Here is a 288,358-nt window from a genome sequence, read left to right as displayed (position 1 = left end):
ATCTGGGATGTGTAAATCTGTCTGCCCAGCTGCCTGCTAATGCTCTGATGCAATGGGGCGCTCCAGTCTGCAATTTGTGACCACACCATGGGCTCAATTATGGCTTGTGGCAAAACAAAGTGGAAGGAAAGAGGAAGCAAGCGTGGGCCACACAGCTTTGTCCAAAAACCCAAAGACACTGCTAAAAGAAAAAAAAAAAAAGCATATTTTTTGTTTTAATTGCTGATATTTTTAGTGCTTTGAGCAAGGCACCTTTTCTCTTTCCCTTCTGTCTATGTTTTTCTGTTCTTGTTTCAACCTGAAGTTTGTCACAGGGAGGCAGGGTGGAAGATTTTCACCCTACAAAACGCCGAAGGTAGAATAAACATAGCTGCTTTCACCTAGCGCCCTTTCTCTGTCTTTCTGTCTTTTTCTCTGCTCTCAGGGTTATCGAGAGCTCCTGCAATCACAGCAGAAGCGGGACAAAACCAGTGCATAAAACGGTGTCTACTTTCTGGCTGTAGATTTTACGCAGCCGGGCAGGGAGCAGGTGCAAGGAAAGGGCTGTGCAATCTCCACCGCATGGGAGGGCGAGGAAGGTGCCGCTTGGTGCATCTATTCCAGGCTCAGCCTCGCAGCCCCTCCGCTCCCCATGCCGCTGCCCCTCCGCCCGCTCTCACGGCAGCCCCGCCATCAGCCGGAGCCCCCCCCCCGCCCCCGGCGCGTCAGGTAAACGAGCTCTGCCTGTACCTGAACTGACCCAGCGCTGCCGGACAACGAACACTATACGTAGCCCTTTCAAGAGGCCCCCGCGCAGCGCAGACCGGCGAGGACTCTCGCCCAGTGTAGCTTGCCAGCAGCAAGCCCCGTGTGCGCACGCAGCATTCGCTTTCGTGTGACGTGCTCCTTTGCCAAGTGACATTTTCCACAGATGCTGGCTGAGATCAGCCTGCACCCGCACATGTGTGTGTAGCCGAGGCTGCGATTAGCCAGTTTGCTTGAACAACTGTGGTTTCAGCCCTAAGCTCTTCCCTCCCCCTCCCCCCATTATGCTTACAGCTCCCATTTCTAACAATTTGATCTCCTGCATATACCGAAACTATGCTGCAATACATGCACTGCTATTGCTGCCCTCTTCTACTGTACAAACCAGACTTGCTGTTCAACTCTTTCCCCTCTGGCATACAGCCACTTTGTTTGTTGTTTGGTTTTGAAGCATTTATTATCGTCGCCAAAAAGCTGTAGTATCTGGGAGATACACCTACTTTATGAAATAACACTGAGAATACTCATGAAGAGCAGGGCTTTCTCCAGCTTCACACACATGCTTTTATACCAGAGTCACAGGGTTGAATTTCATTTTGCTATGTTTCTAGGAGTGATGCTAGAGCAAATGGGCAGCTCTTTCAGTGAATATAAATATAGCAAGGTTGAAATGCTTCCCGGTCTTCCTGGAGAATAACTGCTTGGAGACAGAAGTCTGGGAGTGACTTCCTGGGTTGTTTCATCCTTGAAGTCAACTTAGATTGGAGATAGAGGTGGCCACATAAGGTAGTTGATTAAGTGACTGTAGAAATATGTAAGGATTAGCGATCCTTTGCGAATCAGAACCAGGATTTGGAGGAGGATGGAAAAGAGAGAGCACAGGTAGGATTTGCAGCCTTCTAGCAGTGCAGAATTTCCTCCTGAGAGTTGGTGTAACTGCACCATGTGGCATGGCTATAAAACCAGCATGGGGAGCATGAATTGCAAACCACGGTGGAAATCCCTCTGCCCGAACCCAATGGAGGCAGCAACTACGTGGCAGAGGTATGCGACACAGCAGCCTGGCGTGGGAGCGGGATGGATGGACCTGTCTTGCTGGCCGAGATGCACAGCGCTATCTTTGGCAATTTAACTGCATGGTCAGTGATGAGTCTGGTCTGATGCAAACTGGCACGCTTCCCTGCTGAGGCTCATATGGCAAACACTGCCGCTTGGCGTATATCCTTGAATTGTTTTCCTCTTAACTTGCCATACTTCTGTCTATTCAGACTGGTTTTATTCCTGTCTCTAGTCCGCATGTGGTGAGATGTCTGCAAGGCGGTGCTGCCTGTACCACTGGGAAGGATGGAACACCACCTCACGCTCGATATTGAAATGTCAGTACACCTCCTGCTGTTCCAAAGAGTTATGCAGCACTTCAGACTGCAGAACTGGGCCCGGGGCTGCTCCGTGTGTTTGGACAGGCTGGTAAGGTATTCTGGTCCTGGTTGTTACACACTCTATTTTTACCTAACTCCCACTGTGGTGCCTTTCCCCTTCCTGAGTGTAAAAAGGTAACATGCCTCTAGTCTGGCTATGAGAAGATCATCCACCTCCACCTGTCAATGTAGAGTCAAAAGCATCATTTAATCCTTGAACTTTGCTGCTGGCCCCTGCCTGCGGCTGGTGCTTGCAGGGAATCCAAAGCAGCTGCAGCCGAGGGCCAGGGGCCAATTGTTTCTCTGAGTCGGTGGCATTATTTCTTCCAGGAATTTTGCTCCATCGTGACTTAAAGGTCATCTTTCTCTTGACCAGGAAAAGAGGCTGACCCCAATCCCACCACTGCTCTGGGGTCCTCGCTCAAAGGGACTGGTCTCATGATGTGGGTATAGAGGAGGAGGGATGGACGCTTCCACTAGGCTTATTCCCAGTTCAAAACATTACCAGGAAAGGCCTGATAAATCCCTTCTGAGGAGGTTTCTCAAACGCTGATATCTCATTTCCCCCCCATCAAATTCCCCACGGGGTCGTCATCGGCATTAATCTTGCTCTGGTGGTTCACGCCGCCCTGGCCCGCACCCCTCCCTGCTGGGAAGAGACTTCCTGCGTCTGAGTCAGTCCGGCAGCGGGACCGGAGGGAGCAGATGGAAACAAAAATGGGCTCTGCTCACGCATCGCATCCTCCCCGCGCGCACCGACACGGAGCGAAGCTCTGCCCCGCTCCGCCATGCCGCGCTTACCTCCGTGCTGCACGCTCGCGCCGCAGCAGCAGCAGCCCAACTTTTTCAACCACCGCTGCTCAGCGCTGGCTCGCAGCGCCGAGGCTTGCGTTTAGGGAACGGCGGGCTAACTTCCAGCACGGGGATCTGTAGACTCATATTACAGTGCTTAGGAAATACCCATAAAACATCAGCTCATTAGACACACTCGGTAATGGAGGTACATCAACAATGAGTCAGATTTGCTGTTTGTCGTTGCAGCTCGCGGCTGAGGCGCTCTGCCCGCCTTCCTCGGCTGCGTTGTGTACAAGGGGGAGAGGAGGACAGGGAGGTGGTTAATGTGCTTATGGCTCGGTCTAATGTGGGCCACTTCAAGCCATGCATCTTCTGAAGTCCCTCCAACCAACAAGATGCCCCGAGCGCCAAAAATAACTCGGCGAATGAATACTGAAAAAAACCCCTTTCACTGTGTCTTATGCTGGCTTTTTATACCGCGGTCTTTTAAAAGAATGGCCATTTCTGAAGAAATTTCCTTTTAAATGAAAGTCTATAAAAGGGAACGTTGTATTTGAAAGGTGAAACTGATTACTTTAAAGATAGACAAAGGTGGATTTTTAGGTGTTTCTTTGGAAAATATTGAATTGAATGAAATTATAGGCGGGTACAAAAGGCAGCCTGGTTTTAAGTAGTTCTGTTGAGAGTTGCAGCCAATGCAGTTTCTCTTATCCACGCCTGAGAAGGAAGGAAGAACAGCCTTTGGTCCTGGATGGAAGATGTACGATGTTTTCCTCCTCCTGTGACACAGACTGCAGGTGCAGTCCAAATCCAGTTCATCTGCAAACTGCTTCTATGGGCATAAATTTCAAAACTCTTCATAGGAAAGTTATTTGCATACGGGGACTTGCAAACAGCTGACACTCGTGTTGACAGGAGAGTTAACAGACAGCGAAACATATCTGACAGTCACGTCCTTCCTTGCACAAGGCTCTGACGAGATAGCGTTTATCCAAGTGGATATGGTTCTCGCGTCTCTGGATTCACGTGGTTACGTTACAGTCTTTGCAGTTGTGTGACCAGCTGCGTTGCGCTGCCTGTAGAAAGATCTTCTGTCCCTTCAAATGTCACTTACTGTCAAATCATGGGAAAGCTTAGAAGCCAGTGTTGACATTAATGCAAACAGAGCTAAAAAAATTTCTGGTAAGGTTCCACTGATAAACACTTGGCCCTAATCTTGCGGTTGGACGCGTGTGGGCAGATGTGTGCGTTCCTGCAGATCCTCTCCTACTGCCAGGAGAGGACACTTCTGTTTTTAAGTCAGATCTTTGCCTTGAGATTTTTGCTGGACAGGGTCTTAGTGAGGGGTTTTGAAAGGCAGCCGGATGACTGAAGAGCACAAAGTCACCAATTCTCACTGGGAACTGTACTTCATAAGTGGCTTGGGCTCTTTAGAAACTCTAAGCTCGTTTTATTATTCAAGAAGTGTTGCCTAAATATTTCTAATTTTCCCCCCTAAACATTCACACTCTTCCACCCCACTAAATCCTACCTTGTTACCAGTCATGGGGGCCTGAATTTTGCTCTCAGCTATTTGTGTAAACCCCTCATCTTCAACCAACTAGACACCAACCAGATAAAGGAATGGCCTTGCCTGGAAACACACAGATATGCATGGGGTTTGCATAGGCGTGTTGCGCGTGCAGTGAATCTTGGAGGATGAAAAATCAAATAAATTATCTAAAAATAAAATTATGCTTAACTGAATCTTGAATTTCACTCAGATATTTTTAATGGCCAACCAGGCATTAAAATAATAGTTGAACACTTAGTTTCAGATATTAGGACCTGTGGTGTGTGTGTGCACCCAAGTTTTTTTCTTGGCAGTAATGAGAACTGAGTGAACACAGTTCCTATAAGGTTTGTGACAATGACTTTTAAGTGAGAACACACCACTTCTGTTTTTCTTAGAGACAATGCGATGTTGCTAGAAAATGCCCTAGAAGTTTGTCCTGCCAAAGAGACTGTTTGTCCTTCTGTCAGTGATACATGTAGGAGCTGTGCTCTCAAGAGACGTCTGTTCCGAAAAGATCTCTTCCCTTTCAGGCTTTCCAAGGTCATGCTTCAACACAAGACTTGAAAATCTTAAATGTCAGCAAACAGTGGGACAATCTGTTAAGCACACTCAGAGTCTAAGCAAATTGTCTTTTTTCCATTACTGTGTAAGCTTAAAAATGCAGAGAAATTCCATCAACTTTGCTACCAAATTTAGTGCTATCCAGCCTATCCTCTTGTTGTAGTGAATTTTGCATATATGCCCAGAGCACCCAGCCTATCAATCCGGTTATGTTTTCTGTTCTCTGGTGTTTCAACATTTCTGAAGACTCTCTTGGGCTGAATCCCAATGAGTCAATGGAAAAGTCCTGTTGGCTGCATTGGAAGCAGGAACTGGCTTTGAAGGCTCCCTTCCTATTCCGAACTTGACACTGACTGTAATTCATAACATATGCAACTAGAAGGGTAATAACAGCCCAGTAACGAGGGTTAACTGTCACCCTTAAAAGTGAAATCAGTGTGCAAAAGAAGGTATGTGTGTCTATCCCCTCTGTACTCTATTATGCTCTGGGTTTGGAGATCCTTCTTCAGGATAGTAATTATACTTTGCCCAGAAGGTTTAAGAGCTGTCACTTTGAATATGAAAAGAAATCATGAGCCTTGTCAGATGTTTTAAATTGGTGTTCGAGGTCAGCCAAACCAGAAGAAAATGCTCACTGGAGTTCACTCTCATGAATAAATTAGGGCAGCTTTACACTCATTAGTTACCAGCCTGATATGGGCTGATGCCCCTCCTATGGCTATGTAGAAACCACCTCTCAGGCACCACGTGGCTAGTGTGATCCAACACCAAATGACAGCCAAAGTTTAGGGCACTGCTTTGAACTCTCAAATCACCGGGGCTGAGTTTGCCCTTGCTCTGAAAATGAGCTCACGGGCTGCACGTAATAATGAATAAAGACGATTGCAGCTAATCTTGCTGGCTGGGATACTCTACTGGCTTCAGCTCAGGCACAAGAGATGTTGCTCATCTCATATACAGAGCTGAAGAAAGTAGAGGAAAGGAAAAAAAAGTGCTTCAGGAAGAAGCTTTCAGAAGTACTAAGTGCTGGAGAAAGTGAAGACTCATTTTCACTTCAGAAAAGAGGCGAATCTGGACTGTACGCTGTACACAGATGTGTACATAATGCCTCTGGAACGTAAAGGGGACTCCGTCTGCTGAGAGTAGTGAGGCTGAACTTTGCATGATGTGAAAACAGCCAATGCCTCCACTGTATACAACATACTTAGGAAAATAGCTCTGTTGTACCCAGCTTTCCATATTTAATAAAAATGACTGCATTGTCCTTTCCAGGCACAGCCTGAATGCAAATTCATAAATATGGTTAATAAGGCTGTCTTGCTTCCACAAGTTTTTTCTTACAGTCCCTACTTACTAAAATGTTAAGTCCTTCATTGAAATTCCACCTCCAGTGGAACAGCCCTCCATCAGCTGTCCCCGGAAAAAGAGAGCGAGCGATGACAACAAAAGCATTGTGATGAGCTTTTCTACGCTCTCCTGGCATTCTTCGAAAAATTTTCCATTATTTTGGCTTAAGAGGTCAGTGCTGCTCTGGAAACTCAGTTGCGCTTTTGATTCTCTATTATCAAGCAAAACATAACATCATTTAAAACAACTACCAAAATAAGAAACCAGTCTTTGGATATCTCGGGAAGGGTCTGTTTTAATAATATTTTTTTTTCAATGGTTCTGTGACTCAAGCAGCAATGAGTTACAGTACCCATCTGGCCATATATATTTAGATATAAATTGTTTTTCACAGAGGAGAACATTTGCACGTGATTTTACAAGAAGGGGTGGAAGCTGCTGTAGTTTACTTGTCCTCCTCTCCCTCTCCTCCCCGTCTCTTTAGATTTAATTATTATCTTTTGTCCTTGTTCCCTTGACTAATAACCTTTAAAAGAAAGCAACTGCCTTTGATTGAGAAGGCTCTCAGCTCGCGCGACATGGTTCTCTTAAAGAGAACGATGTGAGAGGCTGAAAGACAACTTCAGGCATGTCCATGAGAAGGGCTACGGTAGAAACAGGGTCTGGTAGGGTAGAAACAGGGTCCTGTAGGGTAGGAACAGGGTCCCAAGAAGCTTCCTGACCACATCTTTACCTGCCAATTTAGGGCAAGCCATGAGAAACAGGAAAAGGGCAGATGGCAGGAAAAAGGCAGATTGCAGATATGTCCCAGATGTGTTGACAGGTAATTCAGGGTCTAACATTTTGCACACATATAACATCTCGTGAAGATATGAATGCCTATTGGATTTCCTCCTAAATATGGTAAAACAGAATCTGCCACAGGATCTGCCATGGATCTGGTTATCCTCATATTTTGGTGGTGTCTTTGTGGGGACTCATTTGCACCAATAATTAGTATGCTAAAATTCCTGGGTTTTTTTAATAGGCTCTCACACACGCACATGCACATATAGAAAGACATTCAGACAGACTTTGCAGACTTACAGCACTCTCTTCTCGTGTTCACCAGTGTTGTTAACAACACTTTCCTGTGCTTGCTGTCATTACTGGCCTTAGTCACCAAGGTTGTTGCCATAAGGTGGCTTTGATCCCTTCTCTGGCCATGAGACTCCCTCACAGACTGAAGAGATCCACCTCCCCCAGGTTTGGCTTCGGTGGAATTGTTCCTGGTTTCCATAGTTTGAGGCATATTTTGAGTGATATTTTCTAGTTCTGAAACTGATTGGGCGGAGGAGGAGGAGGAGGAGGAGAAGGAGAGAGGAAGAAAACACAAAAGCAGAGGGGGAGGAGGTAGGCAACACAGCAGACAATGTGGACCGTTTCCTAGCATCATTTAACGGCTGCTTTGAATGGCTGAGAAATGACACCAGAAGTTTTGCAAAGGCAGAATATGTGTTTCAATGTATAATTATATGGTTGCAATGTAGTGATATGGATAATTATCACCATTTAAAAAAATCCTTTAATCCTCTCTTTTTCACTCTTTTTTTTTATTATTATTATTATTATTACAGCTATTTCATGGATCATAAAGTATTATCCACTACAGGATTTGGAAATTACTTGTTTCATTTTTTTTTTTTTTTATTTTTTATTTTTTTCATTTTGCATCAATCTCTACAGGTTGTCGCTGTGTATTTGTTGAGAACAACTCCCTGGCAAATAACACAGCTGAAGACCAAAATAGCTCTACGCAGCATCCTGATGCACAAACTGACCAGAAACGCAACGGCAGTCCCAGGCCAGGCAAAGGCTGGCCCACGTGAGTAAGGCTGTCTGGATCTGGCCCAGTGCACAACATTTCTTTCAATGAGTGGCAATCTCTCATCTGGTCCATGTGGACGTTTTGTGAAGCAAAGTCCTAAATTTCAAGCCTTGTATCTTGCACATATGTTCCTGCCACCCACCAGGGACAAGTAAGATTCCAGTTAGAACAGGCACTCTTGATTCTGCTTGCCTTGTACTGGGAGATATATGAGCGTGCTTGTTTACGCGAGACTGGGGAGAACAAAGACTAATTAAATCCCACCCTTCCAATAGGATATATATTTTTTCAACCCTGAAGCAAATTTTCTATGTCTGTGTGTTTTGGCTTTTAAACTCAATAGCCTGCAGGCGTCGGCCACGTCAGCGAAGAAATGGAAAGCTCATTATTACACTATTAGAAGGTTTAAAACTTAAAACCAGAGGCTATAACAACAGCGAGTGGGATATCAAAGACATGCCCTTCTACTTGAGCCTTTCACTGAATTCAGGCTGGGGACATGCTGTGAAGGTTGTTTTACTATGCCTGTGCACTCTCCAACCATCACAGTGTGTTGAGGGTATAACGGCTTTTTTTTGGATATTATTGTAGATTCCTATTCGACCAGATAAATGGAACAAAAATAGATAGTATGACTTTGGGAGGTAAAGACGTGCTGTTGGGTCATGTGAATGAGCATTCAGTCCCTGCCCAGCCTTGTTCTGAACAGTGTATCTGCAATGACTGTGCCATGTGAATTTCGCGGGGCAGTTTATTCAGTTTTACAACTGGCCCACAGATTACAGTATGCGTTTTACTAAAAAACCTGTGTTCTAAATTTTGGGCTGTTGGAGGTCATTTAGGCTATTCTGTATGTATGGAATCCTGAAAAAAAGTGTCTCTTCTTCTGCCCTGAGCTTCCTATTCTCTGCTCCTCACTGGTCCCTCTGGACTGTTACCTTGCTGCTCTGTATTATTTTTTCCACCCAATCCCCAGCCCTGATGTTTGCAATACGGGAAGCTTTTTCCTACAGACCTTATTTTCTAAACCTTCTATTATTTTTGTGACCTTCTGGGACAATTCCCATTTCAAGAGCATTCTTTGGAAGGCTGATTCAATACAGAGAGAAGTAATTCCAACCTCATCTTCCAGGAAATGTGTTTCCATCCTTTTCAATCCCACGGTGTCCTTTCCCCACGCTCACGCGGGGGCTGTGTGCAGCCCCGGTTGGCACCCACGTGAGCATGGCGCTTTCTCAGAGGTACGCAGGTTGCAGAGTCAGATGGGGAATGCCATTTCTGGACAAGTGAGGATGCCGCCACCAAAAGCCAAACGCCTCTGTCTGCCATCCAACTGTTTCTACATAAGCAACAATTTTAAGGCTTTATCGGCATGTCTGTCCTCTGAAGGGAGTCTCCTGTATCCTGCACTGTTGGTTTCCTAAGAGGAAAAAAAAAATCTGCTTGGAGCAGATCCTTTGGGGGATTCAGAGTTCCCTCGAGGAATGCGGCCCTGAGCCAAAAGCGTCAGGTGCAGCTGATCCCAGTAAAGCTCCGGGCTTAGGAGGGGCTGAGTCGGTCGAGGAGGGTGGAAGGATTTCTGGCGAGAAGCCAAGCCAAGGCAGGCTGGAGGCTTACAGCTCTGTCCTATCTGCACTGTTTTCTTTGATGCGTAACAGTCGCCGAGGTGTGCGGAGGGCGGTCGGGGGCTTTGGTGGTTTCATAAACACAAACCGCAGGTAGAAAAGCTGAATCGCAGCGGGGAAACTGCTGGGCCTGGATATATGGGAACCTCCGACATTTTATATGATTTCTGTTAGCTGCAGACAAGTGTACTGGTGATATCCTTAAAAAGGCAAACCGTAGAAAGCACGGCTCACAAAGCCCTGCCAATGGTCTTTGCTGGTCACAAGAGATAAACATGGTTGGTGCTTAGAACGCTTCTAGTGCAAACATCAGCGACAGTCGATGCACCTTTGACTGTGAGACATGGCAGTGCTATTTAAAGAAGCGTTGGTCATACTAAGAGAGGCTGCAGGTCAAGGTACTCTTTTCCAGTGGTTGTTTCTAACCCTGGGGATGGTTTTTAGGAATTGCCATGTGCCCTCCCAAAGTTTCCAGCCCAGGTCTGATGGGGCCAGAGATTCCAGCTGGTGTCTGAGCCTACGCAGAGGGTACAATGCTGGATTGTCACAAATGAAACTCACTGGTACCAAGCAGCGTGGGGACTTTGCATCATCTGTCAAACACCAGGAATTAATTTGCTTTTCACTTCTACCCCACCACTGAAAGAAACTTATGTCTAAGCCTTCAGTCCGTGGTAGTCTTGATGGGCAAACCCTGTATAATTCATGCGAAACCAAAGGGGGAGGATGATCATTTCCACTCCCTGTAGGCTGACAAACAAAAAGGTTTGGATCGCTTTAATGGGCCCTGATGAGGCATGAGAACAGCATCATTTCATCTGTGCCTGAGTGCTTCAGCACAGACACAATATTGAATTGATGGCAAAAGTGTGTGGCAGCAATTATTGCCATGAGAGTTGCTCTGGAAGGAAACACAAAAATTTCATTTAACTCCCTCACTCACCACTGTAAGTTAATTTGGACACGCTATATTCCCAGCACAGTTATAAATTTAAAAATAAGCACAGCCAGGGCTGTAGCTGAAGAGGGACTGGATGGTGCAAGAGATCAAAATGTGCTCCAGAATAAACTGGAGTGTAGTTTACAAAACGCTGCCTTTTAAATCTTATGCCTACAATCTATTTCTTTCTGGAACAAAATATGGTGCTTCCAGCCTACAATATGAAGTGAGTCATAATATTGCCATTCTGCTCCCAGCACAATTGGAGCATACCTATGGTATGAAGTGGGAGAAATATTTGGCCAAGAAGAAAGCTCCAGAATTTTTTTATGTACTGTCAAGACATGCTTAATAAATGGAGAGTATTATTTTCATATTGCGTAATTCAGACTTTCCTCATTCTGGGGTTGTTTCAGCAAAACACGCAAGCATGCGCTTATCTTGAATTAGTGTTTAAGCCCAGATGTCTGTTAACATACTTATGGGAAGGACTTTCCTAAGGGTTGTGCTTCCTGACATGTATGGAGGCAAACATTTGCTGACACCTGCACAGGGGCTGAAAGAAGTCTTGCGGGTAGATATGTTAGGGGCAGAAAGCATGTGAGTTTGCAGCGGTCTGTGGTCTGTTATCCTGTATTTCTGCTGTTTTCCGCGGGACAGATTTCAGTGGTCTCCGACATCACTCGTGTGGGCATGGACTCAGCCAGGCTGTGAGAAACAGCCTGAAGAGGGGTAAACAGAAAGCCTGGCTGCCCAGCTGGGAAGAGGATGAAATCCCCATCCCGGCCATGACAACAGGCACGGTGCCTTCATCAGACCAGATTTCAATCCATGTGTATGAACAGGCGCCGAAACAAAGAGAGAAGCAATCACCATGTATATGGCTGGCTGGGAAGTGTTTTGGCAAAGGAAACAGGGCTTAAATCTTGAAGTCTTCCAGGTAAAAATTAAAGGCAGGAGCAACTTGTGTGCACAGGGGATGGCAGGCGGGGCAGCTTGTGGGTAAAGCTTTGGTCCATGACACACAAGATTTGGCCTTGATTCCTGCCCTGCAGCTGTGTGACCCTCCCAATGCCAGTGCTTCCTTCCAAATGAAATATAAGTATTGACACAAACCTGTTTTTATATAAAATCTGTGAGCTGTCACGTATTACTGTGCTTATACTAGAGACTGTTTATGAGTTGAACTTAATGTTTATTTAATATACCCTACTCCTTGATATTAAATACTGTTACTATTAACTGCTGTGATGCCTGCTGCCCGCAGGGCTTTAATGATCAAGATCATCTAAAATAACAGTGATTTGTTTTATTTTTAAGCATTCTATAGTGGGCAATGAATTGTTTAACATTGGGCAGTGTATGCATTATTATGCTGCACTCATATATGAAGTGTGTTTTTTGACCAAACAGCCCAGAAATATCTCTTGCTCTTGGTAATGAGAGCTCACAGGATCAGAGAGCTGATGAACATTTGAACCCTCCAGAGTGTGAAATAATAATGGCCAGCTGGTGCCATTTCTGTTGGGAAAGCAGTGAGCCAATGGCAAAGATATGAGACTTAAATCTTGTTCTTGCTACACCACTGAGGACCACTAAGAAACTGTTTTGGATTGGTTTTAAGAGCATTTCAGAACAACGAGGTTTCTCAAAATCTCTGCCCTTTCTGAACAGCAACATTCCTCTGTACATACAGGATCTTCGGGCTTTGAGTTTGGGAGAGGATTCTGGAAAACAGATGCATCTACCACTGCTGAGACCCTCTGAAGAAATTAAGATGAGAAAACCATCAGGAAATGTATACCTATATATGTCTTCAAACTCCTTTCCTTCTGTTAAAATGCTAAATTGTTACTGCTACGTTCAAAAGGCAGCTTGGGGTGTCTGACCAGACTCCCCGTTGTTTAACAAAGAGATTGATAAGTCAGACACTTTGCAGGATAGACCTGTCAATGGCTTGGTATCCAGAAAGCCTGTGCGAAAGTAATCTGGGAGCTCGTTATGGAAAAAATACGTGTCTTCTTGTAATCACAAGAAAACACTGGGGACGAGTTAATTTGATCCTATGTATCATTTCATCACCATAAGCTTACTATTCGCTTTGTAATTCTTTAACAAGGTGAAATGATACTTTCGAGAAGAGTCGCAGGGCTGTATTGTTTTGAACAGTCTTTCAGCCTGTGTTGCCACGTGTGCCTGTGTTCACTCACTTTGAAAAAGCTCTTTCCTTATCACAGAATCATAGAATGGTTTAGGCTGGAAGGGACCTTGAAGATCATCGAGTTCCAACCCCCCTGCCATGGGCAGGGACACCTCCCACTAGACCGGGTTGCTCAAAGCCCCATCCAGCCTGGCCTTGAACACCTCCAGGGATGGGGCATCTTCTCTGGGCAACCTGTTCCAGTGTCTCACCACCCTCAGAGTGAAAAATTTCTCACTAATATCTATTCTAAATCTACTCTCTTCCAGTTTAAAGCCATTCCCCCTCGTCCTATCACTACATGCCTTTGTAAAAAATCCCTCCACAGCTTTCTTGTAGGTGCCCTTCAGATACTGGAAAGCTGCTGTAAGGTCTCCCTGGAGCCTTCACTTCTCCAGGCTGAACAACCCCAACTGTCTCAGCCTGTCTTCATAAGAGAGGTCCTCCATCACTCATTTTTGTGACCGTCCTCTGGACCTGCTCTAACAGGTCCATGTCTTTCCTATGTTGGGGTCTCCAGAGCTGGACGCAGTACTCCAGGTGGGGTCTCACGAGAGCAGAGTAGAGGGGAAGAATCACCTCCCTTGACCAGCTGGCCACACTTCTGATGTAGCCCAGGATATGGTTGTTTTTTTGGGCTGCGATTGCGCATCGCTGGCTCATGTTGAGCTTCTCATCATTCAGCACCCCCAGGTCCTTCAGAATGGCTGCTCCATTCTCCACCGAACCTGTATTTGTGCTTGGGATTGCTCTGACCCTTACCCAAGGGTATGTGGTTGACGGCAAACTGCAGAGTTTTTTCTAGAAAATTTGCTTTCCTTCATAAACATTATTCTCTGGATTTTTTCCCACCCTTACTCCTTCCAACATATTGATCTCCATAGGATTACTTCTTCCTAGTTTAAGATCTGTTTTCTTTTAAACCAGCTACATGTCTGGGAAATATATACTCTGGTGTTCCAAGAGGGCAGAGGGAGGTATTTCTAGAAATAGCAAGATGACAAATAAATAGAGAGAAATTCTGGTCTTGGCTACCTTACTATAAACTCAGCCCATAGATCGTTTTTTTTTTTTTTTTTTCAGAACTGAGGTTTCCCATCTGTCAATGAGCGGATATAAAGCCCAGCAGACATTGAAGAGACATCTGGAGTGTATCCATTGCACTCTGAGTGTCAGTGATCATCACCCAGTTACCACACGTTTTTGCTGAGCTAAGGGAATTTGGGGTCTTCCCTCCAAATGGGTGATTGCAAAAATTGCGATATGTCTAACATCCTCTTCTACAGCTACTACAAGTCTCTGATACCAAGACTCCTGTTTAGCGCGTGTGTTTCCATAGCCAAAAGTTTAATGAACATATGAACGAGCCATTTTATAAACTAATGGGGTGGATTGCTGCTGTCCTGCAGAGAAGACCGCGATGTCTGCGACAACACCGTGGGCAATGGAGGAACTGGGAACCTTCAGCAGCTCAGGAAGCTGAACAAGGGGATTCAAACCTCTTGGGAATCAAAATGAAGGGAGGGGATTTTCCAAGGAACACAAAATGCTTATGTTCAAATTGAATTTGAAAGGGGTTCCCAGGTTTACAAGGTGGCTTCAAAAACTCCAACTTAAGTTTTCATAAGTGTGTATGAGATAGATTTTCCATCCTCTCACATCTGGCCACAGCCCAAGGTGCCCAGACAAGACAGAAGAGTCTTCCAGCCAGCTACATTTTTTCTACCCCAGGAACAACTTTATTGTACAGCATGAATGCCAAGGTCCAGGTTCCTTCTGCGCTTTGCACGTTTTCTCAAGTTGGTGTTTATCTTGCGTGATCTGCCCTGACTGTTTCTGTTAACATTTTCTCTTATTGTTGCTGGTGAACTCTGGCCCTTACTGGAATTACGGTGGAGTTACCTCTGAGGAGGTATATGGGAGATTTTCCAATACTGGGTTGCCCCTGCCCCATGCTGACACAGCATCTGTATTCCCCAGCTGATCAATCCCTTTTCCTTCTGTATATACTATTTAAAAACAGGGAGAGAAACAAAGCTCATTTACTAGCCCCCGTAATCAACAGGGGTTGCATCTGTGAAATGGCAAGTGGCATTAGGACTGTTGTCTTTGCTTAGCAACAGGCATCTGTGCAAATGATTTGGAGGAAAATTCCCTGAAGTGCAAACTATAGGCACTTCTCTAACTGCTTATATAAATTAATATAGCAAAAAAATTGTGGGGAAAAAAATTGGGAAATAAAATCCCCAGATGCATGGCTTCTTTGTAATCTAATAAATCTTTTTTTTTGACAAAAATAAATTGCTAAATTATTAATATAGGAACATTTCCTTGCATCTCTTGCAAATATATAAGGGGAAAATTGATACTTCCTTCTTGAGAAATTATCTGGTTTATGTCATAAGTATCTTCAGTCTGATTTCCTGGGAGCTTAGCAGTTTGCACAGAAATGCATTATCTGCTTCTTTCACTTACTTTATTCATCTACTTGTTGGCCTTTTATTCTATGCCACACATTCCTTCACTTCAAGGGTTTCCTGACTTAGATTTCCTTGGCCTCAGCTCTGTGAGTCTTCCAAAACCAGATGAACCCAGCAGTCTGTGTGAGTATAGCTAACCTTGAAAAGGATTGCCTAAAAATCTATTATTTCCTCCGTTTTCAATTTGAAAATGTATTTTCCGTGATTTCCTCATACCGAGGATCATCAGACTAAAAGCTATGTATTATGGCAATAGGCATAAATATTTACAACTAATAGAGACTATGTCTAATTTTAGGTATCCACACCCACCACGCTCACTGGGAAATGAAACCAATCTATTTCAGGTTACGCTTCCCAGTCTTCTAAGGCAGAAAATCCATTAGGCACTGTCGGTAGTGCCTTCTCATTACCTCTGGTGACTCTGTTTTTATTCTTGCCTGACAGCTCACAGCAAGAGCACATTAAAAAGGGTTGCCCATATAGGAAATCTGAAATTCAGTAGTCCTCAGACACCCCAAATGAACTTCCTTAGGTCAGATGTAATTCATACTAAGACAGGATTTTGAACCCTCTGTTGAGAAGCTCCTGGGAAGGACAGGCCTTTTTAGCTCCTGGCTGACGAAATGCATCCTTTCTATCAAAGAGCAGTGGCTTGGTTATTTAGTGTGACAGATAATTGAAATGCAGCTATATGGGGGGGATCCTGAAAGTGACCCGACAGTAAATGATCTCAGAAGCTGGAATATAGGTTGAATTTAAAGCTCAAACACAACCTAATTTCCGTAACCACAATGGTGTCCTTTGTAACTTAATATGGCATGAGGTCCCAAACAGGTTTTTTGCTGTATATTTCCTTCATAATCTACAAGCAGCATCACTAGAATGTGGCCACAGACATCTCCCTCCACATCCACTGGGCATCACAGCTGAAGTTCTTGTCCTAGTGTTATTAAATTTGGGGACCACTCACTGGAGCAAGACTGTGTCTGGTTGAGGGAAGATGTACCTTGAAAACCTTTGAGAGTGCTTGGGCTAACTTCCTTCTTCTGGAAATCAAGCCTGTGTTGTCTTATTAATTAAAAATGTGGATTTATGAGGCAGTAACATAATGACAAAAGTCTTCAAAGGAGAAAAGGAGAAAAAACCTCTCTGCAGGTAGCCTGTACCAGCAAGATTAAAGACAAAATGAGTGACACAGTTCAGACTTTTCTCACTTGCCTGGTTCTGCCTCTAGGTTTGCCAAGGCTCGCAAGGATTACCAACCTCTTCCTGCAACCACTGCAGCTCTTCATATTGACAGAGCCTAAAACCACACCTTAGCTCATGCTATTTGAGGCATTTTCCTTGGAAATTTTTGTCTTTGTCGCGCAAACGTTTCTTTTAGAGGGAGTGGGAGTGAGCCTGCCCTTGGAGAATGATGATTACAATACAGTAACTGTAAAATGGATAATAGCAGTAACCAACTAGAACTGGCCAGGGGGATGATAATTCAGTTTTGCGACAACTTCTGAGGTTTTACAATTTGTTTTCATTTTACAATGGAATGAAAACAAAACCTTCAGATATTATGTTTTCAATTTAGGTCTTTCTTGCTGCACTGTCAGAAATAACCAGAGGGCCCTGGACCTCAAAAATTTGTCCTTCCAAGTATTTAAAAAATGCTTCAGCTTTCATGAATCAGCATTTTCTCCTGGTGGGATAGTTCATCACTAATGCTCTGACCAGAACTTTTGCTAACCCCAAAAGTTCAAAATCATGAGTCATATCCCCCAAAACATAGTTGTTACAAATGACTTGTTTCATGATTTATGGATTTTCTCTAGAAAGTCTTCTCTTAAACATACCTTGCCTCTCCATCCTCTAAGGACGTACGTTTCTTTCCCACACTCCTCCAGCTCTTCTCTCCTATTTTCTTGGGCTTTTTTTTTGTTTGTCTTGCAGCTCCTTGGCTCTTTTGACCTTCCCTAGCTTACGCACAAGAAGCAAAGCTGAGATAATGTTTTTATGGTATGCTGTGGCAGGGGGTTGCCAGGAAGGAGGTGGTTGCTGGATGGTGTCTGCAATGGATAGTGGTCACTGCGGGGTGGTCCCACTACTGTCCTGCCAAGCCCTGTCTGGCTGCTCGTTGGTTTTCTCTCATCTCAGATGGCATTTTCTGTCGGGAAGAGCTGACATCTGTCAGAAGGCAAGAACATCTGCTCTCATGCCCTGGCCGGCTGCAGCCCTCGCCAGCTCATCAGCGCTTGAGGAAATCAGAAGAGACACACGGTAATAATTATCACTCAGTGCTTGTGGGGCAGCCGCTATGTGTGCAATGTCTGTGGTTTGGTTTTGGACCCAGCTGGCTCAGAGATGCCTCTGCAGGACCCATATCTAGTTCTGGCCTGCTCCATGTCCCATGCTGCACCCGGGCAAGCTTTGGAAAGCTTTGGAAAGTCTTTTTCTCTAACATTTCAGGTGGGAAGACCCTATTCTTTGAGAAAAAAGCAATGTGGAAAACAAATACCGAGCAAAGGAAATGTGGTTATTCATTCTGAAAGACAGAGGGAACTGCAGAAAGGGCATCAAGACTTGGAAGGACTTAACGTGATGGAAGGTACAAGGTACTCTCTAGTCAGGTGGTCTTTTTATGAATTGTCTCATGCGCCTCACCATGATGTACTGTGAATGCACTCAGCCACGGACAAGGTTCCCCTGGTCCTTAGGAGTTTCCAGCCTATGGGGCATAGTCTCAAAATACCGTTTTCCTTGCAGAATTGTTGCAAGACAATTTTTAGTCACTCACATTCATGCATTTAAATAGAGGGAAGGGGGAGAGAAACACAGTTGGGAGCACCACATGGAGACAACACGAGTTATTCCTCTTCCACCATTTTCTTAGCAAACATTAACTCAGCTTGGGGACCTCCTTCTGCATTCACACTCCTCATTGCTTCTTCCTTCCTTGGAAGCATCAGGAGGGACTTATGGTATTGCTACAAGCAGGTCTTTACAGGAAAAGAAATAAATTGGGCAATATGATTCAAATAATGGAAGAATGAATTATTTCACCATTTTAGCAGTTTCCCAGGAGGAAGAGTAGAGGGACAAAATGCACTTAACACTCTAAAATATTAAAATAACAAGAACCACAGCAACCTCACCCCTCTGGACTTGAACCAAACTGAATGGTTTAGGTAAATTCCCAGCAGATCTCCAAGTGGCACACTCCATCAGAGAATATTGCTATGCGTGGCAAGGGAAATTCTCCTTATTAATGATATCCTGAACTGGCTCAGCTAATCTGGAGTTCTTCTGTAAAACCTGGTTTCTGGCAGATTACCTGAATATATTTTGGAATATGAACTCTGCTTTTAATGTTGAGTTTGATCCTGTTTTCATGGACAGTTTTCCTGCAAAATTACTTTCTTAAAGCTGTATTTCACATATATTTTTTGATGAGAGAAGTTATTCCCTTGTATTCCTAGAATAGGCTTAGAATATTCCAAGCAGTAACTAGAAGGCAATGAGGTGAAGGGAATTGTACTTGATTTTTGAGATTTACTGGTTATATATACAGAACAAAGCAAAGCAGCACTGTGAAGGTAAAGGGTCTTTCTGAGAGCTTAAATAAGACCATATAAATGCCCTCCTAAATTTTGTTCATGATTTTGCTGAAAATTTTAATGGCAAGTTTTCAGAGAGCAAAAATGGGATTAAACTAGAAAGAAACTACAAGCAATTCTATAGTATCCTTTGTATTCTGATACAGCTGAAATGGCCTATGTGTAGTTCTAACTAATAAAAAATAAAGATGCAATTACAAAATACCTCTAGAGAGTATTTTGTCGTCTATATGTAGATAGACCCTGAGCCCTCAGTGAAGTTAGTGTGCCCAATTGGAGCCATTTGGGAAGCGGGATCATACAACCCAAGCTGTCAATAGCAGCATTGTCATCCAAGCTTGAAAGGACAACACAGGTCCTGGGCATTACTTCCAAAAGCCATTGCTTGATATATATAGGCATAAAACAGATGGTCTCAGGAGGCATTTTCAGCATGAGTTTGTTCCATGGTGGAAACACCTCACCTTTTAAATGAAAAATCAGGTCTCTGCATTTCTGCTGCTCATGGACCAGGGTCTCAAGAAACTGGGCCCCCCAAATTAGAAAAAGACATTGACTCTACACCTGGTTATTGGAGAAAAACACTCCAAGGTAAGCTAACCAGTTTTGAAATGGAGCTGGGGAGATTGCTCTGAAACCGAGAGCATCCGATACAGGGAGGGTCTGGCCTTTGAGGACAGAGCTGCTCAAAACAGCTGGACGGCTGCCCGCCCTGGAACTGGAGCATGAGACAGTTTGTGAACTTAAAACACATTTTCCAAGCTTATGGGATTTTCCTTATGGTCTGTTCTCAGCAAAGCAGCATTATTATTGTAAATAGATGCTCTTTTTGTCCCATCTCCCAGGGGATAAAAATTAATGTTATGTTTGAACATGTATGTTTTCCCACTCATTGCTGAAGCTGTTCTTTCCCTGAAAGTCTGCAGAAAGCCATGCGTTAGCAGATACTGTTAATATCATTACTTTAAAGTTATAGCTGGATGTCTGTGCCAGAGAGTCTTTAATAAGAGACGTGGCCTCCGTCCCCTCAGAATTGCAGGGGTTGGAAAGTAGTTTTAGTGAGTCATCTCAGGCATCCTCCTGCACTGTGGCAGGACCTTTCTGTTCAGCCCCTCTGCACAGTCCTCTTTAACTCTTTCAGATGCCAAAGTGCTGGCTCCTGTGCTCACCACCGGGACTGCTATTTCCATGATACGCTTGCATACTGTCCTGAGCTAGGAATTGGGATCCTGGTACAGTGCTTTGCTGCTCTTTCCCTCCTGCTCCCGAACCATCACCCTCCTGAGTGTGCCTCCTGTACCACTCTGCTTGGGAATATTTTTACAGCTGTCCACCGCCCTCCTTTGGGTTTTTTTTTAAAGTTTTTTTTTTCCCAGTGCTTCTCCTGTCAGTGAATGGTTTTTCCAGCCTTCTGTTCCCCTGAGGCTGGTTGGCGCATTTCATGTTTATGGATTCATTGCTGTGTCAGTCCCCGAGGCAGAAAGGCAACCCTGGGGCAACCCCGGGGCAACCCCGCTGCTGGATTTGCTGGTGCGCTGGACCCGCACTAAGACTGGGCAACTGTGCTAGCTGAAATACCAAGCTCTCATTGTCTTTCATGCCTTCAACTTCCCTGGGTTCCCAAATACACCACTTTGGCTATGGGGACTAGCTGGGGACAGCACTCCCCAGCAAGTGCCACAGAGTGCAGATGGCACAGTGTCCCCAAGTGTCCTTCTGAGCCATCTTTCCTACTCTCATATGATGATTTTCCACAATGATATCTGTTTAAGAAGAAGGCTTTGGTCTTGGTCACAAATCTATGAATACGTGTTCTACAGAACAAATACTAAGGAAAAACCATCACTGCATAATGAGATCTGCGTCCATTTCAGCCAAAGGTGGTAGCGACCACACGGTTGGATTGTGTCATTGGGTCCCCCTTCATGCTATGCTCACCTGGCTGTATCCTCACTGCTGAAACATGATGGATGGTGCTTGGAATTGCAGTAAGGTGTAATGATTCATTCTCAGATCTGGGAGAGCTTTCCTGTCCACCTGGATACACGGGAAAATCATTGGCTGACGAATGGTGCTTGAGCATTTTAGCACATGTAGAAGTTGCACGTAAGGTCCGGTTCCCGCATTCAGCCACGGCTGCTGGCAGCATGGCTTGTCTTGGGTGAGAGATTTCTGAGTTTGAATGTGAATAACACTTGGCAGTAACTAAGGTAAATTCATGGTTGGTTTTTTTTTGTTTTTTTTTTTTTTTTTTTAGCTTTTAATTATTAGACATTATTTTAAAACCCATTTCCCCTGATCTTATTTGGGGAAAATGACAGATGAATACCTGTTCATAAATCCAGTATAGAATTCATTCATTCGGTGTCTCTTGGGATAAAACTTGGGGTGACAATTCATAAAGCTTTCATTCTTCAGTAACTTACTCCCTTTCTTAATTGGAAGACCCATAGATTGGGATACAAGAACAATATATCTGACAGGAGACTGGAGAGTGATCACTCTTAAAAGCAGAAGTACAGTAATTTGGATTTTTTCATTGCAAAGATAAATAATAATTTGACAGGAGATGTCATTACTGTTTAATGACTTTGTCTGAACAGAACAATTGAAGGAAATATGTTTGCTCTTCCCCATCCCTTGCCATTTCCATGATGTCATTAGGTCTGGCCATAACAACTGGAAAGTTAGAACGCAGGAAAGGGCAAAATATACACAGCGATGCAGGGTAGCAACATTGTGTATCGCTAGTACAGGTATCAGGTTTTATGAAGAGAACAGAAAATGAGGAGGAAGTTTTAGTGGAGGCCTTTTGTATTGACTTAATCAGTTGACTAAGCCATCATAACAGTGCCTTAGTGAAAACACTGCCGCATCCTGCAGAAATGAAGAAGTTTGTGCACGTCTAGGAATTTTGGTTGCTTACACTTCTTTGCTAAGTTTTTGTTTTTTTCTTTGCTACATGTGGACCATTTGTTGTTGAAAAGCATCTGCCTGGCTGTCAGCATGTACCTGGTCTGGCACCACCTGTACATGGTTTTGCCCCCTGGTGTGGATGGCTGGCCACAGGTACCGAGTCAATTATTGATTTGAAGACAGTGGATGTGATTGTTAGTTCAAGCTGTAGAGATTGTCCTTCAAGGGCCAGGGGCCACGGTTTCAGTTTTGGTTTCCTCAGCTGATGTCACCTCCTGCAATGTTACACTGATTAGAAGAGGAGGGAAAGACTAAGATGGACTGTCTTGGAGTTATGGAGAAGAAAAGGGTCATTTTCTCATCGCTTCCCCTGTTAACTCTTTTCATGCTCCAGACAAATCCCGTCATGTCTCTTCTCAGCAGTCCATTGCTGCATAAGCAAAATTCGAAAATCTGTTTGCCCATCCACGTAGCAGAAGAATCATTCCAAAAAGTCCCTTTCTGCAGCACCTTCTAAGTACAAGAGTGCTGTATTGGGCCAAACTCACAGCCCAGGGAGTCGAGTTTTCATCTCTGATGTAGCAGTGAGCAGATTTAAGATAATTTGCCACTCATCAGACAAAATTTAGGCCTTAATCCTGGCCTCTAACAGAAGGTGGTGTCAGCCCACATTTTAGTATCTCTTGCAGAAGTCTTTTTCATTAGGCGGTGATAGCACTCAATCTTCCTGATATCTGGTCCAATCTCCCTTTTTGCAAACCTTGTTAAAATTTTGTCCTCAGTAACTTCTGTACAATGATAAGTTCCTTGGGTTAATCAGATACCATGCAAATAAATATTTCTATTTAAGCCACTTGACTTTCTCATCTTTCCAACGCATTCCCTCAGGACTGTGGATGACCTTAAAAAACCCCCATCATTTTACAGCCGAACCACCAATACACATTCAAATGGCCTAACTCCTAACACTTCCTTGTGTTTCCTCTTGCCTTCTAAACACCACATAGCTAATATAAAATAGTAGACAGAGGGGCTTAGGTGGAATTTAGGGTGGATAAGTCTGGATAAAGTAACATGGCTGCTTTATCTGCTCCTCTAATTCCTAGCACTATCCTTCCTGACGTGCGTTGTAGTTTGCTTATTCTCTACATCTAGTTTTTAGACTGTAAATGTTATTCATAGTGCAGTGTTGTCCCCTGCTGTGCTTGATGCACAAGGACATCCATGGACAGCTGATACTGGATGAAGAAATCAGTTCTCTGCATCGGGCTGCAGCAGCTTCTGGGCTGTCAGTTGAGTCCTGGGTGATCAGCAAGATGCTGGTGGGTATGGGAGGAATTGGTGCAGAGCTGTTTTGTGTCTCTTTGTAGCATAAAGCTTTTGTTGGTGTAAAATCAAACCAGGAATGGCAACAGTACAAAGAGAAGCTGTAAAACAGAGGCAGAGGCAAAGGTAGGAAGCAGCTCAGGTGCTGCAGGCTCCTCCCCAGCCACAGCTGCATTTCAGTAGCGCCAGGGGACAACCAGGACCTTGTCATCACAGCGCTCAGAGCACTGCTGCAGAAATGATCTACCCTGAGTAAATAGGATTACAAAGCGTGCGCACACCTCCGTATCCATGGGCTTCAAGTGGATTGTGCACTCGCAGGACAATGCAGGGATGTGTGTGAGGAAGAGAGATATGAGCGATAGTTATCTCAAGTCTTCGCGTACCGCAAAACACCTTCAAAAGGAAAAGGTCTTAAGATGCTTGGGGGTGTATGTGGTGCCTGTTTCATCTGAATGTGGAATAACCATGGTGATTAGGCAAAAAGCACAGTATAAAGACTGTCTAGGCTTCCTGGATGCGAAAAAGCCTGAGGATCACTAGATCTCCTCTGGCTTGTGTGACACAGGACACAGAATGAAACCTTTTGTGAGGAACCTAAGAATTAGTGGTTCTGGAGAATTTATCTTCAAAAAAGCCAGCCATGAAAACCTTTGAACCGCACTGGTGGGTTTCTGTTGTGTCATACCTTGAATGTTTTATTGAGATCCCTGTTTTATTCCGGATGAGACCAGTAAGATTGGCAGAGAAGTCGTTTTAGCTCCTGAGAGGCAAAACGAACATATCTATTCTGTGGCTGCTAGTCCAAAGATCCAGATCTTAAAAAAGTCAATGCTTTCTTGTCTCAAGGATAAAGTTCAAATCTGTACAATTAGAATTGGATGAACATTAAAAGGAAAAAAAAAAAACAAAACGCACTGCAAACATCCATGCAAATAAACATCACAGTTCTCTTTCAGTGCTATTTATAGTTCTTTCAGTTTAATGACCCCAGACATTGCATGAAGGGTGTCTCTAATATGCTACCAAGACTGTTTATAGGAGACGACTGTCTCAAGAATGTGGTAGTGTGAAGACTCCCACGGCAGCACCCATGCAGAAATTGCAAATCTTTTTGGGCAGTCTCTTCCTGTCTAATAAAATTTCAACCGGGCAAAAAGTGATGGTATGGATTTTCAGTCATTGCTTACACACCATGGCAAGCAGAGATGGGTCAAAACCAGTGTGCTTTAGCAATCAATTAAAAATAAATAGCACATCAAAAGTGTGGACAGATGTGCTCTTGTGCCTGTAGCCGGAGAAATTTGGGACGTTATGGCTCCCATCTGGTTTCTGCCATGTATTCTGCTGGTATTTCCTCCCCCATGGGGAGAGGCTGCAAGGCAGAGCTGCTCGGTGCATGGCCTGTTGACGGTATGAGGGTGGTCGCAGTCTCCCTTGGGTGCTCCTGCCTGCCCCAGGACTGAGAGTGGCCAGTCGTGGGCATCCCCATGATCAGTGACAGCCCACTTCCAGCCGCTCTCTTTTGTGAGAGGACGTGAGGAACAAGGGGTTTGAGTCAGTGCTGTGGCATATGGAAAGGATATAATAGATTTATGGATTTGCACAGGTACAACATGACTGCTTGGGGCAAGAGCAACAGTACCGCTCCTATGCTAATAAAAATGCCAGAGCAGAAGACTCTCCCTTCCTGCATGGCTTGCCTGGCTGTCAACGTTGGAATCACCGCTCTGCGAGACTGGTGAGTGCTCCAGCCCACTTCAGTGCAAAGTCAGACAGATGATAGACTGAATCATCATCAAAGAACAAAAAATGTGTCTCCTAACAGTAATTAATGGCTGTCTTCTATATTGCTTTTAATTTACAGAGCTTCAGTCATGGCTGAACTATTTTGTATGCTATTCATTAGCTGATCACATGCCACTGCTAATTTTTTTCAAATGGACTCACTATTTATAAATGTTCACCAGTTTGTGCCGACACATGAGGGGAGGGAGGGACATATTTACGATGTCTACTTAATATCTTTAGTGCAGATGCTTTGCAGTCCTCCTTTGGAGTGATTGACCTCTCTCTTTTACCAAAGATGCAACTTTGGCTCCTAAAGGTATTGGTATCACATTCATCTATGTTCTATGCCTGAACTAGACAGTTTAAGACTCACCACCCTCTTCTCCTTAGACTTCAACCATCTAATGAGCCCATTCACCTTTGTCTGCACAGTAGGCCAAGTTAGTTGCATGGCATTGGTACTGCTCCTCAACCATTGATTTTTTTTACATTTTAATGTAAAAAATGCAATTTTAGAATAGAATAGAATAGAATAGAATAGTTCCAGTTGGAAGGGACCGACAGTGATCATCTAGTCCAACTGCCTGACCACTTCAGGGCTGACAAAAAGTTAAAGCATGTTATTAAGAGCGTTGTCCAAATACCTCGTAAACACTGACAGGCTTGGAGCATCAACCTCTAGGAAGCCTGAATATAAACTTTAGGGTGAATAAATTTCATGACAAAAATGTCTGTTTTTTCAGGGTTCATGAATACCAAATGTCTGCCTAAGTAACACATAACACACATCTCCCTTCTGTATTTCACAAAGCGAGCTAGTTTATTTTGGTACTATTAAACCAACTCTGCTAGTAGTTGAATTTAATTTTTTTGTTGGTACAACCTCAGCCCTAATTAAACATTTATAACCTCACATAGCTAGGCACAATACAAGTCAGCCTGGCTGAGAGACCTTTGCTCATGGAAAATCACCATTTGATGTTCAAAAGATGGAATGGAACCAGCATGTTAAAGCATCTACTCACTATCCAAACAGTCCCTATTGTTACAGTTATTGCCAGTAATATCCTGTTTGTCACTGGGATAGCACTTTGGTTCGCCTGCCCTAGAAATAGCCATTTACCTCGTGGCTAAACCCTTTCAGTGTGGGACTTGGAAATTCACCAAAGGTAAGGAAACCTACTCAGGGCTCTGGCCTCCAGCAAAACCTCTTCAAAATGCCTTGAGAAATAACTGGACTCATAAACTTCCACGCATCCAACAAAAGAAACCATTTTTGTATCCAAGTAACAAATTTATCTTCCCCATCTGTCTGGCATTGCCTCTGACCCTACTCTACATCCATCAAATCTCAACCCTGGCAACAGGCCCTGAACAAATTCATTTTTGTGGACTGTGGGCAAAATCTGTGGCAGAATATTACTAGTGGGAGCTAATAACTGGTTTGGACTTTGGTACAGTGCAGCTGCATACATGGTGAAACACCAACAGCCTTTGGTCCTAGGCATCGCCGCATCTGAGTTGTAAATGCTGTGTGAGGTATCTGTGGGAAACCTGTTCCTTCCCAGGCTGAAATCCATGTACTGCCTTTGATTTTCTTAGAGGCAGGTTGGGCCTAAACTTTATAAAGTGGTTTCAAGCTTTTTCATGTGAAAGGCACTGAATAAGCCCTGTACAGATTTAATATTGTTGGAGCTCAGCCCTCTGAAACGCTGGTTGCTTCCTCTGGGCCACCCTTGTCAGTACGTTCACCTGCTTCACCTGTGCCTTGAAACCGGCCCCAGGTGTGCAGCTACAAAGGTGCAATGCAGCAGGGCAAATAAAAGTAGCTGGTGCTGTGGGGCTGTGAATGGTTAATGCCTTGGCCATGGCAGTGGTGCATCTGGAGCTTTTCCCAATGCTGAGCTGGATAGCATCACTGTCTCCCCCGAGTCACTGGAGTCGTGGTGGTGAGAAACTGCTTTGACATCGACACTGGAATTCTCGATTTTTAATGCTTTGCCCCCCTCCTCTTTTTCCATTAGAAAGAAGGAAATTGGTAAATGCCCCGGGACTCAAAACCAGGTTGTGACCTGGTGAAGCAAGAGGAAGAGCTTACTAACACACCACTGCTGGTAATAACGCCTGGGTGAAAAACCTTTAATGCGAAGTGCAGCTTTGCAAAAAAATCTGCAGTAATTGATTGCTTTTGAGCATTTCCAGCACAGGAGAACTGAATCAAATGATTTCAGCTTGTTTGGGAAAATCGAAACAGTTGGTTTTGGCAGGGGCAAGGGCAGGGCCAGACAAACCAATGCCCTGGGGTAAATTCAAATGTGATTTTTCCAGAGCCTCAACCATCCTGCAGGATCTGCCTGCATGTGAGGCCTCCCTGTGTGCTGTGGTACTTGTGGTGCCACCATGCCAGTGGTACCGCTGTGCCACCGCTCCTTTTGGCCACGGGCTGCCACACAGATAGATGTGGAAGGGGCTCTTGCCACGGAATATCCTAAAAGCTGTGAGCCCAGGGCTAAGGTTGCCCCAAGTGAGCTCTTTTCTCTTTCAATACTCATAGTATTTTAAATAGGTTATGTTATACTTTATGCTACGTAATATTTTTATGTTATATGAGTGGGATTTTTTTCCAGCACTCTGCTCCAGAAGTCATTTCCACTGCTCAGTTCTGTGTGCAGTTTTGTAGTGAAAGTGGTTTAATAAATGAAGAGGTTTCTCAAAAAACTGAAATTCCATTTTTGATCAATTCTAGTTTTGACCACTGCCGCTGGACAGGGTTTGTCTCAGAATAGCATGTTGATATACAGAGCTATTTTTTCCCCTTATCTTTCTGAACTTTCTCATTGAAAACATTCCTAGTTTATATTTATGTGCTATAATAGTTAAGAAGGCAAATAAGAATAGCTGGAGATATTTTAGAGGTCTAAATCTTCAAACCCTGAAAGTGTAGCTTGACTTAAAAGTGCATACATACTGCTTTTACCTGGCACCCAGAGAAAATAAGGATTACGCAGTTGCACTCTTCATCTTCCCATCCTTCTCTCAGCCCTCCTCTCCTTCAGTAACTTTTGAGCCCACTGGAAATTTCTACCACTTCTGACAGAGAGGAAACGAAGTCAAAGCAAGTCCCTGTGAGCTACCTGGGTAGGGAAGAGGAACTCGGCGTGGTGCCCCCACGGAGCGGCGGCCTCCTGCCTGCCTGGCATCAGCGCCGGTGTGTGTGCACAGCCCCCATGCACAGACGCGTGCCCCCAGGCTCACACCAAAACCACCGCAGCCCACAGGCCGATGCGTACATGGACTGGTACCAGCTATTGTATGGGGTTTTCCATACACAGAGGTATTTGCAGGGCACGGGAGAGACTGAAGGGCAGTGGGTGCTGGGACCGGCATAATTGCTGGGAGGGAGGCTGTAAGGGAGAGGCAGATCTCAGCTTACCATGGGAAAGTGGGTGCCGTTGCAATATAAGACATAAATTCACGCAGCGAGGCTTTCTTAGGGTTTTGGCTCGTGGAAGTGCGTATTTACACCATGAAATATTCTTTCTTGTGTCTTGTCTGGGTAGTGTGTTTTTTTTCTAAAATGGTTGTTTAACTGATCTGGTGGGAAGGGTAGAGGAAAGAGAGTGTTGCTTGCATTAGAAGTGACGCTGCCCACTCTTGTGGAGGAAAAGGTCTTCACATTTCCATGGATCAGATTCTGCAATTACACAGCTTTCTTGTTTGGCCAGTTCATCTGCTAAATCTGACACGAAGCCAGAATGAAAACAGAGATTTTCCCATTACAGAATACCAAATCTATGATAAGCCACGCCATGAAAATTCAGTTTTTAAGGAGGTGGGGAGAGAATGAAGGAAACTCCAACTGCTGCTGCAAGATAAGCAATGAGTTTTGCAGTGCTTCTAGAATCTGTTTTTCAGGGATCTCATAAACAACAACAACCGTAAGCCAAAGGAGCAGCGAGAGAAGAAAAACAGCATAATTTGGGATAGGAAAATTTAAGCAGAAGTTTGAGCAACAGTTTTAGCCTATCATACCATTTGTATGATAACTTTGGACACAGCTGGGTAAAGTAAGCAGTCGCTACAGAAAGAGGCCTGTGAATATTGTACTTAATCTGTGGGTCTGTTTTGCACAGTGATGCAGTGAACATCATAAATGATCTTCATTATATTCTTATTTTTTTCTTATACCACAAATTCCCTCACTATAAAGTACTCAAACCAATCACTACTTCTGTCTTCCCTACTATCAAGTTATAGTATTAAATTCTATTTACAGATGGAGTATAGATGGAGTATAGACGGAACACTGAAAAAGGCTATGCTGGTTTTCTCGAAGATTACTCCTTAAATAGGATATAAACACTGTAATTTATGCATCATTTGCCATGAGGCACAAGATCACCGATGGCATATATTTTTATGTGTGTGTGTATATACATAGTTTTCATCATAACTGCAGCCTGCAAAGTTCAGAACTTCAGAATTCCAAAACCAAACGAAGCGCTCAATATAACCCGACAGAGGCTGAATTGTATTTGTTGTCCCAAAAATCCAGCGGACTTAATTGCGTCCCTAACGCTGCTTATTTGCCAAAACGAAAATAAAAATCGGAAGCAAACAAATAAGTTCTCTGAATAAATCCTGCATTGCCCCAATTGTATGAGCTGCCATCTAAGCTGCCTGGCTACCATCCAGGCCTGAATCACATTCCCGGACAAGAAGTAACCCATGCATCCCCTTTGAACCGTCCTCTCCTCTCCTTGATCTTCCTTTACCTCCCACCTGGCCCTCCTGCGGCTCTCAATTAAATTCCTTTTAAAATACTTTCTTACCTGCATAGTGGTCAAACACAGTGGGCACGTACTCCTCTGGGAAGGCATCGTTGGCATAACTCATCAGCAAACAGGTTTTCCCAACGGCACCATCCCCAACCACCACGCATTTTAACATCTTCTTCGTGTTATTGCTGCTCCCGTCAGTGCAGTTGTCATCTTCTTCCTTGCAGTTCATTCTTGCTGCTGCCGCCGCTGCCGCTGCTCTTGCTGCTCCCAGGACTTCCAAGTGCACATGAAGGAAAAATGAAGTGCGATTCTATTGACTTTTCCTGAGTTTGGAGGTGGGGGGGGGGGGGGAAGGGGGGGGGCAGCAAATCTCAAACTCAGGAAATCATACTAATGTTTCCAGGCTGTCACAGCCGCTTCTAACAATTACCAGATCAGTCAAGAGAATCATCGAGGTGAATAAATTAAATATACAGAGAGAAATATCATAAAAAAGCAATCTGTCCTTTCTCGTCCGTCTGAGTCAGGAAATCCTCATCCTGCCTCGGAGTTCTCAGTTATTTATTGCGACTTAAAAAATATCAGCAGCCTGCGGCTTTGATTCACGTCTCCCTTCCTCCAGCTTGGCTGCAGGAATCAGGGATTCCTGTTAAATCCACTCCATTTTCCATTTCATTTCTAACATGGAGGAGAGCCTGGAGGTTTTTAATGGAGTTTTTCCTTTCTTTCTCCAGCTTGCTGTGTGTCAGGAAATCATGGGTTTCCTGCTGAATTCCATATTAGGATCAGTGGGCTTGTGAGGGCTGCAAACAATGGGAGCTCTGTGTGTATTTGTACTTTGGAGGAACTCTGCCAGGACATGGAGAAAGAAAAACACTAGAGGTCTCTCTGCAGACCGAAGTTTTTAGGCTTCCTGCTCCATCCCGCGCTCGAGCTGCTCTCCGGGCTGCCGGCACCGAGACCGGCGAGGAGGATTTCGGAGAGGTTGTGAAAGACGCGGGTGTTGGACGTCCATGGCCAGGCGGGGTGAGAGCTCTGCTCGAGTCTCAGGGTTTTCTGTTGTTCCCAGGCGCGATCTCCTCTGATCCCGGGACAGGTTTTTTCTTACATTTGGGAGGGAAAGGTGGGAGGTGGAAAGGCAGACAGGCGGTATAGTGGGTAGGTAGAGTTTAATGTCAACTTTCTCTGTGTCTACAGCTCTTCAAAGAACTTTGTCAGAAATAATGAATAGTTAATTTTTCAATTCAGGCACTCAGAAAGTATCTCTCTTGCGTTTCCCCTCATCCACCCAAAAACAGAAAAAGAGGGACTTTCCCCTCCTAGTGTAAATATGTAAACACAGACAGAGCTAGAGAGAAAAAAGAGGAATTAAGAGTTACAGGATTTAACAAATGTAAAAAAAAAATAAAACCACTGCATAGCAGTCTGTGGAAAAACAGCTTTAAACTGTATGATCCCTACCCCCTCATCTCTTTTTTCTGGTGTTTCACGTGCCTCCTGTCTTCTCTCCATTTAAATGTATAACAGTCGATATGCACACGAAGGGCCAACTTCCTGCTCCTTCCACAGGAAAGATTTTGCAATTTCCAGGAGAAACGAGCCAGACATTAACATAAACCCAGGTACAGCAGCCCAGCACATCCTGCTGACTGCGTTTCCCTTCCACAAGACTGGAAGGCTTTGAAAGGGGGAACCAACCCCCCGCTGGGGCTCCACGGGGAAGCACACTGGTGCTAAACGCTTCCCCGCCTTTCTCATGCCTGGCCAGAAAGAAATGCCCACGGGCACACATAGGCTTGGAGCGATGCGCACCTGGAAGTGTAAAGACCAGCACAGCCTTAAAATGAATTGTCTTAGCCCCAAACTGCATGTCCCTCACTGTTTGCAGTGAAGGGGCTCAGCAGACCCACTCACAGTCTCCCCTGGACAGGTTCAGCCCCATGTCTGTCAGAGGTCTTCAGTGATCTTAACGTATGCTGGACCAGCTCTCGACACCTTCCCCAAGAGGTGGTAAATGGATAAAACGTGTGAACAAGGTTGAACAAGGTTTTTCTGTTTCCCTGGAGAGCCCCCAGGGCTCTGTTTGCCATCTCCTATCAGCAGTGTTGGTCATTCAGTTATAGGTGCATCATGCCCCATGTTCTTCATCTTCTTCGTGTCCTCCCTGTTGACAGCAGGGATCTTAGTAGGCAGTGTTAGGCCCAGCATCACACCTGCTGTCACAGCGCGTCACTGCACGGTTTCCCACAGTTAGGGGTTCAGGTGGCATCCTCTTAGCTTCAAAACCACAGCCCAAGGCTGAGGTTTATCCAAGAAAACTTGTGAGCTCTAGGCATCTAAACCCCCATCCTCCGAACATTTACTCTGCTGATCATTTCCACCGTCAGCAGCACAGCTGGGTCGTCCTGGGGGGCATCAACATTACAGGGTTTTGTTCTTTAAGCTTTTTTCTAGATGCGGTTTAGGTCAAGCTCCAAGCCTGTGTGTCTGTTTAGCTGTTATGTAGCTGAGTAGGTACCAGCACACTGATACCCTCTGTGCTTTTCCTTACCAACCTAGGGACCTTGTTGGGTAAGTTTGCCAAATATATGAGTAAGCAGATGCTGTTGCAAGGGAACTGCAGAGCCTGAGGAAGCCAAAAAAAATCCAATAATTCATGGTTTTTTTCCCCATTGCCTCTATCGGACAAAAGCAACATCTATCATGCTTTCCATTTTACACGGTCAATCTATCTGCAAGCTTTTTCAACATCAGACATACTGTAGTTAAAGCAAGCTTTAAGGCTACTTAGGCCAGATTTCGGCCTGCAACAAAGTTGCCATGGCTCTTTCCTCCATGGTCATAAAGCTAGGCAACTCTCAGCAGGACTGTTTCCACCTCAATTTTTTTTGCAAGAGGTTGAACAATGAAATTCCCTTGCTACTTCTCTAGAGGCTTTAAGGTACCTTATTCTCCTCTCCACCTTTTTTAAAAGGTCTTGCAAAATTGCTTAAAGGGGTTAGCTTTTGTGACACTCACACTGTCACAGGGCTGAACTGGAGGGTCTTTGCAGACCCTTCCGATTCTAATCTCTGATGTATGGGAAGCTTTGTGGGGAACCAGTTTTAGTTAAGATGCATCAATAAAAGAACTTACACCCCTTAGCATGTGTAATGGAAGTGCAGTTACACTGTTAGAGCCTATCTAACGGCTCGCCTGGAAGAAGCTGACAGGATGAGTTTATTTTGAAGGTGAGGAAGGCTGACATCTTGCCTGTACGACTCAAATTCAGTGCTAAATTTTTACTTTACCTATATAGGTGATACGTACAGCTTTAGAGAAGTTATAAGACCTGTGCCTGGACTAAAAACATATATTTTCTTTAACCTCATTACTTTAACTTTGTTTGGTACCATTCAGATCAGTGGGACCAAAACATCTCAAGAGCTGATTTAGTTGCAGTGAAGTACAATCACATTGTTTTACACTTTTTTTTCTCAGGGGACTGAGACGACATTAACCCCTCTGCCACTCCGGTGTTGGATCTTTTACCCACAATGTTGGCACTGCCTTTGCTGTGTGAATTAACAGCCAGTTCTGTCGTCTAGCGGTCTAGCAAAGTCTGAGACAATCCTGTTACATTTTACAAAAAATTTCTTAACCTGCAAATTGCAAGTGTCAGTGCTTTAGGTTAAGCTGACCCTTCCACAGGTGCTGTGCAAGTTTCAGCTTCCTTAAGACTACTTCTGCACAACGGAGCTGCCTGTGAGCCCCAGCGTGGAAGTCACAGCGTTATTGGTAATGATTAGCAAAGTTCAGAAGGTCTGGTGATTTAATCTGGATCCGGGGCTTTTTTGCTCTTTCACTAATCAGCTGAGAAATGGTCAGATTTGCTCCCAAGATCTCAGTTGTTCCCATCTCACAAACCCAGTAAGAGCAGGCTGGTTCCAAGCCATGAAGTTTGGAAAGACGTGCCTGAAGTAAAAAAGTGAACCCAGCTAGCTTGGAAAGCTTGTTTAAATGTGTGTGGTTTCCTGGTATCTAACCCAGTTTGTTTCCTACTTATTTTACAAGCTTCTAGCCAAGACCACCATGGCAAGAAGGGAGGCTAACAGAGACCATAATAGATATGGGCAGGTGCTATTAGCACTGTGGAGCGAAGATGTCACCTGAGGCACTTTCTAGCAAAGTTTTTCAAGCAAAGATCTCTGCTGTAGATGAAGTGTCTCTGACCTTTTGTTAATTAACAAATTAACTGGCAGCAGATCTATTTCTGGGACTGCAGAGTATGTCCAACTCCCACATGTCTATGTGGAAGCATCAGCTTCGTCTTCATCAGCACAGGTCTGACAGGGCGGTCCCTGGAGCTGCTTCCTTGGGGATCAGCAAGTTCAAGGCTGGTGCAAGAAATTTTGGTGAGAAGATCTGTAGGAGATGAAGGACTTGCAAATTTGTTAATTAGCTCTGCAATGAAAAATATGTTTGCCAATTAACTCCATTCTGTATTTCTCTGCAGGTTTGCAGAGGGAAAAAAAGGATATGACGCTCTGTTGTGCTCCCCCTGCTCTCTTCCCCTGGCCAACCCTGCCACTCCCATGTTTCTCCAGTGCCTCCTGCAAGGCAGTGCTCTTCTTTCGTGCAATCTTATGAGCTTAAAAATTGACAATCAGAGGAATTTTCTCCATTAACTGGTTTCCTCACCAGACCAGACCACCTTGATTTTACAGGGGCCTTATATTTCCTTAGGTCTTGTCCTCCTAAACCCTTCCTTTATCATACCCTCTTGGCCTAAACTGAGCAGATTGGTCTCTACATTCTCACCCATAAGAGGCAGCTCCATGGGGTGGGAGATTTTGAAGGTGGCTGCACTACTGTTAAGCTTTTCTCCCCACGTGTTGCTGCTAGAAACAGCTGTGTCCAGCTTCCCTCCTTCCACCTACCAGCATTGATGTGGGAATGAAGTTTCTGGCACTACTACTGAACTGTAAATTGACTTCAGGCAAATCTTCTCACATTTTTTCTTATCCTTTGTCTAATCTCTTTAGATTGTCAGAGTTTTTTAGGGCAGGGATTGTGTTGGTATTGGACTGAGCATACCGGAACATTATTAAGCTTAACTATCACTGTGCTGTTCAAAACCTTTCTGGACCTTTCCTGCACTACAGTACAGTTAGAGCCAGATCCTTGCAGTTAAAAGAATTTGGGAATTTAAGACATTCCCACAGTCACCATATTCTCAGGGGAGGACCCCAGTCCTGGACACAGCAGCCTTGGGGTGGCTCCTCTTTGTTCTTGGGTATCCTGTATGGCCCTCAACGTTGCGCTAAGAATAATTGAAACGAAGGCACTTTATCCTTATTCCCTCCATCCTCTCTTCCCCTTCCTTGCTGGCAGCCCCATTTATCTGTCTCCCACCCCAGTGAAGCGGTCACTGAGACCTCAAATGAATTTGATGTATTGAAAAGCAGAAGCAGCAAATGAAGGAGGAAAAAAATAACAGCTTAACAGTGACCACAGAAGGAGAGGAAGTGCCCTGTGTGAAGCCTTTTTAGAGGCAGCTTGCCGAAGGGCAGGTGCTGATGTTCAGCTTTGATTCTTGTTGAGAGCAAGCCTCTCTACAGCCTTCACTGCCACCATTAGTCATGCTGCCACCATCACCACCACCATTGTGGTCCATGCCAGTGACAGGGGGTTCCCTGTTTCATGATGCTGCCACAGATATAACTAGTGTCTTTTGGTTTCCCTTTGGAAAGATGAACTTATAAAACAGATGACTTTTGGGAGATGAGGTCAAGCAAAGCACAATTGATGTCCTGAGCATCAGAGTACCTTCTTGCTTCCCAGAGACAGCTGCTATATGAGAATTGCACATGGTACGTTTGTGTGTTTGTGAATGGGGAGGGCTATTTTCAACTAGGAGAGATGGTGATCAGCTTGTTACCTTACAGTTCATTCTGTACCACTGACGGTAGATAGTGCTGTGTTACTTACCCATCCACACAGCTGGTGGTACTTGTCCAGCGTCTGTATTTCCAGCTGTTCTGTTCAAAGGTATTTGTATTTGGACTTTGAGGATAAGCCTTCCTTGGAGGTGTGAAAGTTGTCTCTGGATGGTGGAATATGTGCATCTGGCACATAGTCTGGTGCGTCTCTGTGTTTGCATCAGTGTTCTCTCGTTTCCTTCCAAAAAATTGCTGGCTGTTGCCTCTGCCTTCTCTCCTTTCTGGCTTTTTTCTTGCATGGGTGTCTCATTATATTTTTTTTCCTCTTTTCTCTTCTCCTCCTCCTCATCCTTCTCCTTCTTCTTCTCCTTTTCCTATCCCCTCCCCTCCCCTCCCTCTCCTCTTCCTTTCCCTTCTTCACTCTCCCCTCTCCTCTCTCCCTCTCCCTAGAGCAGACCTGATGTCTGATCCCCTCTGTGCTCTCTCCTCTCCTCTCCTCTCCTCTCCTCTCCTCTCCTCTCCTCTCCTCTCCTCTCCTCTTCTCTCCTCTCCTCTCCTCTCCTCTCCTCTCCTCTCCTCTCCTCTCCTCTCCTCTCCTCTCCTCTCCTCTCCTCTCCTCTCCTCTCCTCTCCTCTCCTCTCCTCTCCTCTCCTCTCTCCCTCTCCCTCTCCCTCTCCCTAGAGTAGACCTGATGTCTGACAAAAGCTGTTTATCCCTCTCCTTATGACAGTGGAGAGAAGTAGACTTAGGTAAGCATTCAGCCTAGGATTGGCATAGCAGGAAAAATATCACTTTAGGCAATTTCTTCCTTCCCATGGGGTTTTCCATAGAGGATTTTTTTTCTAAATTACATTTATTTTAGGATGAGCAATACAGCAGGAGGCTAAACAACGGACAACCTCATCTATGCCTCTTCTGCGTCTTGAAATGGCATTTGCCTCTGCAGATGGCGGACTGCTGGGAATGTAAAAGGGCCGCAATCAGGAAATCAAGCTGCACTGAGGGCACCAAAATTGTGACCAATTAGCACTGTGCGTGCATCCACTCAGTGAATTCATTATAGGGACAAATCTGTTTTGTTCACCTCTGACTGATGCTTGGGACATAATCTGCAATTTCTTTAAAAGCAGAGAAAATTCCCTGAGTTCAATGTGACCAAACTTAATGTTTCCAACACAGGGAAAAAGTTTATGTCTAAAAACATGCCAGTTGGAATCTGTAGGTTTTCAGCTTCCCCCTTTTTGGGCCAAATTGCCAAGCTGGCTTTATCGTTGAAATGAACACACAGCTGATTCATAAAACAGTCATGCAGCGTTTTTACTCTCTTGGAAAGAAGGGAGCGGGGCTGCTTCCAGGGAGGGAATGTGCTTTTGTGCCTCATGTGATCTTTCTGCCTCTGTTCAAAAACAAGCAGAAGGCTGGCGCTGCCTCCACGTCCCAGGAGCAGGCAGATGGGAGGAGAACCAAGGAAGAAAGCAAAGGGATGTCGAGATGGCAATGGGTGGGTTTTCTGCTGTCTCCTTGCTGAGCCTATCCTCAGCAAAGCCTTGTGGCAAAGGCGCTGCGGTGAGACCCAGGAGCACCCTGTTTCCAAACCTGCTGCTCAGACTTGCACAAGTGGAGCAGATTGTTTAAGCGATGCCCTTATCTCATGTGTAAAACAGGAACGAGGAACGCTTCCTTTTTTTTCTGTCTATTTATACTGCTAACCTTCAGGGCAGGGACCAGCTCCCGCATTGTTTGAAGGGTGTGGTGGGTCCATGACAAAGCTAAACCAACTTACTTGCTGACTCTCACCAAGAAAATGTTGGGTCTAACCTCATAGTGAGCTTGTTAAAGGAGAAAATGTGTAGGAAATTCTTCTACTCTTTTTTTTTTTTTTCTCTTCGTGTTGGTTTTCCGCTGGCTGAACTCCCCCAACTTGCTCTGGGGACAGTTTGGCTTTCCACCAGTGACAGAGTTACGGGAGGAGTGCTGGCAGCAGCAGGTTACTTTGCTCCTTTTGTAGTAATTGGAGGTTTTATTTGCATTGCCAAATCATCCTCTTGCTTTAAAGGTGCCTGGGTGTGGGGGTAAAACAGGTGAGGAATGTGGACACCCTACCTAGGCTCTTGAAATATATGTCCGAAATTGCATGAGGCCTAAGGTTAGAGCATTAAGTCAATGCTTTAGGACCTACAAGTACCTGAACATGCAACGGAAGGAGAAGGGAGAGGTAGAAAAATAGTCAAAGCCTTAATTTGCAGTGTCTGTTTCCTACTCGCAGGTAATTGTTGTAGCCACAGCAAATGCAAAGGACTTCTTACCAGCTCACCACGTGGGGGAAAGAGGGGTCAGAGCATGTGTGTGGATGGGCTGATACCTCAGCTTAGTGGCTGGTAATCTTTCTGCCCTAATGAACTGCATGCCAAGATTTTCTTGTAGCTAAGAGCCATCAGACACATACCGAGTACCTCGGGCTGTCAGAGATGGATATAGAAGAGCTCCAGGGAGCGGCTGCAGCGATTCTCCAGAGCTCCCTGCAAAGGCGACACCCAGGTGCCATCACCTTCAGCAGATCCCAGTGGCTCAGCGCCTCTCCGCCGTGGATGCTCATGTTACCAACCCAACCGCACTAGCACAGCCCCGCATCCCTCCTCAGCTACCTGTAAAGGGTTTACACATTGCACCCAGCTCCCCCACCACGGCCGGGGCTCTCTGAGCTTGTGCTGTGGAAATGTATTCCTGTGCTCTCTAAAGCATATACCCCAGTGCTTTCCAAGAGATCTACGCTGGGTTTGTAGTGCTCAGCAGAGCTTTTGCTGCAGGTAACACAGCTGTTTATGTACCTGTGCTAATGTATTTGGCTTGTGTGTGGCATAAACCGCAGTCACAGCTTTGCAGACATGCCACGGTAGGCTTTCCTGGCTCTCTCGGGCTCATTTAGAAACTCTTTCACCCATCTGTGCCTCCTCTTTGTCATTGCTGCCTGGCTCATTCCTCCTCTGAGAGGGCTCTGACATCTCTCATGAGGAATCTCTGCTTATTTAGCAGTGGCCATTTGAGAAATTTAGCTATAGTGTATGATTGGGGAACTGTGACTCTTAAATACTGCAGTGTGGTGCTGTGCTCTGCACTGTGCTGGAATCAAGAGATGCAGCCCCATGAAGCTTTTAAGGGTGAGGGCTCCCTTGCCCCACTCCCCCTTCTCCCACAGTGGCACCTTTGTGTAAAATGAGCCTAGCTGCACATTTGCCGCTGTCTCAGAGCTGACTGGGTTTGCTTCTGGTGCCTGCCACTTAACGGCAGGACTCGCTGTGGATTTTTTTCCTTAACTCAGAAGCACTTGAGACCATGCTGTCTTCACGAAAGTGTATTTTGCAATGGTGACATCTCAAGAGATTTAGTGGGCAAAGTTGACCCCTAAGAATTTCCAATTTCGTTTGACTTCATTAGAGTCAAAGATCCTGTAATGCATCAGAGAGGTTGTGGAGTGTCCATCCTTGGAGGTATTCAAAAGCTGTCTGGATGTAGTTCTGGACAACCAGCTCTAGGGGGCCCTGCTTGAGCAGGGGGGTTGGACCAGATGACTTCCAGAGGTCCCTGTCAACCTCAGCTACTCTGTTATTCTGTGGTCAGATGCACCACGCAGCTTGACCTCTTCCTCTGTCTCAATGTACAATCAAGTGCCACACATAAGTATGTTGTATGCCTCTTTCCACATGCACCTCTGAGCAGCAGCACTGCAGCATATTTCAAGAATTCATACAGAACCCTCTAGTCACAACGGAAATCACAACTTTTCAACAATCATAAGGGTCTCATGAATATCATTGTTTCTGTCAAAACAAATACGATGTAGACTAAAACTATGGTAAATAATATGGGGATCAGCTCCCAGTGAACTATTATCGACTGAGTTTTACTCCAACATAATTTCTTTGCTGTCTTCATGACATATTTGGTAATAGTCAGATAGAGGTTGCTGTTGCAGCAAATGTCTAAGAGGTGACTGGGGGATCCGTTCTCTTTCTTGTCTCTGATTTGTACCCTGCAGGGATCAGACCTGATTATTTGGCTTGAGCTGGGATGAACTCTACCTTTTTGGCTATATAGAGAAGCATGTAAGTTCTTATCTTCAGTTGTGGAAGTGGCTTTTGGGCAGAGGCCTCTGTGTCCTCTCTCCAGAGGGGATCAGTACAGTATGGAGATGAACAGACCTCTTGAAACAAGTGGGTTTATGTAACATATGAAGCAAAGCATTAGAGGAACTAACTTGAAAACAGCCAGCAGCTGATAAGCATCTGTAATTTAAACTTCAGACTTCTTTGATGGACTTTTCTCATCAGTGACAGGGGCAGAACAGCCCCAATTTACGTGCTTTAAGTAATGCAGGCGATCTGGAGGCACAGTCTGCTCTCAGTAGGCATCACCCAGTAAGACTTTTTCTTGGAAAAGCTTTTCTCAAAGCCCTGGGCCTGCTGTGCTCCTGTGAGCCCTGTGACCATATGTTGCACTGGCTTTTGTCAGGGGACCCAGCTGTGAAGCCTTCCTTTTGTCACAGGCTGACTTCTTTTTCCACTCAGGCATCCAAGCAGCCTGAGAGCACACTGCTTCAGGAACCACTCTGTAATCACACCCTCCAGAGCATCTCATCTTCAACACCTTGGCCAGAAAGATTGCAGTGATGGCAAAGCACAGGCAGGCTCCCACATCCACCCTGACCCCACCAGCCTTCATCACCATCGTCAGCTGAGCTGAGAGCCCCACGTGGCAGGTGCTGTTTAGGTACACAATCACAAAGAAACCTGATGGCTTCCAAAAGCATTTCAATCCTTCCTGTCCTCTCTGCAGGTCTATCAGCCATGTCTCAGCCCTATCTGAGAAGGGAAAACACTGCAGTCCTGGAAGATACCACATCTTTCTCTCCATCACAGGTGAGAGCCCTCTCTTTTGGTGGCAAAGCAACAACAGTAATAAGATGCTTCATTTCAACCTGTTGCCATTACAGTTTTGAAATTGCCATTACAGTTTTGAAATTACCATTACTGTTTGAAATGCTCCAGTGATTTTTAATCCTTCCTGTAGATCATCTTCAGAGCTTCATCCACTTTCAAAATGGCCATTGAAACCAATTTTGCTTCATTAGTTGCTAGATAAATAATATAAATAATAATCTCTAGTTAAAGTTATTCACTAAATATCTGAATAATGGCATGGTGCTTATATACATTTCTCCTCTTTCTCAGGTGTCTTGGACACTGTTACTCTTTTAACAGGTTGCCACCAGAAATTTTGATATCTCTCTAAATTTCATCTAGACCACTTTAGGCCATATTTTGATTGGGGGTAGGGGGTGAAAAAAAAGAAGGAAAAAATAAAGATGAAATTTACTTTATATGTTTTCCCAGAGAGGGAGCTGCCAAGCTCCTCAGAAAATCTGTCCCCATGAGATTTCTCAACTTTTTTGACCAGGTTCAGTTATCAGTCCTTTTCCAAATTTGCACTGAGGTAAGGGGGATTGGAAAATAGTCCATTGGGAAATCATACGAGAGTGGGTTCATGTGACAGATCTTTCTGCGACTTGTCATGCTGTGAATAGCAGAGCAACAGCCTTTCAGCACTCAACCATGTCACTGCCTCGCTTTTGATGGAACTGGGGTGAGTGCGTGCTTGGGGAAACAAGGAAAAAGTTAACTAGCGCTTTTTATCTCAATAAAAAGTCTGGTTTGTGTTCTCATTCAGTGTTTGCATAACGTCTTAATTTAATTGCTCTCCTGTTATTGTGGCCCCTGCTCCAATTGCTCTGTGCTGGCGTGTAGGATTTGCATTCAGCAGTGTTTAGAAGACCACAGTGGAAACATGCTCCTTTTACATTAAGCATTGTACAAAAGTACAGGAAAATTCAGCAGCCCCACGGCATTTGCAGTGTAAAGATGCAAATGACAGGAGAGGAACCAAAAGGGAAAAGATTGTCCAGCTGACGTGTGAGGTCGTGGTGTTGCTAGAAATAGCACCTCATGTCCTTGACTCATAAATCAGTGGTTATCTCCTGCTAAGTCAAATGCCTTCGAGTCATGTGCTGTGCCTACAGCAGGTTGCTCCGAATGCAAGACAAGGGCCAGATTAGCTGTTTGTAGGGTTTTCCTGTTGTGGGATCTGTCACTCTGCAGTATTTGTGGAGGACTGAGTGTAAGGTGCTAAAACTGTCCTCCAGGTGCAACTTAGCTGCAGGGCAGACCACCTGTGTGCTCAGGCTGGGACTCCTCTGAGTCTCTCCACAAAAGCAGAAATGTTTGCTTGGAAATGTCACTTGGAAAAGTATACTCCCTCTCCCAACCCTGCTGTATCAAAGGCTGTATAGACATAAGCAATGAAAATCAGATGACACAGGGGCCTTTCCTTAGTTCAGCTCTTTCACCCTCCTGCTGTTGCCTCTCCCTGTTGAGACCATCCCTGTTGGCTGGGATTGAATTTAGATTTGAAGCTGCTGGATCTTATGGCTTACACCAGCTGCAGCTGTTCTGCCCCAAGAGGCAAAGTCCAAGTCTGGACACTTCCCTGCGACTGAATTTACTTGGCTGGCAAGTCCCTTGGCTCCCAGCTGACAACAGTCAGTTTGGGAACCAAGAGGTTGGTAAATTTTGGGTTTTGAGAAGAGTAGATTCAACATGGGCTTGAAACCCAAGAGGATATGACAATATAGCTCAGAGATCTTCTCAGGTGCACAACCACATCTCACCTCTTCTCCTTCCTTCCAGAGCGTAGAATCTAAGCAGGACCTATCTAATCGGGCAAGCAACTTCACGCAAGCATGAGGTTACCTCTTGCAATAGGCAGCTGCTCACAGCTGTTGTTTCCCACTGTGGATACACACAGCTTTGTTTTTATGATGCAGGGGGGAAACTTGGGCTTTCAAACCCTAACAAGCTATTTGCTTCGCCTTCTCTGTCTCTTCGCACAGCTGACCTCCGCGTCCAGCCGCGAAGGCATTTTCTCGTTTAAGAGTGCCGTTGAGCAGAGTGCCAGCAGGTGATATCCCAGCCTCTCCTGCCACTCTGTAATTAGCAGGCCCAAACATGGAGCAGTGTCTGACCCTTTGACATTTTTTGCTAAGGCTTTTATTAATTTGACACTAGTTTTCATAGCAACTCACCAGGGAGCTGTAACAAACATTCAGCTGTACCTGACAGAAAATGGTGGGTTTATCTGCTCAAAAGGTTATACCAAGCGTCAGAGTCAACTGCGGTTTGAATCCTGGGGTACGCTCCAACTGTTTGATGGAAAAAACATGGAGAATTAAAATGGAAACATTACAATTTAAAAGCAGGATTTGTGTCACCTTGAGCTACTGAGCTCTGTTATTGTGGTCTGTCAAAACTCCTACTCTCTGGGGAGCAGGCAGGTAGGAGACTTTCAACATCCCTAATGTCATTGTTCCTGAGGGGACACTGACTTGTCACATGTAAACTAACTTAAAACGAAGGGTCGTTTCGTTTGTTAGCTGATGGAGAATTTTTTCATCTTCTGAAGTGAGCTTTTCCATTGTTTCCAAAAAAACCCCTCTTCTCGGTGCTCTTGTGATTCCATTTGCTTCTGCTCTGCCCACTTCTGGTGTGAGCACTGTTGCATAGTAATGCTTGAACACCCCAAATTGTCTCTTTTTTTTGGCCAGACACTGTGATGACGGCCATAGTATATGCAAGTTTGGGTATTGTTTTCTTGGTGGACTTATACTTTTGGTTTCATGTGGTGTTTTTTCTCAGGGTCCTTTACCCTAATGCATTTTGATGGCAGTGTTCAGCCAGCATATACTCTAGTTGGACAGTGGGATATCCTTTCATCCTTTCCTTGACAAACTTGAAATGCTCTGGTAGAAGATACTTTTTCATTCACAGGGAGTCTCTTGATTTTACCCCAAATTCCAATCATGAACTGGGTGCTGTAATCAAGAACTCCAACCTCCCCATACTGATCCTTCACTCTTCAGTAATTTACAGCCTCTTCTCTCTTTTCTTGTTTTGTTGCCCAGTTTGCAAACACCTCCTTCATCTGTTTTCCCTTCGGTGTGGAAGGGGGCGTTATTCACCATGAAAGCATCATTCAGTGCTCAGCGTAGTACAGTACAAGCCTCCACCCAACAGTGAGTACTGTATATTATTAGCCAATTTGTTTCAGGCATTCCTTGCAAGGCTCATTTTTCCCACCCAACTGCTGAAGGTGGCTTTAAGGTATCCATCGTTCTACCCACATTTTCACCTGTTCTTGGCTCATACGTTGTTTCTTCTGGCTAGGGATTTCTCCTCCAGCATAAAGGAAAACCTCTAATTCTTTTAGCCTCAGGCTACTGCCCTGTGATGTTTATCCTCTGAGTCTTGAGTAAAACCTTGATCATTTCTGAGAAGATTTGGATGTACTGGACAGTTAGGTGACACACTATGTCAGTGGTCAGTGCCTGTTTATGAAGCACTGTAGTTGTTAATGCTGCATTCCCCCTATGCAGATTTAATGGCAGTGTCCCCAAATCTGTACATCCTATACTTTTACTATTGTTGAACAGATAAATCTTCCATTTAAATTACCTCAAAAACTCATTAGTTTCTGTCTCAGATCCACTTAAGATCTCAGTGGAGCTTCCATAAAATGGCTTGCAGTTGAGGTAGGAGTTCATTTTTTTTCTCACACCCTATGGGGACAACATATACGATTGTATGTGCCCGTTAACTTCAAGTGGTGTTAGAGTGGTCTTCAGCTCGCTAACACCTGCTGCTCATTCTGGTGAGTAGATAAATAGGCCCACGCTGCTCTTCTTCCCTGGTTGCTTCCATTTGCAGTGAGGTGTAATTTGAGGGACTGCACCTTGCGCTCATTTGCAAAGAAAAATCATTCCTGGGTGTAGGCAAGTTTGGGATGAAGGAAAGGACAAAGAACATCCAGAATCATAAAGCAGCAGTCTGTGTCCAAAGCATACCCTGATGCAGTTTCACAGCTGCCAGCAGAGAGGGGTAGCCAGCCATGTAGACAATAGCTGCATTGCCAAGGAACAAAACTACAGAGCCAGATGTTCCTCTTGGAAGTATATTACACTGAACTTGGCAGACGAGTGCAGTAGCTGCCAAGTATGTCTCTTATTTGGTCATAGGTAACGATCCCTCTATCAGAGAACGTAGAGGAAAAAGACCACACAGAATATCCTCATCAAAACGTTGTAGCTGAAACATTAACTTCTCCTGGACCAAAAAGATTTGGGAGCTCCATGGCAACCTTCACATCTTGTTTGATGGATGATGTTGTTTACTACCAGGCATGAAGTGAGAAACTTACAGTAAGTGAAGCCAAGTGCTTTCAAGGTATTTGTTACCAAAAGGTGACTAAGAGGCTGATATAATTTTTATAGCAACCACAGTTGTTTGTGGGCGCTGTTGTAGTTCTCAGCTAAGACTGCAAGTGAGAAGGAGAACTTCTGGTTCTGTCTCTAAAGTAAATACCGGGAGTTCGGGTTTCTGAGGACATGTTTCTGCTGCAGCCATGTCTGCGACACAGAGTAGTAGAGACAGACCCAATTTGGCTTTAAATTAGCCAGCCGGGTGTGAGCAGAGACTAAGCACTGCGGTGCAGTGCACCTTCGACAACTCACTGCTTGCGTTCAATCTTCATCAGAAAATTTTGAAGCCTGAAGTTGCCTGTATTGCTCTCTACAGCTAACGTTGTTAGGGTCCATAGTACTCTGCAATGGCAGCATGTAGGCACGTAGGCCCAGATTCATGCCAGCTAGTGGGATGCAACTCATAAAAGTGCCTGACTTGGGGATCTGGCTGTGGTGTTGCCCACGGAGAATGATTGATACCTCCTTAGGGAGATCCACCCCTCCAAAGACCCCAGACACCCCTGTAAGTACTTATCTAGTGAGAGCTTAGATGACTGAATCTTTGGGAACAGGTAACATCAGCTTCTCTGAGATAACTGGAGAGAGAATTCATGTCTTGTGTCTCTTCAGTCATCTTTATTAAACTTTCTGAATTTGATCCTTCTCTCCTGGGACTCTCAAGTTGCAAACCCAATTTTTTCTTTAAGTACCTTCTACTTAATAACCAAAGAAACTAGCCTTAGCCTAAATCCCTCTGCCAAATAAATCTCTCAGTAAGGAACTTACCCCTAAAAATTACTTTGGCCCAACATTTCCCGTGCGTAATATTACACTCTCTCCTGCACCATCAACAAATTTAAGATCTGATATCTCAGGGATTGCAACAGAGCTCAGAAAAGTGACAAATCTTAAACGAAACTTGTATATCATACCAAAAAAATTCTTTGTCTCTGATCACATCTAGTTTCATGGCCCTCACCGCTCATCTGCAGCTGAGGGAGGGAAAAGGTCAGGGTTTGGAGCAAGAAGGCACTGCGCTGCTTACGCATTTTCCAGCGAGTTAGGGACAGTAAGTTTCTCCCCCCACCTAGTGGTCATTAAGAGACTTTTAATAGAGCAGTAGCCTAAACCACGGTGCTTAACAACCCTCCCTGAGTGATGCATTTTGCATTTTTTCCATGCCAGCACAGGGAGGAGATAGTTGCTCCCTTTGTTGTAGATTATCTAGCTGAGAGGAAAGCAGAGAGGAAGATTTCTGGAGGATTCCTTTTGTTTCCAATACACTTAATCAAAATATGACGAGGGTCAGAAGCTGAACTGATGGTAGGAAATGATTGTAACAAACGAGCAGGCAGTGGTCGCTAATTTTTCTTTCCTCTGTAATCCTCCTGCTGTGGGTTTTGCGGTGAGCGAGAGCAAGTTTGAAATGTGCCAGGAACAGAAATATCTTCATTGTTTGATGGCTTGTTTGGCCTGGCTGTGGTTAATTCTTTCTGCAAACAATGTGACATTGGGCGAGGGAAGAAGGACACGAAATTAAAATGAATATGGATGTTAAACAAAGCTGATACCAACTTGCCTAAATTTGAATAAGGGAGGTAGGAAAGTAAGCAGTGAAAGCAAATGCAGTTGTTTGAATTCTTCCCATTCCAGTGCCCTAAAGGTGTTATCAATAATATGTTAAAAATATATATGTAGCAAAAATGTGGTTGTAATACGAACACAACTCATTCCACTACCTTCCCTGAGACTACTCATACAAAAACAGCCTGCAGGACTGTTAAATGGGGAGTGGTCCTTTTTGGGAAAGCAATGCTTTTTTTTTTGGCTGCTCTGCTTTTAGAGTGGGTCATGAAACACAGCAAAGAGAGCAGCCCCAGTGGCACCTTGCTCTGACTCTGGGTTACCCACGGATGGCTCTCTGCCATCTCTTGTCACGTTTTCCAGCGCTTCGTTGTAGTTCTATTATTCTGTAACTGTGAAATGAGGGTGATGATATTTTTCTTTCTGTTAATAAAACTTGGAAAGTGAAAGCTGAAAAGTGTAATTAAAGACTGCAGCTGCATCAGAAGTGCTGGCTGAGGCTTATTACCTGCAGGACAGCTCTGGCTAGACATGCTCAGAGGAGACCTGGTGGCTGAGTCCTGTTTCTGCACACAAAGGCAGGGCCAGAGCAGGGGTTCCAGATCGTGCTGCTGTTGTTTCCCGCAAATAATAAATTTCCCAGAGGACCCTTACAGAAAAATCCCTGGAGCTTAGGGCTGCACCGAGCTTACTGTCCTTTACCTGTGAATGCAGACACAGGTGACCAATGGGGCTGGTGGAGGAGGGATGCAGAGGTGGCTTGCTCACGGTGCCGCTCCACCAGCTTACTCCAGATATCCTCTCCAGCCCTTGCTGATGAATTTCCCCTCCTGCACAGTTATAAAGCCTTTTAACTGAGATTTTAACCGCTATGAGCTTTAGCAGATTGGGACAAGCTTCCCTGGAGAGGAGATGGGTGTTTCCCCTGTTAGAAAAAGGGAAAAGTCCATCGCCAGGGACTTCCCATGGGCTGCCTCATTTATCTGACTGAGTTTGTTTTTAATAAATCCCTAAAATAGGAAGGGATTCTGAAAGCACTGTGGCACCACAAGAAGGGATCAGATTGTCCTGTGGTTCAGGTGAGGAGGAGAAAGAAGTCTGGCCGAGGGTTTCCACATGTGACACCACCTCTCTGAAAGGTATGGTGGGATGAGTTTGGGATGGAAGAATCATAGAATCATAGTATCATAGAATAGTTTGGGTTGGAAGGGACCTTTAAAGGTCATCTAGTCCAACCTCCCCTGAAGTGAGCAGGGACACCTTCAACTAGATCCAGTTGCTCAGAGCCCCATCCAACCTGACCTTGAATGTTTCCAGGGATGAGGCATCTACCACTTCTCTGGGCAACCTGTTCCAGTGTTTCACCACCTTCATTGTAAAAAATTTCTTCCTTACCTAGTCTAAATCTTCTCCCTTTCAGTTTAAAGCCATTAGCCCTTGTCCTATCACAACAGGCCCTGCTAAAAAGTTTGTCCCCTTCTTTCCTGTAGGCCCCCTTTAAGTACTCAAAGGTGACAATAAGGTCTCCCCGGAGCCTTCTCTTCTCCAGGATGAATAACCCCAACCAGTCTGTCCTCATAGGAGAGGTCCTCCATCCCTCTGATCATTTTTGTGACCCTTCTCTGGACCTGGTCTAATAGGTTCATGTCTTTCCCATGCTGAGGGCTGCAGAGCTGGGTGTAATACTCCAGATGGGGTCTCACCAGAGCAGAGCAGAGGGGCAGAATCACCTCCCTCAACCTGCTGGCCATGCTTCTTTTGATGCAGCCCAGGATATAATTGGCTTTCTGGGCTGCGAGCATGCATTGTCAGCTTATGTCCAGCTTTTAATCCACCAGCACCCCCAAGTCCTTCTCCTCAGGCCTGCTCTCAATCCCTTCATCCCCCAGCCTGTATTGGTAATGGGGTTTTCTCTGACCCACGTGCAGGACCCTGCACTTGGCCTTGTTGAATCTCATGATATTCATATGGCCCCACTTCTCAAGACTTTCCATTTTTTTTCCTGTCTGTCAGGCATGTCAACCACACCACTTAGCTTGGTGTCATCTGCAAACTTCCTGAGGGTGCACTCGATTCCACTGTCTATGCCATTGATGAAGATGTTGAACAGTTTGGTCACAATATGGACCCCTGAGGGACACCACTTGTCACCGATCTCCATCTGGACATTGAGCTGTTGACCAGTACCCTCTGGATGCAGTCATCCAACCAAGTCCTTGTCCAGCAAACAGTCCACACATCAAATCCATATCTCTGCAATTTAGAGAGAAGGATGTTGTGGGGGACTGTGTCAAAGGCCTTATACAAGTCCAGACATCTGTAGCTCTTCCCTTGTCCACTGATGTAGTCACTCCATTGTAGAAGGCCACTAGGTTGGTCAGGCAGAACTTGCCCTTGGTGAAGCCATGCTGTCTGTCTCAAATCACCTCCCTGTCTTCCATGTGCCTTAGCATATCTTCTAGGAGGATCTGTTCCACGATCTTCCCAGGCACAGAGGTGACTGACACATCTGTAGTTCCCAGGGTCCTCCTTTCTACCCTTTTTAAAAATGGGTGCAATGTTTCCCTTTTTCCAGTCACCGGGGACTTCACCTGACTGCCATGACTTTTCAAATATGGAGGGTGGCTTGGCAACTACATTGGTCAATTGCCTCAGGACTCTGGGATGCATCTCATCACGTCCCATAGACTTCTGTATGTTCAGCTTCCTCAGGTGGTCAAAAACCTGATATTGTCTTGCAGTGGGAGGGACTTTGCTCTTCCAGTCCCTGCCTGGGTGTGGGGAGAGAGGTTGTCAGTGAAGACTGAGGCAAAAAAGTTGTTGAGTACCTCATCCTTCTTGTCGTCCGTTGTTACCAGTTTGCCAGTCTTGCTCATCGGGGGATTACGCTTTCTTTGACCTTCCTTTTCTGGCTGACATACCTGTAGAAGCCCTTCTTATTATTCTTTGTGACCCTTGCCAAGTTCAGTTCCAGCTGTGCCTTGGCCTTGCTGTCCCCATGCCTACACAACTGGGAAGCGTCCCTGTACTCTTCCCAGGATACCTGTCCCTGCTTTCATTGCTTGTGCATCTTTTTCTTGCCCTTTAGTTTGACCAGCAGGTCTCAACTCAGCCATGTTGGTCTCTTGCCTTCCTTTCCTGGTTTCTTACACCTGGGTATCAAGGGCTCTTGTGCTCTATGGAAAGCATCCTTAAAGTTCTGCCAGCTCTTTTCTGCTCCCTTGCCCCTGAGGGCAGTTTCCAAGGGGGTCCTATTGACTAATTCCTTGAAGAGCTGGAATTTTGCTTTCCTAAAATTCAGAGTCCTGACTTTACTCTTTGCCTGATCCATGTCCCTCAGGACTGCGAACTCCACCAGTGCATGATCACTGCAGCGCAGGCTGCCTCCAATCTTGATGTCACCAATTAGCTCACTTGTGTTGGTGACCATCAGGTCCAGTGTCACATCCACTTTGGTGGGGCTGTATATTACCTGACTTAAGAATTTATCTTCGATGTGCTCCAGGAGTCTCCTGGATTGCCTACAGCTCGCTGTGCTACTTTTCCAGCAGATGTTAGGGTGGTTGAAGTCCCCCAGCAGGATGAGAGCCTGCGAGCGCGATGCCTACTCTAGCTGGAGTAAGAAGGCTTCGTCAATAGTCTCCCCTTGATCAGAAGGCCTGTAATAGACACCAGCCACAAGGTGCCCTTTGTTGCCTCGGTCTCTAATTCTCACCCATAAGCTTTCAACCTGCTCACGGCTAATCTTCAGAGACACACTCTATCCATTTCTTGATGTAAAGGGCAATGCCTCTGCCCCTCCTTCCTTGTCTGTCCCTTCTGAACAGCCTGTAGCCATTGATAGCTGCACTCCAGTCATGGGATTTGTCCCACAAGGTTTCAATAATGGCAATAGAACCATTATAGAAGTGCAAGTTAAATTTCTTCCTTGTCTCAAATCTCCACTTGGCTCTACAGAGACCTTTCATGCTGTGCCTTACGGTGGGATAATACAGATGGAGAGAAATGTGCATCTTCCCTCTAGCTCTCTTATCAAAACCTCTGTACAACAGTAAATAACAGGAAAACAGAGCTCACTTGTCAATGTTACCAGCTGCTGTTGCTTTCTTTAAACATACAGTCGTATATTTATTGCTGACTTTTCTGAAATAAATAACAGCATGGGATAGGGCTGTGGACACATTATCTTACCTAAATAAGATCTTAGTGACATCCAAAAGTTAGATATCTTGTTTTTTAATTTTTATTTTCAGTAGTTTTTTCCTTTTCAGAGGGTGCCAGAGAAACTAGACAAAGGCAACCTAGGCCACTAATTAATCTCAAATTAGGTGAGGTTGACAGCTAACCCTAATTTACACCTTCACATGTAGAAGGCATATTTACAAGGGTATGTACTTGGTGATATATCATTGGTCTATCATAGCTCTGTAAGCATGGTAGGGAAGTCCATCCCATTCCCCACCAACATCACGTTTCATGCCCCTTGCCAGGGCACAGCTTGTTCTAGTTTGTCCGTGGCCTCTGCTTGACCAGACATCACACTCGCATCCTGCCTGCTTTGGTGGGTACAACCTTCTTAATTGAGGCTACCTGCAAGTTCCTGAAGTTTTACTCCCCAACTTTAACAGGATTAATGGAAATATTGAGTACAATTGAGTACAATTGAACAGGACAGACCACTTCAGAAGCCCAATGCCAACATATACTGTCGGTCTGTAGACAACTTGTTGGGACATGTTTTTTGCAGGCAGGTGCTCCTGGAAACCAGCTTTCCTAGGTTCTCATGACTGAAATAAAGACATCCAACATCTATTATCTTCTCCTTTCCCAGTCATCCTGTCAAAGAGGGAAATGAATTTGGGTTTGGTACAATGTGTTCTTGACACATCTACTCTGGCTTCTTTTAATCACTTTATTGTTCTCCTGGTGTTTATAAACGGATTGTTTAATAATTTCCACTAGTCTCTTCCCAGACTGACAGTTTTATTGTTCCCCAGATTCTCATTTTCCACCTTTAAAAGGGAGACGTACTCTGTTTACCCTCCTGGTATGCAATGTGAGTGATTTCATGTGAAGAAGCAGCAAAATGATATTGCATTATGACAACTATTCTGAGTCATCCTGAGGATTAACCAGAAACAAGGGCAGTGACGGGACCTGAACGTTCAGAACGATGACAAAGCAGCAGGGAGAGGCCGTGCAGGCAGCGTTGTCCCACCTTTGCAGAGGGCACGTGGAAGCAGCGGTGGCTCAGTCAGGAGGGGCTGCAGACAGAAAAGCAGCTGTCAGAGAAGAAACGTACACACTAGAGTATCACTGGTATCCAAACAGTTGGGTATTTGGCTCCTGGTATTTCGGTATTTTATAAGTGCAATGTTGACTTGGTGTACAGCTGTCCATCTCCCAGCATGGAAAAGCCAAACTTTTCGTTTTCCAGCATGCACTGGTGGCCTGAAAGGACTGAAATGTACGAGATGGAGCTTCGATCATATCCATGTTAATCCCTGGTGTTCAGAAAAAGGAGAAAGCCCTGTATTTTAATAAAAAATGAATTAACTTCTCAAACAGCTTCTTTAAAAAAAAAAAGTTTCTTTTTTTCTGGCATTGCTTTATTGACCTATTTTGGTGGATTAGGTACCGGGACATGATGCTTATATAAACTTACTCAATAAGCTATGTTAGGCACAAAGATCCCTTAAGAAAACCATTCTGTTCTTGCTGCTATATCCTTTTTATTATTCAGAACACAAGAACACAAGGCAAAAGAACAGAGAATCTAGATGACATCTGTATCATTAATAACTTTATAATTTTCCCTTTGCCTGTCTTTGCATTTAAGAACGGAAGTGTTTAAATCCAAGTGTACCATTGCTAGTTTGGATGCGTGTTTATAGTATCTGTTTCTCACAGCTTTGTAAATGAAAGTTTAGGGAAATCCCATCATTCTGGTGATAAGGAATTTGAGTTTCTAACACCCTTGATGTGTAACATCACATGAAATATTTGTTCATTTAACACTGAGCAGGTGTTGTGATGGTATTGTGGTTGTTCTTGTGTTGAAGCAGGTTTCTGTCTTTACAGTAGGACTGTCGCTCAACCTTACCCCCTTGCAATGAAATGTAGGTCCTGTCTGTGGGCATGCAAGCTGATACACTAAAGGAAACAAAGGGATGACTGAATTCCTGATGGTGAGGGCATATTTAAGTGTTTGTAGGATCAACCCCTTAATTTGGCATTATCTTTTTAGAGTAAAAAGTTAACATCAGCATTGTTAACTGCAGTCCATATTGCAGTGTGTTGGGTTATTGCCTGCAGAGGGAAGAGAGCAATTGAAAAGGCATTACTATTTCTATTATCAATTTTATCTGTATATAGACAACAACCACAGAAAAAATCTTCCATCTCATAGTAGAACCTGGAGTCCCTTTTTCTCACTTACTGCAGCAAACAGAAAGGAGCTAGTACCTGCTTTCATACTACTTCTCTGAAGAGTATAACAGTATTATTTGCTATTCCATGTTGGGTTGCAGCACAGCTTTGCATGACACACAGAATACTTTTTTGGCACAGCCCCTGGAGAGGCTGCACATGGTCTGTGTCATGTTCTTGGTGTTGCTTGTAAATCTGCCATCCTATGTCGTGCATAGAAGAATAGTGGGGGCCAGGTCCTCACCTGGCTTAAAGCAGTCTGGTGAGCTGAGGTTGTGCTGAAGTTGGTGGATAGGGGGTGGTTTACATGAGTTGAAGACCCATCTCCCTCCTCATCCATTCGCCTCCCAAGCACTGAGCACTTCCACTGTGATGGCTAACTCCCATGCCCTGTCCCCTTGGCCACCCTCCCTGTGTCTGTCTCCTCCCCAGCTTCTGGCACCTCTTGGTGCCCCCTGGCACTACCTGCACCCCACCAGTCCACTTTGGGCTGCCTCTGCTTTGCACTTAAGGAAACATCTGCCTCTCCGTGCAGAGCTCCTCTCCTGAGAGCTGCCAGTAGGAGCATTTCAGAGCTTGTTGGGCCAGCTCGCCTGCGTACATCGTTGGAGGTGGTGAGCTGAAAATAAAAAGTATAAACCTACAATAAAAAGTATAAACCTATGCTGAGGGGTGATCAAGGTTATCTAACCAAACCCGCCTTTTAATTCTGCCATTGCCTTCTTTCCTTCACACCACAAGTTTTAAGTAAACTTTGCTGATGGCAAATAGCTTTCATTTCCCTCCCCCTTTCTGCAGTGTTTTTTTCACTCTACAGACAAAAGCATTTAAAAATAATTATTTTTTTCTCAATGCTAAAGCAGCTGCATCATGTTCCCAAGTCAAATATCCTGATTACTTAAAACAGATCTCTTCTTCATTCCCGTAGTATTTTGTCAGCAGAAATTAAGTCAACAGAAAAATGTGATGGTCACAAAGCCCAGTTTCCAAATATTTCCATTACTGAGAGCTCTCTGTCAAGTGTCTGCAGACATAATGAACAGGAACTGCAGCCAAGTTCACGGCATATTGGAGACAATATAAAGGAGTCTCACAGGAGAAACTGCAGCTCAGTTGAGCAGGTATACCCCTTTTCTCCCTTAAAACCTACTTAAAAGTGAAAGATTTGACTGTAAGGTCACTAGAACTATTGAGAAAGGAAAGTCCTTTGGAAAACCCTATCAGTACAGGTTTTTTGCACACCTATAGCGCGCAATAAATGGTTGGAGGTCAGCTACAAAATATACTTACCTTGGTTCTTGGGGAAAGCGACCTAAGGGTAAACCCAGAAAAATTAATTTTTTAATTTTAATTTAAAAATTTTAATTTCTGCTTTTAGTGGGAGCGGGGTTACTGGCCTCAGTACTCTTATGTCCTGTTGTTCCCTGATAACGGAGAAGCGGTGTTGGTCCCCATGGTTAGGAATGGCTGTGATTATAGCAAGATGTGTTTCAGCTTTTAACAAACCATAGCTGTGAAGACATCTTACAAGATATACACAGTCACTTTTTTTCTTTCTTTTGTGGCTGATAAAATGGCCCTGACTGAGGAAATGACGTATTGCATCCTAAGAGTGTATCTAAATAAAAGAGAGGTGAAAGTGGGCAATAACAGCAATGTTGTCATGGTGGCACTGGCACACCTGGGATTTTAGGAATATCCTGGAGGTGCTGAACTGCCTTTGGTGCAGAGACTCCTCTGTTTTGGTATCTGACCTCACTAATGTAGTGATGCATCACTTCTCAAAGGACTCAAGAAAGCAACTGGCCCTGATAACATGAAACACCAAATAAATAACAGGAATCAGCCATGGAGTTTTACTCAAAGATGATGAATTGACACTGACTGCCCAGAAGGAGCAGAGACTGAGCAAATTACCCTTTGTGAAAGAGGGTGTTTAAAGAGCTGGAATACGTGTAATCTTTCGTACGTGGCAGAGAATCTCTGCCCAGATCTTAAGTCAAGGAAGGTACATATGGTATACAATTGGCAATTTACAGAGGAAACTGAGGGGACATTTCTCTCTGGCTTTGTGGAGGCACAGAAATGCACAGCCCCATAACAACCTACAAAGAACATGTAACCCAGAGCCTTCTCCTCTGCCAGAAGGGGTGGAAATCCATTAGATACCTCCTGAAGGCAGGCAGCAAGCTGTTTGCTGGGACTAAGGCTTTGTTTCACTTTTGCTCCCTTTGAAGGAGTTGGTATCACTGTGAAGATCAAGAGGGAGTGCTGGATAGGAAAAATTTTCAAAGGAAATTCTAGGATATATTCAAAAGCTAAAGGGCAGTGTCTGAGCCAGAAGGTGTTTAAAAAGGGGAAAGGGGGAATGTATGTAAGAAAATAAATGAGTATTGACTGAAGATTTGTGGGGCAGGACTAAACTGACCCAGGGTGTCATTTCATTGGCTTCTTTTATGTTGCTCCTGGGATAAATTTGGCTCAAATTCTATAAATGTCAAAAACAGGCTAGAAGATAATTATCTATGTTGTTTGTACAGAGCCATGTTCATGGTGGTTGCTGCTCACAGCTAAGGCTCCTGAGTGGTTTAGTAATACAACTAATGAAGACTAATAATGAAGGTAAATTGTTTTGCATCTTATGAAGAGGACTATTTTTAAAACTGTAATGGTGTAACTGGGAAATCTGCGCGCATTTTAGAGTTCCAGGTGGTTTTAGAACTAAGTCCGATTTTCTGAAAAAAGTGCCTCCGATGCAGCATCTCCAGAACATCTGTATTTAAATTGTGTCTGCCTTGTCACTTACGATGAGCCAGGTATGTAGTTTCCTCTGCTCTTCCAGGAAATGTGATTTACAGTTTTACACTGACCGAATTAACTCAGGAAGAGGCAAGCTTGGGTGCTGTGCAGGAACGGGGTCCAGATTTGGTTAATTACTTTACACTGAAGGGAATGACCACTTTAGCAGTGAAATCATTGCCTTGCATGCTATTTGGCCAGACTCCTAACAAACAGTTCATACAAATTAACTGAACTCTTGACACCGCCTGCCCAGTGATGACTGTACAGTGGGATTTTTCCCTCTCAGTCCCTGTTTTCTACATGCACATCGTGTTCTTGGCTGGTGCTTGGGGTCTTGGTAAGATTCAGGCTGAACTTCCTTTCAGCTTATTGAGTTTGGAAAGATAGTTCCCCCGGGAAAGGGGAGGCAGGCAAGCAGAAAAGATGAGACTGCAGAGCAACACGCCCTCATCTTCCTTCCTTTGTGCTTTTTTTGGGGATTTGGTATCAGGATAGGGAACACTCCCATGTTGCCTTTCAAGAACAAGTTTTTTTCAACACTTATCGTATACAGATTCCTATAATTTTTCTGTGATAGTGCATTTAAATGCTCTGATATTAGTCTTATTCTCTTTCTGCCATTTGTGACCCCTTATAAATTAACCTGCAGGCCCTGGGCAACAAACTGTAAGCCACCAGTTGGAGTATATCCCGTGCCACATTGTCTGAAGCAGCCAACACAGCGTTTGCAGGTTTGGCTCACCCTTCCCATCCCTGAGCACCTTTGCAGCCTCAGCCTCTCCTTGGGTAGGGAAAGTACGGGCAGAGCAGCGTTTTGTTTAGGTGGGGTTTTTTTTGAGCATATGCATGTGGGGTCTTTGCGGGAAGCTCTTCTCTGGCAGCCAACAGCACGTGTGTGTGATACATATCCAGGAAAGGACTTGCAACAGATTTCCTGGTGCTCTTGTTCACGGACCCCAAACACCCTCACCACTGAAAGAAGGGTTCAGTGGGAACTCTGCTTTGCAAAAATCCTGGATGCCTTTTTGTCTTCCTGACGTTAGTTTACAGGAAAGCTCAGCGTGGCCCTTTGTAATATTAGGAAGTCGTGTTGGTTAATATGAGTTACCTGTGTGTTACTTTTAGTTTAATTTCCATCCCCAGCTGAAAAATGGAACAAATTATTGCAAGGAGACTAGTAAACTCCTATAGTGTAGCAGAACTGCAACCAGCGGGTCACAAAGCTTTTAAAGCCAAAGTCGTGGTGATCGGAAAGTAAAGTCTCAGGTGGAATTACAAGAAAAGTTTCCCAATGGTGTGTTGTATCAGGCCTTTGAACAATCCACGTAAGAAGTGTCAAAAGTCCAGTAAAAAGGGTTATTTGATCCTGGGTGAGAGCAACCTCAGTAAGCAGGCAGCAGGGACCAGCCCATTACACGGGGATGTAACATGGCTCCTGCCCCTTTCTAGTGTGTCTGATTTTGTTCGTGAACAATGACTACTGAACAACTTAATCTTTGCTTAATTCTGGTTACTGTTAAATGATTTCTTCTCTGTTGTTTCTCCAGGGAAATGTTAGATTATTCTTTTTTTGCCCATCTGTCTACTGGTGTTTATCTCTTCCTGGAAGAAATCCAAGTTCTGTAATTAAGGCACTGGGAACACTAAGAGGTTTGATCAGTAGATAAAACATAATTATAAGAGATCTGTGAGTCTCTCTGCAGTAAATATTTTAACACCTTGGGCCAAATCCTCCATTAACATAAACAGAGTTATTGGAGATCACACTGTCTTACACCAACTGGGGATCTGTGTCAAACTGCACAGACAGCTCCATTGTGGTTGTGTGGGAAAACTTTAAAAAAAAAAATTACCTCAGGAAGATGATAAGGTGCATCAACAGGCAGTTTGGATGAAATTTAGGTTGTTTTTCTTTTTTTTTTCACATCCCATGATGTATCCTTGCTTATCTTAGACATGGACCTGCTGGAGCATATCCAGAGGAGAGCCACGAGGATGATCTGAGGGCTGGAGCACCTCTCCTATGAGGAGAAGTTAAAAGAGTTGGGGCTGTTCAGCCTGGAGAAGAGAAGGCTCTGGGGAGATCTTATTCCAGTACCTAAAGGGGGCCTACAGGAGAGCTGGGGAAGGACTTTTTACTAGGGCACGTAGCAATAGGACAAGGGGGAATGGCTTTAAACTAGCAGAGGGCAGGTTCAGATTAAGCATTAGGAAGAATTTTTTCACTTTGAGAGTGGTAAGGCACTGGAACAGGTTGCCCAGAGAGGTTGTTGAGGCCCCATCCCTGGAGGTCTTCAAGGCCAGGCTGGACGTTGTCTTGGGCTACCTGGTCTAGTGGGACGTGTCCCTGCCTATGGCAGGGGGGTTGGAACTCGATGATCTTGAAGGTCCTTTCCAACCTAAATCATTCTATGATTCTATGACCTTTTTCCCATGGCTGTATTCAAATATCCTGAAATATCATTATGTCTGTAGGGGTAACATTCTCAAAACTAATCTCTTCAGTTGCAGTGGCGAGTATGCTCTGTCTTGTAGTTGGATTACATATATTAATTAGCCAAGTGGTGTAACATATTCCCTAATTTGGGTGCTTAGGTGAGGGTTTGTGGTAGAAACATTTCACAGACAAAAATCCGAAGAAGTTCGTTTTGGAGAACAACACCAGATTGGCTGAAAATTACCCAAATCTCACCGTTTCTTGGTATCTTATTTACCTTCTTGCTGAAGTCTGGAGCAGGTTTCCATGTCATCGCTAGTGGCAGTCACTATTTCTGGCCTCCCTGACCTCAGAAAAAGCTCTAATGGGACATTGGCCACGTTCCCCAAGGTCTTTGTCAGCTGAGAGCCCTGAGGGAGCCTGAGGTCAAATATTATCCACTGAACCTACAAAGTGCCAGATGTTGTTCTGCTGACTCCTCACCCCTCCAGCGGGGATTGAAGGCTGTAGAGGGACATGCGGGAAGGTCGCCTGCCATGGACATGGGAAGAGAAGGACTTTTGGGTGGAACAACACCCCTGCATGTGATGGAAGTTTCCAAGGAGACTGTACATATTAACCATAACGCAGTTTGAGAAGCTGTCCCCACCCCGGGCTGTTTTTGCAGTCCTTTCACCTAGTCAAGATTTACTTCCTAAAGGATTTAAAGATTTTACTGCTCAACAAATAAAGGGAGCTGATGGGGATGATCAGCCATGCTGTCATCCCCACAAGTGGTGCTCGTTGTCCCTCCGTGCTGCTGCCAGGTAGAGAGGCTGAAATGTTTCCGCCAGTGAGATCTTCGCTGAAGGAAGGGAGCTGAGAAATCAGCTTTCTGCCTTGTCACGGATGGCCTTTATGGGGCTCAGGATCATGCTCAGAAGTAGTGATGGGATCTTATACAAAAATGAGTGCTTAACTCATTGGGGAACCTACTTGCTTCAGTCCTGATTCAAGCAGTTGTTTGCAGAAATGGCCTGATGAATATTTCGGAGGTTTTCCATCTGATTGCATCTCACTCCACAGGGGTTGTTCAGAAACTAAAAGGCATCAAAAGCAAGATGAAAGAGAACAAAGGTGAAAATTAAAAAGGAAGTGAACTTTAAGGCCACTGAAGCCCAATGGCAATCCCTGCTTGCCAGAATCATGTGGCACAGATCCCGCAGGAGGGGTTGTGAAGCAAAAGCAGCAGCAGTTATTTGGGAACAGACAGCTTAGAGCGTAATAAAGGAAACTAATTCCTCAATGTGTCTTGCTTCAAAAGCAGAACCAATAACCTAATATCTTTCAAATAATGACAGCTCAACTAACATAATAAAGAGTTTAAAGAAAGCATTGAATACGAATGTAACGTAATTATAATATAAAGAAAAATAGTCTTGTTGAAATGTTACCTATTGGCTTGATCCTTTAACAAACAGAGGTTCCAGGGAACCAAGGGTAAAACTTGAGTCTATAACTCTTCCTGTATTAAGATATAATATAGTATAATATAATATAATAAATATATTATGAAAAGGTTTACTTCTCCAAAACCGGGGTCCTAGGCTCAGCTGGCCCTTCTGGGTGGCCTCTTTTCTTACGTGGAATTGATATGAAAACTCTTACCTCAAGTTTATGTCTGCACTGTGTGTGTGATCAAAGAGTAAACCGCAACAATCTTTAAAGTCATCGGAAAGCCACATGTCTATAAAAGAAGTATTTCATTATGATTCAGAGATGCCAAAAGGATCGTTTCCCTTCAAGGTTTGCCAATTCATTTGAAACAAGACGTAAAGGATGCATCTGTGCAAAGGCTTGGAGTTTTACAGCTGCAAAAAGGGGGAAACCAGTTGTTTATCTCCTCAGAAGTCTTGCATTTGCAAAAGTAAACAATGCACAGTTTGGAAAGGATGTATCCCATACCATGCAGCGACGTCCGTCTATGTCTAGCTGTGAGCGCTCGTACAGGAAAAGCTGCGGTTGGCTCTGACCATAAGCTTTTGGAAGCAATAATGAGAAAAGCTTGTGGCAGCACCAGCACATCTATAAAACATAGTGATGTTCCCGTAGAAATATGTTACTGTGGTTAAATGCAGACCAAGAGAAAATATACCCCATACAGACTTCTTGATCAGATGGTTTCTGGCAGTGGAAAACAATTAGAAGGAGGTATTTTCAGGCATAAATTAACTTTGTTTGGGCTGAAAAGCATTTGCAAGGTAAAAAATGTAGAGCCCAGCCACGTCAGATGCTCAGCTGCCCTTGGCCATTTCATTGCATTTCAGTAGTACAGTGGCTGTCCTGGGAGGCATCAGCAGTTATGGGTTACCTGGGTTTTGGGGATCCACATAAACTTTGTTCATTTTGGGAACATGAGTTTCACAAACAGTGAAGAAAGGTCAGGAAAGGTGACATTATATCTCTGACAACCTACATTTCTGTGGGATATTTTTGACCTATGAGACAGAGCTTAGTAGTGCTGATTGAAATGGGATGCTTTTTTTTGTTGAAACAAAAAAAAAAAAAGTATAAACTGTCTGCAGTTAGAATTTTCAGTTGTTTTTGTATTGGTGTGTTGTTTTTTTCCCCCATTAAGCTCAAGGACTATTATTGGAAACTGCCAGTAGGAGCTATAGAAAAGGGTCTTATTAATTACGACTCATTTTTTATGTGTGTGTTAGCTCTTTGAGAAATGCTGATTGTTTGTCATGGTTTGGTTTGGTTTTGTTTTCCTGGAAGCCAAATGCATCAATAATGAGATTTACTGTACTTACTTTTTTTTCTAGAGTCAGTATCGATGGCAGCTGCTGCCCTCAGATTAATTATTACAAACAAACAAACCAACCTTTTGTTTCAGGTGTTTGGCTCAGTGTTCAAAAAGCAGCTAGACAAATTCATGGAAGAAGAAACTGCCTGTAGATACTAAATACAGAGAAAATGCCTTGGGCTTAGGAAGCTCCAGAATTGCAAATATCACAGCTTTGGAGAGTGACCTGGGACTATATCTTCATATGTCTGCTATATTCTTGTATTCCTGCTATGTTCTTGTATTCCTTCCCATACACCTGTTCTTGGCCAGTGTTGGAAACAGGACAATGGGTCTTTCATCAGATTTTTGTCCTCATCGTTTTATTCCACGTCATAAAAACACAACAGCTTTGCTGATTCTAACATATTTCTTAGCAGCAACACACCTGATTTCCGGAGCTACTTTGGCTCTACATCACGACAGAAAATACAACAGCTTGTTGATATGGCAATCTGCATGCCAAAGGTTGCATGTGAAACACAAGAAGAATGCGGTGTATTGAAACAGACAGGTGGTACAGTTAGGTAAGCCCCACACATAACTCTGCAAACTGTCATATTTTGAAAGTAACCGTTAAAAATTAAAAGGACATGTCATAAAACCTCATGAAATTCCCTTTAAAAGCTTAATACTAGTTCACATATTTCATTAAATAACAACCAGAGCGGTAAACCATTTGCGGTTGGTTCTGGTCATATGAGCTCATTTGTGGCTTGACTTTCTCTTGATGAAATTCCTTTTGAGAGCTGCTCTCAAAGGCAGAAAAAAAGCAAAGAGTTAGTTTCATATATCTGATTTAATCAGATTGTCCAAATTATCATTTTTCACTGCTGCCAGGGAATCAGACACATCCCTGTATAAGCCTCCTTAGGCTTAGGTGTCATTCTGGCATGCACAGTGGTTGGACCAGGCCAGCGTGAAAAAGCATGTGGTAGGTAGCAGCAGTCCAGTGGAAAGTTTGAAGAAATGGTTCAGACCGCTACAGCGTTTACATGGGGTCACCTCACTATATAAGGCTTGGAAAAATTAATATTAGAAATACTCAGTGAGTCCCCAGCTGAGGAGGCATGTCAGTGCTTCTCCAGCTCCTTGGTGCAGTCACCGGCAGGACCAACATCTGCTCTACTGGTAGTGCTTCGATGTGGGTTCAGTTTGGCTAAAGAAGTACCCAGCTGTTAGGAAAGAAAAGATGTCTCTGTAGATGGCTAAAGAATTTTGTTTAACTGCACTGAGAGGCTGTTACCCTTACCTGATGCTATTTGGATTATCTCTGTCCACATCGGTGGAACTGGAGCAGGGTATTTGCACGCTGTCTTCCGTTAGCCTGCCTGGAAAACATCCCAGCTGTCTAAATGAACCTACACATCTTTCTGTTTTGTTTTGTTTTGTGTTTTTTTTTTTTTCTTCTTCTAAATTTTATAGTCCAAGTTTCAAGTTTGATAAGTGAAAAACCATTTAATCAAATCACCTTTCAAGACAGGAAACTACAACTTCAAAAGACGTGTTGCCTTAACAAATGTCTTAAGTTAGTTTGAATGGGGCAGTGGCTTGAGGAATCCCGGAAGGACGTAAAATAAGGCTACGCCTATTTTTCACCAACACCCTCCAAGCAAGTTTACCAATTTTTCTATTATTTATTAATTTTTCCTGCATTCTTTTATAAAGATCCACTCAGCAGGAAGCAGTACTCAGCTTCTGCCTCCAATGGCCCAGGCAGAATTGCATGCTGTCTTTGACACGCTGGTCCCTCGGAGTCTGGGAAAGCAGTAAGAAATATGAGATATCCTGCAGGAACGAGGAAGACATTGTGTGTCTTGGAGCTTGGTGAATTTCTGGCAAAATTTAGTTATGCTCCAGGTTCATCTTAATTCCTCAAAATCAGCCATTTGAGATGCTCTGAGCTAAGAAAACTGGAGGAAATTAAAAATCGGCGTAGACTGGTGTCACCCTTGCACACAGGGTCTGAGTTATTTGGGGCCTCCTAGCTGAAGAGGAAAGCTTTAGATATCCCCGTGAACCTTGTGAAAATGTTTCCACAATGCAAAGCAGCTGTGAAAAGCTAACAACAGTAAGTAAGCTGTGTTAACAAGGGAATAGGGAGTAATACAGAAAGTCTGGGGGCTTGACAAGTTAATCAAAGCTGGGCGGCAGTTTAAGAAACCTCAGAAGGATATAAACCAGAGCTGCTCAAGTTATTTCTACCAAAAGCTGCTGGATAGAGGTAAATACTGCAAGTAGTTGGCTTATTTCACCTCCAAAGCGATGGCAAGTTATAGATGGGTGCTGGGGAGAGGGAGTGGGAGTTGATTTGCAGCACCAAAGAGAGAAGGGGTGATGCTCTGGTCCCGTGTATGAAGTGGACCTCCTGTATGCAGGACAGGGAAGGGGATGGGGAGGGATTAGATCATGTGGGGAGATGTATGGGGCTGAAATAGGATTCGGGAAAATGAAGAGGAGGTGCAGGTATGTCTTCTTAGAGAGGAGATAAGAGAAATGAGATGAAGAGAAGTCTCTAGAAGGCACGGAGAGAACCAACAGAGGCAGGTGTGAAGATAGCTGGTGGAGGAGGAGGCCTACACTTGGATTTGGAGATTGAGGAAGCAGAAATATATTTCACAGTCAGTCCTTCTTCAACAGCAGTAGACCCTGCTCCCATCTTGGCAGCTGGGGAAGCAGAATAAGGGAGCATCACCTTCAAAACCCTAGCACAGCCTGCCAGTCATGAAGAAGCTTTTACAGGACTATGGGAGTGGAAGAGAGGAGGAATGGCAGGTGAGCACGAAAAGTGGGTGGCAGAAAACTAGATTGTGAAGCTGCCGTGACAAAACTCATTAAAAATTGGGAGTCCCCTCAGCTCTGGGGTGTTGCGGTGTGGTTATTTGCTGTTGTCTCCAAGAGATATTATACAGGGTCTGGGTTTCTGGGGTTATTGCTATGAATCGGGCTTCAGAACATAAGCGTGACTTGGAGGTGCAAATATGAAAATAAATCAAGTAGGTGGAGTAAAGGAGAACATAGAAGAGGATTTGAATAAAAAGAATTGGAGCTAATGCTTTCTACATTGAGTCTCTATTTGGACTGCACAAGGTGGGATTAGTAAATCTTTTTCATTAAAAGCACAGGTGTGTTATTTGCTTTTCAATTAGTAGGTGGAATTCAGCCTCCTAAGCAAAGGCAACAGTGTCAGTGGAGACACACCTGCTCATGCTGCAGTTAAAGTTGCTCTAATCTCTTTTAAGGGTATTCCTCACTGATGTGGCTCCTTGCTAATCTGTCTGATTACGCTAGCTCATGGGTCATGATGGTGTACTTACATTTTTAAAACACATTTGTCTAAAATCTTCTTATAATTGGTGATAGGTAAAGATAATCTTCAGACCCTGATTGCTATTACTCACTGTATGCAACATGAAAGATGGAAATCTGTTTCTTTCTGTAGATAAACATCATACCTTTGGGTAAGTTCAGTGGTTCATTTGATTACAGTGCTGTTTTCTGAATCTGTTGCGTTTATCCTTCCACCACTGGAAGATATAGGTCCAATTTTAAGTCCAAGAATAAAAGCTTAACAGGAAACAGATCAGGAGTCTGGGTCATGAAAAGGAGGAAAGCAGGAGGAGAGTGGGATGAGTAGGAACGCGAGGTGGAGGGAGAAAGAAAAGTCTGCAAAAGGAGAGAAAGGCAAACATACCCTGTGTGAGCTGGGAGGATGCAGGAGCTGCTGGAGCTTGGCGGAGGAAGCAGTGGTCTCGGGTGAGGGCAAGGATCCAACACTGAGCCTGAAATGCAGGGCTCAGGGAGGCAGCAGAGCCCATGATGTTAACCACTGCAGGCATTCAGCCCTCTGCGCAGTTCATGGGAATGGGCTTGGGTGTCAACTGGAAGGTAGCTGAAATCATGGAAACACATAAATGTTAGGAATTGAAGTAACCAGGACAAAAGAATGGTTTAGAAAAGGCAGACCGTTTTGCTTTACAGCATAGATCGTTCTGATTATATTATGTTTGCTGGTTTTGTTGGCAAAAATCTGCCAGCAGAAGACAACAAATGGCTTTTAACTTAGTGTTTTCTCTAAGGAAAGCATTATTTTTTAAAGATCTCCCCATTAAATCTGCATATACTGGGAGCTTGAAGAAAACAATCTGACTGGGGGAGAGGGGGCGAATAGAACAGCTGAAAATCTATTTGTTAAGTCCTGCAATGAAGAATATATATTTTAATGTGAAACAGTGATGACAGGGGAGGCTTTAGACAGCTTCAAAGCAAAAGCATCCAGGCAGTCAATCCTGCAGGACTTCAAAACCTTGTATTGAGACAAAGCTTTTTGTACATCAGAGCTTGAAATTCAAATCAAGAGGAGAGTGAGCCAAGCCAACTTTGAGCATTCTGCATTTCACTTGATGTCCTTAAAGGCTGCAAGAGTTTCTTTATCATTTGCTTGCATCACATGTCATTGTCATCATGTCATAGTGCTGCTTTGCAGGTGTTTCTTTGGTCTTTTTCTTCCAGTTTTGTTGAGTGGTTGCATAGGTTTGTAGCATATCACATATGTTTTCTGAAGCTTTTGTTCAGTTGGATTCTTCTTCTCTCCCTCCAGCCTCAAAGGCAGATTTACAGGAATCTTTTAGAGATATGACACTGCATTATTTTAAAAGCTTTTCCCTTCTTATCTTCATGGTCTTAAGAGTCACAGAAGACTACATATGAGGATAAACCCCAGGTTCCCCGGCGTGGAACAAAGACAGACTGGATTACACAAAACACTTTAACAGACAAATCCAGATGCCCTCTCCTATCACTGATGAGATTTTGTGAATTTATTTCAAAATGACAGGAGGGGGGAGTGCCAGAAAAAGCAAAAAGATCCCCAAACCTCTTTCAAAGAACCTGAAATAACATTTTAATTCTATCCAAATAGTGCTAGTTCAAGAATGGCTCAGTGGAGATATTTTTATGTCGAAACCAGCAAAGTAATATTGTTGGCTAATTAAAGACAGGGTTCATATTTCATTAATGAATGTTCAAAAAAATCATCTAGTGTAGGATGCTATAAACGTAAAGGCAGGGAGGAAACTGCGTTTGCTTTTGATGAAGGCACAACTGGATATTGCATAATTGTTTAAGTGATGAGGCTTTGCTGGATTTGATTTAAAGAAATGCTTAAATGTTGGGTCTACATTGCCTGTGGTTTATACCATAATTTCAGTCATGCCATCTTTCTGCATGTGCGGTTGCAATTAAGGAACCTCTGTGTTTTACCACTTACAGTTCTGGCACAGCTCAGCTATGCCAGAGGTGGGGAATTGGGAGACTTTTGGTTTGAAACTTGGCCTTGGCCAAACCCAGCAGAGGACTGAGGTGAGTGGAGGGTGGTTACTCCAAGGCTCTGCTCACCGGCGTTGGCTCCCAGGGTGCAATGTCGAAACCTGTGCCAGCTGTCCCTCTGCTCCAAGTAGGATGAGAGGCAGGTGATCGAATGAGCACCAACCCTCCCTCCTCCTGGGCCAGTTGTGTAAATAATAATAAAAATTGGGTAAGTAGGGCCTGGTTTTGCCAGTGCTGCAGGAGCTGCGTGTCCCATTGCAGCATGGCTGGTGCTGGAAGCTACAGAGCTCCTGAGGGCATTTATGCCCGGGGAGAGTATCCCCATGTCACTGGGGGATGTGATGGCTGATGTGGACGCACAGGGAGACACAGCTCCAGGGACCTTTCACAGTCTGGAAGAGTTTTGGTACATCTGGTCTCAGGTGACACGCGGTACTCTGCAGGGCACCGAGGGGCTAGGTGGCACCTGGGGTCCTCATGGGCTCTTGTCCTGGGTGCCCAGGGGGCTCAGCACCCACCCAGCTGTGGATGGGTACCACTTAAAGCCCGGCAGGAGGTGAACTGGGTGGCTTGAGAAGCTGTGCCCAGCATGAAGGAGGAGTAGCTCTGCCAGCCAGGTGCAGAGGGCTATGGCAAGCAGCAAGAAATAGCTCTGCTGTCCTTTAAGCAGGACAAGCCAAAGGTACTGGTTTCGGCTGTGTGTGGTGTGGCTGAGGGAGATGAGGTTTGTTTGGGTATGTGATTGATTTCTGTGGTTTTGGAAAGGGTGAAGGGAGCGCTGAAGCCCCACCATCTTTGCTCAGTGATAAGCATCTGCTGGGCTATCAGCAGTCACAAAACGCCTCCTGGTGTTCCCCTGCATTTCAATGTTCTGTCATTGTATAAATGGTTTATTTTGTCCCTCGGTCCTAATCCTGATATCACCGGCATGCTTTTAACCTGAGGACAGAGGTGAGGCCAATGAGAGGCAGCTGCTCCAGGAGCTAAGGTAAGAGAATAAAATAGGATTTATGCCTCCTGCTCCTGGCTCTGCTGTGGTTTCACAGTATAACACTGGAAGTCGCTTAGGCTCTGGGCAGTTTAGCCATCTATATGGTGGAGACCAGATGTATCTCCAGGAGGAGGCTGGCATCTGCTCATAGCCAGCTCTGGGCTTCCTTTCTGATGTACTCAGAGTCTGTAACATCACAGACTCAAAGAACGGGAGATGTCACAGCACTCCTTACAAGGGAACGGTCTTGCGTTTTACTCTGCTGCATAGGTCGGTCTGAGCTATTTATTACTTCCATACCGAGTGGTGTCTTTCTGAGGGACAGATGCTCAGCCGGCTATGGAGGATTGGTCTGGCACCCTCCTCTGGGGATGTGGCTGCCAGCTCGGAGGACAGGTAGCGTTCAGCTGTGGGCAGCTGGCAGTAATCCTTGCTGAAAGGCAAAGGTACAGAGATGGGTACAAGCAACCTCCTGTCACTTGCAGAAGTGATTCTCACCTCTGAAGTGTTATCGGCTCTGTTACTGCTTCTAAGACCACAGGTATCAGAAGTCTTGTAGCATCTTCTGCTGTCCAGAGCCAGGCGAAGCATTTCACTCAACCTTCAGTCAACAGAAAAAGTGCTGTTGGCCAAAGAATATTTTGTGTATTTTTGTTTATTTGTTCTTGGGGCTTTTTTTAATAATAGGCAATTTCAAACATAGGACAAAACTACAGAAAACGTAGCCAGCTGAAGATGCTGTTAGGTTTCAGTTTGGGTGTCTTCTCAGAAACTACCAAAATGCGTTGGGGAAAAGCTAAAAATCCCAAGTAGTTTTTGTTTTAAACTCCTGACCCACAATTAGTATTTTTGCTTATTCTAACGGCTAACACAGAGGCCCTAGGCTATATGGCTGCTGGTCGCCACGGGCAGTGGTTGTGCCTGCCAGACAGGTTATTACAGAGCACTCCTGTGACTGGGGCTAGCTTTGTGGGCACAGAAGCATCACGTGCACCGGGATGTGGCTCCTTACCTATAGAGGAGGTGAGAAATGCATCCAGGTTAACCTGGAGTGTAATCTCTGTGCCCATGTAAAATCTTAAATGTTCTGTACAATGCTTACTGTAGAGCAGTAAGAGGTGGAGGAATCCCTGTGTGCATCGGCTATGTTTTTAGCTATATATAACCAACAGGGGGCATTAGGTTTATGCTTATTAAATGTGTATTTCTACTCCTAGCAGAGAAAAATCTCAAAGCTGTTTGATGGAAATCCTGCAAAAGATACAGGATTCTGTTTTTGCAGAAGACTGAGTTACTGTATAAGACTCTTTTGTTTTCTTTAGGTCTAGCTTGTGTCTATTTCAAGATGAAGATAAGTGGGATTGATGTAATTAAGAACCAGATGATTTTTGTATGATCTGTAGCTCAAAAAGCACTTGAAAAATATAAGTGTTTTCGGTGCAAATTGGTTTGTATTGATGATTTCCAGTTTTCTAACCAGAAATTAAAGTAAGGCTGCAATTGTATCTTTCTGATGGAAAATAGATTTAGCAGTACAGAGTCAACTGCTGCTCTTCATTATGGAGGAAACCTTGCCCTGAGTTATTTGATTACTGAATGCAAAGGACTTTAGTGAGGAGCTAAAGTGCAAGCACAAATTGTGGTCTTTGAAAATGGAAGTAATATTTATTACAGAGATAATTATTATGGCTACAACCACTCGTACTCCTGTCTGCGGGACTATTCATATACACATTCTGGGGAGATGTGACTTTTCATATTTATAGCAGTGACGGTAGAAGCAACTTTTTTTTCCTCTTCACACATGAAGTTGGAGAACTGTAGCCTGCTCTGCATTCCTGTCACACCCAGGCAGCTGGGTAACTGTTTTAGGTGAAGCGATTTCTACAATCTATAGTTAACTTGAGCTGCATTTGGAAATAGGTTAAGGAAGTAGATGTTAAATAATTAGGTGATACAGCTGAGAAGAACTGCTTTCATAAAGCAATGTCAAAACAAATTGTTGGCTAGAATGTACAGATGCTCTAAGTTTCAAGAAGTTGATTTAATTACCTGCCTTATGTTAAAATGGGTTTTACATAACCTAATAACTTTAATTTCTTCCAGAGTAACAGTTATGATTTTGAAGCAAACAAATGAGCAACCTCTAGCTGTCGCAGAGCTTTTGCCTGCCATTGCATCTGGGATGCTGTGAGAGATTCTTGGTCCCCCACAGTCAGAGAAGAGAAATTCTAATTGGATCAGTGGCACATAGTACCTCCCTTCCCCTGAGCCCTCTTCATACCCCTGTCATTTAAAAAAAAAAAAAAAGGCAAGAGGAGTCTGGTTCATTTCTTTTCTAGCAAGAACAAAGGTGGAGGGGATACAGCTGCGAACAGGCAGTTCTGTAGCAGGGTGCTGCAGAGGTAAGAGAGTTTGTAAAGCAAAGCACAGTATTTGCCCGAGAAAAATGACAACCTTTGCAAACCGGCAGGTAATAAGGGAGGGTATAGTTTTCAGCAGGTCTCTTGAGGTGGTGCCTGAAGCAAGGACTCTTTCCCAAGCATTTGTCCTAATGGTAAGTGCATTCGGTCAGAGTCTTCTCCAGGGTGCCCAACCCCAAACTGCTGTGTTGAAAGTGGGGAAATGCCTAGTGCTGGTGTTTCTCAAATGCCTGAGCTGCTCTGATGTACCGGCCCCACTGATCTTCAGAGCAGGGGCTCTACCACCCTCCTACTGCTCTCTGCTGTGGCAGGACTTGGCTTCGTTTGGGTTCCCTGCATGTGACTACAGGTCAGAGGGGGTTATGGAGCGTTTCTCAGCCTCGTTGGCTGGAAGAAATCAGCAGGAGGGTACAGATGCTTGTATGTCCAATTTGCTGCTGCCTGGTGTTTCTGACCTCCGCCTGTTGCCCAGTTGGTGTGTTGGATCTTAGCAGACAGCTCTGCATTATTAAACAGGTTGTGGGAGCCGTCCCAGAGCATGGGCTCACAGACAGTTCCTTTAAGTGCCACATCCGCCTGAGGAGGACAGCCCAATGCACTCTAAGAAGCGGCTTAGTTTTAATGGCTTCTATCAGATTGTAGGCTTGCCCTGCATGAGTAAATAAAACTCTTAAAGATTTCAGAGTTTAAGTTACTAAAAGGTAATTGCTACAATAGCTTTCTCTTGAAATCTGATCCTATTTTCTGCATATATCTGACTACCTTAATCTTAACTGTGATCTCTTCCAACCAAATGCTCAGAGGTGAACTTCCTATTCAAGTCTTCAACCCAGGAGCAGCTTGTAATTTGAAAAAGGAGAGTCATTAGCTGGGGAGAGGATTGGATCAGATTCATCAATAGAAAGAACACTCACATATTCATTACTTTCCTCCCTGCTGTCTGTTTTTTGGATCTATGTACTGGACAACTTACCAGCCAGGGACTAAGTTTTCTTTCTGCCCTTCCAGGATACCTTTCCTGTAGTTTGCATTACTCATCTCCTGCAGCCTGGTACTCGCATCAGTGAGTGGATGGTGCTGGAGTGCAACTTGTCTGTACAGTTTCTAAGCCTGAAACCTCGATGTGGGCATACGCTAGTGCATTTTACAGTTCTTGGTTGGGATTTCCAAAGCATGGATCATGGAGAGCTAATGTCTGACTTAAGCTCAGGGGCCGAGTAACAAAATTAAATCCCGCTTTGATGCTTGCAGACCTCTTCTAAAGACAGCCTTGGGTTACTGCAGCACAAGCTTGAGAGCAGTTCGCTGTGCTTATATGTGTGTGTTGGTCTTGATGTCTCATTTTGTGCCAGACTCGGAAGCAGTTGTGATATCTGTGGTGCAGGTCTTTCATTGCTTTTGTGCACTTTTCTAGAGCAGTAAGAAGGTCTTGAGGTATGGTTAGAGCATGATAGCATCTGCAGATGCAGTTTCAGCCCCCAAGTGGTGTCAGCTCTGGTCTCTTGAGTGCTGGGATGTGTGTCCTGGTCCGGGAGCAACCCTGTAGTTGCTCCAGATGCAGCGACTTGACTCTGAGTGACACCACATCTTAAGACTTCTTCCATAGTCCAAAGGTGCTGCAGGCACTACAAGGTCTGTAGGCTTCAAACTGACCACCCACTATAAAAACAAAAGTGTGTTTTGTCTTACAAACATGCCAGGTAAGCAATGTAGTCTTAAGAGAAGCAACCAGATCATCTAGAATGATTTTGTTTGAAAGTTGCTTCGTCAAAACCCTGAAATATCCTTCCTTCTCGTAAAGCAGAGTTTAGTGTCCTTCAATATTTAATTCAGTCTGAACTGCATTTTAGGCAGTATCTCATCTGTTGGACCTACTTGTGTTAGTGGTGTTATTTTGTGTACCCAATAGAACAGCAAATTAGGGACACCTTTTCCGTGCTAATCAATTAGTCATGTAAGATGTTACCGCTTTCCAAAGAAGTGCTGGAGTAGCAGCCGTGTTACTTGTTATGAAAGGTTTGTGTGTCAGCACATTCTGCATCTATGTTATGTTTTCTGCAGAGCCAGCAGCAAATCCTAATAAAACTTAATGCAAGAAAACATTGCCAGTGAGGTGATAGGTTGAGATTAACTGCACTAAAAAGAGACAATTCCATGCTAAGTTTTCTAACTTCTCTGAATAGTGACTATTATAAACATACCAATTTAAGGACTTCTTTCTGCTTCTGTGAAAATCAATATCAGAACTTGCACAGAATTAATCTAAAGGAAAAAAAAAAAGCAGGGAGGCAGCTACTACTCATTCTAAGTCTGGACAGCTAAACTGGGCCCAGGCCACGTTAACACTGGACTCAGTGGAAAACTTCAGTGATGCAAAAATATTTAGCTGAATTAGATGTTTCCTGGGTGTGTGAGGAGCGGAAAAGCCCTTGACTGCACAGCAATAACCAAAACCATTAATGCGTTATCAAGAGTATTCCCATCCCAAACCCAAAACATACCACTATAACAGCTGCTAGTAAGAAGGTCAACTCCGTCCCAGCTGAAACCACAACATTGGAGAATCTATGATGTTATCCTACAGATCTTCTGCCGTAGTAGTTAGGAAAAGGGACTCGTACTGAATTTTTTTTTCCTGTTGCAGTTAGACATAACTTGAAGGATAACACGTATGGAAGGGGCAATGTTCAGCTGCCTTCCAGAATGACATGAATGATCAGTTCATCTGTCGTGCGATGCATCCGTAGGTAACTGGGTTTGCTCTACCACACACTGAAATTAAGGTTTCCATCTCAAACAGATTTCTGTGAGGAGAAAGAGCATGCAAGCAAGGGTTGATGCAGACATGCATCTGGTTTCATCCTTCTCTCTCTGAAAAGGAGTTTGGGGCAGGAGCGTGAAGCATCAGGCTGGCAATAAGAAGGTCTGTGTCTGATCATAGGGTCTACCCTAATGTTTTGCTAGCCCGATAGTTCTGTCTTAATTTGCTGTCTATAGAACAATATTTTTTTGCCTGTCTTTAGCTCAAATTGAACCATGTATGTACGTGTACATATAGGTACAGTGTCTTTGTTGCTGAAACTTTCTGGTTTTCCAGTAATACAAGTTTTAACAAGTATGTTTAAATTCAACATTTAGCTCCCTGCTGAGTTCTAATGACAATTTATTTAAAAAAATCACAGTTGAGCTAAGCCCTGGTGTAAGTAATAGCCTTCTCAAATATGTTTTTTATAAACTACTGTATATAAATAGCTTTAAAATTGAAAAACCTCTTGTTCTTAACAGCATCAATGTTATAACATTTTACCCAAAACACATAAAATGCTTAACTTAGACTGCGTACATTAGAAGCAAGTGCTGTGTTTAAAGCATTTTTCTGCCTTTTTTTCTTTAAGTACATAATTTTCAGGACAACTTAATGTCATCCACTTATGCTGACGTTTCAACTGCCAAAAAGTCTTGAGATCTTTCTAGTGTACTAGTGCACAGTCCTCAGGGGCTGAGGCATTCCTATAATGGTGAAATGTGGTGAACACAGTGGATTTTGGTCGTGGAGAAGTTTTTTTTCTGTAGCTCCTGCCCATTTCAGAAGAGCCTCCAGAACCAGACATGGTTCTTACACAGAAAAGGCTCCAGAAGAGGTGTCAGATGTGGGAATAACCTGTAACACCTCTGGGAAGGAAAACAAAGTCTCAGACTGCCCTTCCTGCTGCAGCCTTTGCCACAAGTGCCACTGATGGCTGGTTGGTCTGTCCTCCCTCCTGCCAGTGCAGCTTTCCTGGCTGCTTTCTGCACGTACATGCTACCAAGTGTGGAAGGAAAAAAGACTCAACAACAACAAAAAAAGAAGAGCCAAGATCAGACCTGGAGCCCCATCTCCTGGAGTCGTAGGGTTAGAGACTCTCAGCTTTCACTTCTTTAAGAAAGAAAAGTTTCTTCCGTGGGAGTCTTGCAAAAAGGCTGGAAACACAGCCCAGATCATAGACCATGAGTCAATCCATGTCTTTGAGTCTGCAGGAAGCCCGAAAAACAGCTCTGATGCTGCAAATGGCTCCATCCTCCAGTGAGGTGCTTGCTTCCCTCCCGTCCCCGGTGGGTCACCATGGTCGGAAAAGAAGAGTGGAGGGTACTTGCAGCTATGCATTTCATACTACCCCAGCTCCCTGCTGGTGGGATTGGGACCTGTGGGGGTATGAGGGGGGATATCGTGATGTTGGGGCCTCTGTTAGATTTAATCCAGATTATTATCTACTGCTGCCTGAAAAAATATCCCTTCCTGCTGTCAGGGTACCATGTATTTCTGAGTTCCCTGCCCCTGTGCTGTCAAGGGTTTATTGCTAGTTCAGGTAGTCCAAAGACACCCCCCCCCCCCCCCCCCCAAGCACTGCACCCTGGAGTCAAAAGCAGGTTGTTGTGTTTTAAACTGATCCCAAGAAGGACCTGTGAGGCCATGCAGTCCTTGCCTCTGTGTTGGATATCCTCAGAGCATACCTGCAAGGATTCTTTGGGTCTATAAAGACTTTAGGATTAGTCAAAAAGGCCAAGAGAAACAGAAGATGTTTCTGTGAGGTGTTTTTATCTGGACGCAAAACACTTCTTCTGTGATACAACTGTGGATTGTTTCCTGTTCTGAATCTTTTTTTTGTGATGATTCAGCTATTGGCAGAAGTAACTTGAAGAATACGATTTTGAAGCATGGGAATACTCTGTAATTCTACCTTCTACCTTATTTCAGGCATTAACTGTGGATAGAAATATTTTTTCCCTTTGGAAATAAAAAAAAAAAAAAAAAAAAAGGCAAGAGGTGAAGGATATCGGTCTGTTTTCCTTGGCTTTCTGTAATTAATTGGGTGATTTATCTCGGTAAAGTCTGACAACAAATTATTGGTTCCTATCACCTAATTTCTCAGGAAGAAACCCTGGAAGGGGAAGTTGCCACAGGCCCATTGGAACCCCCAGTGATTAACCTCAGTGCTGACATTTGCTGTCCTTATACTGGAATAATGTTTCGTCTCCTTATTCCGTGTAGCTTTTTAACCTACTGAACACCAACCATTTACTCCACTGACTTCTGTGCCATCTACCCTTGTCCCAAACCTTGCTTCTCTGGCAGCTACAAGCTGCCATCCTGTAGTACTGGTCTTACTGGTTTTTAGGTTAACTTGGAGGATTCTTTCCTCTTCTTCCCAAGCAACAGTTTGACATTCCCACCTCTTCTCTCCTGAAAGTCTCGAATACGTGAAAACTTTCACTTCTATCACTGTGTGTTTCTCTGCCCATAGATGTGCTGCAGCATCTGTAATGGTTTCCTTGCAGGGTTAGAAATATGAACTCTGTACCCCTGAAAAGGAGGAATTTCTCTTCTTTCTGGGGAGAAAGTCCATGGGAGTCCTGGTTTCGACCTTGCAGCACCTGTCTGGTGCTGTGATAATGGACTCTGAAGGTTTTGATGATGTTAAATTTGAGGTGTTATTTTAGGTCATTTCAGAAGCATTAATGGCTCCCTGTGACTGCACAGCTGGACTGGTGGTAACTGAAGCACAGACTTTGCAGATGAAGAAATATGAAAAACAACATTAATAAAGTGATCATATTTTTAAGGTTTTTTTTCCCAAGCATCTGATTCTGGCTTAAGAAAAGCCTGTGGAAAAGTAAAGTGGGGATTTCTAAGCACTCCCAAGTGAGGCAATGCCTTATGATGGTTGGGTTGCTTCTGCCCTTTTGGCTGTCTGTTGTGACACAGTCTTCAGTTATGTTCCCCACAATATTTCATGTATGTGTGTGTATATGCATCTCTCGCACTGGCTTGCAACTTTGGCCTGTAATACCTTTGGTGTGCTCAGTAGAGACAATGAAAGGTGTGAAGCAATAAGGTAAGGTCTATAAAATTCTCATGTTAAAAGCAAATGAGACCTGGAATAGTTAAATCTGTTACAGGGCTCTTCCGTGCAGCTGTGCAAGCCACTCAAACCTAGTGTCTCCCACTACCTGCTCTTCCTATTTTTTTTCATAAGCTCATGGGAAACGCACAGTTTGCAATCTGGAGAAATGCTTTGCTCTCACAACTGTAATTGAAGTCACTGGACACTGAACATGTAATCTTCTACTGAAGTGGGACTCCTCTGCTATAGAATCCTGGATGTCTCAAGTTGGACGCTATGAATTACCAGGCGATTTTGACCTTAATCTCACTGTGCCGCAGTTTCTTGTCTGATCCTTGTATGACAAGGTAAAATGCAGAAGGTGTTCGTTGATGCCTACAAAGCACCAGCAGACCAGTGACGAGTACTATGAAGAAATTAATTGTGCCATACTTGAGCAGAGGTTGGCTGGTGTCCCAGGAATAGGACACAAGGCCATGTTGAATGAGAAGTATAAAGGGGAAAGACTGAGCCATTGCCCGTTCACTGAGCACCACCCCGAACGTGTTATAGGCGCACGATAAACAGGAAGCCTTAATTCTTCCTAATTCCCGTGTGCTCGACTCATCTATCCAACCTTCTCTGAATGCTGTTGCCGCATGTAAGTTCTGCATCCCTTTGCTTTGGACTGCCAAAAGGGGTAAGGGACAGGAGATCCATAACCTCCAGGTCTCGTTGTCCAGACTTACTTGTGCAACACAACAGACAATGAAGAATTCTCATTGGTGCCAAATCAAATACCAGCAAGTACTTTGGCTCTGAGGTTTCATCGATATTTTCCATCAATTTTTATACCAAACGCTACAACTTTTGTCAAGTTTTTATTGATTCCCTGCCTGTCAAACTGCTTTTTCAAATTTCTAATGGAGGAGGAAGCAAAAGACAAAAAAATAGGAAAGACACTGTAATTTATTCCCTCTATCCACCTATTTTTTTTTTTTTTCTCCTAAGTATTCTTTCTTGGTATTATTAGTTGTGAGCAGAGGTATTTCGTCCTTTCTGAAGGCTACTGTCCAAATGAAATGAAGCAGGTATGCTGGCATCCTCTCCGTAATTTTTGGACTCGGATTTCACCTGCATGGTGAAAGGGATGGTGGGCTCAGAGGTGCCTGCTTCCTGCAGATTTTTATGAGTCCCACGCACGCCTCTTGGGTAGTGTTTTGGAGCCAGTAAAAGGGAATTGACCTAATAGTCCTCCCCGTTGCGGAGCAGAAAGTTGCAGTGTGACCTCACCTGTTGTCCCGCTCTAGTTTCTGACAACAGGCGTACTTGAACCATGGAGAAATATTTAAGGACTTCATGTCTCATTAGATGTCAGAATAGTCTCTTTTGTCACATTCTCCTGTACAGATTCTCTGGTCTTTAAGGAGCAAACTCTGCCTGCTTTCCCTGCAGTTAGCGTGCTTCAGATATCTCCCTCTGGACACTGTTTCCCACCTGAGCCCTCGTTTCAGCGATATACCTGTAAGTCACGAGACACAAATCCATTGGAAAGCAAACATTGCTCGTTTTGTTGTTCACAGACAGGTTTCTTCAAATCGCATTGTTTATAACCAAAGCTAGTGATCATCCTGATTATGATTTTTAGAACAGGAAGTCTTCTGTGTGCACCTGGGTTAGAAAACAGCTCTGAGGCTTGCCGGGGGTATCCCATCCCACTCCGTTCTGCTCACAATGTTTTCAAACTTATGTGGGTGGGTCTCATTGGGTGAGCAAGGTGGTCCTGGGATCCCTGACTCGTCTTATTACATACAAACACTGAAATCAAAGGCAATGTTGTGAATCAGTTCAGCAGCTTGTATGTTTTAATGACTTTGGCCATCCGGGTGTGTCAGTACCTGACCTGTTTATACTGGCCTATGCCTCCCTCCTCTTCCAGGAGCCCCCTGAGTCCCAGGCGGTGATTCTTCAATTCATAAATTCATGGAAGATACATTTAAAGCTCTGTGCTGTCAATAAGAACCAGTTCTGAAATGTTTAATAGTCCCTGAAGTGAAATAACCCTCTCCTGTAGGTTTAGATTCACGGGGTCAGCTCTTCACTACACGCAGCTGAACGTCATAGCGTGCACTGTCTCCACTTGCTGTGGCAGTCAATGTTTGCCTACTGCTCGGTGGATATGGGATGTTGTGCCTTTTGTAGAAATACCAGTGAAGAGGTAAATCACCCTGAGCAGGTGCTTAAAATTTCGGAAGAAAAGAAATGGTGAGGCAGAAAAGGAAGGAATCGTGATTACTCTTTCACCCTGGTACAGCACTGTGCTCGTTCCCTTTTAGCCTTTTCCTTTTAGGAAAGGAAAGGTAGTTTCTTTGCTTAAAGAAATAAAGTTTGAAAGCTGGGAAGAAAGAAGGACTAGGGATTCTCTGATCTTCCATCAGGAATGCCGTTACGTTTAGCTTAGACTTTTTTTTCTTTTCATGTTTTAACAATTAATTAATTCCCTAAAATTCAAACTGTGTTGACTTACCTATTCTGGGATGAAAAAAATCAATGCATTTTGAACCACAGTGGATTTTCTGCCACATTTAAGAACAGCTGGTTGAGACTGGGGTATTTTTTATTATTGGGAAAGAAATTGCTTAGGTGTCCTTTTCCTACTTACAGTGACCTCAAACCTTCCTGACAGCTTCCTGTGCAGTGGCTCGGTGCTGTTTCCAAGCACAATATGAAGATCCCCAAAAGAAAACAAGAGTGTCTTTGCAGTTCCTAGTTTCCTTTCTTTATCAGACTCTTCTTTTCAAGGTTATCTTTAGCCTTATCCAGCATTTCCGGACAAAGAGGTGTCCTCTGGAGTTTTTTGCTGCCTTGATGTAAGGGCTTGACAGGGGGCAAGTATCCCACCACATGTCCTGCCCTTTCCATCCTGTCAGACATCTGTGACATTTAAAGTTTCTGGAGCTTGTCCCTCTCCACAACCTGTTGTTTAATTAGTGCCACTGGAAATATAGCAGCAAAACTTAACAGTGGGATCTGAAGCTGAGGAGATGAAGCAGGTGGATGGAGTGACTCTCAGGCATGACTGCCACACCACAATGGAGAAGTTTAGTAGAAAGGGTAAACAAGAAGAGGTTTTATGCATTAATCAAAAGATGGGGGGAGGAAGGGAGGAGATAAATAGGCAAATCTATGTTTCAGAACAAGGATAGGAAGTTAGTAGAAGAATTCAAATTGGGTTCAAATTTGGTGGAACGGAGTGAATTGGGGAGCAAGGGTCCTGGCAACATTGTCCAGACAGATCAGTCACACAGTATTTGCCTGTGCACAGATGTTTTTATATGGCTACTGCTCACTTGAAAGAAATGAAGGTGTTGCCGTCCACCTGCCAGTTACCAGGAGCCAAATTTCCCTGTATCTGGGGCAGAGCTCAGCAGGAGCATCTTTTAAAGCACACCACTCTAAGGAAAGCCCTGAAGATTTGAGAGCAACGGGGAGACAGGAACGGGGATGGGGGTGGGCACACAATTAAGTGTTTGACAAATACCATCTGGTTCACCTCCCAAATTTGTTTTATATCAGCATTCACAAGCTGATTGTAGTGGAGCTGCTCCTGATTTGCATTTGCTTAAATAAAAGCAGAACCAGACCTTTTCCTCCCAGCAGCTGCTTTTGGGCTGGCCGGCAGCGACAGCAGCCCTGGCACTGAGGTGGAAAGAGCTGCTCCTGCAACAGTTCCCAGTGTGGTAAAGCTTTTAAGCACATGCTTAACTTTAAGCAGAGGAGTTCAGGTGACCTCAGTGTGGCTTGTTGGACCAAGACCCAAGCACGGGAAGGAGGAGGTGTTAAAAACAGGCTGGGGAAAAAGAAAAAATTGATTTTTCCACAGTGGAATAGCGTCCTCTGGGAGAAGCACTGCTGCTTGTGCCAACTATGGCAGGAGTGTGCGGCACACTGGGATGTGGTCTGCAGGGCATGCTCCTGCCCTGGCAGGGATTGCCTCGGCAAGCGGCGATTTTCCATCTCTTGTTTCCTTCTACGATCGATCTGTAGCAGCATGCAAAATTAGCAGAGGCAGAAGCAATAGGTGGAGAAATCCCTTGCAGGATTTTACCGTCCGTACCTTTAAAAGACACTGTCCGAGTAATGAACAGGCTGGAGGGAGAGAGGCAGCTGGGTCAAGAGTAGGGAAGAGCTTAGAGAGAAATTGGCATGTGGTGGTGTCTCACTGCACTGACTCATCTGCTCCTTTGGGGCTCCGGCACAGGAGCAACACGGTAGAGCTGGGTCACTGAAGAAAATGATAGAAAAGAGGGCTCCAGCCCCAAACCTGCCTCCTCTTGCTACCTCCTCACAGCTGCTCTCACTGGGGGAGGGAGGAATTCTCTAAAAAATGGTTGATGGCCTCATGCAAGGCTGGCGTTTTACATGTTACCTTGCACTTAGATATTATTTGCGGGGCGAAATGCAGCCACCTTCCACTATGTCATATGGCGAGTCGCCGTCCGTTTTCCCCCCAAAACCAGCTGCTGAGAACATGGGAACGCTGTCTTAAAAGAACGTTGTAGGGATGGAAATGCGGGGCTTTAGGGTTTTTTGGTTCGTTTCGCTGACAGGGCAAAATTTCGACGGGGTTTCGGGGAGAGCCCGATCCGCGGCCAGCCGGGGGACGATGCTCGGCGGGACACGGCACCGGGCGCGACCCGCTCCGCCGCCGCCGCCGCGCATCTCCGCGGGGCTCCGCGCTGCTCCGTGTGTCTCCCCTCCCCCCCACCATCCCCCTTCCCCCGGGTGTTTCCCCCCTCCCTCCGCCGTCCCGGGGCGGCCCGGCTCCGCGGCGGGGCGGGCGCGCAGGCGCAGGGGCAGCGGGCGGCGGCGCTCGGCGGCGCCGTGCGCGGCGCGGCCCCAGTCCGCGCTGCAGCCGCCGCGGGGGCGCCACTACCATGAGCGGCCGCGGCCGCCCCTGCGCGACTCACGGGCACCGGGCGCACCAGCCGCCGCCGGCCCCCCCCCGCCGCCGCCGCCGCCGCCGCTGCCGCCGCTGCCGCCGCCGCGCACCCCCGGCCCCCGAGCCCGGCGCTGCAGGATGCCGGGGGGCAAGAGAGGGCTGGTGGCACCGCAGAACACCTTCCTGGAGAACATTGTCCGGCGCTCAAGCGGTGAGAGATCTCCTCCGTCCATCCCTCTGTCCACCCGTCCGTCCATCCATCCGTCCCTCCGTCCATCCATCCCTCCCTCCGTCCCCGCGGCGGCTCGTCGGGGCGCGGAGCCGCCGCGCCCGCTGCCCCGCTGATGGGTCTGTGCCAAAGCGGCGCCTTCAAGGAACGGGGTCTGCCCGGGGTGAGGGGATGCTGTGCCCCGCCGGACTCCGCTGGAGCCTGCCCTCCGCGGTCCTGGCACTGGCCCCCCCTCACCTCTTCTTACATCGTTATCGGTACTACGAATTTGTAGCTTTGTAGCTTTTTTTTTTTTTTTTTTTTTTTTTCCTTTTTGTGAGCCTCTTCTGACAATGGGTAGTCATCATTTACATTTCTAATATCCTCTCCGCCCGTGTCGGGTCGGGTTTTTCCTTCTTCTTGTTCTTTAGTTCTCTAATAATTGGGCTTTCGACTATTGTCATTCGGGGTTTCAAAGTCTTTACAATTCTGTGACACTTTGAAGTCTGTGGCAAAGGTACCGGGGAAAAAGGATGAGGGAGTGACTGTGATTTAGACGATGGTAACCCTGTGGCTGAGCAAACGTGTAAAGATTGTCTGCAGTTGCTCATTTACAGCTCCTCTGTTAGGTGAATTTGTACAGGACTGGTTCAGGACCCTGTGGCCATGAAATTATTCCTTGCTGCTGGAGTTAATTTTACCCTTTCATCTAAAGCAAAGCACTGTACTGTATACAGCGCCATTAAAGTTACGACGTGGTTGCAGACCATCTCTCCAGGTGTATTAATGTAGATGCTGCTTTAGGCAAGTCTTGTGCTAGTTCCTTTTTTTTTACATAGTCTTTGCACTGGCACGTAACTACTGAAACATATAAGTGTTTGCACAAATGAAGTCCAGTAGAGACCTCAATTTTGCATCTGCTCAAAGATATCTCCTTGGACAGCCTCAGTTTAGGGCCACCCTGCTGTGCCAAAGCACCGCTGTGCCAGCGTGCATCTGAGGACGTGAATGGGGAACGTGGGCAAGACGGAGCATTGAGAAAAGTTGCCATATGTATTATTAATCAAGACACTAATGTGTTGTGAAGTACTGCTGAAAAGTGTTCCCTTCCACCTTTCTCTAGCACAGTTCTGGATTTACCTCACGTTCACGCTAACGTTGTCTGCTGCGCTGGCTTGAGGTTGATTTTGATGGCAGGTAGTGAATTAGTGATTCATTGACTTCCCCAGGAGCAGGAGCGGGATGAGAACGTCGAATTTGTTTTAAAATGTTGTACGTTAAAATGCCAGCCTTGCATTAAGCCATTGACCCTTTTGGGGGGGCTTCCTCCCTCTCGTGTTGTTCTGTGTTGGGCAGCTGACTCTGTGTCAAGCTCTGTAGCTGCACGATCAGTAAGAGCTAGTTTCCCACAATAGTGTACTTATTTACCAGAATATTGAATGCAAGCTTAATTAATAGGGGTTTATATAGCACTTTCCCTCTGACAATTTCAAAGTGCTGGGTGGAATTTAATTACACTCCACAGCTCCTTGTGGAAGAGGACACACAGAGGCATTCCCAACCTGTTCTTAGAACTGTGGCGTAAACGGGGGCCTGGGGCATCACGGTTGTTTTCCCAAGGTCATGCGGGCAAGTCAGTGGCTGAGCTGGGAACGTGGTTTGGGGTTGCCATGCTTTTGTATCGTGCTCTAATTAAATCGCATGTCCTCCTGGTGAAAGCTTAGTAAAGCTTTGAGATGTCAAAAAACTGGAAAAGCTCAGAAGGCTGTTGAACATTATACTTTAAAAGCACATATCCCTCTCCAGTTTTTAACCTGGTCTAATTTGGGAGCGTAAATCATGCTGATCTGGTCATTCTTTCTGCTTTTTCTCTGCCACTGGTGATGCTTAAGCATGACGCTACAGAGGCGAATTTGCCCCGTTGGACAGCAAAGTGAAAAGTGGATTGGGAATTTGTTTTTAAGTCATGTAAGTGGTCAGTATGGTGCCCTGAAACACGATTTAGTTCTTATTTTTGACATCCAGGACATAACCTTATTTGTCCTTTATAGAAATAGTAATTTTCATTGGATTCAGCACTGTTTAATCCGAACTTAATGGTATCCAGTAGAGCAAATCTGGTTCAAGTATCTCCTGCCAGTGCTTGGTAGAAGGCAAGGATTTGGTCTGCTCGCTGTGTGCTGGGTTTTGTTTTTATATTTGTGTTCACCATTTTCCAAGGGGTTTTTCGTTGATAAGTTGAGGAACAGGATGAAGGAAAGACTGATGATTGTTTTTTAATCCTCAAAAAAAAGCCCTTCTATCACCTTTCCTGGTTAGAGAAAACTCTTTTTTTGAGATTTCTCACACTTATGCAATCCTGTTGCACTTCTTGACCATAAATCTTTTCTTAACAACCAGGAGAATATAGATAGAGGTAATATCTTCTATTAGGCAACAGGTACAGCTGGAAAAATCAGACAAGTATTTCAGCAGATGGGCTCTTCTTTCGGTGAAATGGAAGCAATGGTTTCAAAATGTAATGTAGATGGAGACAAGTTACTCAGAGTTGCTGGAGATGGATCTGAATTAATTTTAAAATGTGGAAAGTTAGAACTGATATAGTGGGAAAACGGCATGCAGACAGTGCGGTGGCCAGCCTGGTGTGAAAAATCGCTTTCAGCATTATTTACGCATTATCTGGTTTTCCTTTTCACCCCAACTTTGGCTACAAATCAGGTTAAAATTGTGAGAGAAGCGCTCACGGCGAGTCAGTTGTGAGCAAAGCATCTAAGAGCCGTGCAGAAAGGAATGGAGTGGCTGCAGCTCTTCTGTCCTCTGCACGGAGGGGTGGGTGGGATTTCTGAGCTGTCGTGCTTGGACGTTCCCCTCCCAGCCAACGTGTTTGGGAAAGATGGAGCAACTCTCAAAGCAATGCGGGGGGTCCCCCGGTGTCCCTCTGCCTGGGGGACCTCTCTCTTGGAGGCATCTTTGCATGTTGGAGCTTGGGAAGTGTTTTAGAGCAGCAGCATACTTTGCTTTTCGGACAGCATCAGGTTGCAGGTGGTTCCCAATGCATTTTGTGGTGGATTGTGCCCCTCAAGCTGCTTTGTGGGTTCTTTGCCTGCGCCACAGCCGTGCTCCACTTGAGGGGAGACAAAGTCGGCGGGGAGAAGCAGGGTCTGTCGTTAGACCGATTGCTGCGGTTGGTAAAAAGGGACGACCCCCCAGAACACACAGGCCCATCTTCAGGGTAATCTCAGTGCACTCTCTGCAATCCTTTTTTTTTTTTTTTTTTTCCTCCTTTTAAAGCACAGTGAAAATACATCGAGTAAAGGTCTTATCTGAGGCTCACAAAGATTGATACGATCTCGCTGCAGCCTTGACTGTGCCCTGGAACTTAAGAACACCAGGTGTTTTGCTGAGCTGAAAGAAGAAGTGTTTTGTGAGAGCACTGGGTTAAATCACATTAAGGTGACTGCCTTTTACTGCCATTAGTATTTTGGACTTTTAATAAGGCCCTTCCTTAGGGCAATGTTCTCTCCTAAGATGTTCTCGGCAGTCTGTGCCCGTTATTACTAATATTATTGGTTGTTTCTTCAAGTGCACTCAGAGCTCCTGCTGATACGGACCTGGGCTGAGCATCGCGGAGGTGCAATGGGTACAGAATTGGGCATGTGTCTAGAGCGGAGCTGGGCTTTGTGGACCTGGCCGGCGTGCAGAGCCACCCAACGGATTGAGCCACGCACACAGGGGCAGAGCAGGGTGTCTGTCTTGCTTGTCCGTCTTCACCCTTCACATGTTCTGGCAGCAAAAGCATTAAGCTTGTGTTAATGGCGTAATTTGCTTTTATGGTAGAGGGTATATTTGGGAAAAGGTTAACTCTGGGACTTTGCAGCAGTATGCAATAAAGAACGCTGATAGTCTGGAAGAGGGGCTTAATTTAGTGAAAGACTATATATAGTTTATCTATATGATGAGAGTCATGCTTATTGGTTATTGTTTCTGTTGCAATAACTCTTCAAAGCTTCCTCGGGAAAATGGGTCTTTCAGGTCTTTCACAAATGTGTGTTGACACTTGGGCTGAAGTCTTGGCTCCGCAAGGCTTACGTGGGAAGTTTACCATAGGCTTTACTGAAGCTAGCATTTAATTCCTGGCCTTTTTCAGCTTGGTGCCACATTGCTACAACGCAGTTCCGGCAGACGGAGCTTTACGCCCTGCTGGGTCCCCGTGACTTTGCTGGGCGAAAGGATCAGCCCTGTCTGCAGGTGACTGTGTTGTCAAGGCAGGTTGCTCCGGAGGAGGGAAATGAGTGTCACATCTGTAGCACTAAGACACCTTTTCATTTTTATTACACTGGTGTTATAGATAAAATAAGTGTTTATCGTCTCTCCTGCCCTTCTTACTAGCTCGTCCAGCGCACCTGCCGTACAGGCAGGGTGACAAAACATTGTTGTTCTCGTGGGACACGATACATATAGGCTTTTCTCCCCTAAATTAAAACCAGCTGCATTTTCATCTGATCCAAATTAAGTTACACACTGCAGAGAGAAAGTTCTTTAAAGCAAGTTACTTCAAGTTTACAGGATGTCTGTCACTGGGGATCCTCCAAAAAAAATGCGGACCTCAGCAGTTCCCTAAATCTCCACATAAAGACAGTATGAACTGTGGGGTGACAGTTTCCATCCTCCCGTTCAGTTGACTGTGAAGTTCCTGAAGGGATGACCAAGGAGCTTATGTCATTAGGGCTTTCTGTGACATTCGAAGGCACAGGGTTCCTTTTGCAATTTCTATGGCTGCAGGGGGCCTGCGGATACGTAAATCAATGCAAAGTGGAGTTTTACACTAAGAAGCGTAACTAGATGATGTTTGTGAGGAGTTTTCAATTGCAAGTGCCCCTCTTTCCTTACTTTTCAAGTTGGTTTGCTGAATGCTGAAAGAGTATGTATATCTGAACGCTGCTGAAATTGGGGGAGTTTTACAGGGTCTAAAATTTTTTCTTTTATATGCGGTTAATTTAAAAAAAAAAAACAAACGATTGTGACAGCTCTATACCATTGTGTTAATTCAGAAGCCCAAACAATCCCATATCGCTAGCTAAAGGAATAGCTGAATTTCCTTGAGGTCTGATGAGCTGCTTTATAAATTCTCTTTCTAATATTTCTTTCTGTGTGTATGGCTGGTGGTGGGATGGGGCGCTGGGAGAGATGATGTTCTCTTCTGGGGGTGACTTGAGCGCTGCTGGGCTCTTGCCACAAGAGGTCACTGCAAGAGTTGTCGCGTTCCCAATTTAATGTTTAAATCTGAGAGAGAAGGGAAAAATGAAATTATTGATTTTTTTTAGAGTAAACATCCAGGTTGTTGTTGGAAGGAGTGTACAGCCAAAGAATAATGTCAGGAAGTTAAGTGAGCCGTGGAAATACATTTAATTAGGCTGTTTAACAGGGTGCTGTTTGGTGGTTAGCCTGGATTTTAAGTTGTTCTTCTGGAAAGCTAAGGGAATAGTGTTTTCTGCTTTGATAAAATTAAGTAATAGGAGAAGATTTTGGAGTTAGAACTCTAATGACCTGTTTTTCAGGAAGAAGAAGAAAGAAAAAAAAAAAAAGTCTGATACTTGTTTAATGAGCAGGCTCAGTGACCGGCTGTTTTAGATGCCAAGCCCTGGGTAACCCCGCTAGCCAGGGCCCGATCCTGCAGCCGCCCGTGCCAGCGGCAGGGAGCCCGGCTGCTGGCTGGTCAGTAGCCCCTTAGGAGACTCGCCTGAAGCAGCACCTCGGCACCGGGCGGGGATCCCTCCTGCCCGTAGCTTCGCTTCAGCCATCTGCACAAAGAGGGGAGCACGGGAGAGGCAGACCATTCTCTGCCAAAACAAGGTGTTTTCTTTTGAGGTAGGGCCAGGCTCTGTGAAGCCGCAGCCGGGACTAGCTTCGGGCTGAGTGTTTGCAAGAGGAGCCCCCGTGTCTGAACAGCTGCCGTTACCGCAATTTTCTCATCTGGGAACGTGGAGCAAGCGCTCTCGTTTGTGTAAAGCCAGAAATCTGATTTTTTTGGTTGCCCTCCGAGGGGTGCCTGTGTGCCTTGAGTGAGAGCTACAGTGTGCTCCAGTTTAAATTTAGCCTCACTACTTTTATGTTGTGTTCTGCGTGATTTAATAGAGAACAGTTTCAGTGGTGGCATTTAGAAGATAAGCGGGATAGGTGAGGATTAGTTTAACTCTAGGATAAACGAATGCGTGGGGGAGAACCTGTGATCAGAATTGTATGAAATGTCATTTCACAGGCAACTTGGGGACTCTCTCTTGCCCTTACTGGCGTGAAACTCTTCCTGGGGTCAATGAAGTTGGGCTGCAGTGAAGGCAGGGGACCGTGCTGTTTGTGGGCTTTCACATTCAGAATGAACGAAATTAATTTTTTTTAAATTTTCAGGAGGTAAACTCCAGGCAGAATGGCTCTTCTTGAGCTCGCTTGCTAAATTGCTGAAAGCTGCTGTGTTCCCAGCTAAGTGACTTACACGTGGATTTCATATTTCAGCCAATGCTGGATTATTTATCTTTTGGTTTGTTTGAGGAGCACTTATTTGGGGCAAGAAATAGATCATTTTAGCACAGTCGGTATGGTGGCGTCTTGCTCTGGCTTTAGCTCTCTTTGCTTTTTCATAATATGAGTATTAAATAAAAAAAAAAAACCACTGGTACAGAAAGGTGACGTAAAGAGTTAGTCCTTTGAGAGATTTTTTTTTTTTTTTTTCAGGCAAGCAACGCTTAATGTGCTGGATAAATTGAATGACACTGATGTTTTGCATGCTTTAAAGACACCGGGGAAATAATAGCGTTGTTCGAAAACAGCGATGTGGTTTTATAGTAAGGAGTACAAAGTGCTGGTGGCGGTTGCTGCTTCAAGCACAGCGGTTTGTCTGCAGCCGACCCCAGAGCCGGAGGGACGTTGGTGCCCGTTGAGGCTGATTTCGGAGGGCAGTGCCCTCCAGAAGGGTTGAGGATTTTCTGTTGCATTCTGTGGGGATGCAGTATGTCTCGAGCATGTGGTTGGAGTCACTGTAAACACCACCAGTGGAAATACGTATTATCAGGGCCAAGACTTGCTCAGGAGACCTAAAAGAAAATAAAAAATGAGAACGTTTTTTTAGGACCCCCTCTCCCCAACACACACGCAGAGGAGCCCCACGAGTTTTCCAGGATGTTCTAAACGAGACTGCAGCAATATACCATCCCTGTGTAGTTATAAGGAGAGTCAGCTGGCAGCAGTTTAAGTGGTTTGGGGCTTTTATAAGACAGCATTAGGAAAAAAGGCAGATTCCAGACGTTTCACAGACCCTGTCAGGTCTGGGCTGCATTTGCTCTGCAATGGAAGAGCAGTAATTCTGAAGGACAGCTCTGTGTGAAGTGGCTTGATAGGAATTCCTAGATGGAAACACTGCTTCTTTTTATTATTATAATAATGGTTATTACTTGTCTTCTGCTACTGCTTCATTATTTTAAAACAAGTTTTCAATGGTGACTTTTCTAAAAAGATTAGTTGCCAGTTTTGTTGGGATGAGATGGAATTCCAAAATGGTGATTTAAACAATTTTAGTTACAAGTGGTACCCAAGCATTCTTGAGGAAAGATGATTAGAGACAACGTTTCTCACTTGGCTAAGCGTATCTCCTGGAATGATTTAGCTGTTCTTGCTCTCCTGTCATTACATAACATGAATTTTACACTGCTTTGGGCATTTCGTTGGTTAAAAAAAAATGCCTTGCACACTGTGGTCTTTTTTTTTATTATTTTTTTTTAAACAAAACAAGGCTCAGCGCTGTGTTGAGTATTAGCTACTGCAAGACAGAGTAAGATTAAAGGCTTGCTGCTCTATAGCATAGGCTGCCTTTGTACAAAAGAGCCTTTTTACAAAACAGAAGCACAGCAACAGCAAATACAGTGCCTATAACAATTGTTTTCCTCAATTGTTTTTTTTCCAACCTGAAATTTTGCTAACGGTATGCCTCTAATACCCGAGTTCCTTGCCGTCAGTATTAAACCTTGTAAATAGGAGAGTTATATTAGCTAATAAAAAGCCTGCTGCCTTCCTAAGAGGGAATCTAGGAACTCTGAGACAGGCGAGTCTGCTGGCTGAGCCCAGCTTCCCCGCTCTCTTATAGACAGACACCGGTGTATAGAGGTGTCTAAGTCAAAGAACTTATGTAACTTGCAGATTTGCGATTTGGGCTCTCTACAGTATATTAGAAAGGGGGATGGGTGGAGAACACGATTGCTGGAGGCAATGGCATCGAGACAATCTCAGAAATAATAAAAAGTGACTTTTATCTCTAAGGAAATGGGAAGTGGAAATGCATTTTCAGTGCATCGGAGAAATCCAAGCAAGGATGAATGCATTACCAGATATTTCCAGCTAATCATCAGGCAAGTTTTGAAGTTAACCGCATGTCCATGTTTTCGGAGTATGAGATATCGCCACGTGGTAATCTGGATCACAGTTGTGTAGAGTTTCCTATACTGGATCAGACCATTGGTCTATTGGATTTACTGTCCTGCTTTCAGCAATGGCCGATGTCTAGCGGACCAGGGGAGAAGTTCCTAGCGTCCATAGTAAAATACTTGTGAGATTAGGTGCTGCTGTACACAGAGACGACTTTACTTTCTGGGCCACAGCACAGATATTGCACAAGTTTTAGTTACCAGTGTCTCACTATAGAATGCAAACTGTATTTATGCATTGCCATCCATAACTTGGGCTATCCTTGGCAATCCCTGTTGTAATACTATTCTTTCAGTGAAGTCCTGGTATACCTAAAAACGGAGTAAATTCAGGTGTTCTGGTGTAGGCGTAATGGCTCAATTCGGTTTTGTCCAGTTTTTAGTAGCTAAACTCTGTTAAGAAATACTTATCCTTGAGAATATATTCTTTAAAAAAATCTAGCTTGCAGAACATAGCTCTTGTGTGTTGAATCCAACAGGAAGACAGCTGGGGAGATCCCAGTGCTGGTGTCCTCCCTATGCTCATCACCCTGCAATTTGCAGACCTTTTGTTGGCTCCTTTTCTTTTTCTTCTGAAGAGGGTGCAATACACCATTCGTATCTGTTGAAGACTAGAGCAGGCAAGGAGAGCTCCCACGAAGGGAGTCTGAGCCTGGGTCTATCTTGCAGAAGGCATCTGCCCTGGGGAGGCAGTCCTTGGTGTGTAGCATTGCAGGGCTCATGCCCCGTGCTTTAGAAAAGGCTGATTGTGTAAATGTCCTTTGGCTCACTCCAGAAAAGATCTTTGATATGAACTAACCGATGTGGAGTGTGGGCCATCAGGGGAAGGGGAGGACCAGGAGTGAACCTGGGATGTCATGATGGAGATGCACCTGGTGCTTGCCTGCAGCAACGCTGGCTGTCATTGGGTGAATACCTGTGGTCTGAGTGTGTTTCCTCCCTGTTGCGTGCAATGAGTATGGATGTATCTCAGGAAGGAGCAAGTCGGTTGGCAGCCTGTAGGCAGGTCTGTAGCACACTTGTTTGCTATACCTGATCTGCTTGAAGACTTGGCTTGTGCTAAGAGGCTACTACAGGACTTCACCACAGAGTCACCACATCAGGGCACAGGGGAACATCAAGGTGCCCTTGTCTGAGGGTCCTTGTTTTGGAGCTGCTAGCAAAGGAGGCCTGGAGGAACGCACAGCCAGTTGTGTTTGGTAGGGAACAGACTTGGTTTTGGTGTTAGGCTGTATTATGGCAACTGGAGATGGACAAGAAAGGAGATTTCTCCAACCCTTGTCTCTTACACCAGGTTCAAGCAGCCAGCTGGAAATTGAACGGAGTGGAATTTGCTGTAAGCAGATGGAAATCTTAACCAACGACATGACTGTGATGGACCTTTCTTAGTGAGGAAACCATGTAATTGAGTTGTAGAAATAATAAAAGTTAGGCATGCAGATGGATGTAGTCCAGAACTGGCTGTTAGGACCCAGCCTCAGGGGACTTTCATTGACTTTCATGAGTGCTTAGTGGTGATGACCTGATAAAAGGCAGTCTCTTCTCCAACTGCACAAAACTCCTAGAGACCCTAAGGCTGTATTATCTACTACTCTGTTGTTGACCAAAGTTAGTCTCCAAAATGGAGACATATTAGAGAATATACAAGGAGTCACAGCAGAGGACTCAAAGCAAAAACTCGTCCATGTCCCTTTCCACTCTGCAATTTTAAGAAATTATGGCCAAAAAAAGAGGTTCTCTCAGAGCATCCCGTCATCCAGTATGCAGTTTGGATCTTTACAGCTGAGTATGAACTGGCTAATATAAAGTTAAATCTGCCTGGAGTTTTTATCTGGATAAAGTAAAGAAATAGTGAAGAATTAATATGTGTCTTGGTTGGAGAAAATAACATGACTCCTGATAAAATGTAGGGTAGACATGGAGTCCTGTGGATCCCAATACTTGGGTGCACAATAAAACCCAAGGGGCAGACGCTGACCCATTCTTCCTTAAATTTTATCAAGCTGCTCACTGAGCAGCGGCATTAATGAAACACGGATTCCTATGGCTTTGTGCCTGCAGTTAGATTCATTGGTCTCTAACAAGATGCAAACATTGATTCAAGATTTTTCTTCAGTTGGAATAGGACGTACACATACATATTCACTTTCTGAGCGTGGATGAATAAGCCCTGTTTGCTTAGGAGACAAGGGTAAAAAATAAGTCAGTTAAGTAAAGGAAAATTCATGGGGTCAAAAGAAAACATATTCTAATATATGGTCAAGTTTATAGTACGCATACTATATATCTGATCTAACCTTACAAACACTAGTATCTACCAAGGTACTTCGATTGTATATTTTTTCTATTTTTATGGGATTTTTTTTTTTCAACTATGAATCATTTGGCTTTATGTTTTTTTTCCCTCCCGTTTCTGGTGGATTTGATGAGTTTAGTGATGCCTTATCAAGTATTTTGAGACCCTCAGGTGTAAAAAAGTATAGAATCCATAGAAGACAACCATTAAATGCTGTATTTTGGCTGCTGGCTTCAACATGTATCTTCTGCTGTGTAGTCTGTGTCCTGAAACAGTTATGTGGTGGGAATACACAATTAAGATTATATCTGTCAGACGGGGAGGCTTCGAAGCGTTGTTATCTGCTTTTGGACTGTGGTCCTCTGGGGAGCACCCAGATGTGCACAGCATCCATGAGTGAGTGTGGTATCGCAGTTTCTCACCGCCCAGGTTGTGCCTGTTGTATCTAGATTTGCGAGCAAAACTTTGGCAAAAGATAATCCTGTTAAGAAATCTCTTTCCAAATCTAACCAGAGGACTTGTAGTATTGGTTGTTTCCCTGTGGGATGGGAAATTAAGAATTGCTTATGCCCCCATCCTCTCCAGCTGCTGGGGTGCGGTGGTGGTAGGGTGGCTGCCACAGGGGGAACCCGATGAGCTTAGGGATCTGGTGGTGTCTCCCCTTTTCCAAACCGGAGAAGATGGAAGGTGTTGGAGAACGTCACTACGACGGGATGAGCTCCAGTGAACCCTTCGGTTTCCAGGGGGTTAAGGATGTCCCCTGTGTTCTTATCTGCGCTGTGCTGAGGAAAGCTGAGCTGAGTCCCTGGTGCAGAAAGTGCTGTGGAAAGCCAGGGAGATTTTATGTAATGCTCGGGCTTCACTCTGTGTTTTCTGCTGCTGGTGGCAAGGGCATCTCCCTTTGGGTAGGAAAGCAAATTTTTAAAGTTGGCATTTAGGCTTAAGAATATTTGTGATGGAGTCAAATAAATTCTTAGAATTCAAAAGTGTTAGATTTCACAGAATCTAAACTCCTACTTCTCACATTGGTTGGCTTTTAAATATTTTTTAATCTGCTTTTCTATAGAGAAGCCAATAATCTCCGCGTTGTTTTTTTCCAAATTCATGCTTATAAAGAAAGAAGAAAGAAATACTATTTTTTTCATTACACTTGCCTTGTTCAACAGAATAATGTTTGCATAATGTACAATCTAGTCACAGTTATAAATACGCTGAGAAGGGTACGTGTAACTCATGGAAACGCAGTGTCACTCTTATGTGAAAATTAATGTGTGCACCTGAGTATATGTCTGTAAGTAATTGGCATAACCATTCTTTGGCTATTACGAAGAAAATTTGTAAAAATCTCCTTAATTGTTTTTTTTCCCCACGAGAACTGTTAAAAGGAACGTTTCCTTTAATTTCCATACAGCAGTGATTGTTAAATAGTTATATTTTAATAGCTTTTTAGCCTCAGTGAATGGGACCAGTTAGTTCCATAGCTGCAGTCACAATGAAATTGAAAACTAACAGTAAAAATAAAGAAAACTTTGAAGATCATCCCAGACTACCATTTGAGAACCTCTACTAAGCAAGAATATTATTTCTGAAACAAAATAAGGAATGTCTACGGCGTCGATGAACATAAAATCCCACAACATTGTGTTTAAGCAAAATGGGTATTTCCTTCTTTGGAAACACCTTGCTAAAAGCAGGGACGGAAGAATCTTTCCAAACTAGTGAATAAAACTATTTTAGGACTAACTCATAATGTGTTGGTGCCAGTCCGTGCGTATAAACTGTAGGCACTGATTGAAAGAACAGATGACTGAAGCGGTATTTAAACCTGAGTTCAGCCTCCAAGAAATGCTCCCTGCCCGTGTTTTGTGTTTACAGCGATGGATGCATGTTACCAGGATGAGCCGAACCCACCTATTTGCATTTTTATTAGACCGCCACTGAAATTGAGTACCTGTTTTGTGTTATTTCAGTGCGTAAGTCCCTTTGGCACTCATCAGTTCCCCGATCCTGCCGAATTTCCATGTGGGTCACCTAATATCTGCCCTCCCAGGTGTGGTGGGGCTCGTAGTGTACCAGGAGATGCGGTGGGCACACCTCACTGCACCCCAGCGGCTCCTGGTGCTCTCTGTCCCTCATCCCAGGGATGCTGGCTGTGTCCTGCAAAACAGACTGGGACCTGCCGGGAGGAAAAATTTACTTGAGAGAGTCATCAAGAGCAAGAGAGAGTCATCAAGTCAGCAAGAGAGTCATCATCAGCGTTGGACGCACATACAGTTCAGCGTTTGAAACTCAGTTCGCAAGTTAATTTAAGGTTGATTTAAAGATACATATAAAATGATAATCAAACATGATACTTGGCCCAGATGTTGTGAATAAATGAATCCTTTCTAAATTGTTAAAGCATTGGTGCTTAGATCAGTATTTTGGGGTGCAAAAAGCTGCTCGCTTTGCCAGGAGTTACCCTGTTTCGTCACGATTTCTTTTCTGATGAGCATTTTGATTTCAGCTCCCTCTGAAATTTCACGATAGAAGTTACCATGATGGATAACTCCGCATCTGCTGTGTAACACACGGAGGATTTAAGTGTACTTTGCCACTGACAACAGCCCTTTCTCTGTTTTTCTCTTTCTCTTTTCAGAATCCAGTTTTTTGTTGGGAAATGCTCAGATTGTGGACTGGCCCGTAGTTTACAGTAATGACGGTTTTTGTAAACTCTCTGGATATCATCGAGCTGACGTCATGCAGAAGAGTAGCACTTGCAGGTAATGCCGCCTGTCTGTCTCTTGCCGCTCAATGCACTTTTAAAATTATGATCTGCTGGGAAGAACAATGAGGTTTTGGAAAAAGGACTGATGTAAGAAAAGCATTGTTTTGCAGAAATTGAAGTATCGAAACAGGTTTTAAATTAATGAAACCAGCAACTTATCCAGGACATGGTAAAGCACTTAACCATGTGCATTCAGCTAAGCACATTGTTGACTAACAGTAAAATCAATGGCTGGTTCCACCAGGATTAACAAACTACTCAAATACTTAATGTTAAGTCCTTTGCTAAATCTGTAGTAGTGTTTAGGATCCTGTAAGACTTAATCCTAAATAAAGAAAGCTAAATTCCAGTTGTTTAGATTTTTTTTATTTACATTTTATTTAGAACCTCTGCACATTTAATATATTTCACCCAAATCTGTTCTGAAAGCAAGCCAAATCTGCCCAGTTTGGAAATTCCTGTCATCTTCAAGTAACTGCATTGCATTTCAGGAATAAAGACTGTTTGATGGAAAAGCTTTTGAAAAGTTTTAGCAGTGAATGAGGGTGAACTACAGGTGCTCCCAAAAGAGGGGATAAGTTTTATGAGGATTTAGACATTATTATTCTCTCACTTGAAATTTATCCTGGCTAATATGAGTACGAATGTGCTCTAGTTAATGATCCAATAAAGAAAGTGGGGTTTTAGGTAATGTATTTCAAAGGCTTTTTTAGTAGATTTTCGTTAAGTCTCCTGTTATCATGCCAGGAGGCGGTGGGCTATTCTGCAGCCCATGTGGATCCCTGTTTTTTTCACACACACACACACACACACACACACACACGTGTGCACACACACACACAGAGGACACAGTAAGTGCAAACTGCATCTTTGTTCCCAAGGGGATAATTAAGCTGATGATATATTTACGTTGAGCATTGCAGCTTTATGGCTTTTTCCTTTTGTCGGTGGTCTTTCAAGAGCAGGCAGCTGTGATTTATGGTTAGATGTGCATCTGCACCTTGTCTGCTGCATCCTTTAAAAGGAGATGCTTTGGGGAAAGACTAAATCCCTAATGCATGTGTGTGTGTGAGCAAAGTAAACCGGGGACAGAGGCAACAAGGAATGGCCGAGATACAAGTTCGTGTAGGTTTTCCCTTCATACATTCGGGGAGTGACCAGCTCCGGGGCGCTGGGAGGATGGGGCTGCATATCTACAGCGATGATTTTTGGGAGCCTGTCCTCCAATGTCGGTCATCGTTTACTCCAAAAAGCAACACGTGATGGCGTGTGGTTGCTGCTCTCATCCGCTGGAAAGAGGAGGAAGCCTTAAGGGTCCAGGGTTGCTCTGTGCAGCCAGGTGTCCTCTCATGGGCAACGGGGGAGAGATGGGCGCGTGCTGCTGAAATGAAATATTCATTCACACAGTAGTAACAGAGTCGATATACTCAGTGGGGCTGAAAGAAACAGCCTTATCACAGACATTCCGGATATACGTGCACGCTTTCCCCTTTGCTCGCTGCTATCCTGTCCGTTGAACCGTGTGTTTCCTGTGAGCCATCACTTTTATCGTCTGCGCGCATTAAAATAATTACCGATATAGAATGGGATTGTAGGAAAGTTTTGAGGAAGGGAAGGTTTAGCAATAGCTCTCTGATAATGATTCCCCCGTGCCTCAAATACTGAGGGGACCAAAAGGTTTATTCCGTCTGAGTGCTTCTTGTGAAAGCGATGGGCTCGAGTTACCATTTGTAAGGATTCTTTCTTGACCACGTTCAAGTAGATCATACAGGTGAATCTTAAAATGCAAATTCAAGGAGGAGTTATTGCGGAAAATGGGACCGGTAGCAAAGATAGGTATTATTTTTTGTCTTTTATCATCACTCTATATATCCATCTCTGGATTTTGGAGAGACCTCTCTACACTCAAAGCATGGCCAGCACTTCTTTTGTGCCTGGGTCTTAGCTGGTGGAGTTATACATGCAGTGTGATGTTCCCTGCTTCTTAGGAGACGTGCCGGTCTTTGCCGATTAAAGGAGAGCTGGAAGGGTTTTCAGCATGGTCTGACGTGCAGTGCGTAGCCTTCCAGAGTAATGTCTTTGGAGCTGCTCTCTAATGAAGAGCTGTGCAGCTGTATGGAATGGAAAGTAGTCTCGAAGCCAATGGTGCCTGCTTAGGCTTACTCAGCAGAATGTCATTGTAGATTTTTTTATATCTGGGGCCATTATTTATATTATTTTCGGAGTGAGGCTCTTGGTCCAGATTTGCTATGTTATGCCCAGATTACATTATGCATAAAAATTGCTTTATATATAATGTTTGCTTTACTGTTCTAAGGCAAGTGCTCTGCGATAAGAGTGCACCTTTATTGCAAGTTTTGGAAGGGTCTGTTTTTACAGCTTTTTAGTGCCAAAAACCCAACTAAAGAAAAATACAGAGATACAAACAATGTAAATCTAGCCCCTGATTCAAATTGTCGTTGTTGCTAATCATGAGTATGATAAAGGACAAAAATAATTTCTTAATATTGGGTAAGTTTGCCCCTGCTTGTAAGGTATAGTACCTTCAAATCAACTTTCATCCATGCTTTTTCTCCAGGGTAGTCCAGCAGGTATGCACTATATCCTATTTCTGTCTGTCCCACCCCATACCCTACACTGGGGAAGCTTATGTGTCATCATTATATTTGGTCTCAGGGGGTCTTGGCTGATAGTGGTCTCAGGGAGAGGTGGATGTGCTGGAGGTGCAAGTGATTTGTGTTCCAGCTCAGGCAATGAGTTAGTCCTGTGACAAGCTGGTAATCCCTTTGATTTTGCACCTCTCTCATCTTTGCAATCAGCAACAATGTGCCCATTGGCAGGAAAATCACTTAGGAATACCTCAGCACCAGTGCCAGTCTCCCTAGTTTCACGGACACTGTATAGGAGGCCCAGTATACCCAGGGGTCAGGCGACACGAATATTGCGTAATGGGAATCAGTGGGTGTTCCTTCACCCAAAGTTGCAGGTATGGCTGAGGCTGATATACAGAATAACTGCTATAAGCGAGTGATGAAATGCACAGGATTTTTAGGTGAAAGAACTTGTGTGCTGGTGAGGCGTTACTGCGCCAAATGAAAATGAGCCGAGAGTCCAGGAGGAGCAGGGCATCTGCAATTGCCATACCTCCAACCTTCAATTAACACCCCCCCCCCCCCCCCCCCCCCCCCCGCCTGGAGGTGCACCGGCAGAGCAGCCAGCATCCAGGAGAACCGCTTGTTTCACGCCCAGTTGCCCACGGTCATGACAATGTATGTCTTCACGAATACATTGAAAGAATAAACAGTTTTAAAACATTAAACCCTGGTTTAGTGTTGCAAGTAATATCAGTGTTTTTTAAAGTTAAGCTCCGTATTCTTGGCAAGGCTTCAGAGGAGCGGGCACCCTTGGAGTGGCTGGTTGGTAGACCTCCCCTGGCATCGTACACTTGGCGTTTGCTCCAGGCTTGGCTTTGCTTACCCTTCCTTGCACCTGAGAGCCTTGCGCTGGGCTGGGAGGAACTGGTTGCTGGTTTTCTTTTCAAAGAGGAAACCTGCTCTTCCGCCCTGTTTGCCTGTTGCCTTCCAGCTGTATGGGGAGGGGAACTGGATCTCCGCGCTGAAGCGGTTGCTTACAGGTAGCTTTTCCACTGAAACACTTGCAGCGTCTCCGCTCTCCCTTGTTTTGATTTACTGCCATTTCCAATGGGATTTAAAAAAAAAAAAAAAAAGAAAAAAAAAAAAAGTCTGCAAGTGAAATCGTGGCTGCAGTGAAGCTAATGGCAAAATTCCCACCGTTTTCAAAGAAATGGGATTTTCCATGGTGGGTACAGTGTGCTGGACTTGAAAAGGGTTAGATTTGATACTGGGACGGCACCTCCGTGACGTGATTTTTGTGCGTGTGAGAAGGCCTCCTTGCGCTGCCGAAGCCGTGCAAAGAAACCTCGCTGAGCGTGCCAGTGGGACCCAGGGAGCTGCACCGTTTCTCCTTAGAAGTGGTGGCTGCTCCTTGACTTGCCAAGTTTTGAAGCTATTGACGTGTACCTGTATTTGCCGTTCCTCCTGGGCAGGCGGTTGTCTGCTGTAATTGATGCCTTTTCATTCAACGCTTGTGGATGAACAGAGCCGTAAATGGGATGCAGGATCATATATACCTGCTGCGCTTCACCTGTCCTCTCTCCTGTATAATTCCTCGCAAGCAGCTGTTAAGTACCGCCCTGGCGCAGACCTGCAGCTGTTCTGATGCCGCTGCTCTGGATCCTGACAAAGGACAGAAGAGCACAATACAGAGCTTCAGATGTGGCTTTTCTGTGCCAAGGGATGCTTTCAAAGGCAGGCGGGAGTCCAGGCATCTTAAAAGACAAATGGTGTGTTTCAGAGATGGGAAAATTATCTAAGATTGTGCCTTTCTCTGCGTATTTCAGTAAGTCTTGTTTCTCTTTGATGAATCTATTTTCCAGGTAGTAAGATTCCCAGTAGCAGGGTGGTTTTGATATTTATGTCTTGTACAGTTTGCACTGAAGGCACTCGACAAGCACTAAATAACGAAAAACATGAGGCAGAAAAAGACAGAGGGATTGACTGAAGAAGTAGGAGTCCTTCCATGTGTACAAAAGAGGGCAGACTAAATTAAATTAAACCTGTGATAAGCAAAGATCTCATATAACTTATACGTTGAGTGGCTTTGAGGTTTCTTCGGTGCTGTTAAAAACCGCCTTCTGAAAAAAGTTTTTATTATTCCATAGGCCTTTAAAATGTCTCTTTATGTGTGAAAATAATGTAAGATTTGAGTATTACAGGTTTACTGCAGTAATAAGCCGCCTTTAATTTAAAACATAAAGATGATTGATTGCATTCAGCAGTGCTAACTGGTATTGTCCACCACTCAGAACACCAACGATTTGTTATTTTAATACTAATTAATGATGACTTTCTGTATTATAAGCACTTTAACAAATTTATGTTATTTTTTCCTTCAGGACTTAGAGAAACATTGTTTTAAATCTCAGGAAAACAAAACAAAACAAAACACAAAGAGAAGTCAGTTGCACAACAGGCTGTGTGAAAACTACCAGCTCTTATTTTGTCTTGCAGACAGGAGGGCGATCTGCTTTACCTCATTAGTGAATTAAAAAAGGCATAGAAAAATAAAAAAAAAAGCAAACCCCAACTCTTTTTTTGTCCTCTCGCTTATAAATGTACAAAAGGTTATCAGCTGAACTCGGGAAGGAAAGGCAGGTCATTGGAAAATGAGCAGTAGGCTGTGTTTTGCATTTCCTAAAGACGGCCGTGTATGTTAATGACAAGCAGTAGCTTAACGAAGCCTCGTGCCCTGGTAAAACCGTTTCCTGACGTCAGTCGCTGTAATGGCATCTCCATTATATTGCTGTCCCAAAGGTAACAGTGATGACCTGTCATTTAGCAGTAGCTCCCCCTGTGCTACCAGTGAAGAAGCGCCCGTGGTGACATACAGATGCTGTAGTTACTCTGATGCCCCGTGTCTGCTTCCACCACCCGTGCTGGGCAGCACCTTGTTCTGGGAGCAGCCCCGTTACCTCCCTTGGTTGGCTGTGTAAAGAAAAGATTCATGGTCTGGCCTTCATTGAGTATTTTAATGCTTGCCGAGTCACTAACCGCTATGCTGTTTTATTGTTTCTTTCGGAACGGTAGACATAAAATAAATGTTTATTGAACCTTTGGAGGTCTGTTGATCAATAAAAGAGAAGCTGCATTGAAACCACAGAGGCACTGATAGCTTTGCCTTTCTCTTTCATATTCTCAGGGTTGTCTGTTGTAGGTTTCAGCCGAAGCTTAAACTGGATGTGAAAAAAGAAAATGGGGGGAAAAAAAAAAAGTCTGATCAATTAAAAGTATATTCATCCAAGTGTCTGAAAGCTTTTATCCCACGTTCCATTTTCCTTCAGTTCTGTAATTGGGAATTTGCACAGAGTGGTCTTAGCTTATTTTTAATCCAGGGAAGAATGACAATAAAAGCCTGGCTGTTTCCGTACAAAGGCTTTCAAAAGTAAGGTCAGGGGGTTGGGTTCGCTTACGCCAGCTGAAACTCTGACCTGGAAAAGAATGCAAAGATGAGATGGTCAAGTGGCAAGAAATAGCAGAGTTAAAATTACATTTTTGTATTCTCAGTCTGGAGAGGGATGAGTCTCCAAAAGCATTTTAATGTTTTCCTTATTTTCACTGAAATATTAAAGAAATGCAGTGCACAATATGGAAAATGAGGGTGGATTTGGTTATGTTTGGTAGCAGTGCAGATACAGCTACACTGAGGCAACTCATGCGCTTGCCTTCTGTGCTGAATTTTCAGATCGTTACAGTCATCACTTCCTATCGGTTAAATCCTCCCTCCTTTTGTAATCAGTATTTAGTAAAAGGATTCCAATTATCTTATTGTCCCAGATGCATCTTGACAAGATTAGATTTGTAGCCATCGATTCAGCCAACAGCCTTTACCTGTAGTAGCTTCGATTCCTCCTCCAGAAGCCTTTTCAAGAGGATTGAACAAAATTTGGGAGGTTTCAGAGGTTTTGTTTAATTTTTCTCTGTTTTGACAGCAGTATTCTCATGGCCTGCAGCTGTGGCAATAATGGTTTTATAGGCTATCACCTCTTTTTCTAACCATGTATCCTTAAAGATATGCTCAGAAAAGCACTTAGTGAAGCATTACAGTAGATTTATTTGCTGTCACTTACAGTAAAAAGGTGGTCATGGTTACTCGCTACTGTAGGGTTCCTTGTGACACTCTAAATATTTAAATGCAGTGTAAATCATAGTTCAACTTTGGTAAATGACAGTTAATAGCATCTCCAATGCTTACGCCATTTAAGGGGGCTGTAACAAAGTTGCTGCTTGTCTAGAAAAAAGAGAAACATTTTTTCTTTTTCAGTTTTATGTATGGTGAACTGACAGACAAGAAGACCATTGAAAAAGTCAGACAGACTTTTGACAACTACGAATCAAACTGCTTTGAAATTCTCCTCTACAAGAAAAACAGTATGTATATATTTGTGTATGGTGTTGGGAGTGATAATGTGTATTTAAAGTATATAGTAGTCTAAAGTAAATTTTCATTTTGATGTACGGGTAAATTTGGGGCAAGATTTGGAGAAGAAATGGGTATTTTGGTCGCGAGAGCTCAAGACAAGAGTTCTTTTTTCAAGACAAGTGTTCAGCTTGCCAAGAATAGTTGTTCCCTGCTGTCTCTAGCCTGATTCCTTCTTTCCAAAATATATTTTGTTTTGAGGATAGTTTCCCTTCAGGGAAACTGACTCGGCTGAGTGAAAAGAAATCCTGAATGAGGTTCCCCCACATCCCTCGGGAAACACCCTCATGTCTCCACAAGTGAGAACCCAGACCCCGGGGTTGCCGTGAGCGGATGCTCCCAGCAGCGCCTCTGCGGTGTGTAAACCAGCACGTACGAGCTCTAGTGAGAGTTTTTGCATAACCCTGGGATTAATTAGGAAACCCGGGAATTTTGTGACTTAATGAGATGCAGGACCGAAGTCCCTTCCTTTTGGTGGCACTGGGTTTACAGGAGGTTGCCAGAACCAGGGAAATTTTTCTTCAGTTTATCTTAACCATGAGTCACCCCAGTCACATTTTCTGTCCTGCCACAGTGCTTTTGGCTTATCAACGTTCTAGCACATACTAAGGAAAAGCCAAACTGTTGTGTGGTCTCACACTGGGTTTGTGCAGTGTGGCCATCTCTCCCAGGCTGGTGGTTGAGATTCCTGCTGCTGTTAGTGGAGACGAGCATCCTCCTCCACTGGCACAGGCCATCTTCTCAAGGTAGAAAGCCAAAACTGTCAGGTGAAACATGCTCCAGAAAAGCTGGTTCCTCTACACGGAGCAGAACAATTTGAGTTGACTGGGTTGGGGGCCATGTCAAACACAAGCCAAGAGCAGTCTTGATGGAGATGTTTTCTTTGATTTGGCTTTCCATCCCCAGTACAGGATGCAGCTCCTGTGGGGTCGGGGAGCTTTCCCCCTGGTTTAGCTGCCTGGAGCCCGGTTGCTGAGGCCACGTTGCCCTCCGGGTGCACTTCGGTGCTGGCATGGAGCACCTTGCTGGGGTGAGGCTGGAGGTTTCCTCTACATACTGTGGCTTAGGGAAGGTAATGATGTGCCTCGGGAAAGAGCTAGCTGTGCCTGACCGCCCCATTTCTCAGCAAACTCACATCAACCTTTCACGACATTGAAGAACGCATCCTGGATACCTCGTCTTCTTGAAACAAACTCACATGCTTTCTGCTTTATTTCCACTTTCCCTTTTTAGACTAAATCTTCCTGTATGTGCACTTAAACAGTAGGAAATGTCTTTAGATTTCTCCAGTTCTGCTTGCTTCAAAGCATTTTAGCCAACGCTTTAATTAAAAAGAGAAGCAAGAGTGGCTCTGAAATCCAGCTGTTTCTGCAGGTGCCCAGGAGAGTCCTCCAAATGACCTCTTTTCAGTTCCTCAGCATATGGATGTGTCTGTTCTCTAGGTTTTCTGCTTCTCTGCCTATTCCCTGTGCAGGTCACCTGGGTGTCCCCTCACATTAGGGAAATTTCCCGGGACAGGCTTGTGTTGGGTATCTTTGCAATGCTGCCATGCCCTGTGTCCATGTGATTTCCAAAGAGGATCCCAGAGATCCGGTGCTCTCCCCAACCCTGGCTTCTCTTATTAACTGGGCTGGCAGCTCCTGCTCCAGCATGGGCCAGTCCTGAACTAAATACCTTCCAATTTTATTTAACTGCAAAAAGAGGAAAGCCTTCTCTTGGTGATTTTTCTGTAACAAGCCAGTTGCTTTTTGCTTTGGGTTGTGGATTGCCTGCTGGAGCTTGATGATGCTTCGAAGATTTATTGAGCTACAGTTGCCTTAATAAAAATCTTCACCTTTGCCCAGATCTCCAAGCCTATACTTTCCATAAGTTATGCAGGATTACAGAAGGACTTTATGGAAAAGTCCTTATATTTCATTTCAGGCTTGAGTTGGTTCCCATCCATGACATCTGTTGTCAGCTTCCTTCTCCATCGCCGGCAGCCCAGAACTGCAACCTCTTGCTAAGACTGATAGGCTCACCTTTTGGTTCCAGTTCAGCATCTGGTTTGCCCAGGGTTTGCCTCCATTTGTAATACTCTGAGCTGTGCAGAAGAAGCTTCTTCAAGAAACTGGCTGCTTATCCTTCTTATCCTTCAGGCTGAATATTGGAGCAGATAAAGAAATAAAGAATAGTATCCGGTGGTATGAATGAATATACTTCTGCATATTCATATGTATCGATATACTTCTGCAAAATGTAGACAGTTACTCTGTGGAAGGGCTTATGTTTGTCGCCTGCAGAGACCTTGCCTATTGCCTCTCTCCTGCACGGAGCTTGCAGTGCTCTCGGAGCACGCTCCTGACCACATTTTTAAACTGTAGGTCCAAAGGTGCCATGTGGTTTTGGTTATGTGGCACAACCTTTTCTTTCTCACCCATTCCTTTACTCTTTTGGCAGAGGCAGATTTTGAGGTTTTTCAGGTTGCTTTCCCATCCTTCTTTCCGTCGGCACAGAGGAGATCTTTAAGAGCTGATGTTCTCTGGCAGCATCCACGCGACTGCTGCCTTCACACACCCCCTTGGCATTTTACCCCGGCTAGCAGGTTTCAGGTTTGGCCCTGAAAATTTGCTACAACTTTCTTCTCGCATTCCCTCACATACAGTCCTCAGCTCTCCCCACCCAAGTATTTAGCAATCACGTTAGGCATGCATATATATATATGTATATATGTGTGTGTATATATGTGTATATATATATGGTAATACTTGGGAAGCCTCTTTGCCCGCTTTTGCCCAGATTGCTGCTTCGACAGCAGCAGCTGCTTTGTCTTTGATTTTTTTTCAGTGCTGTCGTACAGGTTATTTTGCCTGCGTACTTTCAGAGCTTTTCAAAGGGTGCCGATGAGTCGCCAGGTGTAAGTGCAAGTACAGTATTACTCCGGAGAGCTGCAGCACTCTCTTTTAGCAGTTATGAAAAGAGCCTTTTATCTTGGGTTAGCAACCAGGACTTGAGATAATCAAGTAATCAGCATAATGGCTTTGGAATTATCACAAAAAGCAGTCCCCCATCTCTCCCACTTCTCCAGTTTACTGCTAGGGAGTTACTGGTTTAATCCCAGTTCAGCAATTCTGAGTTTTGTCATGAACTCTTGTGGATTTTAACCTTCCCCACAGTAGTCCTAGTCCAAATGGGTTTCATTGCCCTCTGGGCATCCATCCTGCAGTTCCTGGCACAGCTCCCAGATGTGGTGCATTAGAGGAGATTTTGGGGGGGAAGGGGGAGGGCAGTGGTGCCCGTGGGATAACAGTGGGCCAGCGGCTTGTCTCAATGTGTCAGCTCTCAGGCTGGCATTCAGGCGGCTCAGGAGAAAAGCCATTATGTCAACTGGCTGAAAGGACATCAAATCCCAAAGGTAATTAGCTGGCTGTGAAGGCGTTTATAGTGCAGTGTGTGTAGGTGCAATTTTGGGAGGGAGGGGACAGGGCTGCGGGCAAGGAGCTCTGCCGGATGGAAAAGCGTGTCTGACGTTCACGTCTCTGCAGGTGAACAGGGTGTTTCTAAGCAAATTGCTTGAAGTCTTTTAGGATTTCACCCCTTACAGAGCAGACCTGCGTGTACATAGGGGACTGCCGCGTGCGTTTCAGCCTAGGAGGAAACAAGACACTTTCAGCTCCTAAGCACCTGCAGGAGCCCCCTGTGAGGACTTAGCAAAAGCCATGCTAACCACTCCAGCTCTGCAGGCGTTTTTTTGGCTGTTTATTTGATGAGTGGTAGGATTTGAAAAATATTTCCAGTTTACTTCAAAAGTTAAATAGAGATAACTGCATTGGAAGAGTGCTCCACTGGGCAGGACAACGAGGAGGTGGAGGGTAGGACCTGAAACACAAAAAAGAAATTGAATCTCCTGATTTGTCCTGATAGGACGCTTAGACTCTATGTCTGGATTACCTGAGCTCCTCTTAAATAATGGAGTAGCTTCAAAATTGGAGCATTTGACAGTATAGTCCATCAGTTTTGGATTTGATAGCTCCGTGTTATGTAAAGAAGGGTTCAAAGATAGCATCCATCCATTTTTTCTTACCTTCCTACCCTGCAGACACTAAGTTTGTGAGACATGCTGGGAAAAACCAAGAGCAAGAGGGGAAGAGTCATGTATTTTATTTTAGAATGGAGATTTATTAAGCCTCCTGTCTCTGCTTATTGGCTAATTAAATTGATAGCGTTTCCCCATTTTTATGAATCTGCAAAAATGCGAACATGTTCTTTGGGGGGAGGTAAAATTGAAGGATCTGGAAGATGTGGAAATATCTAGATATGGTCCTCAACTAGATGTGTATTTTAATAACATATAAATGATGAAATATTCCGGGTATGGGCTGGGGAAAGTTTGTGCTACACCATAGTCCAATGTCACCTTTTTCTTTGCTTCAGGAACCCCAGTTTGGTTCTACATGCAAATTGCACCTATAAGAAATGAGCATGAAAAAGTGGTTTTGTTCCTGTGCACTTTTAAAGATATCACTTTGTTCAAACAACCAATTGAAGATGATTCAACAAAAGGTAAATATGAAATATGCTATTATTTTTTGTAAATGATAAAGTACAGGTTTGAGCTTAGTCCTGGGACAGGGACATGTCGTGCCTGTTATCTGTATCTTGAATTCAGGAAATGTTTTGTGACCTGTCGGAGTTTCAATGCCACTCTCCTAAATTATTGCTTAAAAATAAAAGATAAATCACCACAAGTGGAAGTTCCCTAACAACATTTTGCTGCAGTCACAAGCCTTCCTTTCTCTGTGTAATTTCACTACTTCTTCACCAGAGCTGGCATTCGCTAAAAATTACATAGTTTTGACTTATTTTAATGCTGTGTTGTTTTGGGGGATGCTTCTCCTAAGGGACTGGTATCTTCTTTTCAGAAAAACATTATTTTAGCTCCTTTGTGCTGAGGTGTTGATATTTCCTCCTTTTCTCACCCTTGGAGATGAAAGGCAAAAGAAGCAGCCCTTTTGGGTCCTTTATTACTGGCCAGCAATGATGACTGCACGGCAGTGGACACTGTATTTGTTATTTAACAGCTGCTGGCGATGGTGTTTGTTGAGATGTGCCGTGCCCTCATCACCTAACGACCCATGGCCAGACCCGCAGCCTTGCACAAGAGAGAATTGGTAGGGAAAGGTGCAGAGGATCTACCAGCATTCTCTGCTTTGGTTATGACATGTGTGTCTTGAGTCGGGTTCACACGTGTATTGCTTTGGGTAAAATAATGCACTTAGATAAAGAAGGGCATTTACGCTGCAGCGTCCACATCCAGTCTTCTCTTGGAAATTGCCTTCTGATGATTAATTCCTTGCTATATCTTTCTCTTCACGCTTGGAGAAGGCTTGAATTCTCACCTGGAGCCCTGTGCGCTCTAAGCCGTCTTCTTTGGAATAAACTTGGTATCATTCGAATACAAACAGGATTTAAACTAATTTCTTATGATCTAGGTAACACTTATTATATGTGCTTGGATAACTGAAAAGCAGATTTATAAAAGCGGACTTAAAATAAAACAAAAAGCCCCTCTTTGGGCTAACACCAAATATGGGAAATTTTCCTGCTAGAAAGTATTATCCGTAAAGTTATAAGATTCTCATACAGGAACACCTCTCAGCCATCATGAGCTTTACTGCCTCTACAATTTAGTTAGCAACCTTTCAGCTCCATAACGTGGAATTTCTGCCTGGAAATTATTTGAAATTTTTAGGATAAATGCCAGTTAATTGAAAGGACTTTAATTGTAGAGGCCTCAAGGCGTGGGACTGGCTCCTTGTTGCAGTGTATATAATATGTAGTGGGAGCTCATCGAGGGAAAAGCCAGTCTTTGCAAGAATCCTCTTGTAGGATTTCCTGTTTGATGCTTTCTGGGGGGACCGAGGTGTATCTCACGTGGAACCAGCGCCCGAAACTCCCCCCTTTCACCGGCTCTGTCCCACTTTCTGCAGTACGTAGTTGCACTGAGCAGTGTGTGGCTGCAGCAGGACAGGGAGAACATATTGAAGGTGCCTCCCAAATGCAGAAATGATGAATGTTGCCTCCTTTGGATTCTTGGCCTGGGAGATTAGTACCCTGCTGCCTTCCCTGGAGGGGCATGGATGTGCTGGGGTGGCTGAGCTCTCCTCCTCCCCATCTCGTGGCTGAGGAGCAGCAGAATACATTTGGCATCCATTATAGGAACAATATATGTTCCGACGGGAAAGAGCAATAGCTGTGGCGTGCGCAACTTGTGTACTGCTGCTCGCCAGTGAAGGGTACCATTAGTTAAAATGCCAGGTGTTAACTATGAACATTGCAAAATATTGTCGCCAGCAGCCAGAGAGGTTTGACTGCGTGTTTAAAGAGCGCTTACTTCTGTCAAAGTCATACTTTAAAAAAAAAAAGACAAAACAAAACACTGCAGAAGGCAGTTCAGCCGCATCTCTCAACTGCCTGTAAGGCATATGATAGAAGTCTTAAGAATTTGCTCAGGGTGCTTTGGTTGGAGCATTGATTAAAATGGATCGATACATCCAGCAAGCTCCGTCATTACAAACCATTGACCTGATTTTTTTCTTCTCCTTTTGCATAAATTAGAGCTTGTCTTCTATATCCTTCTTATAAAAAAAAAAAATCGTATGCAAATATTTGCACCGTTTTACTACAAGGATGGGAAAACAGCCCTGTTGCATTACCCTCTGTGTATCAACTGGGTGGATCTGCGGGATCCCACAGCACCGGGATCAGTATTGTTTTGTCAGACATAGTGCTATGAGAGATGCATAATTCATTGTCCTTGCAGATAACATTACGATGTGCTTAGAAGCTGTCAGACCACTTTCTTTCTGAATTATGAGTTTAGTAAACATATACATTACAATTTAGTGGAGAATTTTTAAACTTTGGTAAAAAGCATTTCAGTAAAATACTGCTGTTGAGTGCTGGGATTTGTCATTGAAAGGGCTATTTTTTTCCTTTTAAAAAGAATGATTTTTCTTCAGAAATTCTGCCAGGACCATGCAATACATAATACATAAGTAACTACGGTGCAGATGAGTTACTGTCTATTACTTATGGGAGCAGTAAATTTGAGATAAAAAATTCATCAGAAATAAAATATTGATGCCATTATGCAATAATCTCTCCGTACCAATATATTCTGAACTGTTCGAAGGTACGTTGCTTTGTTGCGAAGCTTCAGTATATCACAGTCCTATGAGGTACAAGGATTTGGTATTTAAATCATAACAATGGGCGTACCTACACTGCAGGGTGTCTGTGTATCCTGCTCCTGGAAATAAATGGTTGGATTTGCCAGATCTGCTTGCGGTGGCTGCGACGCGGTCGGCATCTTGTGCAGACCTTGCACGGGCAGCTGCAGTTTTGGGGGACTGGTAATGACGCCCTGGTCACGAGGATGCAGAACTGCTCAGAAGTGTTGAGGAGCTTGTCATATTTGTGAAAAGAGGACACACAAAGGAAAGAAAACAGTTTTCTTACTACAAAGCACATTGCAAGGGACGGGTGGGATTTCTTTGTCCAATACAGCCTCAAAACCATACTTGTTTACAGGCTCAGTACAAAAAAAAATATAGTTGACATCACAGGGACTAGCCCCGTGCGAGCGAGGGGAGTTAGAGAGGTCTGGGGCACTGCGGCAGATGGTGTATCTCTCTGCTTACCTGTGTGCTCACTGTTTGCTGTGTGTTAATGTTGTCAGAAAGGAGGGGGGGGGAGGAGGAGGAGGGGGCTTTGCTTGCGGGAGGGAGTAAAAGTAATGAAAAATTTTCCCGTGTCACCCAGGAGACTGTGAATTTGTTGCAGTCCAGAAAGCTGTTGAAACTTACTGGACTGAAAGCAAGACTGGAGAGGAGGGATATTTAAAAGCTACCGTCCTCTAATAAAATATAGTGACAGAGATCAAACCCCTTGTTTTTTGAGAGGGTATAGGTGGTTTGACACTAAAGATTTGACTGACTTGTTTTCTTGTTACCCGTGCTGGTATCTATTATTGCTGAGCCATGTGCAGGAGACCTATGATGTATAGCAGCATAACAGTGATGAAAAAGTACTGTTGTATCCTTGTAAATGGAAAATTACTTGAAAAGTGTCTGATCATGCAAAAGTATAAAAAAACCCCCGGCATCTCAAGTAGAAGCAGTGAAAATGATAATGGAAGGAAACAACAGCCACCTAGTTGACGTGTTCACTCCTGAGTGAAGATGCCACCAGCAATTGTGCAGGTCTGGAGGGTGGGGAGAACACCCTCCGTTGACTTGGTTTATGGTTTCTAGGTGCCCCAGCTCCTAAGTTGGTGGCTGTGGGTGGTGGCAGCGTGGAAGAAGAGGTGTGAGAATTAGTGATGTAGCAGGATGTGTCGCAGGAGATGATGGCCACGCTTGGTGATCCCTGGGACAATGCCTTATTTTCCAGCACCATATTTCCAATCCTTATTTTTCCGTAGCTGTGCTATGTTTGTCTGGTCTCTCTTTCTTTCCTTCTCTTGAGCCTCTTTGGTAATATGAACATTTGTCTGATCTGGATTCAGTACCAAGCAATAGGTCCTACCTGTGGTGGCAGAGGGTCAGATCCCCAGGTGTCCTGGCTGAATGCCTTATGCAGCAGAGGTGGAAGGCCCTTACAAGCATATGAAAGATTGTATTATGTATTTTCTTCCAGAGAATAAAACCCAAAGAATCGTTTGGGCTTTTTTTAATGTTTGTACCATTGTAGGGTCACAGTTGGATGCTTCTATCAGCTTGCTGTGCTTTTATTCTCTCTTTACCCAATGGTCTTTTAAAAACATCTGAAGACTTTCAATCCCTCCAAAGACACACAGTGGTAATAATCTTATATTTATTTGTCAGGAAAAAAATGAAGCCATTTTTCTGGGCCCTAACTATTAGAAGGGCCACTTCAAATGTTAACACCATTTGATGCCAGGAGTGCTGTAGATTATATTGAACTGAAAGTTTAAGGATAGAAAAAAAAGACCAGCATTTTTTGGCTAATAGTGGAGTTTCACCTAGTTGTATAATGGCTTTATTCCCTTTGTTATCATCAGTGAAAAAAAATGTGGCCTCGAGGTAAACTTGGACGTTTTTTCAGCTAGGAGTCTCACTGGTTATCTTGCATCTCTTTTGAGTGGTATATCAGTCTTGTCATCTGCTGGAGGTGATTGGGAAGTTCTGGTGAATACTGATGGGACACTGAATTAGGATGCAAAGATGTGTTAATGAGGCCCCTACAACTCAGGACCATGTGCCGTTAACAGATGGGATCAGGAGATGGCACAGCAGTATCCTGAAGTTGGGGTTTTTTTTTCGCTTGATAGAGCCAGACTTTGATAATCAAGACTGTCTGGGACAATGCTGTAATGCTTCCAGTGATATAACTCTTTATGGTTATATAACTCTATATAATGATACAACTCTATCTCGGAGTGTGACAGGGCTATAAAAAGTGTAGTAGTTGCAGAAATACGCACTTATGCTTGCTAATCCTTGCTAAGCCTATAATTCTGATCCTTTTTTATCTTTAATAAGTGCAAGTTATTAAGCATATATAACTAGTTGCACATGGGAACTTTTTTCCTTGAGGGGGTATCAATCCTGGTGATAATAGAAGAAGTGGGTGGAGGGATTAGAGCATGAAAATGAGTTTTCTACCTTTAGCTGAAGCACAGTGTACTCTGTTGAATACATCACCTTGACAGTAATCCGTAACAGTAATTTAATAGGTCACAATTTGGATATTCTTACCTTTTTATTGCACTTTTCCATGGCTGTAATAACAAGGGTCTTGGTGCTCTAGAGACCCACTTGTTCTGGTGCTGTTTGCTATTGCTCTGATCTGTAGAGTTTCACCCCTCGATGCCTTTAGGCACCAAGGAGATCACCTCCATCTCTCCATTCTCCCCAGCATCTAGAGTGCAGCTTCCAGGGCCACCTTGGCCTTGAGAAAGGACTTTGTCGGCGATAACAAGAGAATTAATCATTTGCTAGGACACCAGGTGGGCTTCCAGTATCGATAGTAGACAACTCAGAGGAACTATGCTAAGAGACAGTCTCTTGGTATAGGAAACCATCCATTTTGGATGGGCACAGCTTGCTAGTAACCAGGAAGTCTTTCCGAAGTCGCTCTGCTCCTGTTGCTGCAGGACAAGCATCTTCGTTATTGTCTTCAGTGACATGCTGGTGGCACTTTTAGCAGACACTGCAGAGGGTGAACAGTCATGAAGAGGCAGTTGTTGCCTCAGTCACAACAGGGGTGATGCTCTGAGGCCTTATTTCTGTGCCTGCTCTGCCCCCTCCCCCCCCTTCTTGCTTTGCTACTGTCAGAGACCCACCATGATGAAAGAATTTCATCACAGAAGAAAGAATTTCCATATCCAGGGCTGTTTCATTTCCTTCACAGAAATCAAGTGCTTTTCTAAATCTGGTATTGCCTTTTGAGGCCTTTGTGTGCTCCATCAGCAACCCACAATGCGCATTAACTGTCTGTAAATTTCTAGAAGTTTAATGTGCAATGAAAAAGAAATCCCATTGAAATCAAATCTTACCCTTGTGAGAGACTGAATTAAACTGGAAGTTGATCTTTAAAGCAGTAACTGTTTGTAGATGGATACACTTTCTATGTAGAAAACTGAACGCTCAGAAGCCATATGTAAAATAATAAGTATAAATATAATAGAGAGTTTAAAGTCTAATCTGTATATCACAGTCCATTACATTTCACTAAGTTACTCCTCTGCTGAACCCATGAACTTGTGTGTAAATAAACCATCCCCTCCAGACAAACATCCAATGTTAATTTAGAAGTCTGAAGAGACTGAGGATCCACCACATTCCTTCACGTTTTTCTTGCTTTTTCATTACACTTTTGGCTTTAAAAAAGTGTCATATTTAAATTAACTTGGCTTCAGCTTCTTGCAGTGGCATCTTCTTATGCATTTTTTCCGCTGTACTGAAAACATCCCATTAAGGCACTTACCTTATATATCAAGTCATCGCTCCACCTTCTTTTGATAAAGTAAATGAGCTGAGCTCCTGAAACCTCTGTCTCGCCTGAATTTGGACGTCTGGTGGTGGCAGATACGCAGACATTTTAGCTGCGCGTTAATCCAGCTCATTGGCAGCAGTGGGGGTGAAGCTGTGGTGGCATGGATTTCAGCCTCCCAGGTCCCAAATAAGTTTCTGCAGCCGTTACTGTAGCCAGATGGATTCACAGCTAACTCCTCAATATTGCCCGTTGCTCAGCCTCTCCACGCCTAGCTCTTACTGTTGTGCATCCAAGGAGTAGGTGACTTTTTGCCAAAGCGAACCACATGCTGAATTACTCGTCTATGAAGACCTCTGGATCCTTTTCAGAACTGTTCTTTGCTAGGGACGTTCCCCCTCCTGTGCCAGAGATACAATTTGCATTGCTTTTGCCTAGATATCTGATTTCCATTTAAAACACATTTGAATGGCACATGCCCAGTTGTCAAGCACATCATCCTCCGTGACTGCCTTCACTGCTGTTCAACATTCCTCTAATCTTCCTGTCATCTGGGCATTTTATCGGTCATTTGCAAATGTCTTTCAAGCCATAGAGAAAAGCACTGAATAGAAGGGGACCTGCCCACTGGGGCCCAGAACGCTCTCAGTAATATTTTTTTATTCCTATTTTCCACTGTTCCTTATTGGATAAAGATATCTGCCAGATAGCAAGTTCTTCATCCATTTAACCTGTAATTTACTGAACTGCGCAGTCTCAGTATTTTGGTGAGGGTGTCATGCAGTGTCAATTCAGTGAAGATTACCATACAAGAGGATTTGGGGAACACTTGGCTCTCGGGTGATTCAAATGCAGCACCAGGATGAGGTGATGTTATGTGATGAGCACTGTGGCTGTGCCGATTTGGGAGCTGTCGGGCGGAAGGTCCTTGGCTGGTCCTTGGCCCCTTGGTGGGAGCAAACCAGGGGCAACTGCTGAGGCCGTCATCAAGTCAATGGTCTGCATCGCTGCCCAGCCCAGCCCAGCCCAGCCCAGCCCAGCCCCAGCAAGAGAGCACTGGTACGAGGAGCTGCCCTGGCTCACGCCTCTCTGGTGTACATCATACATATGCTGTGGCTCTGGCTGGCCGTTGCATTTGGCTTGCAGCTTGTTCTGTCAAGGCGTTTGGCTGTCTTCCTGAACCAAATTTATACTCTTATCAAATAATGAAATTAACATTGTGGGGCATTTTACATCATTCCAAACTGACAGCCATTCATTATGTTGCTTTCCTTTTCTTTTTTATTAAACATATTGAAACTCAGATCAGCTTTTCTCTCATTTTGCCTGGCACTGAGATGAAGCTGAGAAACCTGTTTGCCCTTTCTGCATATGGGTGCAGAAAGCCTTTTGGTCATACTCTGGGAGTTCTTTAAAAACTTTGTTGTTACTTAAAAAAACCTAGCAGAGAAAGACTTTTCCCATATGTCTTTAGCTTTCCACGTCCATTCTCGTAAGCCATAATTTCTCATTCACATACTTACTTGCTCCCTCTCTCTTCCCATCCCTGTGTGCTTTATTGTATACTGCGTTTGCGTTTCTAGCAGTTGCCTTCCTTTTGGCCCTTAGCCTTTGGCTGGTGTAGTCCTTTTTCCTTGACCGTTGAATGGCACCATTTTGCTATCTGACAAATTCCTAAAAGCCAGTTGACTGACGTTTACAGTATTTAGTCTTTTTTTATTTTTATTTTCGCAAAATTTGCTCTTGTTTTTTATACACTTATGGGCAATAAGTCCTTGGTGGCCCTGTGTGTGTGTATAAAGTTTAGCTTTAATTGCAGAAACGTGAAATTTAAGAAGTTGTGCACTGTAAATTTACGGCTATGTCAGAATTAAATTTGGAAATACATTGTATACCAAATGTAGTCTAGTGATGTATAAATCTTAGCACTTCTCATCAGTAGATCTCAAAATGGCTTGCAAAGTAGGTCATTAGCATTATCTTCATTTTAAGGAGAAGAAACTGAAGCTCAGAGAGGTAAAGTGATATGCCCAAGATTACCCGTTGATTGGTATGCACTGGTATGCAAGGACATAATTTTTGGAGTGGGTCCAGAGGAGGGCCACGAGGATGATCTGAGGGCTGGAGCACCTCTCCTATGAGGAGAGGTTAAAAGAGTTGGGGCTGTTCAGCCTGGAGAAGAGAAGGCTCCAAGATCTTATTGTGGCCTTCCAGTACCTAAAGGGGGCCTACAGGAGAGCTGGGGAAGGACTTTTTACTAGGGCATGTAGTGACAGGACGAGGGGGAATGGCTTTAAACTGGAAGAGGGCTGGCTCAGATTAAACATTAGGAAGAAATTTTTCACTTTAAGGATGGTAAAACACTGGAACGGGTTGCCCAGAGAGGTTGTTGAGGTCCCATCCCTGGAGGTGTTCAAGGCCAGGCTAGACCTTGTCTAGCGGGATGTGTCCCTGCCTATGGCAGGGAGGTTGGAACTCGATGATCTTCAAGGTTCCTTCCAACCTAAACCATTCTATGATTCTATGATTCATCCATTTTGAGCTCCCCAGTAGTTGCAGTGGGTAGATGGTAACTGGGAATACAACACTGAGCAAAAACAGAGGTCAGATGTAAAAATTATCCCAAGAGTGCAGTGCAGTGCATTATCAGACCGTGGAATGCACAGAATTTCAAATTGGGAAATTTATCCTAGTATCTTGAATTACATTTGAATAGACTCTGTGGTTCCTTCAGTCCGTAAATAGTTTTGCTGCATCATGGGAATGATTGAGCTTTGTTTGGCTATTATTTTATTTTTTCAGGAATCCCATTTATCCCTCTCTCTCTAATAAAGCAAAACCAGCATGATTAAGTTTTTTGAAGAGACAATGAGCTCTTTCAGCCGTACTTTACCTACAATAGAGATCAAACAGCCAGCCATTGTAATGATTTTGCTGTCTGAATGTCTAGAAATAGTGGAGAACTGCAGATGCTAACTATTAATGCAAAAGGATGATCCATGTTATCAATTGAATTCCATACTGCCTAACTTTGAGCGGTACTAGCTCTTTGCGTTTGTGGGTAAGTCATAAAGTATATATAATTTGAAAATTCTGTATATTAACTGTTTCGTGCTTCACGGCAAGAGGAGAAGAACAACCTTTCCACGGTCTGGAGGTGTTCCTTGTACTCCTGCAGGCAGGAATCAACACAAGCATTGCTGTAATTACCCTCTGCAGTTTCTTACACAGAATATCATTCTTAACCCAAGTGTTTTCTCTGCAGTCTAAGATATTGGATAGTTCCCGGTTACACTGATTTAAAAGCCATCATTATTTCTGATCCTTTTAAGACCAGACAAACCTTGACAAAAAGGTTAATTGCAACCCAGTAGAGCTACACTAATGTTTTATTAGGGGGAGCTAGTCATGTCCAGACTTTTCAGAGCAAGTGCACTATAAAGAGCATTAACATCTCGCCTTGAGGTTTTTAAACTCTTCATAAAGTCTGATGTATGAATTTAGCTTTAAAATAACATAATATAGCTTATGAACTAGAGATTTTAATTTTTTTTTTTTTTTAAGTGTGGCTGCCAGCTAGATGGTGAAATCCGTATTTGGACCTGTACACAAATCCAGCAAGAGGGATTGCAGATTTTCAACTCCTAATTAAATTATGGGGAGAATTTGAAGGGTTTTCTCAATTGCAAATACTTACATTTGAAAATATTTGCTATTGTCTTTGAAGGCAGTGGGTAGGCCTATTGGCTGCTGAGGTTTGTACAGGAAAGCGGCTTAACCACTAGTGGAGCAAAAGAGTCCAAGGCTTTTTTGCCCATCAGTCTGTGTCTGCGCAGGGACTTCTCCCCAGCGGGGGGAACTGCCCGGGTCTGGCCCAGCCCCTTGGCAGGAGTGTCCATGTGTGACGGCCACCAGGAGTTGCTCCTCGGGGCATGTGGGAGCACCTTCAGGAGTCTCACAGTTTTGGGTGGAGTCTAACCAATTCTCTGCCGGTGTTGTGACCTTGAGAGGAATCAGAGGAATTTAAAGATTTTATCTCCAGATAGTCATTAGGAAACAGTTATTCTGTCTCATCCCTTCCAGCATCACTTCTGCTCGGGGATGCCTCCTTTGCTGTGCTTTCTTTGGACAGCTTTTGCTGACATCCTATTTATGCTCTGCTCTACACTGCAACAGCGTCTTTGACCTGGATGACATTTCTTCTTAGAGAAGACAGCAGAGAAGAGGAGCAGGTGTTGGAGATGGATGAGAGTGTGTACTGGATTGATCTGCAGGGTGTATTAACGGGAAGGTGACTGGTGACCAGAAGGGCAGAGAGAGAGGTCCCTATGGCAATGCAAGAGTGTAGTTCGCAGAAGGTCCCTGAACACAGAGTAAGCAGTGAGTGCGGTGTCAGAGTGGAGGAGCAGCTGCTGTTCCCATCCCAGCTGTCCAGTATAAAACACAGTGATTGATTCAGGATCTCAGGAAGAAAGATGTGTGGGCATAATACTGCTCTTGTTGGAGTAGTAGCTGACAGAAAGGCACATGCTATAGTGAGTGAGAGGTTTCATGAAAGATATTTGGACTTTGTGATGATGGAGGGAAGATAGGATCAAATCTTAAGGGCTAAACTTATATTACCTCTCTACAAGGTATCCTCCCTACATATGGTTCATTGACAAGACAGCTGGAAATACCGTTTCCCCCTTAGACACCACATCATTTCCGTCGTGGTGTATGAATCTAGTGAATGGCTGAGTGAGCATCTGAGACCCATCTAGAAAGCTTCCTCCCCCCCCCCCCCCCATCCCGAGGAGGTGTTCAGGCACCCTGTCTGCTTCACTTGACTATTGCCTACCCTCCCCTCATTGCTCCTGCACTCCCTCAAGTATCCTGGCACAATGTTAACAGCTTCAATTCATGTAGTAGCAGCTAAGGTTTGAAAGAAATACCAATTTATTTATTTTAAATTAATTTCGTACTCATTTTTTTCTCTTCAGAAAAATCTTTGGCTCAGCCATTGTGTGAAGTATACCACCAAGTCATCCCCGGCTCACTTAGCCCCACAGTCAGAGGGATGTCAAATTAGCAGTCCTAATTAGAGCAAGAGACATGGAGAATATTTTGCGGATGTAAAGTATTTAATTATGACTAAAACACATGGAGGAAGAAGAAAGTTGCATTCTTGGAAGGACAGCATTACAGCTGGGCCAAGGCAGAGACTAGTTGAGTTCATGTCTGTCAGCAAGCTTGCTGCCTTCATGTCCTGTTTTTGTAACTGAATGGAGTTGTTAAATCTGCATCTTCAATTTCTTGTGAATGCAAAAATTTTAGTTTGAGTAAGGGATAGGAATGGGGAAATATTTTGCTAGGCTTCTGTTTAAGAACAGACCCTTAGAATCACCGAATCATTTAGGTCGGAGAAGACCTTTAAGATCATCATGTCCAACCATTAACCTAGCCCTGCCAAGTCCACCACTAAACCATGTCCCTAAGCACCACATCTACATGTCTTTTAAATGCCTCCAGGGATGGTGACTCAACCTCTTCTCTGGGCAGCCTGTTCCAATGCTTGATAGCCCTCTCCAGAGTCTTCCTACCCTCGAACAGATCAACACTCCCACCCAGCTTGGTGTTGTCTGCAAACTTACTGAGGGTACACTTGATGTTTTGGATCATGAGAATGAATGCAGATCACAAGAGTTTTATTTTAAATCAGGGATACAAATTCTTCTGGTTTTGTTCATGAGTCAGAAAGTCATTAGAGAGAGCCAGGAAAAGCAATCATTTTATGTGTATGTTATTTGAGAATTTTCTATTTGAGGTAGTTAACATCTTCCTCTGAAATACCCGGTGTAACTTGTTGTAAGGAGAAGCAGCTGTTGGCCTGGTCTGGTGTGTGATCTAATGATGTTGCCGTTGTTCCTAAGAATTTGAGTGGAATGGTGCAAGTTCAGGGTATTATTTTTCAAGTGGTGCTGTGGAAGAAAGACGCAATCCAGCTGAGCTGAAGAGAGCATCAGAAGTGTTGCTTTTTCTCACAAGTAGTGTTTTTTCCCCTCTTGCACCTGCTATTTGTGCTGCTCCTTTACTCCTTCCAGACTGAAAATATCTGTGAGGACAGGCGGCCACTAATACATGGGATAAAATTATCATTCTTTTCAAGTCTTGTTTCTATAGAGGAAAAGAAAGGAGAGAATCATTTGAAGAAACATTGACAGCAGTAGGCAGCTATGCAAATTTTGACTGGTCTATTTAAGCATACACATTGGTTTTAAATATAATTCTGAACTTATCTAGTCTACAACAAGGTCAAGAAACAGAGAAATGTACCCTGTACAGATTATTTCAGACGCGAGGCAGCCCGTATACATTTTCACCTTCCCACTCATACCCCAGCATTTTGCTGTTGCTGTGTTTTTGATTCTCTTGGGTTGTAAATAGGAAACAAAAGAAGTTGGTTTCACACTATTGCAGATGGATAGATTGGAGCAGGTAGAATAATGCTGGACTTCGTGCTGAATTAGAAAAAAAGCCATGTTAGCGTATTCTGTACTTGTAACATCCAGAATCATGGACTTCGTAGGGCTGAAAGAAATGTGAAAATGTGAAGTCTCTAAATGAGGCTGGAAGGGTTTTTGCGAAAGGTCTGTTCTAGCACAAAGCAGAGCTTTGGTCTTGGTGGAGAAAGGACATGATGAAATGGTTTGCCTTCTGAAAAGAAGAGGTCAGACAAGATGAGCAGAGTGGTAACTCTGAATGCTAAAATGTATGACTTCTTTCTTTCACCTGACACTGATGATCTCACCAAGATGGAAAAGGAGGATTTCAAAAAGTCATAGTTCTTCCTTTCTTTTTATTTTTAAAGCAAAAAGGATTGCTATTGTTTGGTATATGTCTTACTCCTCCAGCTCCTTGTGGTACATCTTCCCCAAGCCCAGGCTTTCTGTATTGGTGGTTAATGCGGAAGAGGTGTTTTTCTTACCTATGATGATGACAAGGGATTTCTTTACCAATTTTGCTTTTATAAGAGGAGAGGCATTGTTAAACCCCATATTTTTGTGAGTGGGATCTTTCAGCCTGTGAAGTACCATGGGAAGGGATTGCTACATGAAGCCATCTCCTATCATTGCTAGCCCCTGACTCTTCTCCAAATTCTCATCTGATCACTATACAGATCAACGCCCAAAACCTCAGAAAATAAAGTAAACCTTGAATCATTTACCATCAGCCATCAGAAAGGTCACAGAATCACAGAATGGTTGAGGTTGGAAGGGACTTCTGAAGGTCATCTTGTCCAACCTCCCTGCTCAAGCAGGGCCCCCTACAGCCAGTTGCCCAGGACCATGTCCATACGGCTTTTGAATATCTTCAAGGAGGGGGACTCCACAACCTCTCTGGGCAACCTGTGCCGGTGCTTGGTCACCATAAGAGTAAAAAGGTGTTTCCTGATGCTTAGACAATCTCCTGTGTTTCATTTTGTGCCCATTGCATCCTGGTCCTGTCACTGGGCACCACTGTAAAGAGTCTGGCTCTGTCCCCTTTGCACCCTCCCTTCAGGTATTTATATTCTCCAGGCTGAACAGTCCCAGCTCTCAGCTTTTCCTCAGAGTAGAGATGCTCCAATCCCTTAATCATCTTTGTGGCCCTTTGTTGGACTCCCTTCAGTATGTCCATGTCTCTTGTACTGAGGAGCTCAGGTCTGGCCTCACCAATGCTGAATAGAGGTGAAGGACCTTCCTTGACCTGCTGGCAATACTTTGTCTTAATACAGCCAAGGATACCATTCTCCTTCTTTGCAGCATGGGCACGTCACTGGCTCATGTTCAACCTGGTCCGTCGGGACCCTCTGATCCTTTTCTGCCAAGCTGCTTTCCATCTGGGTGGCCCCCAGCATACATTGATGTGTGTGGTTGTTCCTCCTCAGGTACAGGACTTTGCACGTCTCCTTGTTGAACTTCATAAAGTTCCTTTCAGAGTTGGAGTAGCTGACAAAGCTGAGATATGACAAATGAGGGTGTTAGGGACTGAATCCAAGTTTGGCTGTGGTGGTTTTGGCTTTGCTGAGCACCTTTCTGTCACTCTCTTATCAGCTCTGTGGGGCAGGGTGACAAACTAAAGCTTGAGGACTGGCCCAGATCCATCCCCATGGACCAAAGGGAAGTGTCTTTCCAGGGGAAGAAGGCACTGTGTGATATGTGTGTGTAGGTACCTCCCCAGGGTCTGGAGGTGGGTGACTGCTTCCCAGAGGAGAACTGCTCTTTTTCTCTGGTTCTTGCAGCGTGGTTGCAGCGTGCCAAAAGCAATTGTCTGGATGCACCGTGGCCTCCAGCAATTACAAGAAATGTTGGGGCAGAGCTGTCACGATGCTCTTGCCATGCTTGCTTGCTCTTTGAAATCACTGGCTAAGAAAGATAAAGAGCAGTTCTGACTTCTGTCTTAAAGCTGTCTACTTGCCACAGTTTTATAGACAATTAAGAAAAAGAAAGCCACAAGAATATTTTCTAGAAATTTATAGTTCATACTTGGATCACTATAGTCGCTTTTGACCTGGTTTAAAGCAGAAAGTGCGTGTTCCTAATTGAATATCCCTGTAAGCTCGAGAAGCATGAGGCATATCCAAAGTTCACAGTTATGGTTTAGATTTGAAAAGTTAATAAAATACTTCTATTTTTTAACTTTTCACAGTGCATTTTTTATGTGTGTTTTTGAGGTCATATATAAATAGCCAGACACAAATGGTTTGTGCTGTGCTGGTTGTGTGTCATGATATTTAGATCTATTCTGATTGCTAAATGATGAACAATGGATTTACATTTGTATGAATGTGATATATATGTGGCAAATTGCAAAGCCAAACTGTAATTATTTTTTTTTTCATATCACTTCCTTGATATTTTATACACACCTGTGTAGTAAAATATCTGGTTGTACCTGGCTAAACTGAATGCTGAGCATCTCCTTCAGTGTTCCTGGGGAGGCATTTCCTTCCTGCAGATATTTCAATTTTCCTGCTTAACACCAAGGTGCTACACTGCTTAAACCCCTGGCATTTTATTTGCTACAGCCCATCTACCTCATCTATTGACGCATCCGTGCCAGCTGTCACCTATGGGTGTTTTTCCAGCGGGAATGACCTGATGACATGTTCCCTGGTTGGTGCTGCTGTCAGTAACAAACTTGGATTGCTCCTTTCTGAATGCTGCAGAAAAAATTCCCCAGGGGCAGCCCCGTGTGTGGGTCTCAAGCTACCATTGAGGCAGCTGTTTATCTTTAGTTTAACAGCTCAATGTATTTCTTAATGCCATTTAAAATTAGTGCGTAATCTGTCTTTAAATCTTAATGATTTTTTTTTTAGTTTGAAGCATTGCTCTTGATGCAGCGCTGAATTTTGCTGTTTGGGGTTTTTTGGGTTTGTTTTTTTTTTTTTTTAAAGTTTTAGTTTTGTCCCTGAAGTGTAGTTGGGGCAAGAAACAGTAAAGACCTAAGGATCAGACTTTTGGGGCCACTCCAGTGGCTCTGAATCAGCAGGAGCCTTTCTGTAGCTGAGGAGGATTTTACTTCAGCAGGATTTGCAGACTTGGGAAGCCTTTGCATTAACTTCAGTGGCTTAGAATTAGATTTCAGCGGCAGAGTAACTCCCCAGAAGGCTGAAAGCACAATGTGATCCCTCTAACACAATGTCTGCAAAAGGCAGAAGAAAGAACGAGCCAGAGCATTTTGATTTTACTCAGATTTACTCGTGGTTGCCTTGAAGCAGCGGTATTTTTCCTCTTTTGCAAGGTCTTTAAGCCCGGAGCTGTTCTGTGCCGCAATTTAGAGAAACTATTCAAGCCTGAGACTTAATATCAGTGAACACGAAGGAGATTTACTCGCGACGAATGAGGTCTGAGTACTTCTGACACGATTTCCTTCTTTCCCGCAGGTTGGACAAAGTTTGCTCGGTTGACGCGGGCCCTGACGAACAGCCGAAGCGTCCTGCAGCAGCTAACGCCGATGAACAAGGCCGAGGTGGTGCACAAACACTCCCGGTTAGCCGAAGTAAGTGGGACAGACACCGGCCTGCTCCCTTCGTAAGGCAGGAAGAGATGGGGGGGAAAGAAAACCCTAATTCCCATTGATAAATAAAATTCTTAGAGGACAATATTTCCCAGCTCTGATTTTTTTTCAACCTCTCCTCTGCTCCTCCTAAAGCAGCGCTACGTGCCAAGCCCACGTTTCTGGGACAGGTCATGCTCTTTCAGTCCTGAAATCAGCCTCCATAGGTCACTTTTACTTACCCGGCCCTATTTCTGTGCATGCAATGCTCGGATTGCTGGTTGTCGCTTAGGCACAGTGTGCTCTTCCATGTGCTGTCTCACAGCCACATGGAACCAGACTTGATGTTCTTGAGCTCTGTGGATGGTTGCTTACTTTCCCGGGGAAATGGGATTTGTTTGAGAAAACTCTTTGGAAGTATCCCTCTCTGGGTCCCTGGGGTTGTACAGGCACACTGACTACATAAATACCTTAATCTTGACTTTCTTGCAAAGTCATTCCTGCAGTATTTTTCTCATCATTTTTTTCTTCAAAACTGATGGAATGAACTCTTTGGCAGGTTGCAAACATCTCCTTAACAGTGCAGATGGTGCAACAAGTGAATACCTTCAGGTTAACTGATGAAACAGAGGTACTGCTTTCATCTTCATGTCCATTGGTAATGAAAAATATATGCTCAAAATATATGGGCTAGTGAAAATGACAGCCCTACCCACCTTGTGTCAGAGAGCTTGTCCTGGGTTTGATGCTAAGAACTGGTAACAAGCTTTAAATGTTTTTTTTTTTTTTTTCGTTCCCTTTCTGAGTTTAGTGGACTTTAATAATAAAAACTCAAATTAAAATAGGAATGGAAACACAGTTTTCAGGTGTTGGCAGTGTGATGTTTTCCCTTGAATGATCCCATACCAATAGTTTGGATGACTGATGAGTTACTCTCACATCTTGCTTTTCTAATTCATGGCATTTCAGTGTTCTGTAAATCCAGTTATATCCATTATTGATTTAGTCTAGAGAAGGGAAGACTGGAGAAGATATGGTAACAGTATTCAAATAAGTCTAAAGCAATTGCATAGAACGAAGGAGAAAATTGTTCACCAGAACCACTATAGCTAGAGAAAAAGAAACAGCATTGAGTCACAGCAGGGAAGATTTAGATCAGGCAGGGGGAAAAGCCCATGTAAGGGAGAAGGTTGTTCTCAGGAATAGGTTGCTTGGAGAGTGTCCAGTCTCCTGTCTTAAAAGTCGTTTAGAGCTGCAAAGTGCTTTGTAGGCAAAGTGCTGTGAGAAATGCAGACTGAGTGGAGGTGCACCATGGCTGTACAGGCCCCATTTTCCATACTTCTTTGTCTGAGGAGGAGCATTATCATCACAGCTCATCCCTTGCAGAACGTACTGCCCAGCTTTATCAGGCTTAAGAGTTATCAGCCATTTTCATTAGTTGTATACAAGAATAATTCAGAGAGTCTGCGATGAGTGCAGCTGACTAACAAGATATTGTGTATTCTTTAGTAGCTTAAAATTAAAAATTCATGCAGCATGAAAGAAATAATCATTATAGTTCAGTGGTCTCCACAGCCACTTGCCACCCACTCACCATGTCAAACTCAGCATGATGTTAAGAATAATAATTATGCTTTTGCAGTATCATGGGAGCTCCTAAGCACTACACCACCAGAGGCATAAGGATCTATCAAGCATATGTTCATCGGCTTGAGCCCTAAGTAGCTTATTATTCCAGCCAGAGTGAGGCTATTTCCAGCTCCTGCCCCAGTGAACAAGGCAGGGAACAAATAGGTCTGGAGAAACCATGGAAAGAAGTCTCAGTCCTGATTTATCATGACAATAGTGTTGACCACAGATAAGTCCAAAGAGATAACTGGAGATAATGACCAGATTATGAGTCAAAGCCAAAATGGTGTGTTAAATGCAGGGAACAATTTTGGCATTGAAAGAAGTTTCATGGATTTGCACAAAGGCTGTTGTGAAAAAATGACTTTATCAATCATTGCTTTTATTCCAGGGAAGGATCCATGGTTTCACCAGTGAGTTCAGTGTGCTGCAGTGGCCAGATGAACCTTGCCCATTGGGTGGTTATAGGAATGCTGTTAGACTCTTGTCCTGGTCACTGGGGAAGGGACACCTGGAGATTGATATTTTTATGTGTCTCATCAGGGGTTTGGCATCTCTGAGGGTCTCTGACGAGTGTCACTGGGACCACACGACTTGGTGTGCATTGTTGTTCAGCTGCAGCTCAACACATGGCTTTGTGCTACACCAAAGCTGGTGTGATATGAGGCTGTTGGCAAAGGGAGCAGCCATAGTCTCGTGGAGGTCTCTGCTGTACTTTCACTGCTGCCTGTGTAACGGGTCTAGTGGTTTTCTGGCCACAGGATAAATCTGTGCAACTCAACTGACTGTAGAAAACAAATAGCTAACCAATGTAACAATAAATTAGTTTTTAAACTTACCAGTTTAACTGGCTTTCCTTACAGGTTGTGATTGCTAAATCTGACCTTAGGGAGGGTGGGAACAGGTAGGCAGAAGCAGGTTTGCATCCCATCACTTTGTGGCCTGACTTTGGGCCAGATAAGATACGTTGGGAAGCCACATCTGCCAACACAGAGTGAGAGAGGCTGCTGTTGTTGTCCCTCAGTGATTTCTGAAAAATGTATTTTCATTAGAGCCAGACTTTTACTGTCTGATCTCAATAACAGCTTTCTTATCTTAAAAATAAGACTTCAAAGAATTAATGGAGAATTCATATCTGTGGTACTTGAATTTATATTCTTATATGTTGTGCTGTTTATTCAGAGCCATTTACTCCTCTTCATCAAGGAAGCATCCTGCGTTTGATCATTTTTACACATATGAGACTGCTATTTGCAATCCTGCAAATACGGTGCATCAGCTCCAATATGCGACAGGTGTAGGGCTGAAATGAGTTTTAAAGTTGCTGGAATTATTTATTTTATCCCATACAGACTTGAGATCCCCAAATGTAAAAGGTGTTATTAGTTCCAAAATACACGAGTCTTTCAGTTGTCAGCGCAATATATCACCATGTTGTGAGTTCCTTTGTTTTTTGTTTCTTGTGTTGGACCGAGATAAGAGGTAATTAGATTAGCTGGGAGGAATGTCTTAAGTGAATTGGCTTGATTCCTTTGCAACGCTTCCAGTTCCACATTTTACAAAAGTACGCGTGCAGAAGATTATAGTCATATGCAAAAAAGAAAAGAAAAATAATTACAAGAAATAAAAGAGAACCCACTAGTGATATTAAGCTTGTAAGAGGAACAACTTTTTGAAGAAAATGAGAAGGAAGCATGATATTGCCAGGGTGTTAGGGGAGAAATTGTGCACGCAGTGCTTCATTTTAGGAGGTCAGCCAGCAAGGCTGAAGTCTGGTTTACCTTTGATAGGGTATTGTTCTGGCTCAGCGGTGGTTTCAAAAAGAGGTCAGGCACGAAGGATTAGTCTTGTAACACTTCCAAATATGAATGAATACTCATGTTCATAACTGTAGAGAATAAGCTGGTGTGGCAGTAGCCACAACCTGTTTATGGAGCCTCCCTGCCCTTGCTGTTCTCATGTTTTATCTCAGTCCGTCTGCAAAGACCTCCCTTTTTGCAATAATATCCTTAGATTCTCTACTGCTCCCATTAATTGAGTGATAGCTGCCTCCACACATTCTTAATAAATCAGATAATTTAGAAACCACGGGTTGACTTGCAATGTCCCATGAACACAGTCCCGTCTGTGCTGCTCCTTACGGAAATCCGTAAGACCCTTTATTGGATCATATTAATTGGAAACAGTAACATTTGCTTTTCTGCCTTTTACAGGTTCTCCAGCTGGGATCTGATATTCTTCCTCAGTACAAGCAAGAAGCTCCAAAGACTCCACCACACATTATACTACACTATTGTGCTTTTAAGACTACTTGGGACTGGGTCATCTTAATTTTAACCTTCTACACAGCAATTATGGTTCCCTATAATGTCTCCTTCAAGACAAAACAGAACAACATTGCCTGGCTTGTGCTGGACAGTGTCGTGGACGTTATTTTTCTGGTTGACATTGTTTTGAACTTTCATACAACCTTTGTTGGCCCTGGTGGAGAGGTTATATCTGATCCCAAACTCATAAGGATGAACTACCTGAAAACGTGGTTTGTGATTGATCTTCTGTCCTGTTTACCATATGACATCATCAATGCCTTTGAGAATGTGGACGAGGTAAGTGATTGCAGTACACCTCAAAAGGATTGTGTTAATTCGGAATTAATTTAGGAACATGCTCCCAGGCATCTGGCAGAAATAAGAGGCAACTGAAGCTCTGTGCAAATGTGCAGGGGTGGCCTTGAGCTGCAGGGCTTTACCTATGCAGCGTTCCTGTGTTGGAGAAGAGGTGTCTTATGATTTCAGTGTGGATGTGTACATTAACGGATGTGGGTTTAAGAATCACTTGCTTGGCATCCAAAAGCATTGTCGCGTGTCCATGTCAAAATGGGCTGGACCAGTTGGGATGTCCCCCTGCCACAGCCCACTCTTTCCAGCTCAGACCCAGTGATTGCCTTTAAGCAGTCCTAATCCATTGCAGGCCAGACTAATATGGCTTGACATACGTGATCAAAACTATCTGCTTTGGCTGAAGCTGGTGGCAAATTTGCCACTGCCTTATACGAAAGTAGAGAATGCAGTTTTCAAATTCTGCCCTAGGATTACTTTTTTGAACCATGCTGTAATTTTCTTTTTTTTTTTTTTTTTTTTTGTGATGTCTTTTTAAAAGTCTGCTTGAGAGGGAGATTAATCTCCATTTTATTAAACAGTTCTTCGGCTACTGCTGGAATTTTAGAAACTGTTTGAGGACAGAGAACATAAATATCTTAAATGGACGCTGAATTAAAGCTTTTTAACTGCTAAATGTATTAACATTTACGAAATTGAGCTCGCAGCCTAAGATAATAGAGAAAACAAGCAATAACTACGACAAATAATGCATTCAAAAGTCAGCGCAGAGAAAATTCATTATTAAAATGCAACTATAATGGCATTAGGACTTGTTATATTTTTTCGCTAGAGCCTTTTATCTTTAGGGCCATAAACAGATGAAAAAGCCTCTCTTCATTTTTTAACATTTTAACAGTTTCTTCTTAGAACAACATTGAGTGTGTTTTTTTTTTTTTATTTTTTATTAATTCTCAAATTCTGCAGTTATATATCCTCACTATATAAAATCTACATTCTTACTTTTTAGTACAGACTTTGGTACAGATTTCATAGACCTCCTTTAAAATTCCATCCCGGTCTCTGTGCTGAGTACCATCTTTTGACGTTGTTCCATTTTATTTATAGAAAATATGACAGAAGTGATAATACTTGCAGCTTAAATTCAAGATCATATGAGGGCTGCCCGTCTGGAAGCAGGTTGTACAGTCAGGCTGTGTAAGGAGGTGGTATTATCAAGGTTGTAAATATAATACAGCTTTTTAAGATAACCAATTTCAGACTAAGAGAAACCTGATTTTTATAAAAATTCAGTGTTTTCTCCAGATTTTTGTGCTTTAGTATGTAAAACAAACAGAAAATTTCCATGCCCAAGCAATACAGATTGAAGTGATGAGCTTAACCTCTTTCTCTAACATATAGATGGGAAATAAACCATCTGCAATATTTGTGACAGTGAAGAGAAGCAGTGGCATTGTGAATTATAATTGAGGCACACTTAGAGTGGCAAACTTGTGCCAAAAAACCCAAAATGTAATGGCAATGGCAAGTATCATGAGCTCCAGTGATCCTAGATCTGCTATCATTTACCTTCAAACAAATGAAATACCAACTCCTTTTTAATAAGAGAACCTATAGTAACATTTCTTTCTCATGAAATGCTGTGTTACGGCCCTGGAGCCTCCAGCAGACGTTGAAGTGTTACTACTTATGTACTTGATTTCAAATCCTTCCAACTCCAGTTTTCCCTAGTGCCTGAAAAGAATTGAAGTGATTTTGAAAACAGGTATGTAAACAGTCAGTCTTTCTTCCTTGGGTCTACATTCTCCCTTTTCTCTGTCTTCCAGGGGAGATTTTTTTTTTTGTTTGATATGTCTTCATTTGTGACAGCTAAGTCTTTTGAGCTGGTTGGTGTGTTCTGGTTAGTCGTAGTTATTAATGCTCCTTATCTTCATTTGTTTTTTAACATTTATTTTAACTGGTGGTACTTTTCTGGGCTTTAAATTCTTGGCCCACGAGCAGCAGTGTCCTCAAACACTGTTTGTAGTAAATGGATAAGCTTAATTTAGAAGAAATATTCTGATTGATTAAAAGGAGAGTATTTTTCATTAGAAGGTGAGTGTTTCCTCCTTAAGGCAAGTAGGAGAGAGAAGAGTTCTTTTAGCTCTTGATATTGGTGGGGTTTAGCTCTTTATCTTGGCCCTGGGTCTTGGGTAAGAACATTTGTCTTTAGCATGAAAGTTGGTGATTGTGGCATTTCAGAAGTTAACGGAAAAACAGAGCTCAGCAGTTAAGACCTTGGGGGCAGGTCCTGGTGCTCTTTGAGTTCTTGGTATGGTGGCAAAGGATGGACCCAAATCAGAGTGAATAGTGCTAAAAGCCAGATGAGTGAGAGATGACTTTCCAAATTTCCTTTGTGTGTCCTCCTTTTTCCACATAAAGCACCACATGCACTTTTGTTAGTTGTTAAGGAACTAGGTGAGTAGCGGGAGGCAGCATTGCAGGCAGTTTCTTTTCCTCCCTATGGGCAGGTCTCTCAGGCATAAAGAAGGATACAGCCAAGGCAGTTTAGGTTTGCGTCTCTCCGTTGCAGAGGTAGACTACTATATATGATATAGGTGCTTGAAGGTGGTCATGCAGAGGCTGCTGAGTCATTGTGTAAGATGCATTATGCACGTGAGTGCTATTTTATAATGTCAGAATTAAGGACATAAATCAAGAGATCAAAAAAAGGAATTTGAGAAGAGGAATTTTCTTACTGAGGGTTGGAGTTCTTCAAATGCAGTTAGTTTTGGCCGGAGTAGGAACAGTGTCATCTCCATCATGGACAACATTAGGCCGAGGCTGGAGTCTTGTGAAATTCCCACCTGAGGCAAACATGACTGCAAATCAAAGTTATTTTGTTGTTGAGTTGATGCAGAGCCTCAGTAGAAGGATATGATGAAAAGGATTATGACACACAAATTGAGAATTGGGGAGGATTAAGATGATTTGAAGCAGAATTAGAGGTGTAGGTTTCCGTGCCTGGAGTTACAGAGCCAAGCTGTTACAGTCTGCTCAGGGGGATTTGGATGTATGACAAGGAGGGGGAAAGGTAAGATAACGAGAGAGACGGAGATACCTTGCACAGCAGAGTGATCTAAATTGATGGGATGGATGAGGAATTAAGTGGCTAAGTGGTATTGAAAGGGTAGGAAAACAAGGTAAAATAGGCTGGAGAAAAAATGAGCTGAGAGAGAGGAAAGTGGAATCCTTAGTGGGATATGTACTTTATTTAAGAAAATTGGTAGGATAATAGTCCTAGAAATCAGAAAAATGCATGGCATCTTTTCTAATTGGGAAACATTACTTGCACTGAAATAGATTCTGGCTAAACCGAAGCCATACAGAAGAGCTTTCATATATAGAAGTGTGAGAAGGGACACTATAAAACATGCTGCAGAATCCAGCCGATTTTCAAGGTATGAACCAGAATGGAATGTGTGTGCTCAGTGTCTCTGAAACTAGGCTGATTTATGTTTTTTTAAAGTAGAAGAGTTCTCTAGGACTTCACGTTTAGTCCAAAAGTACATGTCTGTCTGTCTCTTCTTTTAAATAAAAAAAAAAAATAAAGAGAAAAAGTTTGGAGTAATAGGGGGTATGATGTTTGGATCCAAAGATTTTGGTCACATGCATTTCCCATTCTTATTAGGCTGGAAGTTTGATTTTTGTCTGGGAGCTACATGTCACTTGTGGTGATTCCAATTTTTTCCCTGAGTACTTAGCTGTATGTAACAACTCTTTCCATTGGTGTATGCACTGTCACTTACATTTCTAAAATTATGACTCCCTACTTTTGAAGCTAGAGGATTATGTTACCTTAAGGCTTAGCCTTTATATGTGTTCTGCCTACTAGAGAGAGATAAATATCCAACCTCTGTCAGTCTGGGCTACTAAAAGATTGTTTATAGCGTGGGTAACCATCGATTCCATACAAGTCACAATTATCAGAGTCACAGTGTGCTGAAGTTGTCAACAGATGGGTTTACAGTGTGCCTGAAGATGCTGATCCCGTTGCTTGTTCAGATATTGTCAAACCATTCTACAACTCCCTTTAGGACCGAATGCATGGATTTACATCCCAGGGAAACCAAGGTGTTGTGCAGGTGCTCGGCTCTTGTCCACACGTGAAGCCGTGCAATTGGGAGAGTACCCGGAGCTGGAAGGACATCAGGTAGCCACACTCAGGTAGAGGCACGCTGATACAGTACTGCTGAGGGCTCTATTTGAGCCTCTGTAAATTAGTATATAGAAAGAGTATTCCCAAGACTAGGTGGATGGACAAGCTTTTGGCCAAATGGAAGATGCTTCCACAAATTAAGAGTTAAATACAGCTGAAAAAGCCCCCTTTGCTATTTGGAAAAATATTGGTGTGTTTTGTTTTGGGTTTGTTTTTTTTTTTTTCTTTTCTGGGAATTTTCACTGAGATTCATGATTTTCTGAGTTTGTAATGAAACAAAACCTAGAAGCTTAATCTCATCTCTGCCAGAAACATGGCCCTAAAATGGCATGGCAAATATTGCATAGAATGGGACCAGATGTCAGGATGGTACACACAGATAGCCAAATTAGATGGTTTTCAAATGACTTGTATAAAAGATCATCCTTTTTGCAAAAATTAGTTTTCGGGAGCCACTGGCTGAAAGTGAAAGCAGACAAATTTAAATGACCTAAAACTCTGAAGTTCTATGTCTGTTGTTTAATAATGTAAGACTACATGACCCAACGGCCTTTAAAATTTAGTGATCTGTGCAGGACATATTAAGGCGTGGAATCCTTGTAATTGTAATCTTCTTTTAATTACTGTTATCGATCTGTTTCAGCAGTGGAAAAAACATCTTTGCATCACTGCAATTAATAGCAACTAAAATAGCAACGTCTGTAAATTGAAAGCAAATAAAAGCTGATACAACTAGTTTAGCCATATTCACATCTTCAGTGCTTTACTGCAAACATTCCCGTTACCGGAGGTATTTGAAGAAGGGCTGAGGGACCCCAGTCTGAGTGTCATATGCAAGGTAAAGATAAATCGGTGTGTTTCAAGAATGTGGCTGCGGCTCAGAAATTAGTCTATGGCTAGCTACCTTTCTTAAATCTAGGTGGCTGACATGGAGAAAATAATTCCCAGAACTAAATCCCTGGTGCAGCCAAGTGTTAAACTGTGATGAAAATTCCTAGCAATATAACAACAGATGCACCAGGCCTGGGACCTGGCATTTTCCCTTTTGTTATGCAGCTGGAAGGCAATTAAATGTGAAGAATACTGTCATCCTGCTGTAGTGTGCAGAAAACTGCGATATAATAATGCAATGGCTTGGTTACGGTGTCCAAATATAAATGTATCCACCGTAGGCATATATTATATATATGTCAACCACATTCGCCCCTGTCACGCCTATCGCACTTTGTTGCAGAATCGCACCCTGTCTCTTTAGCTTTTATTCAAACTAAGGTTTTATTTCAGTTGTGCCACTGTTTAATTACCAGCTTTTGTAATGCTATAGAAAAATCTGGGATGTTTCTGCAGCTTCCCCTGTGGAGACACATTAATGTCATCTTGATGTGAGGGGCAACTTGTGAAAGGAAAGGCCTGAACTGGAGTTGATGAAGGGGGGTGTTGGGAGGGCAGGCAGGGTTGGCCCATGAGATGGATGTGACCTGGTGGCCTTGTGCTGCACTGCTTTGATGCGGATTATGGCATGCTGAACTTTAATTATATGTCTCAGTGGCCTTGCCCCTCTACCCCCCCCCTTTTTTTAAAAAAAAAAAATGTGTTGTGTGTATTACCGGGAAGCAGATGTTGGGTACAAGCCATTTAAATCCAATCTTTAGTCAGAGCCGCATTAAGTGATGCAGAGTCCAATTGGGGCAAATTGTGTGTGGAGTACTTTCAAGGGAAGCTTGAGTCCTGCGTGATCCTTTTGCTCACAAAGCACAGGAAGGCTTACAAAGGAGAGGAGGTAATTGAATAATCCGGTCAGATACTCACTGAAATAATGCTGATGGGAGTAACGCAAATCCACATTACTGAGATTGCTGTACTCAGCCATCAATGGGAGGAAAAGAGTCATGGGCTTAGGGATGGGCAGTTGCTCTACACAAAATGGAGCCAAGGTACAGCCCTGGAGAAACTAACTGCATGGCTAACATCAGAATTAGCAACCTTTTACTAGCAAGAAAGCCTTGTAACTTGCTGTGAGTACTTTGATCAAGACTGGGTTGGTGTTACGTCTACCCCTTGGCGTCAGGTGGATGTGTAGTTCCAGAAGTATTTGTGGAAACATTGCAGCTCAGGTTACTCCCTCCAGATATTTATTCTCTTTTAATTCCTGTATTGACATAAGAAATTCGTAGTTTGTTGCTGGCGTTAAACTATCAGCTAAGTTCAGTATCCTGCTCAGAAGCTGTCCCAACCGATGTGACACACCTTTCTTTCCCTCCTGTTTCATCCTCTGTCCACCTTCCCTAAGTAAGTTAAAATGATTAGATTTTATGGTATATTCTTCTTTTCTCTCTGGTTGGGCACACTGATGCACTAGCAAATAAATAGTGCAAGATACCACATCCCTCTTAACTTGAATCTAGAAGAAATATTTTGAAATCGCCCTTCTTTTTATAACGTCAGTTATTCACAGTTTGAAATGTATTGCATTGTACAGTTGTGCCATAAACGATTCACTAGAAGTTTATTTATAAAGTTATAGCTTATTGACACTTGTGTTAGGAGGAAAACAAAAAAGAAAAGTTCCCCCATCCTACTGGAAAAAAAAGATAAATCTCAAGCAGAGATTTATCTCAAGCTTTCAGAGCTGTATGAGGAAACCTACTTGCTTTCATTGTGCTCTAAGGACTCAATTTTGTGCTCGGTGCAGTCACTACTGCCATTGCCACAGTGCTGCAGGGTCAGGTATTATATGGGGTCTGCTTGTATCTGGACTCATGATCTAGATAGCTTGTGCAGAAGCAAAGCCCCTCACTCCCATGTGGATTTACATAACTGAATGCAACCCTAAATTCAGTTCTTAAAGCGGTGATAAATCAGAAATATTGCTTTTTTACTTTTCTCATTCCAGCATTTTGATTTGTGACTATGCAACTTTATTACGTTAATTGTTTACCTAAAGAGAAGGGTTTCTGAGATAATGTTGGAAGATTTATTTTAACATTAACTTCAGTAAAGAAGCATTAAGGAGCTAACCAGGGATTTTAGAGCTAAGCTCTATTTAAGTAGCTAAGCTCAAAATTTTCTTTTGGGAATGATGTGCTGGTTAAATTTCAAACAGTCTATACATCCTCCTGGATACTCCTCCTGCACTGCGCAGAGTAATACCTTCTGGATATGTGCTTGCGGGCTCACTCGCTCGTGTTGGTAAGACTCACCGTTTTGGTTTTTCCCCAAAATCTGTAGGCACTTTGTTTTCTTTTATGTTGTGTACCAGCATGTAACAACTGCTCAGTGAAGATTGCCCAAGGTTACAAAAATGGTGCCTTTTTCACTGCTTCAACAGCAAATGCTGAGCTGTACCTTAACTTTACACAATTAGATAAGTGATTTGTTTGGGTGAAATTTTTGTGTATAATTGCTTCTGGTGCGGGAAAGGTAATGAAAGTTTTGCCCGTTCTTCTTTAAAGAAAGTATTTGGGCTGTATTTCAAAATGTACTGAGCATGGGATTCATCTGATGAAACACAGGGCCAGCCATAGTCCACAAGGAGATACAGCAAATTCAGGGTATGGCTCCTCATGTTCTAAGGTGCATCTCCAAAACAGGTCTGAGGAGTCACCTGCCCTAAAATGCCTATTTCTCACCGTTGACTGTAATGACATGATAGTGTGACTAGCTCAGATGCAGACCCCTCCAGAGTACAGTTTAGGCTGAGATGAGATGTATCCTCCCCTTGAGACTGTATTTGCCTCCCTTCGACTTTTCAAAGGACAAAAACAAAAGCAGAAAAAAATAATAGGGGTAAAACTCACAGGGATCTTTTGAGTCACTGGGTTATTGGCTTCGGTGGGCAGGTTCATGATACCATCCTTCCCATAAACTGGTCAAAATCCACCTTAACTCGTGGTGTCTGCAAATCTGTCTTGATTTGCAGTCTGCGCATTTGTCCCTGTGCCAGCCTTCTTGGTTAAATATTTCTTTTCCTTCCCTCATGTTTATCTCCTTGATGAGCTTAGAAAGAACAGTCATCCCCCCACCCCCCTCTGCATAAACACACGTTTTCCTTGTCTTAATCTAAGCAAAACCATCTTGTATAGAAACCTCATTGTGAAATTTTATGAAAATTTTCTTGGCCATTGCAGCTGCCTCTCTCTGCACAGAGTTAAGTTTGAATACCTCTTTTTAGGTCAGAGCTGTACGTATTAATCCAGGTGGAGAATTAATCTTTGCTTTGTAATTGGGGTTTGGCTATTCCTCTTGATGGTGGAAACACTCAACTGATCCATCCAGGAACTGGATTAACCTCTCCTGTGAGTGCAACCCACTGATTGCTCTGAGTCACTGTGGGATTAACCCATATACCCAAATATTTCTTTTTCTCAGTAATCTTCAGCTAAAGGTCTTTGTAGTTGTAGAAGTGTGTCCTGGTTCCAGCAAGGATGGGGTTAATTTCCCCAAAGATGCGGCAGGGGAGGCAGGCATTCCATCCCACGTGACCCACGCCCGGGCTATAAGAGGCGCTAGCCGGGGAGGGAGGGGCAGTCGCCACTCGGGGGCGGGCTGTGGCAGTGCGGGTCCGGTTGGTGCGCGGCGGTACTGTAATCGTGTCCTTATACTCCTTTATCGCTGTTACTGTTTTTCTTTCTTCTTCCCTTTGGCTGTTCTGTTAAATTACACTATTTCAACCCACGAGATTTGCCTTTTTCTGCCGATTTTTCCCACGGCTGTGGGAGTCGAGCGAGCGGCTGTGTGGTTCTTTGTTGCCGGCTGAGGCCAAACCACGACAAAGTGTTTGTTTTTGCCCTGCAATGGATGCCTTGAGACTCTGTATTGTTAAGCTTTATCACATTTTCCTTTGTTCCCACCCCATTATTCCTTGCACTGACCGTGTGTTCCACAGGTGTGCCATCAGCAGATTTTGTGACCGTATAATATTTCTGCTTACTTCACTAAGAAACCAATGAAATCACCGAGAGTCGCCACTTGTAACCCTTGCTGGTCTTGCTTTTAATGGTTTCCTTTTTGCCATCCTTTTCACAAGTTCTTCACCTTACAATCCCAGTTGTGGTCCCCGTTTTCTCTGTGTTTCCTAATAATTTCCTCCCCCTCCCCAGTGTGCTACTGAAATACTGCATTTCTTTTGTTTAGAAAATGGGGTGTGTTATCAGAGAAAGCTATCAGGAAAACCTGGCTAGATCCCAGCTAACCTAAGCTGAGCAAACCTATTGCCGCACTGATTGCATTTTGATTTATCTCAATGTTTCTAATTGCTCTTTCCCTTAACATTTGTTCAGGTCATGTATCTGTTTATTTCCTTCTCGATGCATTAGCTTTTCTGGAAAACATCAACATGATCTTTGAAAACTAAAGCTAAGAATTAATTTAATTCTTAGCCCAAGCTGGATTATTTTTACTTCATTGCAGCTTGATCACTTTTGTTGTTCTTTTTTCATTCATGAATGTGAAGAATCTTTAGATATTCGTTTTAATGTTCTTTACAAGGAAAAGTTCTCCCTGACATTTGGCATTTCTCGCTTTATCCCTGTTCTTTTTACCCTCTAAGGTGTAGCTTTCTGTTGATCAATTTTTTATTTCTTATATATTGTCAGTTCTCTGTTTCTGTTTTCTTCCTTTGGGTGATTATTTACACATTTATAACTGATGCGCAGCTTTAAAATTTTTTCCCCTTTTTTGAGATACAGCTTCTGGATATTTTGTACCTTTTGACCTAAGGACATTCCAGGTGTCCTCTGCTGCCAGGTGTCTGACTTTCCTGTCTCTCACAGTCCAGTTGTCTTCACTTATTAGTGTCTATAGTTCAATATACTATCATTTATAATTTACCAGCTCTTGCCCTTTTGAGATCAAGAACTCCAGTCCAGTTTACTTTGTGTTTGTTCATTTTTAATGAACTGATTCAATTCCTTCTTCAAGCCAGTGGGGACCTCTGCAAAATCCTATCAGAACCAAATGTAGTGCAGCATTACTTTCTGTGGCGTAATTGGCTATTCAATGAAGAAATAAGCATGCTATTGCATCTGCAGAAAATCCCAGCCTACCGTTATTAATAGCATTTATTCTCCAAGCTCATACCGAGAAAGATAAGTCTCACATTGTGCGGCAGTGCTCCGTAATACCTATCGGTGTAATAACATAATACAGGTTTGGATGCTGCCCCTGATCCGGGCTATCCAGATTTTTAAGGATGGGTTTAATTTCTCCTCCCGTAAGCTGTGTAAGTGATAGGCTTCAGCTCCTCTGTATTCAGTGGGAGGGGAGAGAGAGCTCCAGGAGGTGATTCATCCCGTCCGCGGCTGTCTGAGATGGATTGGGTGAATCACTCTTCTGACATGCCCCTCTCTTCACTCACCAGGGAGAAAAGCCGGACAATTCACATGTAGACTGGAAGGTTGGCCATAAGGTTGCAGCATGACGTGAGATGAATCCCACCCCAGGAGGGTGGTTAGAGCTCAGTCATGGTGTGGTAGTGGCTTGTGCAGGTGTGCTCGAGCTCAGCGTACATGAAACCATTTTGCTCTTGCACGGAGACAAAGAGCTCAGCCTGGGCTGCAAACTCCTCGGAGGATTTGATCACTTTAATGGCTGGTTTTGCTGAATGAAGGTTGATGTAGTTGCTTGCATCTAGCAACTCTAAGTATATTAACTTAAATTTAGCTTAAGAATGTCTGCATATACTGCAGTCACACCTTTGCAGTGGCAACGTGCCCTACAGCATTTCATAGAAGGGTTCCCAGCTCTGGTTCTTGGACACTCCGTGAAATCTTCAAAACCACAATGCGCTGAACATCAAAACATAGCAAAAAGCTCTTCTTTTTTTTTTTTTTTTTTTTTTCCTCTGACCTTTTCCGAGACAGTGTTTTCTGTTAAATGATGCAGTACCGATCCCCATTTTCAGAGCCGGGAGGATTTCAGTTTTAGAACACATTTAAAATGTATGTTTCTTTTTTTTGTTGCTGTTGCATATGTGCCCACAGCTAACAACAAATAAATGGAAAAAAAATCATGGAGTGAAATCTAATTGAAAAAGTGCCTAGAGTTAAAATCACATTGTTCCCTAATAGAAAAAAAAATGCACGAATTTACCATTTCAGCATACTGGGATTTAATTTTGAGGTCTAAGCAGATTTTAGTATATTTAGATGGTAGAAAACAATGCTGGTTTTGTTTCTGTTTTACTTTTTAAAACATTTATGCAATAATTTCCTACTGCAGAAGAGACTTATTAGATCAGCAAGGAACCAGCGGACTAAATCTTTTATGTCGTTTACAAAGATGCAGCTCTGCTATTCTGTTGTTCCTTCAGTGTAGAACAGACTCTGCTCTCACTTTCCTGGTTTAGGAGGACATCTCTGGCACTAATACTAACTTGAATGATTTCCTGCACGTGTTAACCTTCATTTTTCTTTGGTGACAGCGTTCCCTTTATCCTCTTACACGTTTGACTGTCGACCCCTCTATAACATGACTTTGATAGCTTCATCCTTCCTGTTGCCTTGCTTATCAGGGATTCATTAAACGCAAGAGAACTTAGCTCCCTGTTCTTGCTCGAGGCGCAGAGGTTTGTTCCCACGGCATGTATTGCAATTGCAGGAAACATCTTTCCCAGCCTTGTGGTCAGAAAAGTTTAGGTGGATGCAGGCATGCAGCTTAAACACTTCCTTCATCCTGGAAGACTGAAGTTTGACAATGTGGTAACATCTAGGATCTGAAATGGCAAGATTCAGGTAATTTTTAATAGGAAGGAGTCGTCCCTCTGCATTTCAGACTGAGTGCTGTCATCACTTGTGCCTCCACTATCAAACTCAATTTCCTTTCTTAGTATATCAAGGGAATTTGTGAACACAGATTTTGCAAGGTGCTTATGTCAATCAGATTGGGCTTTGATTAATCATGAATTGCTAATTTAATCCCAAAATTGAACGTTCATTTCTCAAAAATGTCTTTCCGGATAAATTTGACGTTGTCTACATCCTGTGTGGTGGCTGCAGCTATCTGCTAAATAGAACCGGTGGTAAAAAAGGGGCTGGTTCAAAGCTACTGCTTGTGTCCTCTCCTGATCCAGCGGCCTTAGAAGTCACTGTGAAAGCCTCCCGTGACTCACACTTGTAACACTGAAGTCAATGATGTGTATCAGATAGGAATATGGTCCCAAACTTGACACACAAAATGCAATTCTGGATTAGGTGTTTTTTCAGTTAAAAGATGATTGAAGATGAAGACTGCTGAGATGATTGAAGATGGGCAAGCTGAATGTCCTCTTGTGATCAAGACATGATCAAATACATGAGTCAAAACCTCAAGAGGCAGGATTGGGTGGTTCATAACATAACGAGATATTCTCAGTCAGAGAACACAGACCAGCAGATATTACAGACAATTGGCCCAGCTGACTAAATAGGGCAATAGTGTGGCAAATGCTCCCACCAGAAGGTTGGCTCTTCAGTATTAAAAATGTGCGTTATTTACATGATGCTAGTGCCAAACGGGATTCCATGCTCCATTCAAGGTTTCTAATGGCCTTTCTGTTCCTTGAGTGCTGAGGTTACTTCAGTTAGAGTGGATGCTCATCCTTTAGTAGAAAGGTTTCCAAAATATTCATTATGGAGCATAAATACACTTGAAAGAAAAACGAAATTAAAGGCAGCCGGCAATCAGTTGAGTTTAGAACACTGAATTTCTGAATAGCCCAAACTTAATTCAGGGCAGTTAGTCTTTCACGTAATTTCCACCAAAGAGTTCATTGCTGAACCTTAGGCAGAGCTTCATGTATTAACAATTGTGCGTTTATCATCAGGCGATTTTTTTTTTTAAGTTACCGGCTTGACCCAACCCAGTACTTAAACAGTGCGATGTATCACATGGTCATTTAGTATGTCCTTAATTGCTCTTTTCCTAGGTAGTGTTTTATGGAATAGGCTTTTAAATTTTCCAATACTGTCTTTATATTTTGCAAGATTAGCCATGAAATGTGAATGCTTAATAAATATCTCTCTGATTTTTTGACCTTAAAGTAGTGGGTCAGACTGAACTGGCTTTAAGACTTACAGTGAAACTTACTTAAATGAATTACTCTTTGGAAAGAATACATTTCAATGTCAGCTAAAATAAAACATCTCTTTTTGTTTTATACATAAGAAATGTGATTGTTATCTGTGCTTAGGAAAAAAAATAATCACAGCATAAACTTTCTCCCAGACTTTGAAATAAATGCTGTATTTTTATATTAGTTGTACAACTGCTGAACTGTCCATGTAACTTAGAGAGAAGATGTAATAGGGAGGGAGGATGGAGTGTCAGACTGTAAACGCTCCTGATCAAGGGCTGACTTTCAGATTGGGTTTGTGCAGTAGAAAGTACAGTGTAAGCCTTGCCACTGGCGCAAATTTAAGCTACTGGGTGCAAAAAAGGGACACCCAAGTTTAGATTCCTGGTCTCTAATTCCTTCCCTAGCCTTAATCTTGGTAATGAACAGTGACTCTTTAAGTGAAATGTAAATAATGCGTGTCTCCTTGACCAATGCAATGGGACCTGATCCTACAAAAAAGCACCCTGCTGTTTTCTCCCTCTGATTTCACACTAAGTTGTAGACTTTCAGAATCAGGGTTAATTCACTGAAGCACACTGCAGATTAATTTAATGAAATACACTATAAAACTACTCTGTAGCTTTCTTTCTTAATGTAGATACTGTTTCTGTGGGGTGTGACACTCATTCATTAGTCCATTGACCCCAGTCCATCGTGTAATGAACATTGTAAGGGAGTTCCCAGTTTATCGGACAAGTTAGCTGTCCAGGCTGCCTCACAGGCATATAACCTAAAACAAATCAGTAGATACACGTTCAGATGGAAATAAGAATGATAAACTAGATCTGTGTCCTGTATAGATGCAAAATACAGAAATCAAAATGGGAAAATTCCACTTCCCTCCATGGTATTAGTCATCATGAGAGCCTGAATGCAAATATAGAACTTCAATTTATTAAGGATTTGGGGATCTGAAACAAATTGCAACAGGATTTGAAAAGCATACAAGAACTTTGTAGAACAGATTACATCTAGAAATATCAGATGTAAGTTACCCTTCAAACGTTAGTTGCAAAATGAAAGAGGTGCAAAAGAGATGATTGTTTTTCTGGTATGGAAGACTCCAGAAACTCCAGTCTTTTACTGTTTGATAATATAATTAGCCAGTGTTTTGACTAGACTGATTTGATAATGATGCATAGAAAAGGGCAATTTAATCTTGGCACAGTAACTAGGAATGTTTGCCTCATTGCTTTCTATGTCTTAATTTCTACTTTAAATTAAATGTCTTCAGCTTCTGAATGTTTTATATTAGAAACCTTTCTTTACAAACCTTCTATTTTGAGCCACTAATTAATTTAATGCACAAGTTAGGTATATCATGGGATTGCAATAGATCAGGAACATATTTTTCTTCTCTTTATGCATCTATAAACTTTATTAAAATACACGCAGGCTATTTGTGCACTGAAGAGGACATACACATTTCTTGTTCCCTCTCAGATGTCTCTATTAACTTTTTGATGGTCCCTGTGCTTCTATTCCCTAAATATTTGTATTTCCATTTATTTGTACTTCATTTATCTTGTGTGAAAAAAAACAAACCAACCAACCACCGCACAAATTCTTGCTTTAGGAAAATATCTGCAATGTCTGCTGATTGGAAAGAAAATTAACCCTGTATGCAAAGGCATGTGTTTTTCTTGCCAGTGCCTTGTGATCTGTGTTACCCTCACTCAGAAAGGTGAGGTGCCCACCTCAGTTGTTAGTTCCATGTTCAGTCAGTGAGACTTCTTATAAATAACAAAATATCCAGAGTTATATTAGCTGCGGTGAAGGATAATATGAGGTAGAGACCGTTGGACTAGAGGGAGTTACACAGCTACTTTCTGGTGGATGAGAGGAACAATAGGCGGATTTCTCTGTAGTTACCCATTAGAATTACTTTCTGACGTTTCTCTTGAGCATCTGTTAATGCTGAGGGCTGTTGAAGTAGGTGGACCCCGTTTTAGCCAGAATAGCAATCCTCAGCTTGGATTTAATAGAATACTGTTCTCTGAGAAGCTTCGAGAAGACTCCACTTGGATGGTGTAGTTTCATTTGTGACTGCTCTTCCACCATGTTTGACCTCCTTGAGGTCAAAGCAGAGCCTCCTGTTTACTTCAAACTGGCAAAGTATCGAATCAGTCCTTTTTGTAATAAACACGCCATTTCTCACTTTGGATTCCCCAGAACTATTCTGTTACTTGTAAAGACTGAGCTTGAATGAAGTAATTTATCCACCTAATGAGTGCCAAACTTGATTTACCCTGATGAGGACAAAAGTACTGGAGGGGGAGGAGGGTTTGATCTTGTATTCTGTCACCTGGGGCCAGAAAAAAATTGTATAGAAAGATTTAAAGCAGATGCAGGAATCACTGTACAGCCTTCTGTGTTAACTAGCAGGCTATTTCAGATGAAATAATGATTTTTATTCTTTTCTAGGGGATCAGTAGCCTCTTCAGTTCCTTAAAAGTGGTGCGTCTTCTACGGCTCGGTCGAGTTGCCAGGAAGTTGGACCATTATCTGGAATATGGTGCTGCTGTGCTGGTGCTGTTGGTGTGTGTATTTGGACTGGTGGCCCACTGGCTAGCCTGCATATGGTACAGCATCGGGGACTATGAAGTTATAGATGAAGTCACTAATACAATCAAAACAGATAGCTGGCTCTACCAATTGGCACTGAGTATTGGGACACCATATCGATACAACACCACTGGCTCAGGGCAGTGGGAAGGAGGACCCAGTAAAGACTCCTTGTACATATCCTCTCTCTACTTTACCATGACAAGCCTTACAACGATAGGATTTGGAAACATTGCACCAACCACTGATGGAGAGAAGATTTTTTCGGTGGCCATGATGATGGTTGGCTGTAAGTAGAATTTGATTTTATTGTGTTTAAGCAAAAGGTGGTTATGTAGCTAGTATGATGGTTGCATAGCATGCTTGCTGTAAGCTCTCTCGACATCCTAAAAAATCTGAAGTACCTGTAAATAATCATGAAATGAACTTGGAATTACTTAAAACAGGAATTGAAATAGTGTAGTTGCTGTACATCTTAAATTGTTTGTGAGACTGAGTGTAGTACATACCTCAGTGTGCCCGATAACAATTTTACATTGAGTTCAGGGCCTCTTTATGCTTTAAAGATAGCTTTCATTGTGCTTGAAAGGTCTTGGCTGGAATTTGGTTAAAAGTCACAATGTATATTCAAATTCAGGTAGTCTGACTGAGTTTCGCTTACAACCTTCACAGGCTTGGAAATGTTTGAAGTGGTTTTAGCCAATCCTCAAAACATGTAGTGATTCCATGAAGTGATTGTGTGCTGTATGGAATTGGTCTGACGTACAACAAGTCCCGGTTTTATCTCCTGAATGTGGTGACCTGTGTCACCAGCAAAGCTAGAAGGGAGGGAAACCGTAAGACATTATATTGCACCTTTTCTCTGCTTCCTGCTGTTTCGCAGCTCCGCTGAAATAGTCTGAAACCAGTGGCGGTAAAGCGCGTTTCTCATTTCACGCGCTGCCAAGGTTAGATCACCCAGCAGCTCTCCAGGTTAACCAAACTCTTCACAATATCGTAAAGACTGCTGAAAATGTTAATATCATTTGGGACAATTGTTTGTTTTTTTTTTTCTTTCTGTTAAATAAATAATTCTCGGTATTTCTCTGATGCTTTCTGTTTTCTGAGCTCCATGCAAACACTAAGCAATTATGTAACAAGAGAGCAAACAAAACCTTTTGAAAAAAAAAAAAATGTGCATAATCTCTCTGATAATTATCTCAGCTAACACTTTGAGCTCATCTCACAGAAATACTGAACTATAAAAAGGAAGTTTTCTTGCGACAGTCTTTCTAGCTCTTTAGAAGATTAAAGCCATTTGTTTGGAGATTTTTAATGCTTTTTAAAAAGAGAGGTTGCAGTTTGGGGACTCTGCTTGCGGCGTGGTGCAATGAAATTTCTGCTGAACGGCATCTTTACGTGATGGGTGGATGTGTTTCAAAACATTTTGAAGTCCATAAAAAAGCAAATGCCCGAGCTAGAGCATTAATTCTCTCTTGCAGCTAGGCCACAGAAAACCTATAGGTGCTGATTAGCCGTTTGTTGAAACTGCTTCGTGGTATTTACCGAAAGCTGGGGATTTGGAGAACAAAGTGGGTGTAGAACATTTTAAATATTGTAATATTTACTTCCCTTGTCTTTTGTGGGGACTTCTGTTGCCCTGCAGAGGAGGGTCCCACAGAAGGAACTAAGCAGCCATGGTAAAGGATTTGGGGTGGGGTAAGAGCCATAAAACCGTAGTGAATAATAATAATATTAATAGCAATAACAGAATAGATACGTGGTCTCTGTAAGTGAAAGGGAAATGGAGCTTGTAACCTACTTTGTATTTGTTCTAGGTGGATTGTACTCTTGCTTTTTCATGTCTGAAACACATGTTAAAGATAAGGAATACACATAGCAGTATCAAAGTTGATGTTTACAACAACCTATGTATGTGCCACTGGCTGATTAATACTTTTCTTGAGTGTTACCTACAAAATTATTAAACGTACATGTCAAATTTATAAGCAGTACCTGTAAACTTAGTAGTTGGAAAACCATGGGTAGGTTTTTAGGCATTTGGGCAAAGTCAAAAGTAGAATCTAAAATTTAAGCAGCACGGCAAAAAGACAGTTAAGTTGCTTATTGCAAAAAATCAATGCCATCAGAATAAATGTGGTTTCTCTTGTGAGTGGGGTGAAGGGCATTGTGGCATGCTGGAAGGCCACGGACAGGAGAAACTTTCTTTTCAGATTATTTCCAAGTGTAAAAGTGTTTAATTATGATCAAATGGTTGAATCTTTTGCAAACGTATAATTGAAGAATTGAAGATTTTCGATTCACGCACACCATTATGATGACTGCTCCTGACATCTAAAGGAGTTGCCTGGTTGGTTGAATACTAGTTAGAAAATATGCCGGCTTCCAAGTGGATACAGGGCATGGGCTTTATACTTGCGATATTTCTGCAAAGAGATCAGACTTGCAGGATTGTATAAACGTGCTTTGCAGTTCCAGCTGCTGCAAACATGACAGTCTGAACGCCAAAATGGGACAGGAAGGCACGAAAAAAAAAGCTGATGGAAAATGCAATTTCTCAGGCAAAGAAGCCAGGGAGCTTGGGAAAAGGATTTGGCCCCAAGAAAAGGTGTAACTAAGAACTGAAAATTATTCAAGTTGCTTTGAAAACAAAATGTTTCGGTTTTTCTTTTGAAACAAACATTCAGCAAAATTCAATTACAGTTCAACCAATAAAAACTGTGGTCCCTGAACTGACTCCTGTTATAAGCAGAGGCAGACTGTGAAATACCTTTGGTACTTTTCCTGGAGAAGTTTGCTAATACCAGTAGTTGATATTGGCACCGTCTTTTCTAACAGACTGCGCCAAATAAATGTCTTAAACTTAGCACTGGAATGGGAGATAGTAATTCATCACAGCCCCAGCTGCCTACTCACGCAAACTGCAGAGATGAAAGAAAATCTTCGCTGCCTTGTCAGCTAGCAGCGGCTTCTTCTGCAAGCCCGAAGTTTCCTATTCACGCTGGCAAAGTTATCGGGAACCGGGGGGAGTATTTGGAGAGATTTGCAAGTCCTCCTGGTGGGCAGGATTGCAAAATGGTGTACTTGTTAAAAATAGCCAAATTAAGATTCGGTAGATGCTGATAAAGCATTGCTCGGTGCGGGGCGGTGGCGGGGGAAACCCAGATGAATGGGGATGCTTTTCAGTTTGATTGGCAGTTTGTCACTCAGTTGTTCACTGAGGACAGAATCGGGTGGGATATTTAGACTGAAATACATCACCTGTCTTGCAGGAAAGAGAGCTTTGAATAACTTAACCTCATCTTGTGGAGCTTACTTCAGATTTCTTTTTGCCTCACTTGCTTTTTCTTGGTGTCCGGTGCTGTTCAGCAATATTTTTTCTGTTGCTTCTTGACACTTGAAAAGCTAAAAATAGCAAACATAAAGCATCCCATGACAAGGCAGCAAGGTTTTTACAAGGGTTATTGTTTAAATACCTATTCTGCATTTGCTGTCTAGAGTTGCTGAATATGCATTGAAAATCTGATTTTTATAGCTCCTTTTGTGTTGATGTAGGTAATTTCGTCCCCTCTTTGCACAGAACAGAACAAATAGGTATGTCTGTCAGATCCTTTGAATGGACCAGGAATCGTTTATCATTCAGGAAGGACTATTCTTGTAAACCTCCCATTGTCTTCTGTCGGCTCGCAGCCTCTAGCAGGAAACTCAGTCTCTGCTGCTGGCTCAGTCCACAGGCAGGTTTTAGGCTTCTGCAGCACAGCCATAGATGCAGATGCAAAACTAACTGGGTTTGTGCCTTTCACAGAAAAGGAATGCATTAAGAAAGAAGCCAGAAAGATAGTTTTGGTTTCTACACCATTACTATCTTGCAACTCGGCACAGCCAGGACTTCAGCGAGCAGAAAGTCTGTAAAAGGGAAAAGGTGTTTGGGGGAAGGTGGCAATATGGCAGGGAGAAACAGCTTGCAGAATTCAGGAGAGATGGGGTTTTCTGCAGAAACAAGTGTGAATTTTTAAACGACAAGAGTCTGTGTACTGCTGTACACCTTCTTCCCTCCTGTGGTTCCACCAGGAGAAAAGTGGCCAGCTTTCCAGCTTGAAGCTCAAGAGGTCTCTGATACACTTCTGCATGCTTCTTGCGTAACGTGGAGCAATCGGTTTGCCCCTCTCCATGAGCGGCAATGAAATTGCTCCGAAGGTCATAGAGCAGATTGCAGAGTCAGTCTAGCCCCATAAGTGTGGCATTTACTTGAGTTTATTTGTCCATCTGAGTGGACCCAACCCAGCACGTGCTTAACAGAAATCCAGTATATTCCACTTGTCACTTAAATGCTCTGATGACCTTTGCTGCAAGGGAAGGTCAGAACAAGATATTGAAGGCAGGAGTGTCAATGAATGTTAAATACTTCGCTATTTCTCAGGATGTGAAAGTCCCAGAAGGATCTCTTAGTCATCCATCAGTCCCCAGAAGAGCAGAGAGAGAGTGCTTTGTGGTTCTTGCTTTAGGGAGATACTTACGTCTCATGTACATTGCTTGCTTTGGCGTCTGTTTACTTCCAAATTTATGGGGAGGTGGTTGTGGGGGAGATACTATTTTTCAATGACTGATTTTAAATTATGGTGAAGACAGGCTTGTTAATTCAAATTGGTTTTGTGTATGAGTGGAAGAATTTGTTATGGTGATTGTACAAGATTCCTTCTTCGGAAAATTGGTCATTTCTGCCAGCTATTGGAGCAATTTCTAGACAGCTCCTTCCAAAACTTGGTTTCTAATTTCATGGCTTGACATGCTGACTTGTTGTTTTCATCTTAAAAATACTCAGGATGATGATTTACAGGTTGAGAAAGAAAACAGATGCGATTGCTGTTGCTTTGACCCCAAGTTGTTATTGTTCAGGGAGAGCTGATGAAGGAGGGCGTTGGTGGGTTCCTGCTCTGCTTTTAGTGTTACTAAATGGAGAGAATAGGACACGCTCTTTCCTACTGAGATCGGGTGAGATGCTCGCATCCTAGCCACCTCTGCTTCTAAAACCTCTTGTATTGGGTGAATGATGCTGAAAGACTGCTGGTTGCTCATGGCAGCACCCCTTGCTGCTGCTCAGTTCTTGGTTTGGAGTTGTGACATTGACTGCCACGGACTGTCAGTCATCTCTCCATTGATCTGCCAAAACCCAATTCATTATTCAAGTGGGTTCTTTCATTGTTCAAGTAACATTCATCGGTTCCCTGCCAATATAAGGTAGTTAGCCACTTGAGTGCTGTTTGTGTGAATCATGGAGGTTTATCTAGTAAATTTGTTAAGCAGTGGCTAAGCCCACGCACTGACACAACAGTGTATAATTGTAGGAAAGCGCTTGTCTGGCAGACTTCCAGACAAGCAGTCCCAAGAGTCCATAGGATTTAATTTTTGATCCCGAGGAAAATGTATGTGTAAGATAGCACCTTCTAGCAAAAATCATTCTCACTAATGTAGATTAAATCATATTTTTCACAGCAACAGATAGTAATGCGAGAAGGCTTTACGTCTGTAGGAATTCAGAGGTTTGCGTGTTTAGCTATGGTTCAAATCCAACTCTGCTCTGAGGGTGTCCTACAAAAGTCAGCCCCGTGTAAGGGCATTTTCTTTTCCTGCGGAGATGTGGGATATGGGAGAGACACGGCTCTGCACCACCTGTCCAGGAGCCACAGAAGGGTTTGACTTCTTCAGCAGCAGAGGACTTGTGCCAATTTTTGTGCTGCTCCTTACAGTTTCTTAAAATGGGGGCTGGGGGGGGCATGGTGGTGGAGGCGGACACACACACGTCTCATTGAACAAGGGCATGGCCCCCCTAGCAAGCTCTTAATTGCTTCAGCTACTGCATTTGGCAGGTGGGGTGCAGGATGCTTCCACAGCAATCGGTGTGAAGCGGCTGGAGAGCTGGGTGGCAGCCTGCACCCCCTGGAGGGATTGCTTGCAGGTTATTGAAAGGTTGGACTTAGGAAAGTCTTGAACGTCCTATGGAATTTGGCCCAGTGAAGGAGAGATGAAACAGCTTCTCACTTCTTCACGGTCTTCTACATTTTCCAATATGAACCTGCTACATAGTTTGGCAAAACTGCCCTGATCGAGGCTGCTGAGAGGAGGGCACGAGGATGCTTCCAAACTAGGAGCTCTTCTGTGTGCAGCTGCTTCCCTCCTGCCCCTCTGCACAAGCATGCACCCACCCGGAAAGGCTGCAAACTCAGCTGTGCATTAATAACTACGTCTCAAAGACAGAACATTTTATTTAGGAGTGCTGGAGATTGTCTGGAGGAGATCATTAGTTTCTAATCGCACTTCTAAGAGATGTAGGGCTAATGGAGGAGGAGGTGTTGATGTGGGGACTGCCTTACGGTAAAGAACTGCTTGACCCAGAGTGGTTTTAAACGTTGAGACAGGGTGCCAAAGATTTTCCCAGAAGGGCTGATTTGGGTGTATTTCTAGCTGTCTTGCTCCGGGCAGGTTGGCATTTGGCCTCGTCACCAACATCCCGCTGGATGAAATACCAGAAGCAAAGCTGTGCATCACCCCTACCTTTTGTCTTTGAAGTGAGTGTATCTTGATATTTCAGAGCTTGAAGGAAGGTTCTGAAAAGGTGGGAGGACACCTAGAAGACTAGGGGTAAAGATTTCTGCACAACTAAGTCAGTGATACAAGTTGTAAGTGGAACGGGATAAATTTATTAGTTTAGCATTTCAGATGAGGCAATGATAAAGGTGGTAAATTCTTTAACATCCAAATCAGGAGAGAGTAAAACTGTTTATTCACATTGACCCATCGGCGCAAACTGAAGGAAATGACACAGAAAGTTACATGAAGTTGCATTGCAAGTGGAAATTTCCCCTTTTGAGTGCCATTGAAAAAGCATTTTGACACTTTTGGATTGCTGAACCATAGTCCGAGTGCTATCAGCTCTACAAAGCAAGGGTATCAAGGTTTTTCTGTGATATCTTTTGAATATTGGCAATCTCAGCTATGTCTCACAGCTGGAACAGATGAAGTGTATTGGTGTCGGCACAGCAAACCGAACTCGGCAACCTTAGTATTCTCTGAACAGCTGCATGGAAAAGGCTTAGAGTATAAACGTTATCAGTAGCCTACAGTAAAAACCAAGTTACTCTTAGGGAGTAAAAGATCTAGCATCATCCACTTTTTCATGAAACTTCAGTCTAAGAGTGAGATTGGGGTGGATATAACAAGGGTAATTGGTAGGAGCACCATGGGGGGCATACGTGCCTTGTTTTGTTTTGGTTTAACTCTGACATGGCAGTAGATTTTTAGGTTCTAGTTTATAGCAAAACCATGTGTCTTTATATAAAGAGCTTTAAAACTGTAAACCAGCTTCCTTGGGAAGCTTTATGGGATTTTTTTTTTTTTTTTTGCAAGGTTATAGCTAGCGTGTGTTTATATAAGCTTTACTTTTATTATCATTGGCTTGATATGTTTAAATGAATTTATGGTATCAAGAGAGATGGGGCAGTGAGTGGGAGAGGTAAAAATGAAGAAGGAAATGTTATTTCATGCTATTGAGCTATGTTGTTTAAAGCAACTGAAAATTGCTATTAAATAAATGATATGTAAACGTGGAAAATCAACCTTTACACAGTGTTCTTGCTCACACGCAGTGCAAGCAACCACCTGAGAGGGTCCCAGAGGGATTATCAGATTGTCCTGGATTACTCATAACATCTGTATCTCTCAGGAAGCAAAAAGTTTTAATTAATCCAACTAGATCAGCAAATGTATTGGACTAGCTCACAACACAGAGCGGCTTTATAGCGTATTGTGCTAGAGGGATAAACAAATCTTAGATAAAAGATAACCCCCAAGGTATTATTCCACTTGGAGGAAGGGGCTGGGGAGATTGTGCGTGTTTTTCTGTTCTGAAGTTTCAGAAAGCCAACCGAGTGATCTGGGCCTGTGTCTGCTCAGAGATCCTTGGAAATCTGCGGGGCTTAATTTTGTATACTCATGAGATGATAGTACCTGTGTGTGGTTGGCATTCGAAAGGGAGAGTTACCCAAGTAAGTCAGGGCAGTTACCCTGGTAGACCCTGCCTGATTTCAGTGGAGCTGTTCTCCTCAGGGGGCACTACTTTTCAGTGGGTAAACCAGGGATTTTCTCTTAAATCTCCTTAATATTGGCCTAGCTTTACTTGCAGACAAGTGCTGTGGCTCATCAACCAGAGTGCAGGGAAAGTTGTTATGATGAGCAGCGGAGTGAGGAGACAACTTGGTTGAGGAAGTGTCCCACTGTAGAAAAATTGAATCATACCGGTGATTCGGGCCTTAAAATATTATTTTTTTCAGGTCAATCAAGAGATTTCCTTGCCTAAATTTTGTTAGTTTTAATTTCAGAACGGAAACACTGTGTGACATCGTTGCACATCCAAAAAGGCCGATAGACTTGGGGGTTTTGTGTTGTTTTTTGTGAAAGAAAGAAAAAGCCCAAATCTGTGGGAGGTTTCATTATTGCGCTGCTGCCTGTGGTGCTGCACTAAGAGATATCAGGTAATTGGATAAAAGATGACAGATGCTAGTTCTTGGTTTCTCATTGCTTCATTTCTGTAGGTCTGAAGTAGTACAATGTCATGTTCCTCTTGAAAATGCTGAGAGCACTTAGGACTGAGCCTGCGTGTGTCTTGTCTTCATTCATCTTTCCTGCAGCTTTTTCTGCAAGAACCTTAGTAGAATCAGGAAAGATTTTCTGCTGGTGGAAGTATGGCTGCAGGTTCCTCCCTAAAGAGCTTTACCCCTTTCCCTTCGATTTGGGGGAAGGACAGAATGGGATCCAAAACAGCATATCTCCCCTGGGTACCTGCTGTGCGTCCCTGCCAGTGCTGAGTCAAAAAAAAAATCCAGTTGTGCTTCAGTAAGAATATTTTCGTCATGAATGATTAAAACTAGTTTTCTTCCACTGGCCAGCAGCCAGCATGGATTTGCCAAGATGAGTTCACGGCAAATTAATCTGATTTCTGTCTTTGACAAGATAACTGCCTAGTGAATAAGGGGAATTTAGTAGATACAATATATCTGAACTTTTTAAAAGGCTTCTGACACTTTTCTGCACAGTGGTCTCGTAGCAAACGAGTGAAAGATGATCTCAACACAGTCATAACAAAGTCAGCGATAACTGATTGAAAAATCTCTCTCAAAAAGTAATCAAGGGCTTCAGTGTCAAACCTGGAGGGAATTGCCAGGGAAGTCTTTGCCCCGTGTGTGATTTTATTCAACACTTTCATTAGCAGAGTTGAGTGACAGAACAGAGAGAGTACATTGGGAGAGTTATGGGAAGGGTTGCAAGCGGTTTAGATGACAGCATCAGAATCCATAATGATCCTGAGAAATTGGAAAGGCGGCCTGAAATCAGCAAGGTGAATGTCAATAAAGGCAAGTGCAATGCACCATGCGTAAAGAGGGCAAATCAAATGTGTAAGCGCAATATGGGGAATAACTGGCTCTGCTGCTGTGAGGCTGGAGAGGACCTTGGAGGAAAAGGGAGGGGGAAATGATAGGCAACTGCAGACTGAATGTAACACAGCAGTGGCCTAAAAGCTGTAAATCTTGCTCTGGAAGGTATCAGGAGCAATGCCATAGGCAAGCTGAAGAAAGCATTTACTCTGCTGGGATTAGGGCTCATGAGACATCCTTTTTTTTTTATTATTTTTTGATTCAGGGCTTTAAGGAAGCTGTAGACCAGCTGGTGAGAGAGGAGATCAATAAAAAATTGTTGCAAGACAGGATCTCAGGGGAACAGTTGAAGGAACTGCCTTTAGTTTAAGCTGATGGAAGGTGAAGGGGAACATGAAGATTGACTTCTACCATGGGAAGAGTGTGCTTGAAAGGGGGAAAAAATGTTGGTCCTCTGTGTTTTTTGAAGGGAAATCAGGTCACTTAGGAGGGAATGAAAGGCTAATGTTGGAAACAGCTTTCCAACATCAGTCCACCAAAACTCCTCAGCTATGGCTGGATTCAGACCGTGGACAAACCCATGACCAATTTTGGTAGACTCCACTTCAGCGATGAGTATCTGTCAGGCTTGCTCCGGGCATCCTTGCTCCTGCCTCAGTATGGGAGTTGGACCAGGCAATTCCTTGAGGTCCCTCCCAACCCTACGTCTCTCTGGTGTTGCAGGGAGAATTAAGTACAGCTGAAAAATCTCTTTTATGTGTTAAGCAAGGCAAAGCTAGCAAAGCTCACTTTCTCTAGATAGTTGACCATCCTTTAACATTTAGTGATGACTTATGGTCTGTGATGTAGTGGCCGCATGTTTGCACTGCATATTCATCATATATCACTTCCATATTTGAACTATAAAACATGCATGTATGTGCTGGTGTACAGTCATCCTGGGGAAGCTCAGCTCCCCGTGGAAATGCTGTTATCATCCAAATCGTGTGAGGCTTTGCGAGATGAATGGGGGTGTCGAAGACTAGAACAAAGCTTTAGTGGATGTTTTTCTGAAATTCAAGGGCTGCATGGTAGCATTCATATTCTCTAACGTATTTGGAAGGCATTGTCGGGAGCTGACGAATCTTGATTCAGTTATTTATTGAAGAACCTGTTCTCAGTGTGGGTCTGAATCAAGTCAATCTGCAGGAAATAGAGGGAAATTAATTTCAGTAGAGGAGTGTGACTTTTTTGGCTTTAAAAGTTTTTTTTACTGAAATATAGTTCTCAGCGGAACCTTCTTGCCTCAGTGTTTTCACCAGGACTTTTTAATTAAGAAAGTAAAGACTTACACTAAAGAAAGATCAAATATTAATTTTATCTTGGGAATTTTATTTTCCCCCTCTTTTTTCCTGTCTTTAGAATAGTAGAAGGATGGAAGTAGAGTCTTCCTTAAAGATTTAGAGAAAAGAGAGAATTGAGGGCAATTTTCTCATTTTTTAACAATTTCTCTCTTTTTCCAGGAGGAAACTAAACAAGCAGGTAAAAGGAAAAAGGCCATCATATAGAAAAAGATATTTTTAAACATTTAAAGATTAATAAGCTTTTATCTTATTTTGTCTACATTTTTGTTGCATAACAGCATGAAGGATACTCTGATAGAGCAGCATATTTACTTTCTTTTAAAGTATGTCATGAAAAGTAAAGCATATTTCAAAGCTCTGTTGTGAAGCATAATCAGAATTGAAATAGGATGAAGTTGATGGAAAGGGGGTTATAAATATCTGCCATTGATTTCTACGTGGTGATGTGACAATTAGGGATGGCTTTGGAGGCTGAGTTCCTCTGCAGGACAAAGCCCAGCTCTATAGAAATGGCATTGTGTCGAGTTCTGTGCCAGTTTTTTCTCAGTGGAAGATGGTCACTTTTGAGGTAAAAGCTACTTAAATCGGATCTTTCCTGAAGTTGAACAGTAGCAGTCATATCTGTGTCCCATCAAAATTTGTGTTTGTGTGTGTCCATGCCAACAGTAATGGTAGTCACTAGGGAAAAATTGTAATTCTCCCAATATATTGGCAAGGTTGAACAGCCTGAAAGCATCATCAGTCATCACACAGACAAACATTATCTGCCTTAGGATGAGGTGTTGCATCCTTTAAGTCTCATCTCTCTTGCCTTATATGTGATCGAATGGCGTTAGGTTAAAGCTAGGAGGGCAGAGCAAGGTGTGATGAATCCTCACCTGTGTTTTAAAAGCATTTAATCAGGTCCTTACGTCCTTCTGGAACTGGGACCTTAAGCTCGTGGTGTTTTAAGCACTCGAATGGTCCCACTGGCCTCATTGTTGCTTAATGCGAGCTTAACTTTAAGTGATTTTCTGGCCACGAGCCATAATGAAGGGAACATTTCTGACGTTTAAGGTTTATGGGCGGATCTTCCAAATAGAGTTAAGAGGGAATTAGGAGGCTAAGTCCCATTTGAAGGTCACTAGGACTCATGCCTAAAATTCATGTAGACATATTGTAAAACCTCAAAATCCATATCAACAAGGTCCTATGTATGGAAGTTATTTCTTACATGATACCTTTGAATGATCACCTGTTTGGAAAAGACACGGGAACACTGTCATTGCTTTATATGGTGAAAGGACTAGCTTCATTTGCCCTTCTTCCTCCTTGAGCATTTTAAAGCACAAAATCTGATGGATGCTTCCACTCCATTATTTTCCCCATGCACAAGATCACTGTAGCAGAGAGGTCTGTTTAGTGACGCGACGCTCTGTGTGTCTTCTTGCGTGTGAGTGACGGTGTGTTGAGCCCTATCATATACGTTTCGGTTGCAGCAGGGGCTGAGAGCTGGTCCTGCCGAGAAGCTAAACGCAGGTGAGCCTGCTGGTGTCTCGTGGGACCTTGCGGGAGTTGATGTGGTTGGTGCCACTGAGCTCCTTGTCCCCTTGCTGTAACTCGGGCAGGAGCAGGTGGGTGGGTGCCTGTGGTTGCACCCATGTCGAGGTTGCTCTGCTGTCTTTTCTGGGAAGTCGAGGAATAACGTTGGCTGTTAGATGGGATTTTAAATAGCAGAATGAGACATCTGAAGCATTAGTCTTCATTTCAAAATAATAAACCTTCACTGGCAGAACTTCCTTAATATTTTTCAGGGATCATAACAGATGCACGTTATTTGTGTTGTGCTGACGGGCTTTGCAGCAGGATTACAGTTTTAGGAAGCTAGTGCCTTCGTAGATCCCACAGCCTGCTTTGGGCATTTTTGAAAAAAGTGTTTTTCCCAAGCTTCGGAGTGGGGTCCAGCACTACAGCTGCGTTACATATTCTACCAACTGCTAAAGGAGCAATCTGGGAAAGCACAAGCTAAAATCAACTTTCTGTGTAACCTGTTAAAAAAAAAAAAACAAACCCAAACCCCAGGAATATCAGAGAGTATTAACGAATTAAATCCTAAAGTGCTTTGCTAAACGGAGGACTTAATTATAAATATTGGGGGTCTCTCAAGCAAAATACTCTCTAGCTATCTTAGGAAAGAGTAAGATTTCAACTCCCCTTGTTACAGACAGAATAGCGAGAAAATTATTCGTATGGTTTAAACATGGGTGTGTTTTTGTTTAAATGCTTCTTATAGGCAGGAGGAGCCATTAAAGCCATCTAAATGTTTGCAATATTGTAAGGGGTGATTAGAGGCTTTGGAAAAAGTTTAATGGAAGCTGCATCAGTATTGAACACCCACACAAGCACACAGAATAGGAGGGATAGGAAGCTGGGCTGAGCAGATTTGATCTAGCCTAATTAGTCAGATTGTTGTTGTTGTTTTTACAGTCTATTATTGATATACGAACACGCTGTTGAAGAATTAGTAATCTAAAACACTGCAGTTCATTAGAGATTTTAGTGGTGCTCTAATAGCCACACTCCATCTGGATGGTAATAAGAAATAATGGACCGTAGAGAAGTTATGCATCCTCACCTTATAATCCATTTTCAGCCAGCTGAGAAAGCATCAAAGAGGATGTTTGCTGAAATATATCACTTTGTGATTATAAATTCAAAGGGAGCAGAGTCCTGTGTCCTGTATCTCTGCACCAGATATTTAATCCTTTCTTCCTTTGCATGCTGCACAAAGATTTCTAACCAAATTTGTATTGTGGATAAAGGCGTGTCATTGTGCCAATATGACACAGACTTCTCTGCAGTGGCATGACACTTTTAATGCTTTTTATGTTCCTACAATAAGAATGTCAAAATGAATCAGACTTCCTTATACTTTATTGACTTTCAGATTATAATTGTAGCAACAAAGTGTCTTCATGTATAATGGCAACACATGGAGGTTGTTAACTAATGTGTTTTCATGTGTACACGGAAAGGAGGAGTCAGTTGTTGTCTCTTTTAATTGGTAGCGTTTAACACAGGAACACGAGCTTTTGGATAGAGATGTCTGAAGGTCTTGTCTAGGAATGTGAAACCTTTAGTTTCATTTCCGGATCTGACATTTGATAGAATTGTGATCTTTGGCATTTGATAAATTTTGTGGTTCTTTTTTCTTCTCCAAACCTATGCCTGATTTATTGGTTTAAATGTTAAACGGCTCAGGGCAGGAACTCCACATGTTTTTGTACAGTGCCTACCAAACCATGTTCCAAGTTCCAGGGAGCCAACAAAAACAACTGAAAATGTTCCAGGAGTAACAAAAAAAGTAGTCTGACTGCACTGAAGTAGTCTAAATTTCTGTACTTGACTCCACGTAACTGGCTCAGACCTCGGGTTAAAAATTCAAAGAGTGCGGGAAGGCATTTAATTTTTACCAATCTACAGTTTAAAAGCTCAGGTGAACGCAGAGGTAAATGGAGGATACTGTCCATTGCTATGGCTGATCTAATAGACTGCAGTCAGGATATTCCATGTTAGCCACTGTTTTTTTTTTTTCTTCCCACAAAGAACAAGAAAACAATTTAAAATTCTCACTTTTTTAAAATTTTGATGATTTGTCACTGGTTTGAACTGTTTGCGTGAGATTTCCTCGGTTTCTTGTTCTTGTAACCTGTTTCTGTCTCAAAAATTTTGGAGTAACCTTAAGAAAAAAGCATAGTAAATTAAATTCTACCATAGATAAACAAAAATGTTATTGTTTGAATGCTTTTAATATTGAAAGGATATTTTCAAAGTTTTGTATATATGTTTTATCCTAATGTGATCAATAATTGCACTGAATTGAGGCTCCTGCCTATGACTGTTGTTACTCTTACATGTACTTCCAAAAATGAATGAAAAAGACCACATTTTTCATGTGTAGCTATAATAAATGAAAACCAGACAAACTCATTTTCCATCAAATTTCCTAAAAACATTCACCTTGATGTTGGAAAATATCAGGCCAAACAAGTTATTATGATCAAAGGAAGAAAGTTGAGAGTAGGAGGTGAAACTCTGTCTCAGCTGGGGAATGCACTGTTCACTCTGCAAATAATATTTAACTCCCTTTCTTAGTCCAAACTAAATATCCTTATTTTGGTAAAAAAAATCGATTAAATATACATTTGTGAGACTTGATATTACCTTACTTCCAATTCCTGCCCCAAGTAAAATTTTACAATCAGCTTTATATTTGTAATGTTCTCTTTAATTGTTTTTTGGTTCCTTCACATTCAAGACACCTAACTAAAAATATCAAGAAAGTTAATGTTGTGGGCAGAAGATTAGTTAGGAAGAGTGTCACAAAATGAGGACAAATCCATTTCTTAGGTTGTGACCCTATTACGTCATTTTAGAAGCCGGTATAAAACACTTAATTCTGTTTAGGCAGTCTGGGTATCTGATCTGTTGGATTAAGATGTTTTGACAATTATCCCATTGTTATCCTCAGGGACTTTATGTTCATGTGATTTTTTTTCTTGAACAGGTTTCCACGGAGATGGTAATGAATTTTTTTCCTAATCTTTTCCCCCCAAATTGCTGATGTGGCACAACTCTTGACCTGGCACGGAGCTATGTAATTCTGTACAGCTATAATTGGAATAAGGCATTCTGTGTTGTCCCAGGGTAAAATCCCGACATAGTTTTTCTGCTTATTTCCTTGCAACCAGAATGTTACCCCTGTTGTTTTGACAACGAGGGGAGACCTGCAGGATCCATAGGCTCAACAGTGCAACAATATGTCTTGCTGATACTAATTTCAGCTCACTTTTCGTGAGACGGTAGAGCATGGAGCGTGGTATCTTGGAGGCTGATTTTCTCATGAAGACGGGGGAAGCTTCAGCCCCCATCTCTTTTTTCTTTTCTTCTTTCTTTTTTAAATGAAAGCCAAGCTGGCTTGAGTCAGGGTGTGCTTAACGATGTTGAGATGTGAAAGTGAGTACCTATCAACTCAGAGTTATTTTTTGTGGGTGGTCGCAGCATCTATTTGTACAGGCAGAAAGTGAAGCCTGTGTTGCGCATCACTGTATTACATGGTATTGTAAGAAAAATCTTTTTTGTTGTTGTTTCATTATGAAATTATCCATGCCATCCCATAACATAGTGGAGATAGCATGTGAAATAATTGCTGCTAATTAAGCTTTCCTGATTTAAAACCATTTCCATAATCTAATTAGGCTAAGTAAGTAGCTGAGTGTTGTATGGGATAGTTAATGAAAATATTTATAAGCCTGGATCATGGTGAAATTAGAAAAGGTTGAAATTAATTATGGTCAGGAATTTTTCCTCCTCTTTTCCAACCCTGAGTATATAAATGGACTGGGATGAGGGCTGGCAGTGAGGTTTGTTCCCTGTGTTTCCTCGTGCTACTGGAGGAGAGATTTTCTGCTGTCACCTGGAACGCTTATCACAGCAATCGGCATAAGTATTTTCTTTCCTTTGGGAGGTTAGCACTCTGTGTTCTTTATGCAGGATAAATAAGCTTTTTCACAGAATTATGTTGTCAAAGTCTTTAAGTACAGAATATTGGAGACATTTAAAAATATATTAAAAAAGCACTTTGGGCCCATTTCATAGCAGTCATTCTGTTTGCTTCTGCTTTAATCTTGCCCATTTTTCACTGGAAAATCTGATGCACGCTTTTCCCGCAAAAAGGACAGGCTCCCACCCTTTCATAATCAGCACGTACACCACTGTCCAATAATCAAGCACTTAGTGAAGAGTGCAGCAAACTTATTTCAAAAAGCAAAGTGTCCCACTTGACAAACCTCTAAGGATGAAGGAAATGTAAGAAAGTACCAAATAGCTGTGCTACATTCTCCGAGGAGGAGGATTCAGTTTGCCTCTTCCTTCCAGCAGTTACATCGGCAGAGTTCATTTCTGTGTGCTTTGTGTTGATCCCGAAAATTTCATCTATGCGAAGGATCTCCAGACCACAAAACCACAGGCAGAGGTGGTCCAGGGGAAGAATGGCAGACAAGTGTGGTTCTCCTCATCCAGACTTTGTGGAGGAAGAAAGGCACGGATTTTGGGGTGCCAGTAGTAACCTGGGTTCGTGTTAAAACCTGGGGTGGAACTGGATCGGTCATTCTGTGCACATGGCTTGTTTGCAGTGGAAATGTCTTCATAGAAAGGACAGTACACTTTTTTTTTTTATTTTAGGTCTTGGAACGTTTCCGTAAGTGAAAGGACCAATATAGGCAGATTCAAAATGTTTCATCTGGAGTTTTTATTCTGTTAGTTCCTTTATTGGCCTGAAAAAATAAAGGAGAGGGGGGGAAGGAAAGAGAGGAACAGAATCCTCTGCTTGGAGCATGCAGGAGGGGAATTTCAAGGCATCTATTGGTCAAGGAACTACTGACTACAAGTAGTTCCTTGTTGAATCAACCAGAAGAAAATGATTTGGGACCTTCATCCAGCGGCCTTTTTTTTTTTTTTTTTTTTCCTTTTTTTTTTCTCCAGTTGAGAGCCAACTTTACCAAAACAACGTGGAATTTTATTAAACCTGATTGTTTTCCCAGGGACTGAGAGAACTGATTAAACCATGCAGTGAAGGCCACGCTACAGTTTCTGAGATGCCCTTAATGAGAAGGCTCTTTTTCTTAACAGTAATAATACTGAACAACTCAAAAAAAAAAAAAGAGAAAAAAGGGACAGTGTTTCTGATGTATTATGGTAATCGATGTGGATTATAATTTCTACTGTCTGTACAAAACTTGACCTTCATTTTGGTCTGTGGCCTGAAAATATAACTTATTAGTGCTTCTGTACTGTCCCAGTGGTGTTTTGTAAGCTAATTCAGGGTACTTAACATATAGATATCATATAAGGCTGGGGTTAGGTAGGGGTAGGAAGTGAGTCTATCCCTGAAGAGGCTCAAAGTACATCCATAATTCAGCAACAAGAGAAATTGTTTTAATTAAAGTTATGTGATTTTCTTTGTAGACTTCAGGCTGTAGTTTTTCTGTGTGCTGTGGGACTTCTATTTAAAACCATCTTGCAATATACTTTCCTAGTAAAAAGCAGTATCATGGGGAAGACATAATCTTGAATTCTTAAAAAAGCACATTGTTTCACATAAATGAGTATTAATCTTAGTGCATGGCTCAGAATGTTTTAAAAATGGTCCCCTTGGATAGAATTTATCTTGCCTAACTTAAGACATGTATGATATAAAAAATTATTGTCTTTCCCAACCTCCTTTAGGTTTCTTTTAGACTCATTCAGAAGAAATGGTCACTTTCAAGGCACAATTCATCCAACCCACTGTAGGTGTCTATACTCTAAAATGAGATGAAACCGAGTTCTTAAAATCTGATTATAAAACCAACTTAAATGTAGATGTCTGTATCCCACATTTCCTTAGAAACAGAGGTAGAGCTTTGGAAGAACAATGCAGCTGTACTTAGATAAAATCACCTCATGAAGCATGGGATTTTTTACATTGCCAGTAAATATTTTGTCATAAAAGTTTGTGGAACTGAAATAGTATATTTGTATGGAAAAGGAAGGAGGAGAAAGCAGAAAGGTCTGTTTCTCCTTCTCATGTGGGTGGGTGTGAATTCACATATAAACTGGCTGTGTGTATCTGAATGCGTTGTTTCTATAATTGCTCTGCTTTTATCATTTCTTCAATTGTAGGCGAATCTTTTCCCGTTCTGTAGATTTACGTGCAGCCCACCACCACTAGCGGGTTCTATCAGTTGGTGTAATTGTGCTTTCCCCGATGAAAGCACTTTGCCGAGAATTATTTAAGCTATCAACAAAAGTGAGTCCATCTTGGCCACACCTGAAGCGTGCTCCTTCCCTGTGTACCAGCGCAGCCTGCAGCTGCAGTAGTCTGAGTTGGATCAGGTTCGTCTGTGATAAATACGTGATCCAGAGAGATTACTCTGAGCATTGGAAAACTTTGAAGTTGTAGTAGTCGCTGGAAACCTGCTTTATTTTATCCTCTCTTGAAAAGGTGCCCCGAGTTGCACCGTGCAATCGGCTGATAGCACCTTCTTAATCAGTAGCTTCATTTTAACCATACCACGCAAGCTGTGCGCGGAAATTAAGAGCTGCTGTTGGGCTCTCTTAGCAGATATGTGGAGTGGTGATAAATTCCTGCCTTGCCTATGTTTTCCTTTGTTACTCGGTAATCTCCTAAGAAACGGTAAATACGACTGAGCGCTGAGTGTGCTGCTCTACACAATAACCACTAACCTAATTCCTGCAGGGAAATGGGGCAGTCGACGCTACCGTGTACTTGGAAGAAGAACGACTTATGAAGGAGCCAATAAGTACCTTGAGAGCGACTGCAAAATTGATAATATCATTTCGATTCAGCAGAGCAACTCAGATTATGCTGCTCCCAAACCCCATTAAATTAATCAGTTCTGACGAGTGTTACCTTACACGGCTCCGTGCAGAGGCTGCACGGAGTCACTTGTAACTTGTTCGTGCACTGGCTAGGCGATTTATCTCCCTGCAAAAGTATTTAGCTCTCTGGGTTGCAGGATAATTTGTATGTATTTCACACTTGATGTCAGTGGGCATCACTTTGTTAGAGTTTATTAACTGTGCTCATATGATAGATCCTGTAATAGCCACGGTCAGTCTCACATACAGACTTGGCACCAGCTATGTTAGATCACGGGAAGTGAATGTTTTTTTAAGCTGGAGACTAGTTTGAAATTATAGAAGTATGGAACCCTTTGATTCTATTGCTATATAAGTACATTTTAAAGCGTGAAGAGTGGAGGCAGGGAACCTGCAACAAGTACCTGTTTGAAGAGTGTGGTTTGCCTCTGTCAGAGGGAGTACCCGTGGTTTGTCCTCTAGGTTGTATCTTCGGAAGACACAATCAATACAATCGTAATCCAGCAAAGCCTACTTGTTTGCAAATAAAATTAAAAACATTCTTTTTCAGTATGAACTGAGCTGTGAAATACCAAACTTAATGTAGATGACTTTCCACGTATTTTATATGCTTTGCTCACTTGTAAGAAATACAATTAAGTTTTTCTTATTTGAATGTCATTATTTGCATTGCACCATATTATCCTGCATGTTGAATTGCATTGCAGCAATAAACGTAAAACAACACTTATTTGTACAACTATTACAGCTAGTTCCCTGCAAATGTCTGCATATCTTCAATAGCAACAAAAATTACAAATAGAAAACATGATACTTTTTTTGTTAACCAGCATATAAAAGGCTGAGTACATGAGTACTTCCCTACCTCCAACTCATTTTTCAACCTGCCGAGACCAAATGTGCTTGACAAAGAATCAAGAAAAAAAGCAAAACCCCAAAATTGATTCAGGACGCTTAGGCTACTGTGGTTTCACCTCCTCTAAGCAACTAGCTTTCTGCAATGTCAAGATTTTTCTGATAAATCAATGCCAATCATAAAAATGAAGTATTATCATTGTGATTTACAGTGCGGGAAATTCTAGGTCTAAAATGGTCAAGAAAGAATACCTGAGGTGTGTAATCAGATTGTAATGGTGCTTAATTATTGGGTATGAGGCAAGAATCAGCCTTCGACAGATGGGCTTCATACTGAATTACCCGCCCACTGAGGAGTTGGATCTACCTTTTTTTTCCCTTCACGTGCTGAGATGCAATATGGAAAATGACGATCAGTTGTTTCCTCATGGGAATAAATAAAAACTTTTGGAAAGTGTTGTGTCACTAGAGAATTGCTGCTGCCTGAAGGTACCATTTCTACGAGGGACTCCTCACCTCGGCATACGGCGCTACTACGGCACTGTCTTGGTGGCAGCTGCCCATGTGGGATGGCTTTCCTGCCCGAGTCCACTGGAAGAGCAGCTGATTAAAGTAATGCACTATTTTGTTTCGAAGTAACGATGTTTCGAATGTCTAGTGCTTGAACCTCTTCAACATGTCAGGGGAGTGCTTCATAGTGCAAAGTTAAATGATCACATGCGGACTTTGAAGAACTTAAATGATTTTTTTTAAACTGTGGTTACAGAAAGGGCAGTCGCTAAGTCCCTTTGCTCTAAAGTCTGACTTTTCCCGTGATGCACAGAGGTTGCAGCATGTGGAAAAGTTTGTTCAGCAGAACTAGGAAGAGAAACAAGGTCATTAGGAAAATTATAAGCTGCAAGGTAGTTTTATTGTGTCTTGAAATTTTAAGTACACAGTAAAATGCAATGGTTTCAGCACAGTACATGAATCCTGCTTTTTCACTCTAATTAAATTTGTTCTAAACATTTGGAGCTAAAGGTATTTGTGGAGGAATAGAAGAAAGGAACCAGACTGTGACTGACCTTTTCATTTTGTTCTGGGGTCAGGCAAAGGTGCGCTACATGTGGTCACCTGGAGGACAGTTTAATAATTTCAGTCATTCCCAGGATTTCACTAATGACACCCAGATACTGGGTGTGTCATAATGTTCACTGACAAAAATATTATTTATGTTTCCCAATATGCAAAGAAAATTGGTATTTCTAAGCATGTTCTCAGCATCTTGGTCAGTGAAGAAGCTACCTGGGGTAAGGAGAAATATGTTACCTTGTGATTGCTACTGCCACTGCTCAGATTTTCTTGCATCCTTTGTTGCAGTTTTATTTTAAACTGCACAAGAGAAAGTGCTTTGGGGAAGAAGCATCTATAGCAATAGCCAGGGAACAATCTTAATCCCTCCAGTAATTCTTTGGTTCTTTGACCTTATACTTTTAATCTCTTCGAGAAGTTTATTCCTTGACCTCGTGGTTCTAATTCCATCACAAATTTTATTCCTTGACCTCGTGGTTTTAATCCCTTTGCTAATTCCACTCTTGAGCTCCGGGTTGAGTGGTTTTGTGTAAGCACATCTCGGAATCTGTGACTTCTTAGCTTGTTTCTGGTTCAAGGCCGAAATGTTGGGAAAAGAATTAGAAGATGCTTTTATGCACATACCCAAATGTATTCCAAGGGAGAGCCAACTATTTCTGGGCCCAGAAGTTACTGTGAGACATTTAGGGCAGGAAATGTAGGCAAGCAGTTGCATGTTACCTTAACAGGGGTATTGTTTGCTCAGATGAACATTAAACTACTCTTAAGATGAGTCTTGTGAATTTGATTATCGTATTATTGCAATTATGTCCTTTGGGAGGATTTGAGTTAGGAAGATTTGCAAAAGAGTTGGATGTTCAGGCTCAGAGAGCGAGAGGAGGGTCTGGGTTCCAGTGTGCTTTACCTGTATTTGAACCCAGCAAGGAATATAGATTTGCTGACAGGCACATAGCAGGGGCTGAGGATGGAGCATCAAAGACTTCGCACCCCGCCATTTTTCTTCTTTTGAGCTATTCAGTTTCCGACAGTGCCTCAGTTTTTAAACTGAGACTTTAACATTTTCGCCCCTTTCATGAAGGGATGTTTTTTCTTTACTTTTCCTTTTTTGCCAGTTATGTAAAACCATCTGCTGTTTACATTGTGTCACTTTGAGTGCTCACTCCCTTTCTTTATTCTTGTTCCCTTCTGTCCGTCACTCCGTGGAAATAATCGTGTTATTTGGAAAGTTCGTTTGAAAGTTGCTCGTTTTTGTCTGTGGCGCATCCTTTTGCTGGCAGCCCCAGTAAGGCATGTAGGCACTGTTATGTCCTTGTGTACTTGACATTAAGACTTGGGCAGAGTGGAGTGCAGGCAGCTAGGAATGGTGCTGACTCCCAACATCCACATTAGGAATCTTGCAGGATTGTGCTGTTGCGCAGCTGTGGCTTAGAGAGGGTTTTTGGGATAGCCTTGAGCTAAGGGCTTGTTTTCTGGGCCCTGTGATGATCTGGTTTGTGTTCCAACTTCTGGATAAGATGTAGAGGGAAAAGGCTACTCTGACTTAGTGTGGGGATTTGATGCTCAACTACTGCTGATCAGTTATTCCTACAGACAGCAGGAAGGCATTTATCAAATGCTGATTTATGTTTTACTCTTACTTTGATGGAAAAAACATAGATCACTGCTTTACAGCTCGTGTATTTGTTTATCCCAGCTTTTGATCAGCTATAGAGCAACATAGTAAAAAGACTGACAAAAAGTTTATCATCAGGAGTATTGCACAAAAGAGAGGAGGAAATGCATTATCAAAATTGTTCCTGAACACCTCTTTCCTTTCTATCCCAATGACTCAGTTCCCTAGAAGCTAACTTGCCTGACCTGGGGTAAAACTCATCAGTGCAAATTATCATTATCATTATTATTTAAATAACACTGATTAACTAAAAAGAAGATTCTGTCTGCTCTGCCTCCGCCTCGCCTTTTTTTTTTTTCCCCTTTTTTAAAAATTAAATGTCAGCTCTGGATCCACTCAACAGTGTCAGCAATTTAAATATTAAATACCTGACAATATATTGACTTTCAAAGATGATGCATTGGAACAGCTTTAATGCAAAGAACCTTGAACAACCTAGCCAAAACCAGGGGTGTCAGTGCTCCCTACGTTTTAGCGTCAGTCTTAATTGTGCTTCATTTGTTAAATGCAAAAGCAGTGGTGGTGTCAGAGATAACAGAAGCCCAGACCTGATGTCAGAGGTCTCATCTGCTGGTAAAACTGTCTATGTGTTTCTGATGTTACTGCAAGTGCGGTGAGCTCCAGGATGAAGCCCCATGCTCACCCACGCTCAGCAAATACCGATGGCTGAGCTGGGTCATAACCAGGGCTTGGCAAAGTTGTACCGTGTGGATGCTTGATTTGTCTGGCAGATTTGAAATTGCCAGGCAGACGAGGCTCGAGAGGAAGATAGCACCATGTATGCTGGAAGAGTGGTTATTAAGAAACTGAGGTCAGGGGAGGTTTTGTGTGCATGCAAAAGCTGCAACAGGGAAAACAGTGTTTAGCAGGTGGTTGAGGTTCATGGGAAACTCGTGCTGTTTGTATACCTGTGCTGAAACTCTGGCTGTCCTGGGTTATTGGACAGCTGTGTGACCAGGCTTGTGGGAGGAGGGCTAAACTGTCTTTCCTAGTAGCAAAAGACTGTGGATGTTGTCTACCTAAACTTTAGTAAAGCCTTTGAAACTGTTTCCCATAGCATTCTTCTGGAGAAATGGGCTGCTCATGGCTTGGATGGGTGTGTACTCTTTGCTGGGTAAAAACTGGCTGGATGGCCAGGCCAAAAAAATGGTGGCAAATGGAGTTAAATCCAGTTGGTGTCTGGTCACAGGTGGTGTTTACCAGGACTCAGTATTGGGGCCAGTTCTGATCAATATCTTTATCAATCATCTGGATGAGGGGACCCTCAGTAAGTTTGGAGGTGACACCAAACTGGGCGGGAGTGTTGATCTGCTTGAAGGTAGGATGGCTCTACAGAGGTATCCAGACAGGCTGGATCAATGGGCTGAGGCCAATTGTATGAGATTCAACAAGGCCAAGCGCCGGATCCTGCACTTGGGTCACAACAACCCCATGCAGTGCAACAGGCTTGGGGAAGAGTGGCTGGAAAGCTTCCCGGCAGAAAAGGACCTGGTGGTGTTGGTTGACAGCCAGCTGAATATGAGCCAGCAGTGTGCTCAGGTGGCCAAGAAAGCCAGTAGCATCCTGGCTTGTAGCAGGAATGGTGTGGCCAGCAGGACTAGGGAAGTGATTGTCCCCCTGTCCTGGGCACTGGTGAGGCCACAGCTTGAATACTGTGTTCAGATTTGGGCCCCTCACTGCAGAAGGACATTGAAGTGCTGTATCATGTCCAGAGAAGGGTAACAAAGCTGGTGAGTGGGCTAGAGCAGAAGTCTTATGAGAAGTGTCTGAGGAAACTGGGATTGTTTAGCCTGGAGAAGAGGAGGCTGAGGGGAGACCTTATTGCTCTCTACAGCTACCTGAAAGGAGGTGTAGCGTAGTGGGTGTTGGTCTCTTCTCCTTGGTGACAAGTGATAGGACAAGAGGAAATGGCCTCAAGTTGTGCCAGGGGAGGTTTAGACTCAATATTAGAATTTTTTTTTTTCACTGATAGGGTTTTCAAGCATTGGAAAAGGCTGTCCAGGGAAGTGGTTCAGCCACCATCCCTGGAGGCATTTAAAAGATGGGTAGATGTGGTGCTTAGGGACATGGTTTAGTGTTAGACTTGGCAGTGCTAGGTTACCGGTTGGACTCTATGACCTTAAAGGTCTTTTCCAACCTAAATGATTCTATGATTCTATAGACATATATCTTTCATAAGACATGTAAAAAAAATACACATATGACTCTACACACAGTTCATATACAGACCTTCCCCATGCATGAACAAGCAGACTGTCTCTTAACCATGTTCCCCGTCCACTGTGGAAAGCTGAGGGATCATTTAACCTCTTCCCTAAAATGGTATGATAGAAAATGGAAAGACCGTATCTCTGGAGGATAGGAATATTACAGTGAAAGTAAGAGAGAGCTCTGATACAACGACAAGACCATAAATGCTGCATAGTCTGACATCAGAATAGCTTACACAGTTTCTTAAATTTGAACATGAATTGAAATGGACTGTATTTGTAGTCTGATGGAATTCATAGCTTAGGTATGCTGGAGGTCTTGTATTAATTCCAGTTCTCCAGGGTGTTTCTCAGCCCAGAGTTTTCTTTGCGCTTTATCTTGTGGCAGATGCTTTATAGGCATTTCAGTCACTCAAGCTGCTATATTTAATGCATGTATTACTGTTAACACAGAAGGTGTTAATACCCATAATGATGTTTCCTTTGAAAAAGCCAGCAGCATTTATTCTACCTCTTTATCTTTAATGCAATTTCAAGATTTTGCTATGTTGGAGAAGGAAGTGATGACATTCAAGCCACCTTAGAGGAGTAATTCCATTAGAGCACTTTCCAATTCTTTAGCTATGGCCTTGGCTTCTTTAATTAGCAGAGAAATTTAATAGAGATGCATTAGTGGAAGGAAACCAGCTATCTGAAGACAGAAAATAAACACCCACTTTTCTGTTACAAGTGTGACTGAACATGGGCAGCTGAACTGGATCCACAGGGTCTTCTCCAAGGGTTTGCTTTGAATGGTGAAGACCAGAGTTTACAAAAATGCCCCACCACAACAGATCTTTAAAGTAGTGTCTGAAGCTGCAAACCTCCTTATAAATTCTAGGTGCCTTTTACCTGCTTCCTGGATGGGACTGTAGGACAGGAACAATATGGAAACGGCCAGATGAGTTGGCCGTTGTCTAGTGGGTTTCTTGTTGAACACGGTGGGTATCCAAATGTTGGAAATCCCATGAACAGAAGCTTATAAGGCAGGGTCACTACCAGGATCCTCTGCCCATCTGCGACCCAGCACCACAAACGCAGTTGGAGTCAGTGGTTATTCTTTGAAAGGAGCCAACAGGGGTTTACCACGTCAGGGTCACTGCCCTCACCTGCGTATTTGAGGAGAAACTGGTCATCAGAATATTTCCCTAGGATGTGGGCGACCATCCTCGGCCTGAAGGATTTCAGTCCTGCATCTTTCACCTTCCAGAGATCCCAGGTCACCTTTCAAACTAATCCCTCTTATTGCACCCTGCTCCGGGCTCCTGCCTGTTTCTCTCCCAGATGTTCTCTCCCAAATGAACTCGTCCATCTCCTGTGCCCAAAAGTGTCCATTCTTAACTCTTTCCTGTATCTTCCTAGTTCAGCAACCTCTGTCGTTTGCAGGTGCCTCTGCCTGGTCCCTTCCATATCCTTGCCAAGTCTGTTGGTCTCTGCAGAAAAGCAGCACTGAAGGTGACTTGGGAATATTGAGATTGAAAAGAGAAGCAGACAGTGATTCTGAGTAATTCTAGGGTTAGTCCTCACTGCTACACAATGATGCAGGGATCTGAATTTTCTTAACCTTTGTTTTCTGGTTGTGCTCTTTCTTTGGACCCATTCCGTGATGTCCAAAGACCCTATCAGTGATCCATTTTTCACTTTGCGAGGCACTCATCCAAGTGAAATTCTCTGTTCCGAATGTTTATGCTGAAAAACTCTGGCATCGAGGTGAAGCTATGTGTACAGACCAGTTTCATCTGCATTGCATCCTTTTGTTGAAAATTTCAATGACTAAGATCGTTTAATACAATTACATAATCACATTATGGGAAAAAGTAAATTTTTAAATGGAATGCTTCTTCCAAAATTGGTATTTTAAAAGATGTCTTGTTTCTTGAAAAATCAAATTATTAAGATTGGGTGGTTTGTTTTTTTTTTTGTGCAAATGCATGCTACTTTTGAGTGGGGTTTTTTCAACTTTTTGTTGAGCACATTGGTGTTTAATTGTAAAACATCTCAAAATGCTAGAGCCGTTTTATACTCCTTATAGAGAAGGGAGAAAATTATGTTAATGTTTTGTGTTTAGCCTAAGTAGTAGGCTTTTGTTTCTCAAATGGCTTTCACTGTGTGTTTACTGCTATTTGTTGGCAAAGCAGCAGCTCTAGTATCTTTCTTGAGAAGAGAAGCTGAAAACAGGCAGCTGGAAACAACCGCAATCAGGTGGTTGTTGGGGATATGGACAGAGAGGAGAAGCTTGCACCTGTGTTTACCATCCCGGGGCAGCTGACTTATTAAAACCTTAGATTACCCACTTTTTCATTTATTTTCTCAGTCAAAAATAGTGCTGGGGTAACAAAGCAAAGCAGTGCTTAAATTCTTTCACCGTTCCCTGTCATTCCCTCTTTACTTCTGCCGCTGCTAAAATCAATGCGCATCTGCCAAATATGTCTCTGGAGTTGCATGAGGCAAAGGAATCGGTCTGCAGGTTTGCTGTCAGAACAGTGTTAATTCAGCACCTCCAATAATGCGGATAATGTGAAGCGGTCTGGATTTAGACAGTTTTTGGTTTCTCAAAATAGATGGCAGCTTTTCTGTATTGATTTCAAATGGATTATGAAATGTTCATGTAATGAAGATAAAAGGATTCTAAAACCTTTTTTACCAACAACTGGAAAATTATTATGTATTGTCAATGAAACCTCGGTCCTTATTCCTCATCTTTTATCCACCTTTCTTTTCCTTTCTTTCTTAGCAAGGGGCTGTTGAAAGAAAGTTCTGTCAGCTTATAGGGAAGGACTATTGCAGTCATTGGAGCTTGATTTTTCTGGTGCCAGGTTTATATAACTTATGTCTCCAGAACTTCTATTGTCACTTTAAATAGACGACATTACACCTAGTATAGATTCTTTTTAGCTTTTTGTCATTTAAATATACTAGCCATAAATTTAGAACCTGCTAAAAATTATTTTAGTTAGGAAAATAAAGTGCTGGGCAATGTTCTTTTTCTCCCCTCCTCTTTCTCTCCCTATGAAGATAACATTTTCTCAAGTAACTTTTTTAAAGGCTTTTTTTATTGCAAATTATTTGAAGTGCATGTTACCAGACCAATTAAAATTCTTACAGGGCTACGTTTGCTGTTACTTAGCTTGTGGCTGTGCTGTAGGATTACAGGCGAGTTAATCATAAAAGCCTCACTGTGTTACCAAATAATGGAAAATAACGTTGGGATATAGAGTTGTGTACAGTTGTGCAGAAATAGAGTTGGGATATTTTCATGGAAAACATTTTGTATTCTTCCAGAACAGATCCTTATTTCCTGACTACTGACGATCCTCACCGTCCCCGGCTAGCAGAAACTGGAACAAAGAGCTGGCATGTCCTGAATCTCCCTTCCGAGTTCCCGCAGCCTGCTCTATCCTGAAAAAACTATTTGTCCAAAGCAGTGACCTGACCAACTGCTGGTTACAAAGAGCTGGTGAACAGCCTGCAGAGCCACTAGTTCACCATTGACAGTATAGTATTAACTCATATTTTAGATCCATGCAGAGGACAAAGACACTGCTGCTCTGTGGATGGCGTGTACTGCCCTTGTCGTGATTTTAACAAAAAGGAATTCGAATGATTCAATTTCTATTTGAAATAAAATAGGTGAAACATAGTGAGAAACAGACCTGCCTTTGAAGGACTGTGTTATATATTTTTAGTAGTTGATACGGAGAAATACTAGTTTCTGTTTTTCTCTGAAGGAAAATTAAAGATATCATGTGGAAGATCAGTCACTGTGAATGTGTTCAATAGCTTTTCCCAGATGTCATCGCAGCCCACGTGAGGATCATGAGATCAAAAATAAAAGTTCTCTGCTAGTAATTAAGAAAAATCAGGATACTATATGAGAAATTACTTTCAAACTGTTTCTAGTAATTTAGTAAGAGGTTGTGCCACAGTGGTAACTTGTCCAAACATCCTCATGAGGTTACATACAAGTTTAAATACGAATGCTCTGAATGCAAATACCATTGCAGTATTGCAGAAATTCCTTACTAGCAGCTAAATTGGCATACTGTTGAAGATAGTTAAAATTTTTGAAGGAGATTTTTATTTCAATAGAAGATGCTAATTTCTCAAAGAGGGAGCATTTAACTGAGCCTGCCAAAACATGTTAGCACCGTGTGTCTCTTCCTTCCATTATTTCCTGATATATTCAATATGGGACAAACTGACCTATCAATTTCATCATTAAGCATCCTTTGCTTTGAGTTTTTTATTCTCTAGTGTTACCTAGTGGAATATAAAATAGTGCAAAACGATTTAATTTTAATTCTTATCACCTGTTAGTTGTGGGGCCATAAGGGAGTACACTCTGCTATGTGTGCACCACACTGACTCTGCTCAGTGACATTCGTTTCTTTGGTCTTGTCTAATTGTGGAGCAATTAATGACTCTATGTCTGCATGAGGCAGGAGATTTGTGGGGTGGGCACAGATTTGCTGTACCCCCGTTCTGTGCAGGGTTGAAAGGATCGTTTCTCATCCTCTACTCGGTCTCTCTCAGTATAAGTTCTTTAAAGCACTTACCGTTTGCTGGTTACTCATAGAGGATGAACCTGGAAATGCACGGCACGGTCGTTTTGTGTAAATGAGATGGAAGATGGGCAAGCTCTTACTAATTACAATCAGAAAATGGTAGCTTTTGAGAATTTTAACTTCTTGTTATTTTGGTTGGAGCACTCAGAAGTGTCTTTCACAAATGAAAATAAATACATCAGGTAAATAAATCAGTCCATGAATCTGCCCAAAACGATAATAAAAAATTGAAGTTTACTAGTCACCTTATGCCTCTGAAGTGTGAAATGGAGATAACATAAAGACTTCAGTAGTAAATTTGTTATTATATCTGACTTGTTAGTTAGGACTTTGTTAGCTTCTGCCGCCGTTCTTATCCTAGCTTTGTTGATGAATCATTATCAGCAACAATAAAAACAGGTTTTACTCAGCAACTTTGTTAATAATGTAAAAATGAAAACAAATTAATATTTTCGTAGCATAAAAAGCTTGGCTATTCCAGATCTGTATTGGTTCTGCAATATTAAGTACATAGTTTTGAAGAGCAGAACCAGAGCTCTGGTGGTGTGTGAATAAAAATAACTGATATGGCTAATATTCTGTTGCACTGGCAACTTTCACAAGGACAAATGCACTATGAAGATTGTCCACACTGTATATTTCAGACTGCCTTAAGTATGAACTGCGGTCCTCAAAATTGTACCTAATTGTCCCGAGCAGTGGAATATAAGGAGTGTGATCACTGTCTAAAACGAGTCCAAAACGGACTGTTGCGATCAAGCAGTTAATGCTGCTGAGTGTATACTTAACATGCTTTGGCTTCATTTCATGTTCTCAAATGAATGTCCCGATTGGAAAGCTCTGGGTCGTGAGGCAGGGGGAGGTTGTGAGGAAATTGGGGTTGAGGTTTGGGGTGATTTAGGGTCCAGGCAAGGAGGGGTCGGGATTGCCAGAGGTGAGCCAAAACTTCTAGCAGGGACTGCTCTCCTGAGAGGGATCCAAGCTTCCTCTGGAGCTCCTTAGTCTGTCCCTGCTCTTTGCAGGAGGCGCTTGCATGTGCAAATCAGAGCTAGGGCTTGCTTCACTCGGTGCTCAGCGTTTTCCTTTGTAATCTTCCATTCATTAATTTCTGTTGGAAGGGTTCTCCGGGGAGAGTTTGTTTTCAGACCTCCCAAGTCACATCTGCCTGTTTGGCTCACCTTTTTCCAACGCTCTGGAAAACAAGCTGTAGAATTGCAGTGGAAGTTATTCTGTAGCATAGGCCAAACTGATTTTGGCATGATGGGAACACATAAAAATCCCTGAAAAGGGTCCAAGGCCTTGTTGTGTGCTAGGTGCTTAACAAATAGAGAATCTGCTTCTAGGCATTTCTGGCCAATGCACGTAAGGGTGCCTCCCACTTTTACACCTTCACCACACATATTTCCATCCAGACTTGATGCCTCTCCTGCCCTTTTGTCACTTGAAATCAGTGGGACAGAAGCTGCCTCAGGTGCTCATGTTTTAAACAGTACAACCTCTTCCCTCGTGAAGTCCCGTTCCTCCAAAGATTCCCTCTATTCGCTCTTTTTTCTGCAACTGTAAAGCTCTTAGTGAGTTGCAGGGCCCTTAAAACATCTCAAGCCATTAACATCTGTTCTGAAATTCAGTTTCAAATCATATCGCTGGAATTAGAAGATTGCCTGAAACTTTAAGGTTAGGCTTCAGCTTCTCAGACACCAACTTGCTGTAAACCGTGCCTTCTTTCCTCCATGTTTTTGAGAGTGAACCACTTCTTATTGATGTGAATCGGGGGGGGGGGGGGGGGGGGCTTTGCAAAAAAAATCAGCTGTAAACCAGCTTGCCTCTGGCCAAAGTCATACCTCTATGAGCTGTATCATGCTGATGATATTGCACCTGTGCCACCTCACTGCTTGTTGCTTCCCTCTGGGTGTGTTTGGTTTGTCACATTTTGTCATTAAGCATCCTTTGCTTTGAGTAATGTATCTTCTTTCTAAGACCCTTCACCTTGCCAATCTGTCGGAAGCACAGCAGCCTCTGAGCAACCTCTACCTTAGCAGCCACTCACTAAATTTTCAAGAAAGTACCACTGTCCATGTTGTTCCTCATGTTGCGGAGGAGGAGGTTTGCACATGGTCACAAAGATGCTAGAAAGGCACCTGGAAACTTCCCTTCTTCATGGATGCCTTCAAAACATATCATTAGGGAGGAAGTTGTCTATTATGTTAATCATTGCTGTTGTGTTGATTCCTTGTGCTTTGCTGTCTGGAAACTCGTGGAGGAAGAATGCCTCTGTCTTGCAGTGTCCCCACTCCGATGTTCTAGCGCAAGTATAGACATAGATATGTCGTGACTTGGGGGCAGCATTTGGGCAGTCATGGGAGCAGCCCATTGTGCTCAACTGGATTTGTGATGGTGGTACCACATGCAAGGTGATGGCAGATACAGAAAAGTACATTCTCTGCCGCTGTTTTGCCTGAATTTGAGGAGAAACACGCAGGTGGGGAGTGTGTGCGAGTTGTCCGTGTCCATGTTGTAGTAGCTTTGCTAATGCTCCCAGGCGCTCTGTGGGTGATGCCGCATGTCCCGTGTCTTAGACCAAAGCCAGGTTGTAGAGCTCCATGTGGTGGTCAGGTTAGAGAAACCGGGCAGAGCTTCGTCCGTAAGCAGCCCTGAATCTTTGCTATCCCTAGTAACTCCAGAAGGAGCCACAGGGCAGAAGCTGATGAGGCTGTTAATTATGGTTACTTCAGTAAAACAAGTCCCCTGTGATGAGAGCTTGCCATTTGGCAGCTGGACTACCTGGCGCTTCGCATGACAAAGGTGTGCAGTGCTACAGCAGTGGGATCTTTGCCAGTATTAGCAGAAGGAGAAAACTTTATTTGTGAAAAAAAAACCAAAAAACAAAAACCCCAACGTTTTTAGCCCTATTATTCCGATAAAACCTGGCTGCAAGGGTTAGATCGTTAATTACTTTTTATGGATGTGTGCGAAGCTGGGGAGTTGATGAAAGCGAGATGTTCTGTATAAATTCTTCATAAAGATCCAGGGATTGAAAATATGGAGTCATTTCTTACAGTGTCATGGCAACCAGCTGTACCCAGAGGAGGCACCCTATCAATTAGGTTAAATAATTAGGAATAACATTGGGTAAAATGAAGAAAAACAGCTTAGAGTGATGTGAGGTGGGAGGCAGCTCAGCTTCTAAACAAAATAAAAAATATGCTATGTCACTTCTGGAAAACTTCAGCAGAGGCTGAAAGGGGACATAGACGGAAGGAAGTAATAGAATTAACGAGATAGTGGAAAAAAACCCCAAACTTGTGGTAGAAACTTACTCAGATAACATGGAAAGTATTTAGACAAACCCTTAGTTTTGTTGAAAATGTGTTTTTATTGAAAATGATATGTTTTGAAGAAAATAATTGATACACATAAGACTGTTTTTTACTTCCTAAATGTCTTTGTTTTCAAGATAACAGAAAAGTTCTCACTTGCTCATTCTCATTTTCATTCTATGCTTTTCAGACTTTTTTAGGCTAGATAAAAACCGCAGAAAAATCCTTCCCTTTGTTTTCTGGTGGAAAGGTTTTAAAAAATGAGAGGAAATGTTATTTTATTTTTTTAAAAACTTCACTTTGATGGTGCAACAAGTAGAATATAGTAAATAAGACATTACATTTCTACTTTCATTTTAAAAGGTCTTCTATAACTACAAATTCAGATTAAAAAACCCCACAGGTGTTACTTTCTCTTATTTTTTGTTGTACTTTACCCTATTTCATTAGAAAAAAAAGAAAAAAAGCAGCTAAATAATAAAGTGGGGAATAATACTTTCTAAAAACAGTAAATGTAACAATTTTATAAAATACTTCCTTCTGAAAATTTCCAATGAAAAATAGAACAGGGACAATTGAAGTAGATGACAGCATGGAACAAAATTACATAATTTATCTTTCTTCGTAAAATGCATGTATAAATGTCAAATATGAGGCGGCTGTGATATTATTAATTATTATTATTACTGCTACTACTACTAATTCTGTTTTTTTCAATTCCTTCTTACTTAGTAACAATATCTCTCCTTCTGTATGTGCAGTGTCCATGTTGCAAAGAGCTTACTATGAATAGACATGAAGAAAATTAAAATAGATTCCCCAAAGCCTTTTGCCCTTCCTTTGGGAAACTTCCCATACAGATTCTCAAAGTAAAAGATAAACATACCCGTTTGTCGCCAACCCTAAAACTCACTAACATCAGCAGCTACTTTCCATTGACCTCAGTGAATTATGGATCACTACCTCTGGGAAAAATGAGTTCAGATTAATATCATTAAGAACCAAGGCAGGTTAGCTTGCAAATTTGGTTCAAAGTGTTTTTATTTAGGTTAGGTGAACGTGTTTTAATGTTACACTTACTAATATGTACTTGCAGGATTAAGCACTTGCATAAAATGAAAAATCTGTGAAAGATTGTTTCTCCCAAACCATCAGTAGAGGAGACGAAGAGCCTCTGCTCCATAGATAATAAATCTGAATGCCTTAAAAGATTAAAGGAAATATTTGCAATTTGATCAAACAAACTGTGGGGAATAAAATGAACTCCATTGGGATTGGGTTTGCAAAGCTGAATAAAAAATGTAACGAAAACAGCTTTGCAAAGTCAACTACAATTAATAGTTCAGCATAAAATTAATGTACCATACTGCAGAGGCATGGCAACAAGGAGTCTTGCAGGCCAGAAAAGATGTGCTAATAAATGCATTGTTGAATTTCATTTTCATTGGGTTCAAAGGCTTCATCCTGCAAGGCTTACAACCGTTTCCTACTCACAGAAGTAATCAGTGGTAGGAACAACTGAACGTGAACGATACCTGCAGGTATTCGTAGCACTAGCTGGTTTAGGTCATTAATGCACAGGGACCAAAAAAACTGAAAATACTGTCAAACTCTCCATTCCGTGTACAATCCCTATTATATGTATGATTTCAGATGTCACTGCCCCTAACAAAGGAAATTAGTGGCATTTATGCCTGGCTATTAGTGCCTTGTAATAGTAACCGAGGACGCTTCATGTATTGGCAAAATACGTGTGGGGAGAGACCCTGCAGTAACTCCTTCAGCTGTCAGCATGTGAACAAAACCATCGAAAGCGTCATGGTCACTTAAATTAACCTATTGCATTCGTAGCTGATCTCACTCTTACTTGAATAAAGATGATAGCTGTTCAGCATCGTTAATGGCTCATGCAATGGTGTGACACTGGGACTGCCAAACTGGAGAGTTAAACCTGTATTTTGGAAATTAATGCTTACTCTTGCTGCAGAAGAGTTAATGTTCAAGAGACATTCCATAACTGTTATAAGCGTTGGGTCACATCTTGACATTTTTATTCTGTCAAATCTCTCATTTATTTTCACTGGACTTTTAGGGTTGGCTTAGTCACTCTTGGATAAAATCCAAGAAAGAACAGCTTTGCCTGCATTTGCCGCGCTCTGGGAAATAGTCAGTCCTGCTTGTAGTAGAAAGATGATAAAATCTTCCCAATTATTGGGACCTAAGCCATGATACTCACATAAACCTTAAAAAAAATGAGAAACAATTCCATTTTGCCCAACTTTTTTTTTTTATTCTTTACATTGTAGTTGTATCTAAGTGCAGCTTTTCTCCTTTGTGCTGCAGGTCTTTTTTTTTTTTTTTCTGCTTAATCCTGAAAATAGGGTTTCTGGTTTGATATAGCAATCCCACCACGAAAGCGATTGTGAAAAGGACAGATGAAATTCAGTGTCAGTGCATGCAAATTAATACACGTAGGCAAAAAATAGCTAGTTATACCTATACAATAATGGTTTCTAAATTAGCAGTTGGCGCTCAGGAAAGACATTGGCTGTTATTGCAGATAGTTCCTTGAAAATATTCAGTACCAGTCAAAAAAAGGCAAATAGGATTTCTGGGCAAGTAATTGAAATTAACGTCATTGCACCACACTGCACCGTTCTACAACGAGATTTTGTAAGATTAAAAAGGGTGTCTACAAGGTGACGAGAACGAACCATGGAATGACTTTCTCAGAAGGAGATATCAAATAGACGAGGGCTCTTCGCAGCTGAGCAAACGCAGCGGAGGAAGGCTTACAGAAATCGGGAGTGGTGCACAGGAGGTGAAGAGGAGCAATTAGTTCTCGGAAGGGGGCTGGGGGTGGCCAATGTAAAGACTGGGGCAGCCAGACTTGCAGAAATAGCACAACAAAATACTTTGTCACATAATGTTTGGGTAAGAAAAAGCAGAGATGGATTTGTGGAAAGGAATTAGATATTCTTGGTGGAGATGTCTGGTTGGCGGCTAATACATACCACGGTCTGGATGCGGTGGGCAGTTTAGAAAGTCCCTGGGCTCTGGGTCTGTGGAAATCTGGAAGGAGTAGCTCAGGGCAGAGGTGCCCTGTGCACCCTCTTTCTTGTACTCTTGTCATAAATATCCAGAAGAGGCTGCGGTCAGAGGAAAGATTTTGGCTTAGATGGGCAGTTGGTGCGATGCTGCGTGTCACTTCTGTCGCTGTACACATCTCTGTGGGCCGTAGGCATCCCAGGCGTCTTCCAGACTCTGCGTGAACACCATCGTCCCAAAGAGAGTAACTTCACTGCAGCATTGAAGAACAGAATAAGTGGACTTTAGTGAAACAGGACGTTTAAAAATGCTACGAAGGAACCACAAAAAAGTCAAAGGAAAGTGATAAAATACACTCAATTATTCTCCTCAGATAGTCTCCAGACGTCAGTGTAATTTCATTGACTTCAGTGAAATTAGTGTTAATGTAGGAATGGAAATGCAGCAAATCTAATTCCAGCGTCTCCTTCCTGGAATAGCGAGCAAGAAAACAGAGAGGTAATCAGATAGAAACAAGTGCTGATCAGAAGGAGTTGGACAGCGAGCAGGAGAGCTCCAGGAGCTGCTGCCAGGAAATAAAGACACTTTTCCAGTCTCACATAGTCATGGAGAGTTCAGCAATACATGCGCAGAGGCTGAAATGAAAAGCTTGACTTCCTTTTGTTTGTTTTAGTTTGCCAGTGTATGCAATCTTTTGTTGTTCTGTTGAATATTCTCAAACCCCTTCTACTGGGACATCATCAATGGCTAATAATGTTCCCAGCAGTGCTTTCATTCTTGGTATTATGGAGAAGGGAGTGGTGGAGAGCTGTGGGACTGGTGGAAAGAGGTGGAGGTAATGTGCTTAATATAGTATTTAGACAGCTCTTGTTTCATCTGTTCGTAACCTTTGGAGTCCTGATGTCCAGTTCTACATCTATATTACTGTCTGGCTTTGTGATCCTCTGATAGAAAATGCAAGAATATGTTTAGGGTGTTGCCTACCATTTTGCCATGCTGTTGCTCTTCAGCAGAATAGTTTGTGGCACTTGCAAAGGTGAATGTGGAGAGCATCTTTCTAGGACCAAAGATGTTCTCTCAAGTGCCATAAAACCTACCCAGATATGCTGGGATTCAAGTAGACGTTGGGTTGGAGATGAAACCCTCTCGCTAAGCACATTCACACTAACACCCTCCCCAAACACCCCTCTCCGCTGATGAGAAGTGGCTCCGTAGCAGTGGTTTGTGACAGCAAAGCCACAGACCTGTCACTGAAATGTGGTCCCGCCCATGTGTCAGGGCTGGCGGTGTGGATGTATTCTGATTAACTGATAATGCTGAATGCTAAATTAAGAGGCCAACTTTTTTCCTCCCTCCTCCTCCCAGAAGGATGCAGTACAGAGTACCGCACGTGATTTCATAGAGTGTAAAAAGAGGGACACGTGCTTGGTTTTGCAGGTTGGTTTCACTTGACTATTGACTGTTTTACAAGACAACCACCAAGGAAGCTCTGAAGAAGCTGTCAGGCTCAGTGACAGCTCAGCATCTGCCACAGCTAAATCAATACCGCGATGAAGGACAGGTTCCCAAAATGGATAATCAAAGCAGAGTAAAGTTAATTCACCTTGAAAGCCTGAAAATATTAGCGTGAATTTTTTTAGACAAAACCAGCATCATTCCAGCAAAACACGAGAGGCGCTGAGGTGCAGCCCTGAGCAGCAGTCTGCCCAAGCGTCGCCTTTAGTGGGAGTGGGGAGCAGGTTTCACACCAGTCATGTGCACAAATGCTCTGATAAAATGGAAACCTGGTGCTAATAAATCAGGCAAAAAGGGGCTCTCATTGGCCCTGATTGCTAGCAGTGCACTAGGAACTCGTGGTTTGGGTTTGTGGAAAGTATCCCATTATAATATAAATTTGTGCGTGTGTGTGTGAAGATAACGAATGTTCCGTTTTTTTCTTTGGCTGTTAAGGCTTTTTCTGCTTCAAAATGGGATTTTCTTCCATTGTTCAGGTTTCAAAGGTTTAAAATCAAAAGACTGGAGGGAAAATGTTTTGCTATAAATTATTTTAGCTTTATAAAACCTGGAGGTGAACTGTTTCAACTTTTCGTGGAACTCTATTTTCCCACCCTCCTTTGTTTTAGTCTAAACACTTCAGGGAAGGCAAATTTAATTTGAGATAGACTGTCAGCATCACACAGAAAAATTTGGATAGAAAATTTTGCTCAGCTCTATGCAGAGATGCTGAATTTGCAGGACTGAGAATTAGAGCTTGTGTAGATGACTTAGATGAGTAAGAAACATTATCATTCGGTTCAATTAAGCCAATTTTGTGGTCATTCTACAAGGCAGAATTATTCTGAAAATAATAGGATGCAACCATCGTCTCCAAATTTGAGGTTTTTAATATTAACAGTTAAGTACTTTATTTTGTTCCTTTTGTTTCTAAAAATACCCTGTAACTCCGTACAAAAATCTATCGTCACACAGAGTTCAGGCTGATGTATTGAAATAGAGAAAGAAGGAACTACCGAATAGAAGCAGCATTGCTTTACCTGCACTCTCTCTCATTAATATTTTCCAGTAGATATTGCATAAGCGTGCACTGTTGTGCTCGCACATGTGTTTACCGCACCTCTCAAGGCTGTGCGTGGCCTGTGTTTTATAGGTGGAATCATTTGTCTAATTGTCCCAAATCCATTCCTATTAATTGTGCTGAGAGAAAATTGAACGTTTAATTAAATGAATAAGCAAAATTAGATTTGAAAGAAGTAGAAAGAATGAGCAAATTAGAAGACTGCAAGGAAAATTAGCAGCTGCAGAAAGTCTGAGCCCATTCATCCTTTATGTTCACCTTTACACTTGTATACAGGTGTATCTTTATGTAGGTACGTGTATATTTGTGAGTATCTAAAACACACCGACATGCAGATTTGTACAGTAAAAACTTTTACATTGGCACAGACAGAAAAAAAGAACAGAGCAGAGAGCTAGAAACATCTTCTAGTCCAGTCCGGTACTTTGAAGGTGTGTTTACAAATCCCCTCTTATATTTTAACAAGACAGGCAATTTAGGTGGTGTTCCTCAGTGTGCAAGCGATGTTCTGGCATCCTGCCTCCAGCAACGTTGCTGTCCCGAGTTCAGGGTAATGTGACGAGAACTCGGTGTCCCACTAAAAAATGCCCTTAAAAATACTAAAGAAAAAAAGCCCCAAGGACAGGACAGTAACCACCCCTCGCAGCTCAAATCCAGCAACAAGCTGTCGAGTTGTTTCACACAGCAATACTGACAGCTGCCAACTTTACTCAGAGAACTTTTTTCTGGAGATGATCCTTTTTTGAGTCACTGCTGGTTCTCGCGCTTCCACGGAATAGTGCTGGGGACCCTTTGCGTCCTGTGCTTGTTACCGGTGACAGTTTTGACGCGGTGGGGCACACAGGGGAAGGCACATGGGATGGTTTTGATCCTCAGGTGTCAGCACCGGCCGGTAATAACACTGAAGACAGCACTCTGGGAAAGCAGCTTCTTTGTTTCTGTGATGGAGAAAGGAAAGAGAAAGATTTATGTGATGGGTGGATGATTGTTTGACAGACACAATTCAGCTTTTTTCGAAATACTGGAGAGATTTGCGTGGAAATGAGGCGATGTTAAAGGTAATATTCAAAATGGAGCAAATGATAAATCAGGGATGGAGCAAAGCGCTAGAGGCATGGGGTTGCTGGCATTCATGGTGAACATAATTCTCATGAATTTTCTCATGAATTCTCATCTCTATTTTCCTTCTGCTCCCACTGTAATTCCTTTCGGGAAGTGATTGCGTTGTAATTAACGTTTACCATTGCACAGGGCTTTGTGCAGCGTGTGAAATACTAGATGTGCCATTTGGTAAGGAGGTGATGGATTTCTGGAGAAATAGGAACGGTGAAGCATTGGTATAAGAAATGTTTTCATTCATTTCACTAATTAATGATTCTCAGTGTTTACGTTGTACCCTTCTTATAAATGGAAACTTAAATATTCCCCCCCCGATTGTCACCACCAAAGGCTGTGACTCCTTAGATCCGACGTCCAGTGCATGTGAAATATGTAGAAAACCCCCTAACTCTCAGCCTCTTGCTCCAGAGCTCTTAAGGAAAAAGTTTCCAGAATTAAGGCCCCTTCACTACAAGATGTGGGGTTTTCAGGGAAAGTGGGGTTGTGCCACTCAGGGTGATGCTCTTTGCCCTGCTACCTGCTGTGGTGTAATTACAACATTTTTCAGGCTGTGCCTTCCCGTATGATGCTTAACACCCTTGAACGATATGCCGAGGGAGAAGCAGACCCAAAACACGTAAAGCTTTCCAGATGAAAGAAAATGCAGGAAATTGCATCCAAATGCCAAGGGGAGACCGCTGACCCTGTGCAGGGCTGCCTTTCTGATGGCTAGCACCGTTTCTCAGGTGAATGAGCAAAGTAATCTAATAACAATGGGTGGCCGTGGTATGGGGATGTTGAGCAGGGGAGATGTTGCGTGTGAACTGCAGTTTCAAGCTGCTTAGCATCTGCACCGTCAGAGCCAGGCAGCCCTTGGCCCCTCATCCTTAGCGGGGCAACGTGCAATTTTGTTGTCTACGGTGCCGGGATTCAAACCTTAGCAAACTTCAGTGCATGTCTGTCACTTGCTCGGGGCTAGAAGCTGAAAACACTGATAACTATGGGCAACGGTCGCCTTAATTTAAAACTGTCTCAGTCAAGCGTGGTACTGTGTTTTGCAATAGCAGTTTGGCCAGTCTTGGATGGTACCAGTGGGCAAAAATATAGCTGGTCATAGTCAGCTCATCACATTTGCGTGGTAGAGAGGCATTGGAGCTTTAAAGTAAATAATTTCTGTTAGCCAAGTGCTCTCATTAATAAAAAGCTCCCAGTTTCACCATTTAAAAATTAGTGACTGTACAAATGCAGTTGAAAGCCTTGATTTTTATAAGGATTTTTGCATAAAGTATGCAAAATGCCCAACTGCCTCCAAAGCAGCTGTTCCACTCTGCTGTGCAAATGGTGTTCACTATAAAAGGAAGAAGAGCGAGTGTCAATTCCTACAATTTACTACTGATGATCATCTTAATTACATACTTATTTAGTTCTTTTCAAACAAATATCCCATCAATCTGAACAGGGATTTTACAGATTTATCATTATTATCATTATCCTCTTAATTTAGAATTTGCATTACTGTAGTATTAAGAAGGTGTTGGGTCAGAAAAACAGGAGTGAATGTCAGCTGTACCCACGGAGGAGCTGTGGATCTTACGCGACTGCAGCATGGGATACAGGAATGCACTGAAGGCCACCACCTCCCTGTGTTGGCAATATGGGAGATACATCTGGATGCAGGTGCTGTATGTAAAGCGTATAGGCCATGGGGATGATGGATTCAAGCTAGTTATGGTATGCGTTTGCCTAGAGACAATTATTTCCAACTCCCCCCTGATTTCAGCAGTTGGATGAAGTTCCTGAGAAGTTCAGACGTGAATGTTCACTGCTGAATCCAGACCTTTGCCCATTAGCTTCTCCTCTGCAAAGTAGGTGTAACAATGCATCGTTGGGGCTTATGGGAGGATAAATATATTGGATTATGCAGCACAGGATAGTACAGTGATATGGCTGCAAGTGTAATTGGAGGAAAGAGATATTTTTTCACTTTGGATACTTTTGGCAGTAAAATGTGAAAGCTGGTATGCTCTGGTGTTGATATCCCCTCCCTGTAAATGGGGAGTAATTGTATTTAGGACACTGATTGAACACCGCTGTAAAACTGGTGTCAGTGTTGCTGGAATGGGGGAGTGTATTTTAACAGTACAATTTTTACCGGGGCAAGGATTCAAAATTAAAATTGGCCCTTTGAAGACCTGTAAAACCACAGGGTTGTGTTGGTGCTTTCAGTAGCACAGCTGGCAGGCAGGAGCGGCGCGGGGCAGGATGGGGCAGGCGTCAAAAAAGCGCTGTAAGACGATGATAAGGGAGGGGGCTTAGAAGGGTTATTTTCTTTCAAGTAATACACCTTGTTAAATAATCTTGGCGGATTCGAAGAAAGCTGTTCATTGTGATGGCGACAGCCTATTGCTGCCGCTGCACCTCAGTGAGGCTGTTGAATTTAGGAGATAGACACTACACTGTGCTGCCAGGTGTCACGCCAACTAGTGTCTGCAAATGTTTTGCAGTATAATCAGAAGTATTAAGGTGAGGTGGAAAGAAATAACAGAGAACTGCCCAGCTTTTAAAATAATAAATCAGATATTTGGGTACTATCTAACTAGTATCTGTATACTGTGGTTTGTATTGTATCTCTCCCGAATTATATAGCTTTAATAATATTAATCTAATAATCTTACAGGAATACCTAATTCCAAAAATTCATTGAAGAAGTTGCAGCTAGCCTCAGCATGCAAAAATGAATATCTATATTTTTCCAGGATCAAGGCCTCGTCATCTTCTTTGCAATTACTGTTTAGAGGCATGTTGTATATGCTTAGATTAATAATGGTCTAGCTTAGAGCAGACCATAGGGAAAATTAGATCTCTCAATCAAGCCTTCAGTTCCTAAAAGCTGATATTCCTGGACATATTTAGCATACGGTCAGGATAATATGAGATCTGGAATGCTTTCAGATAATTTAGATAACTCTGAGTCTTTTTTTTTTTTTTTTAGAAAGCCCCTTGTTTTTAAACAGGAAAAAAGATTTGTATAATAATATTGCTAAATAATTCAAACACATTTTAGGTATGTACAAATACAGCAACACACTTTTTATATATAAAAATATATAGCACTTAGATCCTTGTGTATAACTTAGGGGAGATTTTTCGACACTGAAGAGTAAAAATAGAAATGAAAATAACAGTTGAACCACCTACCTCACCCTTAGGGCTGAGAAAAAATATTTCTGCATCATTATATCAAAATGATCTCTCTGAAATCTAGTGAAGACTGTTCCAGATTTACACACATAGGACAATCAAGTAAACGAGCATTGCATGGCTGTAGGAACATAACAGGAAAGGTCTGGAGAAAGGCAAGTCATTGAAGAGAAGGTGAATAAATGCGGTTTGACTTAACTAGTCATTTCAAGAAATTGGGTAAAGTAATTTCACCTTCAGCCTCTGTAGCATCATCTCTCACGTTCCCTGTAAACGGAGAGACTAAATTAAAACTATTGAATGTATGTAGACCTTAAAGATTTCTTTAGAGTTTGTTTAAATCCTCTTACTGTCAAGAGAGGCACAGAATTTTATTTCCTTCAGAACCTTTTGCAAATGATCTTTACTGCGCGTTCCCCCCACCAAAAATAATTTAAATACAACAGAAGTGAAATGCCCTCGGTAGCGCTCCTCTGCCTTTGTTTTTTAAAGGCGAGGGGTAAGGTTCACACTTGGCACTTCAACGTTTGCTCATTAAATGGGGATGCTCTGAGAAATCTTCGTTTGCTAATTACAGGCACTAAGGGTCATTGATGGAGAGCTTTAAACCTTTAAAGGCTGAGAAAGGCAGGAGCAGCATTAGATGCTTACCAGCATGTCCACGTGTGTGCACGTGCCTGCGCCTGTGCAACTCTGCGTAGGGGATCCAATGGGCTCCAGAGGCTGTCGGATCCCTGAGCTGAGACATCTCTGACAACTAAGGAGGTGATCCAGCTCACCTCTCTTCTGTCCCATCTCTGTCCTGTTTGCAGCTGATGCAATTACCCCAGCCTAAAGTTGAGTGGGGAAGAGCAACGGCGGGTCACTTGAATTTTTAAGGCAGACCTCTTCTCATTAGACCCTCCCAAGCAGAGGACCCTTTCCCTGTAGATGAGTGTCACAACAGGTGTAAGAAATGCAACGCGAACCATTTTATTTATCTATTTAGTATTTACAATATTTATATATTTAGTATTTCCTTATCAGCACAAACTTGTTTTGTTGCATACCAAGACCTGCAAAACAATAAATATTAGCTTTTTTTTTAATGACCCTCTTTTCTAGGTTTCATATAGAGAACAGGGGTAGGGAGCTGATTTACAGAGAGAGGTAGATTTTCCATGCCAAATGATGTGCTCTCCCCCAAAAAAACAGCAAACCGGTCCCAGCAGCTACCAGTGTTGGTGTAGGGAAGCACCATGAGTGAGGAGAGCTTCAAAGCTGTGAAGACCTAAATAGGTTCCCTTTATATGTTTGCCAAAGGCTTCCCATGCAGTAACCTGTAAGAAAAGTGGAATATTTAGATGAACTCAACCATGTGTCTTTACCGTTTCCAACAGGAGGCAAAGGCAGGCTTTGATTTCCAACAGAGGGATAATGCTGGTTTTGTCTGTACAGACTCTACAGCGTGTAGGCTTCTGAGTTCTGGCTTAGTGAGACACTGCTGGGTAATGCTTCCAGCAATTTTGCAGACTTGATCCAATGATTTATTCTACCCGTAATTTCTTGAACAAACGTACTCTTTTTAAGTACAACTTTCCAGGACCCTCTATAAAGAGACAGAGAACTAGAATTCCTCTTCTGGCTGTATACTTTCTACAAATTGTCTCTGCCAAAGAGAGTCTTTTTTTTTTTTTTTTTTTTTTTTTTTTTTGCAGAGGAGGTAATATGTGTGCCAGTGGCTTCAGACAAGCTGTTTTCACCATGGCATTCTTAGCTGTTTCCAACCTGGCAGGTGTTAGAGTTAAATCTCTTTTTTTTTCCCAACCTTATGGAGCACTGTGTCACATTGTCAATGAACATGTAGCCTCTGTGTAGGCTTGCATGGCCCGTTGGGTTGTATGCATTGTAATTGCATATGCAGTCTTGCTGTAGTTACAGGCTTGCATAAATTTTACTCATGCAGAAAGGCAGGGCTTTGGGGACAGTTATGGCTTCACTTTAGGCATAGTCGCAGCCATTTTCAGGTGTATCTAACATCAGAGGGCAAGATGAGAGATATTCTGCACTCATATCTGACGAGCTGAGTTCATGATAAATCAACAGCTGTTCTTCAGGAGGATTAGGGATGTTGCACTTAGAAGTGACACTTCATCAAGTTTGTCCTGCTACAAAAGTCCAAAAGAGCGGAGAAAGCTGAAAAAAAAAAAAAAAAGACAGAAAAAAGTCAGGTGGCTTCATCCATCTAGATGCTTTTATAATCCACATACTCTTACACTCTGAGTGAGTGTTGATATATATCTGGATGGGTACTGAGGTAGAGGAAACCTTTCAGTAGCAGATATGATACAACGGTCGGTAAAGCAACAAAAAAACCTACCCTTGTAAAGAGCTTTATTTCTGGACATCACATAGACTATTAGTCTGCTGTGCTCTCTAAAACTGAAACCTCGTGTTCATCCTCAATACATGTTGTGTGACCTTGATATGATCTTGTGTGTTGAGATGAAGAATCCCAAGACTTTGATGAGGCTAAGAACATCATATTTCTGATGAAGTTCAGCATCTAATTTTTACATGGATGTAGTAAAAAGCACTGTGAGAAATGGAAGTACAATTTTTCTATTTGACAGGTTTTAGGAAAGCACCATGTTTCTTTAAAAATGCCACCTCTCAAATAGGGGTGATATACAGCAGTAAATGAGTATGAAACAAAGTAAGTTCTGGAATGAGGTAGAAATTTGTTGTGTAGAGGGAAGACGTTGTGCACTGAGAGGTGGAAGGCATTTTTTCCTTTCACAGTGGGTTATTTCTTGCCATTTGTAGGCTGCAGTTGTTTTTCAAAAAAGCAATATGGAAATACGTAGCTGCATTCTGCTATAAAGTACCTCCCAGCGAAGATTATTAAAAATGACAGGCACATTTCTGTGCATTTGATAATGTCAAGAGCAGAAGTGCTGCACATTGGTGTTATGAGATATCAGAATAATTTTCTTTTCTGCAAAATCTGTAACGCCTAATGGAAGAATGTAATTTTGGGCTTGCTTGCAAGAGTAATTACATTGCGACTCAATACGGCACCTTAAACTTGCTTGACTTCAAGAGCATCTTCCAGTCCACTGCTATCCAAGACAGCAGTAGCCAAGATGTGCATTTAAGCGTTTGCTTAAATGTTTTGCTGAATTTAGGCTTCAGAAACTAACCAGTCTCCAACAAACAGCGTTCACTGCATCACACTTGGTATAGTACACTGAGATTGATGCCTTTTCCGTTGTAAAAGCTTACTTAAAACGTGATTTTCTCAAATATGGCATGTCATTCTTTCACGTTGCACAACTAAACTGGCTGGGCTTGACAGTAACAGTGGCATGTTTGGAAAGGAGAGAATCAAACCAGAAGAGAAGGTAACTCCAGGAGTGGGTGTGAGGTAGTGCTTCCGACTCTACCACGTCCTCCTCCTGCCCTGGTGATACGCCCTCAGCAATGATGTAAACTTGGAACTTTCTATTGTTTACTATTCCAATTTTTCTCTCTTTGGAGTCATTAGTGACTGGCATCTAGAGCTGACATAAGATACCCGACTCATCTGCTGGGGTTGGCTGTGAAATTGAACTGTGAAATGCCACTTTGAATCTTTCTTGTGCACACCTTGGCCATTGACACATTGACACGTTTGTATAAATACCTCCTTGCCAGGCTTCCCAGGTTCCTTTCTTCTGCATTTCATGTCTTCTTTGGGTCTGAGGCCATTCTCTGCTCAAAGCGTGTGCTGGCTGAGCCTGTCTTACAGGAGTTCCACATGATTCTTTGGATAGTGTCTTCAAGGCGTACCGGTAGGCTGCAGCTACGTTTGAAAATTAGTTTGGGTTAGTATAGGGTGTAGAGTTAAAATGCACCACTCCAGGTGTGGACATCATCTGTATGACTGATTTTGTAAATTAATGCAGACTGAGTGACTGTATGAGCTGTAGGGGTAAATTCAATAAATAACTCCGTACATGTATGTGTGTGAGAGTGTGTGCATAAATAGAAATTTTCAGTTTCCACCTATGCATTTGCGATAATTTTTAACCATACATAAAATTCTTTGAAGTTACCCTTGACTTATGAGTAGCATTTACTGGAGTGTACGTATTTATTTTTATTATCTTTGGTTTTTTTCAGCTCTTCTTTATGCAACTATTTTTGGAAACGTCACCACCATTTTCCAGCAAATGTATGCCAACACCAACCGATACCATGAGATGCTGAACAATGTGAGGGATTTCCTAAAATTATATCAAGTCCCAAAAGGCCTTAGTGAAAGAGTCATGGATTATATTGTCTCAACCTGGTCCATGTCTAAAGGAATTGACACAGAGAAGGTATGAGTACATGAGGTAACAATTTAGATAGCAAGAGTTTGTGTTCATCATGTACTTTTTTTAGAAACAGGACTGTGTAACAGTGTATAACTTACTAACAAATTCTTAACTGCATGCTACTCCATTATTATATTTGTGTTTTTATCAAAACCTGGATGTTTTAAAAAAGGACTGTTTTGTTGCTTTGGAAACATGCCTTTATTTGTCATGATGGTAAATGTTTTCTGCTTTCCAGTCTTACTTGCCTAAATACCAAATAATTTTAATGTACTTAACTACTGAAATCAACGGGAAATTGGTTTTCAAATTAGTCTGAGAACATAATTTGGTGTCTCACCTACATCAGTATTATTCTGCAAAGTATTGGCTTCTGTGAGTTGCAATGAAATGAGTTTGATTGGTTTGGACCTTTTGCTGATGCCCAGGACATCGACATATCCATCAGCATAATTAGTATAGGATTTAATGGCAGTAGAGATCGATGTCCTTGAGCTAAAACCTCTCGGCTAGAACTTAAGGCTTTTGGGAGGGAGGTACAGAAAATGAGGCACTGCTGGCAACCATGCAGGGTAGAAGTCCTACAGGACTTTACCCCTCAGAAAGGACTAGTCATTTAGGTTTCTTCAAAAGCTGATTAAAGGAGAAGGTTTTCTTTGGAGGGTGATTCACTGTGTGCCAGGCGAGACCAGGTGAATGGTCCTCAGGGCCTCTCTTTCTGCACGACACGTGCAGTGAGTCTGTCTAGCCTTGGATATTTGAGAGAGCTGAAGTCAAATGGAAGGGCTTCCACCTGCAATACCTTGAACATAGGCAGGACATAAAAGTTTTAGGTCTAGATTTTTGGTCAGTGGAGATCAGCGGTGCTCCTGTGGCTTCTGTGCAGCTGGTACACATCAGCTGAAATTAGGCATTCAAGCTCTGGTTTCCATGAATATTTCCCGCCTAAGAACTTAAAAGCCAAGTGTCCGAGGGAGGGTAAGGAAGCGTCATGGCAGATTAATATCTTAAAATGTGTAGTGCTTGCAGAGCTTTCAAGTTCTTGCTTCAGTTGAATCTATTGCGTAATATGGGATGATGGTGCAGCTTGTTCAGGTATGCCAAGATGAAGTCGCTACACTGAAAAATTTAGTCTTACATCATGCTGAGGCAACAGCAGTTATCTTATTAATCATCTGCTGTAAAATTCAGTTTGCCATCACGAATACAACTATTTTAAGTAACGAGGAGTATGATTTCTTTGATTCTTGTGCTTCAGGATGCCACATTCTTTAATATGTTAACTTCTTACACACTAATACCCTAACTTCCCTATGCTGATTCATGCAGTGTTAAAAGTGAGCTTTTATATTGTAAACTACTGTAAATGCATTCAGTCCTATTGTGTAAACTCAAAACCGTATGAAAATTCAAGTTTCGTTTGCATTTATCTCCTTGCATTTAAGCCAGAATCCTGTATTATTCCACTACAGTTTCATTAGATTTTAATGATGCTTTGCAGTTAATTAGGAGAACCTATGCTTTAATTACTGAAATTTCCTTCCATAGTTTCCGCATGTCCGGTTTTATAGATTATAAAAATGCAGTTAGAGCCATAATCTTCGACTCATGGTAAGCAGTGTTCTCTGGTCTGTAAGACAGTAGTGGCTGCTTGGCTAGATAATTAATATGGCTGTAAAATCTGTGACTTAGGTTTTTAACAATTTTCCCTTGGTAAAGACTTGCCTAAACTTAGGCCTGGATCCAAAACCTATTTAAATCAGTGGAACGATTTCAGGAACCTCTGCATCTGGACATCAGTAGTTGCATCTAATCGAACTTCCCAGAAAAGCCCATGTTACAGAAGAACAGAGACAAGATAAAAGTAAGAACTTGAGCACCGGTTTGAATATTTTGGTGTTTTGTATCCCTTACAGCCTGCAAGTCTGCAAAAGCGACAGCACCGGCGGCCTGTAGTGCCCGCACTGAGCATCCCTGGGTCTGTACGAGTGTAAGGATCAGGCAGTTTGCTTTCAGCTGCAGGACTGTAGGCAAAGCCAGGATTTGTTTTAGCAAAAGGGTGGAAGGCTGTGTCATAGCCCGGCAGCCTTTCTACCTTCATCTCCACTCAGGAAGGTGTTATAACGTCCTTCACCAAAACAAATGAGAAAATGTTGTAAGTCCTAGCTGAGAAATGATAGAAACCGTGGTACAGTCCCAGAGAGTAGTCACGTAGAGTGGACCGTTTCTCTTGCATTAGTTCCTTCGTTACCCCTTCAAGCCCTATTGCCAGACCCTCTGCATTTAAATCGAATCCATCTGCACTGACCCTAGAGCAGCAAGTGGATGGGAGTGCACTGTGGGGATCTCCAAGGTACACAGAGTCAAGTCAGATTTGTTACCGTAGACACAGTGGGGCTAAAGGGACGACATGGCACCCGCAGGGGACCTGCTAAATCCAGGTAGTGCTCCAGTGTAGGTTGGAATAGGGGATTGTTGCCCCAGGTCTTGAATTGCTTCGCTGCACTGCTTTGTCTGACAGCCTGGACGTGACCTCAGGGGTTTCTTCCAGTCTAGTTTTCAAAGCTCCAGTAGTGAGATTCTGACCAGTCTGTTGTCTGGATATCTTTGCATCACACCATTTCCCATTCTGCTTAATTTATGTGAACTTTTCAATAAGCTTCTTATTATCTTGCAAAACACGTGTGTTCATGACATGATAATTAGTGAGGAATTTCTCAGCCTTTCAATTTCCATCAGACAGCTCAGACAGTTTCTGTCATCCAAGGATGTTTTTCAACCTAACATACAGTATTACATCCTAAACTGTTCTAAATATATCTGCATTGTCACACTGGAATGTGTTTTGCAACCTCATTTGCCACAAATTTATAATACATTTCATTCAGTCACTCAGCATGTTGAAATGGCTTTGTTTTGAAATCCAAATTCAAAGAACAAGAAGGTTAATGTACTAACAAAGAAGAAAAATTCTTATATCAGTTTTACAGTAAGTTCCTATAGTGATGAACAATCCTAGCAATTTGATGGAGCGAAAATAAACACATACGCTTGAAATTAAAATATAAGTTAATAACTTGATCGGAATTACTACCACTACACGTATTAGTGCCACTTAATATGCGTAGATTTGTTGCATCAGAGCTCCAATATCTACTCTTGAATGACAGATTCAGTGTATAGTCCCAAAGAAGATCTTGACTAAAACTGGTAAGGATGAGATGGGAACTCAACGCAAAGTAGAAGTTAGAATGGAGGAAGTTTAATGAAGATCTGTTCTTTGCTGCTTGTGAGAGCAAACTGTCCTGAACAGAACTTTGTTTTAAAGCCCCAGTCTGTTGTCCTTGTCTGTGGAATAGGACTTGTTCTCCCACACTGAAGTGACGGTGCCTTAAGCACACAGTTTTGGCTTCCCTGTTGTCCTTGGGAATAGCTCATCTTCAAATCCTGTCTTGAAACGGCAGCGCTTCAGCCTGTCTCTGAGTGTTCACAAATAAGGAATTAACAATGACACTAAAAGCATTAGCGTCTTTATTATTATTACTTCAGGGGAAGCAAGTGGCCTCTGATCCATAATCTTAAATCACTTAAACATGAGAGCCCTCCTCTGACAGCCGGGATGATATATGTAATACGTGCACATGGACTCTTATCTCCTGCTGTAACAGTGCCTCAGACAACATGGATTTTTTTTTGTGTTTAGTGCTACAGGTTTCGGTTATTCATCTGATAACGAGCAGAGCTAAAGACATGACAAAACTAAGAAGCCTTTATATACTAAACAATATCTCTCATCCAGCAGAACCTGGGTTTTTTTGAGAGGTAAAAAAGAGGCAGTACATTCTCTGTACATGACCGTTTTTAAGCAGCTGAAAAAAATCTTCACAATAATTTGATATATGAAACACACACTAAATTCAAATCTCTGAGTTTTTATTGAAATCTCTAGGCAGCAAATGACAAATTTATAGATATTAGCTCTTCTATAAGAAATAGGTCATTATTCATGAAAGCCTAACAAGCATTAACTAACACGCAGATGTCTCAAGGTCTCATCTGATGATAATGTTCTGAAATGTCAGTAAAACCCAAAGATTTTCTTTTTACAACCTCTATGCTGTTGTATGGCTTAGGATTTGCTCAAAAAGCAATTAAATAAATGTCTATCATGTTTTAACAGTCAGTTCCGTCAGAAAAACCATAGGTTGAAAGAGAAAAAAGGCATCAATTTAGTCTTAACCTAAGCATCAACGGCGATTCAAATAATGAGAGCCAATTCCACATTGCAATGACTGAAATGGAAATAATGGGAAAATAACACAGTATTAAAACTACTCACTGCTGGCCCACTACACTTTCATATAGGAGAGATGGGTTTGTGGTAAATAGACACCGTCTGTAGCTTTATTAAACATTAATCTACAGAAGGACAGTGCAGTTTAGTTGTGTTCACTGTTAATATCTTCAAGGGCTGTAGTAATAATTAGTGATACCCTGAGATGAATAGGGCAATCAGGCTGCCATTCTTATGGTGTCCCATCATAGAGGTGTCTGTAAGTGCTGGCTGGATTTCCTCGTGGATGACCGGGGTAGAAGGCTTCCAAGCTTCGTGGCCAAAGAGAACTTCTACAAAATTAGGTGTGACAGCTACATACAATTCCCTGCTGAAGAGGGAAGGTAAAAATCATTTGGACAAGTATTTTTGTTTCGTTGTAGAGGCGGGGTTGTTGGTCGTTCCTTGCAGATCGGGACGAGGTGAACAAGAAGTCTTCCCTCACCTCACCTCACAGAGCTGAGCTAGGACCAGGTACAGTTGCAATCCACGGTTCTTTGGAGAGTGGGATGCAGGAGAGACGGTCAGGGTCTCACTGTCCTTCACACGGGTCCAAGAGCGGGGCCTGTGCACCAGTGGGGCTTTGTGTTTCACCTTTGTGGATGGTATGGATTATTTACCTCCTGTACGCACTGTGCAGAGGCAGGAAAGATTATCCACAATTATCTCTGCCTCTTGGATGTGTTCATCTTGGGATTGATACAGATTAAACTATGAACCTGTCCTGCTTGAGGAAATGCCAGGGCTATACAGATGGCTACAGAGCAGCTCATGAACTTCTTTTCTGGGGGAAGAAGTACCCAAGTGGATGGGTCGGGTGTTTTCCTGAGCACTGCCACCGAGGGGCTGGAGCTGACAGAGGGGCTGTGTGTTCCAGAGACCACATTTAGGGGAAGGTCTTCTCCAGATCTGTTTTCTTAATGCTTTCACCCTTGACTATCTTTACATAATGCTGCATGTCAGAAAACAAAGCCACCTCCAGAAGAATAAAAGAACAAAATAAAACAATCCATTGATCAACTCCATTCTTACAAGGGTGACCTTTGTCACTCCAAAAAATGTTGTGACTTGAGAAATTCTTTGATGTATGCCACATTCTTTCTGATGTTTATTTTTCTTTTATCTAAAAAGTTGATTTTAATGATAGAATTCCGTGTAGTCTGCTATCCTTTGCCGCATTAGAAGGTCATGTGATGATCGTGCTTGGGACAGATATTGTAGCCAAACTGAAACCAATAAAATCTTTAACAGTTCTGAGACTTCTACGACCCTTAGGCAACCTGGGATCTGCCACTTTGGGTCACTGGTGAATTTTACCAGTGTGCCACAGTGTATCACAGACAAACCAGCAGGCCCTGTGCTGGTGAACCACTTGATTCCTTAGAACACATGGTGATGCCCCTTGTCTTCCCGTTTTTCAGACCTTTAGCCAGATTCTATCTGTGTTGGCGATACTGAATTTAATGTACTCGAGAGCCAGTTTCTAGGAATTTTTTGATGTCTCTAATACTTGTTACTCAGTTAAAAAGTGGTTAATTTTGTTACTATCCCACTAAATCTACCCATTTTGATCACTGGTTCAGATCACGTATTGTTAACAAGAAAACAAGCAAAACTCAACCTATTAGACTTGATTTTCAGCTTGGTTTCTGAGCATTTAAATCCAAGTGACCTTGGATTTTAGTGCAATTAAAACGGAGCACACCATTGCTGCCGCAATTCAATTCTTAGTGCCAAGATATTCCGTGATGTATTAAAGATTACCCTAATGCATGCAGGGTTAATAACTGCTCAGTTCCATACATTACCTTTGAGTTACTTATAAAATCGCCTGATTATTACAGGAAAATGCTCTGTGATTTGCCAATCAGCTATTTTCTTACCTTTGTCTCTTTGGCCTCTGTCCAGTGCCGAATGTAACACTTTTAGCCAGGTCTGCAGAAGAATTCAACACTCAAATGAGCCAAATCCTTCTAAAAATCTGAATAACTTGGTCAGGTGCCTAGAGGGTACTGTGTTTTTTTGGAAAGAACCGACTTTGATTATGGCTGCTGAACATGTCTGAAAACCCAGAGTAGCCTTTCTCCACAAAATAAAAAGAGCTATCGGTGGCCTATAACTGCTTAGAAGTTGGAGGGGTTTATTTTATTTATTGTCGAAGGTGACATTTTTTTAGTATCTCCAATATGTCTTAGGGTTATTCATTTAGGAAACGGTCCTTGTTATTCCACCACTAAGACTGTCTAAGCTCTTTGCTTGGCTATCAGTAAAATACCCTGAAGCTACAACCCCGAGAAAGTAAGAATCCTGTGTGCTGAAAGAGAATTGCAAGCAGATAGCATTCATGATTCACTGGCCTCTGCCCTTTTTGTTAACAAGTCTTAACAGATTCTCTAATGTTTGCTAAGCCATCCTGTAGTGTTTTCCAGCTGGGGAAGATTTTTTTTTTTTTAATCTTTAAACCCATCCTAAAAGACATTGTTTGGACACACTCTTAATCTGTATAGCTTTTGTTTCGATTCATTTGCTTTTCTTTGAGTTCTTTGTAATCTCTGCTCCCCGTAGAGTTCTTTGAGCTGTTCAAGGGGCTTATCTTAAACTGCCTGAGCATGCTGAGGAAATGGATGGGAGCAGAAAAAAATCAGATGGAACCTCCTTGGGAATTTTATTCCCCCCTTACAGGTCTCGAGCTGAAAAGATAGTGAGACGTTTTTTGCCAATTTCCTGTGAGTCTTCCAGAGCTGGTTACTGCCTTTCCCAACCTCTAGCAGCAACCACGAGCTTTTCACTCACCTCCAGCATTTTACATATGCCATAGGGTGCCCTAGAGATGACAGCGGTGTTGAATCTCTGCATTGGGTGTTGTTGTGTTGGGGTATGTATCGGCTGGGTGCCAGGTGGTGATGGCAGAGCTCAGCAATTGTCTTATACTGACTTTGAGGAGGTTTAATTTTCTGTGCAAAGAGGGAAGTGATAAATGTTATTCTGTGCTTTACTTTCTTCTCTCTCAGCTTTATAGTGGTTCAGGTCTTTATGGGTACACGTGTACTTCTCATGTGTGGCATGGAGCCTTGCTCCTTTTCTGCTAGAAACACAGCTTATACAGCCAGCAAAGATTTTCCTCTGGGTAGAATACGAGTTTCTCTTCTGATTTTGCATTGAAATGTAGCAGGTTCTGGTCTTTCATGCTGCTTGGATGCATATGGGAAAGCTGACTGCGAAGTCTGTGGCTACAGATTTATTGCAGAGCAACTTCTGTAGCAGCGCAAGCATCTGGTCCCTGCAGACTGCCTGCTCCAAGTCGTGCGCTCCAAAACCATCACTTAGTAAAGCACTGCAGTCAGCAACCTTAATATCCTGGCTAGTTTATAAACTACAGGTTTCCCTGAGAAAGGTCTTGAAATCTCTAAGGAAATTTCCTCTTCAGAAATTTGTCTTGGTGGTTTTTGATATGCTGCTGAAAGAATACACAAGCTAGAGCAGATGTCCCAGCTGAACTTTGGTTCTACTGACAAGAAGCGTTGGGGGCATTTCAGCGAAACAGTAGATTGAGTGTTACAGGATATCCTCTCCCTTAAACTGAATTTTCTCTTTTACACCCATGTCTGTGCATTTGTACACCATACGGACTCATGTACAACCATATTGCCACTAGTTTGTATCGTTTTAGTTGCATGCTGCCTTAAAAATGCTGAGATCTCAGTAAGAGCGTTTCACAACATGAATGTTGAAGTCTTGCGTTATCAGTAAGGGATCATTTTCAGAAGAATATTTATCTGAATTTGAAGTGCTCATTTTCTCATTTTCTGCTTTTAGGATCTTTGGACTATTTATCATTAGCTCCCAAATGCTTCTGTGTGATCCTGTGTCCTATTACGTGTCTTCTTTGGAAGCAGGAAAATTACTACATACTGTAATCTGTGTCACCAACAACCCCTTTCTGCAGTACAACTAATAGAGAAGCTGGTGACATCTGTGAGGCTCCTTCTGAATTTATGATGTTGGTATTTGCAAACATGAAAAGAAATGCTGCAAAGTCAGATTGGAGCTCATGAAGTCCCGTGCTTGGACCATACAGTAAACACACGGCTGAATATTGAGATTGTCTATCTTTGCTCTTTTTTTCCCCTACGTATATCTACATTTATCTTTATCAGTCAAAGCTCCTCTGCCAAATCTTTTAATATTATTTCTTTTAGTTGTCATCTGTTTCATTCTCTATTCTCAGTACTCGCAGTGTAGCAGATAGGAAAACTGAAATAAAGAATATTTGTTCCTGGCTAACTCTTGGATCATTACTCATTTACTGCTGTACCAGTTGATAAGTGATATCTCCATGTATCTCCATACAGTAATATGTCATTAGGAGAATCACTTTATCATGACATCAGAAAACTCCCAAATTATGCTTTCTAAGACTGTCTTTTTCTGTGCAATGGAATTTTTTCTGTCTCTTCATATTACAGTGTGTGATGATAGATATGTTTGTTGTGTCTATAAAAAGAGTAATGCTTTGAGTGCTCACTTTTAATACTCTCTATTTAACTCTGTGTTTGTGAGGAAACAATATGCGGCTTTGCATCCAAGTGGCTTTTATTCTTGAGGGACACAATTAATTTACATTCCTACCAAAGGGTCCTGGAACATCTCTGAATCTTACAGTAAAAACCTCTGCAATAGTTTAACCAATTTTTCCAGCAGTTTGGAAGCTTAAAAGATAAAATTTGGAAATCAGTCATGTATGAATACACACATTTTTCTTAAAAGCAGTGTTTGAGAATTTATAGCTCATGGCCTTGTTAAGTCAAAAGCATTTACGTTACTGAAAGTATTAAACGGACGTAAAAAACTTCTAACCATGATTTACGCCCAAGAGTAGATGAAAATTTAAAAATCATCAGTCATGATACAAAAGAAAGCAGGATTTTTCATTAAATTGCTATTGAGAATAAGAAAGATGGCATGTTTCTATTTTATTGTAATAAAGACGAGCTTTCTGTTTGATCCAGAAGTAGGGCTGAGATGAAACAATCACTCTCAAAAGTAATTTTTGTTTTTTACTGGAAAAACGAAGCTGTGCCCATATTTCTAATGGTAAATGAAATGACTCAGGTAAGTATAAGTTTGTAAAATTGACATTTGCCCCTAATAAAATTATGGAAATGTGATGTGGAATATGGTCAACAGTGACTCAGACAAGACATTATTACTAATGCAAACGATGGCTTATGGAGAATATGTCTTGTCAAATGTGTTTATTATTAATTTTTATGATAAAACAGAATTATGCGGGGTATTTTAATGTGTTCTGTACGACATTTTGTTACAGAAAAACAGCATTAAGCCAAATTGACATATTCTGTTTTATATCAAATAAAAACTAATTATCTGGTAGATCTAGGAAGGTCATTGTAGGTGAGAAAACCTCATGCTATGGGGAAGTTTCCAAAGAGATACTGTGCTTCATAGTGTTAGGCACAAGAAGCATCATCTCTCTTGTTTATTCAAGGTGCAATCAAGAAATGACCTGGCCATATTCTATAAAAACCTACATGTGGAAGAAATTTCTGATGATTGCAGGTCTTTTATCTGAGCAACAGGATGAGATCTGCTGGCTGTTGGCTGAAAATTAAAAAAAAAAATCAGTTCAGAAACAGCACACGTTTCAAAAGGGAGAGTAGCTTTGCATTGGAACAACTACCCTATATCATTTGAAAATGTTAAATCAAGGCTTTCTAGGCTATGATTTTACCAGGTATTCTGGGATTGATATCAAAATGATGAGTGCAAGAGGTTAGAGCAGACGGCTGCAGTAGCCCCTTCTAGCCTCAAGACTGTCACAGTACAGACAACAGGAGAATTACTTCTACTTCACCTTTTTGCATTCATTATATCTACTGGGAGGCATCCCAGCCTATGGCAGGGGGGTTGGAACGCCATGATCTTCAAGGTCCCTTCCAACCTAAACCATTCTATGATTGTATGATTCTATGATCTTTGACCACAAAGGAACTTTGATCTATTGAAATAAGAAAGGGACTAAATGTTATTATTAAACTAAAAATTGTTTACTATTTTCCCATTCTATGGTTTAGGACCTTTAGTAATACTTAACAATAATATGTTTTCAAACCCCTTCTGCATTAAACAGAAATGAAAATTGTGGCTTTACGTCAATATTAACATGACCATTTGCCTCAAAGCTTAGTCAGGGTCACCAGAGGCTCCGTCTGTTTGCTAATATTCAATGGTAGGCAACACGTTGACCCAATGTCCCTGTCCCTCACACTGTCTGCAGAGCAAGCTGCCAGATTCATTCCATACAACGAGAAATTAATCAGTACTATTGATCTGCAGTCTTCTTTATATGAGACTTCCAGAGTGTTCTTAATCTCATGCTCTTTTCTATTATTTATCCTAGGAAAACTTTAAAAGGTTTTATCTGTTTCTCAATGCAATTAGCTTCCATGCATTTTAGGGTTTTAAGGATGTTAGTGTGTTTAGAAGGATGTGCAAAAATTAAACACGCAGTTTACAAATCTAACAAGAGCCACAGGTTTTCACTTTCTTTCTTCAGGTGCATTTGTGTTACTTTTTCAATAGGGAAAGCTATTTAAGGTAAGAAATGTAATGAAGGTCTTATTTAATTGATCTGCTATGAAGACATCTTTGTGTTCACAGGACAGTTTTTCACTCACCTTTACTTTACACTTCATGCGGTTTCATAATACTTTCTTTTTGCTCTAATCTCAAGATCTTTGGATTTTCTAGTCTGTAAGCCCTCCAGGGCAGGTTACTTATTATATGTCTGTACGGCACTGAAACTAAACCCTAGGTGTGTTTGGATACGCGTCGGTAAGTGGTCATCTACATCAAGACTTCTGAACACTAGGTTTTCTGGATGTGAGCAAAATGTGGTGTTTGCTATTGTGAATGGTGCGTCTTTGCATGCCTTCAAGCTCCTTCAGCTCTGAGCGTCCGTTCTGTGCTCCTGCAGGGATTGAGCGTAGCAGCGGGCGGATAGTCTGGGCACCAAGTCTGGAGGGATAACCACACACAGGACATAGTAGTGCCACCCGCAATTCTGGAAAACAAGTGTGAAAACTTTTAGGGATGAGAACAGTGTAACAGAATAGTCCCTTCTTCCACATCACTGCAGTGAAAGCAGTAGATGGGTAGAAACAGACTACCCCAATTCAAGATAAAACTCCTGCGAGAAGCTTTATGAAATAACTGGATAGATGGATGGATCTTAGGATTCACTCAGGCAGATACTAAGATCCATCCATTCAGTTATTTTATAAAGTGCGTGCTGGCCCGGTGTCATGTTCCCAGCTGATTATTTTTCATCTTTCTTTTATTCAGGTTCTCTCAATTTGCCCAAAGGACATGAGAGCAGATATTTGCGTGCACCTAAACCGGAAAGTTTTTAACGAGCACCCTGCCTTCCGGCTGGCTAGCGACGGCTGCCTGCGAGCCCTGGCTGTGGAGTTTCAGACGATCCATTGCGCCCCAGGGGACCTCATCTATCATGCTGGGGAAAGCGTTGATGCTCTTTGCTTTGTGGTCTCGGGATCCCTAGAAGTCATCCAGGACGACGAGGTGGTGGCTATTTTAGGTACTGTGGTCTCTATTGAAATGCTAGTGGTTTGGATTTATTTACCTTCTGCTTAGCTTTGAATATTAACCAGGCTTGCCTAACATCAGCTGGGACTACAGGAGGCTAGTGGTTGTCATAAGATGGAGAAGACGTGTCTCCAGAGATACTACTCTAGAAGCAAAGCCTTCATCTTTTATGCCATTGGGAATGCTCTTTCTGCCCAGTATGGCTCACTGGTCACAGTTAGAGTGTCTCTGAGCAGAAGAGAATGGCATCTGTGTGCTTGACATCTTTTAAATAGCCTGGTAGAGGAATTGCACATTGTTTTATATTAGTCTCTCAGGAGGATTTCCACATTAACCTTCACACTGGGATTTTCATTTGTCTGTATTCTAGCCCAGAATAACACCTGCAAACAATCTCTACAAGAAGCAAAATTGTCGCTTGTAGTGAACTGGCTTTACAGAAAATAAATAGTCTCATCTGACTATGCAGAGAGGTAGGGATGCACCATCTATCCAGCCACAGTTGTGAGAAATTTGAGTAATGGGGGATCTCCAGGTTGATCACTCTGTCATCCAGCTGTCCTGTCTGGTTTGCCAGCAGTGGGTGGTAAAAAGCCTAATGCAGACTCCTCACCAGCTTGTATGGGATAGGGAAAGGTGTAGCAGATGGTGGGACTCAGTTGTCGGTCCTAGTGTTGAGGCAGGAGTTATCCTCCGAGGCAGAACAATGTAGAGGAAGAACTGGTGGCTCTGCATGAAAACCATCCACAGTTTGTCTTGCCTGTTTAAAATAGACCCATTTATTGTAGAACTCATCTCCTGTTCAATATTAACTATTTGCCTTCTCTTAAACTGGAGCTGTGGCTCCCTGAGGGCAAATCTAGTTGGTGACCTTGTCCCAGGGGACCTCCCACACCCCACTGAAGCTCTGTACTGCTCCTTCCCTGTAAGGGTGGCTCAAGAGGGCTCCATGGGTCCCTCTTCTGTCTCACGGGGACAATCACTGGGAGATAAGGGTTAAACTTGGGAGTTGCAGTGGCGTGTGGGAAGAGGGCAGACATGGGGAGTCAATACTGGTCATGAATCAAGGCTTGAGCTCCTTCCCAGCTGGCAGCAAGGCAGAATAGAGGAGAAATGAGGACAAGCATATAGCCAAAGAGACTCCTGACATGTTGCTGTACAAGCCTGCGTACGTGTGCCCTGCACTGGGGTGGGACTGGGCGCGTGTACAAGTGAGTGGATCGGACGGGGTCAAGAAGTGGGCCTGTGTGAACCTCAAGAGGTTTGACATGGCCAAGTGCAGGGTCCTGCAACTGTGTTGGGTCAACCCCTGGTATCAATACAGGCTGGGGGATGAAGGGATTGAGAGCAGCCCTGCCGAGAAGAATTTGGGGATACTGGTGGATGAAAAGCTGAACGTGAGCCGGCAATGTGTGCTCGCAGCCCAGAAGGCCAACAGTATCCCGGGCTGCCTCAAAAGAAGTGTGGCCAGCGGGCCGAGGGAGGTAATTCTGCCCCTCTACTCCATTCTGGTTAGACCCCACCTGGAGTATTGCGTCCAGCTGTGGAGCCCTGAGCAGGGGAAGGACGTGGACCTGTTGGAGTTGGTGCAGAGGAAGACCACAAAAATGATCAGAGGGCTGGAGAAGCTCTCCTATGAGGAAAGGCTGAGAGAGTTGGGGTTGTTCAGGCTGGAGAAGGGAAGGCTCGGAGGAGACCTTATTGTGGCCTTTCAGTACTTAAAGGGGGCCTACAGGAAAGATGGGGACAAACTTTTTAGCGGGGCAAGGGCTAATGGCTTTAAACTAGAAGAGGAGAGATTTAGACTAGATATAAGGGAGAAATTTTTTACAATGGGAGTGGTGAGACACTGGCACAAGTTACCCAGAGAGGTGGTAGATGCCTCATACCCGGAAACATTCAAGATCAGGTTGGACGGGGCTCTGAGGAACCTGATGTAGTTGAAGATGTCCCTGCTCATTGCAAGGGGGTTGGACTAGATGACCTTTAAAGTTCCCTTCCAACCCAAACTATTCTATGATTCTATGACTTCATGGGGATGGCTCCCTGAGGGCATAACCGAGGTCCTCCCAGAGGACAGTATGAACTCAGGAAAAGGCACATCCATGCTCTTTTGACATACCTGCTGCAACTTTCTGTATTCTAGTATATACTAAGGTTTTTAAAAAGAATGAATCTGTTTCCATATTCAGATGTGAAGTCATTATGGTGAAAGCTCCTAAATCTGCAATTTCCATAGTAAAATATTCCTTGTACTTCAGCTCACTGAACCATTTCATTTTTATTATTGACCTCAGTGATGATATCTTATATTTGCTTATAGCTATTTAAAAAAGAAAACCTTTAAGAGCAAGGAGCAGCTTTTGAACAAATAAATGGTTTTCTGGGTATTACAATTAAAACAAACAATAAATATGTGATTTAGTGAACTAGAAGCCGTCACTAAATGGATGACATGCAAAACTGTATTGCATTTACTAATGAACATTGTGTGTTTGGAATGACTGTAAGAACTTTTCTTTTGTACCTTGTAGATATGGTAAATCCAGTATCTATGTTATTCTCCCTTTGGCTGGAGAGACCTTTAACCATATCTAATTAAAGGGAGTTACCTTTAATTACAGAAAGTGCCTTCGATTCTGCAATGGCTGCTGACAGGCGATCCAATGACTCAGAGCTATGTTCATTGTGTACTACAGGGACTGGCAGAATGTGTAAATGTAACTTAAAGCAAGATAAACTGCTTCCTCTAGTCATAGAACACACTGAAGAGTTTTTTCATGCTCTGACAGATTATTCAACAGAATAGTGAACTGAGTAATTATGAGATGTCATATTCTAAAAATTCACTTGTGGAAGAAAATCTCTCCCAGGTGTAGTTGCAAAGATGTTTATAGTGGCAGCTGTGGCACCTGGAATAGCGACGGCAGATCAGACGGTGAAGAACATAATTTTTATTGATCTGTTGTACCTTGAGAAGTTCAAGCACAAGGGAAGTGAATCTGCCTAAGGGGGAGACCAGGTTTAAAAGCCTCTGCGTAATGTGAAAACCTCTGTAGTCTGCTTTGAATACACCAAGCATCTGCTGTCACACTGGGTTTTCTAGGGAAAGTCAACTTATGGGGTTGTACTACCAGGCTGTCCATCTTCCTCATCCCCCAGTAGTAACCTAGAGTGGAAATGCAGTAAGTATCCTTTGGAAACTTGTCCTCATTAGTTTCCTCTATGAGAGCAGGAGTGTGGCAGGACATGCTGTCTGCCAGCCTCTGCTCCTTGAAGAGCCATCCATTTCCTAAATTTGCTTTGGAACTGGTACTTTGCAGTTACTGTGTAGTGTTATTTACTATGATAGTGTTATTTGCCTTGCTTAGAGAGAGAGAGAGAGAGAGAAGGTGTGTCCTTTTTTTTTCTTTTTTTTTTCTTTTTCTTTTTTACCATGCTTATCTGCAGATGGAAGTTTTGGTGTATTCTTAAAGGTGGAATATCCTAGAAAAGTGAATCAGGTAGGGACACCAAAACTGGTTAAGAACATGCATCGTCCATCTCTTATACTCGTGCTTCTGTGTGAGGTGTCGGGCTTCGTCCTCCCTCGGATGCCAGCATGAATCTCTCCGTGATGTCGCTGCTTTTACCCTTTCTCCACCTCCCCATATTCCCCACATTCCCTTCCCTCGCAGCCACAGTGAGTTGGCACATCCAGCCTCCCAGCCTGCCAAAATGGTGTCCTTAGGAGACTTGGAGCCCCGTCCAGGTGCTTTCTGCAGGCTCCACTGTGGATGCAACCATCCTTTTCATGCAGTTCAACAGCAGTTTTCCTGGCTTAATGGCCCCGGCTTTGGCATCTCTTGTGCTGGAAGGCAGGTGAAACCTGATGATTGACAGGGCAACTTGCAGCCCTGTGACGTTTTGTTCTCCCACGGTTTGGTGGTGTTCTCATTTGTGGGTAATTAAATGCCCGGCTGCTGCAGTAATCAACATTACAGAAATCGGTACAGAAAGAGAATGAATCCCATTGTGTATCCACAGTTTATAGGACACCTAGGTGCCCCATTACGTTCCCCTCATTAGTTATCTCCATTTCTCGAGGACAATCTCCCACCTTTTGCAGGTACTGACTGCTGTCTTGTCTCTTAATTATCAAAACTTCCCTAGCAAGTGAGGTGACCCTGAGAAGGCACATCAGTAATTTTCCACCGTCTCAAGCAGGAGTAAACAATTTAACAGCCACGGCTCTGCATGGGGAGGTGTTATCAGGGGAGAAGTCTCAGGAAAGACTGGGGGTTTGAAATCCCCCAGGCTAATGAAATGAGGCATCTGCTAGCAGAGGGCACCTAACAATTCACCCTGCCGCAATTAAGCTGAATTTGGCGAGGAGTTTCATGCAAGTGGCAATGCTAACCAAGTGTCTCGGGAAGCTGCTTCCCAGGGTTTGCGTACGTTGTGCAGTAACTTAAACCAGGCAGATTGATTAACAAGGTTTAAAGAAGTCGTTTTGCCAGGAGAAAAATAATGACCCACCACGTTCATATATTGATTGGAGGAATTGATCAAAAATATCGCTCCAACTGCATAGCGATAAAAATATATTGAGCAGTGAAATCCTAGTGGGGGTTGCTGCTGAATGAATTCAATTTTGATAGCCAAGCCAGAATGAATACAGATTTAATAGCTCATGTTTGAGCCACACTTAGGGTCCTGATCCCATATGTATTCAATTAAGTTGTTATTTGGCTTTACGTGTTGCACGTTAATTCTCAGCGTGTTCTGCATATAGTCCCAGAGCAACCTGTTGTTTACTGGATGTATTGTTTTTAGGCAAGCCAGAGTTTCACTTATTAAAGGTCTGCTTCATGAATTATTTCCAAATGTTTTGTCGGGAAAGGGGATATTGTGCAGTATCACAGGAGTTAAGGAAAGCAAGAGCGCAGATGGCATGTCCTGAATTTGGTATGGCAGCTGAAAATAGGGATGAGTCTTTTTCTACTCTTAATCTTACATGTGTTTGGAGGTCAAAAGTCTCCTACCAAATCACACAGGGGAATGTTCTTTGGAGGCTGAGCAAGTAGCAGCTCCCATTTAGGTCAGCAGGAGACCGAAGCGCTCCGTAACTCTCATCCATGGGTATTAAAATTTGGTGTTCGGGATCCATGCATCAACACTTCGAATTTCCTTGGTGTTATACAGCCAGGCACGTGCTTTGTGCAGGACAAGACTGACCCACGTGCGATGCACTGTATGACGTGAAAAACTGTCAGTCCAATTCCGCCTCATAGTATTAGGAGCTAATTCTGAGATTTTAATTAGTTTAGTTGCAGCTTGGGTTTCTTCTCAAGTGCAATGAAGGTGGCAGAATTTGCCCGTGTCAAATCAGCTCTTGATATTTTATACTGAACTTTTTTTTTTTTATTTTTCATGTGAAGTAAACCAAGGTAGACTAATTATGAGGGTTTCCCCGGGTTAGTAACATGTACCTGGCAGCTATTTACAGAACAGCCTGTGTCCTATTTCATCTATAGGAAAAGTCCTTTTTGTTCCAGTGAGTTAAAGCTCTGAATTAACTAAGAGGGAAATATTCATAAAGGAAAGGGTTGAGGTTTTTTCAGCTAGCAGGACTGCAATAATTATAATGATGCAGTTATGTGTTGGGTTTTTGTTTTTGGTTGTTTTTTTTTTTTTAAGTGCTGAATCTCAAAGTATTTTGCAAAATACTTGAAGGATTACTGATCTGAGAACCAACACGATGTGCTGCTCTGCACCGTGCAGTTCTTAAACACATTCCTTGGAATAAGTCATATCTTGCAGGTCTGGGTTGGCATGTGTAGTACCATGTAAGATTTAGTCGCACTGATACTTGTTCAAAGTGTTATTAGCTCTTACTGACAGAGTTGAAGGGGACATAAAATTTTTCACATTATTTTGCAAATTTAAAATATTTTTGTGTCTATCTGCATGATAGTTAACTATAATAAGAAGCATCAATCTTAATTTAGTGCCAGCTGGTGTGTTATAGATGTGATTTGCAGCCTCCAATGTCAGAAAGATTCCTTTCACTGAATTGAAATGCTTTTGAATTAGACCTGCACGCTTCACTGCCAAACCTAGGAGCTCGAAAGTCTTGGCAGCACAAGAAAAGGAAAATTCTTTGAAAATCAAGTGATATATTTCTTTTAAATCAGACTAACAGTTTGAGGCAATCTGATTTGCCTTATGAGTTTTGAAGATGGTGGGAACGGTCGTGTTTATTTCCTCAGTCAGACAGAATCGAAACTTATTTCTGTATAAAATCAAAATGGAGATATCCTTTCTCCAGGAGCTGGGGCTTCTAGAAAAATATGAAGTGCTAGGAAACTTGCACTAAAAGTGAGCGAGATGGGGACCATAAACCCTTCACTAACAGGATATTATCTGTATAGACCTTTTGCTCCTCTGGTAGCAGTCGTGAATGCTGGAAGAAAGGCAAATTTCTTTTGTGTTCTAGGTGCAGATGGGGAAAGTTTCACCGTGTTAAATAATGCGAAGTACCTTTGCCAGCATGGACTTGGATCTTTGGCACGGTCGCTTGTTATTGTTTCTTTGGAGGCTATTTTGACAATCTTTCAAACGGTAGAAACGCTGTGTTTTCTCATCGTTCTGCCCTTTCACGTGTTAATGTGCAGACCTGTAGAGCTGCATTTCTGACTGCTCAGTGCTCAGCTCTGATGTGATTTCCAAGGGAGTTCTCGCCCTTCTGGATGCCATAGGAAAGGCTGAGATTTTGGCTAAAGCATTCACAGAGGCTAGGAGCCCTCTCTCACAGTCTTGTAGTCATCACACATCAGGAAGCACTGATGTCCCAGCTGGCAGGAGACAGCTGATGAATTTGCACCGCTGCATCACCCTCGTCTTCTCCAGATCCCCTCTTCAGACATAAACAGCTGTATTATCTAAGTCCAGAAATCCAGCCAGCCCAGCAGTCTGTCTCCAAAAATGGCCAATAGCGGATGTGCAGGAGAAAGTAGGAAGATTAGGTAAGCCAACACTGATACTTCCCCAGAATATTCTCCAACCTTCTATTAAATTGTGGTTGAAGGTCTTCCTCACCCAGAAGGAAATCTTTTGTGTTTAGTAGCCACGGATGGATTTTATTCCATGAATGCGTCCTATCATTTTGTAAACCTATGCAACCACCCCCAATGTCCCATGGCGAAGAGCTGCAGAGCTTACCTACTCACTGCACCATCACAGAGCTGTGTGCTGCTCTGGGTAACAGGAGCGGACTCCCTCCCTGCTCATTGGGTTTCTACATCAATTTGAGATACATCTGTCATGCAGCCAGAGGTTTCACTGCGCACGTATAGACACAGGCAGATGTATTTCCATGAATATATGTACCAGTACATGTAATTATGGCTGCAGCGACTTGATATTTGGTCGCAGACCTCCACCTCTGTGCGTGCTGCCATCATGTCATGGCTATTGGTACCTGAGCTAGTTAGATGAGCGTTTTCTCTACATGATACAGTTTTACTGATTCTGCAACGAAATCAGCCTCTACTTTTCATAAGCAACAGAAGATTTGAGTTTATGATGGTGGAAAGCCTACATTATTCATGTCTGGCTTTTGCTAGTGTGACTGATGGGAATTTGGAGGAGAAGGGTAGCTGCCCTATTAGCTTAGGCTGCACAGCACAGAAAAACACCTTATCACTTTAAGAAGAAGTCTTGGTTCCTTTCAAGTGTTTTGTCTAAGTGTGGTTTTCCACCAAGAATTTATTCTTTCACTGCCTGCCCAAACTTTCTCCCAAAGGCCCCATCAAGTTCTCATGTCTACTAGGTATTTCTTAGCTCAGTTTCTGTCCCCATCTGGAGAAGGATAAATTTTGCCTTTGCATAGATATATATGGGTTCTGAGATGCTGTTTAACAAGAGTGTTTCTTCTCTGAGTCCAAGGACTTTTTCATTCCCTTTGCAAGCTCCTGGGGAGTTTCATAAGACCCTTAAGGTTTTTTTCTGCCTGAAAGGTCCAGGTGTGAGCTGCTCTCTCACAAATTGGCAAGTCGGTCCATAGTGCAAGGCTGCAGAGAACATCTGCCCCCCCCCTCCCCCGCCCCCCCCTTCCTTTCTGTATGGGACAGTTATCATAATATAAAAGATAGAATAGTGTATAGAAATATCGTTATCTATTATATAGTTACATGATGCCTCTAAATACATATACAAACATGCACGAATAAATATGTATATTTTATGTATGGGCATGCTTGCATAATACACCAGCAAATTTTTGTCTATATTTAGAATGATACCAATAGAATAGTAGAATAGAATGTAGCTATTACAGCAAAAATTGTGCCTGTCACCAACACCCTGCACATGTCCTCCTGGTTTCTGTGGTTCTTTCAGCCCCCAAATCCTTACACCCTTGTTCCTGCCACCTTCAATCCAGCAATGTCCAAATCCTGACTCTCCCCTTTCCTCATACCGAGGGCAAAATGTATGCAAGTGGTTCCCACTCTAGTTTTACGGTGTTCCTTTTTTTTTCAGTGATGCTTCAGGTACTGTGAGAGCAGGGGCAGGAGGACTTCCCAGAGTTTTGCCTCCATTCAGGAGAGGTGTTCAGGCTGCTCAGCGCTCAGGACAGTGCAGATTTGGGAGGTAACATGCTGGGGCCTCGACGAATCTCTAGAGAGAGGCTTTGAAAAGGCTGCATCAGTCCCAAGTGCCTCTGTATTCCCAGCCCAGCCCCGGCCTTTCCCTGGAGGTGTGCATGTGTTGTGCGAGTGTACAGCATACACGTGCCTCCGAGCAGCTGATATTTCAGACCTACCAGTTAAATTTTCTGTTGCAACCTGAAACGTTGTGGTTTTTTTTCCATTCACTTGCACCGTGTACAATTAAACTTGAACGAATAATTACCACTTTCTACCCAGTGAGCTACGGTTACTAGGGACGGAGTATAGTACATTCATCTCTGTATTTATGAGGAAAGACATGTTGTTTTGGAGAATCTGGTTGATTTTGTTTTCATTCAGTACGTTCCTTAGCACATTTATAACAGGCAAAGGAGACTCAGAAGTGTGGGGGGGAAAACGTCAAATTCAAGAACCCTTAAAATCTTCCAAGATTTTATTCGAAAGAGAATAAACCACAATGTAAGAGGAGATTATAGCTTCACCATTCAAATCCAGTGACTGGTGGCCCATGGAAGAGTAAATAGGTCCAGTTCATCATGTCCCAGCCTTTCTGCGGGGCCCAGTGCAGTTCCCTGCCTCACTGGACTGAAGACAACGAGAAGGTCTTCTCAGGTTTATGAATGGTGATTTCATTTATCCATGGTTTGGGTACACATTCTGAAACACACCATCGTGCAGGGTTTCAGAGTGAGCATCCCACTCCTTTCAACCTCTTGGCTTAAATTAGCTATATATTACCGTAAATTTGGAAAGAAAACAAGTATTTTGCTCACATTTCAGCAGAAAAATCGTAATAGTCCATATTATTGAATTCTGTCTTTTTAACTACGCTCTGTGGCTGCTGAAAGCAGGAGTCAATTCTATCCTGTGTCCACCTCAGAGAGCAAATGCATTAAGCAATTTTGTGCATTTCGTAAATGGTCTATTTTCTATAAATTATGTAACTGTGCTGAGTATGTCTGTAAACCAAGTTTTGAACTGTGGGTATAGACAAGGACAATTAACTGCAAAGGGTAATTTCAAAAGAGTACATTAGATAAATGATAAGTTACTAGGAAATGTTCTGTGATAAGGAGAACATTTTAAAGCAACTTGTTTCATAAATTATAGCAGCTGTATCATGTATTACAGTTAATTTTAATTACATCAAAATATGTAGAATTAAAAGCAGTTCAATGAGAATGCAGTTATAACCTTTCTAAGGGATGATTCTGCTATATAGACTTTTGTTAGAAAATAAAATCAAGGTAATGAAGATAAGGACTTGCACTCTTTATTTTACTGTACATGAGAAACACTAGAAATGTTTTATTGGATGCAATACCTAAAGCAGAAAGGGAAATAGAGAAATAGAGCCTCTGACCCCAAAAAGTAATAAGATTGGATAAATTGTTACTCCAGCCTGTGTTCCCAAAATAGAGTTGAGTGAAATGTTGCAAGTTCTTAAAAGAGGAAATATTAAGATGTATTACCTTTTTTATCCCAAAACTATAAAATCACTAACCTTCTCCAAGGGGCTGCCTGAGGTACCTGAAATCAATACCACCACTGACTGATTGATTTTAGATTCCTTTTAATAACTGCTAAAATAAAGAGCTTGGATGTCATTGGGGTCTGAAACAAAAAATGCCCTTTGTACCATGGTTTCTGCTTCAGGATTTGAGGTGTCAGCCACAAACCACATGCCATGGCCCTTGCCCAGCCCATGGCTGGCATGCAGCCGGGCAGCAAGAGGCAGCTTTTGGATGCTTCAAGGTGCTTTCTGCTCCTGCCAATAGTTCTTCTCAGAGCAAACATAGGGTCCAAACCTGAAAGCATCTCTCCAGTCTGCATCCATGCTGGTGTTTTGGTTGGGTCGAGAGTATGATTTTGAATCTGATGTCCTGATCCTCCCCACTTGTCCTGCTTTGGTGTCTATGCACGGTGGCTGTCTGGGGGTGTGGGTTCCTTGCAGAGGACAGGAAACTGGGGGATGTGAAGGAGCAGATCTAATGCATTTTCATGTGTGGTGGGTTGACCCTGGCTGGATGCCAGGTGCCCACCAAAGCCTCTCTGTCACTCCATCTCCTCAGCTGGCCAGCGGAGAGAAAATATAATGGAAGGCTTGTTGGTCAAGATAAGGACAGGGAGAGATCACTCAGCGGTTACCGTCACAGGCAAAACAGACTCGACTTGGGGAAAATTAATTTAATTTATTACCAATCAAATCAGAGTAGGGTAATGAGAAAGAAAAACTAAATCTTAAAACACCTTCTCCCCACCCCTCCCTTCTTCCCAGGCTCAACTTCACTCCTGATTTCTCTACCTCCTCCCTCAACGGCGCTGGGGGACGGGGAGTGGGGGTTATGGTCAGTTCATCACACATTGTCTCTGCCGCTCCTTGCTCCTCAGGGGGAGGACTCCTCACACTCTTCCCTGCTCCAGCGTGGGGTCCCTCCCACGGGAGACACTCCTCCATGAACTTCCCCAATGTGGGTTCTTCCCATGGGCTGCAGTTCTTCATGAACTGCTCCAGCGTGAGTCCATTCCACAGAGTGAAGTCCTTCAGGAAAAGACTGCTCCCGTGTGGGTCCCCTACAGGATCACAAGTCCTGCCAGCAAACCTGCTCCAGCGTGGGCTCCTCTCCCCACGGAGCCACAGGGCCTGCCAGGATCCTGATCCAGCGCAGACTTTCTGCAGCATCACAGCCTCTTTTGGGCATCCACCTGCTCCAGCATTGGGTCTTCCATGGGCTACAGGTGGATATCTGCTCCACCATTAACCTCAATAGGCTTCAGAGGGACATCCTGCCTCACCGTGGTCTTCCCCACAGTCTCCAGGGAAATCTCTGCTCTGGTGCCTGGAGCACCTCCTCCCCCTCCTTCTTCACTGACTTTGGTGTCTGCAGAGTTGTTTCTCTCAATCCTCTCTCCTGGTTGCTCTCCTGCAGTTTTTATCCCCCCCTTCTTTAATACATTATCTCAGAGGCGCTATTACCGTCGCTGATGGGCTCAGCCTTGGCCAGCAGTGGGTCCGTCTTGGAGCCGGCTGGCATTGGCTCTGTTGGACATGGGGGAAGCTTCTAGCAGCTTCTCACAGAAGCCACCCCTGCAGTGCCCCCGCTACCAAAATCTTGCCATGAAAACCCAATACACCACACCTTGGAGCTCTTCTGTCCGTGGGACTGGTGTACAGCTAATCCAAAGTCCTCAAAATGTGCAGGTCCTCAGCGTCAGCTGTTCTGCTGCACTGTGTACTGATATTGAAATAGCCTTCAGGTGTAGTTTTCACATCTAGTTGAAGTTATTTATACATGCGGGTGTCTCAGGTGTTAACCCCTTTCTTACTCAGTGAACATTTAAATACAGACTTGAGCATAAGCTTTTACTTAAGGGGACGTGTTTGGGTTTAGAACTAGACTTCTGGATGTGTTTAAGATTTAGAGCTGGTTATTTAGAGGTTAAAAGTCTCAGGGGGGTGTTTGGTGGGTTCTTCAAAAGGGGCGTTGCCACTCACAGTGTATTAAAAATGTTTAAACATTTTTAATGTTTAAACAGCCTTTAAAATGTGGTCCTTGGGCCCTGGAAGCTGGCTCTTGCACCGTACGGCAAAGCCATGGTGATGTAGGAACCTAGATGTCGTAGGCTTTTGGTAAGAGCAGAGCTCCTAACTCCCTTAGGAGCAGACCCTCAGAAATATTCAGTCACCTGAACATCAGTGAAGGGCTTATTATATTCAGGAGCCTTTGAAAAATCCATTACTTGCATCTCCAGCTGCAAGAAGACCTTTACAATCTGGCTTTTATGCTTTGTGACACTTCACAGAGCAATCTATAAATGCCTTTAAAAACCTGGGGCTACTTCTAAGGCTACTCAGGTACCTCAGATACTTTTAAAACTTTTGCCCTTATTAGTTTTCACAGTTGGGAGCTTATGTTAGAATAATTGAAAGCATAAGACAGTTTGGGAAGAAATCGTTTGTGCGCTGAAGAACACTGCATAAGCATTGCCTTTTTTTTTTTTTTTAAACAAATTTGTCCTGCTGTTTTTCAGGTAAAGGTGATGTGTTCGGTGATATCTTCTGGAAAGAAACCAGTCTGGCCCACGCATGTGCGAATGTACGGGCTCTGACGTACTGCGATTTACATATTATTAAACGAGAAGCCTTGCTTAAAGTGTTGGACTTTTATACTGCTTTTGCGAACTCGTTCTCAAGGAATCTCACGCTCACCTGCAATTTGAGGAAACGGGTAAGGCCACAGCACTTGTTTTCCCCTTTCTCTCACCAAGGGATTGTGCACTCTTGCAGTCTGTTTGCAGTGTTTAACAACCCCCAATTTACTCTTGATGTTTTCAGGCCATTGCAGATTAACTGGCCTTTCGATAAATGTTGTCGCTGTTTGTTAACAATGGCTCAATAAAAGTGACCCGTAGATTTGCAGCTCTGAGAAGCGGCCATAGCAGGGTGACATAGGGATTACATTTCTTCTCCTTTTCTTCACAATTGCTGGTTTTTGTCTTTTTTTCCCCATTGCATAATGTATAAATTTATATTTTATAGTCTGATATAATACTGATTCTGGATTCCTCAGCGCTGAGGTTTCGTCTCTCACGTGCTAAGATGTAGGTCAGAGGACAGTCTGATGGATCTGCATGGCATGGACCAACTGAGAGAAATTTACTGATGTTAAATAAATAAAATATACTCAGCAAAGGTATTGTATTAATACCTGCTTCTCTCACTTGCATAGTTTAGAATTTTAATATGGCAAGGTTAATAAAGCTTGGTAGCAATTTTACATTCACAGCTCACTTCTTAAACCCTCCTGCTCGTTTTATAATCAATCAGCAGCGCTCACTATCCATTAGTCCTTTCAAAGAATACTGCATCTCAAAATTAATTAGCTATAAGGACGTATCTTGAAAACAGGTTAAGGGATTCTTTAATTCGCATTGCGGCTGCAAAATTTAATCTTATGATTTTTTTTTTAAGATTGATGAGGGTTATATAAATTTCATTTGCATAGAGAAATCTCATAACAATGATTTATAGATTATTGAGCATTAACTGTGATCCTCTAGCTGCTGAGACACATTTTTCTGCAGCTGTACCTGGGGTATCTCACCTGATAATGTGCCGAAGCTATCGCAGTATTTCACAAGACAATTTCAGCCTCTATAGTAACAGGAGTTCAACACAGCTAGAATTTTGCTTTTCTGAGTCTAGTTTCTCTCTAGCCACTGGAGCATTTTACTAATGCGTCTTTCAAAGGAGTTAATTTTTAGTGCCTTCCTTGTGCTTGTTAATATACCAAGTATGGCATGGGATACCCATGGCAAAAAGCAGGTGCGATGGCATTACAGTCCCCCTCTCTCTGTGCTGGAGCCTGAAAGAGCTGAATTGTAATCAGGTTTGGTTCCAGCTTGTCAGCTTACCTCTGACTTGAAGCTTGTTAACTCTGCTTCACACCTGAAGAAGGTCTTTAGGGCTTGAAAGCTGGTTTGGAGTTTCTAGCTTATCGCTTCTCTGTTGATAAAATGTCCTCCAAGCCTTGACTTCAGCATCCTCCCCTTGCCATCTCACCTACCTGTGACATGCCACCACCTACGGTCCCTCAATGACAATTCTGCTCAGGCGTTGCTGATGGTGATTTCATGGGACAAGATAATGCCACATACATTGTGCCAAAATGTATTCTTTCCTGCTTAAAGCTCTGAACCTGGCACTTCAGCAAGCTTCCTGGGACTCCCCTTCCCCCATTAGCCGTGACCAGTTTGTGTACAGCAAAAACACATACAGATCTTTTCCTGACAGGGCAATGCGCTGGAGTTCAGGTCTGTAGTCCAGGGATGTATATGGGGAATAGCCTCCTGGCTGGGTTCTCGTGGATGTTTTTCTCTCCCACGCACCTTTTTAAAGGAAAATTGATTCCCCTGCAGGGCTCTGCCACAGGGAGTCGCCCAGGTGGAAACACCTGTGGAGCTCAGGTCCCCAGTACATCTGCTGTATAGCTCAGCGTTAGGTACATGGACTTTGCCATAGTGGCAGTGACTCAGAGCAAGAAGGAGCAGCACTTCTAAAGAAATGTTAGATTTTGCAGAAGGAAAGGAAGTGTTGGTTGGGTTCCTTCCTTTGACTCTCCATCCACTCTCCGTTACGTGAGAGTGGATGGAGAGTCAAAGGAAGGTCATGTCAATGTGGTACATGCAGGGTGGAGTTCATTTCACCAAAAGCTGCATGATGACGTCCAAGCTAGTCACCAGTCACCTTTATACCCATGAGGAATTGTTCCTCCTGAAGGCAATCATCTGGCCCCTCTTCAGTGCCCACTCTGGGATTGGAAAATCATCCTCTTTCTGTTGGCTTTTGAGAGAGTCCTTGATCACTAACTTTTAAATACCTAGGGTACAACAGATGAACTCCACCTATGGTGTCTCCTACAGTTTTATTCAAGAACTATTTTGGGAAAAGTCTTACTTCTAGTATTGCAGTAAGATGTGCTGAGCCGGAGCCTGCTTTGCAGAAATTCTGCGTATTGTTCCTAGGCACAAAATAGATCAAGCCACTTTCAACACCAGGGGCACAATCCTGTTACGTAAAGTTATTCAGGGGATTGTTTCAAACCTCGTATCTGCTGAAAGTATACGTGATTCCCTGTTGGGCACAGAAGTGTGTGACGGCGAGTTCATCTCTTAGGAGAAGCAGTGCCATCCAGGACAGTTTCACTGGGGGAACAGAAGGCAGTTGTTCAGGCAATGAGACGGGGCTGACAGAGCTGCACTGTACTGCGGCAGTTTGTGCTGGAGTCATGTAATCTAAATGGAAAGAAAATCATTGTCTCCTTTAATTGATTTCAATAGAAAGATACTTGGCACTTTTTCTATGTAGTCATCACTCGTAAGGTTTGACATTTAATTATAACAAAAATTCACTCCTTGCGGTTCTGAGCTCAAGAAAATGGATGCTCTCACTGTCAAAAACATATAGACAGAATTGTTCTCTCATCAGGTCTGCTCCTTGAAATACGCATACATGTATGTGGATGCACACACACACACACGTGTTTGTGCTTTGTCCCTCAACAAGCACTTAGACTGCAAAACAATTTAGATGTTCAAAAGGCTAATAAATTAATAATAGTACTGAGCACAAAAGGTTAGTTCCACATGACAGGGAAGAGAAAGTCATGCCGAAGAGGGAAAATAATGTTTTCTCACTCCCAAATAACATTTAGAGCCCTGGCATGTTGAATGACCTACTTAAGGCATCTGCTCAGCGTGCTATTACCAACTCCGGATTTTTGTTTTCTTTTTTGTGTGTTAGGTAGCTGAGCCATCACGCTGCATTTATAAGCCCATAGAGTGAGCGTGCCTGCTAGCTTTTCAACCTGCAGTCATCTCTCCTGCCCAGCGTGGCGAGGTGACTTTTAATTCGTAATTGCAAAGTATTGCGGCGTATCACGTTTCGTGCTCTGAAATCTTTATGGCACATCTAACATCACTAATGCACACTCCAAGGCAGAACCAGGACTTTGAACTTTTTTTCCAAACAGGGAAAAATAATTAATCTGGAAAGATATTCTTTAAAATCACAATGAGATTACATAGCCGCCTCTGAAGGCTGAAAGTTATAAAGCAGTGTTTAGCATGAGTCTTCAAAGAGTTAATTACTGCCTTCTGATGTTGGAAGAGAATATTAATAATGTCTAATTCATTAAGTGCCTTTCAAGATTTCGCACAGCTGGAGGAGGGCCTCTCTGCATTTTAAGCCACGGAGCTTGGCCTGAGGAGGGGAGCCAAGACAGGTTTCTAGGATGCTCAAACCTGTACAAATATATGTACATTTTATTGATGGTCGAAATTCAGGAAGGAAGGCCCACATCAAGCTACCAAATATGTTCCCGCAGAAAACAAGTGTTCGGCTGAAATATTTCTACAGCTTTGTTTTCCTTTTCTCATCATTGCTTCTATTTGCACCAGCTAAGGCACCATCTCCAGCTAACTGCTAGACCAACACAGTCTTATGCAAGTGCAAGAAAAAAATCAAACTGAAATTTTGGCCCTCCTGAAATCACAGCTAAAATTCTCCTGTGCTTCAGTAAAGCGAAGATCTCCCCCGCAGCTTTTAAGGTGCACTGTCGCATACTGCTGTTTTCTACCATGAGCAAAATGAGCTGTGTTAAAGAACTGAGTCAGGGGCAGTCAGGGAAGAGGACGATTGTCCGTATAGGACCTCTGGTGCATTTACTCCTGGGAGGTGTGCTGGAGAGTGAGCCGAGGACGTGTGAGAAGAAAGGAGTGCTTAAAGGCAGTGAAATACCATCCAGAGAGGCTTGTTTCTTTTCCCTGTAATGCTCTTAAAGCCAGGGACAACACTGTGAGCGACTGATGTTATCTAATTCTTTCAGCACAGTGTGAATCTCTGAGGCTTTTTAGCGGGTGAGGCTATCAGACTGTCTTAACACACGTCCTGTTTTTCTTTCTATTTCAGATTAGAATAATTTCTTTTTAAATTGGCTTTCTGGTTTTGCTTGAGGTTTTAATGAATCACATGTTGTTTCTTGACTGAATCGCTTGTCATTTCTGTGTCACATAGTTTTTTGAAAAGCTTTATTTTAATTTGAATTCTGCGTTCCTGTCTCCTAAAAGTGAAGATTGTACCGAGGTTCAGTCAGGATCCCCCTTCTTTTTCATTTTTAAGACTCTCCAGATGGCATGCTAGATTAGCGAGTGTCCTGATGCAGAAGCAATGTCAGAGGCAGAAAACATTGCTCTGCGTATTGGCCCTTGCTCCTGAAGGTTGCAAGTGTTCTGGTGAACCTGAGGACTTTCACAGGTTTTAAGCTCTGAAAGCCATTCACAATTACGGCAGCTTAATTCAGAGCTGTTTGCCAGCTGGTGCTCGCGCTCAATCCTGATCAGTTGTGGGGAGTGACTTGCTCACACAGGAAAGGATCAGAGCATCATCCTTGGGTAGCTGACAAACAGAAATCTGTGGGGTGGCTGGAGCGGGCTGTGCTGAGCACATCTTCTGCCCAGTGGTCCCTCTGCACTGTCAGGTCCATCATTCATTTTCACCTTTTTTCGCTCCGTTGTTGGGAGCTTTCTCCATGTGGGACAGAGATGATAGCAAAACCTACCTGGGAAAAACAAGTTTTTCCATCATTATAAATGAAGAGAAGCAGCGGAGAAAAACATGCTGCTTAGGGAGCTGCTGTGACTAATAGTGTAGATCAGCTGGTGGAGGCTTCAGTGAGGTCCTGGACTCCTGCCTGTCCTCTGATAGGGAGTGTGCCCACCCCCAGGCTGCTACTCAGTCCTCATCCACGGCTCACTCTTGATACTTTTCTTTTGCATGTGCAGCTTGTTCCCCTGCTGGATTGAGCCAGTGGCAAGGGTCCCAAGGAAGTGCAGGATCAAGCCTATGGAAAGGCAGATCCAACGGATCGATTTCTATTATGGCTAATATGACCAGCAGGCTTTTGGCGTGACTTAACTCAGAGTTTGTTTGTAACTCAATGGCTTGCTTAATTCTATTGAAAATTAATTTGATCAACTTCTTGATGGCAACATGTATGGCGTGTTTCCTTTCCCTGCCTTTATCTTTTTGAGGACTCAAAGCTTCTACAGGCTAATACATCCTGCTGCTTGCTGCCCCTGGCCAAGGCAAGGGGACACAGAGGGGTTCCCCAGCCAGGCACGGTGACACCCCACTTCACTTCTCCAGGGCAAAACACAGAGTGACATTATGTTATGTCATTATGTGTAACTCCAACAAGAGTAATGCACCTCATTCCCTTTTTTTTTTTTTTGGGGGGGGGGGTGTCTTTTTTGGTTTTTTTGTTTTTTTTCTGAAGCAATAAGGCCAGCTCAGTTTGGGCATAAGGGGGGAATTTACCTCTTCATGCTCCCATTGTAGAGCTCACAGACTAGCCGTGCTTTAATTTCACCAAATTCCTTTCTCCATCTCCATAAGAGAAGGCAAAGGTTGTTTTACCTTGTCTCAAGATGCTTCTGCCCCATCCTATTCCTCTCTGGTCTTTAGTTATCTGTTTTTTCTTCTTTTATATGAACATGTTGTCCCAGAAAATGCAGTCCTATAGCTATAGTTTAGCTGTAGCGATGGTTTAGCATGATTACAGAGCAAATAAGTTATACCCTCAAAAATCAATATGGTTTTATTTTGTTCACACCTTAGCAGACTGGGCAGCCTCTGTTACGCTTGAGGAAGCTTTCACTTAAGACAAATTTTGTATTAATTTTTATTGTTTGGCTTCATTGCCTTCACGGCTATCTCCAGATATGTTGATATTCTATTGCAATATTTCCTAAAGGAATTTTTCACCAATTTAGACCTAGTACCACCTCTGATGGTGTCGAGACTTGTATATTGAATGTGCATGGGACAGAAGAGCCCACTTCAAACATTCAAACAACATGGCCTCATCCAAACTGCCAATTGACAGTGGTCACTGGCTGGTCCATGGCTGGGAATTTCTTGAGAAACTTCTAATGGGTCTGGGCCAAACGCATGTGAGGAATGGAGAAATTCCTCATGTATTTGTAGCTGTGTGGTTACAGACAGCCCAGCACAGTCCATGCTACACCTTCTGCCATCAAGAGACCCATGCGATTCCTTCTGAGTGCGGATTACAGATCTGAGGCTAGAGTTTTTTTCTGCAGCTCTTCCCTCCCACCTCCTGCTCCCCTGAGCAATACCTTGTGTCTTTGCTCCCCTTCAGGGGCATGGGGATTTTTGAGTTTGAGGCAGTCAAAGCAAGGAAGTTAGTCCTTGGAGGACCGTGCATGACTTTGCTAGGTAGAAGAGGAGCATAAAAATTCAGAGAAAGCTGCAGCAGCATTGACTTCACCTCTCTGTGCCTCTCTGCCACATGGGATGGGACAGCTCTCTGAGCAGAGCAATTGCTGTAAAAGCTGTTGATGGGTTTGCTTTCTCACCTTTTTTTTTTTTTTTTGGTAGCTCTGAACCTGGCTATTTTCTGCATACCTCACTCCCTTCCCTCTCCTTTTTGCCACTTCATCATCTCCCATATGGTGGTCTTTTCCTTTTGGGCACCCTTTGGGTCATACGGACTGTGGGAAATTGGGGATATGGGAGCAATTGCACCTCTGAACCCCTCCCTGGAGACACAGTGGTTTCCTCTCCTTTGACAAGCACGCTGTGTTCCCTTGGCTGTGACTCTGTTCACGGACAGGTGCAGAAGTGGATGATAAACCTGAAATCTCTTGAATGCATCCAGAGGAGAGCAACAAAGCTGGTGAAAGGGCTGGAAGGAATGTCCTGTGAGGAGCAGCTAAGGACTTTGGGTTTGCCTAGTTTGGAGAAAAGGAGGCTGAGGGGTGACCTCTCTCCAGCTTCATGAGGAGGGGAAGTGGAGAGGGAGGAGCTGATCTCTTCTCCCTGGTATCCAGTGATAGGGCATGTAGGAATGGTTCAGGAGAGGTTTAGACTGGACATTGGGAAGCATTTCTTTACTGAGAGAGTGGTCAAACACTGGAACAGGCTTCTTAGAAAGGTTGTTGATGCCCCAAGCCTGTCAGTGGTCAAGAGGCATTTGGATAATGCCTGTAATAATGTTTTAACTTTCAGTCAGCCCTGAATTGGTCAGGCAGTTGGACTAGATGATCACGGTAGGTCGCTTCCAACTGAAAATATCCTCTCCTCTCCTCTCCTCTCCTCTCCTCTCCTCTCCTCTCCTCTCCTCTCCTCTCCTCTCCTCTCCTCTCCTCTCCTCTCCTCTCCTCTCCTCTCCTCTTCTCTCCTTTCCTCTCCTCTCCTCTCCTCTCTTCACCACCTCAAGGACTTGGGTATCTTAGTGAGTGTTTAAATTCTTACCTGAAAAACAGGGCTCTGTGTGTCCCCCGGGGTCTTTGGGAGGCCTGGGGTAGTATGGATTTGTGGCAGTCTGAATTAATATATTTTGCCTTTAGACTGCAGACAGATGCAGAGATTAGCCAACCCACTATCATCTTTAGTAGTATTTCAAAGCCACATTAATCCCACAGGGTACCAGCGGGACCCTATTCTATTCTGAATATAATCTCTAAATTAAGTGCCTTCCTCAGACATCCTGGCCATCCTTCTGTAGGAGCGAGAGGCAAAGCACCACCAGCTCTGTTAAAAGTAGGACCGAGCCCAATTCTGATAATCCTCTGGCATTGCAGAGGTATACTTATCTTTTCCTGGACATGTAGCTTCTCTGCCTAAATCTAAATCAAAAGGACATTTGATCTTGTTTGTCAGGCCATTATTTTACTGTTGGTTTTTGTTGAGAAATGCAAGGCAATTTAACATACTTTTCATTCGAGGATCTTTGAACAGTATGGTACGGCTGCAGAAAAAATTATGTGTGCTGATGCGCTGCTTTCTGCATGCAGGGACTCGGCAGCTGTTATAAAAGGCACTCTTGCCGATTTAGCCCGGTGAAAGGTATGAGCATCTCTTCTTCAAGCCGGCAATGCAAACTGAGTGATTTATTTGTGTGTGGAAAGATCATTAAACAGAAAATGTCAGGGATAGTCAGCGCCCATAGGAAAACAGAAGTGTAAACTGGCTATGTTAGAGTGAAGATCCAGATTGACAATGATTTGCTGTTGTGCTTTCTGTGAATTAATACCATTTTCATGTTTAGAAAGCTGTCATAATTAAAAGGCTTCCCTTAGTTGACTCAGAAAACCTTCTGCAGGCCGTCTGCTAATATCGATTCAGGGCAGTGTTGCTTGCACAGGACTTGAATGATGATGATAAAATAAACCAAAGGTTTACTATTTTTAATCTTGTAAATATTAAAAAACAAATGTTTTGTGTTCACCTCCCCTCATCAATTAGAATTGATGGTTTTATTTTCTTCCAGCTGCTAGGGAAGGGAAAGGAAGGGAAGGGAATGCGCACGGTGCAATGGGAAGCAACATCGCCATTTAATTTTTGACTGCCAGTTAAGAAGGTTTTTCTCATCACCCACCCCTGTGTTTCGATGTGATGAACATGAGCACTGGCAGCTCAGCCAGCAGCAGACCCGGGCAGATCACCATCCCTGTCCCTGAGCTTCCCTCATGGGCTCTTACTTTGCCAGGCTTAGCTCGGTGGCAGGCTCTCTTTTGGGCAGGTGTCCTAACAAAGGCGGTCTCCCCATAGCTTTGTGTGATTCCTCTGGTGCCCAATAAGCCATGGGAGTATGACAGATGCGTTTGTGTTACGTCTGAGAGTAGTCAGTTTATTTTGTGATGACATGAATGTACCCAGGAGCTGCCGCTGCTGAAGGAGGTTCTCTGCTTGTGGGCCACCTCCGTTACATAGAACTGTGCCTCATGCTAAGGCCACCCGCGTCCTAGCAGGTAGGATTTGCAAAGAAAGTGGAGAAGGAGGTCTCTTCTGTCATCTCGCACCGCTCCATACAGTTAGCCCAGAGAAATGGATTTCTTCTTGTATGGGCTGCTGAGCCTAATTACCATGTAGATCTACAATTTTTCCAACGCAGTAACCGTAAAAAAAGGGGGAAATGTTACAAAGCTGAGATGATTAATTCCAAGTGCTCTGGTTGCTTCCGCTGTTGTTTCCTGGAGCTGAACGCCACACGGTTTAGTAACACAGCACAGGATGACTTGCAGGTATAAAAATGAGTTTTTACACCAGACTTTTCTCTCCCCAAACCTTACTTCTGCAAGACTGGGAATGCCTTTTGCAATGCACCCAAAACCATGGCTGGGGAAAGAGAACTTCTGCCTGTTCATTGGGATCATATAAATGGATTCCCATAGGCTTCCCAAGGAGCAGACAGAGCTTTAGCATTCCTCCAAGTGGGAGTTTTCTGGCTCTGCTCAAAATGGGATCCGTTTTGTCCAATCTTGAAATGATCAGTAGCAATTTCACAGCTGTGTTGCATTGGAGACAGCACTGATTTTATCCTCACCTCCCCCTCTCTGAACAGGTTTTTGCCTTGGCTTGCACAAAAAGACTCCTCACCAGTTGCATACTATAAGCCTGTAAAATGCTAAATAATACTCCCTGCGTAAGGTCTTTCTTTTCTGTGCAGGTATAGATCCACTCATCTATTGTTTTGCAGCACACGCTTTCCAGATGCGGTGATACCCAAACATACTGATTCAGCATGTGATAGTCATTGCAGCCGTGCAAATCCTAGATTTACCTTACTTCGAATGCTTTTTTTTTGGGCTGCCTTTTACAGCGAAGAAACAGTGCGTGTAGGAAAGTATTAAATTGTACACAAAGTGCAAGAGAAACTTTGTGGAGAAGTTTGTGTGAATCCCACTAGTTTCAGTTAAAAATAAACCCCAGCCTGTCACTTCCAACTTAGTGATGGCTGATTGACTGTGCCTTTTTTAATTGTCAGCCAGTTGCTGTGATTAGCAAGCTGCCTCAGTTTAGGTCCTATGCAAAGGAGGTCTGGAAGAGCAATTTTTTGAGTAGCTGATTTACATATATGCCAGAGGTGGGCATAGCTGTCGGGAGGGACGTCGGGATTCTGGGAAGCACCTGAAATAAGCTGAGTCCCTTATTATTGCACTTTTGAGCAACTTGCTGAAAGGCAAAAATCTTCCATGTGCTTAGGAAGGAATATATATTATTAATACATGTTCTTTCCTCATATTTGTACTTCTCAGTTTTCACAGCCCTTAGTATTAATTTGTTTCTCTTCCTAAAGATAGCAAAAACAATATAGTTTTCAGTAAGTTAGTGTTAAATAAAGGAGCATAGTGTAAGCAGTTATAAAAGCCTCGGATTCTCTTAACTCCATTAATTAACCTGTCAGTGATCTCGTGAACTTTTGGACCTCCCCTGGGACTTTTAGGTGAATTTTAGGTTACTTTATTAGCACTCCACAAAGCTGTCTCAGCTGTCAAAAAGATTTTGTATAGTGCTTCCTATCTAAATAGGAATAATAATATCTAAATAGGGGGACATACCTCTCCGTGCTGTGTGAGCACACACCCCATCTGGAAACAGTCCATTGTCCTCTGGTTTTTTATTGTGGACAGCACTCCTGTTACCACACGAACCAGCTTTGGCTTTTTCTGAGAGCCCAAAACACTTTGCACTCCCTTAAAATTGTGAAAATGGGGACCTAAGCAACCAGCAGATGACAACAGCCAAGAACAGCCATTTCTAAGCAGGATATTGCAACCCGGTCAGCTAAAATCTTTATTAAGATTAGCTTTGCTTTTACATTCATGCCCATCACTTGCCCCTCAGTGCACAGAAATCCAGTTTACCTTCTCTGTGTCCCTGACCTTATCAGAGCATCTTGGCATCTCAGCACTTAATTTCTGTGTCTAGCCTCACTATTTTCACTGATTCTGCCTTCTTTGTCTTGCCTGCCATTGTAATGAATTTCCATCTCCCTCATGTGTCTAAGGCAAATCCATTTTCAAATGGAACAGTTGTTGGTAGTTCAGAGCAGCTCAATTTTGAATGACTCCCATCCTTCTCCCAGGCTGTATTAGTGCTCCTGGTGAAGAAGGCTACAGTAGAAATGTGAATGGATGGACTGAATCGTGCTTGTTTTTCATGTGTTATTAATTGTACCTGTTTCCATTTATTAAAGGACTTAACCAGTAACCTCAAGAAGTTCTACAAAAGTACGTGAATAATAATTTACAAGCTCAACACAGCTGTGCATTAATATACCAGAGGCCTGACTGATCTGCACGAACCATCAGCCATAACTTAAAGTATTTGTCAGAAAGTTTGAACCAAGGCACTGTTTGCCCTGTGGTCCATCAGTAATGTGTCCTGTGAAGAGCTTCCTTCCCGACCAGTTGTGTTCAAATTCAGTCGAACGTGTCAGATAGCTGCTAAAATGGTAGATAAGGACTCTGCTGGGACAGAGACTGACCTTACAAAATCCCCAACAGCCTTCTTTAACCTTGCTAGCCACCTTGTGGACAGGCGCTTTTGCTCCATGGATCAGCCCTGCCCCATGGGTGGAAGATCTGGCACAGTTGCACATCTGTAGGCATCCTCTAGTATCTAAGGTGGTTGCCAGACCCCACTAAGAAGAGTCATAGAATCATAGAATGGTTTGGGTCACGAGGGATCTTAAAGAGCATCTAGTTCCAACCCCCCTGCCAGGGGCAGGGACACCATCTACTGGACTAGGTTTCTCAAAAACCTATCCACCTGGCCTTGAACACTTCCAGGGATGCAGCATCCACAAATTCTCTGGGCAACCTGTCCCAGTGTCTCCCCACCCCTCACGGTAAAGAGTTTCTTCTTAATATCTAATCTAAATTTACCCTCTTTCAATTTAAAAGTGTTATACCTCATCCTATCACTATACTCCCTGATAAAGAGTCCCTCCTCATCTTTCCTGTAGCCCCCTTTAGGTACTAGAAGGCTGCTGCAAGGTCTCCCTTGAGCCTCCTCCAGTCTGAACAAACCCCAACTCTCTCAACCTTTTTTTCACAGGAGAGATGCTCCAGCCCTCTGATCATCTTCATAGGCCTCCTCTGGACTCACTCCAAAAGGTCCATGTCCTTCTTATGTTGGGGGCCCCAGAGCTGGATGCAATACTCCAGGTGGGGTCTCACAAGAGTGGAGTAGAGGGGCAGAATCACCTCCCTTGGCCTGCTGGCCACACTTCTTTTGATGCAGCCCAGGATGCTGTTGGCTTTCTGGGCTGTGAGCGCACATTGCCAGCTCATGTTGGCAATGATGGCTTCTCATCAACCACCACCCCCAAGTCCTTCTCCTCAGGGCTGTTCTCCATCCATTTTCCATCCAGCCTGTATTTGTGCTTGTTTGAGTCAACCTCCTAGAAGTGCCTGGACAAGGCCTTCCTGGGAAAAGGTGACTGAAGAACTGGTGTCTCATGTGGGAGGCTTAGGGTTAGCTGGATTTGTCAGACACCAGAAAAAAAAAAAAAAATGAAAGCAGTGAAAAAAACGGAGAGGATGCTTTAGCCAAAGTCTCAGAGGTCAAAAGGACCACTGGGAAGCGAACAGAACATCTGACGTGAAAAGGTAGCAGGGCCAGAGGTAGAGATATGCACTTCTTCTGTCTGGTGTCTCTCTGCATCCTTGCAGCAGTGTTTATCCTGTACCAGCTGGTGTTTTGTTAATTATGTGTGCACAGGGAGTGGTAGAAAAGATACAAACAGTGTGTAAACAGGGTGCAACATACTCATAAATGGGGAAATACGGAATCATCAATGTTATTGATTGCAAAGACCTGTTATTTGTGCAGATACGGGGTTTTCTTACTAGCCCCAGGCAGGGAGAGGGGACAAATCGATAGAACTGACTCCAGTTTTACACAAGGAGGTAATTTCTGATCACTTTTAAACCCAGATTTGCCAAAGTATACAATACCGAGGATTACAAACTAATTTGTTTGGGTCTGGAGCAATGAGATAAGCTAAGGCTGCAAAAACAGCAGGCTTGGCCCCTAAGGAACATCCTGTGTCGGTGCCTTAATACATGGATAGGAACATAAAACAGTGCTGATGGGCTTTATAGAGAGATCCACATCTGGAAAAGAGGTGATGGCTGTGATATAGGTATTATCACTAAGAATCACATGAAAAAAAATTGAAGGACCTTTTCCCTGAGAATAGACTAAATGCTGGGACACAATAGAATGATACCCACAACTAGGATATAGCCAAATCACTAAAATCCTCCCCAGCAGAGCCTTAGCTTATTGCCATGAAAGCCCAGGGATTGATTTAATGCAGTCAGCATGTAAATGGAAAGGAAATGGCTCTTCACCACACCATCTGTTTATCCCATCCCCATACCCCCACTAGTTAACTCTTTTGTGCTGCCTCTTTCTCTTGCCGATCCCCTTCAGAAATAAATAGAAAGCTCTGCAGTCACCACTTGCCGAGTTCCTCATTCACTTCTGAAGTTAGAAAAAACATCTAATGGTCCCTTTGGGGACAGGCAGAGCAATTCATCCTCCCTGGGTGTTTGTCACGTAGGCAGCCTGCTGGTTTTGCCTGCAAGAGGCTCTGATACGACTATCACAAGCACCTTCATTTCTGCACAAGTAACCTTCAGGGAACAGCACACTTCTCTTTGTGTTGAAGTTTCACATGGCTGATGCAGTATTTCCATGCTGTTGTAGGAAGCTCATTAGTTGGTGGGTAATACTGCTCCATGCTCTTGTGGCTGTGGGTGATTTTCCTTGCCTTTCTGCCCTAGAAAGGAAGAGCTCTTCACTGGTTCAGATTCAGGTACGAGGAAACATTAGCAACATCATTGAAATGGGGTCTTTGCTCTCTAAAAATTTTTCATTCAATTATGCCTTAAATAGAAGGGCCCTGCTCTGCTGAGGGTTACGGATGCCTCTGAAAAACTGTAATTCCTTCAATCTCTTGAGCTAAAGCACCCTTAGGATCAGCCCTACACCAACCACTTTTGGCTAAAGGGAGATGCTTAGGTGAAAGTAGCACATCTTATGTCTTGCGTCTTTTCTTCTCCTCAAGGGGTTCCTCCCCGCTGAAGCCCTGGCTGGGATCATATTAAAGGCAATTACAGTATGTTTCACCAGCCAGCGCTCCTTACTCACACGCTGCCAACTGAGAGTTCTCAACTGGGAAAAATTTAGCTATTGCTGGTGAGATGTTTCACTTGAAGAATCCCAGGGATACTTGTTAAAGTTATTTCACAGAGTTTTCTATAGTTAAACGAAGTAGATATTAAAAGTTTAAATAACCTTTTGGTCTATTTTCCTGTTAAATCGGGATTTCCCAATGGCTTAACTGAGTTATTTCGCATCTATTATGCAGTGGGCTGTCCCTGTCTTTCAGTCAGTGAATGATCTGCCAGAGATGTTAATCTTTTCCGGGTCTTGATTTCAGTTTAAAAAAACTGCCAAGTCACAGTGCCAGTGGGTTTTGTTCTGGCATCTCTGAGCTGAGAAGCGGAGACGTGAGTTGCTGAACTGCCCCAGCTTATTGTCCCTTGCAGCATCGCTGTGGCTTTGTTTGCAGGGTATCCCGTGGGAAAGGTAGGCACGAGGATACGTCCTGCAGTCATTTGAGCTTGGGTTTCATCCAAAAGATCTGTATAAAGGGAGTGAGCTCCGGCAGCACTTACATGGCTTTGGTCCAGGCAGGTTCAGTCTTCTCTAATATAGCAATAGGCTGTATTTATGGGTCAAGAAGGAAAAGAAGTAACTCCAAAGTAACTTTGGCATGGCTGGCTGGCTGAAAGCAGAACCATGGTGCACTGTGAGCTTTGGGCTTGAAAGCAGCAGAGCCAGCTTAGAGCAGATCTGAACAGAGCCTAATTAATCCTGCCTTTCTGCAGGGGGATGCTGCTATGCTACGACAGGAGTCCTTTTGCCCTTCTTTGTGGTGGGGCGTAGACACGCCCTCACTTTCAGCCCCACAAGCACTTGAAAGATCAGGTCCGTGACTGGGATCTAGAAGCAGATGGGAAACAAGCAAATGACTGCCCAGCCACCAGCCTAAATCTGCTCCACTTAGGAATACCACCATATTTTTTAATTAGCTTGAATCCGGAGTCAGTGGTGCTCCCCACCAAATTAGTCTCCACTATGAGACCTGGTTCAGGTGAGGAATGTCTGACAGTGGGAGTGTAACACATTTTACCTGTTTGTTTTGTGATGTGGAAAGATACAACGAGGTTTGATGCCTTGGCTCTTCGAGGTACAGAGGCTGCCCAGGGTCCCTTTTGTTTGAGCCTGTTGTTCATATGTTCTGCCCTTTAAAATTATTTCTTCATTTCCGACTCATCACAAAGAAAACCGATGGTGTTGTGCATCACATGGCACTGGAAGTGCATTGTTTTAATTGAAGCTCCTGTTACAAAAGCTTTTCAATAAATTAACAAAACCTTGAAAATTATGAAGTGAACAAACAGAGTAGCTGGTGGCGCGTTCCATATAAACCCAGTGTTTCTGAAAGTCAGGTAGAATGTCCTCAGTGTCAGAAGGAAGGCTGGTAGCAGGGGTGTTACCTTTCACTAGACCAGTTGATATAGCTGGAAAAAATCAACAAGCTTTCAGTTGCAAAACACTTTTTCAGGTCTGTAGACTTGAGATTAAATTTCAGGCACTTTACAGTCTGGTACAGTAATATTTAAGGAAGAAAAAACCATAATGATTCCAATTAATTTAAATTTCCACTTAAAGTAGAGAGGAGAGAATAATTCACTTTGGGAACAATTTGCAATTCTTTTGCTGATGTATTACTTTGTAAATGGAGAGTCTCTTTTAGACGTTTATTGAGACCATTTGGTCTTCAGGCAGAAATCCATAAGAGGCAAAAAACCCAGAGAACAAAACACGAATTCTGCAAATCCTCTGGGCCCATGTTCTGTGTGGCTTTGTGTTAGGGATACGCAGGAATACTGGGTCTGTCACAAGTAGGGCTGGCCAGAACCCTAATTAGTTTCTTCACAGTTTTCATTGGAATAAAATAAGACCTTCTGAAAATTTTTGCCAAATAACCAGAGATAGTTCTGCCTACCTCCCCACCCCTCTTCCAACACAAGCCTGAACAGCAGTAAAGCTGTCCTGGTCTGCATTTAATTTTAGCAATTAACTGCAATTACAGTTGAGCCCTCCCAACTATTTGAAATCCAGGTCTACGTTTCCCAGACTGGACAGTAGTGAAAAGAAAGTCCATTATTATATTAATCATGTTATTTTCTTTTATTATATCTCTGTATATATTTAATCTTTTTGCCTTTTCTACTAAGGAGGCTCTGGGCTGGAGACCTTCGTTCCATCCCTCATTTATCCCCTGAGCAGCTCAATGACCCTGAGCAAGTGATATATCACCTCTCTGTGCCCTGGTTTTGGCATCTGGCAAGAGGCAGCAACATGAATCCTGCTTTCTCCAATGCAGGGAAAGAAGAGTGGTAGATTAGTACTGCATATTATTATTGATGATTGATTTTCTGTTCCAAGTTGAATCAGGCTGAAGAGCAGCTTGAAAAGTCTTTTGGCACTTTTCCCCGTCCCAGAGAGCACCATTTCTGCAGTCTGCCCCAAGCTCAAACCACCCCGCTGTCATCTGGAGGCTTTGAACTATCTTTCTCTGTTTATGCTCAGAAGCATATCACTCTGAGGAGATGCTGCACTGGGCAAAGCGAAGGCTGCTTTCTTTGAGGAGTTTCTTTTTTTTTTAATCATCTGTAATAGAATGCACAGACTGTAACTCATCTGCACCACAGCAAAGCCTGAATCAATTGACAGTGCTGCTTACTGACATTTCATTAGGCCAATGCCAATAGGAGATATTGATTCAATGGCCGATACAAGTTTGCAAGGACCAGACCTGCCTGATCTATCTGGAAACTGTCCTCGTGAAGGGGCACTGTTTTGCAATGTGAAGTCAATAGGAAGCTCCCTTTCAACTCCTGAAGCCTGGGGTTCCTAATGGTCATGTGCTGGCAGGATTGGTGGTGGCAACACAGTCTAAGTGAACCACTTGGTGGTATGTGTCATCAGCCATTTATGTCAATGTGAGTCCTAATAGTCATGGGATGGTTTTGTTGTGGTGGTTGGATGCCATCTTTCCTGGGGATTTCCTCCAGATCCAGTGGAAGGCCTTGGGTCTACCAAGCTTGGGTTTTTATCCTTCTGAAGGGCTCCTCTTTCCAAGGGTCTGGAAATCCACCACAGTCCTTCTAAGAACCTCAGCTTCCCTTCTTGCAGGAGTTCTGTCCTATACAGAGCAAGAAACATCTGCAAGATGAAAGGAAAGAAAGTCCAGCAAGAGTGTTAGAAATTTGCTCTTCTCTCTGCTTCAGTGCCAGGCAAAGAAGTAGGAGAAATATCTCCCCTGCCCTTTGTTCCCTCAGAAAACTGCTCCGGTAAGGAGGGGAAGAGGAAGGAGAAGGAGGAGAAGGGGAAGGGGAATGAGAGAGGAGTGCCCAATACTCTCCACTGAGAGCACATGTGCAAGGAGAGATTGGTAGAAAGAGGCAGAGAGCAGGAGGAACTATTTAGTTTGCTCACCCACCAAGTGACCAACCCAGGCTAGACTTGTTTACATGAAAGAGTTGTTATGGAGTAAAGAAAGGCATGAGTTTAAAATCCCTAAGTGGATAAACCTAACCAGTGAGAGGGAACAAGACTTCCCATGAGACACTACTCAGTAATAGTTACACTGCAACAGTTATCCCAAAATTGCTCTCTGCTCAATTTCCCCATGTTTAACTGTCTCTGTGTTGTAAACAAATTAGGCCTTGATTCAGAAAGTATTTCAGCTCCCCAGTCCAATTTAGTCTTTGTATTGAGTTCAGTGTAGGATTTAGGGTCCTGAAAAGGAATTAGGAGGCTGAAGCTGGATTTTATTGCCCCCGTAGGAGTGACTGTGTCTCTTGGGAGCATGGTCACAGTTCGGGCTCTTCTGAGGCCACACAAATCAATATTCCTGGCTGCAACGCACTGACCCTAAACTAGGCCAACCAGCAATAGGCCCTGGTTGAAAAATACCATAAATTCATAAATACAGTAGCCTTGCTGGTTTATTGTTTAAAATAACTTTGTCTGTATGTGCAAGGTGCCTTTTGTGGTCTTCTATATTGTTGGAAAATAAGTCTGAATCTGGCTGTTCTGGAACATGCTGAGGCATCTGCTGTTTGGTCAAAGCAAAGAAAACAGAAAATAGTGCAGGCAAAGCAGCAAAAAAAGTGATCGGCTTCAATTCCAGTCTTGTTTAAAATCCACAGCAAAGTTCCCCGCTTGCAAAGGTGCACAGTGCCCTTCTTCAGCATCCCTTTCCAAGCAGAAGCATGGAGCCCAGCAGGCATCAGATATAACAGCTAAGCTGCAGCAGCAGAAAACCCGTGTGTTGTTTTCCCATGGGGTACAAAGAGAAGGAGGTGTTTCTAAGTGCCAAATGTATGGGCAGGAGGTGCTCAGGTCACGGCAACTGCAAGAACAGAAGAGCTCCTGAGTCAGGAGACTGAGCTGCTCTCAAAAAATGCTCGTGGTTGGTGTAAATGCGTGCAACTGTGCAAACAGAGTAAGAGGCTTTGGCATTTCTTCGGGCAATCTGACTCCTTAGCTCAGCGCCTGCTTAGTTAAACATGTAATCACACCGTTTTGAAGAATCAGTACCCATCACTCAAGCTAAACGATTTGACTGATCCTTCCTTGCAAAGTAGGTGTCAATGCTACGCTTAATCAAGGTTTGACTGATGTATCAGGGCATCAGGAAAGGACTTTATGTAGCACTGTACATCCGTTGTGCACTGCCCTAGATGTCTCAGTGTAGCAGAGCCTTGGGCCCTTAATCTTGAGTCGAAATCCTAAGAGCACCTATGTGTACTTTTATGGCTGTTTTTTTAATGAACTGTCTCAGTTTTGGCAATAGGCCAAAACAGTGGCCTCTCTCTGCAATCAGGCACGGATCGATCCTGGTTTCTCAGTTGTAAACAGATAGCAATGGTAGAGGGGCTTCCAATTAATTGCAGAAATGAGGGCAGTGTTATTATCCTCCCTTACACTGGGAAAGATGGGAGAGATGGAGGCGTGAAGAGACAGTGTGATTTGCACAAGATCTCCTTCTTGGCCAAAGGTCAGGCCAGCAGGATAATCCGTCCTCCTGAATCCCAGCCTGGTGCTGTATGTGTTGGGCCGTGATGCTCTTGGGATGTGACAAATGTGACTTGGATCTCTGCCTGCTTCTCTTCTTCTTCTTCAACCCAGACATGTTTTAAAGTAAAACAGGATGACTTCAGATCCATACCAAGCATAAAGTAGATGGGGCAAACTCTCAACCACTCTCTTCTTAATATGCATGCTTGTTCGCAAATGCAGATCAGCCTAATTGACTGCCAGCATGCACAGATGTCTCTCTGCAAGAGTAGTCGGGTGCTGTGCAGATTGATTGCAAACACAAAATGGAACCAGATTAAAATTTGACCTACAGTAACCAATTTCTAAAACACAGAGCAAGCAGAAATGAGGTGATGGAAGTTCTGGGCTCTGGGAAATCAGTTATTGGCTGTTATTGTGTTCCTGTGAAGCGTCTCTCCCTCCCTATATGCCCTGCTTTTTCTTTAGGTGACCAACTTGAGGGACACAGATTTTCATTAAGTCATGGTGAAAGGGTTAACCCCTTTCTTGCACATAAAAAGCCATTAAATTTCCCTTGAAAGGGCTTTTTCAACGTTGTGGAAATAATTATCCTTTCCTTGAAGTGACATCTCTTTGTTACTTGGATTGGAAATCTTCACATCTCTTACAAGTCAATTCTGTAATCGCTTAGGAGGAAACTACAGGAATACAGTTTCTCCAAAGCAAAATTAAAATGTGCTTGGTAGCAAGCTTTTGCTTTTGCATGCTACCGTGTCTGTGAAGTCAGGATCAATGGAAATTTGCAGAAAGGCTATTATTTACTGTTTCTTTCAACCAGCCAGCAGACTAACCTACAAAAATCTTCTTTTCCTCCAAAATCCAGCATGAAAGACTGTTTAGTGAAACATTCCTATCCCGGAGATTAACTAATTGCTCAGCAGTCAGTCATTTTCACTGCACAGCCAAGGACGGCGATTCCTTTCCCACACGCAGATGGAGCAATGGTTTAACACAAAACAGTTCCTGGGACAGAAGGATTAAGGAGAATTTACTGGAGAGCAATTAAAACAGTTGTTAGAGCAATTTGGTTTTGAGGCTGAATTTCACATCAAAGTAAAGCTATCTGAGGAGTGTACAGAGCAGAAGAACAATAAAGCCGTCATTTCGGGCCATCTATTCTGCATCCTCAGAGTGCAGATTAATAAAGTGAGCTAAAAGGACACGGAGATTTACAGGAGTAAATTAGGTGGAGCAGCCTAAATGCAGTTTGCATTTGGAAAGAGGCGCCCTGGCTTCAGTCTCTGTTGGCTTTCACTTTTTGTGGCTCCAGCTCCCTTCCATTTCTGCCAGGTTTCTGGTCGCTGTCATATTCGGGAGAGGGTTTCTGACCATGCTTCTCGGTTGCGGAGACTCCTGCCAGCACCTGACACCGCGGTCGGAGGCTGCTCACATGCATGAGCCGTACCGAAACGCTGTCAAAGGAAGCTGGGTCAGAGCCAGTGCTCCTTGCTGACCCTTTGCTGGTGTTTGCTGGTCTCGCTAGCTTGGTCTTCCTGCCTACTCCTGCCTCCTTGCCATGCCCTGACCTAGGAGCAGGCGTTTATCTTCCCTGGGGTAAAGAGCTGGAACTGCATCTTGTGGGTGATGCTGCCATCGCCCTCTCTGTTTTGGAAGGGCAGTAAACCTGCAGTGAAACGGGTTTTCAAGGCAGGGAACCAGTCCAGACGCAGTGAGTCCATCCACAAGGCATGGCAGCAGCTTCTTACGTCCATCCTAAAGGAAGGTTTGGAGTAACACTGGCTGTTCGGGTTTCTCTGGCTCACTGTGAGGCTCACAGGCTGGTCTTTCAGATGAAGGACAAATAAAGATGGCCTATGGCTCTTCTATCAGATTGAACTGCATTTCACAGCTCTGCTAGCCCAGGCCCCAGGGCTTCAGTTTCTGCCTAATTATAAGCACAAGGGCTCGTATGAGGTAATTTCTTATTCATTCATTTCTGTCCATTCTTTTAATAGTTTAACTTTTTACATTTAAGCACATTTTAATTCATGTAAATTAAAACGAAGGTTTTTTTAACACCTTAAAAGGTAATTTAAAAAAAATATTTAGTATCTGAAAAAATAAGATTTAAAGCATTTTAACGTACAAGTATTAATAGCGAATCGTGTTCTCTGTGGCCTGCCTAGGTTTAAAAACCACTTCAGTTTTGGAGCAAACTTGCTTACCAAAGGTTACGTGTGAGAAATTGGGCTTGACTGGCCCAGTCTTCAGAGTATCAAAAGAAGGGGTCCCAGATATGCCCTGGTTTGGCAACTAAAGGCTCCTAGAGAGGGCTAATCCTCAAGGACTGAGGGATGAAGTATCCTAGACTCACCTGAGCACATCAAAACAATGGCCTGGAAAGGGTTTGTTGGTTCTGACAGCCCTTAGCAGTGAACAGTGCCAACAGTGAGAGACATCCGAGCAGGATCTGTCCTGCAACACCAGGGAGTGGGATGACATTTGCAATGCAAAAGGGTGGTAATACAGGAGCAGCCACAACCATCCCAGGTGGACTCCAATTTTCTAGGAGCTGTGGGGAGACCAGCTCAGTTCCCCACCAACCGCTGGAGAGCCTTCCTGGGGATCAGGGTAAGAACAGGGGGGCTTTGGCTTTTCTCTATTAGTGGTTCGTCTCATTGCTCCATGCAAACAAAACCGCTGTTCTTTCACAAGCTCTCACCTGGACCCGCCAGTCTGGCACGGTCTTCTATGCAGTCGTTGCTCGTCTTCCCTCTGCAGCTTTTAAAATAATAGTGTTTACCTGGAAGCACTGGCTGGTCTCTGAGACTGGCTGGGGAACGCATCCCAGCCGGGAACTGGCACTACCCCAGCATGCTGGGGGAGGAATAGAAATAGCATCAGACGAAGGGTATAGTACACACACACACACACACATGCAGAGAAAAGCTTTACCGGAAGGCTTTCTACACCATCTGCACCAAACCCTGACATTTGCACTGCTAGAGGCAGGGGTTTGCATACTTCTTACCCGCTGTCACGTGGAGGATGTCTGCATCCAAGCGACATGCACTAAGCTCCCTGTATTGACACAGGAGGCAAACAGGCATTTCAGGGTACCGCTTGTCTGACCTGTTTTAACATCTAGCTGCAGGTGAAATGACTCACACCCTCCCAGTGCCTTTTTCTCTCCCTCGGCTGTGCGGGGCTCCTGGGAGGATGTGTTCAGATGCAGACCCGGGCTTCGTAGGTGCAGCCTGTTCTGAGTGTCCGTGCCCTGGAAATCGGGTGTATTTTGTAGTTTGTTCTTAGAAGCAGGAAAATAGCACACTCGTCTGAGCACCGCATGGGTTGGGGTAGTCTAAATCCTGGATGTGACACAAATTCACCTCCCTCATTAGAATGAGAAAAATGGCAATTAGTTTTCTACAATGCACTCCGAGATGTGAAAATTAATAGTATTTTTTGAAACATTTTACAGAAGTTTCTTTTATGTTGTGCAGCCTAGGCATGATTTAAGCTTTCCTTATTATTTTCAGTTGCGTTTGTTGGGTTTTTTTTAGCATTGTTTCTGAAGAAAATGAGGTATATGTGATTGCAGTATTTGTCTGATAATGGTTATATTGTGAAAAACTTTAAAATGCATTTGCCAGTTTCAGCTAAGCTCAAATCATTTCAGGCTAAGGAGGCGATGGAAGACAGCTATCCCATTTCCAAAAAAAGACCTATATAAAAGGATGCCAAGACCAATACACCTTGTGAGGACACTGACCCTTTTTATGGGAATTAAACGTTCACTTAGGACATGGACTAGATCAAATCCCTCTGGTGGGATCTGAAAGCTGGTGAAGGAGCTGCTCTGCAGGTCTCAGCCAGCTGCAAACGAGACGGGAGCTGCCAGCTCTTCAGTGTGGTCCAAGGGATGGTGCATTTCCCTAACACACTGCCTCTATCGCTGCAGCCAGCTTGGAAAGTTCCCGCTTGCTCTGTCCGCTCATCCCACTTGCTCCATCTGCAGTGTTTTCTAGTACAACCGTGGGTCTGTGCTGTCAGATACAGAACTACAGAGATCTGGACAAATATATTGGATTGTGAGTAACCAGATGTGGGGGAGATGGGGCTTCTGCAAGACATTAATACAGACAAGATAGTTACCTCTGGAACAAATTTTTGAGAGGTGACCACCACCCACGTTAGCCTAGCCTGTGGATTAATGAGTGTGACCTGTCAGTTACTGATTGCAGCCCCAATCCAGCCTCATGGCAGGGCTCCTCCTTCTAATCTACGTGGATTTACATAGCCGTGAGGACTGAAATGTTGTGTTTGCTTTCTGCTCCAGTTTTTGGCACTGCAGAAATGTCCAATGAGCTGAGTCGAGCCAGTTGTCCCAGGACAGGATCTCCCCTTGCTGCAGGACTCCAGCATCCCTTGGCCATCAGGCACATTTGTAGGATGCCACAGCTTGGGTACCCCTGTGAAAATCTTTATGTTGATGGTCTTGTGTGGCTTTCCCTCTCTTTCACTGGGTGCACACCTGCTGTATTCATCACCATGACAACCGTGTGCCCTTTTGCTATACCATTATACATTTCTGTGAATTTCTGTGGTGAGGGGCAGGCACGTATTGAATGCCACTAACAACAGCATGAGATGTTCTAGGAACGGGACAGGATGATCTCTGGTCAAATATTTGCCACTTTTATGAACTTACTGTAATTCTTCAAGACTTTTACCAGTTCTTTAATCCATTCACGTACCTTCCTTGGAGTCACTTATCAAGGGGTCTTAGTGAATGGAGTAAGGTCGTGGAGGGATGATTTTCTCAGTACTGGAACAAAAAGTGACAGCAGACGAGGGATGCATTTCAAAGCATCTGGAAAGGCCACAGCTTTACTGATTAATACAGCAGTAAATGGGAGAACTTGTGTGTGCCTCAGCCTTGAGCTGGCTCCCTGACCTCACGTTGCTGCTTCCCTCATCTGTACTTGGCTTTGTGTTGAGTTATACAAGCTGGCGCCTCACAGGAGCTGCTCCAACAGTGACGTACCCATTGCCAGTACCTTTGGTAAAGTCCCTCTTTGGAAGTGGTGATGGGCTGAGTTTGCAGTCACAGTGAGTTACCTCTTGATACGGAGGGGAGGGAGAGGAGCTTGGGGTTAAGATCAAACGGAGAATCTCAAGTTGCTGTTGTCTCCTCTGTGCGTGCCTCATAGATAACCCAAATACTTCAGTTCCCAGGGCTGGCCATCAGTTAATTTCTACTTAACCTTTGCCAGCTCAATAATTAACGTCACCTCCATTCTCCCTCCTTCCCACAATAAATATTAAAGGCAAGAAAAACAGGAGCCTGGTCACAGGAGACAGGATTTGTGTCGCACGGGGCAGTCTTTCACAACCCCATCCATAAAGGAAATGAAGTCCTACACTGAATCTCTGTCACATTAATGAATTTAGCACTTGCCGTGAGACAGGGGTATGGCTCTTTACTGCTTGAGATGTGCTGTACGCACGGTTAATTCCGTTTCTTCTGATTAACTCCTTTGGGGTTTGTGTCTGTTCCTAGGACACACATTTGGACAGGCCTATGTGTAACCTCTCTGAAAAGGGTCAGGAACAACCGAGATAGCTCATCCAATTTAAGATTTCAAAATAAGCCTCTCCCAATTTGCTGAGGAATGTCAGTTTGCATGAGGCGGTTTTCTGTTCTTATTTATAGAGAAAAATAGCCAGTAATAGTTATTAGACATTAATAGAATTAAGTCTCCATGTAAACACATTTAATCCTACTCTGGCTTAGGTTAAAGCAATGTCGAAGTGGATTAAATCCAACCACATGAAAAAATTCCTAATATGGAAAAATTTGGTAATGAAAAACAACTATTACTGCTAGAATTCACGTCTCATTTTTCCCCCAGTTCTTTGTCTGTATAAGAGGATCTTTCTTTTCTTTTACTTGTACATGTTCTAGTGGTATCAAGTAGTCCTGACCAAGACTCGATCCCTGCTGCACTAGGCATGGTGCTCCCTTGGTTGAGGGTGGATGTCCTGAAGAGGGGACAGTCTCCATGGGGTGACGCAGGGGTGAAAGGGTTTCCTTGTGGTGACAGAGTAGTTCAGTGGGTGAATGAGGACCAAGACCCCGGTCTCCAAAGTGCCATAATCTCACAGTGTCAGACGGGATACGAGGATCCGTGTGGTTATGCATTTCGGAGTGGAAAAGAAAACAGCAAACACCTGTGAACACATCCAGGTTTCATGAGAAAGCCGAGGGGAGGGTGGGTGCAGGGCTGTGCATCAGCCCACCTTTGCTCCCTTGGAAAAGCGGCTCCACCGAGGTAGATCAGTCCTGAATTCTTGACTCTCAGCTAACCCCTGGATTTCCAAGTCCCATGACATTTTCTGTGCTAATTCAGAGTGCAGCAGGCTTGCTTCTTCAAAGGAGCTGCCCATAATCGTTCCAGGGTGTAGCACTTTCTGTCCCAAGCAGAGAAAGAGGAAAGGATTTATTGAAGAGCTCTGCGAGGCTCCTGCCTGTGTCCTGCAAGAGGCTGAAGGAACATCCCCTCCTGGGAAGGTGACAACAGCAGGACTTCAGGAGTGTGTCTTCTCCACTGCACGGGCATAAAGTAGGGAGAAAGCCCATGGCTGTGAGTAGTTACTGGGTCCTTGGTCTCACTTGGTCAGAGCAGATATTTGCACTGCAAATCTGATGGTGATCGTCACCGTGGCTGCCCTACAGCAGGGACGCATTCAGCGTCCCCCAAAGCGTTGGCCCCACACTGAGGCAGAGCAGCACTCAGGCTCAGATCCCCATGCCGCTGGGTTTGGCTCATCCGGGTGACTTCTGGCCAAGTGATTCTGGGGAAAAAAAAACATAGTGATTTCCTGGCTTTCAGAAGGACCCACATCAGGAGTGTGAGGTACAGGCAGTGTCAAATTAGCAAAGTTTTGGCTTTTCTTCTGCAGAAAGCAGCAGCAGCAGTCACAGGTAATTACATTCTGTGCAGGGAGATAACCTCTGTCTGGAGAAGTTTTGAACTGAGAGAAGAAAAGGGACAAATGAAAGAACAGGAGTAGGCTGCTGGAAGAAAAGGAGATGAGGGTAGTTTTCAGTGAAGTGCAAGTGTTTGGAGAGGAAATAAAAAGCTGGTGCTGTAGCCTTTGTTGTTACCACTCTGGTCTTTATAGACAGCTGATGGGACAGAGGTTATCAAACTTACCTCATGCCTCTCCCAGTTGTGCATTCACTGCCGCACTGGCCACAGGAGCGCTGCGAGCCCCTGCCAGGCTGCAGGCAGCTGCCTGCCTTCCAGCATCCCTGGCTGCCTCTGGCCACCACCACCTGCCAGGCAGAAGCTGGCTGGAGGGAAGGAGGGTGCTCAAGCTGTGAAATAGGGACATGGCCACAGTGCAGGGAAATATTGGGTAGATGATATTTTCCCCACCCCAGATGTTTTCAGGGACCCAGCCACTCTGGCCTGGCACAGCGTGGGGCAGAGCAGCACAGCCAGATGGGGAGACCAGCGGAGGAACCGGCCATCTTCTCTGAGACACACCTTGGGGACACACATCCTTGCAGCTGGTTGCTTTCAGCATTGCATCATCTGCCAGAGGTACCATGCTGTCCTCCAGGGAAAGAAAGGCATGAACAAAACAACACAACCGACCTTCCAAATCTTCATTTAGAGAGTGTGGCTTCAATTAAGTGTAATTACTTAATTTTGAATCAAGGGCAACTTCTCTTGCATTTATTTGCTGTCCCCAGTGGCTTGTCCGAGAGAGAGAGAGAGTTGCTCCATGAGGGTAGGCGCTAATGAAGGGGAGCTTCCAAATGAGCATATGTGTTGCTGCATCTAGGTCAGAGGAGTCAGATGAAAGTATCTTCCATGTTTGTCTCTCGTTTGTTTGTGGTTTTGTTTGTTTTTTTTTTTTAAACTAGGCTTCTAATAAACTTGTTAACTTTCCAAATTATTATAAGCAGCTGCATCTATCAGCAGCACACAAGGATTTACTGTGTTTGAAAGCTCTCTAATGAAGCTTTGAAGTCCAGCTCATCCCAGATTCACACAGGGAAGGAGCTGTAGCCATCGTGGCACTCCTCTGCCGACTTCTGAAGATGTGAGACTTGAAAGCAACTATTTCTTTGCAAATATGGACAGGCATGAGAAGCCTTTTTATAAAAAGTAAATAGATACTGAAATATGGATACTTCAAAACCTACATCTGACTGTCACAGAGTTTTGTTTGTGTGTTGCAGGGGCTTTCTTTTACTTTTCTTACCAACACTATCCCTACACAGTCCATATTTGCATTTAATCACGTGCTGCTTTTCACTTTAGTATTGTGATCCAGAGAACCAGAGTTTTCCTATCCCCCCTCAATCCCACATTCAAGAAAACTGGATGAACCTAAAAAAAAAAAAAAAAAAAAGAAAAGGTTTAATATGAGTAACATGCATAAAATCAACAGAAAGGCTTTTACTCTGTGGATCCTTCAACAGCTTGAGGCTCAGATTCCTTTTTCTATAGAGGCCTGAGAGATGCTGCAGGGTGAAATACCTGTAGCATTAAATGGCATGGCATCGTGAGACGGTGGATATTGCTGGGTTTTATAATCACACACCCCTGTTATGGTGCTTCTCCGTGGTGCTCCCAGCACACCCACGCATATTAGACATATAAACTCTCCAGGAAATGTTTGTGTTGCTGTGTGAAGCCGCACAACTCGGCACACGGGGAACCTAATTGCACCCTCCAGCCACTCCTACTAAACTAGCAATAAAGAGAGCTAAAAAGTATTGAGCACCTTTGAGTTTTCCAGTCTCTGGAAGGGTATGTACGTTGAATTAAACTTACAGCTGTGTAGTCTCCACTGAATTACTGTTTCCTTTTGATCTGTACTAAAGACGGTGACGGAGCAGGTATGAGTGTGAGTAATGGGTAGGTAGCTATCACACTATTTGGGTTCTTGCTCTCATTCTTTCTTCTCTTTATTCAGTTTCTTTCCTCTTGGTATTGGGATATTTCTCATTCTTCAAGGCTCTATCATCTTCTGCATCAAAAGTAAAGGTGAAACCTATTTTTAATCTATACTTTTAAGAAAGAGTGTGTGTATATATATATGTACCCTATCTATGCAGTGGCGTATATCTGACGTTACTATGTCTTGAGCAGCTCCATTTGAATTCATTACGAGAAATTAAGATAAAAGGAAGGAGAAATGGCTGTTCTCTCAATACGGTTTCCACATCTCCCAGTAACGTTTGCCGTATGCAATGTCATTTGGATACTGACTCTGTTGTGGGTTTATCCCCTATAGATCATCTTCCGGAAGATCAGCGATGTCAAGAAGGAAGAAGAGGAGCGCCTGCGCCAGAAGAACGAGGTGACGCTGAGCATCCCTGTGGACCACCCTGTGCGGAAACTCTTCCAGAAATTCAAACAGCAAAAGGAGATGCGTAACCAAGGCTCAACCCACATCGATCCGGAAAGGAACCAGCTTCAGGTGGAAAGCCGGAGCGTGCAGAACGGGGCCTCCATCACAGGCACCAGCGTGGTCACCGTGTCTCAGATCACCCCCATCCAGACATCCCTGGCTTACATGAAAACCAGTGAGGCCGTGAAGCAGAACAACAGGGATGCGATGGAGCTCAAGCCAAATGGAAACGGAGACCAAAAATGTCTGAAAGTAAACAGTCCCATGCGGATGAAAAACGGGAACGGGAAGGGCTGGCTTCGACTGAAGAACACGATGGGGACCCACGAGGAGAAGAAGGAGGACTGGAATAACGTCACGAAGGCTGAGTCCATGGGGTTGCTGTCCGACGACCCCAAGTGCAATGACTCGGAGAACGGTGTAAATAAAAACCCACTGAGGAAAACAGACTCTTGTGACAGTGGAATAACAAAAAGTGACCTTCGCTTGGATAAAGCTGGTGAGACTCGCAGCCCCCTGGAGCACAGCCCCATTCAGGCTGATGCTAGGCATCCTTTCTACCCTATTCCTGAGCAGGCCTTACAAACCACGCTGCAGGAAGTCAAGCACGAACTCAAAGAAGATATCCAGCTGCTAAGCAGTAGGATGGCTGCCCTTGAGAAGCAGGTGGCAGAAATTTTAAAAATATTGTCCGAAAAGAACGTACCCCAGATCTCTTCCCCCGAGTCTCATTTATCACCCCAGCAGCCCCCCCAGATACCCTGTCAGGATATTTTTAGTGTCTCGAGGCCTGCATCACCTGAATCAGAAAAAGATGAAATCCACTTTTAGCATATACCTATGTGTATATATGTATACAGTATATATGCAGAGGTGTATATATACCTTTATACATATATATGTGTGTGTGTATACGGTAAATATATATACATATATATTTTCACTTGCATCCAATATGACTTGAACACACCAAGGGTTTTGATATGTAAATATTGCATGTCCAGCTGGATTCTGGCCTGCCAAAGAAAACAATTATTAACATAGATATTGCTTGTATAATATGCAGTTGACTGCATGCACACTTTACATTTATTTATAATCTCTATTATGTAATAAAAGAATGACTTTTGTTTAACAAAGGCAATGTACTATTTAAAGAATCAGGGTCTAACCTGCCAATATTGCCATGAAAGTTTTGATCTCAGGCTGGGTGAATTGAGCTTTTACTTCCTCACTGTCTTTCCTGCCGAGTTAAACAGTAGATTAACGTGACCCTGTGGAGGACACGTTCAGACTCCAATTAGTATTGTTTCCTGGTATCATTCCATTACAACATATTGTATATTTGGTGGTGAATTCCCCTACTCCTCCTAAAGGGAGGGCTCAGCTCAGTGGCCAGGGAAGGGCACCGTGTCCGGTGCTGGGGCGCATCGCTGGAATTTATTCGTGTGGGTATTGTGCATGAACAGCCTTTTATTTCAAGTATCCTCCTGCTCTTTTAACATCGTAAGTAAGAGAGAATAACGGTGATTTATGTAACAAAATGAAGCTAACAGAAACTCTCTCAGCTGCACTCCCTGTGTGTTTGGGGGTAACTTCTTTCTTGAAAGCCTCCTTTTACTGATGCCATTTTTACTGAACTGTTAGAGTAACATTATGTAGATTCTCTTTGCAGCACTCGGCGATGGTGTCCGGTTCTGTCAGTATCTTCATTAGGATGTCTCGTTTTTGCAGGGTTGAGGTTGTTCTCCCGCTGTCATCCCCCTCCCCGTTGCCCCTGGCAGAAAGGCTTTGCACGAGGTCTGAGCAAAGGAGAGAACAATCGTAATTCAGCTCCTCGGGAGCCATGTGAGCAGGTTTGAAAGCCTGAAGTTAAAAGGCTGCAGTTAATCCCCCTCCACGCTCTTTTCTGAGGACATTTATCAATCTGAAACTGCCTTTGAGAAAGAGAGAAAATAACCGGTCAGGATGAAATTCCCCTTAGTCCGAGGCACCTGGATGATAATGTTTGGGTGGGAGCTTGGTGGGTGTGTTGAGGAGATGAAGTCCTCCCTAGGGCGCTGCCTGCTACTCTTGCCTTGGCCTTGTGGAAGGTTTCGGTGCACGATGGGGGACATGCATTCAGAGCAGGCTTGCGGTGCCCACACGGCCGGTTGTTACACCTACTAAGGCCCTTAGGTCTGTGTCAGATGCTTCGACCCTCCCCTTACCTGGCTCTCATCAGCATGTCCCAGTCTTGAACCATGCTCAGACCCCACCTCCATTGCCTGGGCTGGAGCATCGCCCTCCACACAGCGCTGCTGGCTTCCCAGGGCTGCGGCAGGGCAGGCTCTTGCACTGGGTCCTGTTTGCCCTCCTCTTTGGAGCTGAGATTTGGGACTCTGCCTGGGTCTGCACCTGGGCGTGGTGAGGTTTTTTGCCCCTCTGCACTGGTTGAGAATCCAGACACACATGATGTACAGCAGGAATGGCCATCGCAGCTTTAGAGCTGTTAACTGGCCCAGCTTGAGGCCAACCCAGCAGAGTGCAATGGCTCCTTCAGAGAAGGATTTCCCCTCCACGCTTAAATGGCCTCTTGCATCAAGATCCCGTGTTTCAAAAGTGCCTGGAGTAAAACATAGATGTACCACAAGGCATCACTATCAATCAGGTAAATAGAAGACATGTTTATAGTTAGTGGGCATGCTTACCAGACACCAATACCAGATCCATTACTTAACATTAGGAAACTAAACTAAACTAAACTAAACTAAGCTAAATCACTTCTTGAAAAACTAAAAAAAAAAAAAAAAAACAAACCCCCAAAACCCCCAAAAACAAAAAACCCAAAACAACAAAAAAAAAAACCCCAACCAACCAAAACAAACCATCATTTGCAATAGTGGCAATTAGGAACCTGTATCTTAGGGTGAACATATCTTCTGCTGTGAAAATGAAACCCATAAACCCCCAGAAGTTCATAAGAAAGCCAAAGAAGTCACTGCTTCTGTTATGTCGATTCATGGAGGCTGTTTGGGAGATGATGGTCTTTCTCATCTGCTGTTCCTTTCTGGCCTGTTTCCACCCCTTCTGCAGTTCCTTTCTTTAGGAAATCGTAGACAAAAAAAAAAAAAAAAAAAAAAAAGGAAAAATAAAAAGCCACCAAAAGGGACAACTCTTCCCAAAGCCTGGTGGTTAGGCTGCCTGCTCATTATAGTTTTCCACAGCTGCAATTGCCGCTGTCAAAACTTGCAGCAGCTGTATTTTGCAGCTGCTGTTCTAACGCAAGTGCTAATCTGTAATTGCAACCATGCTTTGGTCTGCAAGAACAAACTGCTCTTGCAAACAGCAGGACCTGCAAGGTCCTGCTCTAAATCCTACCCTGGGACTCTGAAGGAACTGGGGCGTTACAGGGTTAGGGAGTTACTGGGCTGCGGCAGGCTGCTGGCGTATGTACAGACCTTGTGGGTGCCACTTAAGTGTCGACCTTTGAAGATACGACCGTTCCTGCCTGACTTGGATTTCTGCTTAAGACAGACACACAGTAACAGCCCAGAGTTGCCCAGTGAATAACTGAGTCATGCAGGCTGTCTGGGGGACCAGATTTTGGTAAAGTTCCTTGAATGCGTGAGTCTGCCGCGATGTGATGCTGCAAAAGAGCCAGCAGGGTAATGGGGGTGACTTTGTTAGAAAGCTTTAGCCTTAATGGCATTCCTCCGCCTTTGTGAAGGACTCCTTTTCTTTCTCTGTAACTGATATTAATTCTAGATAGAACTGCATGGCATGCAAAAGGATCTCTATTTAGGTTTATCTTGCAAGTCAGGTGTAACTTTGTGCCACTTTATAATGACAGAACATGTAACAGGGTTAATCTGACCTTGAAAATTATTTGAGCCTGGAATGTCTATTACAGTTCAAATGCAACTAGAGTGGTTAAAAAGTGTAGAGGCTAAAAGCTATAAATAGTGTAAAATACTAAGTGCGTGAAACAAATACGGTGTTTCCAGGTCTACTTCTAGTGCTGCTTTGACTCTGATATTCCAGTATTGTCCGTTGCAAGTTCAGTGGAACCAGCTTGTACCTTGTATGAGGTGGTAGCATGACGGATATCTTACAAACGTGATAAATGCAGCCTAGAGATGGGCTATCCCACAGCCTGTGTGCTGCGGGTGCAGCCCGAGGCCCAATTTGTGGTATTGACTCGGGTGGCTATCGCTCTGACAGTTCTGAAGCACTTTGCCTCTAAAATTTCGTGATTGGAGTGTTACATGTTGTTTCATGGAGTTGTTACCGGGGCAGTGGTTCGGCTTTCCCGTCCCCTCGCGGTTGTGCATGATGTGATCCAGCGTGCTGCCGACCGGGGCGTTCCTTTTCTTGTAAAGAAGCATGAGTCATAGCCGTGTAGTTCAGGCTTGACTGAAAGCAACCACCTATAGTGATAAGCGCAATAAGGACACAAACGTGTGTCTCCCACCTAAGTCAGTGCTCAAGCAGCTACCTGCCGCGTGGAGGGAGCTCTCGGCTGCATGCTTTCCTTTCCTTTAAGAGCCGTATACCTGTACAGATGCTCCTGCCACACGCTGGTAACAGCATTCTTAGCACTTCCCTTGTGCGTTGTGTGTTCGAAGCGTTTTACCTGCACACAAGTGGATTTTATCTTTCTGGACTTGGGAATAGAAAGAAAGTGTGTACAGAAAAGCAAACACTTTCCAAAGCAACCGAACTAGACTACCTTTAATAGCTTTTTTGTGTAATACTACGTAGATGAGATAGAACAGCACTTCAGGATAACAACTGAAACATTAATTGTTGTAGTGAAGATTCAATTCTTCTGAATTTGTATTTGTAAATCCTTTTTTCCATCTTTCTGTCTTTGCCAGGGGACAGGGGTTAGAGCAGAGCTGACTGGAAGTGGCAAACTTAAGCTTTGCCCATTTTTGTTTTTCCTGTTCGGCACAAGTAGCACAACTATAGGGACTCGATGCTGCTGGCACTGAAGTTTGGGCTTTTTGCTAGATTCATATTCAATCTTCATCTACCACCACATGGAAAGCAACTCCGTTACATGGGTGTGAACTGAAGGTTGAATCTGGTGATCATATTGGACCTTAAAGTGTGTTTTGGATCCCAGAAAATTTTAGAGAACTGGCAGCTGCAGAAATAACATTGTACTATTTGCAAGCCGCGAGCAGTCACTCTGGAAGTAATGGAGACCGTTACACAGACGTCATCATTTGCATGGGTCAGAAAACAGATGTGCTCGTGAAATAGCTTGGAGGCTTTTTGGAGAAAAAGACGTCCTGAACTGGAAGGGAAAATAAAAAGTCAAAGGTTTAATATGGAATCTGGGAGTGAGGAGGTAGAGGGTTAAATTATAATGAATCGACACTTTTGTACTTGGATTTTGAACATTTAGAAAATACAAACCTATCTTTTTTGATGTCAGGATTGGACAGATTGATTGTTAAAAAAATTATTTTTTTCCTAAGTCAGGTGGCATCAAAGTGATACCTATTTTTTAAAAAAGTGTTTAAATACCATTTTCCTACAGAAGAGAGTTTTAAGAGGCTTTGTTATTGTTGTTTTTAATAGGCTGTATGTAAAGGCTTTTTTCAGTTCTTTTTTTGTACTAGAAGCTCCTGTGTTAACACATATCTTCAGGTCTATAGGATCTATATTGCTTTACAGTCTTGCTGCTAACGTACTTGTTAGAGAGGGTCTGAGAAGTGGGATTCCTTTGGAGAAAGGCATCTCTCCATGGCAGCCTGAGCTCTGTGACTCTCCTGGCCTGAGCTGCAGTGAGAGCTGTGAGCACTGAATCTGCACTGATTTCCTTCAGGGAATTTAAGGAAGGAAAGAGAAAAGTTGACACTGTCATTTTTCCTGGGTGGCCCCAGTCCTTCACCAGAGCAGTGCTTCCCCATGGAGCCTACAGGGAGGGAAAGTTTGATCCAGCTAGATTTCCACATCTGGGAATAGTTTTTATAACTTTCTCCTTATTTTTTGGCACAAACAGATAGCATGATCTCTATGTGTTTTGTTGATTTTAATATGCTATACTGCATTTCAAACTTAAATACATTCTTAAAGTAAAGTGCTGAATGGAGCTAAAACGGACAACAAGTCCACATTATTTCTGGCAGAAAAGCAGCAAATGTTCTTACTGACATAAAAAATATTGTGCAAAGATCGGCTTTGTGATACCTAACAAATGGCAAACCAAATAAAATCACTCTTACTAAGGGTGCATTTAGTCATACAGAAAATTGACCTTGTGTTGCACAGTGGGACAAGAAGGCATCTATTGATTTTGAATACTCAAATGATAGAAGCGTTCAAAAAGGGCTTGACCAGGCCATCAAAAATAAATTAATTTATTATGTTAAGTTAATCAGCTTCCTGATGCAAGGCAGGTGGAATGAGACGTCTGGGGCAATATTCTCACAAACATTTTTATCCATTTTCTATAAAGCAGATGATAAGTGCATTTCTTCCTCGTTTTCTGCTTGGAGATGTAAGCTTGCTTGGCCCACAGTCTGAGACTATTGGTGTGCACCAACTCTGTGTCTGGCTGTCTGCCACGAATACATCAATTAGCCTTAATTAAAAGCCCTATAAAAGGATTTTGTATTAGGCTGGGCTCAACCCCTCCCCCCCCCCGCCCAACCCAGTGACATGACTGTATGTTATCTGGTTCAGAGCAGATTCAGTTCAGACTGAGCGATGGGAGAGCGTGTTTGTGCCTGCCTGCAAAGGATGTATAGGCATATCGTATGTGTGTATACCTACACATTTGGAATGGGGACTCAGATCTGGCCTAAGACAGGTCTTTCAGACAGGTGGGTTAAATTGTGCTCTGGAGGCGCCAGTCTCTCATCATTTGCTTTAGAGTAACGACTTTAGATTAGACACTTGATTTGTAGACTGCTAGAGGGTAAATGAAGTGAATCCAACCCATAACTCAAGCTCCCAGCCTGATCTCGTTCATATAAAAAGGTACCTCTAAAAGGGACCACTTACCGTCTTTCCAGCACAGAAGCACTTTCATACAGGTGACTAACAGTACAGGGAACATTGAGATGTCTCAGCATGCAGCCAGAAAAAAAGTGTTCAGATCCTAAACTGCTAATGAGAGCTCCATAAAGACACTCAGATGCTCAGTTCTTGGCCTGCGGTGATCAGGTTTTTAACTTTTTACCCCAATGCCATGGCAGGACAGTCCAGGGACTCCCATTTTCACAGTTTGAGATGCTCTTCATCATGATGCACAACGCCAAGGCACAGGGGAATCACCGGTCACTTTTTGGACAGGGAAAGACTGCCACCTATGTGGGATCTTTAGCTGCTCTGGAATACTGAGGATGTTAGGTGTCTTATTGGTGAACTGTGTCATGCAGTGGGAAGAGGCCAAGGGTTGAAAATGTCCAACAACGTGAAAAAATTGTCATGAAGAACTTCCAAGGTAGACAGAGAGTGACCGATGGTCAGGCAATTGCCCACACCACAGCAGAGCTCTGGCTGTGTGCTGTGCAATGGGAGGAGAGAGAGGTGAGGGAGAAGAAAGGATATGAAGAATGGCGACCAAAACCGATGACAATATTCCCTGAAGTCAATAGTTAACTACTCTCTGCATAATGATTGTTTGTGTCTTCATAATTTATTTATTTGGAAGTTGGCAGACTCCTCTTTCCTTCAGGTGGCATTTAAGGATCAGGCTGGCAGCCCTTTCTGGGGTGACAACTGTGGGACAGGGAAGGGCCATTAGACAATACTCAAATATAGATGTCCTTAGGAGAAAGTGTGGACTTCAGGAGAGCCAAAGCTCTTACAGCTTGCCAAAGACCTGTCAGAAGGGGGCATATAATATCCAAACTGTGTAGCATCAGTGTACGGACTCTATATTTGAAGTTGGTCCTGCTCTGAGAAGGGGGGTTGGATCAAATGATTTCCAAGGGTCCCTTCCGAGATATGTTTTTTTATCGTTTGGTGATTCTGTAGATTTTAATAGCACAAATAGAGAGGAGATAATATTTGAAGTTCTTAGTTTTGTTCTGCCATTTTAAATACCATACTGAGGAATGTGTTGCCAATTTTCAAGATAATATTTCTAAGAGCTGATAGTTATCGAGCAGACAGCAGAGAAATTTGGCATATTCTACAACTATGGCATATAAATAAATTAAGCACTTCACTGGCCATCAGCTAACATCCACACTTGCTGCTAAGCACTGAGAAAAAAGTCTCAGCGACCATACATTTTCTGGCATCAGTAGGCTAATATGGATGCATCAGCAACACCCACTCCCTCTTTCAACCTCTTCCCCAGTCCAGTGAAAGGTGATTACAGCGTCTGAAAATGCCATAAAAAAATCAACAGCATTTGAGCGGGTTTTCAGTGTTGCACTGGCAGATACGCACATCCAAGGCTATAGAAAATGTGTGAAGGGCAGTGGCAAGTAGGACATTAGTGGCTTGATCTGGAGGTGATTCCCATCCCATTGGATTCAGCCTGCTCCTCTCACTATCAGTGTGTGGACACCACTGCTGAAATAGCCTGGGCTTGTCCAAAGGGTCTGGGTATGTCCATGGGGCCCGTGTGCATCCCTAGAGTCCGCCCCAGCCCCATTCCTAGGCTTATTCCTTGCTTTTCTAGGCACATTCCAAGGTTTACACCTTGTAAACTGTGTCCCATAGAATAGCAGGGATTGGAGTGTTTGTGTTTTTTAATGAGCCAGTTTGAGAAGGGGAACTCAAGTGAGACACCAGCTTCACACTCAGTCCAGCTGTATTTGATCATATCCTATGGTTTCCTCCTCCAGTTATACCTTAGGTGAACTTCACTGCCGGTGGCACTTTGAACTGGTGCCGTGTAGTGCTAGTAAAAGTCCTCTTCATTCCCTTGGGCAGACCCTAGGTCTCTGCTCAACATTTCCATGTGTGGTAGGTCAGGACACACAGGCGCTTTCCTGTCCTGGGAATTGGTTTCAGAAGAATTTCCTGAGTTGTTGCACCTCTTTTCTTTGTCACCGCTTTGTTTTCCTAGGAAAAAAACCCAACCCTTTAGCGCTGGTGTCCACCTCCTCCAGCTTGTGGGGCAGGAGAGGACATGCATGGCTCATTGCGAGCAGGTGGGGAGTGGTGTGGTACACCACGCTTTCTGGCTGATCGGTTGGGAATCCAGTTGCATTCCGGGCTGCTGCCAGGACCAGTAGTCAGAGTCACAGTTCAGTTTGTAAATTGAGTGTCTTGCCTGAGCTGTCATGGAAAAAGTTTTTTTTGTTTTTTTTTCTAAAGCAAAACAAAATTTGTGCTCTGCTCCTAATTAGTCCTCTATTGTCCCTGCAGGATTAATTACTGCCTTCTTCACTTGTATCATCAAATGCTGTTTGGCAACAGCTTCTTTTTTTTTTTTTTTTTTTTTTTTTTTTTTTTACGTATAATTAGGAGTCCTGGCATTACAAACAAGCTCAGTCAGGTGGTGCTTAAAAATTACAAAGCTGAAATGACACCTAAACTAGTTGCTCAAACCAAGCTTTTGAATACCAACAACCCCACTGCACTCACTGTGTGCTCATTGCTTTGGGGTCATCAGTACATCCGTGTGAACGTCCTTCTCCTGAAATCAGTAACAGGAGGGGTTTTGTTCTTCAGGGTCCTCCCACAATGGGGTTCTTAGAAAAGGACTGTGGGTGCAAGGATGCAATGGCACCTGCCGGCTCTTCCTACTGCCCATTGATGCTCAGTGGATTCCCTTTCTTGACTTAAAGAAAGGGTAGAGTGCCACCAACTGCATAATTCTATCAAGTGGTAAATTCAATTTATTAAGCGGGAGAGGCAGTAGCTAGCAATAAGGCAGGATTTGGGTTTTAAAAATCTGCCTTGTGGGAATCGGGCAAGCTACCAGAAAGACAATAAAGGATTTATCTGGCAATGCATGCCGGAGGAATGCTAAACATGCAAGCGGGAGAATTTATTGATACCAGTGAAAAAGCTCATTAGTGTTAAAGCGCAAAGCAACTCTGTAAATGTACCTTTCAACTGTCCCAGTAAAATCCCTGTACTCAGACAAGGGGAACTAAGGCTTGTGTCTGTGGAGTGCAGAACTGGCTAATCAGCTTTCCCAGCAAAAACTTCTACACAAAACATGTTTCCCCAAATGTAACAGCACAACAGTTAGCACTATTCCACTGGCACGGACAAATTTGTCACCTAATCTCAACGTATTTCCCGTGCCAGCAGTTGCACAGTGATTCAAAGGTGCTCCTAAAGCTGCTACCGCAGTATTTCTCGTAGGACAGCTTTGTTCCCTTCCTTGCCTGTCACTGATTGCCCTTTATGGACGCCGTGGCCCTGGAAGGGACATGGGAGCCCACAGTAAACCTGAAGCTTGCAGGTATGCAGTGGAGATAAAGGCTTACTGTATTTTTAAGGAAAACATCCCAGTAGAAAAATACACCTGCCAACTGTCTAAAGCTCCGATGCCTTGTGAGCAGTTTATGTAACAAAATCCCATTAGTGCTGCAAACCATTGTCACAAGAATTAGGACATGATATGCTTCATAAACTTTACATACCTATTTACTGTCATTATGCATATAACACCTGGCTGGGGCTTTTACATGCAGATGTAGCTGCGTGTCTTGTGTTACTTTCTGCATGTTTTGAAAGCTACGTAATATGAAACAGAATATTTTCCACAATGAAAAGCAGTGTTTTCATTCCTTGTTTATCTCTTTTCTCTTCTTTCTTTCTTTTCTTTCTTTCTTTCTCCTTCTTTCTTTCTTTCTTTCTCTGTCTTTTTCTTTCTCTCTCTTTCTCTCTCTCTCTCTTTTTCTTTTTCTCTCTCTTTCACTTTTCCTTCCTTGACTTCTTTTTTCCTTGCCTAGATTATTAGGCTAGCAACTTACAGAAATTGGATGATTGATTAAGTAATGTTGCATCGGCAGATTTAATGAGATAATGATCTGTTTTGCTATTTGTGTTCGGAAGAAATGGTATGCTAATAGGCATTGTAGTTAGGGATGATTTGTTCCTGTCCTGCTTAAATACCAGCCAGTGACCGAGTGGTTCAGTAAAGTGTCGCAGCAGATCTAAATTGTGTTCTTCGTTTTGGAGGTAAATGTTTTCAGACTTCAAGCATTCCGTGTAAATGTTCTGATTAAGGTCAGTGGAAATCTTTCCATTAATTTCTGTACCCTAACACAGTTCTCACATAGGTACCAGGACAGTGAGTTCCAGAGTGGGCTGAGCCTTCTCAAAACTGAGAGCTGTGGGTACCAAAATTTTAATTTCAGGCCGTTGTCTGATGCAAATAGGTCCATGCCCTACAAAATGCTGCATGCCGAATGTGGGCAGAAATGTAGAGGTTGTGTTTGAAGATTGGCACAGCAAGGTAAATTGCATAAAAAATCAGCTGAACAGATCAGGGAAAGGGCACTTTTTAATTAATACATATTTGAATCCAAACGACTTATTCTCGGTGTCTGAACTGTCAGTAATTTCCATCCAAAGTAACTGCTCAAAATTCATGACTGTCTAGAATATACTTGTACAAGCCAGATATGTACATAAGCTGTGCAAACACTCTCTGGGGAGAAGCACAGTTAAAAATAAAGTTATTATTGCAACCACGGAGAGAGATGATGACAAAGGCTGGAGGTTGGGCACCAGGCACTGTGAGACTGAATCCTTCCCTGCCATCCCCGTATCCAAGCGTTGCTGAGTCAGACATGGGCTGACATGCTCAACTTTGAGTCCTGTTTGTGTTTCCTCATGTCCGTCCACACCTGAGCAGAGCATCACGCAGGGAAGGAGCAGCTTGCGTAGGACTTTATGACGTGTAGCCCCCACACCAGACCAGGCATCGAAGGGTGAAGTCCTGGCTCCAAGAGGGCCAGGGGAGTTTTGGCATGGGTTTAAGGATTCCTCCCCTGCCTCCCCCATCCCTTTGAAATGCTTATGGGTTCCCACTCATGTTTAGGCAACTAGTCATCCTAGGCTCTTAGAGGAAGAAAAATCTGGGGAATATAGGAGGAAAAGGGGATGAGGGGTTGGCATGATCTTGCATACGTCTCTGTGCGCTCCGCCAGCGGTGTTTGATGGAGTATCCTTGTGACAGCACCCTGACAGTATTCTCACAATTAGTGGCAGGTGGAGATTTTTCTAAACGAATCTTTGTCATCACAGAGGACCTCATTGCAGTCAAAACCGTTGTACTGTCTTTCTAGCTTTTTTTCCTAGGCTTCCCCCCTCACCCCAAATGACAACTGAAAACTAAAGCGATCCAGGAGCTGCTATACAAGCCTGCACAGAGAGAGGCTGAACCTAAAATACCACCCCAGCCTGCCCTGCGAGGTACCCGCACGGTCTGTGCTGAGCACCTGTCCTGGGCATAACCTGCCTTCTCTTTCTTTTTCTCTGCTGAAATGCAGCTACATGGCCAATATGCTTTTTTTTTTTGTTTCCTTTCCCTGGGAGCAGGCAGCCTTGTATCACCAGCCCAGCGCTCACCGAGTCACGTGTGCTGCAGCATCTCGCTCTGCACCCCTGAGCACCTAACAGGGACGATCCTGCAACGCTAATCCCCGGGTCCTGTGAATCGTTCCACTAACATTAGCAAGAATTTCTTCCCCAGCAAAGCGTAACGGGCTTTAAAGCCTCCCTTTTACCCTGAGGTCCTTAGTTTTGATTTCAAATTTCAAGGTGGCCCATTAGCTGAAAAAGCACCAGCTGGTATAATCGCGTTTGTGCAACCCTCATGGAGAAGTTGGGCAAAACAACTGGTTTTAAAACCGCATATTGCAAGAATTCATTTACAGAGTAACTGCAGCTTTTGAATGTATGTGATCCACAGACACTGGACTGTGGGGAGGAAAAATATTTTGGGAAAATTATTTTTTGCAAGGGAGAAATCGGGGGAAAGGGTTTTCGCTTGGATAATGCTTGTTTTGTTACTACTTGCTGCTCTTTGTACACTAGCCAATGCAAATGGCATTCATGTTACTGATGATATTTTTGAACACCCCAGCTCTCTTTTTTGCTGTTGTTAATATACTGAGGATTTGAGGGGATTTTAAATGCCTCTGCCTTTCAGGATTATTTCTACAAAAGCAATTGATAACTGTATTTTGACAGCAGGAAGCTTATTAAAACCTAGAGAAAAAAAAATAATAAAGCATTTGAAACTGAACAGCTGTAAAAGGAATGCACCTCTGCTACCATATCTGAAATCTGCAAAGCGATCATGAATTACATCAAGGAAGGACCGTCTTTCTACTGAAAAATCACACATCAGTTCATACAGAGTGGATGCTCCCTTGACCACTCGTGAGACTGCCGAGGAGGAATGCGTGGGAACGTGTTGGTTAAACGTGACTACGCTGTCACTTTTGGACAATGCCACGTGTGGTCGATTGAAATTGGTTAATCTGTAACAAGTTTCGTGTTGCACTTTTCTGTTTGCTAAAATTCAACAACAAGGAAAATGTGGGTAATTTTAAAGCATTGGCAGACAACTGTTTCTAACCCAAAGGATTATGGGTTTTAGCACAATGAACTGTACTTCTTCAGGGAGGATCAATGTTGATTTTTTTTTCCACACGTCTTTATTTACATGTGGCTATATTTTCATTGAAACAGAATAAAAAGTGCATTTTATTGACCTTGCATGTTTGTGTTGTTACTTCTCTTGAGCTCTGGCACTATAAAAGTGATAGCTCTTGTTTTCCTGGCCAAAGCAGAATACAATTTGTTACGATTAATGAGCAAAAACTAATCTTCCTTTTAGGAGGCTTGGGGGTGGGGGAGACATAAATCTATTCTTAGAGTAGAGTTTGTATACAGAACAATAAGAACAATGCTTGGCCTTTCTCCTCACTGAAGACAATAGGAAATACATCAGGCTGATCTGGGCACAGGTGTCTCATCCATAAAACTTCTGTAGCATCTAATTGCCTCTCCCAAGCAAATCAGGATGAAGAGGGAATACTTTGTCTAAGCGGATAGTAAGTATTTGCTTATAACTTTTTCTTCATAAAATGTTCCATTTTATTTCGTGCAATTGCATAACTTTGCTTCAAAAAAATTCCGTATGTTAATTACATTCCAAATGAAAAATGAATGTTGGGAGGATGAGGTACAGGCCAAAGCGTTTCGCTTGGAAATTTAAATGATTTATAAGATATTTCCTCCCTTCGCTTCTCACTCATTAGCTTTGTCACAAGTGGCATTCCCCAAAGAATCACCTGTGCCAAGATGCCAGTGACTTTTCTGACATAAAAATGCACAACGTTGCTGACATGTTCCTGCAGCCATGGTTGCTCCAACACTCCTTCACCTCAGAACCAAAGCACGTGGAAATTGGTGGAGTTTTTCCTGTTCCCTTGTAAGTGGCTTTGACCCAGATCCTACAGGCTTTGTCCCAGCCAGTGATGGTATCGGGGTGTGGAGGGGTAATTACAGCTGTGACAGGCAGAGTGGAACTAATTCAGTCTGAGTGTAAAGCATCCAAATCTAGCTGTCCACAGATAGGTTTTGCCATCTGTAGGGACAGCTTCTCTGGGGGGAAAATGTTTTCTATTTATGGTGAGAAATATCCATCACTTCTTTTTTTGACTTGCTGAGTGCTTATTTTCGGCATCCTCAGCTGCAGTGAGGAGACCCTGGGCTCAGCACAGCAGGGAGGACAGCTTAAAACCTTCGTGACAGGCACTGGTAGAACAGGCCATAATTTCCATCGCTGAAAACCCAGTGGCAGAGACCGCTTCTGCTGCTTGTCTTTTGTAATTAGGGTTGGCTTTTGCCAGATAGGAAGCTGGTAACGTCCGCACAGCAGCTTTTTCCAAGTGCGAGTTTGGGATGGTGTCGGGGCTGTGCATCCAGCCCGGGAAGCCACGCTGGAAAGGGAGCTGCCAGGCACGATGGAGGGAGACTGAAGGGTGAAGAAGGAGCGGATTTATTTGCAGAAGCTAATTTGTTACTGACTGACAGCACTGGTTTGTGTGGTAGTGCAGCTGTGCCTGAGCAACCTGGCAACTTCCGTCGTTATCCATGGGACTGGTCCTCACCAGCATCCCAAACTCCTTTCATACCCCCAGACAGGGTTTGGCTTGTGCCCCCTCGGGATGCCAGCTGAGATGCAGGATCAGTCCCCAAGATTGCCAAAGCCCTGGGGGAAACAAAGCACCTATTTCACTCTGCACATTGCTTTACCTGAGCGTATTGCCTCTGCCTAAACAAGCCCTGAAAGCCAGGGAAAAAAAAAAGTTAATATATATGCACATCTCATTGCCTTTACAAGAGCACCATCCAACACACTGGGCTGAAGAGTTATGCCCCAGGGCTGATGCTCCCACTGATTTAGGATCCAGCTATAAACAAGGTGTAGAAGCTAACACAGGCCAGGAGCGCAGGGCAGAGACTGAGGCTTAGTTCAGACCGGCTCCTTCCTCACATCAGTGCACCCTTTACAGGCAACTTCTTAAAAAAAAAAGGGTTTTTTTCGAATTGTCCAGTGATGTTATTTGGCAGAGAATGAAGCTAAAATGATCACCTTACACCTCTAATTAGGTGAAATAATGAAGACGGAGCGAGCAAGTTCTTTAGTGCTGCAAAGTCTTTGGTGGTTAACTTTTCTGCATAAGAATAAAACATCTGCTTCCTTCAGAGCAAAAAAATGGAGCCAGGCAGTGAAAGACACCTGAACTTTTTAAGCGCACAACTCGGAAAAAGGAAAAAGATAGATATGCCCCTGACGGAAGCTATTTTTGGGGCCACCTTGACCACCTCCCTCACCTGGCAAGTGATTCCCATCTAGCCAGGTCTGCCTGAGTATAGTTTCTTGCTCACCTGGTTACACAAAAGTAAGTTCATAAATCATTACCTTCAGGCACGAGCAGGCTGGTCCTGTAAGCCTGAGGGCGGAGTGTCCGAAGCATTTGGGCAGCACAGGGCAGATATTTGAAAAGCTACACTGTGCTCACACACAGCAGTACATTCCTGCAAACACTTTTGTGGCTGCACTGCTGAGTGCTTTTGACTGCCAGCACCGGCAGCTGCTCAGCAGTCACTGCCACAACTTTTTGGAGATGCTCTTCTGCCCGTGATTAGATAGGAAGACAGAGGAAACACATCCGGATTGCTTAGCTCAGATGTGGGAAGTAGAGGTTTGCCTCGCAAACCATTTGTCGACGGCTCCTCCCTTTCATAACCACTTGTCTTGAAAGGTGGCCAAACAAATAAATGCAAATATATGTTGTGTTTACAGAGTTAAATATAAACACATTGTGCTGTATAAAGAAGTGGTAAATAGAGACACTAGCAAAGTATCCACCTTAATTTCTCTGCCATCAAAAATGGACATGCAGAGCCTTCAGCTCTGTTGATGTTCACCAAGAGAGAGACAGTAGCTGAACAATTACTTTCCTATTCTACTCCTTATGGGCTATGGTCATCTCACAAAAAAAATAGGCAAATAATGGAGGATGCCAAACGGGAACCTGATCCTGCTAGAGATCCCTCACGATGGGCAAGACACAGGGCACTTCCAGCTCACTGAAACCCTTTGGATGAGTTTATCTGTCCCCATTATCCAGATGGGAGGCTAAGGTGACACGACCCTTATGTCATTAGTGTCCTTGGCCGCTGGTTATAAATTGTCATTGTGCTGTATAAACATAGGCATGGAAACATTGACTACTGTATCTTTGCAAATATATATCCTGCAGGTGAAAGGCAGAACTTAGAGTCATCACACAAGTCTTCAAGAGCAACATGTACAGTACATCAAGACCATTCTTACTGAGGAGCCCATTTGCAAAAGCCTTGAAGAAATTTGTTTTTAGAGGAGCTGTCAAAAGCTTTCTATGACCTTGTTATGAGGGGCTGGCTAAATGATAACCTTAATGCAGATGATGAAGGGAAAAGCTTGGTTCACTGGCAGTATCTATAATTCTCCTGCACGCGGAGAACATGTGGTTCAGGATAAGTGAAGGAAGCATCTGTCAAGAAAGGATGAATGGATTCTTTGTTGCCTGTTGCCGAAAAGGAAGCTACAAACGGAGCTATCCTGTGAAGAAAGGTGCGCTTCTGCCCAGGCTTTTTATAAATCCTCACATCTGCAGCAGAAAGCCAGTGAGCTGGACTTCCCCTGATGAATGACAAGTCTCTCTGCTCGGAAGTGCCCAATAACTAAAGCAGCAAGAAAGCACAAATCTGTGTGACAGCTCCTGTCTCCACCGGTTCCCCGGCTCAGGTCTGCCAGGCGCTGCACCCATTGCTGCCTGTTGTCTCTTCGTTTCACTCTGTGCCTGTGAGTCAGTTGCTCCTGCCCAGCTCTCGCAGACTTTGCCACCTCTGAGGAGCTCCACCACTGCCAGCAGAGCCTGTCGCTCCTGCAGCAGATAAACAAGACAGAGAGCTGAGCGCTTGTTTACTCCCTATTCAGGGCACAATTTTAAAGCCAACCTGTGATTCTGGGTGGTAGAGATAGATATTTAAAGGATCCCAAACCTGAATTTTCTCTACAAATCTCATCGCTCTATTTTGATTTTCAGAGATGCTGAAACAAGGCTGAGCGTACCTGAAATCAGAAGAGGCTGGTTGCTGCTTCTGGAAGGCTCATCTCTGGCTCCCAGGACGGAAAAGCAATCTGAGAGCTTGAATGGGACACCGTTTGGGACAGTCCAACCATTTCTGCAGCAGGTCATGGAAACCCACCACCAGCCCCAAACCGAAATGTCTCGTCTTGTCAGGTCAGAACAAAAGTTGGCCACATTAGCCCAGTGCTATGCTGGCCCAGTAACTTTCAAAGGTGCCCAAATGTCATAAGTATTTTTGGGAATTCTCAGCTTACACAGACCATATGAAGGGTTTGTTTCTCATTAGACCAGCGCAACTTAAAATACTACTTTACAATAGGCTCTCACTGAGAGGGTTAGAAGTTAAAAGTCTACGGAAGGTTAAATATTGTAGCAAAGGCTCTGAAACTGTATCTCTGTATCTGTACCGTGTCCTATTGGCATGAAGGAGAGCACAGCTACATCAGCTGGAAACTGCCCACTGAGGCATTGAGGTGACCTTCCTGATAAACAGCGAAGTGGGTCGTCCCGGAGGTGCTTTCTGGCTTCACCCCACGCTGCTGCCAGGATTAGTGCTACTCAACACCTCCTTTAACAAACAGGAGGAAGGTCTTCCAAGTACGCTTGTGCTGCTTGCAAATGGGAATAAACGAGGAGGAATGGTGACGGGCCAGGAGCACAGGACACATGGCCAGCTAAGTGCTCCTGATGTGGGATGGTGCAGGCTGCGAAGAGCCCTCAAGGGCACGGGCCGGCAGCACTTCAGAAGGCACTTTGAAAATATTGCTGGAGCAGAGCCGGGAGTATGCACTGTTGGGAACTGCCATTGATTGGCAGGAAGATGGACAGACCAATTTAATAAACCTCTTCCATCTCTCTCCTCTGTAATTCTGTGACATTTTCTCCAGGAAAGTAACATACTTCCAAATTAATCTGATTGCAGTGAAGCAGACTGTCATCAGCCCCTGGAGAGTGCAGAGCTTCACTGGCAGAGGCAGAGCAGTGTGATGGTCTGTCTCAGCTGACAGCAGGTGAGACTGCTGCCCCCATGGCATGGGACAGAGGGTGACCCTCTGAGAGGCTGCCAAGTCTATTTACTAATAATTAGCAGGGGAACAATAAAAAGCTGGATAAGGAGATGATAGACTGAATCAATTTAGTGCCTGCTAGGTAAATAAAGCAGAGGGAAGCATTGGAACAGGCTGCCCAGGGAAGTGGTGGAGTCGCCATCCCTGAAGGTATTTAAAAGACTGGTAGATGTGGTGCTGAGGGACATGGTTTAGTGGTGAGTTTGGCAGTGTGAGGTTGACAGCTGGACTTGATGATCTTAAAGGTCCCTTCCAACCTAGACGATTCTATGATTCTATGAAAATAATCAAGATGAGAAATGGATAGACAAACTTGATGGGTTAATCAGTCTTGCCATCTACTTATATGTAGGCATTAGGATGACTTTATGAATCAGTGATATAGAATAGCACATTGGTATGCAAGATCTAAGACTGCAGAACAGACGCTATTCAACATGAGAGCAGAATTTGGACATGTTTAGCTGTTTTTCATATATGTGTTGTAATATTCAAGTATCCCAGCTCTACTATGCCGCAACCTGGCAATACCCTGCAGCAGAGGAAGAAAGTACCAGTGCGACCAGCTGTGGGGAGCTAGATGGAAGCAGCCCTGCCGGAGGGGGGTTGGAACTCAATGATCTTCAAGGTCTCTTCCAACCTAAACCATTGTATGATTCTATGATTTTTCTTACTTATTCCAATCATCAGGACGAGCAGAGCCTGGGCAAGGGCTAGGTAGTGCAGATATGGGAAAGTGTGTCTCTCACTCAACAGGGAGCAAGGAAAAAGGCAAATTCGAGATCATACAGCACATGAACAATGAGAAGTAACGTTCAGGGATTCAAAAATGGTGGCAATATTTTGTATTTATTGAGATAGAAAGAAGGGAGGAAAGAGAACTGGAGAAGCATAATTCTGCCCATGATGCTCCCACGCTCCTTCAGTTTCTTACAATCTTTCACTCAGATGCTATGAATTACTGGCTTCTGTGCGAACGTAGAAAATATTCATTAGAAATAATTTTCCACTGCAACAGAACAATGAAAAATGACGTCTCTGATTTCATGGGTGGGGGAAGGTCAAAGGGTCTGGAAATATCCACGCCTTTTCAGAAGTAGCTCATCCTGTCGTGATTTTCTAAACTTTCTCAGAAGGGTTCTGCTTCATGCTCGGGACACCAAACTTCCTTCTCCAGCAGCAGTTTTTGTATACGAAAAGCCCGGGATCAATGGGTGTGAGCAGACCCTTTGAATCCCATTTGTGGTTCACAATCTGATAGCATATAGCGTATTATTTATCTAAAATGCCCCCATCTTCTTTATCTGGTATTTACTTTGTGAAGCAGGGCCAGCAGCTGGGAAAGAAAAATAACAGAGGGAATCCAAGACATCAAATGTGCCAGCAAACGTACGCTAGTAGTCTAGCACACTCTATAATTCCAGATAAGCTTGCTTGAAACAAAGACAACTAACTAAAACAAACAAACAACCCCCCCCAACCGGTTAGAACTTGACAGAGGTAACCCCTCGCCATACGATATTTGCTAATGAACTGCATACAGTGAAAAATGTGTGAGAATCCTTTCTGCAGCTTTTTGGGGAGGGTGATGAATTATTATCAAGTAATGTAATAAGCAAGCCTGAAAATGGGTTGCGGTGGGTGGTTGCTTTCCCCCCCCTCACCCCCCCCCTGCTAAATCATGCCATAAATGTTTCCCTCAGCAGATGCAGACGCACATCATTTCTTTCGGGATTTTATAACCATGACAACCAGTTTTAAAGGAACGTTTTCAGTTTCCATAGTTTAAATTAGAAGTCTCTCCAAAAGGAGGGTTGTAAAATGAGCAGAAGTAAGCTACTATTTCTACATTTTCCTAAGAACAATGGAGTGTTACATTTTTGCCTGCATTATTATATACAAATATGATACAACGTAAAATAAAGCTTCTAAACCGAATTTTACTTTAAAAATAAATTTAAAAGCAAAGTTTATTCCCTTGTTAAAAAGCCTTCACTTTAAAAATAGTGAAATTAAATCTTCCTCATTTTAACTCATGTTAGATTTAATGATACTGTAATTTATAATAAGTAAAGCATGTTGACATTTAATGCATATGACTTCTTTGAAGTTACATCCTTTTAGTACAGATGAATTTTGATGAGTTTTACCAAAAGGGTTGAAAGGGTTTAGGTAAGCTAAAAATATCTCAGGAGCGAGTTTAATCTGGGTTAGACACGGTTCCTTTTATCTTACATTGAAATCTCATTAGCAGCGAGGTGCAGAGAACCTTTCAGTGCTTTCAAATATTTCAAAAATCAATGCCAAGCTCTGGACTGGAGTCACAAAGAGGGGTCAGTACCCAAGCCCAACATGTTGCCAGTGCTAGTGTCCCGATGATCTGCTGAGCTGAAGCTTCACCCATAGGGGCTCCTCTGTGCTCCCATTTCTCTTTCAGGCTGTGTCCAGCTGCACCGGGGGCTCATCGGCTCTGACCTGCACGTGCCTGCCTGATGCCCAGCACTGCTCATGGCGCTGGTATTGCCCATTTGAACACCTGAAGGACCAGGGCAATAGGAAAAAAAATATGTGTACCACCCATACAAAGGGAAAAGAAGATTACCGTGTCTCAGAATTCCCTTTTTTCTTGTCCCATTAAAGAAAGCAGCATAACCCTTTCTAGTACCTCTAAATAGAGGGCTGGGGGCTTGTTTGAATGCAAGCAGAGCACCTCCCTCCCTCCCAGGTATGTGCTGTTGGGACAGCTTCATGCAACGTAGCATTCATTTGGGGCTCATCTCTTCACCCTTCGGTGCCTAACCCATAGTCTTCTGCATCTCAGATAATCACCCAGACCTCTTTTGCAGGCAACAGAATAAGTCAAAGGATGTGTGTGTGTGTGTGTGTGTGTGGATGCGCACATGTGTTTGTGTGTGTGCATGAACGCAATAGTGTTGCACTTTTTCTCACAATTAAACATCTAGGTAGGTGAGATGTATAGTACTTCATGAGCGCTTCCTCTGTTGGTTTAAATCAGGCACATAGAACCTCAGTGAGATGCAGCTGCCCGCTTTTGTGTCGAAAAATCCCACCCACTCTCAGAGGCTCTGATCTGGCAAAACACTCCCCTGTAACCAGTAGATAACTATGCGCTGACAACTAGATAACTTTGGTTCTCCAGCCTCTGATTACAGCAGCCTGGATACAGTGTTCATGCTTTCTCTTGGTTCAGTTCCGTGCTTTGGCTACAAGAACATTTTTTACTGAGATTATTAATTTTAACCTTTGGTGGGCTCATCTGCTCAATATTAAATGTCCTTTTAAATAAGAGTGCTCAGTAGGGCTTTTTCAGCACTGGTTCTCTGTGAGTGTCTCTCTTCCTTTACATGTTTCATGTGATTAGTCCCTCATTTGTCATTTCCAACTCATATTTCTCAAGCATCTTGAAGCAGTTTGCATAATGTCTCTATGGAGTTGCTTTTGTTTGCCATGTTGCCAAAACACCGTGTCAGCCTGGCTGGGTGATACAGCCCTCCCCGTCTCCCAGTGCAGGGTAAAACCCACCTACAAAGTCACAGACAATTACTGGGTCCATTTACCATGGGGCACATATGAAAATGTGCTTTCAAAATAGGTAGCATATGACTTTCTGTTGATCCTTTCTGCACAAAATCAGTATTATTTTGGCATTTCGAAGAGATGCGAATTGTTCTGTGCTCATATGTAACAAACAGCATGCTCTTCACCCTTGTGACTGAGGATCCACCTGGGGATCTACCAAAGATGGAAATGAGCTTGTTGGGTTGTTTATTAGAAAACTACTGAGGACTCAAGAGTTCTGTAATTTCTCCTTAGGGACGACTAAGGTGACCTGGTCATTCCTCCCCTGCAATAGACATCTTCAACCCAACCCTGAGAAGGTAAGTTCAGCCCGCAATGCAGTGCAGTTTTCTGATCTAAGGTACAGCATTGCTGGAGGGCCTTCTTGCGTATGCACAGTTGCACACCACTGCCGGTGCCGCTAATTGATCATGCACTCAAGCTTCCTCTGAAGCTGGACACAGCTCTTGGACAGCAGATAACCTGTTTTCCGACATACCTCAGTGGCCCCTGTGCAGTGCTCCCCTGCAAATATTCAGACCTGTGCCTTGCTCCCTCTTGCTTGTATGTTTAACTCGAACCCTGGTGTCAAGCCAAACCAAGCTGCTGGTACAGGGCTATAATAATTAATTCATCTTTCCATTAGCTAATCACATCTTTTCATGCTGAGCAATACAATCCCATATAAATGAAGAAAAATGTTAGCTTAAAACAAATGTGGCAGACCATTGTAACCAAGAACCGATCATCTGGAGAGCAGCAAACCAGGAATCGATGGTGAGCGACCTCAAAATCCTTCAAAAGAAGGAAACTCAACATTGCTAACATGAAATTACCAGGAGTTTGGCTCCCAAAGCACCTTGAGTTAGTGATATTTCTAATCTGGAAATACATTTCTCACATAAGATCTGTTTGCTAGTCCCACCGTTTTGAGTGCGGCTGAGGGCTCATCTCATCTGAAGATCCATTTAAGATCTTTTAAGGGTTTGTATTAGGGTAAGGTGAAACCCCCCAGGGTGACTCTGTTGAGATGAGATAAGAAATGATTGCTCTCATTTATTCTGATGCCTGAAAAGAGAGGAAGGGAATGGCTTTGGGGTGACAAATCTTTCCCCCCTTCTGGACTTGCTGTTGCAGAATTAAGGAAGATAAGTGAAGATTTTAAACTTAATTTTCATATTTTGGAACAAGCATGGGATACACACAGGCATACAGAGGAGAGATGGGGTTTAGTTTAGCACAAAGACCTGCTTAGGCTGAGGGTTACAGAAACCAGTAATTTTGTATTATTATTACTATTATTATGTAAAATTTCTTGACACCTGACAGCTGTATGAACACACCAGAGCCATCACTTACATGTTTTTAGTGTAAATGCGTGGCTCACCAGCCCTTGAGAATAACATGCAGACCTGCACGTGAAGTTAGGGCACTGACCACCTGCATGTGCCACCTGCACATCTGCATGGACTCTTTGGGGAAAGAGGTTCTTGTTTTCTGACTGCGCAGCGCTCACAGTGCTGACTACCGAGGAGCGACACCAAACTTGGTGCTCTAAAAACAGCTTGGATTTCTTTGCTGTTTAAAGATTAATTTAACCTGACTTTGATATGCATGCGCGTGTGAGAGAAACTCTGCGCAACTACGTTTCACAGCAACGTAGACCTCTTTCTCAGAGTCCAACTGAATTTTTAGTTCACTGCTGAGACCTCGCTGCTCTCCAGCACCGCTGTACCCTCTCTCTCGCTGCCGGAGCTGTGCTCTGGGTGCAGCATCAGACGTGCAACACCCTTCGCAAAAGCCAGGAGAACCAGTCACTCCTTTTGTAAGCTGAACTAAATGCAACGAAGGTAAACAGACCTGTTTCCCTTTACCTTTTAATAGAAGGTTAGTGAGGCGATGCCTCTAATTAGCAGTCGCAGTTGGCCATAGCTGAATTGCTGGGAAATGTTCGGTGGCCTGCAGGCATTTTGCTGTCCTTCCTTTTCATCAACGGTTACTTTCAATCACAAACACTTCTGCTCTTGACTGCTGTTCCTTGAGATGAAGAGCTGGCTCTTACCATCTGGTCTTTGGACAGGGACAGAGGATTTTTGTTACCTGGGTGAAGAGAACAAAAAATTGGGCAGAACACAAAAAGCAGCTTTCACAGACACATATAACCTCTGTGGAACCAGGAGGAAAAAAATAGACTTGGGCTAGAGGGCAATTTAAATTCCTTCCCAGTGTTATCTAGATCTGACCTAAAAAGAGCTAAGAAAATGCTGGGTGTTATTTTGAAGCAGGAATGAATGCATACAACATTTGCTGTTTAGTACAGAGCCCTTAGTCTGAAAGAGATAGTAGTAACATATTTTCAATTCACATCACAATGTATGCCCACCCCTATATAAAACTATATGTGTATACACATGCACACACACACACATGCACACACGCACGTGTATATTCCTATGTGCACGCAACTAAAGTTATGAAAGAGACGGACCGAAGAGAGAAGAAAAATGAAGAGGAAGATGGCAAATTTTTACCCACTGGAGCAAAAGCCATTCTTAGAACGACCACCAGGGAGACAGCGGTGTAAAGTGGTAATGTTTCCACTGCCTCTGTTTCTCCCCTAGGCTAGTGCTGCTCCCTCCTTTCTGGCCTCTGAGAAATAAATTAAGCCTAAGAAAACGCTTTGCAATAGCGGTGAAGCAGGACTCCTCCAGGGCCCTGCTCCTGCTTTGTTCGTGAGGAAGGGTCTTTTCTACCATAAGCAATTCTACACCGTAAGGGGCAAATGTTCACTCTAAGACAGCAAAGCCCATTGCAGTGCTCTGATTTGCAATCCGAAGGGAGGGAAAGCACAGCTTGTCACAGTTACGCGCTGGCTGAAGAAATGAAAGTGTGGTCTTGCCACTAGTTACTGACAAAGGGTACAAATACTTTTGCTAAAAAATATTGCACAAATGAATATCATTTGACTCTATGAATGGCCCTACTCAGAAAGACAAGAACTCTTAAAAGAATAAAAATAGAAAATTCTGCATTTTTTTTTTCTAGGGATCATCCTTTCAAACCAGCTATGACACCTCTAGTAAATATGTGATGCTTGATAGGGCTGAGACTCTCTTCCCAGGGCTCCTATCTTAATTTTATCAGAACTCTCTAGAAACTAAATGCACTTTCTATTGTTCCTTCATTTGTGATGTACTTGATCTTGGTCTAGATTTGGATTTTTCTAGTTGGATCAAATTGGGCAGTCATAATTCCTCCTTTCTGCTGTAGCTGAATCTGAAATATCTGAATTAATGAGGTCTCTTGCTTTGCTATAACGTGATCTAAGCTGCCAAAATATTTACTTTCTCCCTGAGTGATGTACGAAAGAATGGAAATGTAAATCATCTACATGCTCATTCAAATTTTCCTTTACGTATAAACCACTAACTTAACTGGTTTTTACTTTCCAAGTTGTACACTGCAGTACACAGAGAATGCTCAAATTCTGTGAAGTTTAACCACAAGTATAAAGATAATCCCAGGCATGATGTGCTTTAGACCCACTTAGACTGCAAAAATCAGCTTAACCAAACTATCTACTTACACTGTATCTTTGGACTAAGTCCCTCAAATAGATAGCTCCCAGCTCATAGGATAAACCAAAAGATGCTTTATGAATTCAAATGAAACCACAAAGATTAGGAATGGCTAAGACTTTAACGCTCTTCTAACATTCGTTTGAAAGTGGAACTTTCCTCTAACAGGAAAGGATAGCAGAAAACCCAATAAAAATACTTGCACTTTATGCTGCATCTAATGAACAGTCCTGTAACAAATGGTAATAGTTAAATAGGGCAAAACCCATTAAAGTGCTGTTGCTCTGGCCCTGCTGTCAGTTGGCATAACTCCATATCTTCAGCGTAGCGAAGGCTGATTTAGCAGCAGCGGCAGATCTGGTCCACTGTGTTTGAAAAGATTCAGATGAGCTTCTCATCAGTACCATACAAGATGCTTTCCTTTGCATTGCCTACGTAGTTCCAGCGCACGGATGGCTGAAGCAACTTTCCACTTTTCAACGTGCAACCTGGTGACAGGAGGTAAATACCCATTTGTTGGCTGTGACAGTGGAGAGGCAGGCAGCAGGCACGATAGGTACTCTGTGCGTATATGTGCCTAAGTGTTTCTGCAAACCAGGCGTGTACCCTAACTTCTGATATATCCCATGTATTTAAGAACAGAAATACCGTTGCTTCCTTCCCAGTTTGTAGGAAATACTTTGTAGTTTCAGATGAAGATAATTAAGTGCAAGTGAAGAATTTATGAAGTAACTCAAGGAGGTGCATTGTATTTAGCACAAAATACACAGAAAAGGATTCTTATCTCTTTTGATGCTTCTCTCCAATCCAGAGGGCTCTTGAGAAACTTGACTGGGACAACAGAAACCTCATGGAGTTCAACAAATAGATGTGCAATGTTCTGCACCTGGAATTAACTCCATTCCCTCGTGCAGGCGGTTTTCTGCCTCACTGAGCAGCAGTCCTGCTGGAGAGGACCAGGGGATTATCGTGAACACCAAGTTCAATAAAAATTAAGAGTGCACATGACCTACAATGAGATAGTGAGGGACCTGGGCTTCTTTAATCCAGCAGAGAGTAGGCTAAGGCACGATCGGGTGGTCTGAAGGGTAGTTCAAAAATGTTAAGGGTAATTACAAGGATTACAAAGGCAGACCCAGTAGGGGCAGACAATATGACAAAGGATAACACCCGTAGATTGCCATTTAGGAGGGTCAGGAGAAACTTTTTCATCAGGAGGTTGGTGCAATGCTAGAGCAAGCTGCACAGGGAGGTGCTATAATATCCATCCTTGGAGGCTTTCAAGACACAGCCAGTCAGTATCATGGCAGACTACAGACATCCAGAGATCCTTTCCAATCAACACTTCCATGTCTGTGATTCCTGTAACAGATATCCCATGCTTACTCACCTTCCTCTGTTGGTAATATCTGTATTCTCCTAGATAAACAGAGCTTATATGGGATGTCACAGAGTTCTGACAAAACACAGGTGTCTTTCAACCTCTAAGGAAAACTGGTCAGAAATCTGTTTTCTTTGGGACAACCTGTGTTACAACTTTGTTTTTTTTCTTCATATCCTCAGAGTATTGGAAAGCAAAGAAAAGAAAGATTCCAAATATCAACAGAATAAAAAAATAAAAATGAACGAATGGTAGGGTATCTTCTGCTTTCACATACAGGAACTTTGTCGTATTTGAAAGAGGAGTTCTAGTTACAGAGACAAAAAAAAATCATTAGGAAGAGGGTTACCAACAGACCTTTGCTTGCATGAATCCAAACGGATGATGGGCCACAGGCTCAGCTGGTGCAAGTTCAGCATGTAACAGTCAGTGCAAATATCGTGATTTACACCAGCTGAGATATGGCTTTCTGTTTCTATTTTAATAAATCAGCTGTAAGAATAAATTTCTCCTTACTCGCCTGGTATGGTTCCGTTCAGATGTTTAACTAACACAACAACTATGTTTTTAGTGCAAACCACAAATGAAACACTCTTTGTGCCACATAAAGCACATCTTCTAGCCCAGACTGATTTTAGAGGTGCCAATTATATTATATAGTGTTGCAGGAACTACAGTAATTCACTTCTAAAATCCATTTAATTTCTTTTTAATTACTCATGTTTACCAATTCCTTTACATTTGGAAAAGGCTCAAGATTGCAGTTAGCAAAGGAGGCTTGAAGTGGAATGATTAAGAACATCTGGCACATACATAATTATACCAGGCAATTTATTCCGCCTTTACTATTTCACTATAGCCAGGATAATGAGGTAGAGCTGGATTCTATCACTTTTCTGAACATTTAGAAGTACCTTACTGCACAGACAGTTTCACTGAAATAACTGGCAATAATTGAAGTGTATAACACCAAACCTTGGAAGAAAGGGTGGCAGATTCTTTCCCTTACTGAGGGGAGCTGCGAGCCCCACATGTGTGGTCAGCCTTTCCCATGAATGAATTCAGGCAAGTCGGAGTTTATCTGAAAGGCTACCTGAATGTGACTAACTGTAGTAAACACCATGGGCAGGCTTGTTATGGCTCAACAAAAGTGTGAATCAATACTAAAATCATGTTGATGCTGCCAATATTTTATCTTTGGAAACAAACAGAGGTAAAGAAAAAAGCAGAAAATGTCACACCGTAATATTTCAAGGATTTTTAACGTTAAACGTTTCATTCTTGCTTAAAAAGTTGTGTGATCTATGAACATAAAGGAAAAATGAACTAAAGCATTTTACTTCCAGAACACCTTCTTCTTAATTTTCATTTGTGGACAACTTAAAAGATTTAGCTCCCTTGAAATTTGTGCAAGGCCAAATTTCCAAAGCTTACTGAAGCAGAACTGCTTTTGAGCGAGCACGTGTGGTGACCCCACTCATGACTGGTTTGCTTCTGCTGCCCAGGGGGATCCTCAAATGAGTTCAAATGAGGTAAATGAAGGACCTTTAATATCTCTTCATCTACAGCCTTTTGCTATCCCTTCAGCTCACTTAGTATTCCACTTGGGCAGTACTCACAGAGGTGAGAGCAACAAGCAGGGCAGCGATGGGAGAGGGAAGAGGGTCATCTCTGGACTTTGCTCCTGCATGTCAAAAATAGTTGCTGGTTCTGGTATGCAACCCATCCATTTTCACAGTAGAAATATAGTCAGCAGGACTTCAGTGCCATCTATTCTGTTAAACCAAGAGAAAGTGATGAAGATCATAGTCAAGATAATGGTGGGGAAGATATCCCCGTTAATCAGTGATGATTTTATTGCTTGTGAAAGACATCACAAAAGCCAGTGTCCAGGCCACTGGACCCATTCACATTAGAGAAGAGAGAGCACTGCTGTTGTGCTGACAGTGACTGGCTTCTCAAACTTATGGTGGGCAAGCGGTGGGTTCACCATCACTTGGTGTATTTAAGAACACTCAGAACCTCATTTAAAAGAATTAAAAGTAACTCCAAGAAATGTTATGGGCTTCTTACCTAAATTGCTGCCTGAACCTGGCTTTCATTATGCAATAAGTGAGAGTGGCTGATCAGGGTGACTTTGTCTGGCCAAGGATCTGTTAATCTTATTCTATAACAACCATCTATTGGGATTTCTATTCTTAGCAACCATTCACCAGGCACAATCCAGGCCCATCTCCTGTGAAGTGCCACTAGCCACAGCGTTACCACCAGTTTGTATTCCCATGGTGCTGTGAGAACCTGGAAGGAGACATCTCCTGAGAGCATTCCAGGGTGACGTGACCAGTGTCAGGAATAACCACCAGACCTGGATGACCACAGAAAGCCTGACTCCTTTTATATGAGTTCTTAAAATAGAAAAGTGAGCAAAAAAGAAATCAGTGAAATGTGGGCTCTTTTCTCCACAATATTCCACAAGAAAACTATTTCCATCACATTAATTTAGAGTGTGAAAAGTCCAATTTGAAAACCAATAGCATTGCTTCTGAAAATTCTGCTTTATGGATTTCCATAAGATATTTAATGGAAAAAACTAGCTCTACTATACACTCAGAACAGTTTCAGCTGGAAGGTGCCAGAGCTGAATAATGAAATATGAAAGGGATAACAGTAGGTATGAAAGTTTTGGAGTGCTCAGTCTATTATGCACCACCACAATTTAGGGCCACCCCAGCTCACCACTCTGACCAGTTGATGGAGGGAAAGCTCACCCTCTCTACCTTGGACTGGTCAGTTGAAGGAACATTTCATGTCTATGCATCAACTAGGGCTCAAAGGAGGTGGGCTAGTGTATACTTACAAACATCATGTATAGTTACTCTTCTCACCATGAAACTAATTGCAAAAAGTGTGATACACCAGGACACCAGCCACCCAACTTGATTTTTAAGGATACAGGATACACTACATATGCTCCCCATGTACTGCAAGTAAGCGAAACCATAGGTAACCAGTATTCTCCAGTGTCAATTTCCTTGTGACATTTCTTCAAGTTCTTAGCCCAGGACCTGCTTTCTTCTGCCATCTCCTGTCCTTATCCTTCACTTGTTACCGGCTCCTTGCTGACATGTGGAACTCATTTCCTTTTTCCATTCAGGGGATCTGTCAAGTCCACCAGAGCATTGACCCTTATTTATCTTTTCTTGTGGTTTTGACTGTCTCTTGCTCCACCTTCCTGTTTGTTCTTTTGTGCAGTTCCAAAGTACCTTACTCTGGTCTATACTATTCTTGTGAATACAAGTGACAATTTTATCGAAGATTCAGCTTTTCTTCCTTGTTCCCTGTCTGCCAAATATTGAACCAAGTTATTTTGGGGACTGCTGTTCAAATCCAGGCAATGAAAATGCATATGCTTACTCCTGCTTTAACCAGACAGACTTTATAGGATGCAGTCCAAACTTGATTTGAGTTGGCCAAGCAGCTTCCTTTACATAACAACATTAGCATTTCCCTGCCTAAACTTAGTCTTAGAAAATTCATTGAAGAATGTCTTATTCTGCAAAAACCCACCACCATTTTTATAGGACAGGTGTTTGTTCCCATCTCAAATTCTAGGGGTTATTGTTTTCATTTGAAATATTTTATTGGCATATTTGCATATTTCTTGCCATATGCAAATTCTGCATCTATGGCCAGGTCATGATCTGATTTCCCGTTACAGCGCCAAAGGGACTCGTATTTTAGTTATGTAACCTCTGATTTAAATCTGTTTAATTGAGATGATATGCCTAACGTCTGGTCTGCACAGCTCTAATGACTGGAAAATTTCTTGGTTATCACAAGATTGTGCACATAAATGGCACCTTAAATCTTCCTTTCTGAAAACCACCTTTTGGTCACCAGTTCTCAATCCATCAAGACAACCAGGAAAATTTTCGGGATATGTCTGATGAAGATACTCAAGCACAGAATTCTATTTGCTGTCTTTCTAATTGTTTTGGGGGTTTTTTTTGAAAATGATATTTACTTGGATACTTCTGGCTATGGTGTCAGTCCACTTAGCAGAAGAGTTGCATGAAGACAGCTCTCACCAGACCCGTCAGACCACCATGTTTTTTTGGAACTACAGCGTTGCTGTGGGCAGCACAAGATGAAAGACAAGAGAAAAAAAAAAAAAAAAGGTAGGAGAAGGAAAAATCAGCCGAACTAAGTGGCAAAAATGGAAACTCACAAATTAGCTGGTCCAAATAGATTATTTCTATTAAGTGCATGTTTCCACAGTCCTCCATTTCTTAGCCTGCGTAAGTACAAATGTGCTACTGCTGCTCACTGTAGCTGCACTCTAGACAAAATGAAAGCTTTAGCCCTCAACAATGACAATTCCCATTCTTTCATAAAATTTATATTTAACCTTTATGATAGTATGAATCACTGTAAGCACCAAACTGTTGAGGATACACATGGCTTTTGGTTTTTGAATTAAATTAATGGTATGTATTTATCAACACCAACTTCTGTGTTTTAATGAAGGGGAACATCACTTACTGAAAGTAAGATGGTCTCTGAGCCATTTCAGGTTGTGTGCGTGCGTGCAAGGCCTGATAAATACAATACTTCCTTTAAGAGAACCTGTTTTCAGTTGCTTATAGCTTTGCCATACCATCACTAAAATTTTTCACTCTGAGAATTCATGTAAGGCAGGGGTTGCTTAGGCTTTTTGCTTTGGTTGTTTATTGTGTGGGTTTGGTTTTTTTTCTTTTTTCTTTTTCGGTGAAAACCTGTTGAGAACATAGTTGAGCACTTCTGAACAAGAATAAAAGACAACAGGAAGCATGTTTTCCTTTGCTGTCTTAAAAATAACACTGGCAAGCCTTTTTGTTTTGTTTTGCTTTGCTTAGTTTCATTAGAAACCATGAGCACACTAAAATTTAGGGCAGGTGTGGTCTTTGGTGTCACAGCTCTGCTTTTTCCTGCCGTTGTGAAAATCCACCAAATTATAGGGTTCAGTTCAGTGGATTTTTCTGACTTTGACTGTTGATACTTTTGAAGGTGGCAGCTTCAGTTTTAGAAGATTGCACAGCCTCTGAGATGTGTGATCCTTCTTACAAGCAACTGGTGTGGAGTTAAGGCCATGGCCCTGTGGGATACCATGTGCTGCAGACTGCAGTGGTGAACGTGGAACTGGACTTTCTTTTCAATTACTGCTGGAGGGTTGTGTAGCACTTCACTGGGTAAACACAGAGGCTGTATGAGGACAGCTAGGATGACACGCAATCAAGATGAAGGGCATGAAAAACCGCCAACACATGAAGCACTGATGGGGGAGGAATCGAGGAAGAAAGGGGGAGACAAAAGTTTGGGAGGAGGATCCAGCAAAGTGACAGAATGGAGGAGAAAGAATGAAAAGACAAGACAGGATCTGAACTTGGGAGAAGGGGATAAGACAGGATTGAATGGTACAATAGGAAAAAGAGACAAAAAAAAAAACCAGGTTGGAGAGGTAGAGCTGAAGAGCTAAGGAAAACAGATGGAAGAACAGATGGATCAAGTTGGGATTTCCAGGGAAAAACAATGATGATTTGGAACCTTCAATTACAACTTTCTGAGCATCTTCAAACACCCAGAAATCTGGTAACATTACTACAGCGATAAAACCCAATTAGTGAGGAACAATATACTGGGGCTAAACAGCAGCAGTAAAACCAGCTTGAAACTACACTTTGTGCAGCAAAGAGAAATGAACGGTGTCCACTGAGGTACTGAAGAAGGCCGGAGGTTTCAACAGCCATCAGTCAATTAAAGGCTCTATCATAAAAAGACTTCAAAGATGGACCCTGCACAAGCTCTTTAAACCTGACAGTTAACTTCTGAGTGCATAGCTCTGCACTTGATGATGTTCTTGAAAGTCAGTTTACTCTGTAACAAGTGATGTTTTAAGGTAAGAGCTTTGAAGCACTTGGTGACAGCTGCTGACTGTAAGTGAGCCCAATACCAAGCTGTTCTAAAAATCTTACCCTTATTTTGTGTAAAAAGGGTTCCTAATCCTAAGGGCCGAAAGGCTTCTTCAGGTATGGAAAAAGCAGTAGTGCCAACCAGACCATATTGAGGTAGAAAATAAAACAGGAAAAAAGGGAAATCTGCTACTTTTCCCCCTAAAAAACACAATACAGAGTTATTTGGGACCCTCAGAGTATTCGAATCCATCTCACACTGCACTTGAACTTGTCCCCTTTAAGAAGTAGCTGATAACACTTTTCTTTCTGCTTTTTTCTCTCAGTTGATGGATATAGATAAGAAAGTCTTTATCAGTAAATAATAAAGTAATTATTTTTAACAATTTCAATTTCTCAGTTGAAATAAATAATGAAACAATTATTTTTTCCCCTAAGATCTGCAGAAAATCAGCACACCCTGTCTGTGAAACATGGTATGTGTAGCTCATGCACCTTCACTTCTAGTTATAACAACAAGACTTTGTTTTACTCTCTACCATTGCTACCATTTGCGGAGATGGTAAACGCTTTAACTCCAGTAACTGATAAGCTCATATCAGCCTACCAATTCAGATTCATTACTATTCACATGTACTGTTTTGGATGGCATAGCTTTTGTTTAATTCTTAAATTCTTCCTAGAATTAAAATACTTCCTACCTCCTTCGTTTGTACTGGACAGGTACTGTCTGCAAGTGCCGAGTCTGCAAGTGCCCAGACTGATAAAAGAGGGCACCGTGCAATGGACCTGCTCAGTGGAGCTCATTATGCAGCACAGCACATTTCAAACATACCATCAGTCATGTTAAGAGTGCCATTTTTGGAGGGCTGGCGGAAATGTAAGCACGCTATTAAATTCAGCTGACTTGATGTTGCTGAATGGAACAATAAACCCAAAGAAGCTCTTCAAGCTATTGATTTCTGCAATGCATTGTATGCATTTACGTAAATCTAATTAAAACACTGTGCATAACCCAATTACGAGCTATTCCCTTACAGCAAGTTTTATATTTATCTAAGCCAGGCTGCGCCAGCTGTGAGACATAACCCTGGATTTGCAAATAGCTATTGTGTAACAGCTGAAGTGGTCAGATAAATACCCTGATGGTTTTGTCTTTCTGCTAATTAATCCTGTATGTGTGGATCAGAACCATTTTTTGCTATATCAGGTTACTGATTTTTTCTTCATTGACATATTTCTGTTATCAGATTGCTCAGGAGACAAATTAAAGGAACAACTTAAAAGGCAAGCAGTTGAGGGGCTGAGGGACAACAGAAGACCCTAATTTTGTGTGCTACTAGTAAGTAGGGAGGCAGGTCTGAAGAGGTAGTACCACTACTTTGAATTGCTCATTAGGGGAGGCAGACTCCCTCCATTGGGAATACATCGGCATTGGCAATACAGAGGACTGGCCTTCAAATGGAGGGGTCTAATGCTAGGTGTGCTCCGAACAACTTTATTCCAGCCTTGAAGTTAGATAGAGCATCAGTATTTAGATTTTGATGGGCTTTGTACCAATGCTCTTCAGAATTCCCCAGACATCCTCTAAATGCAGATCCATCACCCGAGTAACAGTGGCAGAAGATGCAGGAGGGACCAGCTCTCGCCATTTACAAACAATAATGCACAAAAATCTTCCTGCAGCAAATCTACACTATGTTTGTGACAGTAATAGCCTACGTATAATCTTTTCTAACATTGGATGAAATATAAGATTCACAGGGAGGAAATAGTAGACTCAAGTTTTCTTTCCAGGTTTAGAGCCATCCCTAAACCTCCTTGTCCCCTCCAGGAGCACTTTGACGAAGTACCCTCATTCAGTGCTCAATTCTATGCTCTCCGCAGTTTATGAAGAAGAGCTATCACAGAAGAACCCTTCCTAAGGCTGGGAAAAGGGAGAAGGAGGGAAAACCCAGCTGAACCATGTAAGAGAAGGAGTAGTGAAGTAGGAAAGCCCAGTTAGACACATGCAGAGGCAGAGAGACGAGAAGGAAAAAGGAGAAGACAGGGAGGCAAAGCACTGGTGAGGGTGACACAGAACCAAAGGGACAGTGAGCAAAGCATGGGTGGGACAGCACAGAGTGACAATGGGAAGAAAGGATGCAAGACTTCCTCCAGTGAGTCACTCAGCATTTCATCCCTCTGAGGCAGGAATTGATGCTGTTGGGTGAAAAGCCCAGCCAAATCCTCACCTATGACTCTCCATAAATCACTTTTCCTTTCCTTTCTCTCCTTCCTTGATGTCAGAGGCTCATAGGGACCGCTTAGCTGGCCAGTAGCTTAGCATCTATCCCTACTACTCAAGTAGCACTTGCCCAAGCAATGCTTGAGCTCCCAGCACAATGACTGCAGAGGCAAAGCTGCTGGCCGCAGAGCAGCATGACGAGTAGCAGTCTCTCCTCATGTGACCTTCAAACGTGGGCTTACTACAGTGCTACAAGCATTCCCTGGGGCAAGCGAGATTGACGTGACACCTGAGCACATGTACTACCCAACTCCGGGATTTCAAACTATGTGCCATTTCCTTCCAGTTGGAGACAAGTTTATGAGCTTGAGCAGGCAATAAAAGCTTCTCTCCATGCTAATGAAATGTCCAAGTCCTGATGGATTAGTAGTTTTCATATCAGATTAAATCTGCATTTTTGCTGATAAAGACACAAAAGTCACTCCTAATAGGCTTTCAGATTTTGTTAGCAAAAATACATCTTAATACAGCATAGCGCCTATGGGATACGAACAGGACAGAAAAGGCACTAACACATTATGACGGACGGCTCAAAACCCCTGCTTTCCTCCAATTGGCCAGAACACAGCCAGGCAACGTGCAGAAGGCTTTTGCTGATGTAGAGAAACCCTGTGGGCATTTTCCTAGAAGCTGATGCACAGCCAGCCCACCTCTGGGCTCCGCAGCAGTCCCCAGAGCTGTTCTGCAGCCATGGTTAGATACGGGGCCCCTGGAGCCAAGGGAATTTCTCCTATCACTTCAAAGAGTTCAGGTCCCTTTGATACTAGAATCTACTCCACACAACTCTTTGTGAAGCCTCTGAAGGAACAGAGATTCCAAACTCAATGCCTCACCAATAACTTTTGACCCTAAAGAACTGCAAGCAGTATTTTGGGATAGAACACTAACCAGGCAATTCCTCCAGAAAGCTGTTTGGGCTATGTCTGTGCTGCTAAAGGAAAGAGCCTCAGACGTTAAGAGCAAGTGGGACAAGCTGGCTCACATCTATGCTGTTTAGAACCTTCCCTTTCTGTCCTGATTTTGTCTAGAAATGTCCACAACAGAGTTGGAGAGTGAGTTATCAGCTAAGCAATGTGGACGATAGAGGTCCAGCGCCCAAACTGGCTTTCTGTCTTTCATTTAACAGCATAGACATTCCCTAGAAGCTCGGCAAAGAGTAGGGCACTGCTGTGTGGATGGACGACTGAAGGCACAGGGCAACCCTGTGGTGCTTGAGAGCAAAGCCTATGCACAGGGTGGTGGAGCGTAGAGCTGCTAGAAGACTCCACTTGCAAGCGTGAATCCATGGCTGTGGATCCTCTGCCTGCCGCCCTCTATAGGTACTCACAGGCTGAATTTCAGAGCCCGAATCCCCCTTCTCGGGCATCTCACCATTCCCATGCTGCAGTGCTTTGTCATGTCCTCTTGTGCTTTGCAAGCATGTTAAAGCCCCGGCACATGCCAAGCCTTTTGGTGACTCTTCTGTGGAAGTGGTTTAACGCACGGGACAAAATTGACTCAACCGAAGGGTACTTTGATGACATTTTGTACACATGGCTGATTTTCTTTTTTTTTTCCCTTTACCTTTTGGAAATTTTTCCATTTGTTATTTTGGGCCTTAATAGAGTGATGCCGTTTTCCATTTCAATCAGTGCTCCAGCTTGCTCTCCCACTTTCATTTCTGACTGAGTCTAAGGTAACTTTTAGAAAGGAAGGAAAAGAGATAGATGAATTATGGCACTTGAAGTCAGAGAAAAAATTCTGAAAGGAAAATATAATTAAGAAATAAATTGAAAAACGGAAGCACCTGTGATACAGAGGCCAGGAATGATTATTTTAGGGGGGAAACCATCACAGGCAGCCTAATTCCATTTCATTCTGTTGCTCTTGGGATTTGGACTGTTTGCTCATTTATTTGGATAAAATGCAAACTTCTTCTATTCGCGCAGTTAGATGTAATGAGTATTATTTTGCATTTAATTAAAATACTGACACATTCCCACTGGTGAAAAAGTTTCCATTGCTTTTCAGAAAGCACTAGGTCATTTGATTTATAGGGCACAGTTATTAACTGTTCGGCAAATACCTGGAATGGAAATAGTTTTACCTGTTGGGAAAAGCACTACCGCTCCTGTAAAAACAAAGGCTTTGAAGACATTGAAACGTCTGGAAAAAATTCAAGATGGGAAGGGAAAGTATGCAGGAGGGTGGCTGTAAAAATGTTAAAATGACATTTTGGCTATTTGATCAATGACTGATACAAATATACTTTTGTATGGAAATGTGAGTACACTGGGGCAGGAAGCACTGCCAGACCTTTTATAAAGTCTGGATTCAGTAGCTGGTTACCCAGGTTGAAGTGGGATGAGTTACAATAAACGTACTAACATCTGAAAACCTACATTGAGGGACTGGTTCAAAGCTTGCCAAAGCCTGAATTTGCATGGTATAAAAGGGGGTCTTTTCTTAAGTGAGTTTGCGAATTTTCCAGTATCGTTTAGTGTTGCTTCATTGGTACAGGAGAGGGTATGCAGAGCAGGAGACACATCCAAAATTGACACAAAGTTCAAAACTGCAAGTCAAAAAAGTTCTACTCAACAGTAACCCTGTGCTGCCAACCTCTTCCAGCTACCTCCTGACGTTTCTTCTTCTTCTGCGCAACACCAAAACTACTCTTCCAATATTCATGCCTACCAAAGACTGGATAAGCATCTAGAATTCAGGTGGGGCAGTGACTCTCTCTGGAAATGCCTGTATTGTTCAGAGCCACATGTAACACAAACTTTCAGGATGAGGTCCTTACAGGATGACACCTATCTCCTCTGGCCATCTTAAAGAAATATAGCACCTCCATTTTTCAGGGCTTTTTTCATCTGGAACAAGACAGGAACTGGAGAGCTGCCATAACTATCTCTGTGCAACAAAGGAGGGAGTTGGGCTCTTCATCTCTTGATGGTCTTGATCATCACTGTATGGTAGCACCATTCAGGAGGTACCTTGATACGATGGGAACAGACTCTATGACTTCATTTCATATACTATACGAGCATTAGAGCTTGTCTCTAGCCCCTCACACTTGCAAGTCCCTTTCACAGGGCTTGGAAGTGAGGTCTTATAGAAGATATTGTCTAGTAACACAGAAATACATTACTTGGATGGGTCTGGAGCCATCCCATCACCACAGAGCATTAAACAGTGTCACTATTTTTTCCAAAGTTACAGGAAACTTCTGTCCTCTTGTCTTTTAAATTATCAGACATACAGGGAATCTTTGGTAGAAATGAACGTTATGGAACAAGAAACACTAGCTGAATGTGTCAATATTCCTACTTTTTAGACAAGCTAGCTCTTTATTTTTTTTTTCTAAAACCTCTGAAGATAGAGGGTTGTGTCATGTCTAATAGTTGTAGCTTGAATGATTTCAACATGACTTAATTGAAATGCTAAGGAAAAACAAAACACTTCTGAACAGATCAGAAATACAACAGGTGCTATAAACGATCTCGATTCACAACGTCTTAACAGCACTTTTAGTACACTGTTCACTTCTGTGTTATTACATATTTATCAGTTCAACCTGAACGGCTAAAAAAAATATTGAAGCCGCATAATCCCACCAGGGCATCACAAGGGAAGCCAGAGAAGTGGATGAGATGACATTAAGCTAGACACTAGGTTTAGTAAAGCTAAAGTGCGTGTTAAAAGTAGAGATGAAAATTTAGAAATTGCTGAAATCGTCACCCGAACCCTGAGACAGCAACAACTGGCATCAAGAGTAACTGAGCTGAATTTATAGCATTTGTGTTGTCTTCAGCCTCCCTGAAAAACATACACAGAATCTAGTTAGCAATACATCAGACCTGGTAGGAATCCAGAACTGGTCTAGACAGCAAGGTTTCAAGTACCGCTGTCTCTGCCGCCAGAGCTGGGCAGATTATTACGGATTTGGAATTTTTTCACACAGCAAATCAAAAAAGTTTTGAAAGTTTTGTGAAAGACTATTTTTACACTACATAATTACATTATAGCAGATTGTGAGGATAGGGACGTTCTGAGGAAAAAACACCAACAACAAATCAACACACAAAAGTGTTTTCAAAACAAGTATTTCAATATTGTTGCAACCAAACAGAAACGCAGGCTCACAGAATGGATGAAGCTGGAAGGGATCCCTGGAGATTGTCTGGTCCCACACCCATGCTGAAGCAGGGTGTCCCAGAGCAGGTTGCTCAGGACTGCTCAACTAACAAGCCTGTTGTTTCACCCATTCTCCTGGAACATGGATTTTACAAAAGTTCTCAGATGTTTGTGAAATGAACGTTGATGGTCAGGACCATGGATTTCTTAAGGTTAGAATATGAAGTGTATTGAAACAAGCTCTGTTTCAATATACTGAGGAATGTATTACCTGATACCAACCAATATAGCTGATTGAAGAAGTAGAGAAATCCTGGGTAATTTCAAGAATTTGGTTCCCAAATATTTGGCTGAGTGGAATCATGGGAAAACTGTAGTCTTTCGCGGACTGCACAAAGTACGTGCACGGAGTGGACACATTTATGAATGTTTGGTTTTAATACAGTAGAACAGATCAGTACTGAGCTCTTACTGTGGTTCTGTGCACCTCAGCCATTGGGGGTCTGCAGAGTAGTCTAAGGCTACTGCTCTGAAAGAAAGACACAAATGATTTCTTCAAATGACCACTTGATGTCACTTGACACCATGCTAATAAACATGATAAAGTCCACTTCTGGGCAATAAACAAAGGTTCACAGAGTAAGATGTCTGAAAATGGGAAATCAAGATGCTAAAAAAGTCCTACGAACAGATCATATTTATTTGTTATGGATTTTTCTACTGTTCTTGTAAATCAGCGTTGACAACTGCTAAATTACTTACAAACGCAAAATCTCTTCTTGTCCAGAGAAGTATTGGTATTGTATGCTTTCTTTTCCAGAGAGAGTCTAGAAGTAATCACTAAGACTAAGACTTATTAAGTTAGGATGTGTTCCTCACTGTTTGGGTGCCTAGTTTTGAAGAGACATCAAAGAGACACAGATGTTTCTAGATTACCTTTCCAAAAATAAGACTCCATTAGCAATCCAATTCCACCAGTCACTTTGAAAGTTTTGCTTAAGCCTCAAATTTTCTCTCCCCTACCGCTTCATTCCTTACTGCCACAGTGAATTTCACATTTCCCATGCATACGAAACACTAGCTCTGAAAACTAAGGCAAGATGCCATATTTCCTAGTCTATCTAGTCCACAGTAAAGTGAATTATTGTTCCCTGAGAACATTTTCCATACATCAGCATGACCTGAATTCTAATAAATTCACATGATCACAGCCTTACAGTCTCTCCTCTCCCACTTTCCATTTATGTAGTGCTGGGACATTGATTTATTTGTGACAGCAACCTTTATCTTGAGGCTTGTATATGTTGGTTTTATCCCCTGGTATTCACCAGCCAGGTGGTCTCGCCAGGAAATAGATCTGTCTGTCCGTAAGATAAATGTTAACCCAGGACATTTTCAATCCCAGAGCTGGTTGAAATATTTTAGCCAGAAGAGGTTTTCCTTGCAGTTTCATTGAAAGTGAAATGCTTCTCTGGATAGTGTTTTCAAACTATTATTAGATAGAAAAAAGTGAGTGACTTATTGAGGTTGTCCCATTTTGTTTTGAAAATGTCACAAGAGATTTGTTCTTACTTTAATCAAAGCAAAATGAATGAGTTGTATTGAAGCATATTTATAAAATATTTTATATTGGTTTTGATGTCTTTTTAGCATTTGAGTGGTTCCAAATTTAAACAGTTTGGAGCCTCTATTAACCAAAATTATGAAGAACAGAACAGATTCTGCTTCTTGTTTGCCTTTCAGCATTTATCACAGAAAGAAAATAGCCATCACGGTGATATAAATGTTGGGCACTTGCTTTCATTTTTGAAATGTTTTACTTGGAGACTATACAGTCTCATCCAGGTAACAAGCTTTTCCTTGGCAAGGTAGTCTAAATCGATACAAACAGGCCGGTCACATTCCTCATTTGGTGTAAGTCAACTGAAGACTGCAGAAACTCAATCCTTACGCTCAAGGACTGTCTAAAACACCTCTCGGTATCCCATTTATGATTTGTTGTGCCTTATCGTCTGTCACTCTTCCTGCCCTGACCCTCAGTTCTTGGTTAGTGCTGGAAGGAGCCATGGCGGATCCTTCTGTGAGGACTCCTTCAAGAAATGTGGGGGAGATGTGGAACCTTTCCAAAAACCTTCAAGGATGATAAAGTGATGCTTTTAATCTCAACAACTATCTGTAACAAATTTACCTCTCCTTAGTAGCTGAGCTCCTGCTTGCTTTAGTGCATGTCAAGGCAGAAAACCCCCAAAGGTTGAGTGTCTGTATACATGCCACAAAGTTTTCTGCAGACCTCTTTGGTAATATACTGTATGGAGCCACAGCTGGGAGGCGACATCCACGAATATGTGAGTATTGCAATACTGAGTATTGCCACACTTATATCTGGGACAACGGGAGGGGGGGCAGAAAGAGGGTCAAGCTTGCAGGTTTCTGCATCCCATATTAAGCAACACAAACCAAATCTGTTGTATAGTGTATCTGGCTGCAAATTTGAGCTCGCTTCAAGAGGACAGAGGGCAAAAAAAATGACTTTACACAGCAGACATAAACCCCTGCTGGACATTTTAACCTCCCTTACTTTCATAGGGACCAAAAGTTGGAATATTTTTAAAGATCAAGAACCAAAGGTGCCTGAGACAGGTAGGAAAAGTATCCTCCACATTCTTCTCTCTGGAAGGTGATATCTTGAGTACTGCAGTTTTTACATTTGGAGGCATTTCTGAATTTGTCTGCCTATGCCACTGCTCAGACCCATTGCCAAAGTTCTGGTCCCCAAAGTAACAAAAGAATAAGAATATTATTATCATCATTAACTCTCTTCCTTAGGGAAGTAACTTTAGAGACAAACTACTTTCCAGTACTGTCTTCTCTAGCTGCTAGTGCTTGCAGCTTTCTCGTGCTTTATAATCTTCATTTCCACAAACACTGAGCCGATATTGGTGATTTATTCCTGTAATTATTGTGCTCTTGAAGTTGTACCAAATGGAGCGTACAGTTCTGTGCTAAACGTTGCAAGTTAAATCCCACTGGTCAGGAAGGAGAAAAAAAAAAAAGTCTATCTAAAGCACGTTTCAGCCCTTGCTTGGCTGTCCATCAAGAAAGATTGTATACAAGACAAAGAAGAGAGAAGGAAGTACATGTAATCCATCTTCTTTCACTGTAGGCACTGCATGCAAGTTATTTATCTAGCACTTTAAATTTTGTCCCTTGGCCCATTGCTTTAAAATGAGAGCTGACAAGAATTTCTAGGTGCAGGAAACTTTGCTATTTCCCTGCAAATTGGAATGAAAAAAGCAAGTATTTTAAGAAATTATGAAAATAATTGGTAAAGCCAATTTCTCGTTGTTGCAGTCACAGAGTTGGGTTCTAATGCACCCAGAGATGTGATAATGGTGAAAACTGACATAAATCAAAAGCTTAAGAAAAATAACAGAGACAGCGATAACGACCGTATCCTACCAAAACAAAACATTCTGCAGAAACAGAAATGATGGAACCATCTGTTCTCATAGAAAAGCATAATTACAGATTTTTTGTTTAAAGCAGAAGTTAGGTGTATTTATTTGCTTAATTTGGGACTGACCTCGTGGTCTTGGTGCCAACTCACCGTAATCTTAATAAACAATGAAAAGCAAAAATCACCCAGGCAGTGAATCCCTGGAGCCAACAGCTTCATAATCAGCGCATGCCAGTGTTTTCTTTCCTGCCGTCAGGTTAGCAACCTGAAAGCAAGTGAGTTTCCACTTGCCTGACAAGTTTTTCATGACCCTACATGAAAATGAGAGCACAAAAGGAGAAACTGGTTTCCTAGACCACAGTCTCACCAGAGACAAAGTGATTCTGCACAAGCTTAAGTTTAGGTGCAGCACACGGCACATTTGCATCTGAAGGTGGATGCGTCTCTCTGCCCTTCGCTGCACCTGGACACTAATCCGAGTGTCACTCTTTTAGCTCAGTCGTGAATCACCAGTTACCCATAATTACTCCTCTCATTAGCAACCATTACACTGCATTTCCCTTTCCATTGTCTTTTCTTCAGTTGTGTTTCCACCTGCATTAATTCAAGAAACTCTTAGGGCTAAATCTAGTCTTGGAGGGCTGTAAATCAGGCAGCACCGTAAATCAGGTGTCCACCCTGGAGTAACAGCCACATAAATGAGATTGAAAGAGACTTGCAATTTCGTTCTATAAAAAGAAAGCTCTTTGCTTTTTCAGCAAGTTAACTTAGCCCGCCTCGTGAGAGATGATCCCACTTAAATATGAATCCAGGAGGAAGCGGAACGAGTCCGAGCAGCACGTGGCTAGCCCTGAATGAAAAGCAGCAACCAGCAGTTCTCCCAGCAAGCTGAAAACCTGACAAGTTGCACTAGCAATAGTTAATGTTCTGCTGAACACCTTTGAACGGTGATGGAGCCAGCTTCAAGACGACTACAGCTTTGGATAAAATCACAACTTAAAATTAAAAAATGTGGCGTAGGTTCACAGCTGTGTTTCACATCCATGCTCATTTAAAGGAAGCAGACCTGAAGGCGGTTGTGGAAAGCAATTTATTTACTAGTTGTACTCTGGCTTTCCACCCAAAGGCATCAGTAAGGCAGGCAAGTAGTTCATTAGGGCTCAGGATGTATGGCAACTCTGTTGCAAACATTTACCTTATAACTTCTAATATCAAATTCTTGCCAAATCTTCATAACAAGATGTATAGTCAATTAGTGGAGACAGAGTGCAGGAAATGCCATCTAGAGCCCTCCCTGGTATTGATCAAACACAACTAAGTGTCACTCTGCGCGATTCCCCCTCTCCAAGCAAAACTCCATTAGAATTTCAGAACTAGATGTGCCCAAGAGCCACGTTAATCACATTGCGACGGCACAGAGCAGATCTCCAGCCTGCCGCAAGCTAATGGCTCACAGCTGTAACACGAACTTCACCAGGAGCTAATCTCAGGATCTCTTGGCTGTCTCTCCAGTGACATGGGAGTGCAAAGAGGAAAACTAAAATAAATACCTAACTGAAATACTCCATCAGAGTTAGAAGCCTGAGCGTAATGAAACCAGCTTCCCTCTTTCCACCTTCCGTCTCTAGCTCGAGGTGACCTGTACAATATTCATCATTACAGATGTGCAATAAGCATGTGAAGAAATCACGTTTCAGATTTGTGAAAGAATGGATGACGCAGACAGTGATGTGATGTTCTGTACATCTTAAAATGCAGTGGGTGGCTGTGATCCCCCCCCCCCAAAATGGCCCATGGCCCACACATCTCTCACATGTGCCCCAAGTGTCCTTCCAAC

General features: G+C 43.0%; 2 protein-coding genes across 2 annotated transcripts in view; one reads left to right on the top strand and one right to left on the bottom strand.

Moving 5' to 3' along the window:
• Positions 1-30,183, bottom strand: part of RHOJ (ras homolog family member J) — a gene marked incomplete at its 5' end in the record, with an annotated part of 55,221 nt that extends 25,038 nt beyond the window's left edge. Inside the window, one exon of the mRNA XM_082485662.1 lies at positions 30,006-30,183. Within this exon, the coding sequence (XP_082341788.1) occupies positions 30,006-30,183 (178 nt within the window). The remainder of the gene's footprint in view (positions 1-30,005) is intronic.
• A 50,785-nt stretch (positions 30,184-80,968) lies between these two features.
• Positions 80,969-244,363, top strand: KCNH5 (potassium voltage-gated channel subfamily H member 5; the record flags this gene model as incomplete). Its single annotated transcript, XM_082484995.1, has 11 exons — positions 80,969-81,056; positions 94,459-94,582; positions 101,488-101,594; positions 106,057-106,185; positions 122,549-122,664; positions 126,504-126,896; positions 142,622-143,051; positions 189,749-189,948; positions 201,644-201,896; positions 214,609-214,805; positions 243,416-244,363. Exons 1-11 carry the CDS (start codon positions 80,984-80,986, stop codon positions 244,361-244,363), a joined length of 2,970 nt encoding a protein of 989 aa, XP_082341121.1. The 5' UTR covers positions 80,969-80,983.
• Positions 244,364-288,358: the final 43,995 nt, after the last annotated feature.

The sequence above is a fragment of the Vanellus vanellus genome, assembly GCF_965231255.1.
Source record: "Vanellus vanellus genome assembly, chromosome: 6".
Taxonomy (NCBI): Eukaryota; Metazoa; Chordata; class Aves; order Charadriiformes; family Charadriidae; genus Vanellus; species Vanellus vanellus.
Note: the sequence above shows the minus strand (reverse complement) of the source record. Positions and strands in the feature narration are given on the sequence as shown.